Raw genomic sequence first — 241,989 nt, 5'->3', positions numbered from 1 at the left:
TCGACAGCTGGCCACATCCTTCATCCCCCATTTTTGGTATCTGATCACCCTGCTTGCCTTCAGTAAGAATCCTGTTCTGGTTAACCAGAATCCACTCTCCACCCCCTGACCATTGTTGTTTCCTGTTAGTAATTTTCCATCCACAGACCCCCTGACCTGCTCCCCCGCTATAAATCCCCACTTTTTTTTTTTTTTTTATTCATTCATTTATCATTTATTTTGGCCGCGCTGGGTCTTAGTTGCAGCATGCGGGATCTTTTTTTTTTCCTTCTTTTTTTTTAGTTGTGGCAATGCGGACTTCTTAGTTGCGGCGTGCAGGCTTCTTGGTTGTGGCATGCATGTGGGATCTAGTTCCCCAAGCAGGGATTGAACCTGGGCCCCCTGCACTGGGAGTGCGGAGTCTTACCCTCTGGCCACCAGGGAAGGTTCCCCACCCCCCATTCTGCAACTTGTTCTTGTTAGATTCAGACCTGAGCTCCACTCTATACTGAGGTCTCTTTCCCCCTAATGCAATAATTTCTGAATAAATTCTGTTTTCCCTTCACTAGCCACTGCTAGCCTCTGGTTTGCTCTAATATTGGGAATACCTCTCAGCCGGAGCTCAGGTATCAGGGAGGACAGGGAGAAGTAGCACAGGTTCTCATAGCTGCCCAGAGCCCAGCAGGAACCCACGGCAGGACAGGGGGAGATGGATCCATCGAGTGAAGCAAGGCTCTGGGCGGGGAGGGAACTGGGTCCAGACAAGACGGGTATGGGCAGAAGGGGGTCTAGAGCAGAACCGGTGGAGAAGCCCAGCTTACGACATGAGGGTTTGGCCTGGGTGCTGAGGAGTGAGACCGTCACTAACTAATGGTGGGGAGCACAGGAAGGCAGGATGCTGCTCAGAGAAGCTGTGGACCCCACAGCCCAACTGGCTCAGACTAGCTGGGAGGACAGAGGCATCCATTCAACAAATATTTATGAAACGCCTAAGAGCTCGAGAGGGATATACTAGCAAACAAAATAGACAGAATATTGTCCTCGAGGAACTTACATTATAGTGGCAAGAGGCAGACACCGAACACAATAAACAGACAACATGGAGTGCTGGAACATGATCAAAGGGGCCCTGTGGAAAGCAAGCCACAGGTGAGAGGGAGTGGTAGAGAGATGAGAGGCTTGCAAGGTTGGCCTCCCCAAAAGGTGACATTTGAGCGAAAACCTTAAGGATGGGAGAGTGAACCACAGACAATTCCAGGAGGAGGAACCTTCTAGACACAGGGACGTGCTGGTGCAAAGGCTTTGAGCAGGTGAGGCCTGGTGCTCCAGGCACAGTGAGGGGGCTGGAGGAAGAGTGAGAAGGGGAAAGCCCACCAGGGGAGAAGACGAGAAGAGGGCCCCCCGTGAGGACCCTGGGGCTTTCACCCTGTGGGCGGAGTAGATAAGAGCAGACTGGCTGCTGCCTGAGAAAAGGTTCTGGGATTGGGGTCGGGCAGTGTAGAAGCAGGGAGACAAGGAAGGCTACTGCACACACAGGCGATGGTGGCTTCCAGAGAGGTGGGGACATGTGGGCCGCTCTCCGTGAGTGTCACTTAAAGGCAGAGCCAGCAAATCAGGGGCCAGCTCTTTGGGGGCTGTGGCTGTCGGCTGTCTTCTGGCTTCTGGTCTGGAATGTAACCGGGGCTGGGGGAGGGATGGAGTCGGAAGCCAGCAGGGATGATGCCTGGCTCTGAATGTCTCTGAGAAAAACTTCCCCTTTTGCCCCTTTAAAAAAATGTTTAAAGGAAAATGAAGAACAAGAGACAGCCAATCTCAGGAATTCCACCCTTGCAGCTTCCCTCAGTCCCTAGTCCCCTGGGCTGGGGTCCCTGTTCTCTTTGGAAGTGCCCCTGCCTGAGCTCAGCGGGGGTTGTGGATTCTGGCCAGCATGACAAAAGCTGGTCACTCGTGCTGTGCCTGGGCCAAAGCGTGATGGGACCTCAGCTCCATGGGCCACTGATGGGCAGGGTGGTGGGGGAGGCCCTGGGACACACAGGTCAAGGGCAAGGAGCTCTGGCGGATCTCCAGGATGGCAATGACTTGGCTTTAGTGAGCTGCCACTGCGTGCCAGGCACTTGGCATACATGGTTGGATTGGATGATGTTTCTTCCCTTCTGGGAAACTGGGATGATTAATTTGGGGCTGGGCAGCCTCCATTATCTGTCAGTGAAGGAAAACTTGACATACTCCAGCACTGGAGGCAGTGCTGTTCTTAGCAGAATAAAGCCCAAACCAGGCTTACTAGTTCTCAAGAAATGACTTCCGTAAAGAGAAGAAACTTTAAGTAGAAGGACTCTGCCAGTTCGATAGAACTATGAATCTTGCCTGGGGGTCAGGAGTGGGTGTCAGAAGGAAATGAGTTCTTCAGGGTAAGGTGTGCTTTGATTTTAGGACAGAAGCTGAAGCCTAGAGTAGACACCCCCCCCCCCACATACATCACCTCCCACTCCCTTCTCACGCTACAGTATTCCTTCTCTCCCATCCCCACTTCACCCCCTGAAAAGCCCAGACAGTGGAGCTTGATCCTCTGAAGCACTGAAGAGGTGGTTATACTAGTGCAACCTCCAGCTCCTGTCTTCCCTCCTCACCTGGTCCCTAGAGGGTGGGTGTCACCAGTGCTTCTGTCAAGACGTCGCTGCTTCAGTGCTTCCTTGGGGTCTCTGGTCCTTGGCTCTCGGCCCCTCCTGTCTTTACTCCTTGCTTCCCTGTGCGGTCACTGCAGTAAAACATTTCTACCCCGGGACCTGTCAATATTCTGAATTCCTTGTTTTTCATAACTGCCTGTAGCCCACAGATAACGGGGGTGCCTGGTGGCCACCTCAGGGTGATTTCACATGCAAGTATGATACCAGCCCAACATCCAAAAAAAGCCTCAGAATGAATGTAAACATCTCAAGTCTCTTGAGATTGACCCACAGTAAAACATCGTAAAGATCCATCTTTCTGAAGTCCTGTTGACAGATGCTCATGGATGATCTGTTTTTCCTCTCTCGTGTGCTTCTGCCCTCCCCCCTCCCCCAGTCTGGCCCACTGGGCTGCCTTTTCTTCTAGTTCTCCCTTCCCCCTTACTCTCAGTTGCTTTCTCTTCCTGGCTTAGTTTTTTCTTCTGCAAATGGCTTCATTCTTCTCTTCTTACTAATTCTGAAAACCAATTATACTGAAATAAATGCTTAAGTAAACTACAAAACATTAAAGTTAAACAAAATAACCACAAAACCAACCAAAACACAAACAGAGGGCTGAGCCAGCTCTCGCTATTAAGTTGCAGTTTCCACCGCTACTGCTGGCACCACGGATACGTTGGTTAGATTTGTTTCTTTGTCAAAAGATAAAGACCAGTCTTATCTTAGGAAAATGGACGCCAAACTCAATTGGGGCAGAAAAGGGTCACTTAGAAAACTTGTTGAAAACACTACTTCCTGGTGCTCAATCATAGACATTCTCCTCCAGGACCAGGGACCTCGGAATCTGCGTCCTCAGGAGCTCCTTGGTGATTCTGAAGCCGTGGTCCATGGACCCTTTCAACGGGAAACAGTCAGATGGGCAGCCATCTCAGGGGACCCCTCTTCAAACACCATCTGGTCAAATTTACTTTATTGGGACCAAAGACCGCTTTACCGGTGCAGCTTCCTCATCAGATCCCCACCTTTCAGCCTCCTGGAGAGCAGGTCTCATGAGACATTCTTAAAAACGAGAGCTTCTAGAATACAAGTCTGAGGATGCCACTGGCCATCTTCAGGGTGGGCCTACCACCAGACCCCAACCCGTTTAAATGAAAAACTAGACTGCACGGCCGTCTCTCCAGCCACGTTGCTTATCACACCTCCGTTGTTACATTTTGCTAGCTGTGAGGTTGGAAGCTTGTGGTTAAAGGACAGAAGGGCCCTCCTGTCACCGTAAGGAAATCTCCACTGAAATGTCAGAGGCCCAAGCGTGTGCCTAACCATGACAATCCAGCTGGCATTCTTAGCTCATCTAATCTGAGGACGACCTGGCACACGTCCTTGGTTGGCTTTCCTGCTACTGGATGCTCAATTACAGAGCCTCTCAGAGCACCTCTGCCCCCTTAAAAGCCCTCACTACTTCTTCTAGTTCCTAGCTCCTGCGGGAGCTTTACTACCTAGTGCCTCTGGAGAGGGTTCAGACTGCCCTCTGGTGGTCGGGCAGCCTTGTACCATCGCCTGCAGAAGTCCAGAGAGCCTGCTGGGTTCTGAGAGGGAGTAGGAAAACCTCTCTGCGTTCTGCTCTGTCCGAGCTCTCCAAAGAGCTCAGAACCAGGGCTAGAGGGTCCAGGGAAAACTGCTTTGAGCAACTGGAAACTGAGATGGCGTTGATATCAGGCACTGGCTACGCAAAAAAAACAGGGTCACGGTGCAGATACAGAAATAGCTAGATCTGCCCTTTGGCTGCATCCGGGAAAATTTAGGCTGCATTGGCACTTGTAGGTGCCAAGGGGCGGCCCGCCTGCTTCATGTAAGGACCAATCCTCTATCTTACTTTTTAAGAGGATGTGCTTCTCACACTGGAATACTCCTACCCTCAGGATGTGCCGGAGCATCTCCGGCATCTCTTACTTCCGGTAAGTACTAACATGTACCCATGAACCTGAAGGCCCTTTCACTGGCCGCCAGAGCCCACCTGCTTGAGGGCAGAGAGACAGGGCTCCCCTGCTCCCCAGGGCACTTTCATGGGCCCATGAATCAGTCCAGAACCTATTCATAGGGCCAGCTGAGGCAGCCCCTCCACCCGCACCTCGACAGCTGGGCACAGTTGCAGCCCTGGATCTGAACAATGCAAACGCAGTGCCTGGTTGCTCTGCCTCTGCCCCAGGGCTGTGGAGCCTGGAGAACCTCACTGTTGCCCTTGTGAAATAAGGATGTTTCTGCCTCATCCCACCCCCTAGATGCTACAGCATTTGGCGTATCAAACAGTCATTCCACATTAAACGGACACTGTCCCAGGGCGGCGGGACAGATGAGTTCTGGTATCAGCTGACATTCTGGACATGCAGCCACTCCTTCCTGCTGATCCTCAAGCCCTGTGTCCAGGTCTGGGTCACTGTCCTCGCCACTGAGCTCTTGCTTGAGGCCCCGTGCTGTCTTCTGGAAAATTGGCCTCCGTGTGACATCTGGGTGATGGAGGAGAGAGTTCCTGTGCCGTCTCTGCTCAACCTGTCTGTATATAATCAGATGCCAGTGGCTGCCCGTGGGGCTAGGTGTCTCCAGTGCCAATGTGTCCTAGCTCTGGTTTTATCTAGCTAGGATGGCCGTTGGCACGTGGCCCGAGGAGTCCAGCCTGGGAGGGCCTCACTGAGTGGTACTCCCTTTTCTAGATGGCTCCTGAGATGCAACAGACCACTGAACCAGGGAAAAGTGTGTAAGACAATGGCTTCCTTGGATTTCATTATCTCAAGTGTCACTCCACAGTGGCAAAGTGAATAGTGTTTGTGCTTTTCTTTTTTTCTTTTTTTTAGAACAAGAGCAAGGGAGTTCGATTTTTATTTAATTAATTAATTAATTTATTAAAATTTTTGGCTGCGTTGGGTCTTCATTGCTGTGCCCGGGCTTTCTCTATTTGTGGAGAGCAGGGGCTACTCTTCATTGCGGTGCGCGGGCTACCCTTCATTGTGGTGTGCGGGCTTCTCACAGTGGTGGCTTCTCTTCTTGCAGATCACAGTCTCTAGGCTCTCAGGCTTCAGTAGTTGCAGCACGCGAGCGCAGTAGTTGAAGTACGCAGGCCCTAGAGCACACGGGCTTAAGTAGTTGTGGTGCACAGGCTGAGTTGCTCCATGGCATGTGGGATTTTCCTGGACCAGGGCTCGAGCCCGTGCCCCCTGCATTGGCAGGCAGATTCTTAACCACTGCACCACCAGGGAAGCCCACAATTAGCACTGTTAAAATGCTAAAAGATTGTTAGGTTTAAAATATTGACCATAGAATTGCAATTGTTTTAATTTAGTATTTTTAAGTCTCATACTAATGGCCTAAGAGGAAGAGTGCTTTCTGAAATACCTTCTCCTTTTTAAAATGATAAATAGGGAGGACAGAGCATGGATAAAGATATTCTTGAAAGTAAGCCCAGAACAAATGGATCAGAAAGATTTAATGGAGCTGAAAACAGAACCAGATATGTATATTGAAAAGGCTCAGTGTGCCAGGCAATATCAGTGGTAAGAATATTACACTGAATCCTATTCTGTCAAAAATAACTAAACACATAATTACAAAGATAAAGGGGGAATTTCATACGTTTTCACACACTATCAAAGAAACAGAATTCTGACTGAACTCAGACATTAGAGTTAGTTGTAGAACAAAATGCTCAAAGACAGTGGAACAAAGTCTAAATCAATTTTGAAGATGAGAAGTTGTGATAAAATATATATTGTAGTGCACTATGTTGTTAGTTAATGAAAACAACAGAAGACATTCTGAGATATGCAAAGACTCAGAAAACACACCAACCATGTACTCTTCTTTTAAAATTACTTAAAGATATACTTCAGTCAACAGAAAGATGGATCAAAAAAGGAAGTATGGAGATATCATGGCAAGAAAAGACCAGCGGGGAAACTTAAATAGTAAGAACAGAAAACATTAATATTGTTCTCATGAATATGGATTATCATAACACAAATTTTTAATTTTTGCTTTTGAATTATGTTATATGATATTTGACATGATTATAATTTATATATAATATAAAAATAGCAAAACAATGACATAAATAATTGAATAAAATTAAAATAATTAATATAGAGTAAAAGACAGAAAAATTAATAATGATAATGAATATCCATATTATTATACAGTGGATAGACCAGAATTAGGGAGCTGGTGGGTATAAAAGTGACACACCTTGGCTTAAATATGTGACACATTAAAATATTTTATTTTTAGCTATGACATTTGAAGAATAAATTAAAAATACATTTGGAAAACTTGCAGGTAAATAGAAGAATTACTGTTACAATGCTTTCCAGAAAAGAAGATGAAAACAAAGAAAATGTAGACAAAAAATACAAACATATTCAAAAGAGAAAGAATAAAATGATAGAAATAAGACCAACTATAAACAATAAATGCAGTAGATGACTTTTAGAAAAATATAAAAGTGGAACTGATTCAAAAAGCAGTAGAGTGTTTTTCCTATGTTTTCCTCTAAGAGTTTTATAGTGTCTGGTCTTACATTTAGATCTTTAATCCATTTGGCTTTTATTTTTGTGTATGGTGTTAGGGATACATTTCATTCTTTTACATGCAGCTGTCCAGTTTTCCCAGCACCACTTATTGAAGAGGCTGTCTTTTCTCTATTGTATGTTCTTGCCTCCTTTGTCGTAAATTAGGTGACCATACGTGTGTGGGTTTATCTCTGGGCATTCTATCCTGTACCATTGATCTATATTTCTGTTTTTGTGTCAGTACCATACTCTCTTGATTACTGTAGCTTTGTGGTATAGTTTGAAGTTGGGGAGCCTGATTCCTCCAACTCCATTTTTCTTTCTCAAGATTGCTTTGGCTATTTGGGGTCTTTTGTGTTTCCATACAAATTGTAAAATTTTTTGTTCTAATTCTGTGAAGAATGCCATTGGTAGTTTGATAAGGATTGCATTGTATCTGTAGATTGCTTTGGGTAGTATAGTCATTTTCACAATATTGATTCTTCCAATCCAAGAACGTGGTATATTTCTCCACCTGTTTATGTCATCTTTGATTTCTTTCATCAGTGTTTTATAGTTTTCTGAGTATGAGTCTCTAGTCTCCTTAGGCAGGTTTATTCCTAGGTATTTTATTCTTTTTGTTGCGATGGTAAATGGATCGTTTCCTTAATTTCTGTTCTGAATTTTCGTTGCTGTTGTATAGGAATGCCAGAGATTTCTGTGCATTAATTTTGTATCCTGCAACCTTACCAAATTCATTGATTAGTTCTAGTACTTTTCTGGTGCCATCTTTAGGATTTCCTATGTATTGTATCATGCCATCTGCAAAGAGTGACAGTTTTACTTCTTCGTTTCCAATTTGTATGCCTTTTATTTCTTTTTCTTCTCTGATCGCCATGGCTAGGACTTCCAAAACTATGTTGAATAAGAGTGGCGAGAGTGGACATCCTTGTCTTGTTCCTGATCTTAGTGGAAATGCTTTCAGTTTTTCACCATTGAGTATGATGCTTGCTAACACTCTTTGACATAAACCACAGCAAGGTCTTTTTTGACCCACCTCCTAGAGTGACAGAAATAAAAACAAAAATAAACAAATGGGACTTAATTAAACTTAAAAGTTTTTGCACAGCAAAGGAAACCATAAACAAGATGAAAAGACAACCCTCAGAATGGGAGAAAATACTTGCAAATGAAACAACAGACAAAGGATTAATCTCCAAAGTATACTAACAGCTCATGGAGCTCAATATCAAAAAAACAAACAATCTAATTAAAAAATGGGCAGAAGACCTAAACAGACATTTCACCAAGGAAGACATACAGATGGCCAAGAGGCACATGAAAAGATGCTCAACATCACTAATTATTAGAGAAATGCAAATCAAAACTGCAATGAGGTATCACCTCATACTGGTCAGAATGGCCATAATCAAAAAATCTACAAACAATAAATGCTGGAGAGGGTGTGGTGAAAAGGGGACCCTCCTGCACTGTTGGTGGGAATGTAAATTGATAAAACCACTATGGAAAACAGTATGGAGATTCCTTAAAAAACTGAAAATAGAACTACCATATGACCCAGCAATCCCACTGCTGGGCATATACCCTGAGAAAACCGTAATTCAAAAAGAGATGTACCACAATGTTCATTGCAGCAGTATTTACAATAGCCAGGACATGGAACCAACCTAAATGTCCATCAACAGATGAATGGATAAAGAAGATGTGGTACATATATACAATGGAATATTACTCAGCCATAAAAGAAATGTAATTGAGTTATTTGTAGTGAGGTGGATGGACCTAGAGTCTGTCATACAGAGTGAAGTATGTCAGAAAGAGAAAAACAAATACCATATGCTAACACATATATATGGAATCTAAAAAAAAAAAAAATGGTACTGATGAACCTAGTTGCAGGGCAGGAATAAAGATGTAGACATAGAGAATGGACTTGAGGGCATGAGGTGGGAGGGGGAAGCTGGGGCAAAGTGAGAGTAGCATCAACATATATACACTACCGAATGTAAAATAGATAGCTAGTGGGAAGCAGCTGCATAGCACAGGGAGATCAGCTCCGTGCTTTGCAATGACCTAGGGGGGTGGGATAGGGAGGGTGGGCAGGAGATGCAAGAGGGAGGGGATGTGGGGACATATGTATGCATATGGCTGATTCAGTTTGGTGTACAACAGAAACTAACACAGTATTGTGAAGCAATTATACTCCAATAAAGGTCTATTTTTAAAAAAAGAGCAGTAGAATATCTGAATAGTCTAATCACCATGGGAAGACAGAGAATGTGGTCAATATTATCTCCCCAAAGTACTCTAGTCTATATCATTTTAAGAGTTGGTTAATTTAAAATGCTGTAAACTATTTCAGAACATATAAAAAGGTATAAAGTTTCATGAGTTATTTTACCAAGCTAGGCTAACTCTAAATCTGACTATGGCAATATATGAAAACTTACAGAACTATTTCATTTATAAATACAAATGCAAAATCCTGAAAAAATACTCTCTGCAATAGTATATTGAATATATAACAGAAAAAAAATAAATTCCACTCAAATTTAGAATTCAGCTTAGTTTTGTTTTCATAGTGGTATGAGTATAGAAATTCTGAAACTATTATTGTTGTAGTTTAGATTTGGGCAAATGAGTAAACATACTGCTGGAGAAGAGAGACACAGATATTGCCTGGAGGAAAATATGGAAGAAGCCTGTGGTGTTGGATGGGAATTAGAGGGATATAATATTTATAACTCATGGGATTATCAAGGAATGTTCTCTGTCCTGGGATTGGGGGACCTGGCAACATGCACCTCACTTGACTTCTGAATTGCTATGGACCAGTGACTGCTATGTGCTACCCATTTCCCACTGTTTGAATGCAAGTGTCTGCAGTGGTTATTCTATATCATCATTATATTTGGAAAGTGGGGGAGACTAACTTGTCCGTCAATTCACAGGTCTTTGGTTCCAGAGGAGGTGCACCTGAGGGGACACATCCAATGAACCACATCTAAGGAAACTTATCTCATCTGAACCTGATTTAGATGCTGAGGTCCTGGACTTTGATCCAGTGCTGCAATGAGTGAGACTTCTTGGGGTGGGAGGTGGGCAGTGAGTGTCCTTTGCATGTGGGAAGGATGTGAATGGCTGTGGTCAGAGGGTGGGCTATGGTAGGGTGTTTCTGAAGACGGTGGCAACATTTCTTCCCAAGCAACATTCCCTTTGTAATGTGACTTTGACATTCATCTCATCAAGAGGTACAGCCTATTTCCCCTCCTTTCGAATTTGGCCCAGTGATCTGCTTGGACCGATGGTATGTGGCAGAGGTGATACTGTGCAAGCATGAAAGGGCTTAATCAATAAGATGTGGAGCAAAGATAAGGCATCCACATGGAGCACTGCCTGAATTGCTGACCCACAGAATAGTGAGCCATAAAATGATTGTTCCTTGAAGCCACTAAACTTTGGGGTCATTTGTTACACACCAATAGGTAGCTAATACACTATATCAAAGAGTGCTGGGGTCATTTCAAAACAACTCAAGAACCAACTTGAAGAGATTCTCACTCCCTGAAGATAAGCAATTTGAGCTGCAATAAAGACGTTAACTGCAATGGTCTAGAGCATATTAAATATATTTAAATCCATGAGCTCAAGATACGTTAAAGGAAAAAACCTCCTTGCCTATCTTTAGAGGCTATTAGGAAAACAATTCATTAATTTGAACACTTTAAATAAAGATCCATAATTTATCTTGCATTTCCTATACAAACTGTATTTCAAGCTAACCAAATATTATCGAAGGGAAGCTCTTTGCAGAAGAATTCTGACTAATAAATATAGAATGAATAACAGAATCTAAATATCATCATTTTGGGGACTTCCCTGGTGGTGCAGTGGTTGAGAATCCACCTGCCAATGCAGGGGACATGGGTTCGATCCCTGGTCCAGAAAGATCCCACATGCCGCGGAACAACTAAGTCCGTGTGCCACAACTACCGAGCCTGCGACCTAGAGCCTGCGAGCCACAGCTACTGAGCCCATGAGCCACAACTACTGAAACCCACGCACTCTAGTGGCTGCGTGCCGCAACTACTGAGCCCGCACACCTAGATCCCATGCTCCGCAACAAGAGAAGCCACCGCAATGAGAAGCCCGCACACCGCAACGAAGAGTAACCCCCGCTTGCAGCAACTAGAGAAAACCCGCGCACAGCAACGAAGACCCAATGCGGCCAAAAAAAAATAATTTTGCAAACCCTAGTGAAATGTGTTTAGGCAATGAGCATCAGTGGCTGCTAAGATCATTAGGGGAAAGGGTGATGTATAACAGATGGGTCAGGCTGGTAACACCTGAACCTGCTGGACGATCTTAACATTACAAATGAATACACAGCTCCCCCTGCGAAGTCTCTTTACTAAAAAGCCAAATCGAAGTACCCCTCCACCCCCCGCCCACCCAAACCTGAATCTAAGCAAGCCTCTAGATCTAACTTCTACTTTACAAAAAACGCCAGGGAGAAAAAAACATGCCATTAAGGGGATGTAGAAAAATCCAGAATATGAGAAATGTTATAGGACAAAGACCCCAGGTTATCCAAAGAGTAGACAGCAAGGAAAAAAGGCAGTGGGGAATTTACAGATTAAAAGAGCCTTAAGAGATAGATTAGCCAAATTCAGTGTGTGGAAGCTGTTTGGATCCCAATTCAAACAACAATTGTAAAAAGATTTATGAGACAATGGGGAGAATATGAACTGTGATGGGGTATTTAATAGTATTAAGCAAATATTTAATTTTTTTGAGGTGCGAAATATAAAAAGAAACAATAAAAGGCGGTGGAGGGTGTGACAATGCTCTGAAGGGTCTGGATTTGAGTCAAGAGGCAGCCAATAACATTCCAGACTCGTTGGCAATCTAAGGAGGGCCAGGGCCACATCATCTGGATCCTGAAGTTGGGATGCCTTAGTTCGTCCAGAACAGGATCAAGGAGGAACCTGGAAGCTGTTCTCGCTGGCTTCCTGAAACATAAGCACTTCTTTGAGGTCCTTTTCAAATTCTGCCTCTAAATCCAGTCCTACCTGACCAAAGTCGGAGGCCTGAAAGAGAAAAAAAGCAAACGCAGAGGTCTAAGGACGAAGGATTAGGGCCAGCAAATCACTCGTGCTTTTTTAGGAGCCATGTCCTCCCTTTCCCGAACGCTGTGTTTCCCCCGCCGTCCGGCAGAATAGGTGGGAAGATGCTGCCCGCCGCTCAAATGTTCAAATGCATGAGACTCTGCCTGGCTGTTAACTTAGACCTGACAGGCGATCTTGACCGATGAGCCGATTTTGACGCCTGCAAAGCCTGAGTTTGGTGCAAAACAGAGAAAGATAAAGCTTTTCTTGAAAGCCCACTCTTTGAAGAAAGGTTGACCCTTCTGTTCTCCAAGGCTAAGACTGTGCCAGGCATCAAGGGGCTCCCTGGGTTGACTCTTTCCCCTCCAGCTCCGTGGATGGACACCAGTTTACAGTCTGTGGCTCATGAACATGCCAACTTGTGGAACGCAGGAGAGGAAGGAGGCTGGGTGGAGATAAGAATCTACCCTAGATGTGTCCCGAGAAATACCTGTTTAAGTGAGAGTAAAAATCAGGGAAACTCAATAAACTAAAGCTAAGAATGCCTTGGATTGCAAGGTAGCTCAACTCATTGACTCTCCCTACTAATGAAGGATGGAGGCAACACCAGCTGAAGACAAATCCGGATGTTCGAGTCCACTGGGAAATTCAAGAGTAAAAATCCAAGCATGAGCATCCTGAATGTTTAATTTATTTCATTTAAATTAATTAATTCATTTATTTCTGTGTTTCTGAGGCACGAAGGACCATGTAAGCATGAACTGCCTTCCCCCTAGTTTGAACAGGGAGGCAGGATGAAATTGACTCCTCGGTGGGAGGAGCGTATCTTTCTGAAACTGAGGATGGATTTTTTTTTTTCAGGCACCGTTTACAAGGATCCTTCCCTGTCCTGCTTGCTGTTCTTTCGGACATCCTCCTCTCCACCTCTGGGATTTGGAGGCAGTATCCTTCTACAATCCTTGTCTTTCTGAGCTCTCCCCGGGACAAGACTGGGTAAGCTTCTTGCAAGGCTCTGCTGCGCCAGAAATGAGGGGAAAGTAGAAAGCATGTGAAACGGAGGCAGGAAATGCCCTTTACCTTGTAAAATGTTTTATGGTTGCGAAATATCAGGCGCATGTCCCGTAGAAACCAGGCCACTGTGTACACTTTCTCAGCCAGCCTTTCCTTAACCAGGTCCAACCACATGGCTTCCCTAAAGGGCTCACCATAATCTCGAATCTAGGGGCAAAGCCATCAAAGAGGTGATGTTAGCATAGCCATCATCGCTGAAATAGATCCAACACAAGCCTTTATTTCCAGGGTAATACTGATAATAACATCCGACATCTATGTGCCAGGCATTGTTCTAAGCTTTGCCACTAATTAACATAGGATCTCCACAACAACCCTAAGAGATTGGTACTATAATTACCCCTGTTTTATTGATGAGAAACCAAGGGATGGAGAAGTTAAGTAACCTACCCAAGATTTCACAGCTAAAAACTGGCAGAGCTACACTGAACCCACAGTTCAAGTCTCCTGAGTCTGTACCCTCAACGCTATGCTCTCTCTAAGAAAGACATTCCCACAGAAGAGAAGGAGAAACTAAGATACAGGGCAGGAGAAGCAACTCGTCTGTGTCCCAGAGCTGGTATGCAGTGGGGTTGAGTTTGAACCCCATTCAACTCTGGCAGCGCCACTCTGGAGTCCGCAGCTAAACCTTCTGTCCTCTGCAAACAGAGGTACCTGCAGGACGCACGCTCCACGTTTCCAGACTGAGTTTAACATCAGAGAGATGCCCAGAGGATGAGAAACATCTAATAGGACTTACATTACATGGGGTCTCCGTGAAGAAAGAGCTTTGTGGATGACAGTAGGCTTTCAAGAGGAGAAACTCACATTTCTGTAAAGTGCGAAGAGGGATTTAAAGGGAAATGTTATTTGGAGAAAGTGAAGCCAAGCTTTTGCCCAGGTACCACAAACAGGGGCAGCCAAGCACAGCGGACTTCCGACCCCGTTTGCCAATATGCACCATGATGGGGTGGGGTGGGGGTTGAATTCTGTTTGTCCTCCATGTTTGGGCACTGAAGCTGCATCCTCTGAAGTGAGACACTGAAGGCTTCCTTTGGGTGCACTTTCCTGGACCCTTTGCCTCTTTGAGGGGAAAGGGGTAGGCTTGGGGTTCCCATCCGACTCACCAACTGCTCCTCGGGCTGCATCTGCCTTGCCAGGGCCCCAGATTCCCCGAGACACTGCTGGCTTCCTGAAGATTCCTTCATCCTGCAGAAGGTGCAACTCCACACGCTCCTGAGAGGCCGGACATAAGTGAGCGAGGGCAAGGTCCCTGGAAACAGTCACCGTTTTCCTTTCGGGAATGGCTGATGGGCGCGGCCAGGGATGAAGGCGACACCTCCCAAGGGGGGGTCTCCCATCAAGGCAGCGACAAAGGGGTCAGTGTGGTGTCAGGGTAAGTGGTGGGCTCTCCTTCCCCCCTCAGAGCTGCTGGGAGAACAGGGAGCCCTGCCCACCAGCCCCAAGTATTGGAAACTGGGTCTTAAGCCCCTGGGGGACCCAGGCTCCATCAGCCTGTCGAGACCCTGGGGAAATGGGAGAAGCAGGCCACGTTTCCTGTCTTTTCTGAATACTCACGGAACACAGACAACTGGTGTTTTTCGTCTCTTACCCTCCTTGGACAGGAGTCTGGGTTACGAAACTAGGAAAGGCCATCTCCCGGAGGCAGTGGCAGTCAGGGTGGCTCAGCCACGGACTCAGACACTGATACCAGAGGGAACACAGGCTGCGGCCCCGCTGGGCTGCGCTGGGCCACCCGAGCCCAGGATGCTCTTCCACGTGGAGAGGAGCGACCAGAGGCAGAGCCTGGGCGAAGTGTACGCGCACGAGGCGGACTGCGTCTCACTAACCTCTTGGCCTCTGCAGGTGGGATGTGACAGTCCTCATGAAAGGCCCTTGGACAAGTGTCACAGCAGAGCAGCGGCCCCCCTCTACAGCATACCTCACATTCCCTGGAGTTTTCCTGCTAGAAAGGGAGATAATGCGGGCACCGCTGGGGTCCGAAGGAACCGCGGACACTGACACTGCGGGAATCCGGAACATGGCGTTCGTGTCCCACTAGACGCTTCGGCCTGACCCAGCTGGGCGCGCACTGGGAACGCCCGCAGACCGAGGACCAGCCCGGCCTTGCGATCGCGGAAGGGCAGGCGGCAAGAACTGCCACATCACCGCCTGAACCACAGATCGTCAGAGCTGGAAGGGGCTGGAAGGTCGTTTAAGTCCTTACTGCACCAAGTGTGGACTAAGGACCAGCGGCATCAGCGTTATCTGGGAGCTGGTTAGAATCGCAGACCTACTGAATCGAAATTTGCCTTTTAACAGGATCCCAGGGAGGGTTTGTAAGTACACGAAATTGGAGAAAACACAGCTTTGGGCAACTGTCTCATCTGACAAGCCTTGGAAAGGAGGAATGCTTTTTCTCTGCAGTCAAAGTAAGTTAGTACCTGAGTTAGGTTGGCCCCAAGGCTGCCCGTGCCTGGGTCAGAGCTGTCCTCATCCGCTGTGTGCCGTGCCAGGCAAACGTGTTGGCAGCTCAGAGAGCAGTCTCTGACGTTATGCTGACACACAGAAAGAAAGATATACAAAGACAGAGAGTTGCTGTGTAAATGTGTTGTTTTGGGGGCCTGAGGAACCATAGGGGTCTTTCCCATGGCCTTTAAATGTAGTAAATTCTCCAAGTGATTTATGTGAGGAACACGGTCTTTACAGATGGATAAATATTCACAGGCAGGAACCCCGGTTCCGCTCCCAGCCCCACAAGACAGACAGTGCTGGGCTCCACGCGCCCAAGGGAACATTTTCTCTGCACTAAAGGTGGGAGTCAGGAAGAGGGGTCCTTCTGCCTTTGCCCGACTGTGATACTGTCCCCACCAGATGGATGGAAGGTGGTCAGGAAATAGACCATCAAGAGCTGGAGCAAAGCCTCGAAGGGCCTGGGAATCAGTTACACCCAAGGAAAGAAACCCTGCCACTACCCTCAACCGTCCATAATACAAATAATGAGGACCTGCGCAAGGGCATAAAGGATGGACATGTTTTGTCCATTTGCAAAACTAGCCACTCAGCCAGAGTGAAAAATCTTCTTGATCTGGGACTCTGTTCACCTCTCTTAACTGGGCGGGGGGCTTCCTGCTCACCCTCTCCACTTACTAGGCCCCAGGGCCTCATAAGGAGGACTCTCCAACCCTGAATGTCAGGGAACCTTTCTGGCCTTCCCATCCTGAACTTGTCAGTCTGCCTTTCTCTGTTCTTGGGGTTGACACTCTACGGCCATTCTTGCCTCTGACTGGACACGTGGCCTGCCCTGGTCCAGAGTACAGATGCCAGTTCCCGGAGAGCCCAGACCGGCCCACTCCTCCTGGCTGAGACATCGGTTGGGTCCAGAGCCTTGAGCACCATTGCTACTCCTCACTCCACCACTCTTGCCATACTCTGGAGTGAAAGTTTCCAGCACACATGATATGATAAAGAAATGGTAGAGAAAGGACATACAACCCCACAATCACATTCTGTAATAGTTTGACTCCGGTTTTCATGTTTGACTGTTGATGGCTTCAAGCCCAACTTCCCCTCTTGGCACATCTGGGCAAGGTGATGGGAAAGCACATGCCCTCCCTCCCTCGACCACAGTGAGAAGTTCAAGCCAGACACACCCCGCCCCAGCAAGGGAGTCCTCACCTTGCCCCACCAGAATAAAACGTCGGGCTACACCCTCTATTAGCTCAAGCCATTTTCAGATCAGCTTGGGTGGCCTACCTTGCCTCTTCCCAGAAAGACTCTGTATGTGGGTAATAAATCTTTCATTCTCTCTTAGTACACGTGTTGCATCATTGGCTTCACTATCTGAACCCACTTGGGTTAGCAAGCAGGAGTCTGGGTGGCCACCCCGCCTGCCCAGGGGCCTTTCTTCTTTTGCTATGGATTGCTAACTGGCTCTGCTCCCTCCTGGCTTATGCTTTGAGCTGTGTGGTTGGCTGCTGGGCCACGGCACTGAGATTGCGGGCATCCACCATGAGGCACCATTCCCTCTTTCCAAGTTTAAGAACAGGCCAAATTGGGCAGTTAAATGCCCACTCTTGCTCTAAATATATAGATCTTGTATTATAAGTTTCTATCCTCGAAGGCCTTGTTTTAATTTATACTGAGTTCTATTAACTATTTTAACAGAGAGGAAGGTCCATTTTATAAAGCTGATTGTGTCAAAGATTTAATTTTATTTTACTTTATTATTTGTTGGATCAGAGCATCAATGCCCACTACAGGATATTTTAGGGCAATGAGTGTTATGACCTTGGGGCATTCAGGTAAGGCAACAGTTTTGATGGTTAAGGTAAGGTATACCAGTTTGCCCTCTGTTATATGTTTGGTAAATACCCTAAGAGGATAGCGGGTACCTTGTTTAAATTTAGTGGCATACCGTTACTCACAAAGGCGCCCCACCCATGAAGGTCCCTATACCCAATATTATTGCAATTACTGATGCCATCCACTTAGCGAGTGGTAAATGCTTTACTGTCACAGATTTGGCTAATATGTTCTGTTCAGTGCTTATTTCAATAGCATCTCAGCTGCAGCTGGCCTCCACCTTTGCAGGGATACAACACGCCTTTACCTGGCTACCATGGGGTACCTCTACAGCTTTGCCGTCACGCACAGTCTCTGCAGGCAAAATTGTGACTGCATCCGACTTCCCCCGGGAGCACAGGTATGACACCACACTGATGACATCCTTCTCCTTTGACATACTCATTCAGAATATACAACTACTCAGAAAGGAACTCAGGGAAAGGGAAGGGTCATCACCCCACACGCAGTACGAGGCCCTACCAGCTCAGCAAATCTCTGGGCTTTGTTTGGTCAGCTGAGGGCTGCTCTATTCCTGACACTGTCAAGAAACGATAACTGACCCTCTGAATACTCAATCCCACAACAACTGCCCAACATTTTTACCCCTTTTGAGCTCTGAGGGTAACATAGTCCTCATTCACAGGTTTTACTTGTACCCATTTAAGTTGTTATTTGCAACTCAGCCCACTTTGAATGGGGACTCCTCAACAAAAGGCTCTAGAATTTGTCCAAACCCCCACCCCCAAAAAACAAAAGCAAAAACTATCAGTCCCCCACTACATGCCATTACGGTAGCAACTTTTGGCTGCATACTGGGCCCTTCTGGAAGTAGAGGCTCTCACAGGCCCTGAGCTGCCCATTTTGCCTTGGATCAAGGGAGCAGCGCCTGCAGGGCAGCCACAAAACACGTGCTTATAGTATTAGCATCAGATCTCTTGCTGGTACACATAAACAGAGCTAGACACCAGTGGAGACTGGGTATACTGCAGAGTGACAGTGACATGTTAAAAAATGTTGCTGGGGGAAAGGCCTGCACTGGTCCATTCATGATCAGAAGTAAACTTTGTTTTCTTTATCTCAACGTGGCTCCTGATGGAGGGACTGAATGGTCAGGTCAAGTGTGCCCCTGGCTCTCATTTGCTGACTTGTAGCATTATGAATAAGAAGGAACTATAATACTGGGGCCATTAAGGATCTGGATTTTAAATATCTTTATTTTGTTTCTGGTTACAAAAGTAATTAATGATCATTATAAAAATTCCACCTGTACATAAATATATCATATGGAATCCCATCCCAGAATAACTGATTCTTTCAGATATTTTTTTAGTCATAGCCTTACATATTCACGTAAGCAATGTCCTTCCATACATGTTCTTCCCAGTTTAAGCTTCCTGAAGCTTTCTTGACCTTAAAACCCTTGGGTGGTTTTCCACTGACTGAAGGATGGGTCTATACCTGCAAACCATCCATTTTTAAAAAGTATTATTCTGTTGATGTATCAGTTTATTTTACAATACTGATGGACATCCGTATTCTTCCCTATTTTTTGCCATGACAAGGAGCCTCCCTAAACATACCAAGATACTTCAAATCAGCATGGAAAAGATGGTTTATACAATAAACAGCTTTGGGGGATCATTGCCTTATAAACATTGAATGAATCCAGCCAAGTGTCAGGCTAACCTCCAGGGCAAGATGGGAGAGGCACCACTGCCTCTGCTGGAGGTTCGTATCTAACGGGACTGGAAGTTGTATTTACAGAAGTAAAGACAGCTGGGGAGGGGCAGCGGGTACAGCCAATGGATGACTGCCATTTTCACCTGGAGGGAGGTTGTGCAGAGACAAAGCTCAGTTCAAACACGTTATTCCATTCTGGTGCTACCAGTAATGAGCATGTTGAATTGAGGAATACGTGGAGTTCAATCAGCGATGATCTTCTTATTCTTTCTTATTCTGTTCTTGTCTATTTCAATACCGTATCTACTTTTCAAACTAGGGCACTCTATTTCTGACGTCTTTTGTTAGTAATCATCCAAATATACAGATCTTTTCCTAAAACACACGCTTTTGTCCTAATCTTTACTTTAAAGAGTTATTTGCTTCCCCTTCTTAAAATTAACTTTGAAAATAATGGTGGCATGTACATGTACCAGTGTGCTAAAGCAGTTGTCATGAAGATGCAGTGCTGAAACGGGAAGGTGACTTGAGGCTGGGAAAGTTGAGAACTCCCAGGCAAGCCTTGGGACACAGAAAGTCGGCAACATGACGACTGAGAATGCGGTAGAAGTTCACCTGCTATTTACCTCTCTCTTGAGACTTCTTCTTGGAGGACAGAGCAGAAGTCCTTTCTGAAAGAGAGGGTGGGTCAATGAATGGGGTTGTTCTCGAGGTTCTTCTTTGGTAAATATCCAAGTTTCCACTTCCTAATGAAACAAGACAGGTGTCTCTGTCTCCATCTAGTTTCCTTCCAGCCCACCCCCTCTGATACCACCAGGCTAAGCTTCTTGAATCCCTCCTTGCATTTAAAGTTCCCCACCGTTAGCACCAATCTATGTTCCTAAATTTCTCACGCACAATGTTCTTCTATGATCGTTTAGCTTTTTCTCAATCATGCTGTGGAAGCCTAATGGGAATTTCTTCACCCTTCTGTTATTGAAATTCCACTCATCCTTCAAGGAATTAAACTCATCACCTATGTGTCCCGTGTTATTCCAATACCTCCAGCAGCTGTTCTAGGGTCTTTCCTCTGCAAAGCACACTCCTCTTCCAGTTCTTTGATTGTTTCCGTTTTCCTTCAATTTCAAATTCTCTTGGTGTGAACCAAAGTCCCTTCTTGTTCTGAATACACTTCTCTGAGGAGCCTGTAAGGTAAAGACAGCCCATTCCTGGATCCACTTCCGTCCTCTGTGAATTCACCCTAAACCTCCAACCCCCTACTTGTGATGCTCTACCTTTCTGGGTCCAGAGACTCCCTGTGAGGTGGAAGCAGTAGCAGGGGGGTCTGATTCCTCCTCTCTCAGACTGAAGGAAGCCCTAAAACCTGCCCTACTGGTGAAGGACTGGGACAGAATTTGCCTTTTATGTGGCAAGGACATGTGTCACAGGGTCCATGGGTGACTTCCATGTGGGACGGGAGTGGCCTGGTCATCAGATGTACCATGACATTGAAAAGGTTGAAAATTCCTTCTTAAAAACCGTTGCTTTTTCTGCAGCCTAGCCTGGAGGACCCATTTCCTGGACAATGACACATGTGGATATTTCCTTCCCTTCTAGTGATTCCTTCATCTAGGGTTTCCAAAGAGCAGAAGATCGAGGAACTCACCTCGTTTCATTTTCTCCTTATATAAAATCCCCTTTGCCTCACCACAGGTCACAGGAAGTTTAGGGGAATGAAAATCCAGAGTTTCACCTTCAGGTTTTCCTGAAAGTAGAAAAGAACAGATTAGCGTTCCTCAGTCTTCATTCTGTCTCCCTCAGGAATTTTTCATGAATTCTAACTAGTAATGATATGTTACTATTATTACTAATAATAGTAATAATAATAACATGAGTGGCAGTAGGGAGCATCCTCTGGTTAATTTACAGGAAGTCTTCCATTTTGAGAAGCAGATGAGATATGTGAACAGAGGGGTCTCTAAAAAACAAAACTACCCCTGCCAACACTACATCAAATAAAATAATTTAATAAAACATACTGTGCTTCTTCAGTGAATGTGTTTAAATTCACAAATTCATTGACTATCACCTAAAGTTCCTTTATTCCATAAACATCCTGTTTATCCCTCTGTGCTGATGGGAGTTGCCGACCCAAAATATTTATTTGCATTCACGTAGCTGGAGAAAATTTCTCTCTGATTTTATTGCCTGATTCAAACCAAGATGGGGGTGAGTGAGGCAGTTAGCACTGAAGGGATAGTGTAAGTCTTCATCGTTTGATTGTTTCCCTGCTTCTTCCTCTATGAGTAAAAGAAAACCCTGGAGAGCTCTAGACTAGTTTGCACATTGCCTATGGAGGGATTTGGCAACTCACAGCCCCTGAGTAGGGAGCTGGGGTTCTGATTCAGGAGAAGGAATTGTAAAAGGGTTAACATCAGCAATTCCTGCTTCCCCTCCCCGCAGCCTCGTTGTGGGTGAATTCATTAGAGACAGACCGCAGGAGCTGCTTCTTTTTTTTTGGATTTTTTTTTTAAACATCTTTATTGGAGTATAATTGCTTTACAATGGTGTGCTAGTTTCTGCTTTATAACAAAGTGAATCAGTTATACATATACATATGTTCCCATATCTCTTCGCTCTTGCATCTCCCTTCCTCCCCCCCTCCCTATCCCACCCCTCTAGGTGGTCACAAAGCACCAAGCTGATCTCCCTGTGCTATGCAGCTGCTTCCCACTAGCTAGCTATTTTACGTTTGGTAGTGTATATGTGTCCATGCCACTCTCTCGCTTTGTCCCAGCTTACCCTTTCCCCTCCCCATATCCTCAAGTCCATTCTCTAGTAGGTCTGCATCTTTATCCCCATCTTGCCCGTAGGTTCTTCAATGACCATTTTTTTTTCTTATATTCCATATACATGTGTTAGCATATGGTATTTGTTTTTCTCTTCTGACTTACTTCACTCTGTATGACAGACTCTAGGTCCATCCACCTCACTACAAATAGCTCAATTTTGTTTCTTTTTATAGCTAATATTCCATTTATATATGTGCCATATCTCCTTTATCCATTCATCTGTTGATGGACACTTAGGCTGTTTCCGTGTCCTGGCTATTGTAAATAGAGCTGCAATGAACATTGTGGTACATGACTCTTTTTGAATGATGGTTTTCTCAGGGTATATGCCCAGTAGTGGGATTGCTGGGTTGTATGGTAGTTCTACTGTTAGGTTCTTTTTTTTTTTTTTTTTTTTTTTTTTGCGGTACTCGGGCCTCTCACTGTTGTGGCCTCTCCCATTGCAGAGCACAGGCCCCGGACGTGCAGGCTCTGCAGCCACGGCTCACAGGCCCAGCCGCTCGGTGGCATGTGGGATCTTCCTGGACCGGGGCACGAACCCGTGTCCCCTGCATCGGCAGGCGGACTCTCAACCACTGCGCCACCAGGGAAGCCCCTACTGTTAGTTTTTTAAGGAACCACCATACTGTTCTCCATAGTGGCTGTATCAATCTACATTCCCACCAAAAGTGCAAGAGGGTTCCCTTTTCTCCACATTTATTGTTTGTAGATTTTTTGATGATGGCCATTCTGACTGGTGTGAAGTGATACCTCATTGCAGTTTTGATTTGCATTTCTCTAATGATTAGTGATGTTGAGCATCCTTTCATGTGTTTGTTGGCAATCTGTATATCTTCTTTGGAGAAATGTCTATTTAGGTCTTCAGCCCATTTTTGGATTGCATTGTTTATTTTTTTGATATTGAGCTGCATGAGCTGCTTGTAAATTTTGGAGATTAATCCTTTGTCAGTTGCTTCATTTGCAAATATTTTCTCCCATTCTGAGGGTTGTCTTTTCATCTTGTTTATGGTTTCCTTTGCTGGGCAAAAGCTTTTAAGTTTCATTAGGTCCCATTTGTTTATTTTTGGTTTTATTTCCATTTCTCTAGCAGGTGGGTCAAAAAGGATCTTGCTGTGATTTATGTCATGGAGTGTTCTGCCTATGTTTCCTCTAAGAGTTTGATGGTGTCTGGCCTTACATTTAGGTCTTTAATCCATTTTGAGTTTATTTTTGTGTATGGTGTTAGGGAGTGTTCTAGTTTCATTCTTTTACATGTAGCTGTCCAGTTTTCCTAGCACCACTTATTGAAGCAGCTGTCTTTTCTCCACTGTATATTCTTGCCTCCTTTATCAAAGATAATGTGACCATATGTGTGTGGGTTTATCTCTGGGCTTTCTATCCTGTACCATTGATCTATATTTCTGTTTTTGTGCCGGTACCATACTGTCTTGATTACTGTAGGTTTGTAGTATAGTCTGAAGTCAGGGAGCCTGATTCCTCCAGCTCTGTTTTTCTTTCTCAAGATTGCTTTGGCTATTCAGGGTCTTTTGTGTTTCCACACAAATTGTGAGATTTTCTGTTCTAGTTCTGTGAAAAATGCCAGTGGTAGTTATATAGGGATTGCACTGAATCTGTAGATTGCTTTGGGTAGTAGAGTCATTTTCACAATGTTGATTCTTCCAATCCAAGGACATGGTATATCTCTCCATCTATTTGTATCATCTTTAATTTCTTTCATCAGTGTCTTATCATTTTCTGCATATGGGTCTCTTGTCTCCTTAGGTAGGTTTACTCCTACATATGTTCTTCTTTTTGTTGCAGTGGTAAATGGGAGTGTTTTCTTAATTTCACTTTCAGATTTTTCATCATTAGTGTATAGGAATGCCAGAAATTTCTGTTCATCAGTTTTGTATCCTGCTACTTTACCAAATTCATTGATTAGCTCTAGTAGTTTTCTGGTAGCATCTTTAGGATTCTCTATGTATAGTAACATGTCATCTGCAAAAAGTGACAGCTTTATTTCTTCTTTTCCAATTTGGATTCCTTTATTTCTTTTTCTTCTCTTATTGCTGTGGCTAAAACTCCCAAAACTATGTTGAATAATAGTGGTAAGAGTGGGCAACCTTGTCTTGTTCCTGATCTTAGTGGAAATGGTTTCAGTTTTTCACCATTGTGGACGATGTTGGCTGTGGGTTTGTCATAAATGGCCTTTATTATGTTGAGGTAAGTTCTCTCTATGCCTACTTTCTGGAAGGTTTTTATCCTAAATGGGTGTTGAATTTTGTCGAAAGCTTTCTCTGCATCTATTTACATGATCATATGGTTTTTCTCCTTCAATTTGTTAATATGGTGTATCACATTGATTGATTTGCATATACTGAAGAATCCTTGCATTCCTGGGATAAACCCCACTTGATCATGGTGTATGATCCTTTTAATGTGCTGTTGGATTCTGTTTGCTAGTAGTTTGTTGAGGATTTTGCATCTATGTTCATCAGTGATATTGGCAAAAACCCCCGAAAGTTAGCAGAAGGAAAGAAATCATAAAGATCAGATCAGAAATAAATGAAAAAGAAATGAAGCAAATAATAGCAAAGATCAATAAAACTAAAAGCTGGTTCTTTGAGAAGATAAACAAAATTGGTAAACCATTAGGCAGACTTATCAAGAATGAAAGGGAGAAGACTCAAATCAATAGAATTAGAAATGAAAAAGGAGAAGTAACAACTGACACTGCAGAAATACGAAGGATCATGAGAGATTACTACAAGCAACTCTATGCCAATAAAATGGACAACCTGGAAGAAATGGACAAATTCTTAGAAAAGCACAACCTTCCGAGACTGAACAAGGAAGAAATAGAAAATATAAACAGAACAATCACAAGCACTGAAATTGAAACTGTGATTAAAAATCTTCCAACACACAAAAGCCCAGGACCAGATGGCTTCACAGGCGAATTCTATCAAACATTTAGAGAAGAGCTAACACCTACCCTTCTCAAACTCTTCCAAAATATAGCAGAGGGAGGAACACTCCCAAACTCATTGTACGAGGCCACCATCACCCTGATACCAAAAGCAGACAAAGATGTCGCAAAGGAAGGGAGACAGCTTTCCGATGTGGTCCTGATGATACTGCATTTGGCTCCATCTCACCCCTCATCTCAGTAAACAAGCCTCTAAGGATGGAAGCCTGAGGGCGAGGCCTGTGTGGAGCTCTCCTGCATCTATTAGGTCACTTCTAGTAAATGTGAGCAAACGTGGGAAGTCTGCTAGAAGTCAGCAATTAAAGAACAAAGGGAGGGGCTTCCCTGGCGGTCCAGTGGTTAAGGCTTGGAGCTTCCAATGCATGGGGCCCAGGTGCGATCCCTGGTGAGGGAACTAAGATCCCACATGCTGCACGGCCGGGGCGGGGGAAGAACAAAGGGAGTTCATAGAGATGAAAAGCCTGGTGGAGGAAATGAAAAGAACAAGGAAAAGCAGAATGGAAAAAAACCTAGTGAGTGATTGGGAAGACTAAGTACAGGGGTTCTTACAGAACATAGAGAAAAGGCACAGGGTGAAACTATGCCTGCAAAGACATGGCCTGGGGAGAAGGCCGGAGCTCTATGATTTGTACACAAGGGGCCTGGCGGGGGATGGAGTGGCTGGAGGAGAAGCGCTAGTTATGGGAATAGTAAAAGCAGCACACACATTCTATTGTTTATTTTCACTACAACCTGTAACAAAAGAAAGGCAATGGCAATGATCCTCATGTTATAGATGGGGGCTCAGGCGCAGATTTGGAGAGAGAATTGCTGGTGGTCACCACACTGTGTGAGACGGAGGTAGCACTGGAATCCGGACGTGCCGGCCCCTAGTCTCGTGCTCTTTCCATGGCATCAGAAACACCGCAACAAGACTCCACATCATATGATGGATAACAGCACAGAGGCATGACGTTAAATCAGAAGTCACAGCCAGGGTGGAGGTGCTAAGGAGACAGGAAAAGCTGGTGCAGATGGAGAGCTCTCAGCCTTTGCCTGGACTATTTGCTTCCTACTTGTCTTTCCTAAAAACACCAGGAGGTTTTTTTTTTTTAGTGTAAAGGACAAAGGACTTGGGATTAAAACACCTAGGTTGATTTTAGCTCATGCAAGTCTTTTATGCTCTAATTGAATCTGGAAAATGGACCGAAAAATACCTCTTTGAGGATTAAATGGCAAAATGTGGAACAAAGTGCTTTGCCAACTGTAAAGTGCTGTACACACTTATATATTGTTGGCAGGGCCTCTGCATATGGTAGTGTGGGATGTGCACTGAATAAGGATTTCCCCTTTACGGTGGGAGGGTGGGGAGCTCCTAGTCACATCAGAGCTGTAATCCATTTGCACACTTCCTACGTTCTTCCAGCAGAGGGCAGCAAAGGGCCTGGTCTCAAGAATCAGCTCTGACAGACGTAGGTCAAGTGTATGGTGGAAGGGGCACTTTTTCAATTTCATGAAGTTTACTGTATGCGTCGCTGGAGGCCCTGATATTGGTATTCATACTTGACGAGAAAGAATGAATAATGTATTGATTTGACAGCTATTTAAGCACAAACCGCAAGGCACAGAGGAGACATCGAGCAATGACCAAGATGGACCCATGTTCTGACCTCATTTGAGTTTCGCTCAGTGAACAGGATGTACACAGACAGTTAATTACACTTGTGATAAAACAGAAACAGACTCACAGTCTTAGAGAACGAACTTATGGTTACCGGGGGGAAGGGTCCGGGGGAGGGATAGTTTGGGAGTTTGGGATTGACATTAACACGCTACTATATTTAAAATGGATAACCTAGAGACTGTCATACAGAGTGAAGTAAGTCAGAAAGAGAAAAACAAATACTGTATGCTAATACATATATATGGAATCTAAAAAAAAAGGTTCTGAGGAACCTAGGGGCAGGACAGGAATAAAGACACAGACTTAGAGAATGGACCTGAGGACGGGGGGTGGGGAAGGGTAAGCTGGGACGAAGTGAGAGAGTGGCGTGGACATATATGTACACTACCAAATGTAAAATAGCTAGCTAGTGGGAAGCAGCCACATAGCACGGGGAGAGCAGCTTGGTGCTTTGTGACCACTTAGGGGGGTGGGATAGGGAGGGTGGGAGGGAGACACAAAAAGGAGGACATATGGGGATATATGTATATGTATAGCTGATTCACTTTGTTATAAAGCAGAAACTAACACACCATTGTAAAGCAATTATACTCCAATAAAGATGTCAAAATAAGTAAATAGAAAAACATAAAATGGATAACCAACAAGAACCTACTGTCTAGAACAGGGAACTCTGCTCAATATTATCTAACAACCTAAATGAGAAAAAAATTTGAAAAAGAATAGATACATGTACGTGTATACCTAACTGAATCACTTTGCTGTACAGTAGAAATTAACACAATATTGTAAGCCAACTATACTTCAATAAAATAAATTTTTAAAAAAGAGATCTGATACTATCAGAAACAAATGATGTGACATTTGTGACATCAAGAAAAAATGTGACAAGTGCCACCAAGAAAAAATACCCTGCCTGCTGGGTCAGAGAAGGCTTTGTTCAAGGTGACTCGGAGGCTGTGTAACAAAGGAGGGAGGGTGAGGGGGTTGGCTTTGGGGACGGAGCGTGTGAAGGAGGGAGGAGACATACTGAGCAGGCCCTGAGAAGGATGGAGGGTGAAGCGTTCATGTCAAAGTGACGATGCTCAGAGAAATCAGGCTGCTGGCGACCCTTGGGGCTCTGGGTAGGGATTGGAATATGGGTGTGGATTATGTTCTATTTCTTGACCTGGGTGCTGGGTACGTGTAGCCTTTCCCTTTGTGTTCATTCCTGAAGCTGTGCAGTATGTACTTGCATTTTTCCACAAGCACGGTGCATCAGTGCTCCTCAAGATGCCGGCCTGCGATGAGACAGGAATCTGACCAGAATAGAAATCAATGCGCTGCTGTCTCCACTGGGGCCTTGCTATGAAACCAGTGTGCTCAGAGTCACAGCTGATTTACAAGCTCCTGATTTTTGCAGACCTGCAGTGAGCGGGCTTGTAGATGTCACCAGTCTGTGGACCCCAGATTTGGTAGCACCTGTTATACTTCAGTAATAAGTTAACGGAGGAAAAAGGCCAGTGTGGCTGGCGCCTAAAGAGGGAAGGGAGAGTGATCAGAGATAATGCCCAAGAAGTATGTTATAAAAGCAGAGGGAGGGACGTCCCCGTTGGCACAGTGGATAAGACTCCACGCTCCCAATGCAGGGGGCCCGCGTTCGATCCCTGGTCAGGGAACTAGATCCCACATTCATGCCGCAACTAGTAGTTCTCGTGCCACAACTAAGGAGCCCGCAAGCTGCAACTAAGGAACCTGCCTGCCGTAACTAACACCAAGCGCAACCAAATAAATGAATAAATAAATATTTTAAAAATATGGCAATTCTTTAAGAAAAAAAAGGAGAGGGAAAATGAATTCAAGGAGCGGAGGAAGAGGGGAAGGAGAAGGAGGGAAAGGAGGACTGTGTCCCCAAGAGACACACCAGAGCACAGGGGGGCAGAAGCAACGGGGTGCTCACCCCCAGAGACCAGGCGTGCAGCCCTGACCAGCACAGCAGGCCAGGGCCCTGGGGAGCCTGAGGGCGAGGCCCTGCCTCTCACTTACTTACTCTTTATGCGAATATTTCTGTGACAACTTGTTGTTGCACTTGAACAGACATCTTTTATCCTTTCCTTTTCTAAAAAGAAAACAATTAATAGTCATTTATAACTGGAAACATAGATTTACGTGCTTTATACGTCACTATCTCAAAGTAATTTTTTCTGTCTTTCTACCAGTTTGGAGAGCAAGAGAGACAAGAGTTCTTATGAAAGAAAAATTACAGCATTGACCAAAAAAAATATAGCAAGCTCCAGGTAATAGATGGGAAGGTTAAAAGTATTACAGAAGGCAAATTTTCACAAATTAATATATATTAATATAACATATAACAATATTATATATATATATATACTTAATACAAATACTAGAAGTAAATAAAGGATGTAGCCTTATAAATATTACATAGAAAGGGCTTTTTAAGGCAGAAGTACAGGGCATAAAGCAATGATGGGTGATTTTGCCCCCAGAGGATATCTGGAAATGTCAGGAAATCTTTTTGCCAGATTGGGAGGTGGGCGCTACTGCCATCTGATGGGTGGACACCAGGGATGCTGCTGAACGTGTCACAATGCATAGCACAGCCTCTGCAACCAAGAATTAACTGGCCCCAAATAACAACAGTGCAAAAGTTGAGAAACTCTGACATAAACCATACTGGAAAAAATAAACTGATGTGCCTAAGACTCTCGGGAATTCCCTGGCGGTCCAGTGGTTAGGACTCCACGCTTTCACTGCCATGGGCCCAGGTTCAATCCCTGGTCCGGGAACTAAGATCCCACAAGCCGCACAGCATGGCCAAAAAAACCCAAAAACCAAACCAAACCCAAAAAATCGAAACCCTCCACAGCCAAAAACTTCTCAAGTAAAAGACAAAAACAAAATAAGAAAATTGCAGCAACAAGGGGTTAATCTCCCAAATTGATTAAACAACAAAAAAAGAAGAGTCATATATAAAAATAGGCAAATATGAATAGGGGACCTTCAATGTTTCAAAGAAAACATTCTGAAGAAAAATTTGTTTAAAAAACAGGCATCTTAGTAAATACAGGCTAGATAATGCTGTAGTCATTTATGATCCTCCTTAATCTCAGTGGTTTACTATAGGTGTCGGCAAACTACGGCCCAAGGGCCAAGTCAGCCCAATGCCTGTTTTTTTCTTTTTTAATAAATTTATTTATTATTTATTTTTGGCTGCTTTGGGTCTTTGTTGCTGTGCGCGGGCTTCCTCTGGTTGCGGCGAGCAGGGGCTACTCTTCGTTGCGGTGTGCGGGCTTCTCATTGTGGTGGCTTCTCTTGCTGTGGAGCAGGGGTTCTAGGCGCGCGGGCTTCAGTAGTTGCGACATGTGGGCTCAGTAGTTGTGGCTCGCGGGCTCTAGAACGCAGGCCTAGTATTTGGGGCGCATGGACTTAGCTGCTCCGCAGCATGTGGGATCTTCCCAGGCCGGGGCTCAAACCCGTGTCCCCTGCATTGGCAGGCGGATTCTTAACCACTGCGCCGCCAGGGGGGCCCCCAATGCCTGTTTTGGTATTAACGTTTTATTAGAGCACAGCCAGGCCCACTTGTTTATATTTTTGTCTCTGCTGCTTTCACGCTACAATGGCAGTGTTGAATAGTCGCAGTAGAGACTTTATGGCCAGCAAAGCCTAAATTATTCACTCTCTGGCCCTTTTTAGAAAAAGTTCTTCAAGCTTTGGCTTGGAAGTAGCCCTCTCACTTCCACCCACATTTCTTCGGCCAAGTCACGAAGCCATTCCTGAGCCCACAGGGCAGGGGTGTGTGACCTTCTGAGATGCTGGTGAGCAGTACTGTGACCTTCCAAAGCGTATTTAACCACTCACAGAGCACAAAGAAATTCCAAGGAAAACACTGGCGGACTAACATTCTTGGCCTTTATGTTCGACAAACAGAAAAGTCTTGTTATTTCTGGTGCTCGTGAAGATGTAGGGAAGAGGGTGTCCACACCGCATTCATGGGAGTCTAAACTGGCAACAGTCTGATCATCAGTATGGGATTAGCTTATTATTTTAGTTTAGTTTCGCTCTTGGCCTTGACGTTTGTGGGATTTTATTTCCCCAACCAGGGACTGAACCCAGGCCCTCTGGAGTGAGAGCACAGACTCAGACCGCCAGGGAGTTCCCAGTATGGGGTAATTTTAAATATGCAGACCCACTGACCAATCTACTTCACTTCCAGAAAGAAACCATTAAGAAGTAAAACAGGGAATGTGTCCACTTCGAAGTCTAACGCCACTCCCGTCACTGGGTCGGCCCGAATCAGAGAGGAGCCCCCAGACTCTGTGGAGCAGAGGTGGCTCTGCTGATAGAAATGTAAACAGTAGACCCAGGGGAGTGGGGATGGGGTTTTGCAGGGCACAGCTGAGGCGACCTGCACCCTGAGAACATGGTTACCTCTCCCAACAGCCACCCCCAGACCAAGAGACTCTTGCTCTGTCTTCACGCCCATTCGTCTGCCCCCTCCCTCCTTCTATTAGTAACTTTAGGCATCTGCGTCGTCACCCTGTGCCTGCTCCACGGGAGCCCCTCCCACACGGAGCATCCAGGTGACAAATTCCATCGCCAGCCTTACCCTCTGGTGCAGGCTTTGGGGCACGTTCAGCCCTTGCTTTCTGGGCCCGTGTCATGACCTTCGATCTTCTGGTTGAGTCGTCCTTCCTTTCAGTCACCTGCTCCACCACTTGAAGCATCTCTTGGGTTCTGTGTCCAGGTGAGGCTGACCCTGGGCCAAAGAGCGATTTGTGAAGAGTTTTCATTGGGGTCCCAGTGGCCCTCCCCCTCCCCGAAACTTCTCGCACTCCCAGTTCCCTCACTTTGAGATCTCTGTACCCACTGCCTCACTTTTATCGTGCTATTTCTCCATAATTCTCCTCTTCTCTTGTGGGTATCTTTCTTTCTCCCCCAAACTCCTGTTTCTCTTTTCCCCCTTCAACTTCTCTTTCTGACTATTAATTACATGTGTATCAACGAGAATCTAAGCTCCATGAGGGCAGGGAGTTTTCTGTTTTGCTCACTGCTGAGTCCTCAGAACTTAGGACATGTGCCAGCACACCACTCAACTCAATTCATCTCTGTGGAATGAATGTGTAACAGGCAGCATATTTTAGAAAATATTCAAATTATGTATTTTTCACGCTTATACATTGTAATGTCCAGGGTTCCCTAATTATTAAATCAATAAATTTCAGGGAAGGGGCAGATGCCGGCTAGATCTGAGAAGAAACTGCTCAGCTGAGGCCGTTTTGGAGATGTTACACTAAATCTTGAAACACAAATTTGTTGAGAGTGAAAGAGATTTCGTTGTTTCTCTTTTATATACCCACAGGAGAAGCTTAGAGGTCTGAGTGTCAAGTTTTCCTAGAAGTCGTTGGTGGAGAGAACTCAGCATATGACAAGGAGACAGTGGCGCTGGGGACTGAGAGAAAGTGACAAGAGGAGGAGAAGGGCGACCAAGGAGGTCCTAGCCCTCACCCAGGTCAAACCACAAGATTAAGGGGTGTTGGAAACAAACAGAAAAATTCGGGGAATGTCCAAAGCAGTGGAACACATGTCATGATTCATGTTTGGGGGCTGACAGGAGATTCCCTCTCAGGGTGCTGCATTCAAGGTCTGGAAATCCAAGGGAATCCCCACCAACTGGCACACCTTGAACTAAAGCAAAAAGAAGGAGAAAGGAGAGGGGAAGGGGAAGAGGAAGAGAATGCAGAGAAGAAGGAGAAAAGGTGATGAGCACAAAAAGGAATAAAGCAGAGGATCCAGAAAAATGCAGAGCTACATACATTTCTGTTTCTTATACTGCAAATAACATGATTTTCCTGCATGGAGGATCCAGAAAAATGCAGAGCTACATACATTTCTGTTTCTTATACTGCAAATAACATGATTTTCCTGCATGGAGTCAATGCATGCTGAGCATCGCTTCAGGTGGTTTTGAACACTCAGTGACAACAAATCTAACTCCAGTTTGGGATTGGGAGTCTGAATCCTGCCTGCACATTCAGGTTTGCTTTGTCTATTCTTCCTGGCTCTGAACTTGCACTGGACACAGTCCTAATCTCAAAATTGACTGATGCGTTCTGCCCACCTCCACCCCATTCCTTCCCAATGATAAGAGAAAAGAAACCTGTTGGAATCAACATGGTTCTCCTTTTGTGAGGAGGGGCCTTTGATGGGATGACCTAGGGGTCGAGATGGGGCTGGCCGTGCTCTAGTGACACCCGGGTGGCCGTGTGGCTGGAGAGAAGAACCCTGATGAACATTAAGGGAATGACGACTTCACCCTTCTTGCTTACCTCTTGGGAGACTTTTTTTCTGTCTTTTTTTTGAACTTGACCAGCTATGTATTTTTCTCTTCCTTCCTAAAACAGAAAAGAAAATCATCTCTTATGGCTATATATATTGATCTACAAGCTTGAAATGTCAATACGTTTTAAGTAAAATTTTTTTCTTTCTATCTTCCTGTCACTTTGGGGAGGCAAGAAAACCAGGAGACCTATGTGAAGAAAGTACTCGGAAATGAAAAAGGATTGAATAAAGAAGTAATAGAGATATACTAAATTATTAACATTAAAATATATCATTTTCTAATTAATAACCAGTTTTTTCAAGACTAGAAGAAAATATATAGAGAGATTGTTATAAGCCATAGATATAAAAGATCTTCTTAGCCAAAGAAGGAAGGTCCTTAGCCAAGGACCCAAATTGTAAAGGCAAAAGATGAACAAATTTGACTGCTTAAAAAATTTAAATGCCCATACTTCAAAAATCATCCACACAATGTTAAAACAAAAAAGGGGAAAATTGCAATATATGTAACCTTAGGGGGTTACTGTCCTTAATAGATAAAGCAAAAGGTGAATAGTACGCTAGGAAAGTGGGCAAAAAGCATAAATTGGAAGTGCTTTTAAAAGAGGAAATACAAATGACACATTTATTTTAAAAGTGTCTTGTTTTAAAAGTTTTTTTTGATGTGGACCATTTTTTTAACATCTTTGTTCAATATGTTACAATATTGCTTCTGTTTTATGTTTTAGGGTTTTTTTGGCCCCGAGGCATGTGGGATCTTAGCTCCCTGACAAGGGATCGAACCTGCACCCCCTGCACTGGAAAGCGAAGTCTTAACCACTGGACTGCCAGGGACATCCCTAAAAAGCATCTTTAGATCACCAATAATCCCCTGAAAATGCATTGTTTAGTTTTAATTATACCCAAACTTTTAAAAAGTTTTATCATGTCTGGGTTGATGAGGATGTAGTTAATGAACACTCGTGTGTTATTAAAGGAAATGTAAACAAATACATTTTCTGGAGAACAGTTTGGTAACAAATATGAAATTTAAGATATATAGACCCTAACCAAGTAATCTCGCATTTAGAAATTAAACCTGAGGAAATTATTGGACAAGTGTGCAAAGATACCAACACATACAATATGATTTCTATTTTCAGATAACAATTGGATATAGCCTAACTTACTACCAATAGGTTATTATTGAAACCAATTGTTAATCACACAATAACGAAAAAGGTGTTTAAAAGTGTTTATAGGATGGACTAGGTAGTATGAGCATGTATATATATACATAAAGAATGCATACATATAAAGAATACATATATATGAGAATGTATGTGTTTTTGTAAGGTATAAAAATAAGGTGGGGTAAGGAGATTAAATAGGTATTTAAATTCCTGATTAATAACTTTCTGTACTGTTTGCAGATTTTATGAGGAACATTGTATCGGGCAGGGCAGGAGAGGCTATGCTGCAGTACAAGCAAAACCAAATCTTGGCGGCTTAACATACAACAGTGTATTTCTCTGTCATGCAGAGTTCTCTGCAGGACGCGGACGGGGTCTCCAGGGCAGCTGTCCGCTATGAGTGGTGCTGAGATCCACACTGCTTGGCCTTTTGCGACCTCCCTCTTCCACACACTTCTACAATCAGGGGAAGAAAGTGTGAAGAGCTAAGCAGTATCTCGTGTGTTTTGACTCAGGAATGACACCCATCTCACCAGCTCCTTGGTCAGAACTAGTATCATGGCCCTGTCTCCTGCGAGGAGCTGGGAAATGCAGCTTTCCAAGTGTCTGGGAAGAGGGGAGGAGAACCGGAAATAGTGGAGAGCGGTAGTACCGCCCACCACACAGTGTGCAGGGCTGGTTGTTCCTCTTTCTTTCCTTTTCCTTAGTAGTAAAGCTGCTGATTTCGAGCTGGATACTTGTCCTTCTAAAATAAAGACTGCATTACCCAGCCTCCTTTGCAGTCAGGTGAGACCATGTAACTAGTCCTGGCAATGAAATGGTAACAATTACTAAAATGCGACATACAGATAGTGTCTTTCGGGAGAGGAGGTATGCCTCTCCTTGACCTTGCCTCTTTCCTTTGGATGGAAGGCACACTTGCTGGCTGGACCCCAGGGAAGGAGATGCTGCCGATGAGGGAGCAACAGCCAGAATGAGCTGCGTACGGCACGAGCCCTGACCACCTACTTCTGTATGAGGCAGAACTAAGCTCTCTAATTTCAGCCACTATATTTGGGGGCATGATGCGGTTTTCTGTCACACACAGCAAGCTAATTTCAAAGGCTACAGCATATTGCTTTTATAGTATGAAAACATTTCTATGTTGAAAAAAGCACACATCTTTTTCTGGCTTAGATGTCTTTTGTAGCCCGAAGGGCATAAAAACCAGCAAAAATAATATCAAACCCACCCTAATAGAGACCAAATAAGTTCCTTACACTTACGTTTTTCCCCAGGAGATTCTCCAAAAGGCAGTTTGCTTCCCTTATCCATGGGATCTAGAAGGTATGAGAAAGAAAGTGATTTTTAAATAAGCAATCTTTATGTTTCGTGACCACATTCATTTCAGACAATACTGAGTTGGTAAAGCTTTGACAGTATTATTTCTATCCCTTTCATTATAAAGGAGGATGATGGTTCCTGAAGAGGGTTCTAGGGACCAAGATGCTAGTCCTGTGCCAGCCAGCCTTTATCCACAGGATCTTGGGAAAACCCATTAATCCTTTACATCTCAAATTTGAATAAATCATTCAACTTTCTCCAAAGGTGGTTGTGAAAATAAAATATATTATTCAGGATAAAATTAGAAATATACATTGTATGAGTCAGTGTAATGCAGGAAAAACTTGTTAAAAATGATAGTTTGTATTTTAATACGGTCAAATGTAATTCATTCTTTCTGACAATAATTAGATATTTGTCATTTGAAAGTCACATTTGTTGTGTGGGAGTTCTGTGAAGATGTGACACAGTGACTGAATTACCAGCAAACAGAAGAATGCTCTGCTTTTTTTTTCCCTCCAAGGATAACAGTAACAATGTGAGTAACAGTGGCCACGGTGAGGGGTGAATTAACGTGCACCATTTTTCCAGCGTATGCCCACAACAATGTCAGACGCTCGTGCTCAGTCATAGTATTACATTTGTGTTTATGATGAGCTGTTCTCATCTCAGTTTTCACAGAAAGGTCATGTGAGAAACATGGAGATTGGGATCGTAGGAAAAACCTGGATGGCTTGGCACTGCAATAAAGTACCATGAATATACTTAGAGCATGAATACTTGGCAGTGGTAAGTTGCCCCAAAATTGGTTCTTGGGGGTGAAAAAAACTTACTCTTTTTATGTATAAAGCACAAATAAATATATCCAGTACAGAAATGGATATATAATATACTTGTGGGATTGAAATATCCTGGGGGGTAGGGTTCATGATTAGAAAAAAAAATCTAAATGGGCAGTGATAATGAAAAAATGGTTGAGAAACTCTGACTCAGAGTAAAACAGCTCTAAGTTTGGGCTCCTGATGCCCATACTGAGAGACTTGCAATCCCTCACCTTTACCGTGGGTGAGTCTTGGTGGTGTGCTGGGTGGCTCCTGGGGTCTCTTTCCTTCATCCATCTCTGAAGTGTCATCACTGACCTCTGAAAAAAGAAACAACATTCATCTTATATCTCAGTAAATGCCCCCTAGTAAGTCCACGCGGAATCTCCCAGAGACCCAGGAAGGACCTTGCACACTCTGGAGCTGAAGGCTGGAGGTTCCAGTCCTGATGAGACCCTGCGACTACCTCCTGAGAATAATTCTACCGCTGGTCCTGTCTGCCACTCAGGGGAGGAGCAGAGCAAGGCTGGTCAGCGGTGGTTCCTCCACTAATGGAATGTCCAGTGGGGGGCAGTCATCTGAGCCCCTGGACCAGAGGTTTCGGGGAGCCCCAGCAATACTTTCAGGAGACCTTCAAGGTCAGAATTGTTTTTATAATTAGATGTTCTTTGCCTTTTTTCGCTATGTTGACTTTTGCACAGATGAAGCAACAGCCAAGGCAGGTGAAAATGCTGGTGCCTCAGTACAAATCAAAGCGATGTCCCCAAACCTTAGAAGGTAGCATGGCATTCTTCACTACCACTTACTCAACATGGAAAAAAAAAGCCAGTTTCATTTAAGAATGTTCTTGATGAAACAGTTAAAATTATTAATTTAATTAAATTTCTACCCTTAAGGACACATCTTTTTAATAGCATATGTAAAAAACTGGGTAGAACATGTAAAGCAGTTTGCTGCATCTTGAAGTACCATGTTGTCTCAAGACTAATACTCAAGTGATTGTTTGAGTTGCAAGCTCACTGTAAAATTAAGTGAACCAAAATTTTCTAATTGTTTATGAGATTATAAAATCATGAGTAGAAGATCCACTCAAAACACAAGACAGCATAAGACATTTGATTACAACAGAGTATATGGTCTCAGACTCTATGTTACAACTAACCTTTAAGAAACTGTCCCTTGTTGAGTTTTGGTGTAGTATCAAAAGTGAATATCCACAGATATCTCAAAAGACTGTTAAAATACTCCACCTTTTTCAGCTACAGATCTGTGTGAGGCTGGATTTTCTTCCTATGCTTCAACCAAAGCAACAAATCACAATTGACTGAATACAGAAGCAGGGATAAGAGCCCAGCTGTCCTTGATGGTGGAGGTGGGGGAGCAGGGAATAGGTAAAGGAGATTAAGAGGTATTGGGCTGGCCAAAAAGTTTGTTTGGGTTTCCTGTAAGATGTTAAGGAAATACCTGAACAAACTTTTTGGCCAACCCCAAACAAACCTCCAGTTATAAAATAAATAGGCTATGGGGATATAATATCCAGCATAAGAAATAAGGTCAATAATATTGTAATAACTTTGTATGGGGACAGATTCTTCCTACACTTATTATGGTGATCATTTCACGGTGTATGCAAATGTCAAACCACTATATAGTGTACCTGAAATTAACATAATACTGTACAACAAACATATTTCAATTAAGAAAAAAATTTCAAAAGAACCTTTAAAAATAGAAAGCAATCGTTAACAAGATATAGATTGATGCTATTAAGAATGTTACCTCTCAGCTTTCAATATAATACAATGAAGACAGATACAAAAATATTAAGAAAGCACATGGAAAAGATAGTGAAAAAATGTTGTTTTTTTTTAAAGAATCCAGCCATCTTTGATAAAGGTAGACATTAAAGAGATTTGCAAAAATGTACAATGATACCACTCACCTAATTTTTTTATTTGAAAAATATTTTTCATAAAAATATGTTATTTATGGTAATAGGTAATTGATTTATTGTGGGCTGCAGGAGAGACCCTCCCACACTGAGCATTCAGACGACAAATTCCATCACCAGCCTTACCCTCTGGTGCAGGCGTTTGGGCACATTCTGTCCTTCTCTTTTTTGCTCTTGTCTTGACCTTTGTGTTCCTGGTTGAGTCGTCCTCCCTGTGAGTCACCTGCTCCGCCACGTGGAGCGTCGTTTGGATTCCATGCCCAGGTAAGGCTGCCCCTGGCCAAACAGTGATTTGTGAGTAGTTTTTACTGGGGTCCCAGTGGCGCTCCTCCTCCCCCTGACAGTGACCTCCTTCTCACACTCCCAGTCCCCTCACTTTAAGATCTCTATACCCCTGTGCCTCACTTTTCTCCTCCTATTTCTCCGTAATTACATATTTTTTCTTGTGTACACCTTTCTTTCCCCCTCCCCCGCCCCCAAACTCACCATCTGCTCTCGCTCTCTGTGCAACCTTTTGAAATCAATCAGATAAATCTGGGGGAATCCCAGAGCACTGGGGCTGATTTCCTGTTTCCCGGCTTGAGACCCCTGCTGCCAGAGAGTGCCACATCCAAGTAAACATGGCCGGATGCTCTGTTTTAGCAGAGGAGGAGTCTTGTAAAGCACTTTTCCAGGTTCCCTAGGGCCTGTGTGTGATACAGGAGACAGGAGAGATCCAGGGGTCCCTGGGTGCCTCTAGTAGGGAAAGTGAAAGGTATCAAAGAATTGAGAGGCAGGGGCCCTGCAATGGGGAGTGAGGCTGGGACCTAGAGGATTTGCAATGCCAGGTGAGGGGTGGTGGTGTTGGCGTTAGGGTTCTCTTCTCCCTTTATTTTGCCAATGAATTTTATATCTGTATCTTTGGACCAGATTTTTTATTGAGTGTGTCAAATTGGCATACTGTGGGGAAATTAAGTTTCCTTGATTTCTCAGTGCTTCTGTAAAAAGCCCGAGCCTCCTGAGACACAAAAGTGTATACGGTATAAAGATAGGGGAAAGCAGCAAAAAAAATGTTTTCTCTTTTCAGGAGGAGAGGATGGCTGTCCTAGTCCTGTATATACACAGGGCAGAAAATCCATCATTCTTTCTCCTGTGTCTGTAGGTTATAATCTGCCACTCACACAGAAAGATTTCATCAGCTCTCTTCTCCAGCCTGTGGGTCTGCGTGTGGGGGAGAAACGCTGCCGTGTTGAGCTGGTTGTGAAGAACAATAAAGAATTCTTTTCCCTGACCCAGGGGCTTTGTGTTTCTGCAATATTCATATATATAAAGAACATCACTCTGCAGGAGGGGGTAATATCTCAGAGCCTCACAGTACTTGACGAAGCACATACCTGGCACACGTGCATAGAAGGTTAGCACTAATCTAGAAACGAGCAGGTCAAAAATTGAATTCTAAAAATTTCCTCCCAATATATTTGCATCCTTTCTCAGCAACGGCATCACCACTCACCCAGCCATTTAAGCCAGAACTTGAAGAGCAAGCCTTGATTTCTCTCTCTCATCCCCAGCTTCCAATTTACCAAGTCTTATCAACTCTACCTTCAACTGATCTCGAATAGACCCTCTTCTTCTATCTCCACTGCCAGATCTGAATCCAGGCTACTATCAACTCCCATGGCACCTGCCCTCACAAGAGGTTGCCCTGTTTCCATTCTTTTCCAGTTCATTCTTTATGTAACACCAATATTGGTCTCGTCGTTTAAAATTGGATCATGTCACTTCACTGATTAGATCTCTTCAATGGCTCCCCATTGCATTTAGAATAAAATCCCACCTCCCACATCATGGCCGACAAGCATGAGCTGTCTCTAGCCTCCAGCCCCGTCTTGTGCTCTCATCTTACCTCTCGGGAGGCTTTTTTTCTGGTGTCTCTTCCTTGGGGTTAACCAGATATTTCTTTTTCTCTTCTTTCCTAAAAAGAAAAGACACAGATCATCTTTTATAGCTACAAACATTGATCTACTAACCTCATATGTCAACAATTTTTAGCTTTTACGTTGGGTCCTCAAACCACAGTGGCCAGAAGGTCATTGGTGACCTTAGGTGATGCTGAAATTCTAAAGTGGCAGAGGAGAGAAAGAAGTGAAGAAATGGAGACAATAAGTTTAGGTAACTCATTTCTAGAAGTTTGGTTGTGAAACGGAGGGGAGAGCTATGGAGGCTGCTGAAGTGAGATGAAGATCAAGAGAAAGTTCCTTTTATGAACTGTGATAGGCTTGGGCATTGATTGAATGAATGTCCTTGTGAGAGGGAGATGCTGAATTCTCAGGGAAGAGAAGGGACCATGGATACTGTCAGAAGAGGTGGAAGGATTGCCTTGGAGAAAAAGAAGGAGCTGGAAAGGAGAGGAAAGAAGCAGTTGGGGTTTGCAGGGTGGGAGCAGGAAGTGACGGAATTCCCATCTGATTTTTTCTATGAAAGAGGAGGAAAGGTCATCTGTCATGCAAAAAAGGAGGCAGTGAGGCATCAGAGGTTTGGAAAAAATTGCTCAAGGTCTGAAAGGATTGTCACAGGAAGTGGAGCTGTGACACAGTGTAGAGGGATCATTTGTGCTGGAATTATGAAGACACAGTGGGTACGCACTGCTCAGCTGTGTGCCTGTCCCCAGCAGTGCCTGATTTCAAATGCAGTGTGCAGGAAGAAGACAACAGTTTCCTTGAACATCTGCCAGAGAGTTCTAGGAAAAGACAGAGAGGCAAGGCAGGTGAAGATAGCAGAAGGTTACTGAAACGATGGATCTTCAACTCTGAACTGGTAAGAAGGGTCATGAAAGAAATGCAGATGAGGGGTTGGAGAAGCAAAAGGCCAGTGCACTGGTCACCCAAATGAGACTGAAGGACAGTTGCAGAGGAAACAAATTGTAAGGAAGAAATCGGGGGGGGATTTTTTGAATTAATTTTTATAGATTGGGCTGAGAAGGAGAGATCAGAAGTTGAGCAATAGTTATAGAAGGAGCAAATTTCAAGCATTAAATGTCAAAAAAAAAAAAAAAGGAAATCTCAAATTAACTATTGGGAAGTTGAGCCAGGTTTAAATGATGAAAAGGCCTGTGGATCACCTTTGGGTTCGGGAGGGCAAGAATGGGTGGGGAGAAAAGGTCACTGGAAAGAAGCAGAAGAAGGATTTGAGAGGTCAGGATATTGGATGGGTCTGTTATCCACATGCACCTTGAAGATGTCCAGGATGATGGCAGGACTTGAAGTGACAGAAAGACTCTAAGTCAGCCTTGAGCTCTTCCAGGGAGCAGTGGGAAAGCCAAGAGATGATAGTGATGAAAAGGGAGTGAGCATTTCACTTGAATGGCTAAGCCTCGAAGGAGGGGACGGGGAGCAAGGGGCTGGGTGGGGCAGCGTGTAGCAAGGGGTGGCATCCAACCTGCCTTCAGCCATGGGGTGAGTGGTAGCAGAAAATATGCAGCCTTGTCTTAAGAGGAAGCAGAGTCCTCTTGGGGAACAAACTTTCAGTTAAAGAGGGAAGTGAGACTAACCCTATAAGAAGCTGTGTGTGTAGGAGACCTTGATGATTTCAGAACAAACAATTCCGATGGGTGCATATTTCAATGGCCATAAATGCCTTCTCGTTTCCCTATAATATTCATGAAGGCCTTAGAGGAAGACGCAGTGAATGGGAAACAAACTGTATTGGGCATGATGACTATAACCACCTAGTGGGTGCTTATGATAAGATGCAGCTCCAAATTCACCCTCCTGAGGTCTTCAAGAGAAAGGCAATCCTTACCTTTCTTGCTGGCAGGTGCCCTGGATGCCTCTTGGAGCTCCTTTGGGTCACTTTGTTCAGGAGCATCATCTCTTATCACTGACAAAAAATATATAATTCACTTTAGAACTGAGAACAGGCTGACGAGAAAGTGCTGAGGGAGATTGGTGGGAGAACCAGAGGGTGGAGAGCACCTGCAGCACAGGTCTGGGGACTCGTCAGGGTTCCCTGGCTCTGCCTTGGTTTGATCAACTTGTGATTACTGCTACCTGTGTGATTATCACAGTGAACCAGGGAACAACTGCTCCGCAGAGGAGGGCTCAGTTTGAGCCCTTTAGAAAGGTTTCCCTTTCTAAGACTCTCAGCAGTTAGTGTGTGTGGTGATCTTGAATTCTGACGGCCACAATGAGGATGAATGCTTTTGCCACATGAAAAGTACATGCTATTGCTTAGACGTCTGTGATGTGATCTTTCTAAACTGCTGTATCTGTGATTATTTCATCTTGAGAAATAGTGAAGGAGGTTAAGTGCCTTATGTATTTCCACCTATTTGCCGTCGAAGAAAGCAGGGGTCAGCTTGTACTTGCCAGCACTTGTTAGCAGCAAGAACATACAAAGTTCCTCTAGCTTTTGCTGCACGAAGAAAGACAGAAGGACTTGAAGCCATGACAGATAAAGACCCATCTCACAAAAGGCAGTCACTTCCTTGTTCACACAAGCCTGTGAGATCTGTCTCAAATTCCATCTTACATAGGAATAGCTAACTGAGGCAGCTAGCAAGCAGTCGTTAGACTTTAAAAATGATTTGTTTCATTTCAAATTATTTAAATATCTTAAAAATCCAAATGATGTACAAATGACGAGGGTTGAATGTGAAAGTTCCCCCAGTCAGGGTGAGGGCTGGGAGTGAGGACCGTCCATGTCTGAGCACCAACTCAGTGTCTCTGTTTGCTTTGCATTTTGATGCAGCAGTTTGGACATCTGCCTTCTTGAAGTGGCCTCAGAGAGTGGCTGAGTCAAATAGTCCTGCCATGACTCAGCCCCTTGTCCTTTCCCCAGGGTTCCCACCACATTGCCTCCTGGCAGATGAATGTTCTCCCTCTGTAGACCCCTTAGTGGTGTTTGGAGTCCAGGTCATGATACTGAGCAGGACACTGTGGGGCTCGTGGGCACAAAAGCCTTTCTGTGTCCCCCCCATTTCTTGAGTATAGGAAATAGGCTTCATTCAGCCTCCATGACCTTTCCTGAGTTCCAACCAGCAGGTTCAAACAGATGCTAATTAGGGAAGGGAGGGGATGTGGAGACAAGGGAGGACCGGGTGAAAGAAACAATAGTGCAGCCTTGGGGCAGGGTCCTGGTTCCCCCTCAAGGGATACACATAAGGGTAGCTTTGAGCTGTTTTGCTGAAACCCCCACCAGGTGGAAGAAGTTAACAGGATGCTGCCCACAACCACGTAGACCCCAGACCGGTTGAAGCCAGAAGGTTGATGATGCTGACTCCCACTTACCACCAACCAATCAGAAGAATGTCCACGAGCTGATCACGCCCCCTTTGAACTATTACTATGAAACTTCTCACTACCCCCCTCCAAGTTGGGACACACAGCTTTGAGGGCACTAACCTGCTGTGGCCCCCTTTGCCTGGCAAAGCAATAAAACTATTCTTTTCTGCTTCACCCCAAACTCTGTCTCTGAGATATAACTCGATGTCTGGGTATAGAGGCTGGATTTGGCTTCACTTGGGCAAGTACTAATGGGGCTCCTGTCCCCTCGCCCTCAGTGCCGCCTCCCGGTCCACCTTTCCCAGACCTGTCTCCCTCACCCTTCCCAGGGACTCTCTCTCCCTCTCCAAGCTCCTGAGGACGGGGTGAGCAGCATGAGCTGGGCCAAGATGGTGATGGAGAGCGGAGAGGAGAGCCCTGTGCCCGGATGACCCAAATGGCTTCTCTTCGTGGTAGATGCGAAAGCTAACATGAGCCTAAGTTGTCCAAATCAAGATTACCTGGCACGGGGCCTGATGGAGCGCAGGACATCTCTTGAGTGTCTTCTTTATCTTTTTTTGGGGGGATCAGGTTGTCACTGGACACTGAGCAGAGGAAGAAAAGGAATTTCAGATCCGAGGACCCAAGAGCAGGAACCAGAAGTGGGAGGAACAAGAACAATCTATTCCAGCAGGTAACAATGATGGGCCAACCAAGCACCAAGGTCCCTCGAGGGTGGGGTAGAGGGGGACAGGGAACAATTATTTCCTTTCTTTTTTTTCCTTTTTGGCTGTGTTGTGTGGCTTGCAGAATCTTAGTTCCCCCAAAAGGGATCGAACCTGGGCCCATTGCAGTGAAAGTGCCAAGTCTTAACCACTGGACGGCCAGGGAATTCCCCAATCATTTCCTTTCAATCAGTCACTTACTAATTTAATAACACAGGCACTTTTTTTTTTCCTTTGAAGATCTAGAGGATGGACTCTTTCATTGTTACTGCCTTCTGGTTATGCTAACCTTATTTGGATGGTACTTTTTAGATGGGTGGAGAAAACATCCGGACCAAATAGGGCCCTTTATTCTCGGTATTGGAGAGCTCAGAACCCATGATACCATTTTTGACAGCGGCCAATAATATTCCACATTTACATTTAATGTAATCAAAGTCCTTTATCCTGATGGTTGGGGGAGATAAATGACACAATTTTAGAAGCTAATCAGGTCCAGCAACCTTTAAACATTTTATCATCTTTTCTAATAATTTTGATAACCTCCAAACCATATAAAAATGAATATGGTTGAAACTGAAAGGTCCCTGTAATCAGAGGGTGAGCAGTCGGTAAGCACTGAGGGTGGGTGTGTTGCACAAGTTACTTTCCAGTTCAGAACAGTGTGTTTTGAGTGTTGGTTTGACAGGGCTCTTGGACGTGATAGCATCAAAGTGGCTGTGATGGCATCCCTGACAAGAGGTCCTGAGCCGTGCATCGGCCCCCCTCTCGTTTTTTTCCTTGTCACTCCCAGTTCTTTTTCCTGGGGCTCCTGCCACAGCCCTCTTGGCTTGTAGGTGTGTGTCCTCCCTTCACAGCCACCTTGAGCTGGGCAAGTCGACCCCAAGCAACACTGCCTGAACAGGAATGGGGTAGCTTGGGCGTCTCTTGTGAATTTTCATCACTTATTTGGGATATCAAGTTGTCATTGGTCATTGAAGACAAGAAGAAAAATCACAGGTTACAGGGACAGGGTGTCAGGGAGGAGAGTGGAAAAAATGTCAGGGGCAGGCAGAGTACCAAGGGCCAAAGGGCAGAGGGTTGGGCTGTTCAAGGGGTGAGAAGCAGGTGTTCTGGGTTCTGGGGCTTACCCAGGTCCCTGGCAGTGCCCACATCCTTCTTGGAAAGAGCTGTGTATGGTGGTGCATGCATGGGAAGGAGTAGATCAAAAAGACAGGACCCTGAGGTTCTAGGGCCACAGGCACCCTAGGCTGGGGCTGCACAGGTGTTGGACAGGGTCTGTTTCTCACCTGGAGTGAGCCTTCCTTCCTGGATGATTCCGGGCAGAGCCACGGTGAGGTCAGCAGGGCTGGGATGCTCGTGCAGGATCTCAGCGCTGGGCTGGGCAGGTGCTCCGGGCTTGCTGACACTGGGTGTGCAGGGTGGGTGGCTCGATGGGGGGTGTTGGCAGGTGGGCAGCGGCAGCAGTGCCCAGACGGAGCTCCTTCCTGCTGGGTTGGCTGCAGCTTCGAGAGGAATCGTTGAGATTCTGCCCCACCCTCCATTGGAAGTGACAACTGGGATTGGCGAAGGATCACACATTAGTACCTCGGAATTATTTGGAGAAGGGGATTTCTTTATACTTGACATTCAGTAGGACAAGGACGTGGAGTCTTTCACTCTCTCACAGGTGCGCAGGACTGCGCATCGACCATTTGTGGCCCCTTTAGACTTTCTTTCTTCAATTTGAATGTTTAGTGCTATAACACCTGCTTCTAACCTCTGATCTCATACCAGAGTGGTTTCACACATGAAGTTGAGATTGACTTTGTACCCAGGGGTTTATTTTCTTTAGTTTTGGCTTCAGAATTTAGACAATTACGTACAATGCTATAATGTTAAATGTCACCCTTGTTTTAAGAAATAAATATCTCACACCTCCCTGGAGCAAATAAGAGACAATATAAATTCCTTCGCACAGTGTATTAGGACCTCTATATTCTGGTTTCTGCTCATTTCTGCAGACTCGGTTTCCATGTCTTTTCACCTTGCACCCTGTGATCTGGCCACACCAAACTTCTCTCCCATCCCCAATACCCCAGGCCCTGGGCTTTCTGCATGCCATTCCCCTGCAAGGCCAGGGTCGGGTTTCTTTTATGATTCTACTCTATTTATTTCAGAAGTAAAGTTGTCTCAACCAGTGAACAAAAAGAGGAAAGTAAGGCCAGATTTTGGAGTGGGTCCCAGAGCAAAATCGCAGAGTTGGATCCAGAAAGATGCTTGAGCTCAGCCAGGCCAGGGGTGTGGGGTGGGTTGGAGGTACATATCAGTGTGTGGGTCCCTCTGACTCTTAGATTTACTTAGCCTGGCCTTTGAGCACATATTTCTCCCAGCACTGCCCTGATCCTGCCAAGAGCTCAGGCCCACGTGCAGCTGTGCCTGCCTGGGGGAGGACTCTTCTCTTTTGCTGCTCCTTTAGCTCAAGGAATCATTTCTCCCGTTGAGGAGGAGCCTCTTAATGGGAAAATATCAAAGACCAGATGAAGGGCCATCAACAGTGGTGACTCCACTAATAAGAATGTCACAATTCAGTGTGATCTCCTGGTCCTTCCCTTGTTGTTCTCAGATAAATGAACCACGTACTTTGACTCAACTAAGTGATTTTACTGCCTGCTCCTCTTACTCTTGCTACTTTCTTCCCAGCAATGTCACTGCTCTTTTTATACTCCTTTACTTATTCAGCTCTTTCTCTTTCCTCAATGAACTTCATTCTCTACTTCTTTCTCATACTCTCTCTTTCTATCTCTATGTCCGCAGTTCCCCTTCCTTCCTCTTTAGCTACCTTTCTTCCCTCCTCTAGCTTTACAATCTGTCCCCCAGCTGTCCTAGTTTAAAATAGTGACCATAATCTTGGAACCTGGTATGAGGAGACCCAAGTAGGACTCTTGGCTCTGCACTTAACAGACAAGTAACTTTGGGAAAGTTCTTCTGAGCCTTAATTTCCTTATGTGTCGTATGGGGATAATAATGATTTCATAGGATTGTTTTAAAGATGACGTAAGATAATCATATAAAGTGCCTAGGATAATGCCTGGCACATAGTAAGCGCTCAAAAAACAAACAAACAAACAAAAACCAAACCAAAACAAACCAACAACAAGGACCTACTGTGTAGCACAGGGAACTATACTCAGTATCTTACAACAGTCTATAATGGAAAAGAAGCTGAAAAAGAATAGATATATATATATCTGAGTCACTTTGCTGTACACCTGAGGCTAACACAACATTGTATATCAACCATACTTCAAGAAAAAAGATACTTAGTATTATCCATCCCTATTCATTTCTCTTCCTCTCTAGCTCTCCCTGTCCTTCTGCCAGACTTGGTCTCTGTCACTTTATGCATTCCCTTCCCTAGAGACTGTCCAGTATGCTAAATTGTACAATTTCCCCCCAACTCATAGAACAGGTAAGACAGAAATGTTTGTGTCCTCTAGAAATTCGTCTTAAAGAACCAGGGCCAGGGGCTGCTTTTCCTGTCACACTCGTGAGAGAGAATGGTCCATCTCTTCCCAAAGAGAAAGTGGGCAGTTCAAGTGCATGTTCCACAAGGCAGAAAACCAGCCCAAACTTTTAGCGTAGCAACTTCTATCATGTTTCTATAGCCCCAAAGTTATTCAAGAAGCCTCATACCCCTTTTGAAGCTCTTGAGGGTCGTCATCAAGTTGGGGTATTCACTCAGGTTTATTCGGCTGAACAACATCTCCAGAAATGACAGACTAAACGTATTCTCCAGTTGAGTGAGGATGTTGTACACGACCCTGGATAAAGGGACCATATTTCTACAGGCTTCCAGAGATTCCTTTAAAAGTGAAGTAAAGGATTATTATAAATGGTTATAAAATGGAATGGAGATTTATTACACACTTGTGGTTTTCTAAGCTGTAAGAAAGTGATTCTGCTCTCTTAAGAAGGAATTTAGTGCAAAATGTCAATAGTAAAATTCTCTAACGTAGAGAAATCACAGTTCCACATGTTTACTTTTGGAGCTTCATATATATATGGATGGTCACAGGAATTCAGCATTCTTGAAAATAAGGTTCTTGTGAACCTTATTTTAGGTATATTTGAGGGAAGAGAGAAATGTTAAGGAAGGAAAGTGGAGTCAAAGGCTGCTACTGTGTAATTCTCCAAGGCTTTGGGCAGGACTCTTCAGCAATGGACCTAAGAGTTGGTCACAAGTGGCAATTCTGTGGGTTGCTTGTTAGCCTCTGCTCTCTCTTTCCTTCTCTCTTGGACTTGAAATGGCCTAAATGGGAAATCAGAGAAGTCCTCCTGATGAGAGGTTGGCCAAAAGGAGAAACATGGCAGGAGAGAATCAACTACAAAATACTTATTGAGAAATGACTAGGCTCAGTGAGCTCACCCTAGGGTACCTAGCAACAGATAAGACCAGCATGGTGCTACCCGTGTTGGGGGAGAGGCACTGTCAGGTGGAGAAGATGGGCATTAAATAATAAACACAAATTTAAAAAATACTCAATTCCTATTGATGAAAGCAGTGTTATGAAGGGAAAGCATGGATTGCTATGGGAAAGAATAATGAGGGGGTCTTAATTAGATGAGTGGGCCAAGGACCCTCTCTGAGGAGTGACATCTGAGTTATGATATGAAAAAGGGTTGGATCCAAACAGGCCAAAACTGGGGGAAGATTGTTCTACCAGTGCTAGCACTTTTCTGGGCTTGGGGCTCAGGAAACGCTTTAAACAACCAAAATTACATGAAAAGAGTGCCATTTTTGTCCACATAGCCATATCTCCCACTGCCTGTCTTGCTTCACATCAGAATGGACTGTGGGTCACAAGCTCTTAAGTGTTGAGATGGTACCCTTAGTGGGTTGAATGGTGCCTCCTCATATCCAAAGATATGTCCGCTTGAAACCTGTGAAAGTGACCTGATTTGGGAAAAGGGTCTTTGCAGATGTAATTAAGGATCTTGGGATGAGACCATCCTGGATTACGGTGGGCCCTAAATCACAGTGACGAGTGTCCTTGTAAGGGAAGAGAAAGGGAGAAGACACAGAGAGGAGAAGGCAGTGTAGAGATGGAAACAGCGAGTTAAGTGATGTTTCTGTGAGCCAGGTTTACCACGGATTGCTGGCACCACCAGAAGACAGGAGAAAGTCTCGAGAAGGAATCAACCCAGTCAACACCTTGAGTTTGGACTTCTAGCCTCCAGAACTGTGAGAGAACACATTTCCTTGTTTTAAGCCATCTGGTGTGAGGTCACCTACCCTGGACACCTTCTTTCCCTGGTAATGACCATTTTTGTCTGGAACTTCCAAATTCTAAAAGCCCTGGGGTCTTGTGGTTTGAGACCTCAATGATCCGGCGTTCTTGGTGGGGGCTGGGTTGCCATGGCAAAGCGGTCAATGTGACTTACCTGGTACAGTCTCTCGGTGATGAAGAAGTTGTCTCGGAGACCTTCGAAGAAGGGAAATGGCTTGTTTATGGCATAAGCAATCTCCAGCTTCTGATGTATAAAGTGCTGTAGAAGAACCTCTTTCAAGGTCCTGGTCATGGTGAATCTCCTACGGAAGAGGCACAAGAAGAAAAGAGAAGCAAAGACTTTGAGGAGTTAGGGGAGCTGCTCTCCGTGTTGTACAGCATCTCGAGACAGGCATCCTGGTCCCAACGGCATCCCTTAGCAGTCTGAAAAGCCGCATCTGCCAAAAAGACTCATGGGTATAGGAAGCAGTGACAATGCCCAGCAACAACAGAAGCTGAAAGTGACCCACAATGTGACACTGAAATCCCAAAGGGGCTGCTGGTACTAAATAGAGCTACTATTTACCGTGTGCTTCCTGCATGCCAGACTGTGTACTAAGGGTTTCACATGCAGTAACTTATTTGATCTTCACAAAACCCTTTCAGTCTGGATTGCACCTATTTATACTGTCAAGGACGCTGAGACATAGAGAGGTTTAATAACTCGCCCTAAGTTGCAAAACTTGGAAGTGGTAGAGAGGGACGAATTCCAATTTTCTGGTTCCAGGTGTGTAGTCTTAAATACTATGGTCTGTGGCTACATTGAGCTGAGTTAACCAAGATTGCCGGGACTCAGTTTAAGTATACACTAGCAATGCTCACACAAAAGGGAACGCTCAAAGACGAGTAGGAAGATGGAAACCTGATAATATTTAGAAACTTTATTAAACCACCTACAATCTCTGACACGCAAACAGGCCTGACATAAATAAGGACATGAAGGATGTGAAAGGCATGATTAGCAAAGGTAACTTTACTGATTTATTTTATGTATCAATTTCACATCTCAGAATAGACATGTCTTTTCCTGTGCCCATGCGACATTACAATATTTGACCATTGGTAGGCCGTGAGAAAATATTGATAAATTATAATAGGAAGAAAATGTACCTATGATATTCTTGACAAATTGTCAAGAAAAGGGAGTCATTAACAAAAAACTTCGATCACCTAGAGATTTCTTTAAAAACAAAACAAACATGGATCCCATTTTTCCAACTTCACCTTGTGTCGAAGAAAAAGTTGAACTGTTAATTAATGACTATTTCTAGGGATTTAATCCCAGTGGCAGATTGAGCGACCCTGTCTCTTCCTCCTCATTCCCAAATAGTTAAGGTTAACCGGAAAAAATATACATTGTATAAAACAATCATCCACAACAGTACTAGAAAACAAGAGACGATGCCATAGGGGGTCTAGAGTTGTGATGAAATCCTAGAAGATAGAGAACAGATGGGAAAGAAATCTACCGTTCACTATCTGCATAGGGGAAGGATATTGCAAAGATCAGCACAGAGCCAGAAAACACGAGAATGAGCACATGCTAAGAAGAGGAAGGGGCCCTGGATGACTAATTATACTACAGCATTCAGAATAGAACATCCTCCATAACCCTCATTCTTCATCTGTTATGATTGCCAAGGATGAACATGAAGCACAGAGAGGTTAGGCAACTAGCCCAAGGTATTTTGGTGGCAAGACAGAGCTCATCTGACCAAAGTCCCATTTCTCACTAGTGCATTTTACCATGTCTCATATATGAGCATTCAGGTTTGTATTATGTAAAAGGGTCTGAGAAATGAATAGGTAAAGATAAACATTCAGTGCAAAAGACATAAACAGGCAATTGAGTCAAATGCACAATTAATATGTAAAAAACATGGTAAGTCACTAGTAGTCAGAACAGTGCAAACAAAAATAATTTAATAACGTTTGCCTATCAAATCAGTCACGATAAAAATAATAGCAATAATCATAGACAGTCCTGGTGAAGATGTAAATAGGTCCAAACTTTCTGGAGGTTAACTTAGTAATCAGTACCAAATACCCTAAAATATGTATTCCCTTGAGTCCTAAATTCCACTTCTGGGAATTTATTTCAAGAAAATTATCATGAATGTGCTTAAAGAAAAGATATTAAAAAGTTAATACACTCTAGAGGAAATTAAATGTACTCTCCTCATTTTCTCTTTTCCGCTAGCTTCCCAACTACCTCTAGTCTCTTGTACAATGAATAATGGATGAGTTGCCCTTTGGCGGCAGAGTGCAGGATCACTCTGCATGGACAAGGAAGGTACAGAGCAAATCTCAAGTTCCATCCACAATAACAGGCTAGAGTTTAGGGAAAAAAGGACTGAACTGTGTATTTGCTCCCCCTCTTCATCCGTCTTCTTTTTAAGTCTCCTATTAAATCCCATATCCCCTCTCTACCTCTGTGGAAAACATTATTTTACCAAGAAAGAGCCTCACAGTTTAAACTGTTGAGTTTCACCCTGCGGCTGCTGCCAGGGCATTAACTGTAAAAGCCAATCACCAAAAGTGAATAAAGCAGCCGAGACGAAAACCCACCTGGACGCTGAGATTGCTACCTGTTCCTGCCTTCTTCTGGGTCCAGGGGCTGGCCGGGGATGGCTCCTGGGAGACTGAGAGAAGGGCAGGGAGATACCAGTGGACGAAACAGGAAGTCTGTGCTTTTCCACACACGGTGAGGGCCTGGCTTCTGAGGAAAGGAAAGTGAAAGTAATTGGGCAGATCGAGCAGAGCTAAAGACAAGGCCGCCGCGCAGTGCCTGCAGCCTCCCTCCACCTCCGGAAACTCGTGAGATTCCCAGGGCATTTGGGGGTCGGGGGCGGGGGTTGCTGCCTATCGGGCCCATCCTGGGGAGGTGGGTACAAAGGGGAGGAGGCATAGGGTCCAGCCCCAGGGTTCCCGGGAACTGGGAATCCACCATCTATTGGCCTCCTTACCCACTTTTATTTCCCCAGGACGCGTCGTCCTTCTATACTTTTTGGGGTGATGAAAATGAACCTAAACTGAATTGTGGTGATGGTGATTGTTACACAACTGAAAAAATTTACTAGAAATCATCAAACTTAAAAAAACAAACAAAAAGACAAAGGGGAGGCTTGGTGACTCAGAAATGCCTGTACTTTGTCAGGATGAAATGATTACCAAAGAAAATTGAAATCAAAGGAAACCTGAATATAAGCTGATAGCATGCAGTGGTAGACAGCAGAACTCCAGGCAGGAAAGTGTGTCGGAGCCAGGCTGGCAGTTGGGAGCTGGAAGTGTGTGGAAACTGGATCTAGGGCAGAACCAGGGCCAGGAGAAGACTCTAGGGCAGCCACTCCAGGGAAGCAGGGAATGCCCCCTCTATACATCCGATTAAAGATTTCTAATGTGTGTTGGCATGTAGGGTCTGTGAGAAACCCTTTAATGTAGAAATCTGTTTAACTTTATTTAAATCAATGATTCTCAAATGTATTCGATCCATGGGTTCCCCCTCCAGGACACCTATAAGGTATCGTATCCCTCAGGAAAAAAGATGGGAAACAACAGTTCTAGGGTCCAAGAATCCTTGTAACTAAGGCTAACTTACATTGGGCAAGAGCTCAATTTTATTGAAGTATAAAATGCATTCAACTTAAGTGTGCATGTTGATGAATTTTAACAAATGTATTGGGTTGTCCAAAGTGTTCATTCAGGCTTTTTCATAACATCTTAAGGAAAAAGCCAAACGAAGTTTTCGGCTAACCTGATAATTACAACCACAATTAAGATATAGACCATTTCCATCACCCCAGAAAGTTCCCTTGTGCCCTTTGCAGATAGCTTCCTCCCCAACCCAGCGTCAGGCACTCACTGATCTATGATGTCTATGATATCTATGACTATCACTTTTCTATGACTACAGATTTGTTTTGCCTGTATTAAAGTTTTACATGAATGAAAACACACGGCATGCACTTTTTGATGTATGGCTTCTTTTGCTGTATGGCTTCTTTTGCTCATCATAATGTCTGATCACCAGGATGTCACCAACATAACCGATCCATGTGATGTTCTTTGAGAGGTCCAGGTGATACAGATATCTTGGGACTATGTTACCCCAAAGGGTGGGTGAGTTAATATAACCGCAAGACAAAACTGTAAATGAATAATCTTATCTGTCAAGCGAGAATGAAAATGGTTTCTGATCCTCCTTTTTAATCAGGATGGAAAAAAACACATTTGTCAAATCGATGGCCACATACCATTACCTGGGCTGGGGATCTTTCTGCCTGGACTGCCTATTTTCTGCTTTCAGTCCTCCAGCCTTCTTATAAATTCTTTGAGCTACCCAATATACTTCTAAGAAATTGATTTTCTGTCTGAGTGAGTCCGAGTCAGTTTCGGTCACTTGTACCTCCAAATCCCAACTGAGTAAAAAGTGGGTAACAGAGAGTGAATTGTGGGCAACAGATCTTCACAGAAATGTGATCCATCTGGGATGGGTTATCTGACCTGGTAGCGAGCATCCCACTAGCGCTCAAAGATGGGAGTTTGGTAGACTATGGAGAGTTAATAGCAAATTAACTAATAGCACTGGATTGTGATCAGGACTCTGCAATTCACACCTATATTCCAAGTGTCAGATCTCAGCACACTTAACGAAGTGGAAAGAAATTTTTCAGGTGGAAAGAAAGCGCTGACTCGCCTTCAGAGATTATCACCTACTTGACCTAAATCTGGGTGGGAGAACAGAGCAAGGAGGCAGGTCAGAATCTTCTCATCCATCAGGTCTTACGGAAGAAAAAGGAGACAACTCCCCCCCTCCATTAGGAGCCAGGGATCAACTGATGGTTCATCAGTGGGCTTGGCCCAGGCATCCCTGATCTTATCCCAGAGAGAATGATTCTCTAGTGAACACAGAGAAAAAAAGACAGTGGAAAACAGAAGCTACAGTTCCTATTGTTATCTGGGCTAATGCAGGATATTGCCAAGTAAGATTTTCTTGTAAATTTGACAGCAATACCCTGTAAGTCCTAGTCTTACCACCATCAGCTGAGGAACACCAAAGGCCTTGTGCTCATAAGCAAAGAAGCTGGCATATTTATGTCAGCTGGTCTAGTCTGTGTCAGGCCTTGTCGGGGACATTGTGCCCAACGGAGGCCCAAAGCTGGGAACAGTGGTGTCCAACGGAGACATAGCTTACTAGCCTCTTTGCCCACCAAAGTGAGGGAGAGAGAGAGGCAGGCAGTCCCACGTGTGTGTAGCAGCTGGTAGGCACACGAACACTGCCCACTGGCCTCATCGTGTGCTGGAATTTGGAATCTGTCCCAGCCAGATTTGGGTTCACTTTTTTGGGGGAAAGAGAACAGACAAGGGCAGAAGCGTAGAAATCTTTTGTCCCCTCCACTTGGCAAACATATTTATGCAAATTTTCTAGCACATCTATAATGAGCCAGAAGAAGACAGATTCAGTGGAACATACTTTCGAAACATACTACTTTGAGGCTTCCCAGCTCTCACCTACTTTGGCCCACGGCCCTGACCAAGACCTTGGATTCTACAGATACCTTGACTCCCGTTCATCTCTGATTTGACCCATGGTCCTGCCTGGATTTCTAGTCTTCTGGTTTTGTGTATTTATTTTATTTGTGCTTTGCTCCCATTTCTTTATCTTTCAACTTTATGCTGATGTAGTGTGTTTTTCTCAGTTGCTTCAAATCCTTTACAAAATGAGGGTTGGGTGTAAGTGAAAAAATTATGTACAAACATAAATGTAACACACTTGTTAGCTAGCATCATCACATTGTTCCTTAAGGTGTAGGTAGTCTCAGTTCCAAACTTTTCCCCATCTAATGAGAAGCCCGTCACTTTCTTTGAGATTTCAGTGACTATTTGGAGCTCAGTTTTTTCCCAAGCACTGCTGGCTACATTTGTAAAGTGCCCACATATTCAAGAAAACTTAGACTTGCACATCAGGCTTCTCTGCCCAAACTTAGCACTTCCTTCTGGTTGTAGGAATTGGGAGGGTTCTTTCTGGCCTCTGGTTGCTTTCCAGAAATTTGAAGAATATTTTCCCCAGCATTTCGGCTCTCTCCAGTCCTGTGTCTGAACACTGGGTCTAACTTGTCCAGTCCAGGCTCACTACTGTGCTTGGCCAGCCCATGGGCCTAAGAGAAGATCTGAAATGTCTGCATTTTTCTTTTTTCATCTCACAGTCACCTTGGCAAGACGCAGGAGCAAACGTGGCATTTTCTTCCTCCCCGTCGCCACTATGCCATGTCACCTCAAAGCAAATTTGATCTGTTTGAGTTCAAGAGACTTTCCTGCCCCCTTTCCTTTGCAGAAACAAGTGGTCCCCTCTCTTCCGTGGATGCCAGGAAATGGCCCTGCTCCTCCCCCCACCCCACCCCCCGGGGCTGAGAGTGGGTGGAGGGAAGACCAGCGTGTTGGTGCAGCTATTTCACTTTCCTTTTACCCTTTAGGTGCCGCACCCGAGGGATCCATCAATGGGCAAACTTTCTTGTCAGAGCTCCTGGAAAGGACAGAGGCAGTGAAAATCTAATCAAGAGTGATCTTAGGCCTAAGGAGAAGATGGCAAGTACAGGTACCGCCATCAGCTGCAGGTTAGTCCTGGCCTCCTGTGTCCAGCATCTCTCCTAAGGCTGGCATCTACACTCATTATTTCTGTCTTCCCAGCCTCATTCTATAGATATAAACAGAATGGATGACAAATCAATAAAAGGTGAGGAAGTAAGATTTCAAAAATTGCAGTGGATTAGCCAGCCGTTGCAGTGGAAACTTAAGGACACCCTGACTCACATCACCTTCTTCTTTTCTTGTAACTGCCATGCAGCTGGGTGGGCACTGTTGGAATTCCCTGGTCCCTCTGGGGCTTGCTACAAGGCTGGATGATTCCTTGTGGCCTCTGAGCCTTCTTATTTTCCCCATAACCTCCTTGATCCCTACCTCCAAAGACAGGTCTGTAGGTAAGAGTCTTTTCAGAAAAATTTACATCCAAATCGAACTCCCAACTGTTGCAAAACCTTTTTCTAGTTTCTGGGTAGTTGGGGGGCCAGTTTTGTCAGAGCCCATCTGTGTGGCCTTGAGTCTGAGAGTCAACTCAGGACCTCTGAACACCCAATAGGAGGAACTGAAAGTAGATGGGGCTCAACATGCATGAATGCAAACAGGCAGGGAGGGAGAAGGTGCTTTTTTCTATTCTGGGATGTATTACACATCTGGTTAGAGAAGGAGGGAAATTTGTCTTTTAAAAAGAGAAGATATTATTGTCAATCATCAATCCATTATTGTTGGTAAAAATTAAAGCAATATTAAAATGTGTGAAAACTCCTCTAAGCTGGGGCTATTTCTGGTGCTGGCTGGGCCCCAAGAAGGCAGCGGCATTGCTACTGGCAGCGGTGCAGCCTGGCAGGTCCTTAGCGCCCAGCACCCTTTCTCTTGGAGGCTGACAGTGCATCCCGCCTCTGCTACCCACCTGTACCTGAGAGATGGGAAGATGAGCCAGTGGAGCTCAAAGTCCAGCCAACCTTTGGCCTCCAGTCAGGAAAAGAAAGGCACTGAGAGGTGAGGGTGGGGTGATGCTGACCTCATAGAATGACTTAGGAGGTGTTACTTCTGCTTATATTTTCTGGAAGAGATAATAGTTGAAATGGTTTGGTAGAATTCACTTGTGATACCATCTGGGCCTGGTACTTTCTTTTTTGGAGAGCTGTTAAGTTTTGTTTCAATTCCTTTAATAGATATAGGCCTATTCAGATCATCTATCTCTCTGATCTCTCTGTGTGAGTTTCGGCAGTTTGTTTCTTTTAAGGAATTTGTCCATTTTATCTTTTATCAAATTTGTAGGAATAGAGTAGTCCATAGTATTATTTCTTTATTATTTTTTAATGTTCGTGGGACTAATAGTGATTGAATATTCGTGGGACCAATAGGGACTAAATTGGCAATTTCTGTCTTCTCTTTGTTTCTTTGTTAGCCTGGCTAGAAGTTTATCAATTTTATTGATTAAAAAAAATCAGCTTTGGGTTTCATTAATTTTTTTCCAAATGTTTTCCTGTTTTCAATTTTATTGATTATTACTCTAATTTTTATTATTTCCTTTCTTCTGCTTGAATTAGGCTTAAACTTCTCCTTCTTCTCTAGTTTCTTCAGAGGGAAGCTTAAATTATTGATTTAGATCTTTCTTCTGATACATACATTTGAATGCTACACATTTCTCTCTAAGCACTTTTGTGCTGCGTTCCATAAATTTTGTTAAGCTGTGTTTTCATTTTAATTCAGTCCAAGTTATTTTTAGATTTCTCTTGAGACTTCTTCTTTGATCCTAGAAGTATGCTGTTGAGTCTCTAAGTATTTTGGAATTTTCCAACTCTATTTCTGTTATTTCTACTTTAATTCCATTGTGGTCTGAGAACATAGTTTTTCTGATTTCTTTTCTTTTTAATTTGTTAAGATGAGTTTTACAGCTGAGAATGTGGTATATTTTGGTAAATATTCCACATGAACTTGAGTGGTGTGTATATTTTGTCATTGTTGAATAGAATAATCTATAAGTGTCAGTTAAATCAGATTAATTGATGGTGCTGTTCAGGTCACTGTATTCTTACTGACTTTCTGCCTGCTTGTTCTACCAATTACTAAAAAAGGCGTATTGAATTCTCCAACAACAAGAATGGATTTGTCTGTTTCGTCTTGTAGCTCTATCAATTCTTATCTCGTGTACTTTGATGCTATTTTGTTAGTTGCCTACACTTTGAGGATTGCTGAATCTTCTTGGAGAAATTGACCCTTTATTTTTATACAATGCCCCTCTTTGTCTCTGACAATTTTCCTTGCTCTGAAGTCTTTCTCTGAAATTAATATAGCTACCACAACTTTCTTTTGATTAAGTTGTCATGGCATATCTTCAGCCCTTCACTTTTAACCTATCTGTGTTGTATATTTACAGTGGCTTTCTTAAAGGCAACATATAGTTGGGTGTTATTTTTTTTCACTCTGTCAATTTCTGTCTTTTAATTGGTGCATTTAGACCATTCACATTTAAAGTGATTATTCATATGGTGAATTAAAATCTACCATATTTGTAACTGTTTTTTGTATTTTATAACTGTTTGTAACTGTTTTTTTATTGGTAACTGTTTTCTATTCATTGTATTTGCTTCTATTTTTCTTCCTTTCTTTTCCTGCCTTTTGGTTTTAATTGAGCATTTTGTGACTCCATTTTCTCATCTCTCTTAGTATATTGATTATACTTCTTTTAAAGCATTTTATTGGTTTCCCCAGAGTTGGCAATATATATTTACAACTAGCCATGTCCACTCTAAATTACAATATACTGCTTCATGATCAGTGCATGCACCTTACAACAAAATGTCACCAGTTCCTTCCTCCTGTCCTTTTTAACAGTGCTGTCTATCATTTCACTTATCCATTTACTATCAGTCACATAGTTGTTCTTATCACTTTGAACAAACAGCTATTTCTTAGATCAACTTAGAATAGGAAAAAATTTTTTAAATTATTTATTCCTATTCCTTTATTCCATTTATTCCTTCTCAGATGCTCTTCCTTTCTTCATGTAGATATGAGTTTCTGACCCATATCATTTTTCTTCTGCCTGAAGAACTTCTTTAACATTTCTTTCGTGGTAAATCTTCTGGCAATAAATTACCTCAGTTTTTGTTTGTTTGAGAAAACAATGAACATGGTTAACCAGGTGCTGGCTCTGAATTCTTAATTTCAAAGGATATAAGAGTCCAGATTGGAGGGTTTTTTTTATTTTATCACTTCAAATTTTTATCTACATTGTCTCTTGCATGGTTTCTGATGAGAAATCTGATGTAATTGTTATCCTTGTTTCTCCAAGGGTAAGGCTCCCTGACCCCTCTCCCCCTCTCTTCCTTGGGGGAGACATTTTCTCTTTGACTTTGGTTTTCTTCAGTTTGAATATGAAATGACTCATAGATACTTGGTATTTATCTAGTTTGGTGTTTGCTGAGGTTTTTCAATCTGTGGTTTGTTGTCTGTTATTAATTTTGGAAAATTTTTGGCCATTACTACTTCTAATATTTCCTCTGTTCTCTTTTCTCTTTCTTCTCCTTCTGGTATTCCACTTATGTGTATCTGTTCTTTTTGGTATTCTTGTATATTGTGTTCTGTTGTGTTTTTTTCTCCTTATACTTTTTCTCTTTGTATTTTAAGTAATTTCTATTGACATATCTTCAACTCATTGATTCTTCCTTCAGCCATGTCTAATCTACTGATAAGCCCATCAAAGGCATTCTCCATTTCTGTTGTAGTGTTTTTGATTTCTAGCATTTCCCTTTTCATTATTTCTTTGAGTTTCCATCTTTTTCCTTACTTAGCCATATGTTCTTGCATGTTCTGCTTTTGCCATTAGAGCCCTTAACATATTAATTAATCATAGTTATTCTAAATTCCTGTCTGATAATTTGAAAACCTGTCATATCTGAGTCTGGTTTTGATGACTGCTTTGTCTCTCAGACTGTTTTTTGTCTTTTGGTATGCCTTGTCCTTTTTTTGAAAGCCAGATGTGATGTATCAGATAATAGAAACTGAGGCAAATAAATGTTTACTGTGAAGTTTTATGTTAACCTGGCTAGGAGATGGGCCATGTTTAATGTTTTTTCTGACTTTAGGTGACAGAGGCTTCAAATTCCTCTAGTGTTCTCATTTTGTGTCCCCTATTTTCTTTGGATTTTCCTAAGAGCTCATTAAATAGAGCCTTGCAGCTCTTTCAGCTGTAATCCTCAATTATTATGTAGTGGTAGGGTACTGGGGAGAGAAAGCATTCTTTAATCTTATGATTAAATCTCAATCTTGTAGTGGAACTGTGTTCCTGGACTGTAAATTTTAGAATGATTTCTTAGCTATTTCCCCTTCCCTCACCCCATTAAATGAGACAGAGCCTAGAAGGAGCTGGATTTTGGTAACTGACCTTCCCCTAAGTCAGATAAGGCTTGGGCAAAGTGCTTTCCTCTAGAGAGTAGACCGTTGTTATGGAGAATGCTCTGGGCTGTTTAAAAAAGTTTCCTTTTCCCCTCTCCCTCTGCCAGAGCAGAGGATTTTTCTTGGCTCTTCACCATGAGTACCTGGTGGGGTTCCTGGAAGTAAAACCCACAAAAGATTGGGGGCTCTCCTAAGCCAGTGGTCCCTAGGAGTTTCTTATTCTCATGTAAGTCCACACTCAGCCTCCAGCAAGTCATCAAACTTACCATTTAAGTGTTCCTATGGTCTATGGCTCTAGTGGCTTCCATTCCAGGTAGCTGATCTCATCTGTGATTCTCTGGACTTGTCTATCAATCCAGTTTTTAGGGTGACAGTTTGACTTATGGCCTCAATTTTCCTGTACATGCCTGAAATTCATTGATTTTCAGTTTTTTCAGCTTTTTTATTTTTGTAAGGATAGGAGTGATGACTTCCAAGGTCTTTGCAATGTTAGAGCTGAAGCCAAAAATGAACTTTTTAAACCACTGCAAGTTAGATTTGTTTCTTAAAACAAAATTTTTGTTTTAAAATTTTGATTTATTGTAATATCGTCTTATAGCTAGAACATGTACCTATTCAATTTTTCTTTATTATTTAGATCAATTCAGGGCCAAATACTTGGTATGTTCTTGTGTTTAAGACCGAGTTATTAATACATATTTTTGCAATTTTTAAAACTTATATCCCATATATCTTTTTAAATATACTTGAGGAGTTAAAAATTGAAAGTGAAATTTTGTAATGACCATGAAAGATTTGTCTATTAGCAGTCTTAAATGTTGTTATTAAAATACATATATTGTGAATTTTGCTTTCTATCTTGTTTGCCTTTGTCTAACGTCACTTGCCCATTTTTTGACTTTTAACATTTTTAATGTCACTTAGTTTTTTGTGTGTCTTTGGTAGTTAGACTCTATTTATACTTTATTTCATTCATACTCTAAGATAGTAATTTAATCTGTTTTTTTTTTTTTTTTTTTTTGCGGTACGCGGGCCTCCCACTGTTGTGGCCTCTCCCATTGCGGAGCACAGGCTCCGGACGTGCAGGCTCAGCGGCCATGGCTCATGGGCCCAGCCGCTCCGCGGCACGTGGGATCCTCCCGGACCGGGGCATGAACCTGCGCCCCCTGCATCGGCAGGCGGACACCCAAGCACTGTGCCACCAGGGAAGCGTTAATCTGTTTTAAATGACATATATCTTTTGCTTATAAATTTGGGGGGCACTTTTAATATCTAATGTCTCTTTGTTTTCTCTGTTTAAGAAAAACAGTATGTTTTCTTTACTTTTATTCTTTTGTAAGATTTATAGTCTCATTTCGACTCTATTTGTTACCCTTATGATTTCTAATTAATTCTCAAATATATATTGGGTTGGCCAAAAATTTCATTCGGGTTTTTCCATGAGATGTTATAGAAAAACCCAAATGAACTTTTTGGCCAATGCAATATTTCTCTGATTGATAGCATCAAATGTGAAACCATGCCATTTGAGTTTAGCATCTTTGAAATAAATCATTTAACTCAGTTTTTTAACTTGCCCAGATTGTTAAGATTTTTAATATACTCTGAAGTTTTAGATTAAGATTACTATAATTTTACTACTGCATACAGTATATATCCTCTTTCTAGAACAAGGCTTCTCAAATTTTTGATTTTAGGGCCCCTCTACATTTTTGAATATTATTGAGAATCCAAAGAGCTAGTTTTTGTTAATGTAGGTTACACCCATTACTATCTACCATATTAGAAAGTTGAACTTTGAACACTTAAATATATTTATTTATTCATTTTAAAATAATAATAATAATGAACTCACTACCTGCTAACGTAAATGACCTATTTTATGAAAAATAACTGTCTTCTAAAATAAACTAAATTAGTGAGATTAGCCACCCTTCACATTTTTGCAAATCTCTTTAATAGCTAGTTCTGTAGAAGACAGCTGGTTTCTCCTATCTGCTTCTGCATTCAATCTACTGTGATACCACAGGCCGTGTATTCTCTGGAAAAATGCACTATACATTTGTGAGAGTATGAGAGAGAAAAAGGGTAAATAACATCTTAGTATTATATGAAAACAGTTTTGACTTTGAGGACACCTGAAAGGGTCTTGCACAAAATCCCAGGGTCCCCAGACCATACTTTGAGAATCACTGTTCTAAAATAATTTTTGAGATGTATTTTTTTTTCTCAAATGAAACTTACAATTTTTAGATGTCAGTATTTTTTTAAATAGACCTTTATTGGAGTATAACTGCTTCACAATACTGTGTTAGCTTCTGTTGTACAATAAAGTGAATCAGCCATATGCATACACATGTCCCCATATCCCCTCCCTCTTGAGCCTCCCTCCCACCCTCCCTATCCCACCCCTCTAGGTCATCTCAAAGCACCGAGCTGATCTCCCTGCTATGCTGCTGCTTCCCACTAGCTATCTATTTTACATTCGGTAGTGTATATATGTCGATGCTACTCTCACTTCCCCCCAGCTTCCCCCTCCGCCCCCACCCCCCGTGTCCTCAAGTCCATTCTCTATGTCTAAGACGTCAGTATGTTAACTGGTTTTAGTGGTGCCTTCCACTTCTTTCATTGATATAACAGAACTTTGCTCATATTGATTTCCTGATTCTCTTATTATAGGGTATCAGCAAATAATTTGTTCCAGACAGTGTGTCAGTAAGAATGGGGTAGATTATTCTATTGGAACAAACATTTCTAAAATCTCAGTGGGTCACCGGCTGCTTAAGGGAACCCTCATCTTGGACTGTCTCTAGTTGATTGAACAGCCGCCATCTGAAATGACAGCCACTGTAGCAGAGAAACAGTGAGCATGGCTCACAGGTGCTGGCTCCAAATTCTTCTGCCAAAGCTACACCCATCAGCCCAAGGAGGCAGGAAGGTGCAACCCTACCTTTGTCCAGAAGTAAAGAAAATAGAGCATTGAAAACCGTGTGACCAACACAGAGGGTGCATGAGTAAAATGTTTTCTGAGCCTCTGCACAGCTATTTTGCCTTCACACATGAATGATTGAACAGGGGGTGTATTTGTTAGGCATTTCCTTTTACTTCTGAATCTACATACACACTCGAATGACTGCTTTAGACATTTAGATGTTTCAAATTTACTTTTCATTTTTCCTTTAGATTTTTTTTTTTTCCAGCTATGTGCTGGGGAAATTCCCTTGTCTTTATCTTATGACCATTTTAATTAAACTTTTGTTTGTTTGTTTGTTTGTTTTGTTTTGTTTTTTTGTGGTACGCAGGCCTCTCACTGTTGTGGCCTCTCCCGTTGCGGAGCACAGGCTCCAGACGCGCAGGCCCAGCGGCCATGGCTCACGGGCCCAGCCGCTCCGCGGCATGTGGGATCCTCCCGGACCAGGGCGCGAACCCATGTCCCCTGCATTGGCAGGCGGACTCTCAACCACTGCACCACCAGGGAAGCCCTAGTTAAACTTAAAAAAAAAAATTTTCAGCAATCACTTTAAATGTCCAGGCCCATTATCTTATTTTCCTGTTTTTTCTTCATGGCATCCTGGATATAATATCTTCTCCACTGTGTATGAAAATTGTTTTTTAGAAACTCTCTTCTGTTCCCTGTAGTATTTCTATTTGTCCTGGAGTCATTTTTGCTCTCTGCTCATCTTGGTTCTGCCCCTTTGTGCTGTTAGTTTCCACAAATATCTGTGGCCTGTTATTGTTTGTTCATTCTTAAGGGTGAGACACTGATAAGCTAGCTTGGAACTGCATTTAATGAGATGGGCTTGAAAACCTGTGGCTTTGTTGGGTAAATCCCAAATGCCCAAAGGTGAGGACCTTTCTTCTGTGTCGTTTACATTTTTCTTAAGAGGAAACCTCTAGTTTCTTGCCTGGATGCAGGAGTTCTGTATGTTGGGGTCAGGAAAGAGTTGGGGAGCACATTGTTTTGTATTTTCTCCTTTCAAACAATCCCTCTCTTTTCATTCTTGCATTTTCTTCCCCACCTCCACTACCTCCCCAGGGGCCTGTAAGACACACTGGGCCCCTCTGTGACCTCTAGGAGCATCCTCCACCAGCAGTAATGATGAATGCTCTGACCACTTTTTCTTTTTCAGACTTTGATTTAAGTTTTTCATCCAATCCTCTTCTCTTTGTCATTGTGACTCTAATTTCTTTACTATCATTCTAGAGCACTCTCCAATGAGAGAGGGGGAAAGCACTTGTTTTCAATCAGCTATCTTTAAGCAAAAACATTTTTTTTCTTTTTTTTTTTTCACACATTACACTTCCCCCTCCCCACATCCTCAAGTCCATTCTCTAGTAGGTCTGTGTCTTTATTCCTGTCTTACCCCTAGGTTCTTCATGACATTTTTTTTTCTTAGATTCCACATATATGTGTTAGCATACAGTATTTGTCTTTCTCTTTCTGACCCACTTCACTCTGCATGGCAGACTCTAGGTCCATCCACCTCACTACAAATAACCCAACTTCGCTTCTTTTTATGGCTGAGTAATATTCCACCGTATACATGCACCACGTCTTCCCCACCCATTCATCCGACGATGGACACCCAGGTTGCCCCTATCTCCTGGCCACTGTAAATAGAGCTGCAATGAACATTTTGGTACATGACTTTTTCCGAACTATGGCCTTCCCAGGGCACATGCCCAGTAGTGGGCAAAAACATTTTTTTAAGGAATTCAGTGAAGGAATGGATTTTATTCTATCCTGATGCATATTTGGAGAATGGGAAGTTCCAATGACCCTTTTATGGTGGGATAAAAAAATCCTGAGTCTTTACAACTTTTAGAAATACAGAGAAGTTTATTAAGACATTATCAGAAGGGGGAACAATTTATCAAGTAAGAATCAGAATTATAAAGTTTTTTGAGTCTCTAAATTACTTCTCACAGGTGTGGCTATGTTTGAAATCCAGAGGTCTTCTATTTCTTCATGTATATAACACTTCCACAGGCAGGTTTAGATATAGAGCAACCTGTCCTAGTTTTGAATATTCACACAAGTCTCTATATTAGACCAAAGAAAAAGACATATTCTCAATATTAATTGAAACTTTATCAGAGGAGTTTCTTTGACCTAATTTTATGATGTGGAATGCCTTTCCTGCCTCTGCAGTTACAGATGGGAGAGGTCTAGCTCCTTTACACCTTCCTGAGATTTATTCTATTTGTTATTAACTAAGAAGACTTGCAGTTCAGTGGTAGATTCTGTAGTATTGTCTCAGTTTGTTTTTTTATTTCTTTGTCTGTAACTTATTTTTTTGTAATGTGTATTCATCAGGGTTCTTCAGAGAAACAGAACCAATAGGCTGTGTGTGTGTGTGTGTGTGTGTGTGTGTGTGTTTGTGTGCGTATAGAGAGAGAGAAAGAGATATTTATTGTAAGGAATTGGCTCACACATTAATGGAGGCCAGCAGGTCCAAAGTCTGCTATGCACCAGCAGGCTAGAGACCCAGCAGTCTCTGAAAGCACTCAGCGGGAGAATTCCTTTTTACTCAGGGAGGCTGGCCTTTTTGTTTTATTCAGGCCTTCAGCTGATTGGATGAGGCCCACCTACATTATGGAGGGCAAACTGCTTACTCAAAGTTCACCAATTTAAAATAAAATGTTAGTCTTATCCCCCAAACCCTCCACGTTGAGACATAAAATTAACCATCTGAGTATCATATAAATTCCTGTAAAGCTTTTACAATTTTAAAATTCAATGTTTTCCAAAGAGAGTTTGGGTGAAAGTCTTTTTACAGTAGTTTTGATTAGCACAGGGTAAACTCTTTCACTTCTATGTACAAACCTTCCTTAAGCCCAGTGTATTCTTCTATTGCACCCTTGATTATTCTCTAAGTAAATAAATTCCATCTATTCTGGTCCTTGCACAAGAACATCATTTTACACACGTTGGCCCTCCATTGAGTGCCTATCATCGAAAAGAGTGCAAATAACAAATGTTGGCTAGGATGTGGAGAAATGGGAACCCTCCTGCACAGTTGATGGGAATGTAAATTGGTGCAACCACAGTGGAAAACAGCATGGAGGTTTCTCAAGAAACTAAAAATAGAACTACCATATGACCTAGCAATTCTACTCTTGGGTATATATCTGAAAAAAACAAAAACACCAATTCAAAAAGATACATGCACCCCAATGTTCCTAGAAGTATTATTTACAATTGCCAATATAAGGAAGCAACCTAAGTGTCCATCAACAGATGAACAGATAAAGAAGATATAGTGTATATGTATACAGTGGAATACTACTCAGCCATAAAAAATGAATGAAATTTTGCCAGTTGCCACAACACGGATGGACTTGGAGGGCACTATACTAAGTGAAATAAGTCAGATAGAGAAAGACAAACACTGGATGATATCACTTATATGTGGAATGTAAAAAAATACAACCAACTAATGAATGTAACAAAAAAGAGGCAGACTCACAGATATAGAGAACAAACTAGTGGTTACCAGTAGGCAGAGAGGGGGAAGGGGGAATTTAGGGGTGACCGACTGGGAGATATAAACTATTGGGTATAACATAGGCTACAAGGATATATTGCATAACATGGGGAATTATAGACAATATTTTGTCATAACTGTAAATGGAGTATAACCTTTAAAAATTGTATAAAATTATATGTAGTAAATATTCATGTAGAAAAAAGAATAGTCATTATAATATATAATTTTGTATATAAAAACATTCAGAAGCTGTAAAAAATAAATAAATAAAATAAAATCTTTTGACCTCCATGGGCCTCTCAGAAACTCAACGTCTACTTTCATATTGTGTCTTTGTTTCTCAGAATGATCACAGGGGACCAGAACCCAGAGGAGCAGAACCCAGAGGAGCAGTTTTTCTATGAGTTCATATTCAGGCTTTTCAAAGAAAATAAGGTGGAGATTGCAAGTGCAATAACAAAGCCGTTTCCTTTCCTCATGGGCCTCCGAGATCGGGGCTTCATCCCTGAGCAGATGTATGAGGTAAGTGAGGAGAATTCCCTCATGATAATCTGCCAAATTTAGGATGCAATGAGCAGGCTAAAGATCCTCCTATGAACAGGGACGTTCGCCATCCTATAAGTTAGGAGGTGAGAGGAGAAGCAGCATCACAGACAACATCCCTTCTTCTGTAGTAAACAGGGGAGGCGCATGGCGATGGAGATGTGGCAACATTGGAATGGCGAGTAGGTAGGGAGCATCTTAGATATTTTGATACAATATGATAACAATAACAAAACTAAAGCAAATAAGTGAGTTGGGCAACATTTCATTACAAAGCCTTCTTATTTTACGCCCTCGAACCTGACGTGATTGAACTCATAGGGAAGTCGTGTCACGGTAGGATAAATTTGGAAGCACATGCTGCTCACTCTCCAAATCGTTTCTTGCACTTTAGACATTTCCAGATACAGAATACAGGTAAAGGTTAACAATGGGCCTTCCTGGGGATACTGAGGACAAGTCTTCTTTCTGTCTTTGTGAATTTTATTTGCCCTTTGGCAACGTTCACAGAAGGGGAGAGTGGTTACATGGTTTCCTGGAGGGAAGGGCAGTGGTTATTGTCTGGTCAACTAAATGGCCTCTCAGTACCAGTAAGGGCCACTCCTGAAGCATCCTGTCCAGGCTCTTAAAGCCCTCGCACAACATTCTACTTTGAACCTACTTTTATTCTTCAAAATTGCTCTCTTAAGTGACCATCAATGTCAGAGAGGCAGGTTAACAAAATAAGAGTCTATTTTTATGATGGAGAATATTTTAGAAGTCATCCAAATATGTGTAACATTCTAATATTTCACCAGAGAACAATTAGTCTATTTATAATCCGAGTCTCCTATAACCCATACACTCAAAGCTACATAATTCACCATTCAATATTTTTAAGCATTTTCAAGAAGCTTGTGCAAATCTGGTCCCGGTGGATAGAGTGATGTATGATGCTCTCAGTGAACTGGAGAAGAAATTTGACAAGACAATTCTGGATGCCCTGTTCAGCAGAGTTAACCTGAAGGCCTATCCTGATTTACTTCATATTTGCAGAAACTTCCAAAATGGTAATTATAACTTTCAACAACTTTTGGGGGTTCAAGTCCACTTCATTCACTGATTCATTCATTCACTCTTCATTATATTTGACAGTTATTATATTGAGTGACTACTACATGGCAGGCAGAGAGAGAATACAATAGAGAAGAAAACACACATGACTTGTGTCCTCATGGAGCTTACACATAGTGGGGGTGACACCTTAGCCAAGTAATCCCACAAATGATTGCTCAGCCAGGACCTGAATTTGGTGCTGAGAAACATAGGATTTGAGTCTCTACTTTTCTGGAGGAAGGCATGAATTATGCCTTTTGTAGGAAAGGAGGTAGCCCTATCCGATACTTGCAGACATGTTCAAAGATGGAAAGATTTTCTTTGTATTAAAAGATTTGTCATTCAATGCAGTCCTGTGCCCGAACAAAGAATGGAGAATTCACAAGAGAAGGCCAGCACATACCCATGCATTGGGGAGGGGGCAGAATGTGAAAGCTACAAAGTAGGAAAGGAACAGTGGACCTGCAGAACCATGTGGTTGAAAAACGGAGCATGGGTGGGAGGGCTTGGAAGCTCGTTCTGGAAAGGGGAGTTGGAGGTGATTTTTGAGGGTCTAACACCCTATGCCAAGGAATTTGAAGTTTATTATTTGGGAAATAAAGATGTAATAAAGGATTTTTAAACAGAGAAAAAGTAAAAGAAGTCAGTATAAAGAATGAGATGTGTTTATTTGTGAAAATTATATCTTGTAAAATAAGAGCTATCTCATTTCTCCAGTGTGATATCTAAGTCAGAAAAAGGAATAAAGGAAATGAAATACCTAGCCACAAATTTCAAGTCAATATTATATTTGTAGCCAGAATATCCCCAGGCCATGGGTAGGAAGGGAATGGCAGTTACCTTTACTGCCCACATCTCAGGGGCTCTGATCCTCTCCCTGTACTGTAGGGATCCCCCTCCCTGGACCCCAGGACCCACATCACATGTGTTAGTTTCCAGGGCTTCCTGTGCTGAGGTCTCCTACACGTGAGGCTTGCTGCTGCCCTCAAGCTGCACTGCCCACTGCCTGGCTCAGCACAGCTGCCCACCTGCCCCCAGGGGAGGCTGCCGCTGGTGCCTCCCAGACCCTTTTGTCAGTGGCCCAGAGCCAAGATGCTGGTAAGAGGGGTCAGAGAAGCCTCCTGTCCCCCATCATTGAAATGCCTGCAACTGTAACACAAATGTACCTCCTGGGGGCAATACCCACTGAGGGGTCAGGACAGTAGGGAGATGCTTTTTCCATCCCCAGGACATGTTGACTTCATGCCTAGGCCTCCTTATGTTCTCTAAACCTCTCACCCACATAACATTTACCCCCATGTCCTCTTCCAAAGTTGGCCTGGGCATGAAGTCAACGTGTCTTGGGGACGGAAAAAGCATCTCCCTACTGTCCTGACCCCTCAGTGCAGTTGTGTTAGTATTCACTTCCCATCTGTGCCTTTCAGAAAATTTTCATTTCCTGTCTGTGTCTTTCACAACGTGTCTTTCCTTGTTTTCTGGATTTCTCCCCACCCGTCCTACCCCAGGGAAGTACTAGTTCCTCTTCACTGTATGTCTCTTTATAACAGGTCTTCTTCCCTGACCCAAGGTCTTTTTTCCTTCCTTCCTTCCTTCCTTCCTTCCTTCCTTCCTTCCTTCCTTCCTTCCTTCCTTCCCTCCTTCCTTCCTTCCTTCTTCTCTCCCTCCTTTCCTTCCTTCCTTCTAAATCTCAATTTTCGAAAGATGTTAGGGCTTTTCTTCTATAATGTAGGTGTATTTCTCTAGAAATATTACCTTTCTCCTGAAGAAATCCCTCTGCTTCTTCCCTGGTCTTAGTTGCACATAGAATTTACAAAACACATTCCATGTGTATTATTTATTTTAAATTGGCTTTCACTGTTTTCTCATCATTTTAAAGGGGGTTGACCACTACTTACAACTTTTCCACTGTCCATTCTTTTTGTTTGTTTTTTAACATCTTTGTTAGAGTATAATTGCTTTACAATGGTGTGTTAGTTTCTGCTTTATAACAAAATGAATCAGTTATGCATATACAGATGTTCCCATATCTCTTCCCTCTTACATCTCCCTCCCTCCCACCCTCCCTATCCCACCCCTCTAGGTGGTCACAAAGCACCGAGCTGATCTCCATGTGCTATGCAGCTGCTTCCCACTAGCTATGTATTTTATGTTTGGTAGTGTATATATGTCCATGCCACTCTCTCACTTTGTCCCAGCTTACCCTTCCCCCTCCCCATATCCTCAAGTCCATTCTCTAGTAGGTCTGCATCTTTATTCACATCTTGCCCCTGGGTTCTTCTGACCATTTTTTTTTCTTTTTTTAGATTCCATATATATGTGTTAGCATATGGTATTTGTTTTTCTCTTTCTGACTTACTTCACTCTGTATGACAGTCTCTAGGTCCATCCACCTCACTACAAATAACTCAGTTTCGTTTCTTTTTATGGCTGAGTAATATTCCATTGTATATATGTGCCACATCTTCTTTATCCATTCATCTGTTGATGGACACTTAGGTTGCCTACATGTCCTGGCTATTGTAAACAGAGCTGCAATGAACATTTTGGTACATGACTCTTTTTGAATGATAGTTTTCTCAGGTTATATGCCCAGTAGTGGGATTGCTGGGTCATATAGTAGTTCTATTGTTAGTTTTTTAAGGAACCTCCATAGTGGCTATATCAATCTACATTCCCACCAACAGTGCAAGAGGGTTCCCTTTTCTCCACACCCTCTCCAGCATTTATTCTTTGTAGATTTTTTGATGATGGCCATTCTGACTGGTGTGAGATGATATCTCATTGTAGTTTTGATTTGCATTTCTCTAATGATTAATTATGTTGACCATCCTTTCATGTGTTTGTTGGCAATCTGTATATCTTCTTTGAAGAAATGTCTATTTAGGTCTTCTGCCCATTTTTGGAGGGTTGTTTGTTTTTTTAATATTGAGCTGCATGAGTTGCTTGTATGTTTTGGAGATTAATCCTTTGTCAGTTGCTTCATTTGCAAATATTTTCTCCCATTCTGAGGGTTGTCTTTTCATCTTGTTTATGGTTTCCTTTGCTGGGCAAAAGCTTTTAAGTTTCATTAGGTCCCATTTGTTTATTTTTGGTTTTATTTCCATTTCTCTAGCAGGTGAGTCAAAAAGAATCTTGCTGTGATTTATGTCATAGAGTGTTCTGCCTATGTTTTCCTCTAAGAGTTTGACGGTGTCTGGCCTTACATTTAGGTCTTTAATCCATTTTGAGTTTATTTTTGTGTATGGTGTTAGGGAGTATTCTAATTTCATTCTTTTATATGTAGCTGTCCAGTTTTCCCAGCACCACTTATTGAAGAGGCTGTCTTTTCTCCATTATATATTCTTGCCTCCTTTATCAAAGAGAAGGTGACCATATGTGCATGGGTTTTTCTCTGGGCTTTCTATCCTGTTCCATTGATCTATACTTCTGTTTTTATGCCGGTACCATACTCTCTTGATTACTGTAGCTTTGTAGTATAGTCTGAAGTCAGGGAGCCTGATTCCTCCAGCTCTGTTTTCCTTTCTCAATATCGCTTTGGCTATTCGGGGTCTTTTGTGTTTCCATACAAATTGTGAGATTTTCTGTTCTAGTTCTGTGAAAAATGCCAGTGGTAGTTATATAGGGATTGCACTGAATCTGTAGATTGCTTTGGGTAGTAGAGCCATTTTCACAATGTTGATTCTTCCAATCCAAGGACATGGTATATCTCTTCATCTATTTGTATCATCTTTAATTTCTTTCATCAGTGTCTTATAAATTTCTGCATATGGATCTTTTGTCTCCTTAGGTAGGTTTATTCCTAGGTATTTTATTCTTTTTGTTGCAACGGTAAATGGGAGTGTTTTATTAATTTCACTTTCAGATTTTTCATCATTAGTGTATAGGAATGCAAGAGATTTCTGTGCATTAATTTTGTATCCTGCTACTTTACCAAATTCATTGATTAGCTCTAGTATTTTTCTGATAGCATCTTTAGGATTCTCTATATATAGTATCATGTCATCTGCAAACAGTGACGGCTTTACTTCTTCTTTTCCAATTTGGATTCCTTTATTTCTTTTTCTTCTCTGATTACTGTGGCTAAAACTTCCAAAACTATGTTGAATAATAGTGGTGAGAGTGGGCAGTCTTGTCTTGTTCCTGATCTTAGTGGAAATGGTTTCAGTTTTTCACCATTGAGGACAATGTTGGCTGTGGGTTTGTCATATATGGCCTTTATTATGTTGAGGTAAGTTCCCTCTATGCCTACTTTCTGGAGGGTTTTTGTCATAAATGGGTGTTGAATTTTGTCGAAAGCTTTCTCTATATCTATTGCGATGATCATATGGTTTTTCTCCTTCATATGTCCATTCTTTTTTAAAACTTGAGAGGTACATTCGATGTGGGACAGCTGTTAGATTCCAGGAGCAACGTCAAGCCACAGGTCACGTGAGACCCACTGAAGTCCAGGGTTCCCTGAGGACTGGATGGTTCCAGCCTTCCTGGATGTGTAACTATGAGATGCAGCTCTTGGTCACTGTCTGGGATCTCTAATTGCCTTTCCTTTCTCTTCTCAGTGATTCGTGAAAACTTCCATTACCAAACCGTTGGTGAAGGAGAGACAAAGGAGACACTTAGCTTACAATTAAACCATGAACAAGGTAATTCTGACTTGATAGAAGCTTGCTGTCTCATCTACTAAGAGGAAAGGAGATCATGGATCAGGGGACTGAGCTCCTGGGTGGAGAGTGCACCCTGGAGAAGGGATGCAGCAGGAGATGGGGAAGCCAGAGCAGTGGTGTGTTGTATGGGCTCCCAATTAACCAGCCAGATCTGGAATTCAAGAATATTGCTAGGCAGATGTGATAACTAATAAGATGGAACATGAACCCAAGAGAGAAGATCTCACTGCAACCATGAGGCAGAATTAAGGGGGAGGACTCACAGCAGTAATTGTGAGCCAGGAATTCAGTGGATCTGGGAAGGAGTAAGGGTTTGTGACAAGTCCAAAGAAGAAGCCTTTGATGTGTCAAAGGGAGGAACAGTTGTAAACAGCACTCATAATAAAAGAAAAGAGAGGAAGAGAGTGAGCAGTAATTGTGTGGAGGGTGTGGAAGAGATGGTGTTCTGTAGAAAAGAAGGAAAGGAGAAGGGAAGGAGTAAAAAGGGGGGAAGAGAACAAAGGGCAGTAATAACTCTGACTATGACAATAGTCACAACGCATAACATTCACAGATCACTAGACGTAAGGTCAGCGCTTCATGTGCATCAACGTGTTTAATGCTCACATATGCCTTATTTACTTTTGTAACCAGGGTGCACCGTTTCTAGCTTTTAATCATCTTTTCATTCATATTATTACTAATAATTAATCATTAAATTCTAACACATAAGACATTAATTGAAAATTATGATTTCTTGCTAAGTTACTATACCCAGGTATCACTTTACCAGTAGCATCTCACTTAATTCTCATAACAATCCTGTCATAAGGGTTTTGTTATTCCCATTTTTCAGGAGAAAAAACTGAGGTGTGAAGATAGTTAGTGATTCAGTGAGTGAAACAGCCTTCAAGCCCAAGAAAATGTCTCCATCCTTAAGCCAAATGGTCTACAATAAATTTAGTTGTTTGTTAAATGTTGATTTTTTTTCCTTGGAAATGACAAATGTAAGAAAAAGCCATAAGAATGGCCTTGCAGAATGCCATTAATATGTATCCTTAATTTGGATTTATACCTCAGATATTATATATTTTAGAGATGTATTAATACATTTATGTAACATTCAGATGTATTTTAATAATAATACTTATTCTTTTTAATAAAGACAAATAGCTAAAAGTATAAAATGTATATTAGAAAGTACAAAGTGTATCAAAAATATATTTAGAGATTCATCTACCACTGAGAATAGCGGGAATGAGAATGAGGTGGTGGAAGGATTCGTAATAGTTATTAGTAAAGAATAGAGGTTCATTATGAAAGGAAGGGGAAACAAATCCTTCAACATTCCTAATGTGATCTAGGTGACACCCTACCTAGAGCATATCAGTGATGGATGCAGACGAGTATAAGGGAAGAAGATTTATCTCGTGACCCAAATGGTACAATAAAAATCCAGGAAATGATGAATGAATGTGCCTGAGAATCTGAACAAGCAGTAAGGTTGACTGACAGTCCAATATTTGCCTGGATGACTGACTCTGAGTATGGTAGCACATACAGGGAGGGAGGAAGGGAGATGTGATGTGTTCATAATTCAGAAAGGATGCCCCAGGGAGCTCCAAGGGACCCTGCTCCTCTCCTCAAGGGAAAGAGGAGTAGATCAGAGTTTAGGGTGAGGAGTCATTTACTTACCAAGAAAGCGTATCTGGTGTTTGTGGTAAATGGGAGAGGTAAAAAAACCACAAAGAGACAGAGAGGGTAGGACACTGGAATAGCATAGGTATAAAGGGTATAAAGAGTTGGAAGAGAAAAACTAGAGAGACAAAGGGGGAAGAGCCAGAAGCCTCACTGAGGAAGAGAGAGGCAGAAATACAAGGTGACAGGAGTGGCCAAGGAGAGAGACGCCATCAGAAACAAGAATGCACAATCCTTCATCGGGGAGACACAGTGTTGGGAAGAGGACTGTAAGTACAAATGTGAGAAATGAAGAGAAGTAGAATGGATTGTAAAAAGATGGAAAATAAGGCAGAGCAAACATAGAAAAAATTAACCTCCCCTCCTGCTTCACACTATCCACAAAATATAATTCAAGTTGGATCACAAATCTAAAAGTTAAGGCTAAAATGATAAAGCTTCTAAAAGAAAACACAGGAGCATATCCTTGCAAATTTAGGGTTGACAAAAATTTGTTACATAGGACAGCAAAAGCATAGACCATAAAAGAAAAACTTGGTAAATAGCACTTCATCAAAATTAAAAACTACTAATCCAAAGACACCATTAAGAAAAGGAAAAGGCAAGTCATAGACTGGGAGAAAATATTTGCAATACATATATCTGACAAAGGATTGTACCTGGAATGTATTAAGAACTCCTACAAAAGAATAATAAAAAGACACACCACTAATTTAAAAAATGGACAAAAGACTTGAACAGACACTTCACTCAGAAGACATAAAATGACCAATAAGAACATAAACAAAGTATATATCATCATTAGTCATTGGGGAAATGCAAATTTCATTAGTCATTGGGGAAAAGCCACAACGAGCTACCATTCAGTTACTAGAATTGCTAAAATTAAAAATACAACACCAAATGCTGCTGAGACTATGGAACAATTAGAACTCCTTTATATACATTGCTAGTTGGACTATGAAGTGATAGATATAACCACTTTGGAAAACTAGCAGTTTCCTATGAAGTTAAATATAACCCACGACCCAGAAGTCCTACTCCTAAGTATCTTCTCATAAGGAATGAAAACATATGTTCACACAAATATTTGTACAACAATGTTTATAGTAGCTTTATTCCAAATAGCTAAAATCTGGCACCAATTCAAATTCTCATCAATAAGAGAAAATAAACGGTGATATATTTATAGAATGGAATACTATTCAGCAATATAACGAATGAACTACTGGTATATGTAACCACATGGATGAATCTCAGAAACATTATGTTGAGAAAAAGAAGCCAGTCACAGGAGTATGTACTATGTGATCCTATTGATGTGAGCATCAGTACAGACAAGTATAGTACCAGAAAGGAAGGACTTGTTAATGGTGATAGAAATCAAAACAGTGGTTGCTTATAGTGGTTGGAAACTGAATGGCATGGTGGAAATGTTCCAAATCTTGACTGTGATGTTGGTCACAGAGCTGTTTTACACTTAAGGTATGTGCATCTCAATGAAAAAGAGGCAAGCAAGGCTCTGCTGGGCCTCAGATAGGGTCCTTGGAACTTGAACATCATCAGAGTTCATCTTGAGCACACAGATGTCTCTTCTCTGGATACTGTCTGAGTTCTGTCTTTTTCTTATCGCTCTCTTTAGTGTCCTTGGAACAGTCACCTCTCCAAATGAACAATGTAATAAGGTTAGAAGATGTACCCAGCTTACTGCCATATAACAGACAAGGTAACAATCATTTAATTTATCAATTCCATATTAAATCTTTGTTTACTTGTCTTCATGGAAGCAAAGCCTACCTTTGGTCTCCTATCCTAGGCCTCTGCTAGCCCCCACTTCTCCTACCTGCCCCCTTCTTCTCCTACCTGCTCACATATGCAACAGAGACAGTGAGAAAAGGAATCTGAACTCCTGAGTAGATGGAGCATCCATTGATGGGGAATATAAAAAGAGAAAATTGAAAAGGTAGATAGGGTGTAATATGTGACAAATTACATGAATGGATCCAGTTTTCTAAAATCCCACTCTTCCAGGTTGAGATAGGGGATAATTTTCAATTAATTTCACAGAACAACTAAGAGGAACTTGGAAACATCATGGCATATCAGGTTCACGCGGGAGAACTGGCCAGTTGGAGGTCCCTGGTACTGTAGTCAGAGTCCAAGAGGAGAGTTTTGGAGATGATGAGAGGGGAGAACCTGGAGGATGAAATCACACAGAGAGACAAAAGTTGAATAGTGTTGGGAGACAGAGGTCAAAATAAAGTGGGAGAAACAGATGGAATGGGAGCAAGTGTAAGACACCGCAGAGAAGAGATAAACTGAAAAATTTCTCAAGAAACAGAGATAAAAGTTGAGAGCGAAAAGTATGGAAAGGGCAAGACCGAGAGGAAAATAAATACTAAGAATTGGGAAAAGTCAGGCAGACGTACAAAGGCAACTATGAGGAGAAAGAGTTGAAGGAGAATGGATGGAAAACAGGTTGAGAGTGAAAAGACAATAAAAGAGAGAGGAGCAGATCGGGACATTGTAGGCTTGAGGTAAGAGCACTGTATATAAGCAACTTTGGGCACAAGTGTTGGCAACATTAGCTGTGAGTTTTCAGATTAAACTGTCCTTAACCATCGAAGTGGCACTTGTAAAATACTCACATTGCAATAGTCCTCTCCCTGAATATTCCAGTGATTCCTGTGACCAAATCGCCACCCTAGATTGCCTTCAGAGTACCTTTATCCGTGGACTCAAAGACCACGGTCTGCTAGATATCTACACATGAATTCTTTCAAGAACTTTTAACTTGGCATTTCAGAGCTAAAAGTAGTGTCTTCATCACTGAAGCTAGATCTAAACTCCTCTTCAGCATTCATGTTTCAGTGATGGATCCTTATTATCTCACAGGTTTTCAAGTTGGAAGTCTAGGCGTCACCGTGACTGCTCTTGCCCTCAAATAAATGCCTGTTACTCATCCAGTATAGTCATTTCTCTTCCAGAATATCTCCAAGCTGTCCATCTGTCACACCCCGAAGTCTTCAGACCTCTGCCATGGGTCTCAAAGCAACAGTCTTCTGTTCATGACCTTCCTCTAATCTTGCTTCCAACAAATGTGTTATTTGCACTTCAACTACATGGGACATTTGAAAATGAAAATTAGATTGTGTTATGTTCCAACATACTTTCTTAATACACTAAGGATTAAATAAATGTTTCTCTGAGTGGCATCCAAGATTACCCATGATAAGCCCCGTATCGATTTTCCCAGCCTCATCACCTGCCTCCTGCACTATTAATTCAATATAGTATAAACTTTTTCCCCCAATAATTTTATTTTTAAAATTTGTATTTTATTTTATTTTTTAAAATTTTACTGTAATATAGTTGATTTACAATGTTGTGTTAGTTTCAAGTGTACAGCAAAGTGATTCAGTTATACATATATGTTCATATATATGTATATATATTCTTTTTTTACATTCTCTTCCATTATACATTATTACAAGATATTACGTATAGTTCCCTGTACTATACAGTAGGTCCTTGTTGGACCTTTTTTTAATACATAGTAGTGTGTATATGTTAATCCTAAACTCCTAATTTATCCCTCCCCCACCTCTCCTTTGGTAACCATATGTTTGTTTTCTATGTCTGTGAGTCTGTTTCTGTTTTCTAAGTAAGTTCATTTGTATCATTTTTAAAAATTCCACATACATATAAGCAATATCATATGATATTTGTTTTTCTCTGTCTCATTTACTCCCCCAATAATTTTAATTGTTAAATCTTTCATATTTGAGCATTTTCATACATTTTCTGCCTTATTCAGAACTGTTTTCTACTACCCTCCACTTAACCTCCTCACTCTGGTAAATCCTATTTAAAACATACTATTGCAGGGAGGCCTTTCTTTAGAGAAAGCTAGAAAGAAACAGTTGAAAGACAAAGGATAGGAGAGAAGGAGCAACATCAGAGAAACAAGACAAAAGTTGCAGAAACAGAGAAAGAGACAGTCCAGGAGACACCAGCAGAAAGAAACAGAGGCAGATATGGATAAAATGTAAAGGTTCAAATGGAAAGGGAAGAAGTAGAAAGAGAATGTGGTATAAAAAAGGAAACCACTAAGATCAGAAACTACCACTAAGATCAGGAACAAGACAAGGTTGCCCACTCTCACCACTATTATTCAACATAGTTTTGGCCACAGTAATCAGAGAAGAAAAAGAGATAAAAGGGATCCAAATTGGAAAAGAAGTAAAGCTGTCACTGTTTGCAGATGACATGGTACTATACATAGAGAATCCTAAAGATGCTACCAGAAAACTACTAGAGTTAATCAATGAATTTGGTAAAGTAGCAGGATACAAAACTGATGAACAGAAATCTCTGGCATTCCTATACACTAATGATGAAAAATCTGAAAGTGAAATTAATAAAACACTCCCATTTACCATTGCAACAAAAAGAATAAAATATCTAGGAATAAACCTACCTAAGGAGACAAAAGACCCATATGCAGAAATTTATAAGACACTGATGAAAGAAATTAAAGATGATACAAATAGATGGAGAGATATACCATGTCCTTGGATTGGAAGAATCAACATTGTGAAAATGACTCTACTACCCAAAGCAATCTACAGATTCAATGCAATCCCTACCAAACTACCACTGGCATTTTTCACAGAACTAGAACAAAAAATCTCACAATTTGTATGGAAACACAAAAGACCCCGAATAGCCAAAGCAATCTTGAGAAAGGAAAACAGAGCTGGAGGAATCAGGCTCCCTGACTTCAGACTGTACTACAAAGCTACAGTAATCAAGAGAGTATGGTACTGGCACAAAAACAGAAATATAGACCAATGGAACAGAATAGAAAACCCAGAGATAAACCCATGCACATATGGTCACCTTCTCTTTGATAAAGGAGGCAAGAATATACAGTGGAGAAAAGACAGCCTCTTCAATAAGTGGTGCTGGGAAAACTGGACAGCTACATATAAAAGAATGAAATTAGAACACTCCCTAACACCATACACAAAAATAAACTCAAAATGGATTAAAGACCTAAATGTAAGGCCAGACACCGTCAAACTCTTAGAGGAAAACATAGGCATAACACTCTATGACATAAATCACAGCAAGATTCTTTTTGACTCACCTCCTAGAGAAATGGAAATAAAACCAAAAATAAACAAATGGGACCTAATGAAACTTAAAAGCTTTTGCCCAGCAAAGGAAACCATAAACAAGATGAAAAGACAACCCTCAGAATGGGAGAATATATTTGCAAATGAAGCAACTGACAAAGGATTAATCTCCAAAACATACAAGCAACTCATGCAGCTCAATATTAAAAAAACAAACAACTCAATCCAAAAATGGGCAGAAGACCTAAATAGATATTTCTCCAAAGAAGATATACAGATTGCCAACAAACACATGAAAGGATGGTCAACATAATTAATCATTAGAGAAATGCAAATCAAAACTACAATGAGATATCATCTCACACCAGTCAGAATGGCCATCACCAAAAAATCTACAAACAGGGCTTCCCTGGTGGCACAGTGGTTGAGAGTCCGCCAGCCGATGCAGGGGACATGGGTTCATGCCCCGGTCTGGGAAGATCCCACATGCCGCAGAGCGGCTGGGCCCGTGAGCCATGACCGCTGGACCTGCGCGTCTGGAGCCTGTGCTCCACAACGGGAGAGGCCACAATAGTGAGAGGCCCGCGTAGTGCAAAAAAAAAAAAAAAAAATTCTACAAACAATAAATGCTGGAGAGGGTGTGGAGAAAAGGGAACCCTCTTGCACTGTTGGTGGGAATGTAAATTGATACAGCCACTATGGAGAACAGTATGGAGGTTCCTTAAAAAACTAACAATAGAACTACCATATGACCCAGCAATCCCACTACTGGGCATATACTCTGAGAAAACCATAATTCAAAAAGAGTCATGTACCAAAATGTTCATTTCAGCTCTATTTACAATAGCCAGGACATGTAAGCAACCTAAGTGTCCATCAACAGATGAATGGATAAAGAAGATGTGGCACATATATACAATGGAATATTACTCAGCCATAAAAAGAAACGAAACTGAGTTATTTGTAGTGAGGTGGATGGACCTAGAGACTGTCATACAGAGTGAAGTAAGTCAGAAAGAGAAAAACAAATACCATATGCTAACACATATATATGGAATCTAAAAAACAAAAGAAAAAAATTGGTCAGAAGAACCTAGGGACAAGATGTGAATAAAGATGCAGACCTACTAGGGAATGGACTTGAGGATACAGGGAGGAGGAGGGGTAAGCTGGGACAAAGTGAGAGAGTGGCATGGATACATATACTCTACCAAACGTAAAATAGAAAGCTAGTGGGAAGCAGCCACATAGCACAGGGAGATCAGCTCGGTGCTTTGTGACCACTTAGAGGGGTGGGATAGGGAGGGTGTGAGGGAGGGAGATGCAAGAGTGAAGAGATATGGGGACATATGTATATGTATAACTGATTCACTTTGTTATAAAGCAGAAACTAACACACCATTGTAAAGCAATTATACTCCAAGAAAGTTGTAAAAAAAAAAAAAAAACGGAAAGGGAGATTTTTCCACAATGGATGAATTACTCAGCCCCTAGTGAAAGCTGCTGTTGCAAAGTTAACCTTCAGGCCAGGTTATTTTGGGGAGTGGGGCCTTCCAGTTTCTCAGGATTTGTTGATTTTCTAGTTATTTTCTTGCTGTGATTCCTCCTTGGTCATAAATTGAGATGTGTGTGGCATTTCATTCTTTACTGCAGGGAACAACAATGCCTGTTGGGAGGCCTGTGATGGAGACGAGCCCCAGGGAGCCTGGAACATCCCACCAAGATGTGAGCTGGGTAAGGATGGGGAGGGATTGCCAGCCGAGGGTGTCAGGTGGCTGAATTCAGAGCTGGTGTTTATTGATGCTTTTTACCCTGAGCACACTCCACAGTCAAAAGATCTAGTGTGTCTTGGAATCCCATGAGTCCATAATAACATAAGTAACATAACAAATAACATAAATATTCCTAAGTGCATTCTAGTAGCAATATGCTGGAGAAAAGTGATTTCTCCCATAGCTATTAATAGTAAAGACTTGAATTTATACCGACCTGCCCTTTATCTTCTCTAAAGAATAAAAACTAAGTATTATTCTATTTGGCTATAATGCTATTATTTTGTGCCCAACATTGGAAAACCCCCAAAAGAAACATGGTCCTTCAGATCAATTGCTCCCAAATCTAAAGTACAATTTTTGTCAACTATTATTTATTATGGGACTGATTTTTCAAAGAATTTTGGCAAACAAGATGTCATTCTTCTCTCCACAAAGTTATGGATGTAACAGACAAAATGTTACTTATTCCTGTTTTATAGGTAAAGAAATAGAAGCACTGAAGTGTGTAAGGGTCTGTTAGCAGTCAAAGCAGTTAAACAAGCGAGGGTACCAGCATCCTCAATGACTTACTATGGTGACTATCGTGTGGGGCTGCAGAGGGTCAGGGCAGCCAAGACTTAGGTACATATATATGATGGAATATTACTCAGCCATAAAAAGGAACGAAATTGGGTCATTTGTAGAGATGTGGATGGACCTAGAGTTTGTCATACAGAGTGAAGTAAGTCAGAAAGAGAAAAACAAATATCATATATTAATGCATATATGTGGAATCTAGAAAAATACAGGTGAACCTATTTGCAGGACAGGAATAGAGATGCAGACGTAGAGAATGGACACAGGGGAGAGGAGAGGTGGGGTGAATTGGGAGATTAGGATTGACATATATACACTGCCATGTGTAAAATAGATAGCTAGTATGAAGCTGCCGTATTGCACAGGGAGCTCAGCTTGGTGCTCTATTATGACCTACATGGGTGGGATGGGGTGGGAGGGAGGGAGGTCCAAGAGGGAGGGGATATATATCAGTATACATATACATGTATATCACTATACATATAGCTGATTCACTTTGTTGTACAGCAGAAACTAACACAACAGTGTAAAGTAACTATACCCCAATTAAAAAAAAAAAAGAAAACTGACTCATGAGTAGGAAAACTGTCAAAGAACACTGAAGGGCAAAGAAGAAGACGACTGGGAGGGAAGCCCAGAGTAAAGTAGGTGTGTGATCCTTCATGGCACAAAAACAACCATGTGTGGGGACAGAAAAATGAGGAGAAAGGTGACTGAGGGATAACGGGAAGGAAAAAAGGCAGAGCAAGGCTCTGGTGGGTCTAAAGTGAGGTGTGTGGAGCAACAGTATCTTTTTCCCAAGGAGAAGTTCACCTGACCATTGAACACCAGAATTCAGCACGAGCACCCTGAGATCTGTACCTCATCACCATGTCTGGTTGGTCTTTTCTGTTTTTCTTTAGTTTCCTGTGAGCCCAAAGCTCTTCAAGGGACAAACGAAGGCAATTCTGAAGAGATTCCCAAACTGCAAGCAGGTAACGGGGAGCTAATATTGATTTAAGTGACCAATTATCTCATTAATTTGTTTGCATGTCTGTATGCAAGGGACATTTCCCTTCATTCCCCCAAACACAAACACACACTTTTCCTTATGCTCTGGTTTCTTTCTTCAGGTATATAGGAGGCAAGGGGGAAAGAGGGGCTAAGGGCCTTAATGCAGGGGCTTCTGGGTAGAGAATTTAAGGGCACAGAATAATAAAAATGTAGATTGGGGCCACCACATGCAGTTGCCTAAGTAGTTTCAATTTTATTTAAAAGTATATGGAATCTAAATACAACCAGATTGGGGTTTGGAGGAGAGAGATCATTTTAAACTTATGTCCCAGGGTTGCATAGGTTTAATGAAATACTATGTATAGGAGAGACAAACAGGAAGTGAGTTAAAAGAAAAAATAAGGATGGATTAAAGACCTAAATGTAAGGCCAGATACTATAAAACTCTTAGAGTAAAACTTAGGCAGAACACTCTTTGACATAAATCGCAGCAAGAGCTTTTTTGATACACCTCCTAGAGTAATGAAAATAAAAACAAAAATAAACAAATGGGACCTAATGAAACTTCAAAGCTTTTGCACAGCAAAGGAAACCATAAAACAAAAAGTCAATCCTCAGAATGGGAGAAAATATTTGCAACCAAGTAACTGACAAGGGATTAATCTCCAAAATATACAAACAGCTCATGCAGCTCAATATCAAAAAAACAAACAACCCAATCAAAAAATGGGCAGAAGATCTAAATAGACATTTCTCCAAGATCTAAAGAAGACATACAGATGACCAAAAAGCACATGAAGAGATGTTCAACATCACTAATTATTAGAGAAATGCAAATCAAAACTACAGTGAGGTATCACCCCACACCGGTTAGAATGGCCATCATCAAAAAGCCTACAAACAGTAAATACTGGAGAGGGTGTGGAGAAAAGAGAACCCTCCTACCCTGCTTGTGGGAATGTAAATTGGTACAGCCACTTTGGAGAACAGTATGGAGTTTCTTTAAAGAACTAAAAATAGAGCTACCATATGATCCAGCAATCCCACTCCTGGGCATATATCTGGAGAAAACAATAATTCGAAGAGATACATGAACTACAGTGTTCATTGCAGCACTGTTTACAATAGCCAGGGCATGGAAGCAACCTAAATGTCCATTGATAGATGAATGGATAAAGAAGATGGTACATATATACAATGGAATATTACTCAACCATAAAAAGAACGAAATAATGCCATTTGCAGCAACATAGATGGACCTAGAGATTGTCATACTGAGTGAAGTAAGACAGAGAAAGACAAATATCATATGATGTCATTTATATGTGGGATCCAAAAAAATGGTACAAATGAACTTATTTATAAAACAGAGTCACAGATGTAGAAAACAAACTGATGGTTACCAAGGGGGAAAGTGGGGGTAAGGATAATTTGGGACAGGAGTCCCCAACCCCTGGGATGCAGACCAGTACCGGTCCATGGCCTGTTAGGAACTGGGTCGCACAGCAGGCGGTGAGCAGTGGGCGAGCCAGTGAAGCTTCATCTGCCGCTCCCCGTCGCTTGCATCACCACCTAAACCATCCCCCACCCCCCACACCACGTCTGTGGAAAAATTGTCTTCCACAAAACTGGTCCCTGGTGCCAAAAAGGTTGGGAACTGCTGATTTAGGAGATTGGGATTGACATATACTCACTACTATATATTAAATAAATAACTAATAAGAACCTACTGTGTGGCACAGGGAACTCTACTTAATACTCTGTAATGACCTCTATGGGAAAAGAGTCTAAAAAAGAGTGGAGATATATATATATATATATAACTGATTCACTTTGCTGTACAGCAGAAACTAACACAACATTATACCTCAACTATACTCCAATAAAAATTAATTTAAAGGGGTGAGATAGGGAGGGTGGGTGGAAGACACAAGAGGGAGGAGATATGGGGATATATGTATATGTATAGCTGATTCACTTTGTTATACAGCAGAAACTAACACACCATTGTCAAGTAATTATACTCCAATAAAGATATTAAAAATTAATTTAAAAAATTAAAAATATAATAAAATAGAGAACTAACAATGACCTACTGTGTAGCACAGGGAACTCTACTTAATACTCTGTAATGACCTATATGGGAAAAGAATCTAAAAAAGAGTGGATATATGTATATGTGTAACTGATTCACTTTGCTGTACAGCAGAAACTAATACAACATTGTAAATCAACTATACTCTAATAAAAATTTAAAAAAATAAATAGATGTGGAATCGAAATAGAACCAGGTTAGAATGTGGTGTCAGGGAGGGGAGATAATTTTCAACCTGCTTTCCTCGAGGTTGTGCCAGGAACATGGGCATAGTGGGTATAATCGCAAAATAGAAAACTCATGTCAAAGACATTTGAAACGAGCCTGCCAAGGGGAAGGAAGGATCCCTACTCGTTTGTCAGTGGCAAAAGATGAGAACTTTGATGATTTGCAGAAGGAATATGTGAGATGGAAAAAATATACAGAGAGGCTGAAATTTTAATTTTTAGATTTAAATTTTAAGTTGAAACATTACAAACAGGAAGTTAAGAACTAAAGAGAACAGATAGAAGCAGGGAAATGAGCACCATAGAAGAAAGGAGCTCAACTCAATAATCAAACAAGGTACAGAGTTTAAAAGGTAGAGAATGTGACATTAGAGAAAGACCCAGAGAGGGAAAGTGCTAAGAAATAGAAAGACTGGAGGAAAGTATAACAGTTATACATAGAGAAAAAGATAAAGGAGAAGAGTAAAACATCTGTAGAGAGGGAACACCATGTACAAGGATGGAGAAGATGGTTTGGGACATTGTAGGGACTGAAAGAAGAGTTGCTGCATGGAAGCAACTTCTAACACTAGGAGTTGAACATGTTAGCCATGAGTTTTCAGATTATGGTTCCTCCAGTTATCAAAGTGGCACCTGTAATACACTCAGAGGCAATGGGCCTCCCCTCAGCCATTCTTGTATACTCTATCTATAACTTAATGATCCCCAAATTCCTAACTCTGGCCCCAACTTGCCTTGTAAGCTCATTCATCTAAGTGCCTGACTATATTTGTACAGGGATCTGAGAGACATCTCCATTTGGATGGTTTTCGGGAACTTCAATACAAGTCACTTCCATAGTTGCATGTACCATCTTTCTTGATGCCAGATCTGCCTCCTTTCCCCGTGTTCCCTATCTCAGTATGGAACGCTATTGTTCCATTCTTTAGGTAGACACCTAGGGGTCACCAATGACTCTTTTCCCTCCCTCAACTCACACACCCCATCAATCATCCAGTTTAGTTAACTATGCCTTTAACTTGTCTCTTACTCATCCATTTGTTGCCACACCTGACACGGAAGACCTAGTCAGATGTCTCTTCTCTCTGGAACTAGAGCCAGGGCAACAGACTCTATATGGTCTCATACCTTCCCCCAGTCATCCTCCCACCATATCCATTCTTTCCAACTCAACTAGATGACCCTTTGAAAATGCAGGTTGGCTTATCTCACTTTCCTACCTTAAATCAATAACTTTTTGTTGTCAAAAGTTTGAAATCCTTCCCTATTTTCCTTCCCATGGCTCCAGCCTCATGTCTGCCTCTCCTGCAACGACTTCTAAAGTTTGTTTAAAACTTTGCAGTAATTTTAATTTTGATTACTTTTTCTCATCTGAGTCTTCACACACACTTAGCCCTGTGCTTGCAACAATTTTCTTGGTCCACTCCACTCTCCATTCTGCTCACTAATCTGGTGAAATCACATGGAAGTTATAGACCACCTCAGAGATACCTTTTCTAATTCCTAGTTCTAGAAAAAAACAGCATGAGAGACGGGGAGAAGACAGAAAGCTCAGCATCAGGAAAGGAAGAGGGAGAAAAGTCAGGTGGGAACAGACATGGGAAAAGAAACAAATCAGGGCAAAGAGAAGTACCAAGAGATTCCAATAGCAAGATACCGAGATAGAAATAGAAGAAGCAGAGATGTGTGGAAAGGGTGAGAATGAGAAAGAGAACTGGGTTGGGAGACAATGTGTACAGTCTCCATCAGATTATTGGATTGTGCAAGCCCCCTCTTACCTTCATGAAACCCTAAGACACAGGTATGCAAACTGTTGTAACTTCTATTTTATGGTTGGGGAAATGAAACAGAAGGGCATGGAGGTTATTTTTGCAAGGGCAAGGTAGAAAAGGAAGAGTGGGCACCAGCATCCTGGGTGTGTCACTGAGGGTGACAGTTGTGTGAAGCCAGCTGACAGTCAGCGTGGGGTCATGTGGTCAGAAAAGGAAGAGGAAACCCAAGGAGTTCTGCCGGTTCCCAGGGGAGAGAACCAGGGTCCAAGAGAAGATTTAGTTAAGGAAAAATTAATGTTGGTGGGGAGGGAAAGGAAACCACTGAGAGACAGGAAGTATAGAAATGGACCCAACCACTTAGGCTTGAAGAGATCTAGAATAAGAAAGTTAGAAAGGATAACAGGAGAAAAGGGATACACTATCACTGAAAAACAAACAAACAAACAAACCCCAAGACCTGAAGACAAGAGATGAGGAGAGAAACACAGACAATCAAAGAGATGCACAGCTAGGAAACAGAGCTGTGTGGAGGTGGAACTGTGGGTAGGATGCTGAGAAGGAGAGAGAAGAGGTGCAGATGGCAAAGAAGCAGAAGGAGATGGCGTGGCTCTCAGAAGCAGTGCTTGGAGCAGACATATGGTTTTTCCATCATGTTTGGCATGAGCCAATCGAGGTCTGTTTCTGATCGCCCTCCATGGTCCATCATGTCCTTGTTTCTCTGCAGTGACCTGTTATCCCAAAACTCCCCAAATGACTCACGAAGGAGAACCCAAGGAGGTGCTCAGCCTACTACCAGTAGAGGGAGAAGGTAATTATGATTTAAACTCCTCAATAAATAGGAAAAAAAATCCCCCCTTCTCTCATCTTGCCATTCTCTTCTTCATATTCACATACATACACATGGAATTGTGTCGATTTTCTGTTTTGTTTTTTCCAAAACTGTGAGAGAGACTAAGGAGAAAGGTGAGCTGAGCTGAGTGGGGAGAGCACCCCTGCATGGAGAACATAGGGAAACAGGATGTGCCAAAGGTAGGCTGGGGTCCCAAAGCACAAGTACCTGGGTGACTTTATTAAATGCATATAAAATCCAAATGTCAACAGGTTATGGCAGTTGAGGCAAGGAGATCATTTTCAGCTTACTTCGGACGTACAAGGAACATGGAAGTAAGTTTTGTGAATGACTGATAAGCTTGCAATTTAGAAAGGTCATGTGGGAGACTTAGAATAGAGCTAATAAGGGAAGGCTCTCCAGCACTGTGGTCCATGTGAAAATGGAAGGACTTTTGTCAGTTTGAGAGAAGGGATCTGTGAGCATGAGGAAAATATATAAAATAAGGAAATTTTACAGGCATCTAGAAAGAGAAGACCCAGAGAAAAAGAGAAAAGGAGAAAATGGAAGACAAGGTAGAAAGGGGATTACCTCAATAAGAAATGAGATACAAAGATAAAAATTAGAGAAACTATATAGAGAGGCAAATAAATACCAAAAAAAAATGTGCAAGGAAGTGCAGAGAAACTATGTCGAGAAAGAGTTTTATCAGATCAATAAAGAGTGAAAACAGCTGTACAGGGAAGAGAAGAGAGAAGTTAGGATCCTGGAATGCTGAAGTATGCATATCAGTCAGGAGCATCTTCCATCCCAGTAGTGAGTTTCCAAGTTAGGTTTGCCCCATTGAGAGAGTGGTGTCGATAACATAGAGTAATAATTCTCTCCCTGGCAGCCTCAGCTACTCTCAGGTAACAGAATGTGTCTCAAGCACATGCCTGCTAGGCAGACCCATCTTCCAAGGTCATCCATCTATGTATTTACCTGAAGACATTTATCCCAGGGCCCTCTCCATTTGGATGTCTTTCAGGAACTGACACTTCCAAAATTGAAACCAACATCTTCTTCCATGAAACTGGAATGTCCTTTTCTTACAGGGTTTGCTCTCTCAGTAAATGGAACTTGAATGTCCCATTTTCTCTTGCTCCCATCTTGCCCATTTTCTCCACTTTAGCACAATTTTTATGTGCAAGATGGAAATCAGATCATATTACTTTCCCACTTAAACCTGGTGACCTTTGTTGTCCAAAGATTAGATCAGTTATCCTTCCTGTCTTTCTGTGCCTTCCATTCATCATGCGACCCTTGCCAATTTCTTCTTCCTCGTCTCACTTGTGGTCTGAGCATCCTGGCTCAGCTCATTTTCTTGTTTCTCTTTAGTGTCCTGTGATCCTGAAGCTTCCCAAATGACCAACAAAGAAGAACCAGAGGAGCTGCCTAGTCAACCACTATGTGATGGAGAAGGTAATTGTGATTTCAACTCCCAAATTGAATCTTTGTTTTTCTGTTTGCAGAGAGGAAAATCTCCATCTTTCTTCTCTCTTCCTACCCTGCTCCCCTTCACATACCCATACAGAAGAAATATATAGAGCCAACTGGAAAGAATGAAAAAGACAGAGAAAATTAGTGTATAAGAAGGGAGTGAGATGGGTAGACTGTTTTCAGCCTCTGATGATAGCGACGGGAGCCACGTTAACCTCTAGGTCAGGTGAGCTCAAAGGCAGCAGGGTCTAAGGGCAAGGACATTCCCATCTTGGAGATACTTGAGCCGCTCTGGTCTTCCTGGTTGTCTCTGGGAGGGTTTTCCTACTACGGTTTCCATTGGTCATACACTGGGATTCCAAGAGATTTCATTCTATTTATCAGAAGGAAGCAGTACCTGTTCAGAAGTGTGTGATGAAGAAGAACCCCAGGAATCCTTGAGCTCACTACCAAAAAGTGGAGCAGGTGAGAGAGATAAGGACTGTCTGGGCTGCAGGGTGTCAGGAGGATGGTGTTTCCTGATGGATTTTACTCTAGGAATACTCCACAATGAAAGCTCCAGTTAATTCTCAAATATCATTCTTCACATTTACCTTGGCTCTTTGGCCCTTGTACCTTGCAAGGGACAAGAAACCTTGAGCAACTCCATAATTAGGAGATCATGTTGTTTGATTGTAGGTATCCATATATTCAGTTGTAGTAGATAGAATTCCACATAGGAGAAAGAACACAGAAGTTGTACAAAAATTTGATTAACTTTAGTGGAACTGTTAGTATATTATTCTCTAGCTATTTATTATCTCCCAGGAATATTTATATTCACCTCTTCCAGCACAGAAACATAATCTTTCATTTGTGTATTATCTACAGAGAGTTGATTTATTGGTTAAGTTGGTGTAATGTACTTTAACTCATCATAAACTGTTTCTTTGCCCAAATGTTTGAACTTTTGATCTTATTATAGGAATAACTCATGACTTCAAATGTTTGAGGTTCTTTGAGGGTTTTAGTTGTTTCTTATTCCATGGACAACACTCAAAGATGAAGTACAGTTGGGTTTAAGCTGATTTTGATGATTAGGTGGAGTCATGGTCTTTATATAAATAGTTTGTAGCATCCTTGCCCTGAATGCCCATCAGTAGCTGTCAGCCTGATATTTCTTAATGCAATTTATCCTCAATTAAAATTTATTTTAGAAGCATAATTACAAGTAAAGCCATTATTTTTTTCCAGGAGTTGGCTTGGGATGATGACATATTCAAAAATTCTTCAAATTGGCTCTACTAGAAATATTTTAGAAGAACTGAATTATAAAGTTAGGGTGGTGATCGTCCTAAGTGAAGTCAGTCTTGGAATGTTATTATTAGTAGTAACATTATAGGGAAGTCAGAGGCTTCAGACATTAAACCAGTAAATAGAAAAACTAAAGTTGTAAGGATAAAGGATAAAAATATGAAGGAGAATGTGACAATCAGTGTGACAATCTAGGCATCCAGGAAAACTTTACTCTGATTGATCTTGAGCGGAAGCAGTTCTACTTCATGGAATTGTCTGCATGTTCTGGGGATCTTTGGGTAGTAAAAAGACATTAAATAATCCACTTGATATTTGTTTTTATATGGGCACCTGAAGAGATTGAAAATCTGTTTGTTTCCACAGCATTCAGAAGTTATGATCTACTCCAAATGCATAATGGCTTTCAGTTTAACAATTTGACATGTCCTAGAGAAGGCTCTATGTTCAGTTACTTGAGACAATTTTGCTTTCTGTAAGGGAATGAACTCTACAAGGGAGTCTGGAACAGTCATTGCATAACCAGCCTGGTATTTCATTTTACTTTATTTTCTTTTGTCTCATTTAATTTTATTTTTATTTTAGAGATAAAACTTATCACCAAACAATATTAAGTCAGGATTTAGTAAGGAAGTATCTAAACTATCTCTTCTGGAAGTGGACATTAGAAACTAAATCCTAGGATTCTCCTTCCTTGAGTAAGAATATTACTCTATAACACACACACACACACACACACACACACACACACACACACACACACATATGACATTTTCTTTATCTATTTATCTATTGATGAACACTTAGGTTGTTCCCATGTCCTTGGCTATTGTTTAAATAATGCTGCAGTGAACATTAGGGTGCAGATTTTGTTTCCTTTGGATTATATATCCAGGAGTGGAATTGCTGGAACATAAGGTAGTTCTATTTTTAGTTTTTTGAGGAAACTCCGTGCTGTTTTCCACAGTGGCTGCACCAATTTACATCCCACCAACAGTGCTCAAGGGTTCCCTTTGCTCCACATTCTCACCAACATTTGTTATTGCTTGTGTTGACAATCTCCTTTTCTTAAACATCAACTCTGCCATACAACGTAACCTAAAAATGGGGGTAATGTCTTATGATATTCACGGTCCCTGGGGTTTAGGAACAAATCTTGGGAGGTCATTTTAGAATTCTACCTATGACAATGAAGCTTGAATAAATCTCCAGAAAATAACTATCCAGATGAGACATTGATTTTCCCAAGCAAATAATATAGGCTACCAAACAAATTAAAACACCAAAGAAAGCTGAGCATGAGTGTGTTAAAGAAAAGAATTTGACTTTAGAAAAGACTATAGCAATTGGCTTAGGCACTACAGGGAAGTGAGGTATACCTATTTTGTTTATTTCCTGCATATCTTGAATATGCATAGTATAGGCATACTGATGTTCAGATTAACTATAAAGTGATCATGTGTAGGAGAATTTTCCAGGAATTCTAAGGTTAGCCCTTCTTAGTACACTTAATATGTAGTTTCATTTGCAGAATAGAGCCTTACCTATTAAATTTTTAGGAGTTTCTTGGAGAAAAGAAAGGACAGTTTGTTACGTAATGGTCTGAATATAGCAGTTATTGGTTGGCACAGGGAACTACTCTTGGTCATTTTTTTCAGTCCTTTTAGAGAAATATTATCAAATGAGTCATTTACTTTTGACATGCCAAAAGTTCCCCACTGAAATCTAAAGACATCTTTTGTGAAAATTTACCATTTATTAAATGCAAGTTAGAATCACACTGAGAGTACAGAGAGGAAGTGAAAGTTCTGCCAGTGGGCGATTGTGACTTTGGCAAAGACAAGCCCATGACATAGAGTCATAAGTATGAATGGTGTCCTGAAAATGGAGTATTGTGCTCATCAATCAAGCAGAAACTAAAAAGAAGACATATGACCAATTATATGATAACAGTTATGTACTAAACAAAAGGATTTTCTTTCAAAAATTAATATGATGTCAAGTATCCTCATGAAAGTTTTGGTGAGGGACCCAAGACAAAATGTGACAAACTATATTTGCACAAATTATCGACTTTCTAATGGACCCCCATCCATTAATTAGTCTTTGGGGCTAGCTTGGATTGGGGATTTATCAAATCTATGCCTCTATCTATTTGCTTTGGATCACTATCTTCTAATAATGAAGAAGCACAGGAAAATCAGGAACAGACAAACACACGAGACAAGACTTTTAAAAAAATAGACAAAAGAAAAGTGAGAATAAATGAAGTAGTGGAAGAATAAGCACATTAATAGAACATTTGCTAAATGCTGTCCCGCCAAACCAAAATGTCTGCTTACTTTGTATGTAATTGCCTACACATCTTTAAATAATAAAATAAATTCAGAAATAAAACTTCAATGAAACAAGTCAGAGCTCAAGTTGTTCTTGAGATGGATTCACTTGGCAGTGGATCAGGAAGACAATCTGAGTTGTGCACAAGAAGCTGGGGTTTTGGACCAACACCTGTTGGTCCAAGGGTCCCACAAGACACCCCTAAGCAAGAGTCCTCAAGACGATCTTGGTGGGAACACCATTTGTGAAGGAAGAGTGGCCACCATGCAATATTTGAAGCTAAAGCTGGATTTATAGCTTGCTAAGCAAGACACATGGTGGGAGGAAGCACTGTACACAGTTTTTTTAAATAAAGGAAACGGCTGATTTTACTTATTTTTAATTAATTTTTATTGGAGTATAGTTGATTTACAATGTTGTGTTTTTACTTACACTTTTGGGAAGCATGTAGTTCAGGGACTGCAGACTTTCAGAAACAGGAGTGTTTATAAATCGGTTAGCATTTAGCCATACACACAGGCTTTCTGAAGTGTATCTGTTGCTGACTGGCTGATTTTCATAAGTGTAAGGCTGCAACTGATGAGCTGACTTTAGATGTGGTTAGTGATGCAAGCAGTCATTGGCCAATTGGGATGAATTTAAAACTGGTTCTGGCAATTACTTTTTGCAACTTTCAAAGGACAGTCAGTTTTTCCTAGAAGGATAAGATCTTTTTATTTTATTCTTAGGGATAAAAGTAGAAAAATGAAAGTAGAGAAAGCAGAATGAGGCTCAAAAGATGGGAAAAACATGGCTCTGTTGGATCTCAGGTGTGATTATTGGAGCAGATATTCTTTTTCCCAGAAGGCAGTTCATTGTTGTTTTTCTTTTCTTTTCTTTTTTTCATCTTTATTGGAGTATAATTGCTTTACAATGTTGTGTTAGTTTCTGCTGTATAACAAAGTGAATCAGCTATATGTATACATATATCCCCATATACCATCCCTCTTGCGTCTCTCTCCCACCCTCCCTATCCCACCCCTCTAGGTGGGCACAAAGCACCGAGCTGATCTCCCTATGCTATGTGGCTGCTTCCCACTACCTATCTATTTTACATTTGGTAGTGTATATATGTCAGTGAAACTCTATCACTTTGTCTCATATTACCTGTCCTCCTCCCTGTGTCCTCAAGTCCATTCTCTGCGTCTGCATCTTTATTGCTGTCCTGCCGCTAGGTTCATCAGAACCTTTTTTTTTTTTTTTAGATTCCATATATATGTGTTAGCATACGGTATTTGTTTTTCTCTTTCTTACTTACTTCACTCTGTGTGACAGTCTCTAGGTCCATCCACCTCACTACAAATGACTCAATTTTGTTTCTTTTTATAGCTAATATTCCACTGTATATATATATGTGTGCCACAACTTCTTTATCCATTCATCTGTCAATGGACACTTACGTTGCTTCCATGTACTGGCTATTGTAAATAGTGCTGAAATGAACATTGTGGTACATGTCTCTTTTTGAATTATGGTTTTCTCAGGGTATATGCCCAGCAGTGGGATTTCTGGGTCGTATGGTAGTTCTATTTTTAGTTTTGTTAGGAACCTCCATAGTAGCTGTATCAATTTACATTCCCACCAACAGTGCAAGAGGGTTCCCTTTTCTCCACACTCTCTCCAGCATTTATTGTTTGTAGATTGTTTTAATTATGGCCATTCTCAACCAGTGTGAGGTGATACCTCATTGTGGTTTTGATTTGCATTTCTCTAGTGATTAGTGATGTTGAGCATCCTTTCATGTGTTTGTTGGCAATCCATATATCTTCTTTGGAGAAATGTCTATTTAGTTCTTCTGCCCATTTTTGGATTGGGTTGTTTGTTTTTTTAATACTGAGCTGCATGAACTGCTTGTACACTTTGGAGATAAATCCTTTGTCATTTGCTTCGTTTGCAAATAATTTCTCCTATTCTGAGGGCTGTCTTTCTTCTTATTTGTAGTTTCCTTTTAAGTTTCATTAGGTCCCATGTATTTATTTTTGTCTTTATTTCCATTTCTCTAGGAGGTGGGTCAAAAAGGATCACCCTGTGATTTATGTCAAAGAGTGTTCTTCCTATGTTTTCCTCTAAGGGTTTTATAGCGTCTGGCCTTACATTTAGGTCTTTAATCCATTTTGAGTTTATTTTTGTGTATGGTATTAGGAAGTGTTCTAATTTCATTCTTTTACATGTAGCTGTCCAGTTTTCCCAGCACCACTTATTGAAGAGGCTGTCTTCTCTCCACTGTATATTCTTGCCTCCTTTATGAAAGATAAGGTGACCGTATGTGCATGGGTTTATCTCTGGGCTTTCTATCCTGTTCCATTGATCTGGATTTCTGTTTTTGTGCCAGTACCATACTGTCTTGATTATTGTGGCTTTGTAGTATAGTCTGAAGTCAGGGAGCCTGATTCCTCCAGCTCCGTTTTTCTTTCTCAAGATTGCCTATTCGAGGTCTTTTGTGTTTCCATACAAATTGTGAAATTTTTTGTTCTAGTTCTGTGAAAAATGCCATTGGTAGTTTGATAGGGATTGCATTGAATCTGTAGATTGCTTTGGGTTGTATTGTCATTTTCACAATATTGATTCTTTCAATCCAAGAACGTGGTATACCTCTCTATCTGTTTGTATCATCTTTAATTTTTTTCATCAGTGTCTTATAGTTTTCTGCATACAGGTCTTTCGTCTCCTTAGGTAGGTTTATTCCTACGTATTTTCTTCTTTTTGTCACAATGGTAAATGGGAGTGTTTCCTTAATTTCTCTTTCAGGTTTTTCATCATTAGCCTATAGGAATGCAAGAGATTTCTGTGCATTAATTTTGTATCCTGCAACTTTACCAAATTCATTGATTAGCTCTAGTAGTTTTCTGATAGCATCTTTAGGATTCTCTATGTATAGTATCATGTCATCTGCAAACAGTGAGAGTTTTACTTCTTTTTTTCCGATTTGGATTCCTTTTATCTCTTTTTCTTCTGTGATTACTGTGGCTAAAACTTCCAAAACTATGTTGAATAGTAATGGTGATAGTGGGCACCCTTGTCTTGTTCCTGATCTTAGAGGAGATGGCTTCAGTTTTTCACCATTGAGAATGATGTTGGCTGTGGGTTTGTCATATATGGCCTTTATTATGTTGAGGTAAGTTCCCTCTATGCCTACTTTCTGGTCGGTTTTTTATCATAAATGGGTGTTGAATTTTTTCAAAAGCTTTTTCTGCATCTATTAAGATTATCATGTGGTTTTTATCCTTCAATTTGTTAATATGGTGTATCACATTGATTGATTTGCATATGTTGAAGAATCCTTGCATTCCTGGGATAAACCCCACTTGATCATGATGTATGATCCTTTTAATGTGCTGTTGGATTCTGTTTGCTAGTATTTTGTTGAGGATTTTTGCATCTATGTTCATCAGTATTATTGGCCTCTAGTTTTCTATCCTTGTGACATCTTTGTCTGGTTTTGGTATCAGGGTGGTGGTGGCCTCATGCAATGAGTTTGGGAGTATTCCTCCCTCTGCTATATTTTGGGAGAGTTTGAGAAGGATGGGTGTTAGCTCTTCTCTAAATGTTTGATAGAACTTGCCTGTGAAGCCATCTGGTCCTGGGCTTTTGTTTGTTGGAAGATTTTTAATCACAATTTCAATTTCAGTACTTGTGATTCGTCTGTTTATATTTTCTATTTCTTCCTGATTCAGTCTCAGAAGGTAGTGCTTTTCTAAAAATTTGTCCATTTCTTCCAGGTTTTCCATTTTATTGGCATATAGTTGCTTGTAGTAATCTCTCATGATCCTTTGTATTTCTGCAGTGTCAGTTGTTACTTCTCCTTTTTCATTTCTAATTCTGTTGACTTGAGTCTTCTCCCTTTTTTTCTAGATGAGTCTGGCTAATGGTTTATCAATTGTGTTTATCTTCTCAAAGAGCCAGCTTTTAGTTTTATTGATCTTTGCTATTGTTTCCTTCATTTCTTTTTCATTTATTTCTGATCTGATTTTTATGATTTCTTTCCTTCTGCTAACTTTGGGTGTTTTTTTTGTTCTTCTTTCTCTAATTGCTTTAGGTGTATGGTTAGGTTGTTTATTTGAGATTTTCCTTATTTCTTGGGGTAGGATAGTACTGCTATAAACTTCCCTCTTAGAAGTGCTTTTGCTGCATCCCATAGGTTATGGGTCATCGTGTTTTCATTGTCATTTGTTTCTAGGTATTTTTTGATTTCCTCTTTGATTTCTTCAGTGATCTCTTGGTTATTTAGTAGTATATTGTTTAGCCTCCATGTGTTTGGTTTTTTTACAGTTTTTTTCCTGTAATTGATATCTAGTCTCATAGCGCTGTGGTCATAAAAGATACTTGATACAATTTCAATTTTCTAAAATTTACCAAGGCTTGACTTGTGTCCCAGGATATGATCTATCCTGGAGAATGTCCCATGAGCACTTGAGAAGTAAGTGTATTCTGTTGTTTTTGGATGAAATTTCCTATAAATATCAATTAAGTCCATCTTGTTTAATGTGTCATGTAAAGCTTGTGTTTCCTTATTTATTTTCACTTTGGATGATCTGTCCATTGGTGAAAGTGGGCTGTTAAAGTCCCCTGCTATTATTGTGTTACTGTTGATTTCCCCTTTTATGGCTGTTAGCATTTTCCTTATGTATTGCAGTGCTCCTGTGTTGGGTGTGTAAACATTTACAATTGTTATATCTTCTTCTTGGATTGATCCCTTGATCATTATATAGTGTCCTTCTTTGTCTCTTGTAATAGTCTTTATCTTAAAGTCTATTTTGTCTGATATGAGAATTGCTACTCCAGCTTTCTTTTGATTTCCATTTGCATGGAATATCTTTTTCCATCCCCTCACTTTCAGTCTGTATGTGTCCCTAGGTCTGAAGTGGGCCTCTTGTAGACAGCATATATATGGGTCTTGTTTTTGTATCCATTCAGCCAGTCTATGTCTTTTGGTTGGAGCATTTAATCCATTTACATTTAAGGTAATTATCAATATGTATGTTCCTATTACCATTTTCTTCATTGTTTTGGGTTTGTTTTTGTAGGTCTTTTCCTTCTCTTGTGTTTCCTGCATAGAGAAGTTCCTTAAGCATTTGTTGTAAAGCTGGTTTGGTGGTGCTGAATTCTCTTAGCTTTTGCTTGTCTGTAAAGGTTTTAATTTCTCCATTGAATCTGAATGAGACCCTTGCTGAGTAGAGTAATCTTGGTTGTAGGTTTTTCCCTTTCATCACTTGAAATATGTCCTGCCACTCCCTTCTGGCTTGCAGAGTTTCTGCTGAAAGATCAGCTGTCAACCTTATGGGGATTCCCTTGTATGTTATTTGTTGTTTTTCCCTTTCTGCTTTTAATATTTTTTCTTTGTATTTAATTTTTGATTGTTTGATTAATATGTGTCTTGGCATGTTTCTCCTTGGATTTATGCTGTATGGGACTCTCTGTGCTTCCTGGACTTGATTGACTCTTTCCTTTCCCATGTTAGGGAAGTTTTCAACTATAATCTCTTCAAATATTTTCTCAGTCCCTTTCTTTTTCTCTTCTTCTACTGAGACCCCTATAATTCGAATGTTGGCATGTTTAACATTGTCCCAGAGGTCTCTGAGACTGTCCTCAGCTCTTTTCATTCTTTTTTCTTTATTCCACTCTGTGGTAGTTATTTCCACTATTTCGTCTTCCAGGTCACTTATCCATTCTTCTGCCTCAGTTATTCTATTGATTGCTTCTAGAGAATTTTAAATTTCATTTATTTTGTTGTTCATCATTGTTCGTTTGCTCTTTAGTTCTTCTTGGTCCTTGTTAAGTGTATCTTGTATTTCCTCCATTCTATTTCCAAGGTTTTGGATCATCTTTTCCAAGATTTTGGATCATCTTTAGTTCCAAGATTTTGGATCATTCATTACTATGAGTTCTTTTTCAGGTAGACTGCCTATTTCCTCTTCATTTTTTTGGTCTGGTGGGTTTTTACCTTGCTCCTTCATCTGCTGTGTTTCTCTGTCTTCTCATTTTGTTTAACTTACTGTGCTTGGGGTCTCCTTTTCGCAGGCTGCAGGTTCGTAGTTCCCATTGTTTTTGGTGTCCGTCCCCAGTGGGTAAGGTTGGTTCAGGGGTCTGTGTAGGCTTCCTGGTGGAGGGGACTTGTGCCTGTGTTCTAGTGGGTGGGGCTGCATCTTGTCTTTCTGGTGGGCAGAGCCGTGTCTGGTGGTGTGTTTTGGGATGTCTGTGAACTTAGTAAGATTTTAGGCAGCCTCTCTGCTAGTCAGTGGGGTTGTGTTCCTGTCTTGCTAGTTGTTTGGCATGGGGTGTCCAGCACTGGAGCTAGAAAGCAGTTCATTATAGTTCAGAATATTAGTGTGCATTATGAGAGCCCCAGGAACTCTTCCCTAATCACTGTCTCAGGATCTGTGGATGGTAATTTTCCTGTGTCTCTTTAGTATCTGGCAAACTAGAAGATCTTCAGATGAATACAGAAGGAGATTCTGAGGAGCGAACTTCTAGCCCACTATCTTATAATGGACAAGGTAACTATGCATTAAGAAAAAAAGCAGAAACAAAGTTCTGGTAAAGAGAAAAGGATGAGAAAGGGGAAAATGGAGACTTAAAGGAAGAGTCAGGTGTAGGGAGGATAAATGAAAGATTTCAGAGGAAGAGGTAGAAAAAGTGGGATCAACAAGGGTTCAGAAAAGAGGATCACTAGGGAAATGAAAAGTCTTCATAATTCACAATTTTGCCCCAGGAGCAGAGCCACCAACATTTGGAAATGAGAAGTGTTCCTGTGTTATTTGTTTCTCAAAATATGTGCCAGGAGGTCCAGAAGGAAGTACTGAAAGTAAAGAAGCTAGTGACATGATGGGTAAGGATACCTGAGTGTGGTGAGATGGGGGTGGCTCCACTGGTAACACAGACGCAGGTTGGGTGGTGGCAGGTGGTCCAATCCATCCCAGTATCCTGATCTCTGCATTTGCTTGACCTGATCCTTTTGGGAATAGCAGGGAAGCAAGAGATCATTATAAAATTGTGTCTAAGGGATGGCCCATGTTGATTATATATGGATGATGTAGTAGAAATACACTTTTAAAATTGGCAGTATATTGTTTATTACATCAGTATATTACTAATAAAACCTTGTGATTTACAATGTTTTCTATACCTGTCACCCAAGAAAGTCAAGTGTATGTCCACTAGTAGATAATAGTGTCATTTTGTCACAACCTTAGAAAGTTCTCAAAAGACAACTAGTCCTGTCACTTAATTGTCAGGAGAAGAGACTTCAGGTCAACTATTCTTAACCCAGCACATATTTTTGATAGATGTTCTCCAGTATGTCACTTGTTTATATAGTGATCCTATTAAGTTTTGTACATAAGATCTTATTTAATCCTAACAAAATTCTTAAGAACTAGACAGATATCCCTGAGTAAACTGAAGTACATAGGTATTGAAGAATGTTTTTCAAAGTCCCATTAAGAAATAAAGGAAGACCCAGGGCTCATCCTGGACTCTCACTTCTCAATTCAGTAGGTTTAGTTCCTTTAGAAAGAAGAGACAGATGATAACCCAAACATCTTTATAAATTCAAGCCTTTTGCAGTATGAATCATTCTAAGATTTATAACTTTTATTTATTCATTTTTGTTTCCTCACCACCTGTTATTTCTAGATACTGTGGATCTTGGAAACAACTCTACTTTGGGAAAACTCAAGAGGAAAAGAAGTAAGAGTGCATACAATTTTACTTGCTTTTGATATTAAAATGAGTTTTTAAGGCCAGTTTCATTATTATAATTTATAATAATAAATATTAATAATATGACAGCCCCATAAAGATGTCTATATCCTAATCTCTGGAACCTGTAATCTGTTCTCTTACATGGCAAAAGGGATTTTACAGATATAATTAAGATAGGGACCTTGAAAGGGGCGATTATCCTGGATTATTGTGGTGCGTCCAATATCATCAAATGGGCCTTAAAAAATGAAGAAGTGTGTCTGGCTGTGAAGAGAGGGAGAAGCGATTATGGAAGATAGTCACAGAGAGATGCAATATTTGCTGGCTTTGCAGATGAAGGGGAGGAAAAAGGAATATGGGTGGCTCCTAGAAGCTGGGAAAGTAAAAGAAATAGATTTTCCTCTATAGCCTCCAGACAGGAATGAAGGCCTACTGAAATCTTGATTTTAGCCCAGAGAGACCCTTGTCAGACTTCTAACCGACACAAGTGTAAGACAATAAAGTGTTTTAAGTCACTAAATTTGAGGTCATTTGTTATGGCAGCAATAAAAGAGTAAAACAGAATTTTTGGTCATTGGAAGTGGGGTGCAGCTATATTGCATTCCTGAAAATGTGGAAGTGACTTTGTAATTGGGCAATGGCCAGAGGGAAATTGGGTTATAAGAAGAACTTTAAGTAGAATGATAGAGAATGTCTAGATTGCCTTGAGCAGTTTGTTAGTAGAAAGGTGGTGCTGAAGACTCTGCTTGTGAGGACTTGGAAGTGAAGAACATGGTAGAGAACCTATATCATATTAGAGAATGTGTAAATTGTCATGAAACCACTGTTAGTTTAAAGGTGTCACTGAAGGAAATAAGGAACATGTGTTTGGAAATTAAAGGAAAGGGGATCCTTATTATATAGTGGCAGAAAGCTCAGTGAAATTCTATCCTGCAGTTATGCGGAAAGCAGAATTTTCTGGATATATAGCTAAGGAGATTTCTAAGTACTATGATAAAGGTGCAGCTGGTTTCATGTTGCTGCTTAGAGTAAACTGTGAGAGGAAAGAGATAAGTCAAGGGAAGAACTGCTAAACAAAAGGAATACGAGCTTGATGATTTGGAAAATTCTTAGCCTATTCAGATTGCAAAAGATGCTCATATTCGGAGCTTCATTGTCAGGAAAATGTGCTCTGCAGTGACAACCCAGAGTGTGGCTGTATAACTTTTTGCTAATGCCCCAGAAGTAGTGAAAATTCAGGGTATTCAGTCATATAAAATGTTCTTTGAAGAGGTTAAGTTTGTGACCCATAGATACCTTCAACCATCTCAGCAGAAGTGAAAAATAGATATGTGAGTACCTACAGAAAGATCTGTAGAAGAGACTGTTGTCTAATGGAGGAGATCCCCATGACATACATCAGAGATTGATAAGATTCTTGAAAACTTTATACCAACAGAAACAGAGATGTCCTTTTTCTAGTCCCTGGAACCTGTAATCTGTTACTTCACCTGGCAAAAGAGACTTTGATGGTGTGATTAAGTTAAGGGTTTTGAGATGCGGAGATTTTCCTAGATTATCTGGGTGGCCCTCATCAAATCACAGGGGTCCTTAAAATCAGAAAACCTTTCCTTCTATGGAGAGAGGGATATGTGACTATAGAATAATGATCAGAGAGATACAATGTGGCTGGCTTTGAAGATGAAGGCAGGGAGCAATGAGCCAAGAAATATGGGCAGCCTTCAGAAGCTGGAAAAGGTAAAGAAATGAATTATCCCCTACAGCTTCCAGAAAGGAACAGAGCTCTCTGGATTCTTTGATTTTAGCTCAGTGAGACTTATATTTTTTCAAAAATTTTGTTGTTTTTAAAATTTTAAAATATATGCTCTTTGTAAATTTTGATTGATGTATATCTTTCTAGATTTTTCTATGCATGTATTAACACATGTATATCATATACTAACACATTATATCATAAATCTATTCTTACTGTTACATTTCCCTTAGTTTAAAGCAGTATATCATGCACAGACATTATAAACATTTAACATTTTGCCAAACTTAATTGTAAAAAGTTTCATTTCATTCTGCTTTAATTTGCATTGCTCTCATTTTTGTTGTGGTCAAGCACTTTTCATTTGTTATTGGTTGTTTGTTTTCCTTTTTCTAAAAATGGCTGATGAAAATAAATAAATAAATAAAAATGGCTGGTGTATAAGCCTTGCCCAGTATTGCTATCTTTTTTTTTTAACCATGCTGAAGAAGCATAGGAATATACATATATATATAAAATTTTGCCTATGTATGTGGTTACTATTTTGTCTCATTTGATGTTATTCTCTTAGGCTTGTTTATAGCATATTTTGTTCTAGAGAAATTTGAAAATTTTATGTAGTAAGAACTATCAAGGTTTTCCTTTATGGCTTCTAGGTTTTGTTTATAATGTACAAAGATATTTTCCATCTCAATATTTTTAAAATATTTATATTTGCTTCTAGAATATTTGAAGTACTTAGTGCTTTTAAATGCTTAAAGCTATTATTCACATAGGATTCACTTCTTTGTGTATGATGTGAGATAGTAATTACAAGGAATAACACCAACACTTTTTTTTAAATTGAAGTATAGTTGATGTACAATATTATATGTTACAGGTGTACAATATAGTGATTCCATTTTTAAAGGTTATATTCCATTTATAGTTATTATAAAATATTTGCTATATTCCCCATGATGTACAATAAATTCTTGTAGCTTGTTTTATACATAATAGTTTGTACCTCTTAATTCCCATCCCTATATTTCCCCTCCCCTCTTCCTTCTCCCCACTAGTAACCACTAATTTGTTCTCTATATCTGTGTCTGCTTCTTTTTTGTTATATTCGACTACTTTGTTGTGTTTTTTTAGGTTCCAAATATAAGTTATATAATACAGTATTTGCCTTTCTCTGTCTGACTTATTTCACTTAGCATAATTCCCTCCAAATTCATCCATATTGCTGCAAATTCATTCTTTTTATGGCTGAGTAGTATTCCATACTATATATATACACCACATCTTCTTTTTCCATTCATCTGTTGATGGACACTTAGGTTGCTTCCATATCTTGGCAGCGTAAATAGTGCTGCTGTGAATATTGGGATACATGTATCTTTTCAAATTAGTGTTTTTGTGTTCTATGGCTATATGCCCAGGAGTGGGATTGCTGGGCCATATGATAATTCTATTTTTAGTTTTGTTAGAAACCCCCAAACTTTTTTCCACAGTGGCTGCATCAACTTACATTCCCACCAACAGGGTAGGAGGGTTCCCTTTTCTCTACGTTCTTTCCAATTTCGCTGTTTGTATTCTTTTTGATGATAGTCATTCTGACAGATGTGAGGTGATATCTCATTGTGGTTTTGATTTTCATTTCCCTGATGATTAGCGATGTTGAACATCTTTTCATGTGCCTATGAACACCAACATTTTTTTCTTCATGATTTTAATGCCCTCTTGTCCCTTTTCCTGTATTCACAGATCTGTGTCTGACTCTACTCTGAAATGCTGGTCAGTTTATTTTATTTTTTTAAATAGATCTTTATTGGAATATAATTGCTTCACAATACCGTGTTATCAAGTCGGTTTAATTACAGTGCTTTAAAGTAAAATTTTCTATTCCTACTTGTTATACTTTTTTTTTAACAAAGAAAAAAGTAAAAAAATATAATGAGAAGCAAGAGAAAAGGAGGTTTCAGAATTTCAGTAATTCTGGCTCCCTCACTGTGCATGAATTTTAGAATCAATCAAGATTTCCTCTTAATACCTCCCCAACTGCACTGGAACTTTGAAAATACATTCAATTTGGAGATAAATTTGGGTAGAAATGAGGGTTTTACATGGAGAATGAACTACTCATTTATTCAGATCACGTTTTATGTTCTTCAACAAAGTTTTAGTTTTTTAAATAGATCTTGCACATTTTTACTTTCCTTGTCAGCTTTATTGAGCTATAATTTTCTATAATAGCACTCATCACTGTTAAGATATGATTGGATGAGTTTTAACAAACTTACCTCGTCAATTCTTTAAAATTTGTTGAAAGCTCCTTTGCATCCTAATTTACGTCAATATTTGTGAATGTTCTGTGCCACTTAAAAATAGTGTGCATTGAACTATTTCTTGGGATCTGGCCTCTCCCCATAAACAGTCTTTATCAAGCACAACTTTGTTGTTTGGTTCTTCTAAATCTTCTAAAGTAGCTTATATTCTTTCTATCAGGTTTCTACTTAGATGTGGTAAGTTCTCCCACATGGTTGTGTATTTGCCTCCTCACTACTCTGTTGTTTTATTTTAAATACTTTGAGGCTATTCATGACTGTATAACTTAGTGGATTTTTTCCTTTTATTATTATACAGTGTTCCTCTTTATCCCTATTAATGCTTTTGATCTTAAATCTCTTTTTCAGGGTGCTGATAGTGTTCCATGAACTTTTATGTTTTTGAGGTTTTTTACTCCCTTTGCATTAAGCCCTTTTTTGCAGCTTTGTTTTAGGCCTCATGTAACAATACTTAGCTTTTTCTAAACTCCTCTGATAATCCTCATCTTTTAATAGTTAAATTTTATTTGTTTACATTTATTCTGATTCCTAATATATGTGGACTTATAGATTCTATATCACTGTTCATCTTTATTTTTCTGTGTTTTTGTGTCCTTTCCTACTTTCAAATGGGCTGAGATAGAATTCTGTATTCTACCTTTTTTCCCTGCTGGTTTGGCGATTAGAGATAAATTTCTGTAATCTTTTTAACCATGCCCCAATCCCCAAAGATGATAAGGATCTTAGCATGGATTCACTATAGGTTGACCATCCATCTCTACCATTTAGGTAATGTTTAACATTTTATTTTCTTTTAATTAAAATTTTGAAACTATTAATATTATGATTTTTGCAGTTGATATTTACTTAAATTAAAATTTTAACAAATCATTTTATGTACTCATCATTATTGTTTTTCTTTGATTTTGCTTTTTGTCTAGCTGAATTAAATCCTTTGGTTCTTTTAATGTGTGGTCTCTAAGTGGTAAATTTTTCAAGTGTTGTATGTGCAAATTTGTCTTTTTTTTGATAGACCCAAGGTTAAAATGTCTAGGTTGACTTTTATTTTTCATTAGTAAAGTGTTTACTACATTGTCTTCTAGAATCTGTTTTGTGACTGACTGATGCAAATTCCTCTTTTATTGTGATTGTCATTTCTTGGCAAATAATCTGTCCTTTCTCTCTAAAAGCTCTTTCTCCAACACTGAATCACGGAAAATTTAAATTTAGAGAAAACTTGGGAGAATTTTACAGTAAACACCAGAATACTTTAACATAGTTTCACAAGTAACATTGTACTATTCTTGCTTTATCAGATTTCTTTCCATCTATCCATTTCTCTATATATCCACTAACCCATCTTCAAGTTTGAAACATTTCAAAGTTGCAGACGTCAGTACACTTCTCCCCAAATACTTCAGCATGTACATCATTAACTAGAGTTCAATACTTGTTTGCAAGATAAAGTTTATAATGAAATGTACAAATACTAAGTGTACCATTGATGAGTTTTAATAAATGTATTCTTCCATGTAATCCAAATCCTTATCAGGATACAGAACATGACCATCATCATGGAAGCACTTATGCCCTTTCTGGTATATCCTTATGCCTCACTCATCAGTGGCAACCACTATTCTTATTTTTTTTTCATGATAACTTAATTTGGCTTGGTATAAAACTTTATATATGATTTTAGAGCATGTTCTCTTTTGGTGTAAGGTTTATTCCACTCAGCATAATGTTTTTCAGATTTATCCATATTGTTGAATATATCAGTAGTTTATACCATTTTGTTACAAAATAGGTTACATTGCATGGACTATACCATATTTTGTGTATACTTTCTTCTATTTATTGACACCGCAAGTGTTTCCAGTTTGGGGCTAATATGAAAAAGCTGCAATGAACATTCTTGTAGAAACTTTTCTGTGGCTCTATGCCTTTATACCTCTTGTATAAATTCCTATAAATGAAATTGCTGAGATATAGGCTAGGTGCATCAGTTTTTTTGTCTCCTTAAACCCACATAGGGGTTAGTAATATGGCACACACAAGCTGCCCAAGTTGAGGAATACCCCCAGTCTTAGAAGGGGGTTACTAGCAAACCTGCACAAAACTTATCCATGAGGGAGGCATTAGCTGGAATTTAAGAAAATTTTACTATTCTGGAATATTTCTAAGGAGGGAGACATTCTCTATTTTATATTGGTCATGAAACAAATCTGCCCTCTGACCTGGAAGGCGACACTATCTCTAGCTTCCAAAGCTGTTAGCTGTTCAAACATCCTTGAAAAGATACTCTCAGCCATGTGGAAATGCCACAGAACCACCCTCCCCCCACCAACAAATTCACATCACACATCAGATTCTGGCAAATTTCCCCATGAAGATACCGTTCCACTAGCCACCCTGATTAATCCAACCAATGTAGGCTAGGGCAAAGTCCATTCAATTTATTTCCTGCTGCATTTAACCAGTTTCATAAACCATAAATGCCTTAGGTCTCTAATGACCACCCCTAAGGTGTAATTCTCCACGTTTGCATGAGAGAGGCAAGTGAATGCCTGGCTTTCACACAAGAAGTACAATCCCAAGGGCACACATGGTGCCCCTGGAAGGGAAACATTTACAGTGGTTGAGGTCCCCTAATGGGACATACATAAGCCAGGGGGAAGGTGGACAGTATCTCCAGGGTGGGCCCCTGGCCAACTGTGAGCCTTAAAGTTCCCAGTTCTGTTCATTGCGTCTAGTCCTTGATTTGGAGGGCAGACACTTCCTGAGGACAGTCCATCTGATCTGTCCTCTTTGTCCGTGACACCAACCAGATGGTGTTCATTCTTCACCCCCCACCATAGAATGGCTGAGAATGGGGGTGGGGGTGATGTCTGGAGGGACTCTGCATGGGATATGCAGACGCTGGGACCAGCTCCTTTTCTTGTATCTGGTGAATAGTAGATTCTGCATCTTTGTAGTGGGAGAGCTGTACCAAGCATTTTCCTTCTGGAAGAAGGATTCAGAGAAGTTCTGAAAGATGGATATTATTAATGTACCTCCATCCCCTGTACCTTCTAGAGCTTATGGGATTCCCTCCTCAGATGCCTGGAGTTTTCTTCTTCCTTCACTGCTGCAAAATATGTGTATAACATTCCAGTGGCTGGGACTTCATATTTCTTTCCCAATCATTTCTTATTCCCACTCAGACCTTTCATTCAGAATAGTCAGATACAAGTGGGGCAAAGGCACTTTCATAAAATAACCAGAATTAAATCTGAATCCCTTAGGCCCTCCAAGGCTGTACCTTCCAGGCTGGTTGGGGAGAGAATGAGGCATCATTTCCAGGAATGTTCAAACAGAATCCTGGATTTTCAGAATTGGCCTATGTAATACTATTAACCCCTCACCGCTTTTGTCCTGATCATTATCCAGGAAGGAGCTGATCCCTTTCTGGACACAGCTGCCTTCAGTAACCTTACAGAGCCTTACAGAGGTGTATGGACAGGAGATGAGGGTTGTGGGCCAGAGAGTCAGTGCATTGTGAAGAGCTCTTTTGTTAAAGGGCACATCACTGTCAGACTGTAGTGGTCCAGGCAGCCAGACTCGAGATACCCATGACTTTCTAGGGTCACAATGGTACGGCCAGAGTCAGCTGGTCTGTAAGCAGAAGTATAGACCATGTTGCGGCACCGCCCAGAACCCCAAGAGCATCCTGAAGCCTGATCGGGCAGGAGCAGGTAGAGGCAAAGCCCCTTGCAGTGTGGCTCCCCCAACGTGGGACAAATGGGCCAGCTTCTAGCAGGAGTCACGAGCCTGGCGATCAGCCATAACCCCTGCATCAGAATCATGATGTCAGCCTCCGTCAGTAAAGACCAGGCACCTGGGCATTCCCATGAGGGGCCCAGACTGGTCAATCAGCACCACGGTTCGTTTCCACAATCACTGCCCCATAGATCAGTGTCCCTACTCTGCCAGTCTGTAGTTTTCCACATGAACGACCAAGCATGTAGCTTATGTGCAAAAGCCCAGTCATCTGACTTCCGCCAACAAGAGGAGTGACCACATCGGCTTTGGTTCTGCCAAGCTGGCTCTGAGGCCAAACAGCGACAGTGGCCCAGTGGACTTCGGCTGTCAGCTTAGCCAAGCATCAGTGCACCAGGCCCAGGCCTCTGGGGAATCTTGGTGAATTGAAGACCTCAGTGAGGCTGAGATTTGCTTCAGGCTGTGAAGTAGAATAGAAAGCCAAGGTGCCACTGGGGCAGTCGCTGCGTTCTCTTTTTTTCTTTTCTTTTTAAATTGAATTAATTGATTTACAATATAGTATTAGTTTCAGGTGTACAGCAAAGTGATTCAGTTATATATATATTTTTTTCAGATTCTTTTCCATTATAGGTTATTACAAGATATTGAGTATAGTTCCCTGTGCTGTACAGTGAATATAGCTTGCTGTTTATCTATTTTGTATATAGTAGTAACTGTTAATCCCATACTCCTAGTTTGTCCCTCCATACTCCTTTTCCCTCTGGTAACCATAAGTTTGTTTTCTATGTCTGTGAGTCTAGTTCTGTGTTGTAAATAAGTTCATTTGTATCATTTTTTTAGATTCCACATATAAGTGATATCACATGATATCTGTGTTTCTCTGACTTACTTCACTTAATATGATAACCTCTAGGTCCATCCATGTTGCTGCCAAATGTCATTTTGTTCTTTTTCATGTATGAGTAATATTCCATTGTATAGATATACCACATCTTTATCTACTCATCTCTTGATGCACACTTAGGTTGCTTTCATGTCTTGGCTATTGTAAATAGTGCTGCTATGAACACTGGGGTGCATGTATCTTTCTGAATTAGAGTCTTCATCTTTTCCGGGTATATGCCCAGGAGTGGGGTTGCTGGATCATATGGTAGATCCAGCATTCTTGAATATAGCATTTCCATTTGAAGAGCAAGGCTTTTTGGCCCTTCCTGCCTTGTAAGTCAGCACTGAGCTACTCGCCCAGCACCAGTGGTCTTCGCACATTCACACATTTTCATATCACACACAAGAAAGCAAAACACAACACAAAATCCACTCTGTTTCCTTAAGTCCTCTGGGAATTTCAGGCACTATATTAAACGTAAGTGAGAAGATTTGTGTTACAACTGCAAGAATACAGAGATTATTTAATGGCAGTTCTCCATATTACAGTTGAGAATGCCTCCCAACTTCAGAGCATTTGAATTTACATAAGAACACTTGAAAAGGGAAAAAATTGATATTTGTTCAAGAGAAAGTCATCTCCTATAGTCTCCAAATATACGCAGGGTAAAATATAGCTCAAAATCAACCTCACACTGCTACACTGGTAGTTAAGAAATTTGCCCCATCCTTGTGAACTAAGGTCTGAAAAAATTACTTGAAAACTACTGATATATAAGGCTCTGAGAATTATATTTACAGCTCTAAGTAATTAACTTTATTATGTTTTTTTTAAGAAAAAAAGAAAGGGCATTCCTGGTCAAGAGTAAAAGCGAAACGTCAGAGAAAAATACATCAAAAAGGTAAGCAGCAAAGTGAAGTAGTCACACCTGTTCAGTTTATAAGGCACTGCTTATTGTCTTCTTGCAGCCTGCAGTCTCTTGAGGACAATAATAGTTTCCTAGCTACTATGTCAGTCAGGATATAGGCCAAGACACTTTAATAAAGAAGCCCAAAAATACAGTGGCTTCAACAAAATGGTTTATATCTCACGTGTGTAATAGTCCAGAGCTAAATGCTACCAAGACACTACCATCCTCAATATGTGGCTTCTTTCCTAGGTCAAGAAACATTAATTTGGAGAGACGTTCTAAAGGCTAAGTGAATAAAGCAGACTGTATGTGTATGTGTGTGCGTGTATGTGTGTGTTAAAGAAAATATATACATAAGCATTATTTGTTTTTATATCTCTATAACTCCTTATTTATACATATTTATCAATCTATATATAGAGGGAGACATAGATATAGATATATAGGAAAATCGATGTCAGTACATCCATAAAAATATATGCAGTAGTTGAATTTGGTCATTGGAATATAGGTGATGTTTATATTTTTATTTGTGTTTTTTAAAGGTATGTGTATATACTCAAAATCTTAAACATGTTCAACTATTGTAATGGAAAAGTGTCGTTTAAACAGTAAAATATGCAAAAGAAAAGTCTGACGAGTTAATTGTGCCTATCTCCAGATGGTGATGTTTCATGCAATTTTTATTTTCTGAGTTTCCAATAACGTGTAAATATTACTTCTAATCAGACCCCTGAAATCTTGTTCATTTTAGTAGTGGTTTAAGGAACAACTTTTCTCTAGACAATGAGGGCTAGACTTCATTTTCCACATGATTTCCGATTTTGAATCACTAGATCTATACAAGATTTTAGAGTCCAATTAAAATTTATTAATTTTCACTAATCTATATATCTTACATTCTTGCCAATTTACATGGCTGCACTATTAGTGAATGTGTATAATATTGTTCAGGAAGAAAGAAAAAAGTGGTTGCATCCATTTTAAGAATGCTTATTTTCAAAACACTAAATATTTGTATTTAATCATTATGACATTTTCATTTAGGTCTGTGTGTCCATACATAAATTCTAAACTACTTTTTTCCAAAGTATAATGAAATTTTGTATGTACTTTAAAAGTGGTCCCTCGTAAGTAGAGAATGCTCTGGACACCTGCTTGAGATCCCTTGCCATAACTTTCTTTCTTGTCTAAGTGTATAGTGCAAGGGGGTTCAGAATTCAAACCCATATTCCCTCACTTGCTTTTTTTTTTTTTTGATACTTCTGAATTGAACTCTTTTCAACACATGTTCAGCGGTAGATTGATACATTTCTTATGTACTTTTACAATTAGACAGCCATAAATTATGGTATTGTACTTTGTAATACACAGCTTATAAAGCACTTTCAAAAAACTTTAACACTTGATGTTCTGTGATAATATAGAACAACAATAGTAGGTGTATGTTATGGAGGAAGAGACAGGGACAGAGGTTTAAGTGGATTTTCCTGGGTTTCTGGCTCGTAGTTGATGTTTTATTTCCACTATATTATACTCTCTCATAAAATTCCTCGCTTGCTTTTCGTTTCACATGTCAGCTGCTGTTTGCATAACTCTATCTTTTCCCCTGCCTACCCCTAGACAACAGCAACGCTGCTGGCCAACTGGCCTCGAGTGGAAAGAAGGAGAAAATGCACCTGCAGGACCCTGCCAAAATCAGGAGTAAGATTGTTTGTGCCACTTCTATTTTGCCCTGGGGGTCAACAGAAATTTTGCTAAAGTTTTGAGGAACACAGATCTTCGTTAAGTTTTTACTAGTCAAGCTTACCAGTCAAGTTGAGAGCCATGAAATCTTTAGAAAGCAACCCATTTGGAGCCAGGATTGTAAATTGTTTGCATTTATATCATAGCTCTTAACTGCCCAGGACCTAATTTTTTTTTCCTCTGAGTTTTATCTGTTTTTCATGAAAATTCCTTTACCTTATATTATTGGTTTATTAAAATGGCTAGTTTTTATAAATTGTAAACAGAAAGTAAGTTCATTCTCTCATTCCCCTTTCAAATCTACCTTCTAGGTGAGTTTTTCCTATCTTGGGCAGGTCATAGCATTTTTCTGTTCCCTTTTCACAGGAACAAGAGTCTTTTTCCAGTTATTGGGGTCCTTTCAGGCCTTGTATTAAAACTTAAGTATTTTCTCCAATTCAAAGCACCTCCCTGCCTTCCGCCTGAGCAAGCTTGGTCTGGAACACCTGCAGTGGAGAGGTGGCATAATCGGGGTCTTCTCTCATTCTCTCTTGGCTCTACTCCCACTCAAGAGCTGCTGGCTTGAGCCCATTCAGGATTGGGGAAGTGGATGAGAGAGGAGAGATAAGAGTGTGGAAGTGTCTTACTTGACAGGGACAGCTGTGAGATGGCCCTGGATAAGGAAAGTGCACAATCACTAGCTCTTTCCTCCACGAGATGCTTTCATTAACTCCGCAGTGAGGGAAGAGGCACCAACTTGACTTTTTTGGAAAGAAATGTAGCCTGGATATGAGTGAAGAGCTAGGGCCGCCATAACCTGTTCCACTAATACTTTGGACGGTCGCATAGGTGGTTCGGTGCACTGCCTTTGGATGTAGGCTGTGAAGTAAGGTGACCAACTCGACCCGGTTTGCCCAGGACTTTCCAAGTTCTGCCACTGAAAGTCCTGCATCCTGGATACCCCTTAGTCCTGAACAGACTGGGGCAGTTGGTCACCCTTTTTGGCACTTAGTGAATTGTTCTCAACGGCTGGGACTTAGTTCTACTAAGATTTTGAGAAAACAGTATTAAATTTAAAATTGTCATATTTACTTCTAGAGGTTAATACCAAACATAACAATTTTTTAAAAATAACCTTACATTGTAATCTGACTGCCATAGTATTTATTAGGGTTTGTTATGGGGTTTCAGTGTTATTAAATGGGCACTAGAGCCTGGGGACACAGAAATAGTTAAATCCTGCCTTGCTCAGCCAATCTGTTTTGAAAGTAAAATACAATAGCGCTATATTATGAATTAGTGGGTTTTAAGCACCAAATCTCCTTTTACTAGAAGCTCCAAAGACTAGAATGGACTTCAATGTATTTCCTTTTTCTCCCTACAAATATTAGGCCTAACAGATTTGATGAAAGGTAAATCCAACATACCCACTACCCAGGAAAGATATAACCAGAAGCAACAGATAGAGACAGAGAGCAAGAAAGAACTCTACATTTGCTGGACTGTCCAAGGTTGTAATCAGAGCTTTAGTGCCAAGCCAAACTGGAATGTGGGAGAGGCAAGGAAGAGTTGTCTGGATCTCTTCTCACTGGGCTGTGAGCATGGACCTTTAGAAGAGGAGAGAGGAATGAGAAAGAGAACCAGAAATATCCTGGTCTTCTAGAGTATTCCACCACTTTGGCATCTTGGGTGAGAGAGGAGGTGCGGAGAGCCTCAGAAAGCCATACCTGGCTGGGTGACCTGCTATTGCCTAGTGAACCCACCTTACAGAGGGAGAAAGTCAGAGGGAGTCAAACGATTAACCTGCCTCTTTAAGAACTGCAATTCTGTCTTGTTAGTGGTTCTCCTTAGCCCACGGCTATACTATCCAAGTCTTCTACTTTCTTACGTTTAGACATTTCTTTAAGTTTTAAGATTTCTTAAACTTAAGATTTCTTAAGTTTAGAAATCTCTGTAGGCCTCTTGTCTGAGATTCTATTATCTTGTTAAATAACAACAGGGTGAGAACTTGCAAAGTTGTGACTTGTTTGGTCTTCTGATAAGGTCTAGTCATCAACATTTGTCCCATGAGGCCATTTTGATCTTGAGGAAATGAAAACCCTCTCAGTAACTGCTTAGTCTAAAGACCAGAAGGTGGGATTATTTTTCCAACCAATGCGTCCGTTTGGGGTTTGACTGAAGGAAAGAGCCTTTTTACTTTGCTGGTCTGATATATGCTCATAATCTGCTTGGAGTTTGCAGCAGTTAGGAAGGAGTAGTCTGGAAAATATTTCTTCCTGGGGTCTGTATTACCCCACTCAGCACCATCAGATGGTGGCCATTTGAACACAGAAACCAGGAAATGAATTTATCTTCCTACCTTAGAAAATAAAACACATGTGAATGATAGCAAACATACTGAGATGCATATCCACAGTCAATTAACTTGTAAATGGCAGAACAGCCTCTGCTGCAACATCTACTGAGTCAGTCCTTAATTACTATTTGAAATCAAGGTTTTGGAGGACTCAGTTCTACCCATTCTCTTGATTAGACTTCTTGTTAGTTTCTTCGATTCTAATATCTTTGTCTAAACCCAGGTGGACAAAACTCTTGGTCACATTACTAAAACTTTCAACACAAATGTACAAATAACTTCATTCTAGGTGATGTGCAGGACATGTGTCTCACCTGTGAAGCCCACCATAGGGTTCCCCTTGACTCACTTCCTTTAATTGTGCATTAGTAGATGTACAATTGGCATCTATTAAGCACTCAACACATGGCTGCTTGAGACATAAATAAAATGCTGATTTCTATTATTTGTTTGTTTTACTAATGTGGGACAATAAAAAGTAAAATACAAGATAAGTCTAAGATTTACCATCTAATTCTTCGTGCTTAAGGACTAGGCATTATGTATTTTTCTTTGTGCATTAGACAGGCTTATGGGGAAGTTACATTTCAATGGAAATTCTGTAAAGCACTAATATACACAATGCAACTGCATGTCTGTGACTGTGATTCTATTTTTCTATTTTCTCAGGGAGAAAGAGAGGCAGATGGAGACTCCACTTAACTCATAGTGACAGAGCCCCACAGAGAAAAGTTAAGTCAAGAGGTAAAGAAGAAAAGGGGAGTACACTCTCAATAATTATGCAGCTAATTTCCTGTGCTTTACTCTGTGTTTTTACTGATAAATCCATTTCCCTAATTGCTTTATGTAGCTTTACTAACCGTTGGAAAACGTCTATGATTTGGTCCATTTTCAAAATGTGTATGAAAGAAAAAGAAGATAATTCCACAAACAAGTAACTTGGTGACAGATCTAAACCAGACCCAATGAGTCCAGGGGCTACCACAGTGATGCTGTCTTCGCTGAACTGAAATAGTCTGCTTTCATATAAAGGGCACATATACAACCCCCATATTATTTAGCAGACCCTTTTCCTGCCGCACAGAGAGTCAGAGGTTGCACACCATGGGTGGCCTGGAGTGGTAGTCAGAAGTCTGTCATTCTCTTCTGACTGTGTGGGCTTGGACCTGTCACTTGACAGCTTTTGCTTCCGTTTCTTCATCTGTAAAGCAAGAGCGTGAATTAGGCCCACACCATCCTTCTCAGTTCATCCCAGTTCTGCTAGCCTACTACCTCAAAACTGGACCACGGACAGCTCCCCCTCTTCCCATCATAGCTCTAAAACGTTGGCTGGAGGGTCAGCATCAGTTACATATCCTCCTTGAGCTAGTTTGAAGACCTTTCACCCCTGCTGCTGTGGAATCAGGTCTCTAGCAGCCCTCGCCACCATGTAACTTGCAGATTATCCTAGAGCTTCCTGAGCTCCTCTTTCAGCTAAGGAGAAAGCCGACGTGCGGGAGAAGTGAAGCAAAGCAAAGAACACAAAGAGAAGGCAGACGTCGCCTCCATTAGGTTCCCCCATCATTACTCTCTCTCTCTGCTCACTAACCAGCGCTCAAATAGAGAGATGCAAGTACAGCCTCTCGCTTTGTTCCAGCTACCTAACTGCAGTGAAACAGGATAACTGGAGGTTCCCTTCAGAACATGATGCAGCTGTATGTTTCATTGTCATGTAAGAATCAGTGGGGCTGACTGGACTGGGAGCTAAGACAGTTTTACTGAAGCCCAATTTCTCTGTTAACACATTCTGTTTTGTGTGAGATTTGAGGGATGAGGTAGAGGTAGACATTCTGTAGTTATGTATCAAAAATGCCACTTGGAAGAAAGACTTTGACTCTAGAGATTTATGGAATAAAGCTTTCTAAGTTCCTCCATACCATTATAGGAACAAACTCAGCATCGGAGAAGCAGTACGTGCGCAATTGAAAATGAGACAATGAAGACATCTTCTCTTTCAGGGCAAAGAAAACGCAGATATGAAAAAGTGGATTTTCACTCTCAGATACTTCCTGTGACCTGTGGTAAGGTGAAGGGGATGTTACATAAGAAGAAATTGAAAGAAGGTGGGTTTTATGGTCTATTTGCAATTCCTATCTGAAGGGATCACGAGAAGTAATGGAATTATCCATGTGAATTACACATAGTTGAAGGAATTGGGACAATGGTTTGGCTTGAGAGGAGGAAGGGATCCCTAAGTTGCTATTTTCACACTTTAAGAAATCATACATTTTAGGTGCTTACTCCCACGTGAAAGTGTCCATGGGGAGGCCAAAGAGAAATGAAGAAGAAATAAAAGGGAAGAGGCCCTCAGCCTCCAACTTCATATCCTCTCTCCCTCTGGATGATTTTCACCAGGGCAGGTGCTTGATGTAGTAAGGATAGAACAGAATTCAGAATCAGACAACCTCAGTCCCAGCCTCAGCTATGCCGAGAGGGACTGATTCAGCCGAGTAGAGAATGGGACCTTTCTGACCCTGAAATTCTTTATCTAAAAAAGAAATCATTAAAAACCTGCTTCATGGTGTAGCTGCGAGGAATTAATGTACATAATTGAGGTAACGTATTTAAACAGCTTAACCGAGATACAATTCACCACTGAGAGTGTACAATTCAATGTTGAGTTTTATTTGTATATTCACAAGATGGTACAGCCATCACCACAATCTAATTTTAGAATATTTTTGTCAGAATATTTTTTCACTAAAGGAAACTCCATGTCTATTAGCAATCAATGCCCATTCCCACCTAACCCCACTCCACCACCCAGCCCTAAACTGGGCCAATCTATTTTCTCTCCACTAATCTATTTTCTGCTCCACAAATTGGCCTATTCTAGGTATTTCATTTAAATGGAATCATATAATATGTGCCCTCTTGGGACTGGCTCTCTCACTTAAGATTATGTTTTCAAGATTCATCCATATAATAGTATGTATTAGTACTTCATTCCTTCTTATTGCCCAATAATATAATATTCCATGGTATGTATATACCGTATTTTGTTTATCTTTTCATCAGTTTGGATTGTTTCCACTCTTTCACTATTATGAATAATGCTGTTTTGAACATTCATGTACAAGTTTTTGTGTGAACATATGTTTTTAATTCTTTTGGGTATGTACCTAGGAGTGGAATTGCTGGTTCATATGATGATTCCATGTTTAACCTACTGAGGAAACACCAAAATGTTTTCCACAGTGGCTGTACTGTTTTATATTCCCACCAACAATGTATGAGGGCTCCCATTTCTCTACTTCCTTGCCAACACTTGTTATTGTCTGACTTTTCTATGACGGCCATCTTAGTGGGTGTGAAATGGTATCTCATTGTGGGTTTGACTTGCATTTCTCTAATGACTAGTGGTGTTAAGCATGTGATTATCTTTTATACATAACTTAAATTTTCCATTGGATAACATTTCACAATTATTTTTAATATCAGCTATCCATGATTTCAGGGATGGGAAAATCTCTGCTCAATAATGCCATTAAACTGGATGAAAAGTGTAATAAAGGGCACAGATGCTGCTGTGGTGCCGTTCTGAGCCGCAGAGCCCCCATTGGAGATCTTAGTCCCAACCTGAGGTTCCCCAAAGTCCGTAGGAGATTCTGACTTGTTCTCTATCCCTAGCAAATTGAAATGGTCTCACTCTTCAAAATCACTTCCTTTTCCTTCGTAGGTGATTTTGACATACTTTTAAAAGGTTGATTTTGATGGTAATTATCATTTTGTTGTTGTTACACACTGGTTAAAGAAATGTTGCCACAAAGCAGTAAATATCCTTTGAGGGGACTTAAAGGCTAGGTTTGGGGATTCTGAAACCTGAAAGGGGAGGCTAGACTCTCCTGTTTTAGATCTTGAGACCAAATTGGGTAGGTCCAGATCCAGTGTGTTGGGAGCCCACCATCTGAAAACAAAGAGGGCTAAAGATTAACTTACCCTGGTCTTACAGGAGTTTTGGTGAAGTGTATACAGAGTGAGAATGGAGACTGGTTCACCCCCAGGGAATTTGAAATCAGAGGAGGCCACGAAAGATCCAAGAACTGGAAGATAAGTGTTCGCTGCGGTGGGATGCCCCTACGTTGGCTGATCGAGGTATTCCAGTGACAGGGATGGGAGACGTGACTTTCCTTGCTGTGCCCCAAGAATAAGGTCACTATTTGCTCACCAAATATTTGTTATGGCTAAAGCCCAGATGAGTTATAGCTAAAGCCCAGATGCCTCTGAGTTTATCCTCTCACCTGGGGAGAGGTGTTCCACATTCCTAACCTCGGTACAATGCAGCACATCACTGTTGTAAAAGGGGCTCCGTCAGGATGGATGCAGGAGCTTGGAGGAAGGAAAGGTCATTCTGACTCAGGTGCATGCAGACAGCTTTATGCACTGAAAGAAGACAGTTTACAATCAAACAAGTAGGAAGAAGTTACTCCAGACAAAGAATGGCACGAAAACCAGAACCATGGTTGAGGTAGACATATTGTATGTGATAAGGCATAATCCATCAACTGGAGTTGTTTGTGGAGGGATTTAATGCCAGGCTAATATGTTTAAACTCACAATATAGATAATGCAAAATCAGTGAAGTCTTCTGAGATGTGAAATGACATATTTAAAATAGTGTTTTAGGTGGCCATGGGGCCTTGAAATGACTTCAGTGTCTTTCAGCCGAAGAAACCTACACTCAACATGCAATGCTCAGCTCAAATGCCATTTTTCCCTGACTATTCCCTGCCTGACCTGACCCTGACCATTCCTTCCCTAGGCTTCTTGAGCCCATTACTAAGGCCTTTCTTATACTGTTTTATTCTCATCCTTCCATGCATCCCCTTTTTCTCTCTAGACCCCTCTTGGGTTTGTCCATCTTTGTGTGCCCAAGATTGGCCAGAATGCCTGGCACCAAATAGGCATGGGATAAGTGTGTGTTGATTGACTAGCCCTGGTAGAGGGACTCAAGCTTGAGTGACACTGGTGGAAATGGAGAGGAGGTGAGAGGTGTCAAAGAGATTATGAAGGAAAACCTCTTAAAGTTAGGAAAAAAGCACAGGAGGAAAACAAGTTCTAAGGATGATTTTTAAGCTACCATTGATTGAATTCTAGAAGAAGTACAAGTGAGGAGAGGGAGATGATTTCTCATTTAGACACCTTGGCTTTGGGCTGACAGTGGGACATCCCAGTAGAAATATTTGGGAGGAGGTTCAAAATGCGAGACTCACAGGCCAACCATATACTTAGATCCTTTTATCTTTCAGAAAAGATTTCTCCATAACCCTCCAAGGAAATATGGCAGGATGAGAAAGGTGATTATTGCGTAACTTTCTACAAGTTCTCATTACATAACTGATTTTTCATGCACTGTGTATTATTCTGTGGTTTCTCAACTGGGTAATTATTATTAAACTTCCTCCAACACCCCACTCCCACCTTTTAAAAACTTTCCGTATGCACCTTCAGTGTTCCTACTTCGAACACTATATTGTATATATGGCAAGATCTTCTTTGAATGGTAAACCATTTGAAATGGAGGTGATAAGGAACCATCAAAATAGACCTCATGGATGTGCTTTAGCTATAGATGCAGATGTAAGGGTGTCAAAGTTGTAAAAGAAGACATGATGCTGGAATACATAAAAATATATCATAATAAGGTGATAGGGTCATCTTCAACTCAAACCCAGATTTTTAAAATCATGTTACTATTTCCTAACTTTAATGAAATCTGATGGAGCAAAAGTTTATTCACAGTCTAAGTATAGGAGGGGCTGACCTGGAAAATTGTTTACTCTGATGCCACTCTTTCAGCTCCTCAAGGGGGTGCTGTGCAGACCTCCCTTCTATCTATGAAAGTGATTCCTTCCTCTCTGGAGGCAACAAACAAGTATGTATGGTGCAGTGTAGATTCAGGACATGGTGATGGTTTTTCCAGGGTTGGGTATGAATGAGAACTTGAGAAGAAGGAGGAGGTGAGAAGAGCCATTCTTATACACTTCATGTAGAAATGGCCATTCAAGACATTCATAGATTTCTAAGACAGGTCAGATGTAGCTGGCCAATGGGACTTCATGTTCCACTGGAAATGTGAGGTCCAGGCCTTTACATTATCTGATGTTCTGGACAGTTTGAACTCTAAGTCCTTGGGACATTTCACTCACTGGATTTCCTAAAGGGAAACTATCATATTATTTGCCCTACTTAGTGAGTATATTAAAGACCAGCATCTGTAGCATTCCCCAGGTGCCAAGAGTTACTCAGTTAGATTACCCACATAAGCTGACAATGTCCTACCAACAGATTCTACCCTTATTTGTGGGTGCAGCACTTTTTAGCAACAACCTGCAGTTACCTCTATACTTTGCATCTCCCTATGAGCAAGAACAGAAGCTCCCCAAGTGGCGGATCTCAGGACCCATTACTACCTCCATGGGTCCTCTGTGCCTCTCAGAACCTCTCTTGCCCCTTGGCTTCTGGAATCTTCATTGTCATTCTCAACACCACATGACAGCTTCCTGGCTCCTCACAAAGGTCACTAACACCTTTAGGTGACAGCTGCTGTGTTGTAAAATAATCTGATACACACCTTTAGAACAACCTTTTTATTGTAGGCTAATATTTGCTTAGGGGGTAGCACGTAATCTGTTCCTAAGTGAAATGATACTCATTTATTCACTTATCCAACATACAATGATTGAGTGCACACTAAATGCCCAATGGTCATTAGAAGATTGAAACAATATCTCTGACCTCAAGGATTGTTTCAACTTCATTGTCTAACATGGAAGAATAACTAATGGGGATGGGTGGTGAACTTTAGGCCACACAGAAACGTGGACAGTGACATGGACACCTCTCAGATCACTGTCCCATGGAACACTTTTCCATGACCACTCTGCCCTGGGCTGCAGATAAAAGCTGAGGCTGCCTGTGTCCTAGAGGGAAGGAGGTCAGGTCATTCTACTGAATATTGGAACGCAATGTAAAGTTAGTGGGCGGTAGTCAGTTACCTCTGAAGAGTCAGCTAGCTGACTTTTTGGGATTCAGAGGGAGGGAAGAGGAGGGTGACCTTCTGGAAGAAGAGTTGCAACCCTGGGATACTTGGGCACATTTTATCTTTGGGGCTGTGCCCTAGGAGACCTGTGATAGGTGGTGACATTCTTCTCTGGGACACCTGGCATGGATGCCAGGCCTCTAGGCCCTGTGGTCACTGGAGCTGTTGACGATGAGTCCTCGGCCTGATACTCTCACTGCAGCTCCTCCAGATGGGATGACATTTTCTAATATAGAGAAAAATGCCTAAGGGCCTCTCAAAGCAAGAAAACCAGCAGAGTTTCTCCAACTCCATCTGTGGGAACCAGGGCCAGACTCCCTGTATGGCTTCACAAAACCCCACTTTGCATCTGAGAGCCAGGGAATAGAACTTGCATTGGGCCAAACAGTGGTACTTTGGTACTTTTTATTTTCCAAGTAGATATGTGTATCCATAAAAACAGGTATGAAGTAATGGGTAAACCGTGTCTTGAATCCCTCAACAGATTGCTGTTTAAATAAGTGATGGAGGCATACATCACATTCAATATTGTCCTTTAATCTTTCTCTCTTTTATGCAGAAAAGAGTACGGAAGTCTCACGACAATACTTTAGATAACCTTTGTGTAAGTACTAACGCCCGCCTGTAACCCCAGGACAATGTGGGCCTTTTCCCTCGGCACATTCTCTGAGTCATCACTGCATTTCCCTGAAGCACACTCTCGCTCGGGTGCAGCATGTTGCTATGTGTGATGAGCAGGGAACAGCCGATGCACCCCCCACATCAGGTACATGGTTCTGGCGTTGGGTGTCTCAGCCTGAAAGCATCCTTTCCGTTTGTTCAGTGGAAACCTTCCCATTTCCCCCGAAAGTGAGTCTGGGAGGCAGAGCTTGAGACCACTGGGGTCTCTAGAGCCTGGGCTTGAAGTAGTAATGGGTGCGGCTGGCCTGCAGATGAAGGATAAGGAGGAAATTTGAGGGGAAAACAGCAATTTAAAGAAGGCAATAAGGAAGGAAAGGAAAATCCCAAACATCTATTCCAAGGTACAGGTAGAGCTAGATGGTTTTAAGCGTCACTCAGAAGGAACAGACCAGGCCAACCTGGCAAGTTAAGGTGTGAACCCTGTTGTGAGTCCTGCAGAGAAATGCACTCAGGGCTAGTGGGTTCTTCACGGAAGCCCCGTAACCAATCTTGAGGGAGCCATCATGGTGCTGAGCTGGTCACCACATAGCAAATCACAGGGCATTTTTACTCAAACTGGTACCATATGGCTGGATGCTTTAAGGTCTGCTAAAATTATGGATGACTCCACTCTCTAAGTTGAATCATATTTTGATTCCCTTCATTGCAACAAGATGGACATTTTAAGCAGAGTCACTTTTGCACAACTCCAGGGGGAAGCACTCACATGGGTTAGTATGCAGTAATACTGACACACAACGTCCAAAAGAGGAGGGATAGTCAAGTAGTTTTACTTATAGTTTACCTCCAAAGCAATCCCCCCAACAATATTTAGATCTTATCCACACTCTTTCTGACCCTTGGACAACTGAAGGATTCTTTAGTCATCTAAACAGTGCTGGAGTCCAGTGTTTGTGTGGCTTCTTTGGGATGGATATAGACACAGAGGGTCAGGTCTCACAGCCCACGGCCAAAAGTCCATGGGGAGGAGATGGCAGCTGTTCCAGCTAGAGTACCCTCATTGCTGTTAATAATCTTTCCTGGGACTGGTATTACAGGCCAGTTCAGGCCTATAATATCCCCTTTGCTCAGGGTAAGTCTCAACTTAGGCTGAAACTAAGACCTTTGGAGAATAGTATTGCCCGGATCCCACGCTAGAGGAAATCCTGTTCATCACTGTAGGCTATGACTTGGACATTGGGACTGTTTAAAACTCCCCAGATGATTCTGATACACAAAACTACCCATTCCATGAGTGAAAGACGAACACCAATGGATCTGCCCTACCCAGACAAATTGATTCAGAATTTCTGGCGTAGGGACCAGGGCATTGGTATTTTATATACTCTGCCCTGAAAGTTCTAATGTGCAGCTGGACTAAGAAACAAAGAGCTAGATAAATCTGCTAAAAAATACACAAATGTGAGGTTCTTAGACATTGGTTATATTTGTTATTCCTTGTTCTTCTGGGAAGAGGGGTCATCACTTTCTAGAGAATGATGATGGTAATCTGTCAGTTCCTACACTGATGAGAAAAAACATGGCCCCGTGACTCCATGTCAGAGCAGTCTCAGTCTCCAGTTGGGGGGCGTCCTTGAGGATCCCCAGAACATTGAATGGGAACTTTTTGGCAAAATGGTCCTTGGAGCTAGCACTTCCTCATATATGACCATTTCAAAAGCAAAAGAAATGGGGGCTTCCCTGGTGGCGCAATGGTTGAGAGTCCGCCTGCCGATGCAGGGGACACGGGTTCTTGACCCGGTCCGGGAAGATCCCACATGCCGCGGAGCGGCTGGGCCCGTGAGCCATGGCCGCTGAGCCTGCGCGTCCGGAGCCTGTGCTCCGCAACAGGAGAGGCCACAACAGTGAGAGGCCCGCGTATCACCAAAAAAAAAAAAAAAAAAGAAATGGCCAGAATCCCGATTCACCCAATACAAGTAGTTTCACGCAAAAGCCCAGAACAAGACTCAAAATAATTGTTAAAATAATCTTGTATTACTTTCCACACTAAGTTTAATCCACCTTATTAAATTCTCAATATATCACCCTTCAAGGAGTCAGTTTAGTTATTGTGGTGTAGACAAATGCATTTAACACTTTATTTCAGGAGCTTATTTTATCTGCAAGGTAATAAAGTTATTCAGATTCCTAAAAAATTGTCTTGCTTTGTTGCTAGCCTTTCAGTGTTAGAGTCTCTGTTTTTTTTTTTTTTTAATTAATTAATTTATTTTTGGCTGTGTTGGGTCTTCGTTTCTGTGCGAGGGCTTTCTCTAGTTGCGGTGAGCGGGGTCCACTCTTCATCGCGGTGCGCAGGCCTCTCACTGTCGCGGCCTCTCTTGTTGCGGATCCCAGACTCCAGACGCGCAGGCTCAGTAGTTGTGGCTCACGGGCCTAGTTGCTCCACGGCATGTGGGATCTTCCCAGACCAGGGCTCGAACCCATGTCCCCTGCACTGGCAGGCAGATCCTCAGCCACTGCACCACCAGGGAAGCCCGAGTCTCTGGTTTATAGGGAAGACTTTTCTGGTCTGACACACAGGCCCTTCCTCCTGAATTTCATTGCAGACCACAATTTCTGCTTCTGAAATCACCACGCTATGCTGCTCTTTAATATCTCAGGGAGAAGCATATAAGTGTCCATTCAGATTCACACAAAGGCAATGAGTTCTAGATTCCCCTAGTTCTGGCCTTCTGGGGTCTCACCAGGGACATAGATGTTGTTTTACCTTCTAGCTGGGAAACTCAGATGTGTGTGAGACGTGCAGGGATGGAGGAAAGCTGTTTTGCTGTGATACTTGTTCGAGATCTTTTCATGAGGACTGTCACATCCCACCTGTGGAAACTGAGAGGTTCGTGAGATGCAGCCCCTCCCTTCTTATTAGGGACCCTTCCTCCTGCCGTACACACTCTCCCTACAGAGTTCTTACTATGTCTAGATGGGGAAACAGCAGGGCCATAGGTACAGGGTCCAGCAGTATGATCCAGAGAGCTGTTTCAAGATGCTGGCAGTGGCAGGTTAATGCGTTTTGCTCTCCTCTAGGTCAGTAGCCAGGTCCTTTGCCCACATACTGCTACTGCCCTTTCCTAGAAGTTTTCCAGCATGGACTCCTGTTCATGGGGGTGGAAATGCCACTCGTTTGTGTTCTGCACTTATTCAGAAAAGGCAGGAAACATGGGCTGGTTCCCTCATTTTGCCACGTTCTTAATGGGCTGAGGGAAGCCCGAGGCCCCCCAGGGGTTAAGACCCAGTTTCGACACTCAGGCCTGGCGGGTAGGATTCCTTGTGTTCCCAGAAACAGACAGAGAAAGAAGAGCCCACTACTCATCCTGACACCACCTCCATGCCCTGACCCCTTGTTGCTCCTTCTATGGGATGAGGGTCATTGGCTCAGACCCCACGTGGGGTTCTTGGAGACTCTGGAGGTGCCCCTTTCTTCCTCCAGCTGTGTCCATCAACATTCCTGAAAGGAGGACAGTATCAGACATAGGAGTGATGACAGGTTCCAGGGACCTTGCCCTCACTCACTTATGTCTGGGCCCTTAGGAACCTGTGGAGTTGCACCTTCTGCAGGATAAAGGAGTCTTCAGGAAGCCAGCAATGTCTTGGGGAATCTGAGGTCCTGGCAAGGCAGATGCAGCCTGAGGAGCAGTTGGTGAGTCGGATGGGAACCCCAATTCTTCCCCTTTCCCCTCACATGTGAGAAGTCAGATAGGCAGGGTCAGGAGAAAGGCAGCCAAGGGGTGAGCCATGACTCAGTCACACTGAAATCACACCAGAACTTGTTTGCAGCCATTGCATGTCTGTCTCCAAGAGCCATCCATGTTTGGGGAAACTTCCAGATACTGGTGTGAGTCATGCCTCTGCCTGGGCATGTATATGGGCTCATTGTCTCCAAGGTGCTTTTCACTCACAGCCACCTTCTTTTGCAGAAATGTGAGTTCCTCCTCTTGAAGGTCTATTGTCATTCAGAAAGCACCTTTTTTGCGAAGATTCCATACTACTATTATGTAAGTAACAATGACAAACTGTGATTACAGGCTGCCATGATGTTACCCCACCTTGAAACAGGTACCCATGGGATTTGAGATCAGAATCCCCTGGGAGTGAGCGCATGAGCTGCTGTTACCTTTCTGTATTTCTACTGGATTTGATGGGAATCCACAGGAGGCACACATTGAACTCTGCCAGTAATTCTCCCATTGATTTTTGTTTTTCACTAGATTAAAGAGGCTTCTAAAAACCTAAAGGAACCCATGTGGTTGGACAAGATCAAGAAGAGGCTGAACGAGCAGGGTTACTCCCATGTGGAGGGGTTTGTGCAGGACATGCGCCTCATCTTTCAGAACCACAGGGCATCTTACAAGGTAAGTGGTTCTCCCCGCTTCCATTTCATTTTCTGTCCATTGAGCCACTCTGCCCTCATTTTCTGGTGCCTGGGAAATTTTACGTTCCCTCATCCTATGAAACCTGCAAAGCAAGAGTTCCGGAAGTCAGTGACTTTTCCGTTCAAGACTGGAGCTCAGCAAGGCGTAGTAACAGCGAATCAGAAGGTGTCCCTGCAACCAGAACCCCAGGCCTCGAAGAGCTCAGACCCTCCTACAGCTGCCGTTGAGAAAGCAGAGTCCTGCCTGCTCCAAACCCAGGGAGAAGAGACTTGCATCTTAAAGTCACACTGTGCTTCTTATCTCTCCCCCAAAACACGCAATCTGACCTCTTCCGAAATCCCAATCTCCAGATTCCACTCCATGTGAATGGATCATATAGTTTAACAGGAGTCGCCAGAGGGGAACAGAAGTGTCAATGAAAAAGGAAGGTCATTGATCTAACTTAAAAGCAATCTGTACTATTTGCACTGTTACAAAGAGCATAGATTACTTTTCTAACTCTCACTGAAATCAATAACCCAACCAAATAAGTAAGAGTCCAAATAAGTAAGGTGTGGTTATGAGTTCCCATTTCTATCTTGTTGCTCCTCGCTGCATGAGTTTTTTAGCATAACCTGGTTCATATAACTTAGGGTGTTTAAGACAAGAGTCCTGATCATTCTCAATTACAAGGTGCAATGACACTGATAATGAGCATCATGATTTTTGTGTTCATTTTATTTTATTTTTTTCCAGTTCAATGACTTTGGCCTAATGGGACTTAGACTGGAGGCCGAATTTGAGAAGAATTTCAAGGAAGTGTTCACTATTCAGGAGACAAACGAGGACAGTTCACTGGAATAGTGGATGTTGTTAGTGTCCTGGAAAACCCCTTTTGGAGCAGACTTCTCATCCCCCAGCCGCATGGAAGGCTGGCTGCTTATGCCGCCCCTCCCCAGAGCATTGCCTTCAGCCAAACGGAGCCAGCTTCACCTGGAGGGTTACACTTCCTTGGCCTGGAGGCCAGCCTCCAGTGCCAAGGTGGACTCAACCTTGTGTTATGATTCATGCTCCTGTGTTCCTCATGAGATCCGGCTGGAGCTAGTCTGTGGCTGTGATTACATCCTTGCTTAGCTTTTCCTATAATCCTGCTTCCCTCCCCCGTTTCTCCCAAAGAAACTCACAATAAATCACTTACTTAAGAGACTTTATCTCAGACTCTGCTTCTAGGGAATGCAACTTAAGGTAACGATCCTAGCAAGCAGGCTGTAAGGGTGGGTTCTGGATTTGGATCACAGTCTGGCCAGATGGTGATGGGTGGTATATTGATGGTCCCTGGTGTGCTCTAATAGTGCTGTTGCCAAACTTTCACCTTTGGGAAACTCGATGAGATAAAGAGGATTTCACTAGCTTTTGAAATTGGCATTCACAAAGGGAGAAATGGTAAATGGAATTGTAGATTTTGGTGGCTATTGCTAGGTGCCACTAATATATTGAAAAGAGGAAATGACAGCCTTAAATCTATTAGTCAAAGCAAAGACACCCTTACAACTGCAGCTGGAAGGCAGACAAAAGGGAGGCCTGATACAGGTCCCAGGTTTAAGAATGGCAGAACACAGGAGAAGACCGCAGTCTAAGCTGGGATGGTCTCCTGTACCAAAGGCAGAGCCCTGGTAAAGAAGGAGTGCAGTCCTGAATCAGAATCAGCCTTTCTAGGTAGATGCAAGTGAGAACCTTGAACTCCAGGTCTCCCTCAACACACGGCCTGCAAAAGAATTCCCTAGCCTTTGTTGGAAGACAGACCCCTCCCCTACCCCATCCTAATCTTGCTTGAATGAAGACTGCAGAGTCCTCCCAGCATGACCCCACTGAGAAAGTCCTGGGTTGTCCTGCCAGCTGAAGAGAGCATCTACCCCAGTGGAGCTGCAGGACTGGCCAACATGTACCAGCAGGTACCAGGAGATTGTGTCTGGGGGTGGGTCCTGGACAAAGGGGAATGTGAAACTGGAAAAGGGAAAATTGTCAACACAGAAGCACTCTTCTGTGTCAAGAAGTTTAATTAGCCTGGCGAGGGCCAAAGGGGATGAATCAAGTATGCTCCTGGGTGGCTCTTAAATGCTTATATATATACATATTTTTCTATTCCTTTAATTTTGGAATAAAAATGGCTGGTCACTAAACTTACTGTGGTAATCATTTCATGATGTATATAAGTCAAATCATTATACATGCCTTAAACTTATACAGTGCTGTATGTCACTTATATTGCAATAAAACTGGAAGAAAAACATTTAATTAAAAATTTTAATTAAAAAAAAGCTTGGTATAAACTGTGGTACATACTAGATGAAGTGGAAGCAGAGATGCCAGGGCAGACTGTGGAAAAGAAGATCCAAAAGCCTCAGGATGGGGCTTCCCTGGTGGCACAGTGGTTGAGAGTCCACCTGCCGATGCAGGGGACACGGGTTCGTGACCCGGTCTGGGAAGATCCCACATGCCGCGGAGTGGCTGCGCCCGTGAGCCATGGCCGCTGAGCCTGCGCGTCCGGAGCCTGTGCTCCGCAACGGGAGAGGTCACAACAGTGAGAGGCCCGTGTACCACAAAAAAAAAAAAAAACAAAAAAGCAAAAACAAACAAACAAACAAAAACATTCAGTAGGAAGTAGGATAAGGAGCAGTTCATGTTCACATGGACTGGGCAACAGTACATGTTTACAATCTTGCCCCAGGGCTATGTCAATTCTCCTTCTCTCTGTCACGATATAGCCTGAAGAGACAAAGATAGTCTGGCCACCCTACAGTGCATGACATTGGTCCACTATATTGATGACTGTATTGATCAGGGCTCTCTGGAGAAACAGAACTCTGTCTCTCTCTCTCTCTCTCTCAACCCCAAATTCTGATGGACTTCATTGATGGGATGCACAGTGGCTCATGAAAAGGCAGGAGGCTGGGCTCAGAGCCTGCAAATGGTCCCAGAACCAGGCAGGAAGCAGAGCTGCTCCAGGAATTGAACACCAGGAACATCTCCTCCACCTTGTTAAGGAGCTGCCACTGAACAAGTGTTATCCAACTGTGTTTTAACTCCTTAACAAACTTCACGCGAGAGTCCAACTCCCCGAAGAGAGTCTGGCTGGCCTGGCTTGCTCATGGGCCAGTGTCTCAGTTAACATTCCTTCTACTCCTGCACACAAAGGGGAGAAGTCTTCACCCAAAGGAATCCAGGTCTCTTAGGAAAGGGGTGGAGGAGGCTGGACAGCCAAGGAAAATGAAACTGACTGGCAGAACCCACCCGGGGACCATCAGTGAGCTCTGATGTCTAAGGGGAGGAATGGGGTGGTCCCAGGCCAGTCAGTCTGAGAGGCCACAGAGGCTGGGGGGCACACTCCTGAATCGAATGGAACAGGTTGACTGTGGTTCCATTGCCTGTGCTTTGGAGATTAAGGCTGAGTCTGTCATCATGTTAGAAGGGAGAGCGTCCACTCCACCACCTTGGACAGCCAAGGGCAAGGATGGCCACTAAGCCCATCGCCCCTGTCGGTTCCATTTACCTGGACGCATATGTGGGCTGTTGGCTGTAAAGGAGCCTGGCTGTGGTCTTACCTGGGGGGAGTGTGCCTGTGTCCCTGGGAACTGCAGTAGGACTGATGCTCCTGAGGTCCTGGGCTCCACCCTTCAGCCTGAACCTCCCAGTGCGGGTTCCAGAGCATCAGCACACACCCTGCTATCTGGGTGGAGAGGACCGGGCCTTCTGTCTGGAGGAGAGAACGGGGTTCTCCAGCTCTCCCTGAGTAAACTGGGTGGAAGACGTCCCTATGAGGACAATATGCAAAGAACAGTTGCCTACGGCTTCTAGAAAGTGAACAAAAGCAGGCTGATGGTAGAGGGAAGTCAAAACTCAAGGGAAGCAGCCAGACAAAATGTTTCCTGTTTATTATTACTCTACTTGAGAGCAGCCGCAGCCTTACATGGGGTGGCTAAAACTTTGGTAGGAAGCCCACCTTCTTTCTGGTCAGCAGAGCCAGGAAGAAGCCCAGGGCAACCAGGCTTTCTGGGGAGAGAGAGGAAAATCCCAGGAAGGTGAAAGTCACAGAGAAGAACCCCAAATTCTGTGTATAGACCCTCCCCACTTGAGTTCAAAACCAACTGACAGGCAAAACGGTGAGACAGATGGGGATCAAAATACTAGTTTTCTTCATGATAAAAGCTGGACGGGGCTTAGTGATGTGGCTTACCATGTAGCAAAAAAGAGATCCCTAAAACGGAACCTCAGAATTGGGCTTATCCACACAGTCTTACACAGCTCCAATCAGTCACACCCCACACCGCCCCACTCCCCAGGCCCCTGTCTCTGTGCACTTGACCTTGGAAGGGCTGACAGAGCCCTGGCCCTGCAGGAAGGACAAGCCCAGGGAGACCCGACAAGGAACAAGCAGACTCACCCCTTGTACCCAGAGAGTCTCCCAGGAGGAGAGAGGAGCAGGGGGTCCAGGCCAGTCCCACTGACTGATGTGCTGCGCCTGGAAGGGGACAATGGAGCAGGGCCTGAGTGTAACCACTTGGGTCCCAGGCGTCCACTCCGCTCCACTTCTATGCCCACGGAGGAGCGAAGGGTCTTGATCCTCTGGCCCCAGTGGCCACTCTGTCAACTGACGCTGCTTCCTTCTGCCCTTTGAGCTCAGATCCCTGTCTGGTCTCAGGGACAAGCCTCTGGTCCCCACTGGGGTCTCCCAGCTTAGAGACTCAGCCCCACTACTGAAGTCTGAGGGGAAGCTGTTCCTGGTGAAGCTCGTGAAGCCCGTTGCCTTAGCGGGTCCTCTGCCCCAGGTCCCTCCTCCACCACGACCTCCCCTGCCCTCTGGGTTTCCGGGCCCAGTAGCTGGGATCCTCCCGGGACAGCAGAGATGCTTCCCGTTGCCAGCGGTCCTCACAGCCATGGAAAATGCCCCAGGTGCCCCCTTATTTCCTTCAATCTCTCCAGCAGGGTTTGTAGGAGGAGTTCAACCTCTTCTTTTTTTTTTTAATTGAAGTATGGTTGATTCACAATGTTGTATTAATTTCTGCTGTACAGCAAAGTGATGCAGTTATACATAGATATATATTCTCTTTTATATATATATATGTTTTTTCATTATGGTTTATCCTAGGATCAACCTGCTTCTTAATTTGGTCCTGTCCTTTTCCAAACCCGAGTTCCTGGCTTAAAGAAACTGCATTCTCCACAGAGGCCTGGGGATGCTTCAGAAACTCCCACTGCCCTCACAGAGTGTGGTGCAGGCCCAGCTTTCTCAGACCCACAGGAAGGTCTCTGCCAGGGGCCAGGAGCAGCCCCCACGCGGGAGTGTCCACCCTGTGGATTGCTCGTTCAGCCGCTGCTAGGTGGCCTCTAATTCCAGGTGCTCAACTTGAAAGTCCTAAACAGACAACAGAAAAGTGGGTACATTTATGTCAACAGCCAGCACGGCAGTGGCCTGGGCCACCAGCTGCCCAGGGACAGAGAGAAGAGGGAGAGGGGACACTAGAAACGGCAGGTGTGGTCTGTGCCAGGCTTGTCTGGACCCCATGCCCCATGGAGTCAGGAGCAGAGGACGGTTGTGCCCAACAGAGGCTTGGCTTACTAGTCCTTCTACACCCCCAAAGTGAGGGAGGGAGAGAGGGATCCACACGTGTGCAGGACCTGGTACCACTGAGACCCTGCCCACTGGAAGAGATGCCCTCATCAGTGTCCTGGGATCTGTCCTAACCACTGAGATATGATGCTCACTTCTTTGGGGGAAAGAAAGAAGTGGAGAGAAGGTAGAAACGTTTCCCCTCATTTTCAAATATGCTTTGCTTTTGTGCTCACTCAAGTGAGTCTTCTGATCACTTCTCAGTCTTTGTGGAATGATGACTCAGTATCTGAGTGAAAAACCTGTGCACAGACACAACTTCAGGGCCAAGGGTCACCCTCTCAGCTGGGGTCACCTGCCTTTTCATTTCTAGGTTATCTGGGTTCCAACCTCCATCTCCATCTAAAGAGAAGCCTTTGCCCCTCAGCATTCCCATGACTACTTCCCAGGTTTCTCCTCTTCACCCCTGGCTGCAGTTGTGAAGCAACCCCATAGTCGGGGCATCTTGCACCCTTGTACCTAAGATGTCAACACTTGTCACCAACTTGGCTCTGGCCCCAGGGCCTTGGAGATTTTTCTCCTACCTCTGGCTGATTTCCAGGAATACTAAGAACATTCTCTCCACTTTATAAACCTGAGCATTTGGGCTCTCTCCTGGTCCATGTCCATACGCTGCGACCTAAATGTGTCGGTCCAGGCTCTCCCACAGCCCGGAGAAAAGATTTGAAGTCTCTGTCTTTCCCTCTCCCCACCATGGTCATCTCGGAAAGGGGAAGGGGCACACATGGAGTTTACCCCGACCGTGTACTAAGCTCTGAACCGCTCTGAGAAGGCAGGAGACTGGGGACAGTTGGGGTCATGCAGAAGTTGTTGCTGTCTTTGCACAAACAGGTGGACCCCTGAGGGCTGGCCCTGCTCCTCCCCTGGCCCTCCAGGCCCCGACTGTCTTTCCTTGTCTTTCATCCCTCGATCACATGTCAGGATGGCTGGAAGCACAGTGGAGTTGCGAGAAGAGGGAGGGCATCTGCACAGCACAGCTCACTGATAAATACTTTCACTTCCCTTTTCCCTACTTGGGCGGAGTCATCTCTGGGTGAGTCCCAAGAGCAGACTTCCTGCTCAGGGCTCAGGGCTCCAGCAGCCTCCCGGGACCGGACCGAGGCTGGGGAGCCTGGAGGGGTCGGAGGCCAAGCTCAGGCCCAGGCCAGGCTGGGCGGGAAGATGGCTGGTGGGGGCAGCGAGCTCAGCAGCAGGTCAGTCTTTCTCCCCCTTCCTCCCACCTTTCCCTCTGGCCTCGCTGCTGCTTCAGCGCTGTCCTTTGGACTCTGCACTAAACCTCTGCTTTACGCCTGGTGTAGGGGAACAGTCACCTGCAGTGTAATGAAGGGCAGGAATGTATAATGAGGAAATGGGATTTTAAACTGCCGCAGGGCGCCTGCTGGTTGAGTTCTGCAGCCACAACACAGGTGACTACTTGTTTTGCAGCTACTGCTCAGCTGGCAGGCCTGTCTGAAGGCAGCAGTCCTTCCTGAGGCTTTGCAGTGAGGATTTATTTCCTTGTGGCCCCAGGTCACTCTCGTTCCCCTCAGGTCAGTTCTACCTTCACATAGGTCATTTCAAAGAAGGTAGTTTCGAAAATAAAAAATTCAGGAGAAACCCCTGATTTATTCTCAAACCCTGGGTGGTGCTGTCGGTCTCGTATCTGTCCTGTGGACGGGACCACTATTCCCAGTTCTAGCTGGGGGCCTGGGTTCTTCCTCCAGCGATCCTGAGCAAAGAAATTAAAGGGAAGAGAAATACCCCAAACTGCAAAGAGCTAGCACAGGCTGAGTAATTTTATGTTCGGTTTCATTTTCTGTTCTGGAATAGGTTACACCTCTACAAGAAAAAGAGTAGAAACCCTATCTTTTTCTCTAGTAATGGGTCAGAAATAACACTACTTAATATTTTAATTTTTTTGATTTTTTAATACAAAAGAAATACATTATGCATTCTTGCTCATAAAATTTCAAACGATACAGAAGTATATAGAGGGAAAAAGTCCTGTTCACCACTCACCCACTTGCAGCTCCCAATACCAGTCCTGTTAGAGTCGCAGGCATAACCTTCCAGATCCTTTTCTTTGCATTTACATATATAACTCATTTTCTTAAATACAAAATTTGAATCCTGTTTTTTAAAAAATGGATTCATATTGTGAATGCCATTTTGCATTTTCACTTACTTTAATAGCCATAGGCTCTTCTCATTCTTTTTAACAGCTATATATTGGGTTGGTCAAAAAGTTCCATAAGAGGTTACAGAAAAATCCGAATGAACTTGTTGGCCAACCCAATACTATCCCTAGAATGGATACACCATCGTTTTTATTGTTTGTTTATTTAATTGAAATATAGTTGATTTGCAATATGGTGTTAGTTTCAGGTGTAGAGCAAAGTGATTCAGTTATATATATATATATATATATATATATATACACACACACACACATATATACATATAAAAATATATATTCTTTTTCAGATTCTTTTCCCATATAGGTTTTACAAAATATTGAGTATAGTTCCCTGTGCTGTACAGTAGGTCCTTGTTGTTTGTCTACTTTATATACTAGTGTGTATATGTTACTCCAAAATTCCTAATTTATCCCTCCCCTCCCACGTTTCCCCTTTGGTAACCATAAGTTTGTTTCCTATGTCTGTGAGTCTGTTTCTGTTTTGTAAATAAGTTCATTTGTATCACATTTAGATTCCACAAATAAGTGATATAATATGAGATTTGTCTTTCTCTGTCTGACTTACTTCACCTCTAGGTCCCTCCATGTTGCTGCAAATGGCATTATTTCATTCTTTTTTATGGCTGAGTAATATTCCATTGTATAAATATACCAATCTTCTTTCTCCGTTCATCTGTTGATGGACATTTAGGTTGCTTCCACATCTTGGCTATTGTAAATAGTGCTGCTATGAACATTGGGGTGCGTGTGTCTTTTCCAAGTATGGTTTTCTCCAGATATATGCCCAGGAGTGGGATTGCTGGATCATATGGTAGCTCTGTTTTTAGTTTTTTAAGGAACCTCCATACTATTCTCCATAGTAGCTGAACCAATTTACATTCCCACCAGCAGGGTAGGAGGGTTCTCTTTTCTCCACAGCGTCTCCAGCATTTATTATTTATAGACTTTTTGATGATGGCCATTCTGACTTACACCATAGTTTTTTTTTTGTTTGTTTTGTTTTTTTATTTTTGGCTGTATTGGGTCTTTGTTGCGGAGTGCAGGCTTATTGCAGTGGTTTCTCTTGTTGCGGAGCATGGGCTCTAGGCGTGTGGGCTTCAGTAGTTGCAGCATGTAGGCCTCAGTAGTTGTGGCTCGTGGGATCTAGAGCACAGGCTCACTAGCTGTGGCGCACAGGCTTAGTTGCTCCGCGGCATGTGGGATCTTCCCGGACCAGGGCTTAAACCCATGTCCCTTGCATTGGTAGGCGGGTTCCTAACCACTGCGCCACCAGGGAAGCCCCATACACTATGGTTTTTAAAGCATCCCTCCTCCCCACGCTATTGACAGACATTTAGATCATTTTCAATTGTTCACTTTTACCAAGAAGCAGTGATAACAACGATTATGTATTTCTTTATATTTTTGTACATATAAAAGTGTTTGTCTTGTGTCAATAACCAAAAAAATGGAATTGCTGAGGCAAAGGGTACTAATATTTAATTGTTTATAGATTCTGCAAACGGCCTTTCTAAGTAGCTGAACCAACGTATTCACCTACAAGATTTAGGTGAACCATCTCCCCACACCCAAACTTTGCAGAGGTGGTGGATCAAGAGTTGCATCTTGTTAACTTTACCCTCCTGATTACATGAGAGGTTGAACAGTTTTTTTGTTTATTGGCCTCTTCTATGAAGTGCTGGTTGATTTATTGCCAGTGTTAGTGAGTTGAGGTGATTGTTCTTTCTTTAACTGTAAGGGAGAATTTGCTAAAATTCTGAAACTTATAAATATACTTTCCTTGCCCTTTCACTTTGTTGTGGTGACTTTATCTTATTAAAGCTTAAACTTTAAAGTATAGCCTTATTATTGTATTGATTTTATAAAATAGATGTGCCCTTGTTATTATGAATAAATAAAGTGGTGCAGAAAGTTATTGATAAATTCTGTGTGCACAGTCTTTAAATATAGCCCTTGTGTTTTTAAGGTGATAGATTCAATTCTACCTTTACTTCAGGGTAAGTTTCTCCTCTAGTATCACCAAAACGATTTTCTATTTCAATTTTGGGGCAAAATTATTCTTCCACTGGAGCAACTTCAGCCTTCACAGCTTTTATCTGTCCCTAATCTTTCAACTCTTTAGCTTTTTACTTTCTGCTCGTGATGGTTGTCTCAAACTTTTCTTCATGACAGTTATTTAATTTTTAGTAGATTTTGGTTTCTTGGGTTTTTTTTTAAAGTTGATTTGTTTATTTGGGGGGATCTTAATTTGTTTCTACAGCTCTTCCAACTCCACTTGAAGTCACATATTGTTATTTTATCACCCTATCTTCATGCTCTTGCTTTATTATTTAGGTTTTTGTGTGATGTTCAGTGCTTTGGGGATGTTTTCTTCATCCTCTGGGTTATCCTTCCAGATTGATTCTATTTGCAGTTTGGATTCAAGTGTTGCTTTACTTTCTTGTTCATATGCCTGCCCTGGTTTTACAGCCCATTTCATTCCAGCATGACCTGGGAAGCTCTCCCACCACCCACAGCCTTAAGCTGAGTGAATGTTTTTGTTTTCTTCCCCCCACATTTCCTGTCTTATCTGAGACCATATTACTTCCCGTCTGATCTACGGTTAAAGCTTCTACTTTAATTCTTATGAATTTTTGTCTGAGAATCCTTTAATCTGTTAAACCATCCCTTTCCCCACTGATCTGCAGTGCTCCCTTTCCCATTAGCCAAGGGGCCATATGTACAGGGTCTGTTTCTGTGCACTCTCTTCTCTGCCATTGACCTATGACAACCTCTCCTTATGCATTTCCACACTGTCATGGCAACAACAACTTCACGTGAACTCTTGAAGAGTAAATCTTCCCATGTTCTTTTCTTCTTCCAAAGTGTCTTGGCCCTTTGCATCTCCAAATCAGCTTGTCAAAATCTTGTCGAGATTTTGGTTAGGATTGCGTTGACTCTATAGGTCAATTTGAAGAGAATTGACATCTTTACAATCTTGTCTTCCATCTCATTAATATGGTATATACATATTAATTTAAAAATATTTTCTAATAAAATTTAAACTTTTCTGTCTAGAAGTCTTATACTTCTGCTAGATTTATTCATAGATACTTGAGATCTTTGTGCTATGATATCTATATAATTTAAAAATCAACTTTCTAGCTGCTTGTTACTAAGATATAAAAATAAATTGAAACTGCCAAACTTTAAAAAATTCCAATAAATTGTATGGAGAGATATATTTTATATATAGATATAAATTTATATAATGTATACATAATGACTATTTTGTTACTTTCAATCTAATTCTTATACTTCCTACTTCGTTTTCTTTCCTTGCTGTGTGGGCTAGGACTTTGTACATGGCGAGTATAAGTAGTGATAGTAATCATCTCTATCTTGATTCCAGTCCCAAAGGGAAGTCCTTTATCATTATACAATTATGAATGATGTTTGCTATAGGCTTTCTTTTTTAATAAAAAGACTTACACAGATTAAAGAAGTTTTATATTTGGCATCTTATACTTTCAATATATGAGGTGTTTGTGACCCTGTTTTCTGTTGTTTCTGCCAGTTCTCACTCACAAATTTCTTTTTTTAAATAAACTTTCTTTTTTGGAATAATGTTATATTTACAGAAAAGTTGCAAAGATAGTACAGCAGTCTCTAATACTGTCCACCCAGTTTCATTTCCTGTGTTGTTATCCTCTTACATTATTGTGGTACATTTGTCAAAACTAATAAAACCCAATATTAGTAGGTTACTGCTAACTAAAGCCCAGACTTTTTTCTGTTTCACCAGTTTTTCCACCAACGTCCATTTTCTTTTGCAGGATTGAATCCACTATACCACATTGCATTGAGACATCCCATCACCTCTTCTCTTCTGGTCTGTGACAGTTTCTCAGTCTTTCCTTGTCTTTCACAACCTTGACAGTTTGAAGAGAACTGATCAGGCATTTTGTAGAATCTTTCAATTTTGGTTTGTCTTGATGTCTTTCTCATGATTATACTGGGGTTATAGGTTTTATGAAAGAAAACCACAGAGGTGAAATGCCCTTCTCATCACCTCATATCAGGGGATATGTCAACCTGACTTATCACCAGGAATGCTGGCCTTGATCATTTGGTTTAGGTAGTGTTTGCCAGGCTTTTCCACTATAAAGTTACTATTTTTTTTCCTTTCCACACTCTATTCACAAAGATTATTTTGCTTATATAGCTGGTTATCTTTGACTATGTACTAGCATCGTATTTAGAAAAATTATTTATAGGTAAAATCTGGGACCACAGTGAAGGTACTAGGCTTTGGAAAGGATTTCTGTTTGCTACAACCAGGTGCCTCGGGACGCACCAATTTGGGAACTGTTTAGCACATGTTCAGGGGCTGAGAGAACCTGGGGGAACCCAGGTGATTTAACTGGGAATACAATTCAGTAAATTCAGAGATGTCCCTCCACTTATTCTCACCATGAATATGTCAAGGTCAGGGTCTGGACTCCCATTGGACTCTCCACCCTGTGTGGACTCTAGACTTTATTTCTGTCTCTCTCACTCCTTAAGGCTGTCAAACCTGAGGTCCTGATTCTCTGGGGTCAGCAGATGCCCTCAAATCAAAAGTGCTTTGCTTACCTCTCTGTGCTTTGCTTACCTCTCTGGTTTCTCCTTCCCCTTTACTTTTGCCTGGCAAATCCTTATGGTGGTTTCATCTCTTCTATGATTAGTAACATGTTTAAATGCTTTTTCCAACTCAAGTTTTTTTCAGCAGAACTCTGTACTGCTTGTGGGAGTTGGGAGAGATTGAGATGTTTTGAATCCTGACCTACCACACCGGAAACTTATGGTCATTGACTAAGTGATTGATTGATTGATTGATTAACTGCCATTTTTCAAAGTTTATGGCTTGAGGTTTGATTGTGGCTCTTGAAGTTTTCTCTGACTGCTTCTAGGATTTTCTCTTAGCATTTAAACTGTAGTGAGTCTAGATTTGTTTGTTTGTTTTTTTATTGTTTTTGTTTTGCATTTAACCTGTTGGTGTTTTCACAGTTGCTTGAATTTGTGAGTTGATGCCTTTTATCTGTTTTGGAAAATCCTTAGCCGTTAACTCTTCAAATATTTCTTCTGCCCTCCCCCCAGCTTCCTCCTCTCTCTTTCTAGGGCTCAAAAGCAGATTATACTAGACCTTTTGACTGTCTCTCACATATTCCTTTCATGCTTTTCTGCATTTTTCCATTTTTTAAATGTCTGTACTTTAGTTGGATGTCTTTTATTGAGGTATCTATCTTCTAGTTAGCCAATCGACAAGTGTTGTCTTTTTAATCCAACCTTCTGCTAAATACTACCAACAAGTTTCATTTTTAAAATTGTATTTTTAGATCTAAATTTTCCATTTCATTATTTTTTGTAGATTCCAATTCTCTGGTAGAATTATCTGACTTTCTATTTTCTCCATCATTTCATGCATTTTCTTGACCATGTTAATCACAGATTTTATGTGCTAAGTCCAATCTCTGGATCATCTGTGCACTTGCTTCCATCATCTTTTTTTCTCTTGGTTTGGTCTTATAGTCCTATCTTTTGACATGCCTATTAATTTTTGATTGAATGCCAGACATTGTGTATGCAAGACATAGAGCCCCCAAATATTCTCTTCCACATAAGAGTGATTCCCCTTTCCTCTGCTAAGCAAGTAAAACAATGAGGCAGACTACATTACACATTCAGGGCATGAAATGAGTCAAGATTAGTATGCATTTTTTGATAAGATTTAATATACCTCTGGTTTGCCCTGATCACAGATGAGGACATCCAGGGCTTTCAACTGGGAGAGAGCAATCAAGTTTTCTCTGCTTTTCAAAGCTTTTGTCATATTTTCACCCTCTTCCTTCATGCAGCTTTAGAAATGAAAAAAGTTCTTGAGAAAACCAACCAAGTTTTTAATTTCCTTGAAGTCTCTAACTTTGCACTCCAACTCCAAATGACCATCAGAAGTTCTGCTAGTTTCTTTGTCCTCCAGCTACAGCCCTTTGCCTGTGCCAAGTCCAGATTCTTAGCTTCTAGCTGTGTTCAGAATTTACAAGTGCTCTCATGGGACAAAAAGGCTACAGATTGCAAAGCCACATCATCACTCCCTTCAGAGCTTTCAACTCTCTCCCTTTATGTTCTCTGGACCTCATCGTGATTGTCTTTGCCTTTTCTGCATGGTGAGCCTTCAGGTAATTCTGCTTTGCTTTTCAGAGACTTTTTACATTTTTATTCCAGCCTCCTGGCCTTAAAAACTTTACCAAATATCTTGGGAAGAAGAATGGGTTGTGTGTTGAGGCCCCTCAAGTCTCCAGCCCTGTGTGACTGTCACAAACTCTCTGTGTTCCTTGCTAAGAGTAACACTCTTTGGTCTTGGCCAAGCCCAAATTCTCAGCCTCTGTTCCCAGAATCAGCAAATACCAGCCACCACCCTGAAAAATAACAATTATAGCTTCTCAGCTCCCAAAGGTCTCTAGTCTCTAGAACCTTAGTCTCTGCAGACTCTGTTGCTTCTGTAGCTCTCTAGTCCCTTTAAAATCATTTTCTGGTATTCTACCCAGCTCTTCTAATTGTTCTACACTGGACTTCTGGCCTGCCTCAAACTGTTCGATCCTACCCTCTGATGAATTTTTGTTTACATTATTTTATGTGGATACTAACCAAGGGTTAACCTATAGTCTAGTTTCATTTTCCCATTTTATTCAAAAATCACATACAATTTAAAAAAATTTTTTATTATTTTTAATTGAAGTAGAGTTGATTTACAATATTACATGAGTTTTAGGTGTACAACACAGTGATTCGATTTTTTATAGATTGTACTCCATTTAAAGTTATTAGAAAATAATGGATATATTTCCATGTGCTATACAATGTATCCCTGTTGCTTATTTATTTTATACATAGTAGTTTGTGTCTCTTAATCTCATACGCCTATCTTGCCCCTCCCCACTTCCCTCTCCTCACTGGTAGCCACTAGCTTGTTCTCTATATCTGTTGCTGTTTTGTTATATACATTCATTTGTTTTATATTTTAGATTCCATATATAAGTGATAACATAGAGTATTTGTCTTTTTCTATCTGACTTGTATCACTAAGCACAATACTCTAGGTCCATTCACATTATTGCAAATAGCAAAATTTTGTTTTTTTAATGGCTGAGTAATATTCCAGTGTGTGTGTGTGTGTGTGTGTGTGTGTGTGTGTGTGTGTGTGTGCATCATGCCTTATTTATACATTCATCTGTTGATGGGCACTTAAGTTGCTTCCATATCTTGGCAATTTAAATAATGCTGCTATTAACATTGGGGTACATGTATCCATATCCATTTTTATACTCAAGTTTACCAATGTTATCCTCCTTATGCTTTTTTTAAAATGCCTTTTATATACTCAGAATTCTAACCATATTCTCCTATATATTATACTAATACTTTATTCATTCATTCACAAATATTTCCCTATACCATGTTTTCAGAACTTAATGAGATGCTGGAATATAATAGTGAGCAAAGCAGACCAAGTCCCCGCCCTAATGGAAATGACATTCCAGTGAGAGACAAATAGTAAACAGATGAACAAATAAATGTATAATTTAATGACAGAAAGTGGTAAGAGTATAAAGAAAAAAGCATATGGGGTACATGGATAGAGTGTAATGGGAGTGCAATTTTAGACAGGATGTCCTGGGAGGGCTTTCTGAGAGGTTAGTATTTGATGAGAGTCATGAATGTATTGAGGAAAAGCACCATGCCAATTCCTGAAGAAATGTTCTAAGTAGAGGAAACAGCCAACGAAAAGTCAGGCATAGAAACATGCTTGGAATGTCTGAAGAAGGCTTGGAGGTTAAGGTGCCAAAGGGCAGTGATCTAGAAGAGGAGTAGTAGAAAATGAGGTTGGAAGGCCATGTTTCTCATGGGTCATGGTCAAGACTTTATATTTTATTCAAAATAGAGTGGGGAGTCATTGGAGGGTTTTCAATAGAGTGAAGTAATCTGATTTCAGTTTTTAAAAGATCTCTTTTGCTTATGTTTGATGTTTGGAGAACAGCTGCAATATGACATGAGTGGAAACAAGAAGACTAGTTGGTAGCTATGACAGTAGCCAGGAAAGAGATGATGGTGGTTGGGACCAGGTTGGTGCAATGAATATAAAGAAAAAGGGTGGGATACTGGATATATTTCTATGGTAAAGCCAAGAACAGTCAAAGATGGATCAGACATTAAGAATGAGAGGAAGAGAAGTGTCATAGAAGACTGGAAATGTTTTAGCCAAAGAAATTAAAGGAGAGCGTTGTCATTTGCCTAGATGGCAACATTGTGTAGTGATTAAAGGGCCTGGACTCTGGCCCAAAGCCTCACTCTGTTCTTCAATAATTATGTGGCCTTGGGGATATTGCTTAACATCTCTGTACCTCTGTTTCTTCATCTGTAAAATGGGATAATAAGAGCATATACCTCATAGGTGCTGTTATATGTATTTACTAAATCCTATATATGGAAAAATTAGAAAATAAGTAGGTTTCAAGAGGTGACTCAGAAGATCAGTGATCCGTTGCTGCCTGCTAATTGTAAAAAGCCTACCTGTGTCATCAAAGTGAAGATGGTTGAATATAAATCTGGAGTCCAGGGGAGAGATATGAGGTAGAGATGCACATTTGGGAATTGTCCATGTGTGGCTGGTATCCAAAGCCATGGGAATAGATAGGATTACACAGGGAAGGAGTGCAGATAGAAAAGAGGTAAGAGAACTGTCCTTGAGGAGTTGAATACATGCAAAAGAGTAGGAATAGCCAAGGAGATAGTTGGAAAGCCATAAAGGCATGGCTCTCAGGAGCCAAATGAAGAAAGCATTTCCAGAAGGGAGAAGTTTATCAATGTCCATGAGGTTGAGGGATAAAGTAAGAGGAGGACTGAGAATTGGCCTTTGGGTTTGGCAGTGTGGAGGTCAGGGAAAACATAAACCCAGAATATTATGTATAGGGTATTGGTAGGGGTAAAACTTGAATGCGTGCAAGAGAGACTGAGGTGGAAAAGTGGAGACAGTTAATATGGACAATTTCAAACAAGAAACACAACAGGAGAGGTAATCTGAGTGTAGGGATATTTTTAAATGGGTAATATTGAAGCATGCTGTATGTTTCCTTCTCCAATAGAGAAGGAAAAGTTGTTGAGGCAGAAGTGAGAAAGAATGATTCTGTATTGATTGTGCCTGAGTCAGGGAGAGGTAATGTAAAACAGTGCCCAAGTGGGTGGATTGTCCTTAGGCTGAAGAGAGGCAATCTGTGCACTGTAACAGGAGGGAAGGCCAATGGGTGCCCATGTAGGTAGGCTGATGTATTCCATGGTGAGAGGATGCAGTTACATTCTTCTGTTTTGCATCTACATTCTCAGTTGAGAGGGAGAGAAAGGGTTGGAAGAGTTTGAGGATAGAAAAGCTGTAAAACAGTCATTCAGGGAAGGAAAAAGTGAAATGAGTAGCATGATGTACGATTACTCAACAGCACCGAGAATCCATTTCAGCTTAATGATTATAAACGTAAAGAGAGAGCACTTAGCATGCTTGTTTTTTTTTCTCCAGATAGCTTGGGTGCTGATGAGTGGAAGAAGGGCTAATCTGATTTTATCCAGGGTTATCAATATATTAGATAAATTCACTGGAGGGAGATGTGAACGAGGAAGTTAAAAGTGAATCTAAGAGGCAGATTTTAATAGCAGTCCTAGAACTTGACTGTATGATGGGGAGCTTTGAACTTACTGATCCCCTTCCCAGTTGTATTTGGATATTAGAATGTTTTAAAACTCCTTAGTAGATTCTAATGTATAGCCAAGGTTAAGAACACTGGAATATAACAGTATATCATGAATTTAGGTGGGTAAGAAAAGTGAAGACATAGAAGCAATTATGAAAAATTTTTTTAAAATGTAGCAGAATTGGGAACCTGAGGGTAGGGGATCACAGATTCATTGGAGTGCAGGTGTTAGAAGACATGACCTGCAATAGATGAGGCAGTAGTCATATTTGAGTCTGAGATTTTGGAGCATGCATAAATTGGAGAAATGATGAAGTCTAAAGTATGGCCATGGAAGAAAGTTGCAGAAATCAAGTGGAAGACAAGATTATTAGAGATAAGAAGGTCAGCAAGTTGAAAGATCAGGATATTTAATGGAATCTCTGTGAAAATGGAAATAATCATGAATTTTGTAAGGACTCCTGGTAAGGTATTTGCAAAAATTTTCTTCGAATAAGGGACAGTGGCCAATAGAATGGCAGATAGAAAGGAAAGAAAAAAGGAAAGATAAAATGTTTTATAGTTTGCTTAGTTGTTTTTTTGGTTGATTTATATTTCTTTCTTAATTCCACGGGAGATTTGTTTTTGCAAATGGAATGAGCTACTGAACTACCATTTTTTTCCTTCAAAAAAAGGACCATTTATGCAATAACATTAACTTAGTAGTTTATCATTTAACTACTGATTTGAAAGAACATTTTAAACATATACTAGATTACCTTTTATATATAGGTGATCCTTGTTCTGATCCATGATTCTATTTTTTTATTCCTCTTTCAACACTGAAATATTTTAGTTACTATGGCTTTATAGGTAAAGCTCTTTATCATTCCTATTTTCAAAATATTCATAGATATTCTTGAGTTCTTTCTCTTCTAGATAAATGTTGGGACCAATTGTTAATGTTCTGTAGTATAACCCATCTTTCTGGGATTCAGTCAATAGACATTGAATGAATATATAGATTTAAATTAAATTTTAAATTAAAATTTAAAAATTAAATTAAAATTTTAAAAATTCTGAATGGTCCCAACTAGAAAGATGGCGTGTCTCTTTATTTATTCAAGTACATATTCAAGTTCTATAGTAAAGTTATTGTTTTTTAATGATCCCTATGGTAAGCTCATTGGGTAAATTTAGTGCTAGGCATTTTACAATTATATTTATAAACGGGAACTCATTTTTCTTTTACATTTTCTAAATTTTTATTGCTGGCATAGGGGAAAACTATTGGTTTGAGTTTGTTGATCTTATGGATATAAATCTTACTAAGTGGACTTCTCCTAATATTGTCTTGTATTTTTCTGCAGAAATCTTTGATTTCCTTTATCAATGTTTTATAGCTCTCAGCATATAAGTCTTTCACTTCCTTGGTCAGGTTTATTCCTAAGTTTTGGGGGGTTTTTGATGCAATTTTAAAAGTGACTGCTTTTTTTTTTAACTTTCCCTTTCTGATATTTCATTGTCAGTGTAAAGAAATGCGACAGATTTATTGCCTTTAGCTCAGTTTTCATCTCAGCAATTGAGTTGTCTAAATTTGATTGGCTCCTCTTTATAATTTCTAGTTCTGTATTACAGTGATCTGCATTTCTATCAATAGTGTTTCTTAATTCCTTCAGCAATTTTACTACCTCCTTTTTCAATTCAGGGTCTGACAGACTGGAGAGGTCTGTTTCATTGTTTGTTCTTTCAGGAGATTTCTCTTGTTCTTTTAATTGCCTTAGCGTGAGGGTTGGCTTTATTCATTGTTCTGGGTACTCCAGGGCCCTTTCAAATGGAAACCTACTTATTTTAAGTCACACAATTTTGCTTGTAATAGTTCTTCAGTTATTTCCTCCCTTCTGCTTTCTCCTATCCTTTGGAATTCATGTTAGTTGGATATTAGGTCTCCTAGGTTTATCCTCTACAAGCTTCCTGCTTTTCAGGGTCTTGGGGCAGTTCTTTATATTTTTTTTCTTTTGAATCTACCATCTGTAAAAATTTCTCAGCTCATTCATTCATTCTAGTGATTTTTAAATTTCTGCCATCATATTTTTAATTTCCAAAACCTCTTTTTAAAACTCTTTTTTTATACATCTTTTTTGAAAAATGAATCCGATACTGTTTTTCTACTACTGAAGATAATAGTTTTTTTTTTTTAATTCCATTTATTACAAGGTTTTTTTGGGAGTTAGTTACTTTCCATCTCTTTCCCTACTATTTGTTTCTTCTCAAGGATTCCATCAGGTGTCCATTTACATTTAAGAATGAGACATGAAAACTTGATTAGGGCTCTGTGTAAAGGATGCCTCTAGTTGACTGGTGAGTTTCATTGTGCCAGTTTTGACTTTCACCACTCAATCTGTCTTCTGAAGTAATGGTGCCTCTGATTCCTGACCCCTTTCACAATTCAGAAGCCTAAATTGGCTTGCCTCTTTCCAGTTTCCCCTTGTGTGAGTAACTATATTTTTTAAAGATTTATTGAAGTATAATTGATATACAAAAAATTGCGCATATCTAATGTATAAAATTTGATGAGTTTGGACATGATACCATCACCACAACCAAGGTACTAAACATATTCATCACCTCCAAACCCCTTTTTGTATTTGTTAACTATAGGTACTATGTTTTATAGTAGATCTCTAGAACTTATTCATCTTGCATAACTGAAACTTTATACCCATTGAAAAACAATTACCCATTTCCCACCCCCAGCACTGGTAACCACCATTCAATTCTCTACTTCTATGAGTTTGACTATTTTAGATACCTTATGTAAGTGGAATCATGCAGTATTTATCCTTCTGTGACTTCTTTATTTAACTTAGCATAATGAACCTCTAGGTTCAACCATGTTGTCCTAAATGGCAGGATTTCTTTCTTTTTTAAAGAAACAATCCTACTTACCATCACATCAAAAAGAATAAAATACCTAGGAATAAACAAGGAGACAAAAGACTTGTACTCTGAAAGCTATGAGAAGCTGATGAAAGAAATCAAAGATGACACAAACAGGTGGAAAGATATACCACGTTATTGGACCGGAAGAATCAATATTGTCAAAATGACTGTACTACCCAAGGTAGTCTATAGAGTCAATGCAATCCTTATCAAATTACCAGTGGAATTTTTCACGGAACTAGAATAAAAATTTTTAAATTTGTATGGAGACACAAAAGACCCTGAATAGAAAGCAATCTTGAGAAAGAAAAATAGAGCTGGAGGAATCAGGCTCCCTGACTTCAGACTATACTACAAAGCTACAGTCATCAAAACAGTATGGTACTGGCACAAAAACAGAAAAATAGATCAATGGAACAGGATAGAAAGCCCATAAACTTATGCACCCATGGTCACCTACTCTATGACAAAGGAGGCAAGAATACACAATGGAGAAAAGACAGCCTCTTCAATAAGTGGTTCTGGGAAAACTGGACAGCTACATGTAAAAGAATGAAATTAGAACACTCCCTAACACCATACACAAAAATTAACTCAAAATGGATTAAAGACCTAAATGTGAGGTAGGATACTATAAAACTCTTAGAGGAAAACAGGCTGAATGCTCTTTGACATAAATCACAGCAACATCTTTTCTGACCCGCCTCCTAGAGTAATGAAAATTAAAACAAAAATAAACAAATGGGACCTAATTAAACTTAAAAGCTTTTGCACAGCAAAGGAAACCATAAACAAGATGAAAAGACAACCCGTAGAATGGGAGAAAATTTTTGCAAATGAAGCAACTGACAAAGGATTAATCTCCAAAATATACAAGCAATTCATACAACTCAATATCAAAACATAAACAACCCAATCAAAAAATGGGTGGAAGATCTAAACAGACATTTCTCCAAAGAAGATATACATATGGCCAAAAAGCACATAAATAGATACTCAACATCACAAATTATTAGAGAAATGCAAATCAAAACTACAATGAGATATCACCTCACACCAGTCAGAAGGGCCATCATCAAAAACTCTACAAGCAATAAATGCTGGAGAAGGTGTAGAGAAAAGGGAACCCTCTTGCACTGTTGGCAGGAATGTAAATTGGTACAGCCACTAGGGAGAACAGTACAGAGGTTCCTTTAAAAACTAAAAATAGAACTACAATATGACCCAGCAATCCCACTCCTGGGCCTATATCTGGAGAAAACAATACTCTGTAATGACCTATATGGGAAAAGAATCTAAAAAAGAGTGGATACATGTATATGTATAACTGATTCACTTTGCTGCACAGCAGAAACTAACAACATTGTAAATCAATTATACTCCAATAAAAATTAATTTAAAAAAAGAAGGTAGGTAGAGGAAGATTTAATAGAATTAATGTAAAAAAGCAATACAGACATTAAAAGACAATGTAGAAAAATCTTTCAACACATATAACGAAGGCTTAATATATCTGATATACACAGACTGCAGCCCACTGATAAAATATGACAAATAACTCCAAAGAAAATGGACTTGAACAGAAAGCTTAGAGAAGAGAAAATAAAAACGTGCAATAAACATATGAATACATACAAATTAAATGGTAGTGAGAAACCATTTCTCACCCCTTAGATTGGCAAACATAACTTTGTAAATGACACTGCAGTGTGGGAGAAGATTCAGAGAAACAGACATTTATTGCTGGGTTCAGCATGAATTGCTAGAGCCTTTTTAGGAAAGATCTGGCAATATCTACTAAATTTTAAGATACACTACAGCTTAACCCAGCAGTCAGTCCTACTTTTGGAACCTATCCTGTGAAAATAAAAACACCAATATGCATATACAAAAGCTCCAGAACTTTCAGTGACTACCTATTTCCCCCAAAGTAAAAGCCAAGTCCTTAAGAGCGTTCAGAGGACCTGAAATGATCCAGCCCTTCTCTTCTCTCCTCTACCTCACTTCTCTCTGGCCACACTGCTCTTTGCTGTTTCTTGACTACACTAGGCACACTACAGCTCTAGGAACGTGGTGCTGGCTCTCACTTCTGTGTGATATATTCTTTGTCCAGATACCTATTACTGAACCAACTTTCCATCTCCTTAAAATCCTTGCTCCAGGTCACCTTCTCAACGAGGACTGTTTTGACCAACCTACTCAAAATCACAGCCACAGCCCCCCACCCAACCTGCATACTCCCAACCTCCTAATCTGGCTCTATTTTTATTGTCTATGTCCTTATCACTCCCTAACATACTAAATTAATTACTTATTTATTTTATTTAGTGTTTATTGTCTCAATCATTGACTGTCTTCTCCCAAAATGCATATGCCATAGCATAGGAAATTTGTCTATTTTGTCCCTTGATTTTTCTTGAGTACTTGATGCACACAAAGCACGAATAAATTGGTTAGATGCCCGTAAGTACAAATGTCTTTATTGAAACGTTATTTTTTGATAGCAAAATAGAACAATGACTACATAACACTGACCTCTAAATCTGAAAAAAACCTGATTGTCCATTGAGCTGAATGGTTGAGTAAATTATGGTAAATACATATTGCTAGAGTATTACATACCTATTTATTTCTAATAATTTGGATAGAAGGGCATAGTTTTATTAATGAATAAAAACAAGTTCAGATTAATATATCAGGCCCAGGACTTCCCTGGTGGCACAGTGGTTAAGAATCCACCTGCCAATGCAGAGGACACGGGTTCGATCCCTGGTCTAGGAAGATCCCACATGCCAGGGAGAAGCTAAGCCCATGTGCCACCACTATCGAGCCTGTGCTCTAGAGCACACGAGCCACAACTACTGAGCCCACATGCTGCAACTAATGAGCCCCTGTGCCACTACTACTGAAGCCTGTGCACCTAGAGCCTGTGCTCCACAGCAAGAGAAGCCACCACAATGAGAAGCACGCACACCACAATGAAGAGTAGCCCCCACTCGCCACAACTAGAGAAAGCCTGCATGCAGCAATGAAGACCCAATGCAGCCAAAAAAAATATATATATATATATATATATATATATAAAATGCCCCTATTTTTATACAAGTCAAAGTAATAACAATATTTTACTTGTGGTAAAGTTTGGAACAAGTGATGGGAAAGGCATGGAATGCTATGCCCCAGGCTGTTAACAGTGGCTTAGTGAAGAGTGTCCAGGTTGCACCAGGTCCCTTCAGATCCTTCTTTTATCATTTCTTGGTAATATCAGAGGAAATAGAAATAATAGAGCCAACTGAACAAGACTTCATGACTATATATATAAGTATATTCAATGCTCCCACAGCTTATGAGATAATACTGCTTCTATAAAACAATTAACTATGAAACTTAGAAATTTAAAAGTTGTCTTACAGAAATAAAAGTAGGCAAAGTAATAAAATATTTAGGAATAAACGTAACAAATGTAACATAAGACTTATATGCCAAAACTGCAAAACATTGTAAGAAAAATTAAATATCGAAATAAATAGAAAATTACAGTTCATGGATTGGAGGACTCGATATTTTTAAGATGACAATTCTTCCCAAATTGATCTGCAGATTCAATGCAAAATCAAAATCCCAGCAGGCCTTTTCGCAGAAATTGAGAAGCTGATCTTAAAATTTGTGTGGAAATGCAAAGGACCCAGTATAGTGAAAATGATCTTAAAAAGGAAAAAGTTGTAAGACTTACAGTTCCTGATTTTAATACTTTTATAAAGCTACATTAATAAAGACAGTTAAAGCACTGGCATAAAGATAGATCTAGAATCAATGGAACAGAATAGAGAGTGCAGAAATAAACACTGATGTTTTGGGTCAATTGATTTTCAACAAAAGTGCCAAGGCAACTCAAGGAGGAAAAGATCATCTCTTCAACAAATGGTGCTAGAACATTTGGATATCCACATGCGAAAAGATTAATTTATACCCTTACCTCACACCATTTGCAAAAATCAACTCAAAATGGATCAAAGACAAAATGTAAGAGCAGGGCCACATTCAGGGCCATGCATCTTATTCAGATGCACAAGGCCTTGCGCTTGGTTTACTGCTCTGCTTTCACTGTCCTGAAATTCTTAATGGCTTGTAAACAAGGGTCCCCCTAATTTCTTTTTCCCTGGGTCCCACAAATTGTGTAGCTGGGTGTGTGTGAGAGTGAAAATGATAAAACTTTTTTTAATTTTCATTTTTTTATTGAAGTATAGTTGATTTATAATGGTTCAGATGTACAGCAAAGTGATTCAGTTATATATATATATATATATATACATATACATATATATTCTTTTTCAGATTCTTTTCCATTATAGGTTATTATAAGATATTGAATATAGTTCCCTTTGCTATACAGTAGGTCCTTGTTGTTTATCTACTTTATATATAGTAATGTATATCTGTTAATCCCAAACCCCAAATTTAGAAAATGATAAAACTTTTAGAAGAAAAATCTTTGTGACTTTGGGTTAGACAAAAAGGTAGTTGGAACACAAAAAGCATGATTCATAAAATAATATGTTGATAAATCAGAGTTCACAAAACTTAAATCTTTTGTGCTTCAAAAGACACCATTAAGAAAATAAAAGACTAATCCCAGCCTGGAAGAAAATGTTAACCAATCATATTTGTAATGAACAACTGCACCTGGATATGTAAAGAATTCTTACAACTCAATAATTAGACAAACAGTCCAATTAAAAGATGGGCCAATGGTTTGAATAGATATTTCTCCATGGAGCCATATGGAAGGTAATAAACATGTGAAATGCTCAACATCATTAGCCATTAGGGAAAAAAGCAAATTAAAATCAAAACAAAATACCAATGTATACCCACTGGATTGGCTACAATCAAAGACATAAAGGGTTAGCAAGATAGTGGAAAAGCTAGAGCCCTTACATTCCTAGTGGTAGGAATGTAAAATGGTTCTTTGGAAGCACTGTAAAACAGTTTCTTAAAAAGCTAAAATAATGTTATCATATGACCCAATAATTCCACTCCTAGGTAGCTATGTAGAAATAAAAACATATGTCCACAAAAAGACTTGTATGCAAATATTCATGGGAGAATTTTCCATAATAGCCAAAAGTGGAAACAATCCAAATGTCCATTACTAGTGAATGGATAAACAAAATGTGATAATTCCACCCAATGGAATACTATTCAGCAATAAAAAGGAATGAAATACTAATACATGAGGCAACATGGATGAAACCTGAAGACATTATGCTCAGTGAAAAAAGTTAGTTGCAAAAGACCATGTAATCTTTGCTTTCATCTATATGAAAGGTCCAGAAAAAGGAAATATACAGAGACAGGTAATAGAGTAGTGGTTGCCTGGGGCTGGGGAATAGAAACAGGAATCAACAGCAAATAGCCATGAGCAAACTTTCTGGGGTAATAAAAATGTTCTAAGTTTGGATTGTGTTCATGATTGCAGAACTCTGTACATTAACTAAAAATCATTGAATTGTAAACTTAGAACAGCCAAATTTTATGGTATATAAATTTTAACTCATTAAAAAAATTTTTAATAAAAACAAAGGTAAGTGTGTTAGCTGAATAGACTCAGTTGAAGTAAGGTTAGTTAGAAGAACTGGAAAAGGTGAAAAAATTAAGATATACTGCATAATCTGATGTTTCAACATTCTGCCAATGGAATTCCAGAAGAAGAGAAAGAATGAGAATGAGGACATCAAATAAAAAGAGGGTAAAACAATTCTCAGAATGGAAGCTAGAACTTTAGACTTAAAAGTCCCATCATTACAGAGAATGAATTTTTAAATCCCATACCTAGGATTTCACAATTCTAGTGAAAATCTAGAATATCACAGATAACAAACAAATCATAAAGTTTCCAGAAAGTAAAAGCAATGGACATACAAGGAATGAAAACCTGATGGAAGCTGCAATTTTCATATGTGACACTGAACACAGGAAGACAATGAAGGAAAATGTTCTAATTTTTAAGTGAAAAATAATTTTGAACCTTAATTCTAAACATACACAAGTACTCATGCATGTATGAAAGTAAAATGAAGATATTTTCAGACCACAAAGACTCAGAAAGTTTATGATGGGAATAGGAAGAGAGAGGAGAGAAATAATATCAAGTTTCAGTTTTTAGCTTGAGAAAAGATACCAAATAACTCCTGACATTGAGGGAATAATATACATCTGTTTGTTTATTAAAAATTCAACTGGGGCTTCCCTGGTGGTGCAGTGGTTGAGAGTCCGCCTGCCAATGCAGGGGACACGGGTTTGTGCCCTGGTCCGGGAGGATCCCGCATGCCACAGAGCAGCTGGGCCCGTGAGCCATGGCCGCTGAGCCTGCGCGTCTGGAGCCTGTGCTCCACAACGGGAGAGGCCACAACAGTGAGAGGTCCGCGTACCGCAAAAACAAAAAACAAAAAACAAAAAAAGAATATGTGGAATACACTTATAATGGAATATTATTCAGACTTTTTTGCTTGCCATTTTATTTTTTTTAATTTTTATTTTATATTGGAGTATAGTTGATTTACAATGTTGTGTTAGTTTTAGGTATACAGCAATGTGATTCAGTTATACATACACATGTATCTATTCTTCTTCAAATTCTTTTCCCATTTAGCTTATTATAGAATATTTAGCAGAGTTCCCTGTGCTATACAGTAAATCCCTGTTGGTTATCTATTTTAAATACCGGAGTGTGTATATGTCAATCCCAAACTCCCAGTTTATCCCTCCCCCCACCTTGCCCCTTTGGAAACCGTAAGTTTGTTTTCTAAGTCTGTGAGTGTGCTTCTGTTTTGTTAATAAGTTCATTTGTATCATATTTTTTAGATTCTGCATATAAGCAATATCATATTTGTTTTTCTCTGTCTGATTTACTTCACTTAGTGTGATAATCTCCAGGTCCATCCATGTTGCTGCAAATGGCATTACTTCATTCTTATTAATGGCTGAGTAATATTCAGTTGTATATATGTACCACATCTTCTTTATCCATTTTTCTGTTGACGGACATGTAGGTTGCTTCCCTGTCCTGGCTATTGTAAATAGTGCTGCAGTGAACGTTGGGGTGCGTGTATCTTTTTGAATTATGGTTTTCGCAGGATAAATGCCCAGGAGTGGGATTGCTGGGTCATATTTTTATGTTCTATTAGTTAGTTCTATTTTTAGTGTTTTAAGGAACCTCCATACTGTTCTCCATAGTGGCTGGATCAATTTACATTCCCACCAACAGTGCAAGAGGGTTCCCTTTTCTCCACACCCTCTTCATCATTTATTGTTTGTAGAGTTTTTGATGATGGTCCTTCTGACTGTCGTGAGGTGATACCTCATTGTAGTTTTGATTTGCATCTCTCTAATAATTTCTAATGTTGAACAGATTTTCATCTTCTTGGCCATCTGTATGTTTTCTTTGGAGAAATGTCTACTTAGGTCTTCTGCCCATTTTTGGATTGGGTTGTTTGTTTTTGTAATATTCAGCTTCATGAGTTGTTTATATATTTTGGAGATTAATTCTTTGTCCACTGATTCTTTTGCAAATACTTTTTCCCACTCTGAGGGTTGTCTTTTCATCTTGTTTGTAGTTTTCTTTGCTTTGCAAAAGCTTTTAAGTTTCATTAGGTTATATTTGTTTATTTTTGTTTTTATTTCCATTACTCTAGAGGTGGATCAAAAAAGATCTTGCTGTGATTTATGTCAAAGAGTGTTCTTCCTATGTTTTCCTCTAAAAGTTTTATAGTGTCCAGTCTTACATTAAGTTCTCTGATTCATTTTGAGTTTATTTTTGTTTATGGTGTTAGGGAGTGTTCTAATTTCATTCTTTTATATGTAGCTGTCCAGTTTTCCCAGCATCACTTATTGAAGAGACTGTCTTTTCTCCATAGTATATCCTTGCCTCCTTTGTCATAGATTAGTTGACCATATGTGTGTGGGTTTATCTCTGGGCTTTCTATCCTGTTCCATTGACCTATATTTCTGTTTTTGTGCCAGTACCATACTGTCTTAATTACTGTAGCTTTGTTGTATAGTCTGAAGTCAGGGAGTCTGATTCCTCCAGCTCCGTTTTTTTCCTTCAAGTCTGCTTTGGATATTCAGGGTCTTTTGTGTCTCCATACAAATTTTGAGATTTTTTTGTTCTAGTTCTGAAAAAAATGGCATTCATAATTTGATAGGGATTTCACTGAAAGTGTAGATTGCTTTGGGTAGTATACTCATTTTCACAATATTGATTCTTCCAATCCAATAACATGGTATATCTCTCCATCTGTTTGTATCATCTTTAATTTCTTTCATCATTGTCTTATAGTTTTCTGCATACAGGTCTTTTGTCTCCCTAGGTAGGTTTATTCCTAGGTATTTTATTCTTTTTGTTGCAATGGTAAATGGGAGTGTTTCCTTAATTTCTCTTTCAGATTTTTCATCATTAGTGCACAGGAATGCAGGAGATTTCTGTGCCTTAATTTTGTATCCTGCAACTTTACGAAATTCACTGATTAGCTCTAGTAGTTTTCTGGTGGCATCTTTAGGATTCTCTGTGTATAGTATCATGTCATCTGAAAACAGTGACAGTTTTACTTCTTCTTTTCCAATTTGTATTCCTTTTATTTCTTTTTCTTCTCTGATTGCTGTGGCTAGGACTTCCAAAACTATGTTGAATAATAGTGGTGAGAGTGGACATCCTTAACTTCTTCCTGATCTTAGAGGAAATGCTTTCAGTTTTTCACCATTGAGAATGATGTTTGCTGTGGGTTTGTCGTATATGGCCTTTATTATGTTGAAGTAGGTTCCCCCTATGCCCACTTTCTGGAGAGTTTTTATCATAAATGGGTGTTGAATTTTGTCAAAAGCTTTTTCTGCATTTATTGAGATGATCATATGGTTTTTATTCTTCAATTTGTTATTATGGTGTATCACATTGATTGATTTGCGTATACTGAAGAATTCTTGCATCCCTCAGATAAATTCCACTTGATCATGGTGTATGATGCTTTTAATGTGTTGCTGGATTCTGTTTGCTAGTATTATGTTGAGTATTTGTGCATCCATATTCATCAGTGATATTGGTCTGTAATTTTCTTTTTTTGTAGTATCTTTGTCTGGTTTTGGTATCAGGGTGATGGTGGCCTCATAGAATCAGTTTGGGAGTATTCCTTCCTCTGCAATTTTTTGGAGGAGTTTGAGAAGGATGGTTGTTAGCTCTTCTCTAAATGTTTGATAGAATTCACCCGTGAAGCCATCTGGTCCCGGGGTTTTTTTGTTGGAAGATTTTTAATCACTGTTTCAATTTCATTAGTTGTGATTGGTCTGTTCATATTTTCTATTGCTTTGTGGTTCCATCTTGGAAGGTTATACTTTTCTAAAATTTGTCCATTTCTTCCAGGTTGTCCATTTTATTGGCATAGAGTTGCTTGTAGTAGTCTCTTAGGATGCTTTCTATTTCTGTGGTGTCTGTTGTAACTTCTCCTTTTTCATTTCTAATTTTATTGATTTGAGTCCTCTCCCTCTTTTTCTTGATGAGTCTGGCTAATGGTTTATCAATTTTGTTTATCTTCTCAAAGAACCAGCTTTTAGTTTTATTGATCTTTGCTATTGTTTTCTTTGTTTCAATTTCATTTATTTCTGCTCTGATCTTTATGATTTCTTTCCTTCTGCTAACTTTGGGTTTTGTTTGTCCTTCTTTCTCTAGTTCCTTTATGTGTAAAGTTAGATTGTTTGAGATTTTTCTTGTTTCTTGAGGTAGGCTTGTATTGCTATAAACTTCCCTCTTAGAACTGCTTTTGCTGCATCCCATAGGTTTTGGGTCATCGTGTTTTCATTGTCATTTGTTTCTAGGCATATTTTGATTTCTTCAGTGATCTCTTGGTTATTTAGTGACATATTGTTTAGCCTCCATGTGTTTGTGTTTTTTACATTTTTTCCCTGTAATTGATGTCTAATCTCATAGCATTGTGGTCAGAAAAGATGCTTGATATGATTTCAATTTTCTTAAATTTACTGAGGCTTGATGTGACCCAAGATGTGATTTATCCTGGAGAATGCTCCATATGCACTTGAGAAGGAAGTGTAATCTGCTGTTTTTGGATGGAATGTCCTATGAATATCAATTAAATCTATCTGGTCTATTGTGTCATTTAAATGTTGTGTTTCCTTATTAATTTTCTGTTTGGATGATATGTCCATTGGTGTAAGTGTGGTGTTAAAGCCCCCCACTATTATTGTGTTACTGATGACTTCCTCTTTTATGGGAGTTAACAGTTGCCTTATGTATTGTGGTGCTCCTATGTTGGGTGCATATATATTTATAATTGTTATATCTTCTTGAATTGACCCCTTGATCATTATGTAGTGTCCTCCCTTGTCTCTTGTAACATTCTTTTTTTAAGTCTATTTTCTCTGATATGAGTATTGCTACTCCAGCTTTCTTTTGATTTCCATTTGCATGGAATATCTTCTTCCATCCCCTCACTTTCAGTCTGTATGTGTCCCTAGGTCTGAAGTGGGTTTCTTGTAGACAGCATATAGATGGGTCTTGTTTTTGTATCCATTCAGCCAGTCTATGTCTTTTGGTTGGAGCATTTAATCCATTCACGTTTAAGGTAATTATTGATATGTGTGTTCCTATTACCATTTTCCTTATTGTTTCAGGTTTGCTTTTGTAGGTCCTTTTCTTCTCTTGTTTCCCACTAAGAGAAGTTCCTTTAGCATTTGCTGTAGAGCTGGTTTGGTCGTGCTAAATTCTCTTAGCTTTTGCTTGTCTGTAAAGCTCTTGATTTCTCCATCAGATCTGAATGAGATCCTTGCCGCTAGAGTAATCTTGTTTGTAGGTTCTTCCCTTTCATCACTTTAAATATGTCTACCACTCCCTTCTGGCTTGTAGAGTTTCTGCTGAGAAATCAGCTGTTAACCTTTTGGGATTTCCCTTGTACCTTATTTGTCATTTTTCCCTTGCTAATTTCAATAATTTTTTGTGGTCTTTTTTTTTTTTTTGCCAATTTGATTACTATGTGTCTCAGCATGTTTCTCCTTGGGTTTATCCTGTTAGGGACTCTCTGCGCTTCCTGGACTTGGGTGGCTATTTCCTTTCCCATGTTAGGGAAGTTTTCGACTATAATCTCTTCAAATATTTTCTCTGGTCCTTTCTCTCTCTCTTCTCCTTCTGGGCCCCCTATAATGTGAATGCTGTTGCGTTTAATGTTGTCCCAGAGGTCTCTTAGGCTGTCTTCATTTCTTTTCATTCTTTTTTCTTTATTCTGTTCTGCAGCAGTGAATTCCACCATTCTATCTTCCAGGTTACTTATCTGTTCTTCTGCCTCAGTTATTTTGCTATGGATTCCTTCTAGTGTATTTTTCATTTCAGTTATTGTATTGTTCATCTCTGTTTGTTCTTTAATTCTTCTAGGTCTTTGTTAAACATTTCTTGCATCTTCTCGACCTTTGCCTCCATTCTTTTTCCTATGTCCTGGATCGTCTTCACTATCATTACTCTGAATTATTTTTCTGGAAGGTTGCCTATCTCCACTTCATTTAGTTGTTTTTCTGGGGTTTTATCTTGTTCCTTCATCTGGTACATAGTCCTCTGCCTTTTCACCTTGTCTATCTTTCTGTGAATGTGGTTTTTGTTCCACAGGTTGCAGGATTGTAGTTCTTCTTGCTTCTGCTGTCTGCCCTCTGGTGGATAGGCCGTCTAAGAGGCTTGTGCAAGTTTCCTGATGGGAGGCACTGGTGGTGGGTAGAGCTAGCTGTTGCTCTGCTGGACAGAGCTCAGTAAAACTTTAATCCACTTGTATGCTGATGGGTAGGGCTGGGTTCCCTCCCTGTTGGTTGTTTGGCCTGAGGTGACCCAACACTGGAGCCTACAGGGGCTCTTTGGTGGGGCTAATGGCGGACTCTGGGAGGGCTCACACCAAGGAGTACTTCCCAGATCTTCTCCTGCCAGTGTCCTTGTCCTCGTGGTGAACCACAGCCACCCCCCCCGCCTCTGCAGGAGACCTTGCAACACTAGCAGGTAGGTCTGGTTCAGTCTCCTATGGGGTCACTGCTCCTTCCCCTGGGTCCTGATGCGTACACTACCTTGTGTATGCCCGCCAAGAGTGGAGTCTCTCTTCCCCCCAGTCCTGTCAAAGTCCTGTAATCAAATCCTCCTAGCCTTCAAAGTCTGATTCTCTAGGAATTCTTCCTCCCATTGCCAGACCCCCAGGTTGGGAAGCCTGACGTGGGGCTCAGAACATTCAGTCCAGTGGGTGGACTTCTGTGGTATAAATGTTCTCCAATCTGTGAGTCACTCACCCAGCAGTAATGGGATTTGATTTTACTGTTTTTACACCCCTCCTACCATCTCATTGTGGCTTCTCCTTTGTCTTTGGATGTGGAATATCTTTTTTGGTGAGTTCCAGTATCTTCCTGTTCATGATTGTCCAGCAGGTAGTTGTGATTCTGGTGCTCTCACCACTTACTGACCCTTGAGGCTTGTGGTTTTTATCTTAGTCCTTGTTTTGTTTTATAAAACTCTGTGTGGTTTATTTTCTTTAACGTGCAGCCTATTTAGCATCTACTGATTATAACTTATTGAGACTTCATTTATGGTCAAGATTATATCTGTATTCTATGCATTTAAAGGACATTGAGAGAAAATTTTCTCTGTTTTTAGGTCACAAGATTAAATAATAAATCTTTCTTGCGAATTTTTCCAGAGCGATCATTTTTTGAATATGTGAAGAGTCAAACACTAGAGGTGAATTGTTTCTCAATATTCATAAAACATTTGCCCCATTATTTGTTCTTTGAATTTTGCTTTGAGATGAGTATAAATACCCTTATTTTTTATTTTGTTTATATCTGAATACCATAACTTGCCTATCTTTGATTTTAACAAATTTTTTGTCACTTTGTCTTTCTTGTGTCTCTTATTGGATTCTATTTTTAATCCTGTGCCTTTTGATACCATTATTTTTTTCATTTACATTTAGTGTTTTTAATATTGTATTTTTCATACTTTTTTTCTGTTAGTTATTAAATTCCTATTAGTTTCCTTGATTTTTTACTCTCTAAAGATGCAAGCTCTATTTCCTTTTTATATTACTTTTTAATGTTTCATAAGGTTTTATTAGAGTCTGATTTCACTCAACCAGTGGTTATTTTCAACTTTTCAAAATAATTTTTAATCTATGTTTCTGTATTTTTTAGTGGTGAATTTGAAACCATATTGTTCGAATTTCATGTTTAAAAGAAATAATTTAATAAGAATTTTCCTTTACCACTAAGCTCAACACTGTTTATATAATTTGAAATTTTATATCAAAGTAGTTACTATTACATTATTTTTCAAAATAAAATTCTTCTCTTTCTAGAGTAATTTTCTGCATATACATTCTGTATATATTTTGTTAGATTCATACCTAAGTATTTAATATTTTTGGTGCTATTGTAAATGTTATTGTCTTAATGCATTTCAAATTCCGAGTTTTCAGTGCTGGTATATACAAAAGCAGTTGATCTTTGTATGTTAGCCTAGTGTCCAGCAACCTCTCTATACTTAACTATTAGTTCCAGATTTTGTGTGCATGTGAATTTTTGGGATTTTCTACATAAAGAGTCATGTTATCTGCGAACAAAGATAGTTTTATTCCTTCCCAAACTCTGTACATTAAATTTCCTTTTCTCCTTTTTTTGCACTAGCTGTGCCTTCTAGTACAGTGTTGAATAGGAATAGTGAAAGAGGACATCTTTGCCTTGTTTCTGATCCTAGGAGGAAAGTGTGCAGGTTTTCAACAGTAAGTATAATACTAGCTATAGATGTTTTAATAGATATTCTTTCTCATTTTGAAGATGTTCCTCTCTATTTCTAGTTTTCTAGGGGTATTTACATGAAAAAGTGATGGAATTTGTTAAATGACTTTTCCACATCAGTTGATATGATCATCCAAACTTTTTTCTTTTACATGTTGATATGGTGGATTACACTGATTGATTTCAAATATTGAACCAGGCTTGCATATCTGGAATAAGTTACACTTGGTCATGCTCTATATTTTTTTACACTTTTGGATGCAATTTACTAATATTTTCTTGAAGATTTTTACATCTATATTCATGAGAGATATTGATCTGTAGTTTGTCTTTACCTGCTTTGGGTATTGCAGTAGTGCTGGGCTCATAGAAGGAATTAAGAAGTGTTCTCTCTGCTTCTATTTTCTGGGCAAGAATGTGGAGAATGGGTATCATTTCTTCCTTAAATGTTTGGTAGGATTAACCAGTGGAATCCCCTGGGCCTAGTTCTTATTTTTTTCAAAGTTATTAATTACTAATTCAATTTTGTAATGAATATAGGCCTATTCAAACTATCCATTTCTCCTTGTGTGAGTTTTGATAGTTTGTATCTCTCTAGGATTTGGTCAATTTTATTTAAGTTATCAAATTTTGGGGAACAGATTTGTTCAGAGTATTCCTTTGTTATCCTTTTAATATTCATAAAATCAGTTGTGATGATCCTACTTTCACTTCTGATATTGGTAATTTGTGACTTCTTTCTCTTTTTTTCTTTAGTTAGCCTGGGTAGAACTTTATCAATTTTATTGATCTTTTCCAGGAACAAGTTTTAGGTTTTGTGGAATTTTCTCTTTCATTGCTTTTTTTTTTTTTTTTTTTGTGGTATGCGGGCCTCTCACTGTTGTGGCCTCTCCCGTTGTGGAGCACAGGCTCCGGACACACAGGCTCAGTGGCCATGGCTCATGGACCCAGCCGCTCCGCAGCACGTTGGATCTTCCCGGACCAGGGCACGAACCCATGTCCCCTGCATTGGCAGGCAGACTCCCAACCACTGCGCCACCAGAAAAGCCCTCTTTCATTGCTTTTTGCTCTTTTATTTCATTTCTTCTACTGCTTTAAGCTTAAGTTGCTCTTTTTTTCCCACTTTCCAATGGGAGAAACTTATATTATTGATTTTACATCTTTCTTCTTTTCTAATGTATACATAATAATATATACATTCAGTGGAATTCATTTCTTTGTAGTCACTGCTTTTTCAGGATCCCACAAATTTCGATAAGTTGTAGTTTAGTTTATTTTCGTTCAGTTCAAAATATTTAAAAATTTCTCTTAAGACTTTTTCTTGACCCATGTGTTATTTAAGAGTGTATTTTTAAATCTCCATGTATTTGGGGGACTTTCCCACCCCTTTCTGTTATTTATTTGTAGTTTAATTCCTTTTTTCTGAGAACACACTTTCTATGATTTCTATTCTTTTAAATTTAAGATGTGTTTTATGGCCCAGAGTGTATTCTATCTTGGTAAGGGTGATTATTCCATGTGTTCTTGAGGAGTATGTGTATTCTGCTGTGGTCGGATGGAGTATTCTAAAAATGTCAAACAGATCAAGTTGATTGGTAGTGATGTTCAGGTCAACTATATTCTTATGGCTTCTCTACCTGCTTGATCTATAAATGACCAGAAGAGGGCTGTTCATGTATCCAACTGGAATAGTGGATTTGTCTATTTCTATTACTGTTCTATCAATTTTTCCCTTACACAATTTGATGCTGTGTGTTTATCATGTGTAAATACCTCATTAAGCATTGTTATGTCTTCTTGGAAAAGTGACCCCTTTATCATATGTAATGCTCTCTTTCTCATAATTAATATTTTTTCTTGTCCTGAGTCTTTTTTCCTCTGGAAATAATATAGCTACTCTATTTTTCTTTTGATTAGTTTTGACGTGGTATCTCCTTCTCCATTCTTAACCCACGTCTTCATATTTGTTTTTTTCTTATTGACAATATAAGGTTGGGTCTTGTTTTCTCAGTCACTTTGACAATCTCTGTTTTTAATTGGAGTATTCAGGCCATTCACACTGAAAGTAATTTTTGATATACTGGATTATATTACCATGTTTGTAACTGTTCTTTATTCATTGTATTTGTTCTTTGTCTCTTTTTTCCCCCTCTTTTTCTGCCTTCTCTAGCTTTAATTTAGCATTTTATATGAGCCCATCTTAGTCTTCTATTAATATATCAATTATACTTCTTTTTAAATGCTTTTGGTGGTTGTCTAGAGATTGCAATACATATTTTATACCACTTCCCCTGTAGTACAGGTACCTTATAGCAGACTATTCCCAATTCCCTTCTCCCTTCCCTTATGACATTGTTGTCATTCATTGCACTTATTTATATGCTTTAATCATCACCTGTTCCATCTGAGATGTTCATGTTCTCCATCTGTTACTGGACTGCCAACTTGCATCCATTACTGGATCCACTGGTTTCTAATTTTCACATCTTCCTCATTACTGGATTACTTCCCTGTTTTTCCGAAATCCATCATATTGTATTTTCCTAAGAGTAGGTGTGTGCTGTTCAATATTATACATTGACAAAATAAATAAACAAGCTAGAACCACACTAGATGACTTAGAGAATTTTTTTTTTTTTGGTGGTACACGGGCCTCTCACTGTTGTGGCCTCTCCCGTTGTGGAGCACAGGCTCCGGACGCGCAGGCTCAGTGTCCATGGCTCACGGGCCCAGCCGCTCCGCGGCATGTGGGATCTTCCCGGACCGGGGCACAAACCCGTGTCCCCTGCATCGGCAGGCGGACTCTCAACCACTGCGCCACCAGGGAAGCCCAACTTAGAGAATATTTTGCAAGGTATTAATGTGAAGACAAATTTGATGCAGAAGGCAATTTGTAATTCAAAGAAAATTATATAATATTATAATATAATATGATGAATAAACCCCCTGCAAGTTATGGGTAGGTTATAGAAATAGGTAGATGGATTTATATGCTTATGTAGAATTTAGGAAAGAATACATGCAAGGTGATTAAAATGGACTATGCAGGAGGAGTGGGCACAGTGATGTGGATGGAAAGGAAAATAATGATTGCATAAAAATTTTAGAGCACGTATAAACTGTATTTTTAAACCTTAAAAATATGTATTGACATATGTATAAAGGAAATAAAGAAAATTTTAGGAAAACACTCAAAATGGATGTTTGTAAAGTAAAATTTCTCAGCCCTACATGTCTGAAGTTGTCCTGATTCACTCTGTATTTTGAAGGGCTAGATCTGTTACTGATGAGATGTCTCAAGCTATTCTTGCCATCATTCCTCCACAAGTGACCAGTCTCTTAATTCTTTCTGGAATATTTTAAGCTCTTCTCTGTTTTTTAGATGTTGGCATTTCATAGTGATATGCCTTGGTTTGGTTCTTTTAAAATTCATTTCTCTAAGTCCTTTTTAAAAAATCCATGTCCTTCTACTCCCTGGTACATATCTCCTTAAATAATTCTCTTGATGTGGTCCTCCTCTACATTTCCTTGCACATCTTTCTTGACTCTAATTAGGTTGCTATTAGACCCCTAAATTAATCTTACTCTCCTATGTTGTCTTTCAAATTTATTCTTTTTTGTTCTTTTAATCTCTTCATTTAATTTTGTGGGAAATTTCCCCAACTTTATTTTACAACCATTTTAGTAAATCTTAGTAAATTTCCAAAAATCAATTTAAAAAAATATCTAATGCCACTATCTCTTTCTCTGACAGTTCTTTTTTCTTTGTAACCAGGGGTGCAATATGTATTCTCAAATCTCTCTAAAAATATTAGAGGTTTTGGAAGTTTCTCCTGTTTCCTACAATATCTCTGTTTCTCCTGGGGCAACTTTTTCTCTTTTTTAATGTTGTTCTTTCTTTCTGATATTGGAGACTTTCTTCAAATGTCTGCTGACCTGTGGTTATTTGCTTCTACTTAAGAGGAAGCTCTGGAAATCAATCAACGTGACTCACTAAATTAAAGAATAAAGAAGGAAAACGATATGAATAGCTCAATAGATGCATTTGATAATATTTAACGTCTGTCCATGATAAAGCTCTCAGCAAACTAGCAATAAACAGAAACTTCCTCAGTTGTGTGTGTGTGTGTGTATGACATCATACTTGATGGTGATACTAAATGCATTTTCTCTAACATTGGAAACAAGGCAAGGGATTCCATTCTCACCATTTCTCCTCAACATTGTATTTAAACTCTTAACCAGTGCAACAAGAAAGAAAAAAGAGGGCTTCCCTGGTGGTGCAGTGGTTGAGAGTCCGCCTGCCGGTGCAGGGGACACGGGTTCGTGCCCCTGTCTGGGAGGATCCCACATGCCGCGGAGCTGCTGGGCCCGTGAGCCATGGCCGCTGGGCCTGTGCATCCGGAGCCTGTGCCCCGCAACGGGAGAGGCCACAACGGTGAGAGGCCCGCGTATCGCAAAAAAAAAAAAAAAAAAAAAGAGTTTTATTTGCTGATGACATGATTGTTTTTTCTATAAAATCCAAAGGAAATCTACAAATATATTACTAGAATACATGAATTTAGGAAGGTCATGAATACATGGTTAATGTTTCTGAAAATCAATTCTATGTTCATACAATTGTTAGAAATAATTTAAAAAGCAATATCATTTAAAGTAGCCCCCTCAAACAATAAAATAACTAAGAATAATTTTAATGAAAGAAGTGTATGACTTCTATACTGAAAGCTGTAAACACTTCTGGCAAGATTAAGGAAAAATAAATAAATGGATTAGAGCTCAATATTGTTAAGATGTCACTTTTCACCAAATTTATCAACAAATTCAATGCAAACCTTATAAAACTCTACAATGCGTCTCTTGTAGAAATTGACAAATCCAATTTTAAAAATATGTGGAAAAACAAAAGACCTAGAAAACCCAAGACAATATTTTCCTAATTGACTTCAAAACTTACTATAAGTTGTAGTATTCAAGTCAATATACTATTGGCACAAGGATAGACAAACAGATAAATAGTACAGCATAGAAAATCCAGAAATAGATCCATGCTTATACTGTAAATTACTTTTTGAATATTTTCATTAACTTGGGGAAGGCAAAGATTTCTTAAATAGTACACTGAAGTTATTAGCCACAGAAGAAAAAAATGATAGCTTAACCAGGTCAAAAGACATGGTCAAGAAAATGAAAGGCAAACCACAGAATGGGAAAAAATATTCATAATGCGTACATTAAACAAAACACTTGTTTCCATAATATATACAAACTCCTACACATCAGTAAATAATAAATGACAATCAATCTAATAATATAAATGGGCCAAAGACTTGAAAAGACACTTCACAAAAGGAGATTATGAATTGCCAATAAGCATACAGAAGTGTGCTCAATATTATCAGTCATTAAAGAAATACAAATTAAAACTATATGGGATATCACATTATACATTATAGACTAAAATGGGTCAAACATAGACTTTGAAATACAGTTTGACAGGTTCTAAAACGATTAAACATATTCCTACACAATGACCCAACAATTCCACTCCTAGTTATTTACACAAGAGAAATTAAAACATCTTGCCACTAAAAAACTTGTACAAGAACAACAGCTTTATTCAAACTAGTCCCAAACTAGAATCCACCCAAGTGTCCATAAACAGGAAAATGAATAAACGGATTATGGTAGGTCCACACAATGGAATACCTTCAACAATAAAAAAGAACAAATTTCTGTTCATCCAACAACATGGATGATGAGCAAAAGAAGTCAGACACAAAGCACATGTGTTGTATTATTTTCATGTATATGGAATCCAGGAACAGGCAAAATTAACATATGGTGACAGAAAGGACAGCAATGTTTCCCTCTGAGAGGCTGCCTGGGCACAAGTGGTCAGGAGGCAAGTTGAGGGGTGAAGGGTGTGTTGTTCTGTTCTTCATTTTTCAAATAACACAACAGTTTTCAGCACCATGTCTCCCTTGTGATCTCCACTGCTTCTCCAGGTGCTGCAGGGTACACTGGTTGCTTCTCTGACCTCTGGGAGCATCCTCCACCTACAACAGTAATTAGTGATCCTCTGACCAGTTTTTGTCTTATAGATTTCGGTAGTAATCTCTCATCTGCTCATTGCCCCCTGACATTCTCCTCGTCATTGTGAATCCAATCCCTTCATTAGCATTTTAGTGGGGGGGAGGGGAGATAATAAAAGAGAAGACAAATGATCCTCTTCAATCTGCAGTCTTTAATCAGAAACTTCTTTATGCAGAATTCAACAAAATAATGTGTCATTTCTTTGATGGTTTTGGGTACTGGTAAGTGACAATAATTTTCTTCTGGTTTGACAAAGAATCCTAATGTCTTCATAACTCTTATGAATACAAAATGTTGATTAAAACATTATCAGAGCAATAACATAATCACCTAAGAACCAGAATTAAAGGCTGAGGTTTAAAATTACTATCACAGAAAATAGCAGCAATTTCTGAAATTCAGATGTCTAGAAAGATTCACTATATAAAACAATAACACAGAAAGATTTATACTAACACAAAGTAGAAGTCCCGGAAGAAATGACTGATAGTCTTGTGAATTTCTCAGTTTATCCGTATCATATTCTTAACCACATCTTATCATTTATGAACTAGTTTTATAATACAAGATGGTATTTCTCTTAACAGTTATAGATCAGAGGAGGGGACATCTTGTTTTATTTTCTCTTAATTATTAATTAACAAACATTTTTCAAGGTTAGATTTTTTATTCCATTGTTTTCATTCCTCTGTTTATTCCACCTTGATTTTGTACAAATTTAAAATTTTTTTAATTAAAAAATATACCAGATAAGGGGAGATATCTGTACAATGGTTTTAATTGGGACAGACTGGAATGGACTTTTTCAGTCCTGTGCTTCAGTCTTTCTTAACCTCCTCACTTTCTTCAATTATATCATTGTTTGTTGTTTCAATTCCATTTATTCTGGTCTCTACTGAAACCACTTATTTTATATATGTTGGTTCTTTACAACCTATCCTTTATATATAAAATGTTACAGCCTCCACAAGCATCTTGGAATATTGATGACCGTTTTCACATGGTATTCTTCCTCCCTAGGATATCCATAGAAAATCAGAACACAGACGACAGGCTTATCTTTGAGACTGTATTCAGGCACTTCAAAAGACATAAAGTGGAGATTTCAACTGCAATAAAAAAGACATTTCCTTTCTTTGAGGGTCTTCGTGACCGTGAACTCATCACCAATAAATTGTATGAAGTAAGTGAGGTTTATTGTGTCACAATCTGGTAAACTAGCCCCATACTAAGTTATGCTTCGATAACCTGAACACAGAAGTAAGGGCACAAGTAGCTAACTGAGGAGTTTCCTATGAGAAGAAGACCTTTTCAAGTATTTTTGCAATTGTTCAAGTATTGTGATAAGCTAAAAAAGGAGAGAGAGAGTAGAAACAGGCATCACTGGAGACAGTCCTGCTTCTAACTGAAGGGATGGTGCTCATGGTGACCACTGGCATCAAGGTGAGTAGCACTGGAGACAGGCTGCATCAGAAGCAGGTGTGCTCCACAGATGTTTAATTCCTTGTAGGAATGCACACAGTAGAGCATAAACTAAGAATTAAAAGAATTTTAATGAATTGATGAATAATTTAAATGAGATGATTTAATGAAATAATAATTGACACAGCATTTCTTTTCAATGAACTTCAATTTAAATAGTTAGATCTGAGAACATTAAAACCCACAGGGAATTGATGTCCTGTTAGGACAAATTTGGGGGTATATGCTTGCTATTCTTTCTCCAATGGTTTTTTTTGGGGGGGGGATCTTTTTTTTTCCATTTATTTACTTATTTTATTTATGCTATTTCTGGAGTCTTGGAATTTGGGTTAATTTTAGCAATAGGTGTTGTTGGAGCTACAGAGATGCAAGTCTTCTCCTTGCCCTACAAATATGCTTTCCCTGTGGTCAAGTTCACAAATGGGGAAACTGTCACCTGCCTTCCTTGAGCCCTTCCACACCAAGTCAGTCTTGGTGAAGGGGCAGGAGTTGTCCAGTCAACAGGATAGCTGCTCATCACCTGCCTTGTCTATTCCTAAAACATTTGACGAAGCTCTTAGAAGCCTACATATCCATTAACTTTGAACCCAATTTTATTCTTCAGAATTTCTCCTTCTTACATCTAATGTAAATGAGGGTGGGGAGATCAGATTCACAAATGGGGATTTCTAAGGAGAAAGGATTTACTGTTCCACTTGGTAGCCATACAAATACACAGAAATTCTAAACCTTTATGTGAAAAGATACATATGTATGGAAATTGGAATACATTAACCATAAAATCTCTTTCTAGGACTCTTCTGTAACGTGGAAGTCTGTATTTATATTTTCTCCATTCAATATTTTCTAGGACTGTCAAGATTCTTGTAGAAACCTGGTCCCTGTATCGAGGGTGGTTTACAATGTTCTCAGTGAGCTGGAGAAGACATTTGACTTGTCGCTTCTGGAAGCTGTGTTCAGTGAGGTCAACCGGCAGGAATATCCTGATTTAAATCACATTTATGAAAGCTTTGTAAAAGGTAATTAGCTTATTATCTACCTTTTGATGTTCAAGGCCAATTTTGTTCAACAAGTATATATTGAGCTTATACCACGAGCCATACATGGTGCTGGGTAGTGGGGATATAACAGTTAACAAAACACATACCATGAGCCTTATTGAAGCTCACGTTATAATGGCTACAGTACAACACCAACCTGGAGCTCTGCTTAACTAGGCATTTAGACTCACAGGACAACCAGAGCCACAGGGGCATCCAATTTAGATAGAAGGACAAATGGCAGGGCAGCAGCGGCCTACACAGCAGCCCACTGAGTTCACTACTACCCACCTCAAGCTTAGCTGTGGGTGCAGGATCTATCCTGGCTTGGCAACACCAGATCAGTGGGAGTCAGTATCCCAACAACCCCAGAATCATAACTTTTAGGGACCCCTAGAGGGACAAGCTGAGTTACAAGAATCACCACGTTGAAGGAATACCCGAGAACAGTCCATAGATCCCAGTCCACATGTAATTTACCAGCCGCAGGTCATTTTAAGCCCTAAACCCGGGGTTGGCTTAGTAACACAGAAGAAAGGCCACTTTCACCAGATTTCCAGAGTAATGAGCAAGAAAGCTGACTCAATATCAAATCTGCCCTTGAAGGAAAAATGGTGTTTCACTTTTTCTCCTCAAATAATCACAAAAGCTCTTCTCTTCCAGGAACTGTTTTTGGTGCTATACAAAACTAAATCTTGACTTTTTCTTGCGAAGGCATAATTTATACTTTTTAAATGCTGGGGCGACTCACACCTACACTTGCTGCCATCCACCTGCCCCCGGGGGAGGCCGCTGCTGCCGCCTCCTGGACTCTGCTGTCCCTGAGAGCTTGGGTCAGCGGCCAAAGTTAGAGGCTGGGGACTCTGACCAGGGCGTGACATCTCTCCTATTGCCAGGTCCCCAACTCCATCTCATGTGCTGAAGCCCCCAGCGCCTGCCCACAGGCCTCCTTCAACTCTTCTGGGCTTTGGGCCATTGTTCTCCTCACACCTTCCGCCTGGTTTTGCTGAGGCTTGAAGCCCATGTCCTGGGGAAGACAAAGCAGCCATGGCTCTCACAGTCCTGTCCATCTCACCCCCTCGAAGACACTGTCCCAGGAGGTGCTCCTGCCATCAGCTCTGGGGCAGCCCGGGCTCCACTGCCTCCCCTGGTGTCTCCTCCCTGGACTCCTGGCAGGGACCCACCCCCTAGGCTCCCTGGTTTATTTCCTTCCTCCTACGCTTGCTGGGTCACCTAGCTGCAGGGGCCCTGGGCTGGTGTCCTGGCCTCTCCTTGTTGGGGCAGCCTCCTGGGTCCCTGGTCCAGGAGTCGTGGGGACGTCCTGCAGTGTTGCCACAGGCACTCCCTGCTTGCGGCTTCAGAGTGTCCTTCTTTGTGGGATCTGGACCACTAGGGGAACCCTGTCTAGTAACCCCACCACACGTGTCAGCCCCTCTGCTTGGTCTCTTTTGGAACCGCTCATCCTCCCCAACACAATTAAGCCCAACCCTCGTCTTATCTAGTCCCATCTTTATTTTTATTTCTTTTTAATATTTATTTATTTATTTGGCTGCACCAGATCTTAGTTGTGGCACGCTGGATCTTTGAGGCAGCATGCAGGCTCTTTTAGTTGCAGAATGCAGGTTCTTAGTTGCGGCACGCGGATCTAGCTCCCTGACCAGGGATGGGAACCTGGGCCCTCTGCATTGGGAGCTCAGAGTCTTAACCGCTGGACCACCAGGGACGTCCCTAGTCCCATCCTTCTGGCTCTTGGGCTCTCCCTTTTACGCACACGGATCTCTTTAGGATCCTACCCCTTCTCCAGAGGAAATCTCTCTGCTTCTTCCTTGCAGTTTGAACAGTTCAGCAAACACATTTCACTTTCCTTATTTATCTTGACATGTGCTTTCCCCACGATGTGAGGATTATTTTACGTAACTGACAGGATCAGGATGTTTCCACGACTCCTTTATCCTTACATACAAGTGGCTCAGTTCTGGGTGTGGAACATGACAGTTCCCTTGCTGGGGCTTCTCTTCTGTCCAAGGATGATGGGGGAACTTTACCATGAAGATTGGGACCCGCTGAGCTCTGAGTGACCCGAGGGCTAGGAATTTCTAAATTTGTAATTTTGAGATGATGTTCCTGGTCTCTGGCGGAGATCTCTAATTGTCTTCTTCTCTGTCCCTCTCTTCAGCAATCCACGAGAAAAATAATCATGAAGAAAGCAATGAAGAAGAGAGGGAGGAGAGGCCTATTCTCCCACTAAGCCTTGAGCAAGGTGATTGAGACAAATACAAAAGCGATTCCCATCTGCTAAGAGGAAAAGGAGAAGGGGAGGTGGGAGTCCGAGTCCTGAGCAAACACTGAGAATCAGGGAAGAAATGTTGAAGGACCATGGAGAAGGTGGCGAGGGGTGTCTATATGAGCATCTAACCAGAGGCTGAGTCCTGGAGAAGTAGCTGTGACAAGAGATTGTTGGCCCAAATACCAAGACAAAGGAAGAGGAACCCAGGGTGTCACTAACCAGATTTAAAGAGAATGACTACCTGGAAGTAATTGTGATTTAGAAAGACTCCTGTAGGAGAAGATCAGTGTAAAGGTGTGAAGGGCTAAGGACTATGGGCCCAAGGTCAATGTCAAAGAGGAGACCCTTGATGACGGCAGAAGAAGGGACTGATTTAAACGTGGGGGATATTGTTCAAGAGCAGGAATGTTCAAGGAGAAAGGCAGTCATACAGAGACAGAAGCGAGGAAGTGGTAGAGACGTGGAGGAGAGGATGTGGGTATTTGAGAGACAGAGAGGAAGAAAAAGAAGAAATGAAAGGAGAAAGGGGTCAGGGACACAACAAAAACAGCCAAGTTATTAACAGCTCACTTGATTGAACGTTTATTCTGGCAGCTGTGGGATTAGTGCCATTGGATGATATCACTTATGTGCCCATTTTGCAGATAAGGAAGCTGAAATCTAGATAGACCATGTAAATAGTTGTCCTGGGGTCAATGAGCAGTGATGGACCCAGGCATTCTGAACCCAGAGCCTGTGTTTGCAACCCTGGATACTACCTGGTAACCTAATGGAAAAGACAGAACCATGAAAAAAAAAAATAGGGAAAGATACTGAAAAAGAATCCCAAGGGCTGGAGAAAGTGGAGAATCAGACACTGAATCCTCATGGAAAGGCCAACAAGACCTGCACAGGGAGGGAGTGGAGTAAGAGGGAGTGGGGAAGAGGCAGCAGAACTTTGCAGGAAGTAAGGGAAGGCCACCAGTCAGGGGCAGCTCTGGAGACAAAGGCAAGTTCACTATGACCGTGGGAGTCAAGATAAGCCATCACTAGTTACTGAATGGCTGGTGGAGGTCACCCAGTGAGATGGCCTGGCCGAGGCACTCTCAGCCAGGGTGCCACTGACCTGTCTTCCAGTCTATGGACTGGAGTTTGACTACAAGAGTTGGATGAGATCCACCAGGTCCAGATGGTCTCTGTATTGATATCTGCAGGGGCTCTTAAACTTCTTATCTATAAAAAAGGGATTAGGGGAGGTTGGCACAGCCCATACTTCAATATCTGAGATAAACTTTTAATTTTCCCCCGTAGGAACTTGGGAAAACTCCTGTCAAGGCCGGAATTGGTGTTGCAGAGAGTCCTCATCTTACGATGGTCTGTTCTTGACTCTGTTCTATGATCCTTTGCTGCTTGTGTCCCATTCTGGATAGTTCTGGGGGTGGAGTGGCTGCTGCTTTGTATCAAAAAATTGTCAGTCTTTGCATCTGCAATTTCTCTGAGGATTTAGATAACAGAGTCTTCGTACTCTGAGTTGCCTGGGAGGGTGGCTCCTTCCACGCTCCTTAAACGCACTTGCTGCCAGTTCCTGAAGGCTCTGGGCCTGGACCTTTTGCCCAGGTGCCTGGCTTCACAGTTTTCTGCTCTGTCCTGCTTGATCAGGCAGCGACCTCAGTGCTTTGATGTCATGTGCAGCAGTGGTCAGTGCTGCGGCCACAGTGGCGGGGGAGCAGGTGATGAGCGCTCCTCAGGGGACAGGGGACCTCCCCTGCCGGGTCCCTCCCCCAGGGCCATGGACACCAACTGCCTCCCGTGCAAACCCTCTCCCTCCATCCCTGGAGCAGAGGCCAGGAGCTTCCCTCCAAACACCAGGCAGGCGTCCGAAAGAAACCTTTGGTACTTTAGCAACCAATAACCACGGCTTACAGCGCTTGACCTCCATTAGCCCATAACACTCTTAATAGTGTTATTATTTAAAATATTATTATTTCCCTGAGTCTCAGTGTTCTCATTTGTAATGTAGGGATCATCATACCTATCTGTCATGAGGCTATGAAATGGAACAATGATGAAAATGCATTACCCAGAATGACTAGGTATTCAGCGCGTGTTTGATCCTGAGTAAAAAATACTGGTACAAACAAATATATTGTTAATCTAAAACATAATCATAATGATTTGATTTTTCCGATCACAGTATACTGTATACTGATGCAGCTAACAGTTTATTTAATCTTCCCTCAAACCTGAAAATGAGGTATATATTACCCTTGTTTTTCAGAGGAAAAAGTATCAGCTTAGAGAGTTTGGTTATTTGCACAAGTTCACCCAACTGAGAATTGGGATTGAACTCTGCTGTGAATAGTGTCACAGCAGGAATTCAGGTGCCCATGGCCTAGCTTCAAATTCTACCTCGCGATCTTAGGGAAGTGACTACCTCTTTTTGTCCCTCAGTTTCAACATCTTTAAAAAGGACATGATAATAGTACCTACTTCAGAGGGTGCTGGATTTTAAACAAGTCATATCATGTAAAGCATTCACAATCATGCCTGGGGGTTCATCAGTGTTCCATGCATTTGTTATTATTACTACATTTAATTATCATCATTATTTGTATCTGGTGCCAGAGTCTAAGCTTTTAACCATTATAGTAAACTTTGGGATTTTCTTCTCTCACAGATGTCCGTTGGATTTACTGATTCCCCAGGCTGGAAAAGCAGTGATAAAAGCAATACCAACTTCTGGCCCAGGAAGATAAATTGAGGGTCATAGTTTCCCCATGCTTAGAGCACACTAGTCTATAATAAATTATAAATCTTTATTCCATGACTCTCCTTAGGAATTAAGGAACATAGAAGAGTCTCAGGGAACTTCCCACAATATGAAAGGCTCTTATTATGTAGCTTCCAGTCGGGATGTGTTATTTAAGAAAGAATGTTCTAAATTAGTAATACATTTTTAGAAAAGAAAAAACTTTCAGAGTGATTTCTGAAAACACAGTTATACTTTTACCAAATCACACTTATCCAGAAAGTTAACATTTTAAAATACCCCAAAATGTATGAATACATATTAGCCATTCATCTATTCGTACAGCTGGTGGGAACAGGAAGGGGTGAGTGGATGGAACTGCGACGAGTAAGGAGCAGAGAGAAGGGATTCTACATGTGTGTGTGTGGCGGGGGGTGGGGGGGGAGTGGAGGGAGGAGGCAATGAAATTCTTTAAAACTCACAGTGTGGTCTGGGGGCAACCCTGCCAGGAAGTGGAATCCCAGAGCGTCTCAGTGATGGCGAGCAATGAATATAAAGAGAGAAACTTCAACCTAGGACCCAAATGATACACAACAGGCCACCAATAAGTGTGTCCAAGAGTGTGACCCAACAAGTACGGCGGGCTGTGACATGCACAGGGACAGGAAGGGCTGTGTCTCATGCCCACCAGGATGTGGCACAAAGCATGCACCAGGGCCCACGTTCTATATTAAAACCTTGGGAAATAATTTTAAATCATGCTTTACGTAAATTACTTTGTTTAGAAAAGCACTAAATGAGAAAAATCCACACTGCACTGAAAAATATGTCTATGTATTCATACATTATTGAGGCCGGTGGGAACAGAGTGGGATGGGCCGATGGAATCAATAATGAGCAGAGAAGGTTTGCCATGGGGGAAGGGTGTGTGTGCTGGTCCTGGGTGGTTTACCCAGGGCCTCATTCCTTACCCTCCCCTGCTCTTCTCTGCCCTCTCTCTCTGGCCACTTGCCCCTGTGGACTTGCTTGCCAGCTCCCCTTGCTGCTGGCTCCCCGCTGGGATCCTAATGTGGGAGACACTAGCAAGAGAGTGGGAATAAGGGAGAAGCCAGGTGTTGCCCCACCACTATCTCCAGTAGCAATTCTAGGAGTGGCTGCATCACAGCCTTGACTCCACCTTCCACCAGGCAGGCCAGCCACGGTCCAGCTTCTGCCTACTCCGTGACCTCAGCCCATGAGCCCACCCTCCGTCCCTCCCATAGCTTTCTGTTGACTGTGCTTCAGGTTGCTGCATTCTTCCACTTGATCTTCTCTGCTCTTCCATTCACCAAGTAACCAATCCCTGGATTAAATTTCCTCTGCTTTAAAAGCTTAAAGTGGTTTGTATTTTCCTGTTGGACGCTGATTGATGCCAGAGGAAAACAAAGTATGATGAATCAAAACATGATTTAGGTACGACCTCACCTGAAAATGCACTCTCGGATCAGCTCTGTGAAACAGAACAGATAAATGCAAAGAGGAAAGATACAACCAGTGACCAAAACGATGCACTAGAAAGCCAACAAGCAAATGAACAATGTGCCCAAGAGTCTGAACCAGCAGGTAAGACTGGCTGGGTTTGTGTGAGTGTGGAATGGCCAAGAGGTCCTGACTAGTGGCAGAGAAGGAAGTAATGCACCACTCAAGGAGACATCTATTAACAAAGAAGGGGAAAATCACACAGATACACAGAGGGCAGGAATGGGGCCTGATATATTGATGGGAGAGACCTGGAGGAAGAAAGTGAGAAAGGAAAAACTAAGAGACAGAAGGCGAAGAGTTGCAGAGCCCCACCAGGGAAGAGAGACAGAAACAAAAGTCGAACAAGTCAGGGAGAGATCGGCTCCAGAATCAATGAAACATGGCACTTTCACGGGGTGAAGGTGGCAATATATGCAGACAGGCTATAAGTAGAAACATAAGAAGGAAAGAGAAGTCAGATGAAATGCAAGAAAATGGAAACAGGGCAAAGCAAGTCTCTGTGGTCTTTTTTATCTTCAGAGTCCTGCGAACAAGTACCTATCCAATCATATAATGGTGATGCAAGAAAAGAGACACCCAGCCCATTGCCTTATGAGGAAGAAAGTAATTACTTACCAATTTTCTAATTGCATCTTTGTTTTTCTATGAGAGTAAATGCTCTCCTTTGTTCTCCCATACTAATATACCCCTTCCCAATCCTAACACTGTCCAAGACACACAGCCTTCTCCACAACCTCTGGCTGATTTTAGCAGGTGTAAGTTGCAAGGGAGAAGGAGAGCTGAGCTCTTTAGTGGATGGGGTGTCCCTGAGAAGAGAATGCAAAGAGGAAGAATAGGAAAAGGTGGACTGTGGAGCACCAAATAACAAAGTACAAGAGTGAGATAGATTTTAGATAAATTGACATGGAATCAAAATAATGCCATGTTGTGGAGTTGATGAAAAGAAATAAGTTGCAACTTCCTTTTCAGAGGTTATAACAGAAACATGTAAATCATGTAAGATGTTGCAGGTCAGATTTGCAAGTAAGGAAGCCCAGGTGAAGGGCCTTTTAGAAGGAAGTGGCAGGTAGAGGGATGTGGTTTGTTGGACAATGGCACACAGGGAGAACTTTGGTGATGATTTGAATGCTTAAATGAGGAAAATATATAGAAAGACAAAATTGATATAGAGGAGACATACGCAGGTCATAATTATAATTAAGAAACAGGGATAGAGTAGGAGAAAGTAGGAAACGTAACAGAGAATGGATACATTGAAAAAGCAGGTACGGGACAGCAGGGTCAGGTCTAGGGTGAGACCCTGGGGCACATATAAGGGTTATCTTACCCTTGGCACCTTGGTGTGCCCTAGGCACCTCCTTTGCCTGGTCCTAGACCCTGCTGGACCCTGGGGACAGTGATTACAAATGTAGAGGAAAAGAGATGAATAGAGAAAGATACAGATGAAAAAGAATACCAATAAATAGAAAAATGGGGGTAGGAGAGGCACAAAGAGAATAACTTAAAGGACAATTAATTAAAAATTGGTAAAGAGTGGGCCAAACAGAGAGAGGAGACAAATCAAGACATTGCCCCATTTGAGGAGACAGTCATCAAAAAAGAAGACACAAGGGACTGTTCCTAATACCATTGAGAAGGTTAAGGTATTTGCAATGATCAGAATAGCCCTGTAAACCCCTCAGATAAAAATAGGCCTCTCCTCAGGCATCTCACCCTCCCCATGGTTTCAGTACCATCCATCATCTATTGATTCCTAAATGTACATCTCCAGCCACACCTGATCTCTAGACTCATTCCTCCAAGTGCTTGAAGATCTGTATTCAAAGATCTGATGGACATCTCTATTTGGAAGTGGTATCAGTTATTTACTGCTGTATAAAAAAATAGTCCCAAAACTTAGTGGATTAAGCCAACCATGGTTTTGTCACTTCTGTCAATCCTAACGTTACACATAGCCTATGACTCAGCAGTTACATTCCTCAACAGATCAACGGAAATGCATGTTATCTCCATCAAAACACACACAAAAGAGTGTTCATCATAGCATCATTCATAGTATTCTAAAGCTTGAGCCAGCAAAAATGGATATTTTATGGTTTTATTTTTTAATGGATAATTTCTATAAAGGAATATTATATAGTGGTGAAGATAAATATACGAAATGGATACAGATGACTATCACACACATGTTGACTAAAGAAGCCAAATCCACCCCTGCCCCTGAAAAGTCAGAGGGACAGAGAGAGAGAGCAAGAGTGAATGATTCCACTTATATAAATTTGTATAAATTTTGAACTAGTAAAATCAATCATCTGTGGTATTAAAAGTGTCAAAGTGGTGGTTAACTTGAGCAAGATACATCTGGACAGTTAGTGGGGCATCTCTAAGAGGTTTCTGGAGTGTTAGTAATCTCCTATTACTTGACCAAAGTGATGGTTACCCAGATATGCTTGTTCTGTGATAATTCAAAATTTATGATTTATGCATTTTTATCTATGGGTTATACTGAAATTGTGATTTTTATTTTTGAAAAGCGAAAAATCATCAAAAGATGAGAAAAGTAAGTGAAAAGAAAGTAAAAACAAACCTGAGAATTGAGAGAGACACAAAGACAGGGACAGAGTTGAACAGCAGCAAGGAGAAGGGTCGGGGTGAAGCCTCCCTCCTGCAGTGGAATTACAAGGAGAAGGCTGTTAATGCTAATGAACAGTGCTTGCTACCTTTTGGAGTGACAAATTAAAATTCTTCATTCATTACAATTTGATCCAGATGCAAATCTACCCAACCATGGATTTCAAATCAATTCCTGTTCTGTCCTTCTGGTGGATATAAAGAAGGAAAAGCCATTTTTTAACCCCGAAGTTGAATGGCAAACCCAAGCAAGGACTGACTGTAACCAGGCACCTGATGTAATAGGTAAGGCTGACACAATGTGGAGCAGGAATCACAGGAACAGGGCAAGAGGCTGAGGCAGGTCAGAGGCTGGTGGCCACGGACAGAGGCAGGAAGGGGAGGGAACCAGTGCCCTGTGCAGTGAGTTTAGCAGAAGAGATTCCCCAGGAACTGGAAAAATATCAAAAGACAAAAGGGGTAAATAATAAGTACTGATGTCCAAGAGACAATTTCTAAAGCAAGAGAGGAAAGTATGGGGGTACAAGATAAAGAAAAGGGAAAAAAATCAGAGACCCAAGGTATTCAAGAGAGGAGATGGAAAAGAAACACATGAAGACAAAGCGAGGTATAAAGAGATACCACCCCCAGAAAGAGAGGCATAAGTAGGGAAAACTGGCCAAGCCAAGAGGAAGGTAAAGAAATAAAATAAGAATGAAAGAAAGAGGTAGAATGAAGTAGAGGGTCAGAGGTAGATTGAGGGTGAGGGAAGAAGAGTGTTGGCAGAATGGGCAAAGCTGCCCTCTGTGAATATCATCATGTTTTGTGCAGGGCCTGGAGAAACCTGCAGGTCACACACATTCAAGCACAGGTCACGGTGCCTTGAGTTAACTTAGCTTCTCGACCTTCCTAGTGCTCTCATTCTGAGGTTTCCTGCGGTGTGGGCTCCGCCCTGAGATCCTAAGTGGTTTTGTTCCCCTGTGCAGTGATCAGCAGTGAGGACTCCGCAGAATCCAGCGATGGAGACGTGTCCCCAGAGCCCTCCACATCAGCACTGAGAACGGCGTCTGGTAAGGAAGTGGGAGAGCAAGGCCTAGGCTGCAGGAACCTGAACTAGAGTCACTGTTTCCTGAGCATCTTATTCTGAGCCCCTTCTGTAGCGTGGTGCCAGTTTACTCTGGAATCCTATTCTCTGTCTTTTTTTCCTGGACTTTTATGGGAAATGCAGAGAGATGTGAAATCTATATCTGGGGATGAGGCCTATTAACTATAGGGTCCCATTAATAAATATATGTACCCTATATTGATTATATAGTAGAAATAGGCCAGCAAAGTAATGAGTGTGTTTAAAACTACTAGCTGTGGGCTTCCCTGGTGGCACAGTGGTTAAGAATCCGCCTGCCAATTCAGGGGACATGGGTTCGAGCCCTGGTCTGGGAAGATCCCACATGCCGCGGAGTAACTAAGCCCGTGCGCCACAGCTGCTGAGCCTGCGCTCTAGAGCCCGCATGCCACAACTACTGAGCCCATGTGCCACAACTACTGAGCCCGTGTGCCTAGATCCCGTGCTCCACAGCAAGAGAAGTCACCGCGATGAGAGGCCCGTGCACCGCAACAAAGAGTAGCCCCCACTCGTCGCAACTAGAGAAAGCCTGCGCGCAGCCAAAAAAAAACCCCTACTAGTTGCTATGCCTATGAAGTGGTGGATTTATGCAGTGATTTCTGCAAAGAACAGAAAGCTAAATACGGTTGGCAATGCGTGGGTTAAGGGCGCCAACCTCCAGTGCAGTCAAAAATCTGCCTATAACTTAAGAGTCAGCCCTCCATACACGCAGGTGGCATCCATGAATTCCACCAACTGTGGATCGTTTAGTGCTATAGTATTTAATTTCTTTTTCTTCTTTCTTTCTTTTTTTTTTTTTGGGTGTGTTGGGTCTTCGTTGCTGAGCAGGGGCTTTCTCTAGTTGTGGAGCACGGGCTCTAGGCGCGTGGGCTTCACTAGTTGTGGTGCGCAGGCTCAGTAGTTGTGGCACACGGGCTTAGTTGCTCTGCAGCATGTGGGATCTTCCCAGACCAGGGATCGAACCCTTGTCCCCTGCATTGGCAGGCAGATTCTCCACCACTGTGCCACCAGGGAAGTCCTGCTGTAGTATTTAGTATGGAAAAAATCTGAGTTTAAGTGGACCTGTGCAGTTCAAACCCATATTGTTCAAGGGTGGGCTGTATTCCTTTACTGGAAGGTCATATTATCATCTGATCACAAACTTGAATCATGTCATAACTTGTCCAGCTACCTAGTGTTAGCAGAAATAAAGACTTCATATAAGGCATTCTGAAACCCAAAGGATTGTTTTTGACAGAATTCTTCAACAAGCCATGGCATATACAGTGATTTTTCAAAGGACCTTTGCAAACAATATCTTACGACAACTTTAAGGGCTAAGCAGGATGGACATTGTAACCCTTGCTTCTAGATGAGGAAACACAATCACATAAATGTTTCAAGTTCTCTACAAAGTCTCATGGGAGACTGAAGGGAATAACAAGGCTAGCGTCCTGGATTCTGCATTATTTTCTTGTCAAATTGAAGCTCGAAATGATTATCAAAATGTTATTTCCTCAATCCTATGGGTAGCCTGAGTTGCCATAAGATCTGTGTCTCTGTAGTGTACAGTTGGTAAATTTTTGTCCCTTTCTACTTTTCAGACCTAGACAATATCAGAAACATACCTATTTATGGAAACACGCTAGGAACAGTCCTAAGAAGAAATAAAATGTTACCTGATCTTGGTGCTACAAAAGAGCAATATTGGGCTTCCCTGGTGGCGCAGTGGTTGAGAGTCCGCCTGCCGATGCAGGGGACACGGGTTCGTGCCCCGGTCCGGGAAGATCCCACATGCCACGGAGCGGCTGGGCCTGTGAGCCATGGCCCCTGAGCCTGCACGTCCGGAGCCTGTGCTCCGCAACGGGAGAGGGCACAACAGTGAGAGGCCCGCGTACCGCAAAAAAAAAAAAAAAAAAAAAAGAGCAATATTTTAAATAATACACTCAATCTAATTGCTCACTAGATCTATCAAAGTAAAATGTAGATCTGTTGCAGTTTTTAGGGAACACCTTTGTCTTAGTACTAGTAGGAAGACTGCTCTAGAAGGTAGTCCTAAAACACATCTACGGCTCAGACACATGAGAAAATGATTTCCCAGGCTTGCAAATAGTTCAGGAGGGCACCAGGTTGGCAGGGGGTGGGAGGAGGTGAGGAGAGTAGGCTCACACAAGGCCCTGAACACAAGGTCTCCGAGGTACCCTACATGAGAAACAGCAGATGAAGGAAGCTTGCAAAGACAACAGAAGGAGTCAGAAGTAGAAGAGAGAGAAGGGAAGGACGGTAAGGTTCAAGCAGAGCAAAGTTGCCCCTTGCATTTGAATTGTCTCTGCTCTGGGAACAGGGAATGGAACATCACTAATCTACACAGCAGATGACTTAGAAAGGCAGCCCAGGGTGGCCTGGGTGCGGGCCATGCCTCGCATGGCTTTTCAAGACTTCTGCAAGTTTTCTCATGAGGGAAATTCCTGCTGAATGGGTTCCTTGGTCACATGCCCAAACCCCTCGAGAATCCTGTTCCTTTGTGCGGTGACCAATAACCTTGACTTTTTAGAACCAAGTGAGGGAGGAGGGGCCAGAGAAGCCACCTGCTCATGATCCCAGATGGCTCATGTAGGACGATAAGGATTGCAGCCATGGACAGCAAATATCCCGAGTGTAAACCCAGAGCTCTGTTTTCCTGGTGAATCTTATTCTGAGCATTCTCCACATGCCTTGATTTGATTCCTTCTAGGATATCATTTTCCACATTTAACTTTTCTGGCCCTGTTGGGAAGTGGAAGGAGGCAAGAAGGCATTGTATATAAACTGTTGTTTAACTGGATGAGCCCAGTCAATTGATATATTGAAGATGTAGCAAAAATATGCTAGTAAAATTATGCCTTTTACTACACACTATCGTATCTATTCATGCTAAAGAGTGGAAACAGTGTACTTCTTGCTCAGCATGCTTTTATTCTATGGAGCACTAAGCACAGCATTCCTCTATTTGTTGTCAATATTGTCATTAGTCCCCAACTTAGAAAGACTTCACAGAATAATTTGTGCTTCTATTAAATTATTGATGGAAAAATAGCTTAAGACCAAATACTCTCAAACCCCAATTATAGCTAAATCATTGGCTTACATGGTGATTTCTCATAGGGTTTTTATAAATAAAGCTTCCCTTTGTTTTTACAAAAACCTTAACAGGGAGTTAGGGTAACCAGGTTATCCCAGGTTTATAGATGAGGAAACTGGAGTTGGTAATGTTTGAGGGTCTTTTATGGAGAGTAAAAGGCAGAGCCAGGTAGGAACCCAGCGTTACCTGCAACATGACATTGGCGTGTATAGTGATATTTGAAAACATCTTCACAAATAAGGTATCATTTTATGTTTACAACAACCTAAAAGGTAGGTCAGAAAACTGTTGTTCCCTCATTTCACAGATGAGGAAACTCCAGCACATAAACATTTAAGGATCTTTACACATCACATATGGACAATTATTGGAAGAGTCAGAACTAACAACCTGGACTCTTAGCAAAAATTCATAATCGTTTATTCAAAATCTTTAAAGCCAGATGTAAGATATAATGTTTTATTATTTTAGAAAGACAGTGTGGTGTATATCCTATTTGTTATAAAACACTCCAGTAGGGTCTGGGACAGAATCTCATTCTCCAATATACTGTATCAGTGTTCCTGCAGCAAATGGTGCGAATTCACAACAACTGTGATAAATATTTTATTGGACTCATGGCAGCTGAAGTCCAGATTCATTGCCAAACTAGTTAGTACAAACCTGTGAAAAAATATTGGCTTTCAAAACTTCTTTGACTTTGTAATTAGGGCTAAAGGACTGGGGGGGGCCTTTGCTCCATTTGGTAGAGCTCACTTCCTTTAGACAGGAAGAGACAGAAATGATCATCATTGTGTCTTTATAGTCCAAATCCTGTCTACAGTGTGAGTAGTCATAAGATTTACTACTCTTTTAGATATAGATTACTGGTTGTATTTTCCTTTCCTTCCTAGATCCTTGGGATATTGAAAACATATCAATTTGCAGCATAAGCAACAGGAAAAGACGTAAGAACAATCAAAACTCTTGCTGTAACAAATATCTTTCTTTGCTACAAAAGCTTCATTCAAATTTTTGGTAATATCCTTTAAAATAAAATGATAACTTTGTTGGCATTTTAGATGATTCACATTATACATGTTGAATTAGGTGAGCTGGGCTAATTGATGTTACTTGTAGGCCTCAAGAAGTTCAGTGTCACAAGTGCAGTACAGGTTTATTCTTCACTCACATAAAAGGATAAAGTGGTTCCCAGGGTGGAGGGGTGCTCACTGAGGGCCCAGCTGATGGAGGCTCTGACATCTTGAAAATGTTGCTTCCATGGTCCCCCTGGATAAGAAACAAAGTGGAAGCAGAAGTATGTGCAGACAAGAGGAAAGGGTAAAGAATAGTGACCAAAGCGAGTGCCTTCCATGGCAAAGTTGTGTCCAGTCCCGGCCTTGGGGGTGGTCCCTGGAGCAACCTTGACCAGGAGGTCAGATGGAGCCGTAGGGGGCCTGGTGGTAGGAATATTCCTACCTCTTCTACATAAGCTTCCCCTTTCCAGATTTCCTTTTAAAGGACTCCATGCTGTATAGGTCCTAGGACACAGGCTGAGACTGTAAAGGAATTTTACTTCTTTCTGCAGGGATCAGCAGTGGTGACACTTCAGAACTGAGTAACGAAGATGAGCTTCAGGAAACGTCTAGCTCAGTCCTGAGAAATGGGTCAGGTAAAGAAGATTAGGATGCCAAGCCTTGGCCTGCAGAATGTCAGGAATGAAAAGACACTGTTTCCTGTTGCATTTTATTCTGAGACCTTGACTACCTTGTATCCAGTTAATCCTGGGAACTACTTTTCGGATTTTAGAAAATGGAAAGAGGCAGGAAATTATTATAAATTCATGTTTAATAGAATGACTCATATTCACTAAATGTATGTAATTTTATATTCCTATCTTAGCAGAAATAATCACCAAAATGATGGTCTCTTTTTAAACACTTACTGTCATGCCTGCTAACGCTAAGATCCTAGATTTCTATAGTGATATACGGTTGACATTAATGTCATTTGTAATCGTAAAAGCCTCAAAAGACAACTGGTCCTTCTGTGTAATTATAGACAGAAATAAAAGCTTCAGATCAACCATTCTCAAACTTTAGTATAGTTTGTGACAGATATTCATCACATTGTAATTTGATTGTACCATGATATTTTAAATTCCTTTGGCAAATAAGATCTTACTCTGTTATCACAAAATCTTTAAGTCTTAGGAAGGCTAACTCTTGCTTCCTCATTTTAGGATGAGGAAATAGATGTACAAATGTATAAGGGTAAAAAAGGGTGACTATTTTATGTAACCGGCAGGAAGATAAGAGCTGTGTCACATGATCAGAGACCAAAGAGGGGATATGAGGGACCTGGCATATTCACAGGGGAATGTATCAGTGCCTGATGCAAGAAGACTTATTTAGCAACAATAATAAATACATATGTGTATATATATATATGTGTGTGTGTGTGTGTGTGTGTGTATACATATACATACATATATACATATATATGTATATATATTGGTAGGTATATAATCACCAGTATTGGTGTGGATTTTGAAATATATATTCAGATTGAGAGGGAAAAAGCAAAAACCATAAAGAAACAGAGAGGGTAGGAATGGAACAAGTTGTATGATATACAGAACACCTAGAAGGATAATGCCAAAAAGGATGAACAGAGAAATAAAAAAGAACAGATATTAAGAGTATAACTGATGAAATGAGAGAAATCAACACAGAAGTTAAGAGAAATCAGGGACAGAGAAGTTCACAGATGGGCAGAAAATTGAAGAAAAGGAGGAGGAGAAGGTGTGGCTAGATTGAAAGAGACAGAGAAAATCTCTGTTGGATATGAGGTGTAGTCATTGGACAGGTGCATTTTTCTTCAGCCCATCTGAGCTTCGAACATAGATCAGCATGACCACATCAAAGTCTGTTTCCTGGTCGCCATCTACAGTCTGCTGTTTCCTTATTTCCCTTCAATGTCCTGTGGATTCAAAGCTCTAAAAATAAATAGAGGAAGAGACTCAGAAGAGATGCCAATCTATTAGCATGTGATAGAAAAGCCAATTGTGATACTAGTTCTCAGTTATCTTTGTTTTACTTTCTGCACAGAGGAAAAGCTCTTCCTTCTTTACCTATCTCTCCCCCAAAACATTGCCATACATGCACACACCAATACACATACTCATATACAGACAGGCCTGTGCACAGATTTGGACTGTTTTCAACAGGTTTGAAGGAGCCAAAAGAGAAAGAAGAGCTCAGCTTCTGGGTGGAGGGAGGTGAGGCTAAGTGGATAATGCAAGGAGAAATAATTGAAAAATTAGGCTGAAAAGATATCTGAGTAAGTTTCTTCAAATTAAAAGATATCTGAGTAAGTGTCAAGTTTTCCTAAGTGGACATGAGATCCAAATATCACGAGATTGGGAAGTTTTGTAGAGGAAGATGGATAATTTTCAAGATACCTCTAGGAAGTTCACCAGAAACATGATAATAAAGTCTGTGACTGATGGACAGTCCTATGATGTAGAAAGCTCATAGAGAACTGGCAGAAGTAATAATAGTCAATAGTGTGGTCAGTGTCAAAAAAGCAGGCAGATGGTGACAATGAAAGTGGTAAACTGTGAGATGAAGCCAAATGTGGTTGAAGAAAATATAGATAAACACAAAGATTGTAATTTTTTTAAGCCAAAAGATCAAGATAAGATTAAGAGAAACAAACTGAAGCAAAAAGAAAACAGAAAGTGATGTGACAATATAAAGAGGAGTGCTTCAACGGTAAAACTAGATCCAGAGACAGAAGCATAAAGAACTAGACAAAATGAGATACATACAGGAAGCAATCAATGGAGAGGAATAAAGATGAGGCAGAGATAACTGCATAGATAAAGGGTTAAAAGATGAGAGAAAAGTGGTAGAGAGAGAAAAGGGCAGTGTAAAAGAAAGAAAGGAGAGAGATGGAGAAATTGTGGGATCTGAGATGACCATGAGACAAAAGCAACATTGGCACAAGGGGTGGTTCACACTAGCAGTGAGTTTTCAGGGTAAGGTGTCCCCAGGTATCAAAGTGGCTCCTGTAACTCACCCAGATTACAAGGTACCTCACCAAAGGGCTTTCATGTACTCTTAGGGTTTCAATCACCATCTACAATCTAATGGTTCCTAGACACACATTTCCAGCCCAGCTCTGCCTTCTAAGCTTCCAAACTCAATTATCCAAGTGTCAGAAAGACCTCTGGCTAAGGTCCTGAAGGTTCTAGACTTCTCCACTTAGATGTCTCTCAGACTCAACACTTTTTAAACTGAGCACATCATCTTGCCCCCTAAAGAAAGCATCTACTCCTCCAGTGTTTGCTATCTCTAAACCACTTATTAACTGACTCATTCTTTCAAGTTGAAACTCTCAGAGTCATCCATGACACAGCCATCTCCTCAGTTGATGTACCCCATCTGTCACCTAACTCTATCAATTATTCCTTTTATATGTCTCCACCCTGTCCATTTATTTCCATCTCCATGCCAGCACTCTCGTCCATATCTATATCACTTCTCACTTGAACTAGGTCTACAGGCTCCTTACTTGTCCTCCTTCTCATACTGTTCCCACCAAGCACATTCTAAGTGATTTAGCTAAATTGATCTTTCAAAAATGCAATTATGTTCATGCTGATTTCCTACATAATAGCCAAATATCATTTAATTTTCTTTAGGAATAATTTAATTCTTCTTCATGTGATCTCCAAAGCTCCATACCTGAGGCTCCTGCTTCTTTCTCCATTCTCACCATTCCCTCTCATTCTCTCACTCTGTGTTCAGACACACTAAACTCCTTTTGGTTACTTGTATTTGCTGAATCCAGACCTTTGCACATGCTTCTCCATCCATCTGGGACTATCATCTTAGTCACCTTTCTCCCTAATCTGGTTAACTACTGCTTCCACGATACCTCCTCCAGAAGAGGTCCCTCATCTCAAACTCTGCGAGTTCCTCCTGCCTTCTGCATCCCCAGAGTATCCTGTACAATCTGTGTCCTAACATTCTCCACTTTCCGTATTCCAACATTTGGAATTTGTCTCCTAAAAATTAGTTTCTTATAGTATTTACATGAGAATATCTATAAAAATTATTTTAATAATTGAATTATGTATATACGTATAAATGTAATAAATAATATTCCTGGAAAAGAATAATGTCACATAAAAGTAAGTACAAATGTATATAAAAACGTCATTAATGGATGGATGGATGGGAAAAGCATATAAAGAAAAAATAGTAAAACAAAGATACCTATTTTGGGCAAAGAGGAAAAGAGAAAAGGCAGATTAAAAGGAAGGGACAAGGACAGTGAGAAGCAACAAAAGAGAAAGCGACCTCAGAGGTAGGGTCACGCTGTGATGTAGGAGTCCGTGAAAGGTGGCTGGTCAGAAGTGAGGGGAGGGGTGCAAATGAAAATTCTTTACAAATCATAACTTAGGAACAGAGCTCCAAGGACTTGAGAAATGTTCCCGTGTCATGTGTTTTTCAAAAAGTGTGTCTAGAAGTCAAGAAGCAAGGACTGAAAGTAGCCAAGCATTGACATGGTGGGTAAGGACACCCAAGGTCAGGGTAGAGGTGGTTCAGCAGACACTACAGACCCTGGGGGAGATGTGGTAAGTGATCGGTGTTCAAGGAGAACTCCTACCAGCTCACAACAGGGGGCGGGCCAGTTATGGAAGGTGAAGGTCACAGGGCCTGTGCTGCAGGATTTCAGGAGTCTGAAATCAGAGCTCCAGTTCCTGATGCACTTGACTCTAAGCATACTTTGACAAGGAGTACATCCAGTCTATGTCAGAATCCCATTCCCCTCTTCATTTGCTTGAACTGACCCATTGGGGAACTGCAGGGAGAAAAGAATTCTGTTTAACAGAATGGGTCCTGTTGATTATACATGGATGATGTCGTTGAAATACACTGGTAAAAATGGCAGTACCGTGGAGCAAAGAAATAAAAGTGCTCTTCTGCCGGTAGATAATAGTGTCACTTTGTCAAAACCTTGGAAAGGCCTCAAAAGACAAATAAACGGTCCTTTGCCCTGACAGGAATAAAAGACCTCAGACAACTATTCATGAACTCACCATATAGTTTTGAAGGATGCTCTCTGGCATGTTACTGATTTATACAATGATTTCTCATTAGCTTTTGCAACTAAGATCTCATTTAATCTTCATAAGAAATTTAAAACCTGAACAGCGTAACTGTTATTATCCCTGTTTCATAAATGAGGAAACTGATGCACATAAGTAGTGAAGAGAGTTTTCAAAGTTTTACAGTTTTTTACAGTTTCAAAATTTTTAGTTTCTGACCACCACCTGTTACTTTCTAGATACCACGGATACTGGAAGCAATTCTACTTTGGGAAAACACAGTGAGAAAAGAAGTAAGAGTGCATAAGAATTTACTCGATTTTCATGTTACAAACCAACTATTTTTTAATGCTAAAGTTTATTATTATTTTCTATACCTTTAATAAGACAAAAAATTAATGCCTTTTAAAGTAACTAGTTTTTCAAAATGTTCATATCTTCACATTGCTTTTTATGCTGATTTTAAAATATGTTTCTTATGAACACTGTTATATATCTTTCCAGAATTTTTCTATGCATGTGTTAACACATTTTGCAATGTAGTTTTATTTATCTAAATAGGATAATTCTATGCATACTTTCTCTCTTAAAATTATTATATCATACCTAGAAAATTAAAATATTTAACATTTTAAATTGAACTACAAAAAGTCTTTTTAAGGGATGCTTTAACATGCACTATTTTCATTTTTAGTGTGGTTGAGTATTTTCCATTTGTTATTGGTCATTGGTTTTTCTTCTTCATAGAACTCTGTCATAGAATGCTCAGTCATGTTGTGGTGTTTGTATTTTTCTTACCATGCTGAATGAATATAGAAATCTTTATATGATATACATGTACATTAAATCTTGATTCTATATGTTCCTAACATTTTGTCCCATTTGTTGTTTTTCTTTTAGGTTTGTTAATGGAATATTTTGTCCTAGAGAAGTTATACATTTTTAGGAATCAAATTTGTTAACTTTTTTCTCTCTAGTTCTTTGGTTTCCTATCATATTTACAACAGCTTCTAGCTGAAGATTTTAAAAATATTCTTCTATATTTGATGCTAGAATATTTGAAGTACCTTATCATTTTTAATATTTACATCCAAAACCCTGTGAGTTTTGCCTATTTGTGTATATGTGAGGTGAGAATTTTAAAAATATTCCTTACACTGTTACATTATGATTTCAATCACCACTTTGATCACACAGTGTCTTTGCTTGTCTATATATTAGTTTTTCTTTTACAAGAAAATAGCAGAAGATAAAGGAGAGCTCAGAAGTAGCACCAGACTGATGATTCGCTGGGGGTGAATTTTAAAATTAACTCAAGAAGGTTCCTCCACTCCCTTCCCAAGTTCATTGGAAGTTCTAATTAGAAATATGTTGAAGTTGCAGATTAATTTGGGGAGAACAAAGACTTATACCCATTTATTCACATCTTATTTAGTGTTCTTCTACTAAGAATTTTCATACACCTTAAAAAATTTATATGCCGAAGCCATTTGTTTCTCTCTATGAATATCTTTTTTTCCCATTACAAAATAGCTGGAATAAATTTAAGTGAGACAAGACTCTCAAACTCTTTACTTAAATAGGAAATCTATGGTCATTTTATTATCCACTTGCATATGAGGAAATCAGAATGCCAAGGATCTTCTTCTGATTCAATATAAAATCTTACAAGCATCTGTATAGTTTAAGGATCCAAATGTCACTTAAAATATTATGGCCAGGCCCCCAAATGATCAAGACAATCAATCAGAATTAAGTTTCTGAAGAAATTGTCTTCATAAGAAATGGCAATAATTTCGAATGTGGGAGTTATTGCAACACCCCTTCAAATAACTCTTTTAAGGACAAGTTTATATTACAGAGAACAGAACAAATTGGTAATGGTTACAAACAGACACGTCTCCATATTTTATGAGACTCATCTTCTTATGAAATTTCTCAATTTAATACTGTCAAATCAATTCTTTATGTTAGTTTTGTGGTACAGACTGCTCTCTCTCCTTCTACAGCTATGGTTTGAGGGGACTTTCCCTCCTTTTTCTGTAATTCTGTTAGTTATGAAGACTTACATTTTAAAAATCTGGTCTCTGGAATTTGATTAGTTAGCCTTGTAAGAAACGCAGGCCCATAGAGTTGGATTGTGTTGGCAGAAATAGAGAAAAAAGGACCTGGAAAGTATTTTTAAAATAGTAAAATAAGATGTATATAAATTTTTCTACTTCAGCCTCCCATCTTGTTGCTAAATCTGAATCAGCTTGTGATCTTTATCATTTTTTTTCAAATTTCCTTTCTTGCCTTCACCTAAATACATAATGTGAATGATTTGTTCAGCATTTACGTGAGGATGTTTACGATATCTTTTTTTAAAACTATATCTTAAATTTAATAAGCATTACTACTTATAGGCTAAATATTATTACCAGTATCATTAAAATACTTTCTACAGTTTTTCTTTGATCTCCAAATACTGAGGACTCTTCTTTATACACGTTCTATTTACCAGACCTCATCCTATGGGCCTCGTCCCACTTCAATTTTCACGGCTCGATTTACCCATTTCACACTCTCAAACTTCTACAACTTCTCTTTCCTGGAAAATCAGACCACATCTATACTAATGACTGCTAAAACCCAGTCTTCCTTCATGGTACCCATTTTGGGTGAAGATATACAAACAGACTTCAAAACTGAGCATCATTACTGGTGTAGCATGGGAATTTGGCATAATGGAAGGAAAAACCAGATTTGGGATATCCCACAGAACAGAGGTATAGAAGGCTTTAGCAGAGAGGCCAAGATTTTGAAAGACTTTGGCCAAGCTTGTGCTCATGCTAAAGACTGGATAGAATTCTGTTGGCTGCATATGAAGTTCCCATAGCTCGTCCTATAATGTGGCAGGATAATTCACAGTGACCCCTGCTTCCAGAGAAGAAAGAAGTGAACCCAGAGCTTCCCTTTCTTAAAAACTCTGAGTTTCACCCAGAGGCAAAGAGTCAAGGGTCTCATTTGCAACATAGCCCAGGGTCCGATCACCACAACGGTTCCCAGTGACACATATACTTGCTGACACAGCCCCACAATCTAGCAACTTCACATGCTAAATGCAACATGGGAACCTCCGTATTTTTCCACCATGATGAAACAGAAAAGTACTAATTCTACAAGGTTAGACCAGTGTCATACCCCAAACACTTGGAATGATTTCCTCCTCCGTCTGTCCTTGCCCCAGGTTAAATTTCCTAGCATCAAAGGAATTCCTTCCTCCTGCTGTGTGGCAGGTAAGAAGAGAGTCTGCATTAGAAATAGTTAAGCTTCTGCATACTGATGCATCCAAGAATGTGTCGGATAGTAACTTAAATGAATAAATTAATTCTATCAGTTTGTGAAAAGTTTAATCCAAATATATGATGGTATACTTAAAGCCAAAAAAAGACATTAAAATAAAGGGAGGGATAAAGAAATGTCAGCAAACTACAATTAGAAGGTTGGTAATTTTTCGTAGTTAGTTCTTTGTCATGGATAGTGATGTAGTAATCGATGTTGTTGGCTAATGAGGATTCTCTGTAGATCTCATTGTGAGGGTGAGGCTGCCTCTACACCACAGGCTCCCAAGAGGGCTATACAGATTGACCATAGATGAGCGGCTCTGCTGACCTCATGGGTGAGGCAGGCGTAGGCAGCAGGTGTGGAGAGCAGTGTGCATGGGGAGGCAAACATCTTCCCAGGAGCCTGGGCATTAGACCTGAAGGGATCTGTCCCTAACAGGCTGGTTTCTCCAGTCAAGAGGATGAAGCTGGTGCAGCTTATCAGAGGGTGGCATGATCATGGTCTTTCTGACTGGGAGGTCATTGGTTGCCTCTTGCTTCATAACACCTGGCAAGCCTTGGCATCACTGTGATCAGGTGAGTAAGCTGGGAGAACCTGATGCACTCTCTTGTCTTCTGGAGCATCACGGTCTCCTACTTGCTAATAGCTCCTTCCTGGTCATTTGTTGGTGATGTTGGTGATAGTGTCAATAGTGGTGGTTCTATTGGTGGTGATGGTCCCTTCATGGCTTCCTGATATCTACATGTTGGCATGTACCAGAGATTTCATCCCTAGGGATTACATCCGGTCTGGTAGCTATAAATTCCATCAATATGTTAATGACTGCCAATTATACTTCACCTCCTTTGATGCCTCTATTGAACTACCAAGTCATAAGTTCAACTTCTTACTCCAGACTTCCACTTGGAGTCTCAAATTTGACACATGAAACAGTTTCCTTTATTTCACTTCCAAACCTGTCATCCACCACCACTCACCCTTATCTCAGTAAATGGCACTAATTCTACTCAGTTGCTTGAGCCAAAAGTATAGAAGATGTGTTTGATTCCTCCCTTTTTCCTAACCCCCACCCCACATTCATTCATCAAGTTTCAAAACTATATATATATATTTTTTAAAAAGAACCAAATAGAAATTCTGAGATTGAAAAGTATAATAAATGAAATAAAAAACAATGAAAAAAGTGGGTGAACTCTGAAAATAATTGTGTGTGTGCGTGTGTATACATATACAGCCGGTTCTCATTTTTCATGGTATATAGGTTTCATGAATCACCCCAAACACAAAAATAGCTAATCTTGTACCTTTGCTCCCAGGAGAAATACAGGGTTTGGTTCCTGTGAGCCTCTGGTCACATTTTTGTAAACCAATAAATATATATATCTTTGTTTTATGAGTGTTTCTGTTTAAAGACACCTAATTTAATATATACGTTGATTCATCAATGTTGAACTCACAGCCGACAGCACTATATCTCATGCCTGATCGGAGCTTATCTAACACACAGATTTTCTCCATAAGTCACATCACTGTCTTAGGAACACTAGACAGCACTTCAGCACTAGGCTTGGGGGCCATTTTAAGCAGCAAAATCACCAACAGAAAACACAAAAGTGAGAAAAACATGGAACTAAATAGTCGGCAAAAGGAAACTTGTTTACAGAATAAGCTGAAACAAGGAGACAGAGCATTGCCTTGTTCAACCTCATCTGGGAACAGGTGCGGCCGGCAACTCAGATTTTTCACTGCTCTGTGCATCACCATGAATGACCATGAAAGTGCCCTGAGTACTGATTTGGGGGTTGCAAATAAACTTTAGGGAGTGGGTGACTTCACAAATCTGGAATCTGTGAATAATGAAAATTGGCTGTATGTATACATATTTTCATTCTCTAGAATTATTTTAAATTAAATAATACATCTGTTCTCATAGGCAACATTTTATTATTGTTGTTTGCCAGATAGCCTGCAATTTGGATTTATATTTACTCTTTGACCCAAGAGTTACTTAAGAGAGGGTGGGAGAAACTGTGCATTCTCTATTTCTATTTTCTGGGTATGGAGTTGAATACGTATCAATAATATCAACCCTGTTAAAACATATTATTTGAGTCTTTCATAGCCTCCTCATTTTGTCCACTTGATCCACAAGTCCACTTGTGGACTGAGGGACATAACAATAAAATTGTCTACTAGTAGAGTGTTTTTACCTCTCATGGCATTTCCTGTATTTTCTACTTGCTTAAAACTTTTTGGCCTGAATCACACTTTCTTTGAAATTCAGATCATGACTTCCTGGTTTCTTTTTGTTGATGTATGCTGAATATACCTTTGTCTATACATTTATTTTCAACATTTAAAAATATGTTTTTACTTGAGTGTTTTGTATATGGTTAAAAGTTGGGGTTTACTTTGTAATTTAATCTCAAAATATTTTATTTAAATAAGTGAATTAAGTCCATCTATTTTTATTTTTAGGACCAAAGTGTTCGAACTTGTTCCTGTCATATTAATTTATATTGTTGATTCATCTTGGTCTAGTGTCTTAGATATTAAAAATGCCAACACTCTGCATTCTGTCTTCAATGCATTTATGTGCATGTATGTACTTGTGATACTTAGGAAGGTTTGCATTTTTGTGGTAGTGGTTACAGCTGGGCATATGACTACTTAGCTGAGACTAACCCTCCCAGCTTTCCCTGCCCTGCCAAGCGACTATGGCATCTGAGTAGAAAAAATGTGAGCCTCTTTTGGGTCTTTCCCTTAAAAGAAATGAATGGTTGAGCCCCTGCTCATTTCCCATATTTCCATTGGTTAGGAGTATATACTTCTGATACTTACAAAGGTTTGTACTTTTGTTATAGTGATTACTCTTAGAATTACCTTTATGTGATACCTTTGGTCCTCTCTTTAGACAGAACCCATTAATTTCCCACTCAGGAGATTTATAAAATTAGTGTATGTCCTATTTCTCTTTCCCCTCTCACCCAATTTAGGCCATGATGTTCCCTTTATTTTTACCTTTTAGCTATTAAATGTGCTTTATATTTATCCTTTATTTATCCAAATAATACCCTTTGACTCCTAGCTGTAGAACAAACTATGACCTTGCCCTACCACCCATATTTCTCTCTTCCTCCCAATTTTTTTTTATATGATATCATTTCTATATTGTAAGGGCATATACATTTATGCCCTGGTCTGTCACCTCATCTCCATTTTTATTTTAATCCTTTTGCCAAAATTTTTCCAGTCCTGTCTTGGTTTGCTGAAGTGGATCCTCTAGTAGTCTTCTCAAAGGAACAAGTACTCATAGGAACAGAATTTCCAGAATTTCCTTATTCAAAAGTATTTGTTTTTATTATTTATACCTGAAAATAATTTGCTCACTCTTTACTTCTAGAAGTATTTTGTACTTCTTGTACTTTTTTTCTGTGTCATTAAATGTTGCTATGGAAAATTCTATAGCCAACGAGATCCCTCTCCCTTGAAAATGACTTGTTTTGCCCAGGCTGCCCATTCAATTCTTTAAAGTATGGTTAGTTTGCTGGAATATATTTCAGGGTTGACTGGAGCCAATTTTCTCTGCTACAGAGTGAAAATACATGTACTTATGATATGTATATTCATTTTTTTTATAATTTCAGAAAACTTTTTCTTGAACTTATCTTCAATTATTTCTTCTGTTATTTTGGTTTTCTTCTTTAAGAATTCAAATGATTTGTTTACTGCCTTTTCTTGACAGGGATATCGCCCATTTATTTCTTTTAAAGGAAAGACCCAGAATCTTCTGCTCACATCCTATTGGAGAACCCTTAGCCATATGGCCAGAGCTAGCTGGGAGGTGAGGCTAAGAAATATAATCTCTAGATAGGCAGCCAAGGGTCTGGTTGTAACTCTATCCCTATGGAAGAAAAGAAAGGATGATTATGGGTGACAAATAGCAATCTGCTTACTTGTTCTCCATGTTTTCATCCAAAGTCACTGATTTCCTCAAATAAAGAGGAAAATTCAGACTCTCCATTGGTTCAAACCCACCCTTGTCGCTTGAGACCCTCTGGCAATAAAAGGAGCTGGAACTTGGATGCAACACAGAGCTTTGTGGCCAGAGACAAGCCAGCCCTGAGTGAGAAATAAGAGAGAAAGCGTTAGAAAAGTTTGTTGTAACTGATGAACACAGCTCTCAACCAAATGAGGAGAAACAGACAAGAGAGAACTTAATCAATTAAGCAGAAGCCAGACTCCTGGTATCACATCATATCTAAACACAGTTATTTAAACCAAACTAATAGCACATACCACACCGTGTTAGTGCAGTAGAGATACGTGACCCTCCATTCTCTGAATTAAGTTCTGTAATTTTCATTTCTATCTCATTCTTTGTTTTCTTCCTCTTCTTCATCTCTCTTCTTTTTCCCACCCCTCTCCCATTCTACTAATGTTTTTCTTGTATACTTTATTTCTTTTGTTCATTCTTTTACATCACATCATATAAAATACTGCTGTTGAGTTTATACAGCACTGTAGAGGTGGCAAGATTTTCCTTCTGGAGTTGAAACATATTCAGATACATTTTGTTTCCATTTCTTCTGATTATTTCTAACACCATATATATATTTAAATATATTATTATTATATGTTATATATTTTTTAGAATATAAATGTAAATAAGTGTAAATAAATATATACTTATATTTTTAGCATCTCTATCATTTTTTTCTCCATACTTATCTTTATCACCTTGTTTATTTCCCAGGTTATATTTACCCAAGTCTAAGACTTTTGTTCTCTGACTTTTTGTGAAATCTCACTGCCATACTTGATTTATTATAATACTTGGCATGGATAGTCTAAGCACAGTTGGTTCTTTCTCATACTTACTTCCTTGTCAAACCTGTTCTCTCAAATAGTTCTGACCGTGCCCCAGGACGAAGTCTTAGATAAGCCCCAGAGTTGTGCTAATCCTTTTCAGCAGCAGTGATATTCTCATTCAGTATTTAAAAGACTGAGCTGATATAATATTAAAACTGTAAAATTTGTAGTGAGCAAGTTGGATAAGGCCAGCCTCTTCTTTCATCCACACTTCCTCTCTAACACCATTCAGTATGTGCTGCTTTTAGCTAATTCAAATTGAGGAGGAAGGAAAGAAGGAAGTGGTAAGGAGCAGGAATGACCCTCTTACAATAGATCCTTCATGTCTCCCAGAAATGGCAGATGCATGAGCCATATTTGTGGGTTCTTCAGATATTCACTCTCTTTACAGAGACTTTCTCAACTGAAGGTCCCCTGATGCAGGAAATCTAACTGATGGCTTACCACTTCCTTCTTAGTCTCCCAGCTTCTAGGAGGTCCACACCCCTCCTGGGGTCACCTCTTTCATCCAAATGATCCTCCTGGATACAGTATCTCTCAAGAACTAACTGAGCCCCTCCCTTCCGCAGGGAGGCTCGTGAGAACCATGCCTCTTCATGGTCCTACGACCAGTGGATGTGGGGTTGGCTCCCAATGCAGTCATCCTCTCTAGACTTTCCAGGCTTGAGTCTTTAAACATCTCTGCCTCCTTCAAGCTCTTAGAGACACAGATTAATCTCCTTGGGACTGAAGCCTTCTCACTTGCCTTGAGGGGAGGGGAACACTTAACTTCTATAGCAAGCCTCTGGTGTCAATAAATAGTATTTGGATAGGAAACCCAAGAACAGCCACTCTACTTCCTGTGGGGTATTTGAGTAAGAAAATTCACAAAGAACAATAATTAGCAGGTCTTAAACCCCAAATCTCCCAGTAAGGAGAACTCTGGTAAGCTGAACTAGACTACTTTTGTATCTTTAATGTATTTGGCCTCAACAGGTTTGATGAAAGGTGAATCAAACAGTGCCAGAGAAAGATAGAGAGGGAAAGAAAATATTTTTTGTTTGTCTAAGATGTCTACGGTTGATGTCTATGAACAGGCCCAAATTGTAGTCCAGGCATTGAAAGAAAGAGAAAGAAAGAAAAAAGAAAGAAAGAAAGAAAGAAAGAAAGGAAGGAAGGAAGAAAGAAAAAAGAAAGAAAGAAGAAAGAAAGAAAGAGGGCTTCCCTGGTGGCGCAGTGGTTGAGAGTCCGCCTGCCGATGCAGGGGACACGGGTTCGTGCCCCAGTCCGGGAAGATCCCACATGCCGCAGAGTGGCTAGGTCCGTGAGCCATGGCTGCTGAGCCTGCACGTCTGGAGCCTGTGCTCCACAACGGGAGAGGCCACAACAGTGAGAGGCCCATGTACCGCAAAAAAAAAAAAAAAAAAAAAAGAAAGAAAGAAAAAAAGTAAAGAAAGAAGAAAGGAAGAAAGGGAGAAAAGGGGGAGGAAGGAAGGAAACAAAGAAAAACAAAGAGGAGAAGAGAGGAAAGGAAAGGAAAGAGGAAAGGAAATGTGTGCACTTTATGGCCCTGCTTTGGAGATCAACACGTTTGAACATGGCACTTAGGAGATTCACCTGCACAAACTCCACCATCTTTCCACCCACACCTCCTAAATCTGACAGCATATTCCCCTGACACAGGGTTTCAATCAACCCTTTTTTGATATCTCTAACCCTAAAGTTTTCTAGGACTTGAAGTTCTATTTCTACAAATTCCCCTTGGGCAATATTTTCTTGGTTGGTTCTTTAAATCCTATTTTTTTGTCCAAGCCCATGTGAACAAGGTCTTTGGTCACTTTCATGATATTTTCAGCCTAAAAGCCTTCATTTAGGGCTAAGATGATGGCCTATGTTTTATCTGTGTAGCTCACCATCACATCTCCCTAGACAATCCAAAGTCTTGTGTTACTGCCATTGATTCTGCCTCTCAACCAAAGGAAATCTGCATTGCTTCACTTAATTTTTTAATTTCAGGATGCTTTAGTTTCTTCATTGGTAGTGGGGATAGTAAAAATCCCTAAAATAAAGTAGTAGAAGTAAGGGTCTTATGTTCATGTCTAGCATATAATAAGCACTTAACAACTGTTAGCTCTCATTATTATTATTCTCACAGTGTTCCTTGAGATATAAGGAATAACACTCTGTCTTAAATTCTTTTTTATTAATGTGGATATAAATGAATTTTTCTTAATATGAGGGCAAATAAAATGAAATCTAGGATGAACCCAGGTTAACCATCAAAGGCTTAGTAGGTGCAAGGCTATGGGTTAATTTTTTTCTTTATAAAGTAAACTGGAAAATTTAAAGTAAAATTGAATTTTTGAAAAGCACTATTATATACCATGCAACTTTTCAGCAGTATCTGTTTTATATTTTTCTCAGAAAGAGGGGTAGACATGGAATCGAAATTCTGAGTAACAGAGCCCCAAAGAAAAGAGGCAAACCAAGAAGAAATAAATACATAAATAAATTTTACTAACTAAACATCTAAATTCTCATGCTTTATTCTATGCTTTTGTTAATAGACCTGTTTCTCTAATTACTTTCTGTAGCTACTAACTGTTGAGAAATATATCAGATTTAGTCAGCTTCTAAAACGTGACAGGGAGAGAAATATGATATCTCAAACAAGCAACATGGTGATGAATCCACAGCCAAAACCCAGGACCCAAGGGCCACTGAAGTGCTGCCTCTGATGAACTGGTAACTTTTGAGGCTGGAAATAGTTGTAGCCATAAAACACTGTGTAACTCACAAGTGATAAAGATGTCCTGCCTCATGTCCCACCACCCTGAGGTAGTCCTGTAAACTTGGGTCTGTCACTTCGCCTCTTCTGTCTCAGTTTACTCCTCTGTAAAGTGAAATGATAATAAAGAGACTGACTGCCCATCAAGGCCCATCCCAGCTTCATATACAGCTTCACATTCTGTAGATCTACCACTGGACTTGGTAAGGACCATGGACAGCTCTCTCATTGGCAACAAGAACAGGGAGCCCAAGGAGTGTCATTAATGGATTCCCCAAATCTTTAATGGATTCCTAACATCGCTGGCTGGAAGGGCAGGAGCAGCAGCTAATCATTCTCAAGTTCATCTTATGACTCCTTTCTGTGGAGTCAGACTCTGAGTTCCCCGCGCCCCCACACACACACCCTCTCATGTAGAGGTAGACCCTCCTTCCGCCCTGAGCAATTTTCAGAAGACAGTAGAACTCACCTGAGCTTCCCTTCCAGGCAGGAGAAAGCTGCTGTGAAGGAGAAGTGAGGCAAACAAATAAGACAGACCCCATCTCCTGCTAGGCTGCCCCATTGTGATCCTGTTCACGGCTCAGCTAGTCCCTGAATCATACCTACAAATTTGTCAAATTATAGACAAATTACAATCTAAAACTCTTTGTCTGGAAAAACAAATTTGGCTAGAAATTTCTCACTAGAACAGCAGAAGCAATATATTTTACCACCTGTCAGTAGTGAGTGGTGGCCAACTTGCTTGGGAATGAAGACATTGGATGGTCCTTCTGGAAGGTTAGCACCCTTGCAGCAGCTACCTCATTGCCCTATGTGGTTCTTTTGGGAAGAGTATCTCTCAAAAATACCCAGTTCAACTCCCATCCACAGGGCCCCCCCACCAGGCCAAGGGAATCATGCTTCTTCATTGATTCCCTTGCTGACTCCTGGCTCAGCCCTTCTCCCACCACAGAACACACTAGCCATTATGTTTACCTTTATATTGGTAAGGATGAGTCTGATAATCTCTCCTTCCCTGATGTCCCAAGGACTGAGGTCCATCTCCTGTGTGGATCCTTTAACATATTTTGTCTTGGCTTGAGGGGAGGTGTCTGACAATTCTCTTGAAAGAAATGTAGCCTCTTTCACAAGACCTGGAGGTGGGGAAGGCCTGTTCCAGCAGAACCAACCTCACTATCGCTTACCATGGTCTGTGCAACAGGGCTAGACTAACACTTGCTTTAGGATCTCGGCATACTGGGCTCCTATTCTATTGTTCTTACACACTGCATACTCTCTGATACTCTGAGGCAACCAAAAGATCACCTAAACATCCTGATATACTATTTTGCCCATAAAGATTAGTTCCAACTACTAAGAAAATTATTTTTAAATGACTTTTAATTTTTCTGACCACATTATTATTTGTAAGAGTTAATGTAGGGTTTTAGTATAGCATTAGTAGTTGTTTATTAAGATGGTAGACCCAAGAATAATTAAGTCCTACTTTGTCCAGACATTTTACTTTCTGGATCTAAGATAATAAAGTGCTGGAGCTCGCTAACACACAAATAACCCCTGTAAAGTTTAGCAGTACTTTGTTCATATGATCTGGTCTCCAGACCAAATTTCTGAGAACTGAGCTGGAGTACAACGAGTTTCTGTTTGTTTGCCATGAAGTTGTTTGTCCTCAACAGGCTTTGATGAAATAGAAGTCTAACTCACCAACTAGTCCCAGAAATATTTAAACAGAGAGAAACTGAGAGCAAGAGAATGCACGTTTGCCAATAAGGGCTACTGTTGGACAGACTCAAGTTATAATTAGAGCTGGGATTTCAATTTCATCACTGCATGGGAAAGGAGAGCAAGGAGAAAGCCAAGAGAACACAAGTGTCTTCTTGTGGGACAGTGGGCCTTGATTCTTGCAGGAAAAGAGAGAGAGAGAATCAGAACTGGCCTTTTCCCACTTCAGCATCATTAGTGACCGGAGAGGACTGTTTCACCAAGACCCACACCTGTGTGGATAACCTTTTATACCTGGCAACTAATAACTACCATATTGGATACTGTAATGTTCTTTGAAACCAATCCATCTAGAGCAATTTTTAAAGAAAGCTTCATCTACTTTCAGGTCTACATTTTTCCCCATTCACTTGTTCCTCTTAGGTCTTCAAAATCATAGCCATGCTTATGATTCTCTTATACAGGTTTAGTAATCTCTCCTCAGTGTACCTCCCTAATACTTTGATAAACTTCCTAAGGATAACATTTTTTAAGGTAGAACATGTTGATCTTGGGGTGTGATTTCTCTTGGGATGAAAATCATTAATGAATGTCTCATGGGGCCATTTTTGTTTTGGTGAGATTTTTTTTTTTTAAACTTGAGTAATTGTTATGGCAAAGTCCCAGAATATGAGATAACATCATCAACCTGAAGGCTTTTTGTGTTTGGTTGAAGGAAATATTCCTTTCCAGCCTCATCTGGTCATAATCTGCTTAAAGGAAAGATTAGTCATGATTGACTTTCTGGAGGGGATTTTCTCCTGGGACCTGCATTACCCAAATTAACACCCCAGGATTCCAGCCATGGGAACAGAATGATGGGCACAGACCTTTAGCAAGAAGGCATCCCTGACTTCCAACATTCAGACACATTTGAATGATGGCAGACCTGAACATGAACGTGGACATGATTAATCTTTTTGGACAAAATCAACAATTAAATCAGATACTACATTTTTCTGAAACATCTCTTGAGTCAACCTTTTGTGCCATCTCTAACCCTACAACTTTTGGAACTTGGGCATCAATTTTATAAGCTCCCCTTCATTGAGCCATTGGGCTAGTTTTTAAGTCCTTGCTCATTTTTGAGACCATTTTTGATACAAAAATCTTTCAAGTTTAGGTTTACAGCAGCTATCTGACCTATAGAGTTGAGCATGAAGTCCCCCTTGAGACCTAACATTACTGCCTTTTATCTCTGCCTCTTTATCAAAGCAAATCTTCAATGCTTTTAGTTAATTTGCATTTATATCTGTGCATATCAATTTCCTCATCTGTAAGATAAGGATAGTATTAGTCCCTATTTGACTAAGTCCCTAATTTAACTAAATTTGCTCTAAGGATAAAGTAAATTAATAGAGGCAAGGTCTAAGGATAGTTCCTGGCACACAACAAGGACTCAAAAGATGTACAACTTCATTACTCTTCTCACCTTGCTGCTCTGTTGCTTGGGAAACACATAAAACACGGTTTCAGTTTTATTTGGAATGAGTTGGAGTAAAAGAAATATAGGATATATCTCAGTTAAACATCATCTTTGTAACTAACTAAGTCTAGACCAGGGTTCTGCAAACTATGGCACACAGGGCAAATTCAACCCATGAATTGTTTTTTTTTTGCGGTACGCGGGCCTCTCACTGTTGCGGCCTCTTCCGTTGCAGAACACAGGCTCCGGACGCGCAGGCTCAGCAGCCATGGCTCACGGGCCCAGCCACTCCGCGGCACGTGGGATCTTCCCGGACCGGGGCACGAACCCGTGTCCCCTGCATCGGCAGGCAGACTCTCAACCACTGTGCCACCAGGGAAGCCCCATGAATTGTTTTGTAAATAATTTTTTATCAGAACGCAGCCACAGTCACATCTTTCCATTTATGAATTGTCTATGGATGCTTTTACAATAAAACAGTAGAGTTGAGTAGTCACAAAGGAGATTGTGGTCCACAATACCTTAAATATTTACTATCTGGCCCTTTACAGAAAAAGTTCCTAACTCCTGATCTAAGCATTTGATATTTTTCTTGAAGTACTAGGTAAACTCCTAAAAAGTGACATTTGAATAGTATTTTTGCAAAACACTACTATTTGCAATGCAATGTTATAAAAAGAGACATTTATGTTACTTTTCTACTTCCTCAGGGAGAAAAACAATCAACACTGGGCCTTTGAAAAGAGGCAGAAAAAAAGGTAAAAATAAGTGATTAATGCAGTTTTAATAATTAAACATCTAAATTTTTATTTTATAATCCATATTTTTAGTGATCAATAAATTTTCTTAATTGGCTTACAGAGCCGATAGCAAACGTTAGGATAAGTCCTTGGTCTTGGTCAATTTCGACCACATGACAGGATGGTGATAACACGCACTCCATTGATTAGTCAGAAGATCTGTGAGAGACCCCCAGGCCTCCTTGGGCCTGTGCAGGGCTGCTCTCACTGCACTGATAACTTTTGAGGAGGGAAATACAAAGAAAAATATATAAAAGGTATGACTCATGTGATATTTCTCTCACCTTTGTCTTGCCCACATAGAGAGCCATAGGCTCCCCCCCTAGGGGGACTCTGGGTGGTAACACAAGACCTATGTCCTAATTCCTAAAATTCCTTTGACTGTGTAACTTTGGCTTGTCCACTGTTCTTTCTTGCTTCAATTTCCTCCTCTGTGAATTGGTGGCTGGCAGGTGAATTAGACTGAATGGCCCCCTACACCCACCCCAGCTCTAATAGAACTGACGCTGGAAGGGCTCTTGACAGCCTACTCTCCCCATCCAGAGAGAAGCCCCCAGACCTGTCTTTAAAGGATCCTCCTCAATGTTGGCCAGAAGGGCAAGAGAAGGTGCTCCTGCTACTGACATTCTTTCTAAGACTTTCAACACCTGCTTCAGAGGAATTAGATGCCAGCACCCTCACCCAAGGATGTACAGAAACCCTCTCCCTGAGCAATGTGCAGTTTCTTCTAGAGCAAACTACCTTCTAGCCACAGAGAAAGCTCACATGAGAGAGAAGTGAAACAGAGAGCAAGGTGGGAAGACAGACACTGCCCCTGCTGGGGGTCCCATTGCAATCCTCCTTTTTTCCCCAGGTGAGCCCTCAAATGGGGAGAAAAAATTAAAAGTTGAGGGCTTTTTTCTCCATCTGCATAACTTCAAAGCAATAATATGACTATAAATCTTCCTTCAAATCAGCAGGAGGAAAATTATCATGCAATAGGTAGTTGGGACCAGCAAGCTTGGGAATCAGATCCTTCCACAAGAGGTTTGTATGTAGGATTTTAGAGGATGGTGGTGGAGGGTGACGTTATCTTTATGTACCTAACCTGCCTAGAAATGTACCTAATTCATGGGGGAAATCCTTCCATTACATTTTAAGTTATAAAGAAGGATCTCAAGATGGGTGAGGAGAGACGGTACACAATTTTAGAGCAAGGTGGAATGAAGAAACCAATGCTTCCTTGCAGGTCCAAGAATTCCCAGAGAAACAAATATGGATTTTCAGCTTCCTGAACTTCCTGTGACTTGTGGTGAGGCAAAGGGGATTTTATACAAGGAGAAAATGGAAAAAGGTGGGCTTCATGGTCTTCTAAATTTTTTAACTGGAAAACTCCCATGTGAATAATATATTATACAGGGGGTAGACACCCGTATTAGGGGTCTCTAGGTTTGGTGCCTCACTAGGAGGACTGAAAGGACTCAGCATATAGTTGAACTCATGGCTGTGATTTATTAAATTGAAAGGATACAAAGCAAAATCAGCAAAGGGAAAAGGCCCATGGTACAGGTGTCAGTTTCCAAGAGTCTTCTCCCAGTCGGGTCACCAGGACACACTTAATTCACCAGCAATCAATTGTAACAACACATGTGAAATGTTGTCTGCCAGGGAAGCTGCCCTGAGCCTGAGAGTCCAGGGTTTTTATCAGAGGTTAGTTACATAAGTACCCTCTGCCCAGCACATGCCAAAATTCCAAACTCCCAGACGGAAGGCAGGTGTTCACATAAGCCATACTGTTTGTATAAACAGTTAAGGCACAGTGAGCTACTCTTAAGTTCTGGGAGTGGTGAGACCCCTCCCCAAATCCAAGTTCCCAGATACCAGCCAAGCACCAACCTTGCAAGCAGACTTTCTAAAGAAAGCAGCCTCAGTTCTGTTCTGTTAACTCTTTTCCACACAGCATCCCAGATAGGCTGGAGGAAAGATGGCATTCCCACTCTTTTAAAATTAATAAACATTAGCCTACCAGGCCATCTCCACTTTCCCCCAAGGAAAAGGTCCACAGGTGCCCATCCAGCACCCAATACAGGGGCAAGTGCTTCAATAACAGGATGGAAGATGTACACATTTGAGAAATCCAACAGCAACCTTCACAGCCACATTCCCTTATAACATCTGTATGGCCTTGTGCTAACTGGGAGAAGCACAAAATTTAGACTCAGAAGACCAGGATTCGAGTTTCAGCTGTACCAAGAGTGTCTATTTTGTATGGGCCAAGTTACTAAGTCTCTCTCATCCTGAACTGTCCTCTACAAAATGGAAATAATAATAAAACTTTCCTCACCATATTATTATGAGAAAAAAACAAGATAACAGATAGAAAAGTTTGCAAATTACAACTGTTAAAATACAGTACAAATGTTCATCTACCATAATTGATTCCCTCCTCCCAAAATATGGTTCTTTAGGTACCGAAAAGTATAAATGTTTTCCCAATGATTGTATAGCATATATATAATTTAATTTTTCCCACTTGATAACATTTCTACAATTGCTTTTAACATAAAATATCTATGAGCACAAAATATTATTGCAATAATTGATTGCCATTCACTGGCTGATAAACTTTTGTACAGGACAAGGCAGACATGGCTGTGGTGACAGTTGCCACACTGTCCCGTGTGTGACCTCATCTGCTGCCTCAGAAACTCAGCCTGGCTCTATCCCGGGTCTCAGAGAAGGGAAGGGAAAGAATCTTGCCTATTCTTTAGAGTCATCCGTTTTTTTTCTCTTTTGAATATAGTGAAATATTTTTTTAAAATAAATGTTGGTAGTAATCACTGTCCTTCTCATTGCATGAGGGTCAGAGTATGCACACAGGGCAGGACGTCTGCTCCTGCCCTCGCCTTTCGGACTGCTGTAGAGCCCCAGAGAGGGGACTCAGCTATCCTGCTGCGGATTATGAACCCAAAACGAGTAGCCCAGATTCACGTGGCAGGAGGTCAAGTTCTGGGGTATTCACAGTTGGGGGCACATCCTGGCCACAAAGGGAGCTCAGCTTGTCTTGGTCTCACAGGCACCTCGGAGAAGTGTATACAGGATGCATATGGAAAGTGGTTCACCCTCAGGGAATTTGAAATTGAAGGAAACCATGAAGCATCCAAGAAGTGGAAGATGAGTGTGCGCTGCGGGGGATGGCCCCTGAAAACCTTGATTCAGGTATTCTAGTGACAAAGTGCTACAATCAAGGATTTAGTGCCACAAGTCATCAACTTCCAGCTTTAGCAGAATTTCCAGAAAACCATCATGATGCCCCTTGCCTGGGTCGCAATGCATATATTATCACTAACATTCCATGTGGCTGTTATATTTGCTGGCTTACATTACAGCTTAATCCTCTAAGTGCATAAACTCTTACACTTTAAAATTTTTTAAATTTTTATACAATTTTTAAAGGCTACTTTCCACTTACAGTTATTACAAAATATTGGCTGTATGTTGTACAATACATCCTTGAGCCTATCCTACACCCAATAGTTTATACTTCCACTCCCCCACCTCTATGTTGCCTCTCCCCCCCCCACTGGTAACCACTAGTTTGTTCTCTATGAGTCAGCTTCTTTTATGTTATATTCACTAGTTTGTTATATTTTTTAGATTCCACATATAAGTGATATCATACAATATTTGTCTTTCTCCATCTGACATATTTCACTTAGCATAATGCCCTCCAAGTCCATCCATGTTGCTGCAAATGACAACATTTTGTTCTTTTTTATGGCTGAATAGTATTCAAACTCTTGCATTGTTGAAGGTAGGACAGTAAATTGTGGCCTTGGCACTGCCACTAATAATTGCCACTGGGTAATTTGGTCACAGGAAAGTAAACTAAATTTGGCGTGGGAGGGTCTTAGACTTTTGGAGGGGGCCAATGTTGAAAGTAACAATAATAGAACTATGTATCTGAAAATAATACATCAGAATGAGTGTTTTCTGGATAGCCATCTGAAATTCATTCTTGAAAAATAATATTTTTAAATGAATTTAAAAATATCTCTTTGGGGCTTCCCTGGTGGCACAGTGGTTGAGAGTCCGCCTGCTGATGCAGGGGGCGCGGGTTCCTGCCCCGGTCCGGGAAGATCCCACATGCCGCGGAGCGGCTGGGCACGTGAGACATGCCGCTGAGCCTGCGCGTCCGGAGCCTGTGCTCCGCAACGGGAGAGGCCACAACAGTGAGAGGCCCGTGTACCGCAAAAAATATATATATATATATCTCTTTGGTCCTCATCTCGGCCCCCTGATGTGGACTAAACGGGCCAGGTCTCTGTCACAGATGAACCCATGCCTTCTGACTCTTTCTGTCACATGCCCCAGATGGTCCTTCCTTGTGCCACTCTAATGATGAGCAAATATTTATTGAATACATCTGAAGCCACAGGGACTGTAAGGTGTGGCCCCCAGCCCCTAACCAGGAGGAAGGCTGCACGTTTATAAACATAGGATTGCACAGCTCATAGATGCCATAATGAGATTCTCTGGCGGGAAGAGATGCAGAAGCTTAGGGGAGGGAAGTTCATTTCTGTCTTTGAGGTTGAGGACAGTTTCATGGAACAGTTTGCACTGAGCTGGGTCTTAAAAGAAGAATAGTTCTGACAAGCAAAAATGTCATAATGAGGAATTCTATATAGAAAGGATGGCATGAAAATCCTCCCCATGAGTGTCAAGAAGTTGTGGGTTATAAGACTCAATACATGAGCTGGGCTGATTGTGGAGGTCCTGCGGCCCCAGAAAGGAGGCTGAACCCTTCATTTAATCATGGAGGAATTGTGGGAGGTTTGGGTTAGGGATTGACAAAGTTGAAAGAGTGTTTTAGAGGTATGAATCTGATCAAGGAATGCAAGATGGATTAGAGGGTAGAGTGCTTTAACCCATGGAGACCTCGAATGACCTTTACCACCTTTCTGCCTGATCCACCCCATTCGACCTGCAAGGCCCAGCTCAAACAGCACACTCTCTGCTGAAGTCCTTTAAAATTCACTGAATTTGTTTCCTATTGCTGCTATAAAAAATTCCCACAAACTTAGTGCCTTGAAACCATGTAAATCTATCATCTTACAGTTCTAGAGACCAGAAGTATGAAATCAGTTTCACTGGACTCAAGTCAAGGTGTTGGCAGGGGTGGTTCCTTCTGGAGCCTTCCAGGGAGAATGTGTTCCTCCCCTTTTTCAGCTTCTGGAAGCAGCCTTCATTTCCTGGCTCGTGGCCCCTTCCTCACATCACTCAAACCTCTTCTTCTGTCAACACATCTCCTACTACTCACTCTGACCCTCCTACCCCCTCTTGTATGGACCCTTGCGATTACATTGGCCCTACCCAGATAATCAGAATCATCTTCCATTTCAAGCTCCTTCATTTAATTACATTAGTAAAGTTCCTTTTACCATGTAAGTTGACACATTCATGGGTCGGGGGATTAGAACAAATTCATGGGTCGGGGGGGAGCATTATTTAGCCTACTATACTCACCCATCTCTGGATCCCAAAATACTCCATGAGAGCACAGTTTACACTTTATCATCCTTACCCCACTATATGCCAGGTTTTCCCACTTGTCTCCCCAAAGGCCTGGATACCTTTGTGTGTCCAAGGCCACTGATGGGGCCTGCCAGCTGTCAATCACTCACCAGGTGTGTGCCAATGGAGCTATAGTATGCAAGGTATAAAGATAAAAGCTAGAGGGGTACTGGGAGAATGGAAAGGAAGTGGTGGGTGTAGAAGCGGTTGTAAAGGAAAATCTGGCAAAACTTTCTAAGGAGAGCAAGAGAGAGGATGCAGTTTTTAAAGCTGACTTTAAAGCTGAGTCTGGATAACAGAGAGCACCATGTTACAGACTTGGAGAGGGAGGTTATTTTCCATGAAGACCCCTTGAGTTTGTGTTGATAATGGGACATGAGTGGAAGGTAGTGGAATTACCGATCTCACAGAGTAGAAACAAGGACCCATCACAGCATGAATCTCATTTTTCTTTCAGAGAGAATTTCTACTAGACCCGTCAAGAAAAAGAAAGAAGGTAATTATCACATGACCTTCTGGCCATGTCTCATCTACCCCATTGTTGATTTTCCATCTCTCTGGCTTTATTTTATGGTTTCTAAATTAACCAATTATGTTGAAACTTGATTTTATAATACAGTGCTTTTACACTTGCTACTTCCAAACATTTCAGTGTGTGAGGCCAGGACTTCTTTGAGCATTAAAATATTTGAGATAGAGGTGCAGGGGTAATCCTTAAAAATAGATAATGAGACAGAATTGACCTTGTACATATGTTTTAGAAAAATATGTGAATGGCATACAGAAAGTCCCCAGCATACGAACCTTCAAGTTGCGAGCTTTCAAAAATGCGAACGTGGGCTTCCCTGGTGGTGCAGTGGTTGAGAGTCCGCCTGCCGATGCAGGGGACACGGGTTCGTGTCCCGGTCCGGGAAGATCCCACATGCCGCGGAGCGGCTGGGCCCGTGAGCCATGGCCACTGAGCCTGTGCGTCCGGAGCCTGTGCTCCGCAACGGGAGGGGCCACAACAGTGAGAGGCCCGCGTACCGCAAAAACAAACAAACAAAAATGCGAACGTGCGTTCGCATGTCCAATCACGTAAGTTAGTTCCCATGTCTGGCGTACTTTGTCACGTGCGTGCATCCTCTACAAGTGGTTGTGCTTTTGTGTCCTTCACTGTACAGGACTGTATAGAGTACAGCAGTACAGTGTCTATTTCAAGCTCAGGTTGTCCTAAAGCAAGTGTAAAAGCAGCGATGATGTAGCTGGTACTGCTAAGAAGACCCAGGAATTGAAGGCCCAGAGGAAGGACAGAGATAGACAAGAGGAAGAAGTAACTGAAGAACCGAAGAGATTCACGACGTAGGAAATGGCAAGGGGATTTTCTTTATTTGAGGAGGCACTGTTAGTTTTTGAGGCTCAGGACCCGAATGTAGAACGTTACGTGAGCCTGTGCTCCGCAACGGGAGAGGCCACAACAGTGAGGGGCCCGCGTGCCGCAAAAAAAAAAAATGTTTTCTTTACTTTTTGTGTTTGTTTTTTATGTATTATTTGTGTGAAAAGTATTATAAACCTATTACAGCACAGTACTGTATAGCTAATTGTGTTAGTTGGGTACCTAGGCTAACTTTGCTGGACTTACAAAGGCACTCTCGGAATGGAACTCTTACTATACTGTCTTTTTTTTTTTTTTTTTTTTTTTTGGAGTATAGTTGATTTACAATGTTGTGTTAGTTTCAGGTGTACAGCAAAGTTAATCAGTTATACACATGCATATATCCACTCTTTTTTTTTAGATTCTTTTCCCATATAGGCCATTACAGAGGGCATACTGTCTTAAAATTAGACATAAAAGATGGAGTTGGAGCTGAAAAAGTATGATTTTGAAAGGCACAAAAAAGTACATTTAATGACTATTGCTTTTGCAACACTGATTTTATTTTCATTGGTTTTTCTGGGTTCTAGCTTTAATGAAATAAGAATTGAGCAAAATGGAAACATCTCACGGTCACCCTAGCTAACCTATTATAGACCTAATGTAGAATCCCCCTTTGGAATGGATATATAGCCATATGTCACCTGGTAAAGCAAAAAAACAAAACCTCTCCTTCACATGCACACACACACTTATGCTAAGTCCTTTTTCAAGGGAAGTTTTATTTCCTTTATGGAGATGACCCTTCAGAGACTAGAGTGATTGGGAAGCAGATGTGCCCTGTGGGGGAGGTTGCTGACCTGGAAAGTTCTTTCCTTTGTGTAGAGGCCCTTTGGTCCCAACAGAGGGGCTTTGCAGACTGCAGTTCCATCTATGAAGGCAAATTCTCTCTCCTTCAAAGCAGCATGTGAAGTTCATGGACCAGTGGTTTCTATGCTGTGTGGATTTCAGTGAAGGCAGTCAGACAGTTGATGTCTTCCTCTCCAAGACAGGGTGTGAGAGAGAACATGTGAGGTGAAAAAAGGCAATAGAGAAACTTCCACTTTCCTGACCTCCAACAGCAGTGACCTTGGTCATCTCAGTCAAACCAGGAAGTCGAGGTCTTCACAAAGCTGGTTTCTGGGGCTACCAGCTCAACTGACTTTATGCTAAAGACTCAGTAACTAAGCTCTGCATCCACTGGGTTTTCTGAAGAAAGAGATGCTATTTGCTCTGTTCATTAAGACCAAATGTTTCTGCCCAGTCCTAGGGAGTCAAGGGTAATTCAGTCTGGGTTAATCAATTGAGTTGGCCGTCTCCCACCCTTTATCACAGGCGCCCTCTCTCCGTTCCCTCTGGGCTTACAGCTATTAAGGTGTGACCACCTCAGTTCTCAGAGGGTCTCTCCAGAGCATCTCTTCCTTTCCCAGTCCCTTGGCTTCTGCCATTTGTGTCCTCTCAGCACCAAATGGCATAAGAAACTCTGAGCCAGTAGCCTAAAAATAGTGGTCAGCATCCATTAGGATGAGAAAAAGGAAAAGCAGTTACATGGCCCCATGCCAGGGCCACTCAAGCCTATGTGGGGATGTCCCTAACAGGCCATTCCTCAAGCTCTCCTACTGAAAGGGAGCACATGGACAAGATACAGCTTACAGCCTAGAATTTCCTCCCATGTGTGAATTTTGTGTCTCTTCTTCTTATATTGAATTTATAGATGAAAAGAATTTACAAATTGAGGTGTGTTCCAATTCACCTCAGCTCACTGGGCTCAGGGATGATATTCTGTTATGATTTGGAAATAGCAGGACATTTTGCTTTAGCTCATAATATTGTATTATAAGTAGGGGCTCTGCATTCTTGTAAGCAATGGACCTCACAGAAGCACTAAGAATGAGATGAGATATTTTAAAATGACATCAGCAGGACTGGTGATGGGCTGGATGTCTGGGGTGAGGAAAGGGAGGAAACCGTGTTCACTTCCAGGCTCCTGGGTGGATGGTGGGTTGCTTAGTGAGATGAGGGGGGCACTGAAAGAGGAGCAGATTCAAGACAGGAAGTCAAGGACTGTGGTTTGGGGGCAATATGGGTTTTAGACATGATGATAGACATCTAATTGGAGATGATGGAAAGTAGAGTTTGGATGCTCGGGGACTCAAAAAGAGACCAGAGACACAGATCTTAAAGCCTAGGGACAAATGTGGTAGGTGTGGTCACGGGAGTAGTCGTGGCCATCTAGGAGAGTAAAATGAGCAGGGAACATGGGGCAGAGCCCTACAGAATTCCAACTTTCCAAGTGAGGAAGCTTAAAAAAAGAAGCAAAGTGTTAGGAAAAAAATCTAAGAGAATGGAGTGTCATGGAACAAAGCATAAAGAGTGTATCTAGAAGGAAGAGGTGGAATGGCACTCCCTGCCACCTCCCCATTTCCTCACCACCCACCAAAATCCCAGCTACCCATCACTGGGTGGGCCAGTCCCCAAGTCTATGCATTGTTTTGTACATAGATTGTCACACAAGGATGTGAATTCCTTCTTCCAGCCCATGGTGTAGAAAGGATAGCTTCATCTAGATGAAGAGCTGCTACCCATTGGATGAAATGTTTCCGCACCACATGGTTCTCTTTCCACTCAGGTGGCCCAGCAGAGGGGCCAGGTGCCCATCCTCTGGCCATTTCTCCAGCACAGACACACGACCCTCATACATAGAAATTGTAGTATATAGGGATTCACATGTTATTGCCACATAGATTATCACCAAAAAGAAAAGGAAAAAATGTAATTCCCCTTGCCCATCAATGGGCTCATTCCTTGAACAATTCTTATTTTGGTCTATAAATTCTGTTGTTTTAATGTGTGTTTGTTACTCCACGATACTTAGATGCAAACACTGTCAAATTTTTAACTTCACCAAATGAAACAAAATCTGGCTAAAGTCCCACATATTGAGATTGATGAAAAATCCAGCACCAATTAATTTTGTGGCCCCATCCATCTTCCTTATACAGGACAAAGCACCAGGTTTCCACGGGATCAGAAAATTAGGGTAAAGCCTTGGCCTTCAACTCCAGTGGTTGCCATTACCACACTCCCTAGCCATTGAGAGATGGCACCTCCACACCTTACTTGCCAAGCTAAGTCATAGGACAGCTTCCCCTAGGCTCCCAGAGTCAAAGAGCTCTGTCATCCCTGGCATCCACCGGGTTATCTGTGCCCATGGTCTTTCCAACCAGAGGCACTGTCACAGGCTCAGGGGCCCTCTAGGCACAAAATCCATAGAACAGAAACTCATCCCCAGGCCCTTCAACTCATGGAGAACTTATGGCCAAGAAAATGGTATGCAGTGATATCTCAGATGTTTATTCTGTCATATTAAATTGTCAGTAAATCACTCTTCAATGAGGCAATTTAGATGATGCATGGTAGACAACTAGATAAGACACTGCATTCCTGAGTTAGGTTTTGCCTGCAGAATAATAAATTTCTCAGATTATCTTTAATTGATCCTATTTTGTTGTTGTTACAAGACTTCCTGTGTCAGAATCTCTGTCTTTATAAAGAAAACTTTAAAGGTCTAACACAGCCACTTCCTCCTGAGCTTCACTGCAAACCAGCATGTCTTCTTCTGAAATCTCCACTCAGTATTGTTCCTTACTATTTTGAGGAGAAAGGTTTACAAGTATCACCTTGGTACAAGCAAATGCTGTGTGTTCTACGGTACCAATGTGTCGACTATCTAGGGTCTCACTGATCCCAGTGATGTCTATATTATCTCCCCTTCTAGCCAGAAAACTCAAATGAATGCGAGGTATGCCGTAGAAAGACCACGCTGTTCTCCTGTAATACTTGTTCAAGGTTCTTTCATGAGACATGCCACATCCCACCTAAAGGTGCTGACAGGTTAGTGAGACCTGGCCCCCTCCTGCCCTTCCTTCCTGTGGTGCAGCTCCTCCCACCATGCACACTCAGCCTGCAGTTTTCTCTGGTTGTATGTGTCTTGATTCAGAAGAAGAGTCCTTAAGCATCAGGATCCAGAAATAAGAACAGTGCCGGCGGCAGTAGATTAATGAGAAGAAAACTCTTCAAGTGGTGATTAGGTAAAATAGAGAAGTAACCCCCCACCTCCCTCAGATGGTTCCCACACCCATGCACTTGGATGGGGTTATGATGCCATACATTAGCTGCTGGTTTAACACATATACCACCTGCTATGGGAACATCACATAGCTGACAAAGCTGGGACTGTAATGAGCCTTCAGAAGGTGATCACGGCAGTCTATCAAGTCATCTGACCCTGAATCACAGGGTACATGATAAGATCCCTGAATTCTGCGGGTATGAGTCCACTGCTGCATTTCCTTTGTTGTAAAGTGTGTCTTCGGTCAGATGTGATGATCTGTGAGATAACACGTAGATTGATAAGGCATTCTAGAAGCGGTAGAATTTCTGTGGCCGAGGATGATCTCTACCAGGATTATGTCTGTTCCTATGAGGATAGAGCATTGTCCCTCCATAATGGGAGGAGTCTAGTGTAATTCATCTGCTCCTATGTAGGTCCCAGAGAATGTGTCACCGCGGGATTCAGCATAAACCTCTGCAGTTGGGCAATCTGCAGAGGCAGAAAGCCCTACGTTCTTTTGAGCTCATGTAGAGTCCCCACCCCTGCACCGTGGACACTGTAATGCTTGCCCCTTGAGCAAGCACTGGGGTGGCCAAGGAGAGAGGTTAAATGACATCTCTAGGAAGGATCGTTGTATCCAGGTCTCAGATTATTGAGAATTGAGAGCTCCCCAGCACAGAGAACCTGGTAGTGGAGATCTAGGGGCAAATGGAAGATACCTGGCACTCTACTGGTAGATTTCCTTTCCAAGAAGTTTCTGCATCACAGATTCTAGACACAGAGATGACAATGCCAGAAAAAACGATGCCTATGGCTTATGCTCTGTGGTTATTCAGCAAAGTTGAGAAGAAGGGCTGTTTTCCTGATTTTTACTGAGTTGATGTCTCATTGAGGCCCAAGACTCCAGTACTTAAGGTACCAATTTCCCCTTCTCGTTTCGGGCAGGCAGAATTCATTACCAAACTCACAGTGGCTCAGATGAGAACCTAAGTTTTGAAGTGAATGAGTGTCCTTACGCACCATGGCACCTCACTTAGCCTTCTACACTTATTGATGGGAGGGCTGTCTTTGGCAGTTGAGCCCAAATGGGGCTCTAGTGCAGAGGGGTGTCAGAGAGAAGTTGAATACAGGTGGAAACTACCAGTCATTCCTGAACAGAGGACTTTAACAGCTCTAGAAACAATGGTTGATTCACAGAGAAACTGCCTTTGCTGACCTTATACCCGACCTCTCAGGAACCCATGGAGCTGCATCTTCTGCAAGATAAAGGACCTTCAGGAAAGATGCCCAGAAAGCCAACCATGTCATCAGGAATCTGAGGTCCTGAAGAAGCTGATGCTGCCTAAAGAGAAGTTGGTGAGTTGAAATGTAAACCTAAGCCTCCTCCTTTCTGTTTACACAAGAGAAGAAGCACCATCTTGCAGGGGGCAGGAGGAATGGTGCCCAAGGCAAACTGCTGTCGCTTGCTGTGCTCTGATCACATTACCTGACACCAAAATTCGTATGCCACAGAAAATTCCCATTCTGTGTTTGTTTCAGGGGTCTGCAGGTTGGAGAGTTGTGCATTTATCTGAGCATATGTAAGAGCTCATTCTTTCCAAGCTGCTCTTCACTTAAAATCTCCTCTATCTTTTGCAGAAGTGTGAGTTCCTCCTCTTAAAGGTCTATTGCTCTCCAAAAAGCTCTTTTTTTGCCTCAGAACCATATTATGTAAGTAACAGCAATAAAACCCCAACCTGGCATTTGTTGAATTTGTGATATGAATCCAATGCGTACACATTGCCATTATATTTGCCTTGTTGATAAATATCTTAGACAGCTCAATCAGCCCTTAGAAGCTTAGGCGGTTGTAACAAACTACCATAGACTGGGTGGCTTAAACAACAGGAATTTATTTCTCACAGTTCTGGAGGCTGGAAATCCGAGATCAGGGTGCCAACACTGTCAGGTCCTAATGAGGGCTTTCTTCCAGGTTGCAGTCAACCAACTTCTCTTTTTGTCCTCACATGGTGGAAAGGGAGGGAGAGGGGTCTCTGGCGTCCTTTTATTATAAGGGTGCTAATCCTATTCATGAGGGCTCCACCCTCATGACCTAATTATCTTCCAATTGTCCCACCTCCTAAGACCATCACAGTGGGGGTGAGGATTTTAGCATATGAATTTGGGGGACACAAGCACTCAGTCCATAACTGTGGGAATCTGTAGAAGGTAGACTTGGAACCATGCTAATGCCCTTTGGCACTTTTGTCAACATAATACAAAGACATCTCAAGGCCTGGAGAAGCCCATGTGGTTAAACAAAATCAAGAAAAATCTGACGATGAACATATATCACCGAGTACAGGAGTTTGTGCAGGACATGCGTCTCATCTTCCAGAACTACAGGGTGTTTTGCAAGGTAAACAGTTCTCCCTGCTTCTATTTTTCTTTCAGTTAAGTCATTTTGCCTTTCATCTTCTTGTGTCAGGTCAATGTTACAATTTCCCTCATCATGAGGCAAGCCCACACAGGTAAAAATTCTGGCAGTATTCTCCAAGCCCTGTGGACTATGGTGTGGAAGATAATAACAGACCAGAGGTATCATTGGAAACATTACCCTAGGACCTCAGAATTTACTCCTTCTAGATACTCAATTTGCCCATAGATAACAGTGCATTGCAGACCTAGTCCCTTCCACCGGAAATGGAAGTGCTTTTTATTTTTTTACTAGACCTGGCAGCACTGTGTGTGGCTCAGAAGTTCCTGCAATTGGCCCAGGCTCAGGTCCTTACTTGGCCCAGACTTGGGGACCATCCTAGGGAGACTGGATGCTGAGGCACAGAGTATGTCCATGTGCAGTTGGTTGCCGTGTAACTGCCCGCCGGCATCCGGGCCCTCAGGAAGGAGTGGACAGGGATCTCCCCACACCTGGGCATCTGCCTATTTCCAGCAGTTCCAGTACTGCACTCTGGATGCAGAGCATGGAAAGTTTCTTATAGGCAGAACCCTCATGGCCTTGGTGCTCGTAGAGAAGTGAGGCCAATTCTCTCATCTGCTAGAAGCACATTTTAAAGGCTACTCGTGTTTCTCATCTCTAAAGGAAGATACCAAATCACATTTCTCAAATTTCAAAATCTTGGATTTCTTTGCATTAGAATTTCCTAGTGTTGGATCAAAAAGTTAACAAGGATCACCTCAAGGGGTGGGGAATGAAGGATAAAGGAAGGCACCACGAACTTGCCTTAGACATTTCTGTACTATTATGGTGTCACAAGGAATATGGGCTGTGTTCAAAATCAAATAACTAGAATTTTTTAAAATTAATCAATAAATTTCTGAGGAAGAATTAGACTGCAGTATAGCGCCATTTTTGCTCCTCTGTCCTCCAGATAAAGAGAAATGATCCAGCTATCAGGAAACACAAACTACCCTCAACTGGTTAATTCTCACTTAACATTTGGGATAGTCTAAAATAAAACTCTGATTAACCAAAACATTGAGAGTCTAAGCTCATTAGCAATCTATGGCTACTATTGTTTTTGCCTTTGCTTTTTCAGAACAAGAAACTCATCAATCTGGGACTTCAGCTAGAAGCCGAATTTGAGAGTGATTTCAAAAACGTTTTTGGCATCCAGGAAATAAGTACAAACAGCATTCGGTTTGAGCCGATCTTTTATAACGTAGCCCGTTTCTAGTTCCCCCTTCAGAGTCTCCACTGCTACATGATATTGTGCCTGTGGCCCCACTGACCAACTGCCTGTTGCTGTGTGAATAACACACTTCTTTTTCAAACTTTTTTTTACTGACATTCCTGCTCATTTACTTTTCTAAATAAAAATCTTAAACTTCAGATTATTTTCTTGAGTAATTTGGGGTGAAATTCACAAAAGAAAATATCAGGTCTTTCTATAAAGGATCATATTATGTGCTTCCGTTTCTTTGAATCTTTTATTAGGTTCTTAAGTAAAGTTTTCTCTTCTTTTCTCCTCCCCACACAGGACTTAGTCATTTCTTATTTTACTCTCAGGTATTTAGTACTTTTTTGTTATTTTGAAAGTGACCTTTTGCCCAATGTATTTTATTACTGATTATTGTCTATTATAGAAAGATATAGTGACATACATTCTGGTCACTGATTACCTTACTGAATAGTGGATCCTTTTTGGCCTCACACCCAGTGGCATCAGGAAGCCCATAGTAGATGCACAGCATTTCTAACTTTCAGTTCGTACAATCATAATTGGTACAGCTGATGGGAGCATTCCTCACCTCTGACAATTCTTGGTTCTGTTGGGGAATGACTCTGCCATGGCATCCTGGTGATCTTGCATGTTTCCACATAGGCCACATAGGCAAGACTTGTCTGTAGCTGATCTAAGTCTTGAGAATGCCCTATGATCCTTCCAGAACATGAGAGCCTGGGAAGCTTCTGAGCAGCTGCTACAAGGCCATTTCCTACTCACCACCTTATCTCCCAGAGGTTATCATGACACACTCTCCTCGTGTTCCAAGTTCTGATGAGGTATGAGGCTGTCTGCCTCCTTTATAGGGCACGAAAAGTTATGTGCCCTAGACAAAGGATTAATCTCCAAAATATATAAACAGCTCATGCAGCTCAATATTAAAGAAACAAACAACCCAATCCAAAATGGGCAGAAGACCTAAATAGACATTTCTCCACAGAAGACATACAGATGGCCAAGAAGCACATGAAAAGCTGCTCAACATCACTAATTATTAGAGAAATGCAAATCAAAACTACAATGAGGTATCACCTCACACCAGTTAGAATGGGCATCATCAGAAAATCTATAAACAACAAATGCTGGAGAGGGTGTGGAGAAAAGGGAACCCTCTTGCACTGTTGCTGGGAATGTAAATTGATACAGCCGCTATGGAGAACAGTATGGAGATTCCTTAAAAAACTAAAAATAGAATTACCATATGATCCAGCAATCCCACTACTGGGCATATACCCAGAGAAAACCATAATTCAAAAAGACACATGCACCCCAATGTTCATTGCAGCACTATTTACAATAGCCAGGTCATGGAAGCAACCTAAATGCCCATCGACAGACGAATGGATAAAGAAGAAGTGGTACATATATACAATGGAATATTAGCCATAAAAAGGAACAGAACTGGGTCGTTTGTTGAGACGTGGATGGATCTAGAGACTGTCATACAGAGTGAAGTAAGTCAGAAAGAGAAAAACAAATATAGTATATTAACACATGTATGTGGAACCTAGAAAAATGGTACAGATGAACTGGTTTTCAGGGCAGAAGTTGAGACACAGATGTAGAGAACAAACGTATGGACACCAAGGGGGGAAAGCGGCGCGGGGGTAGGGGTGGTGGTGTGATGAATTGGGCGATTGGGATTGACATGTATACACTGATGTGTATAAAACTGATGACTAATAAGAACCTGCTGTATAAAAAAATTAATAAAATAAAATTAAAAAATTAAAAAAAAAAAGAAAAGCACTGTCAAATACTCAAAGTTTGGCAAAATGAAAATAGGAAAGAAACATGCTACTGTAAATAACAGCAAGTTCTTACTAGTCCCAGAAGAAATGCTTTCCATATAACGTTTCTGCAGAGGTTATATGGGGACTTGCCAGTATTCAGTGCTACTTACTTTTCATGAACATGCCATATCAGGGTGGCCTGCCCTTGGAAATGTAGCAGAAGTCGAATATAAATGCCCAGGGGCTGTTCCTGGTGCAAGAGCTTGTTTAGTTAATGCAACAATTTTTCCCATAAATATATTTATAATCCTGGTCTGTCAACATCAGTATAGTCTCAATGATATGTCAGTTTTTAGGGAAAATCAAAACATAACTAAACATTTAAAAAATAAATAAATAAATAAATAAAATTAGAAGAATAAAAGAAAGTGAAAAGACAACCTACAGAATGGGGAAAAATATTTAGAAACCATATATCTGATAAGGGATTAATATTCAGAATACGTAAAGACTTCCTGAAGGTCTGCAAACAACTCAATTCAAAAATGGGCCAAGTATCAACAGACGATTGGTTTAAGAAGACGTGGTGCATATAGACAGTGGAATATTACTCAGCCATAGAAAAGAATGCAGCAACATGGATGGACCTAGAGACTGTCATACTAAGTGAAGGAAGTCAGATAGAGAAAGACAAATATTATATAACTTATATGTGGAATCCAAAAAGTAATACAGATGAATCTATATACAAAACAAAAACAGACTCACAGACATAGGAAACAAACTTATGGTTACCAAAGGGGAATGGGAAGACCGGGGTGGGATAAATTAGGAGTTTGGGATTAACAGATACAAACTACCGTACATAAAACAGATAAGCAACAAGGATTTACTGTATAACATGGGGAACTACATTCAATACCTTATAATAACCTATAATGGAAAATAATCTGAAAATATATATATATATAACTGAATCACTTTGCTGTACACCTGAAGCTAACACAATATTGTAAATCAGCTATACTTCCATTTTTAAAAAATGGGCAAAAGAATTGAGTAGACATTCTCCAAACAAAGAAGATACACAAAAGGCCAATAAGCAAATGAAAAGATGTTCAGCATCACATCATTATGGAAATGTAAATCAAAACCACAGTGAGATATCACTTCATATTTACTAGAATGGCTATAATAAAAATAATAATTTAGGGCTTCCCTGGTGGCGCAGTGGTTGAGAGTCCGCCTGCCGATGCAGGGGACACGGGTTCGTGCCCCGGTGCGGGAAGATCCCACATGCCGCGGAGCGGCTGGGCCCGTGAGCCATGGCCACTGAGCCTGCGCATCTGGAGCCTGTGCTCCGCAATGGGAGAGGCCACAACAGTGAGAGGCCCACGTACTGCAAAATAATAATAATAATAATAATAATTTAAACACACACACAGGTAATAACAAGTATTAGTTAGGATGTGGAGAAATTGGAACCATCATGCTTTGCTGGTACGGCCGCTGGGGAAAACAACTGGGCAGCTCCTCAAAAAGTTAAACATGCAACTACCATACAACCTAGCAATTCCACTCCTAGGTATATATCCATAAGAAAGCAGGAAATCAAACAGATATTTGTACACCGATGTTTATAGCAGCATTATTCACAATAGCCAAAAAGTGGAAACAACCCGTGTCCACCAACAGATGAGTGGATAAATAAATGTGGTGTATACATACAATGGAACATTATTCAGCCATAAAAAGAAGAATAACAATTTTAGTATATGCCACTACATGGGTGGACCTTGAAAACATTACGCTAATAAGCCAGACACAGGACAAATGCATGATTCTAATTATAGGAGAAACTGAGAATAGGCAAATTCATAGAAACAGAAAGTAGAATACAGGGTACAGGCCTGCGGAAGGGTGTGTGTGTGCAGGGAATGAGGAAGTTATGTTTTAATGCATACAAAGTTTATGTTGGGGACGACAAAAAAGTTTTGGAAATATATAGTGGTGATGGTTACACAACACTGTGAATGTATTTAATATCACTAAATTATCCACTTACAAATGATTAAAATGCTAAATATCGTTATATACACTTTACCACAATTTTAAAACTACTAACTGCAGAGGGCTCATATTATTTGAATCTGGAGCTTTGTGTTAATTATTCCAACTAAGTTGTCACCTGGTGCTCTCTGGAGAGCCAGGACACTGGAGCTGAGCATATTTGGGGACAGAAAAGTAAGTGGGGTGGAGGGGAGGCAAATTCTCAGCCTAGTGGAGAATGAGATCTTACAGGTCACTCAGGTCCTGACAAATACCAGAAACTTCTCAGAGCCACATCTGAGCTTCTTATTCTGTTGGTTTCGACTATCTACAAACAAGCAGTGGCAGAAAGCACTGGGTGTCAGCTTTTAAGCAAGTCTTCCAGGGGGTCTACTCCTCTTCTCCCTAAATTCCACCACACCCTGCGGTGAACTAGGTGACCAGATAAACTTAATAATGTAACAGAAAACAAAAGTGAAGAAATTCAGGATGAGGAAGAATTCCTATCCCTTGCACCTCGTTCTTCCCTAAAGGAAAGAACCCTGTTCTGATCCAGTCCCTTCCTGCGTCACGGACGAGCCACGGAAGCAGAGCTTGGGTAATAAAAAGTCAGGCAGGAGCGGTTTTCTTCCAGCAAACACCGGATATGGAAAACGGGGCGGGGACTCCCCCGCCAGCCCTGGATTCGCTCTCCTTCTTGCACAAGCTCCCTTACTGGAAGTCAGCTGCTGGCGCAAGTTCAGCCCGGCTGGGAGCCACCCACTCACTTTCCCGAAGCACCCTCCCCCAACCGTCTTCTCCCTAACCCCCGACCCAAGACCTCCCCAATCAGTGACCTGATGTCCTGGGGTCCTCCAGGAATCGGCTGCAGGCTTCGGCCGGTGTCAGTTTTCATCCGGAGCACACAGAGCAGAATGAAAGGAAAGACTCTGCTACCGGGTGTTTTTTTTGTTTTGTTTGTTTGTTTTTAATTCTAATTTTACCAGACGAAACTTAACTTTAAATCTGCGTTTTACCGTCCTTTCTCTCGGTACCCCTTTCCTCTCTCCAGACCCTCCAGAACGTCTACACTGCCCTCTGGTGGCTGAGTATTGCTATTGCACAGTCCCCTTTAAAAATGTCTTGAACCTTTTCCTCTCCTAATTCATCCTGTTGTCTCTCCTGAAAAAGTAGAATTCATTTCTTAACCCTCTAAGAAAAGAGCTCAAAATCAAGGTTAGAAGTGGTATTATTTCCTTCTAAATAAAAGGGAGTGAAATAATGGTTTTCTTGTTTGGCAGTTCATAGGCCCATAAGTGATTTATGACCTAGACAGGGAAGTCTTAGTTCAAATAGTGAGGATGCCCCGTGTCTTTGACTCTTTTCCACCCCCTTTCTGAGCTGTCCATCTTCCTAGGTCCCTGAGACCTTCATTGGGCTTAGGAGTCCTCAAGGACAAGGCATCCCTGTCCTCTGGATTTCCCCTTAGGCTGGGGACACTCTGAAGGGAGCACCCCTCAGGGGACTCACACAGTGAACCAGCGGGTATCTGAAGTCCCAGAGCAGTGAAATGGTGCCTGGATATTCATCAGGACAGCCTCCACCTCGGCACAGAGCCTGCTGACTTCCATTGGCTTGCCCTACGGATTTTCTACTCTGTGAATGCTTTCTGCAAGAGGAATCTCAATGGTGGTGTTCTTCTTGAACAGAGAAGAAAAATCTGGGTATTAAGGTGAGCATAACCACAGCTGACAGTCGTCTTTTAAAGGGGAGACGAGAAGTGGATTGTTGTAAGTGGACACCGTCTTGGGGAGGGCTCCATCCCTGCAGCATCATAAGTACTGTCTAACACGAGGTAATGTGCAGCACGTGACCATTGTTCAGGAGGTGATGGGTGGTGGAGAAGCGGCTCCATACCAGAGGTGATGTTCCAATGGAAACTCTTTCTGTGAAATGTGCGGTTGGCAGACAGAACGAAAATCTTTGTATGTTCATGAGGAGTCCTACACAGAGAACAGAATGGGGCTTCTCAAACGGACAGCCATAACTAAGGTGGCATCGTGGCTCTGGCCCCAGGAAATTATATCCACATAGAACCTCTGCCAGGGGCAAGCAAGCATCTGCGGCAGGAGCAACATGCCTGGAGTTAAGTGTTTCCCAGCCTTGTGAAGAGGAAAACAGCCTCCATAAGCAAAAGAACTTCACGTCACAAATCCTGGAAGTTAAAATCCCAAGTAACAAAGAAATCCTTAATGTGTTTCTCCCCAGCACAAATATTAAGAATGCTTTACAAATGCTCAATGTTTTAGTGGATAAATACTGTGACCTCTTTCAGATGCTTATCATTACTCTTTCCTTATGACCTTTTTGAAGAGTGCTAATAGTGGTCCACAACGTTCCACTGCCCCATCCCTTGCTAAGTATCACTAGCTCTCATCTTTCTTACCTGCATGTCATGAGGTTCTTCCTTCCCAGCTGACCCCAAAGCAACCCATGGAAGGGGGAATAGGTTGTATTCATGTTATAATTTTCAAAAGAATTTACAACTCTCATACAAATATAAAACAAACACGTGTCAGTGGTTTTTTAAATTCATTTCAGGAATGAGAGAACCAGAAAAATATTTAAAACTAGTTCAAAAGAGATTTTGAAGAACTGAGATTTGTGTCAAAGAAATGCTGAAATGAATTTGCTAATATATACAAAACTGGTTAATATGCTACTGGGACATAAACTCTCTGAGGTCATCTTTTCTACCAGAGAGTCATCAATTGCATCTCTCCCAGACAAAATTCATTTGTATAACTATGGATAAGAATTATTTACAAAGCTTTCAGATAAGCATCATTTATGTTATTATAGGTCTACCTCTTAGAGTTATAAAATATTCAAGGCCATAAAAGGTCAATCAAATTTGCATAGCCAGCACTGCATTAAAAGAATGCCCAGGTAATCTCTTCATTTTTCTTGACAATGTATGAAATAGAATGTGTAAGTTGTTGTGTTAAGGAACTGGGGCATGATGGCCCCCAGTCTCTGGTTGTAAGCATTTTCCTCCTCCTTTGTTCAAATAAATGTCAAAGCCTGTTTATAAATTCCGAGCTAATAGGTTGTTTTCCCCCATAACGCTGTTTTTTTGCCCAGGTGTGTTTGTGCTAGCTGTGGGACCACATGAAGTCCCCGCAGGCAGGCTGGCATCCTAGAGGGCTCAGCATAGGATAGCACAGAACAGCACCTGGATCTGGCCTTTCTGGAGACACAACAGGGTGGGCAAATGTTTTCTATACAGGACCAAAGAGTAAATATTTTAGGCTACGCCGGTCAGAAGGTCTCTGTAGCAACTACTCAGTTCTGACACAAAAACAGCCAGAGACAACCATAATGAATGGCATGACTGTGTTCTAATAAAACCTTATTTATAGGCTTCCCTGGTGGCGCAGTGGTTGAGAGTCCGCCTGCCGATGCAGGGGACGAGGGTTCGTGCCCCAGTCCGGGAAGATCCCACATGCCGAGGAGCGGCTGGGCCCGTGAGCCATGGCCGCTGAGCCTGTGCGTCCGGGGCCTGTGCTCCGCAGCGGGGGAGGCCCCAGTGGTGATAGGCCCTCGTACCGCAAAAAAAAAAAAAAAACAACCTTATTTATAAAAACAGGTGGTGTGCTGGATTTGGCACATGGGCCGTCGTTTGCCAACCCAACCTCTGCCGGGGCTGCTGTAACAGAACACCACCAACTAGATGGCTTAAATAACAGACATTTATTTTCTCACAGTCTCAGAGGCTGGAAGTCCATGATCAAGGTGTCAGCAAGTTTGGTTTCTGGTGAGAGCTCTCTTCCTGGCTTGTAGACGGCCACCTTCTCACTGTGTCTTCACATGGTCTTCCCTCTGTATAAATGTGGAGAGAAAGCAAGAGAGCTCTCTGGTGTCTCTTCCTCTTCTTATAAGGCCACTAGTCCTGTCAGATTAAGGTCCCACTCTTATGACCTCATTTAAATTTTATTGCCTCCTATCAGCCCTATATCCAAATACAGCCACACTGGGGATTAGGGTTCTAATATTTCAGTTCAGTCCATAACCCCGGTATAGAGAACATAAGAGTTTTCGTTCATTCACTCAGTAAATATTAGTCATGATCCTAAGTGAGCCATCGCTAGACAGACCCAGTCCTTGCCCTCGCCAAGCGCTGGTGTGGCAGAGAAGGCATAGTTTAAACAAAGGAATTCTAATAGAGTGCAACGGCAGAGATGGCAGGCCAAAAAAACCTAGTGCAATGAGAAAATGCCACTTAACTTGAAGCATAAATGTTTATTAAGATGTTGAATTTGAAGTCCCAGTGACATATCCAAATAGAGACATCACGTGGACAGGTAGATATATTGAACTGAGAGCTCAGAAAGCACATCTTGGTTGAAGATATTTGAAGCCATCAAAGCCTTGCGAGAGGTTGAAGTTGCCTAGGAGAGCAAGTGGGGCAAGATGCGTGTGGGTGTCTACACCAGCGGGCCTCAAACTTGAGGACCAGAGTCACCTGCAGGGCTTCTTAAAACACAGATTGCTGAGCCCCACATCCAGAGGTTCTGACTCAGGAGGTCTGGGGTGGAGGCCAAAGAATTTGCATTTCTACCAAGTTCCCAAAGAAGAAGCTACATCTGGAGTATAGTCCCATTTTAGAAAAGGGGCTTTTAATTACAAGCTGAGTATAACCAGTAAAGATAACTCCTTGTACCTTCCAGAGGAAGGAAAACATACTCGAAAAAAAGACCAAGAACTGACACTTTGGTTTTGGAGTCAAGAAATAAACCCAGACTAAAAAAGAAAATCACCGTCATTATCATCTTCATCATCATGGATCCCAAGTACATTTCATTACATTACATTAGTCATTGTGGACCATCTAATGCAGGGCAATAAGTACCATCCATCTCACAGACATAAGAAGCAAACTTATGGTTACCAAAGGAGATAGCAGGGTGGGGAGTTAAATTAGGAGTTTGGGATTAACAGATACACACTACTATATATAAAATAAACAACAAGGACCTACTGCATAGCACAGGGAACTATATTCAATACCTTGTGATAACCTATATTGGAAAAAAATCTGAAAAAGAATATATATATATATATATCTGAATCACTTTGCTATATACAACACAACACTGTAAATTAACTACACTTCAATTATAAAAATGATTTAAAATAAATAAATAAATACCTTCCATGATGCTGCTATCTCTTAGGCCTCCATGTAAATAATTTTTAAAGAAGCAACCTCAGTGGGTGCTAATCAATGAAATAAAAGTTTTTACAGAACAAGAGATCTAAAGGTAGAAATTCTCTGTCCACTGGGCAATTCTAGCCCTTGACTGAGTTTCTTTACCACTAAGGTGATCATGGCCTTTGTCATTGTCTCTCCAGCCCGGAAAATAATTTGGCTGCAGTGGCCCTTGGAAGAGACAGATCTCAAAATTCAGTGAAAAGTTTTAAAAGCAAAGACTTTGGAGTCAGCCGGACCTGGGTTTGAGTTCTAGATCTGTAATTTACTTTCAGTGACCTAGGGCACATTACTTCCTATGTGTTTGTTTCTTTATATAATAAGAAGAATAATTCTAGGGTTGTTCTAAGAATTAAATTTTAAAATATGTGAAAAGAGTAGACTTCCTGGTCTGTGGTATGTACTCAATAAATAATTATTTTTGTCATTATTTCCATTTTCATTGTTTTTTAGAGAAGAAACAAAAAGTTGAAGCGTGTTTAATCAGCTCATAAAGTTGTCAAGGGGTTTTAATAGCTCACTCTAAAATGATAAAACACAAGTTCTCCTAAACTTACGGGAGGAAGCTTAAGAGAGTTACACAGGAAGTGTAATGGCTTTATACTGCTGTGTAATGAACACCCGTTGCAAGAAAAGAACTCACTTATAAATCCCTTGCCACGGCAACCCAGGCTAACAATTCACAAAACTGGGAAATGCAAAGGCAGCTAGCAGAGAATATTAAAGGCAGGCAGAGAACCATGCAAATAGGAAAAAAAAAAATTCCAGATCTATAAATAACTGGCAACAGGTCTTTCTGCAGAGAGCATTGGGGCAAAGCACTGTCCCTCACAGTTTAAAAAGAGTTTGATTTCATTTGGAGCAGCTGCAGGTACAGAGACTGAGATGCTCCTGCCATCGGGTAACAGAGTCCCCAGTACAAGGAAGCAGCTCCACAGGGCAGAACAGGACAGGTCAGTATCCGCATAGGACACACAGAGCAGAATTGAACTGGATCAGGACCAAAGAGAAATCCGGGTGGAACCAGAGAAGGGACAATTCCAGAGCCCTGCTCAGGAGAGTTTTCACTCAAGAAGAATAATCAGGAGTTCATCTTAGGGCTGTCCATATCCATTAATTCTTTGGTCGTCTTTCTGAAGTCTTGAGTTAAGAGAACCCTCCAGGTAAGATCTCAGACAGCCATGTTGACCAGAGACCATCAGACATTTGCAGTGAAAACTGTAGAATCAATGTGATCCCCAGGGACTGCTTTTGCAATTGTCTTTCTCTATCCATTCACACTCTTTCTTCTTGTAAAAAAAAAAAAAAAAGCCTTTTAAAGTGAAGAAAAAATAACTTCAAAGAAGCCATTTTTGCCTTCTCAGATGTGCCGGGTTGTTGGAGAGGAGTGCGGGGATACAAATCAGCGTAGCAACCCTGCCAACAATTTTAACCCTGCCCAGGATAAAAAGAAAAGTCACAGGATTTCTTTTTGTGCACTGTGATCCTCAAAGATGCTAGAAGATGCTGAATAGAAAGATGTCCTTCAGTATGAGGGGACACATTCATGACGTTTTTAACTATGGAAGGATGGGCTCTAAGCTTAGATTGGTGGGCCTGAAGAGAGGTGAAGTGGAGGAAAACATTAACTTTCTAAAGAGGCAGGTGATGGAGAAGAAAGGAACCCAATCTTAACCCTACAGCCTGGAGCCCTGCGCAGAGGGACACACAGGAAGATGCTCTCAGGGTCAGGACCTGACCAAACTCCTCTCTGCTGCTCAAACCTTCAGTAAATTTTGGTACAAGCAGCATCACGGGAGGTTTCCAACAAGGCAGTGCAGGAGACATACAGAATGCCCAGGGAAGAGGAAAAAGAGCAAAGACAGAAGATGAAAAGGCAGCAGGAAAAATATAAACCTTCCAAGAATATCCAGAGACCTACATTTTATGGAATAACTAGCCAGTATTTATTGAGCGCCTCCTATGTGCCAGTTGCAGTACAGCTGGCTTGTACCAGCTGGTGGAAGCCAATGTGCGCATCTCTTCCCAACTCCGCATCCCGTGATGTCATGTTGGTAGCTTGAAATCGGCCATGGTGGGAATATTTGTACCATAGGCAAATGCTGCAAATTAGACTTTTGTTGGTTTTGGTTTTCTGGGTTTTTGTTTTTTTCAGAGAGTTGGTTTACCAGTATACCGTTGGCCAACCACTATTTTGTAGAATACGGGAATGAGCAAAACCATCAAGGTCATAACCCTTGCAGAGCACATGTTCTAGGTGATGAAAATCAAAGAATTAATTAATCGATTAGCAAGCTATTTTCAGATGGTGAATGAGCACTATGAGGAAAATAAGGTAGAGCGATTTGATAGGCTGTGGGAGTTGAGAAAGTTTCTCTTAGGAGGGAGCCCTTGAACTGTGACCTAAGTTTTCACGTGCAAAGTCATCCAGACACACTGGAGTCATCCATGGAGTGAATGGCTCTGATACACCTTTGGTTCCTTTTTGGCACATGTTATAGTGTCTACATGGGACTGTCATATGTAATACTCTACTATCTCGCCTAGAAAATTACCAAGGATGATTCACTTGTGCCCCGGCTAAGGCTACACCTCCCACTGGCACACTGGACCCCATTCCTTCTTACCTACTCAAGGGCATCTCTTCTGCAATTCTACCCTCCACCTGCTGTATCATCAGCTTTTCCACTATACTGGGTCTTTCCCAGCAGCAGAGAAACACACTATTATTTCTCTCATCCTAAAAAACAACTTTTCCTGTCCCATTAGCCTCTCCAGCCACTGCCCAATTTCTCTCTTTGCCCTTACAACAAAATGCTCCAAAGAGAGGTGTCTATTCACTTTCTCCAGTTCCTCTTCTCCCTTCTGTCTTGAACCAAAGCAGTAGGGCTCTTACTCCCGTCACTTGCCAACATGGCTCTTGTCAAGGTCATGAGCCAACTTTACGCTGCTGAATCCGACAGTCAACTTTCATCCCTAATCCTGAAGTGTTTGAAAAAAAACAAAAAACCGGCCACTCCCTCTGTCTTACACTTGCTCTTGGCTTCTGGGACTTGACCCTCTCCTGGATTTCCTCCAGGACTGCTTTTTCCAAGGCTCTTGCTGGTTCCTCTCCATCTCCCTTGCCTCTGAAGGAGGACATACCCCAGGGCTCAATTCTTGGACTTGGTCTCTGTCCTAATTATTCCTCAGAGATCTCATCCAGCCTCACAGCCTTTGATACCATCTCTGAGCTAATGATTCTCAAATGTATCACCTAGCCAGATCTCTCACCTGAGCTTGTTTGAATATCCATTGCCTATTTAACATCTCCTCCTGGAGCTAGAATGATCCTTTAGAGGGTGAGTCAGATGTTGTCACTCCTTTGCTTAAAATCCTCCAGGCATTGCTACCTTGCTCAGGGTAAAAGCCACAGTCATCAAACCAGTCTACAGCGCCCCCTCCCTGTACTTCTGTGACTGCCCTAGATTCATTCTAAGACCTGCTTTCATTGTAAGAGGTTTTGCAGTGAGTAGGGGGACCCATGGTCCCGTACTAGTTCAGGTTACCCCAGAGACAGGCGAACGAAACCAGACTGTGTCCCCCAAATATGCCTCTTTGCCATAAAAATTAGTTTCAGCTGAAGGCAAACCAACAATCAATTTTATAATCCACTACGTCACTCTTTACATGCATTCCTTTGACAAGAATTAGGAAGGATGACAATAGCAGAGTTTGAGAAACAACTTGTAAAGTTGAATATTGGCATACCCTTGTTAGAATTCTAGGTATATAGACAAAAGAACCTCTTGCACATGTGAAGAGCCAATATGTACAATACTATTTTTAGCAACATTGGTCTTAATAACAAAAGCTATAAACAACACAAATGTCCATGGTCAGGAGAACAGATAAATAAATTAAGGTACACAATAAAATATTATACAGCTGTGAAAATAAATTTTTCATTTACTCATTTAACAAAAAAAAAAAAAAGAAGAAGAAGAAGAAGCAAACACAGAAAAATCTCTCTCCACCCTCCGCTTTTCTGCCTGAAGATGGGATATAAGTTCTCCCTGTGCTGGAGACACACTCTTGTCAGCACCAGAGGAATCTGCAAACAAACCTTACACCCTCAGCTGCCTCCCATATGTTTACCTTTTCAGTTTGCCACCCTGGGAAGCCTGAAACTGCTTTCCTCTGTCCTGGCATTTCTCTGCAGGTTTTTGTTCTTTGTCGAAGATGCAAATAAGCCAGCATTGTGAGCCTTCACTTTGAGTTCCTTTTCCTGGAGGTTTCTCCCACATATGAGCCACACGAGTTAATAAACCGTTTTTCTCTTGTTAATCTGTCTTTTTATTACAGCCCCCACTGAAAACTTAAGATGAGTAGAGGTAAGGTTTTGTGACCCCCTACAAGGACCTGGGGCAGGTCATCTATTTGAGAAGCGGACTAGGACACACAGGTGATGGAGAGGATGAGATGGGGGAGGAAGAGACAGAACAAATGGCTTGTTTTTGAAAGTGTGGACATCAGGGGCTCTGTCCCCCAGGAACTCTCTGAGAAACTGTGGCACACGATTCTGAACTGGCCCGTGAAGTGGGGAGGTGACAGCACCCATGGGCTCATTCCTGTCCCCCACAGGTTGGAGCTGCCCCCAGGGGCAATAACTGCTCAGAATTTCCAAGTCCTGCTGTTTGTGGCCCAGCCAGCTCCCACGGTGCCCCAGAAATCCCTCAGGCAGAGAAGGGAGCAACCAGGCACATGGGGAGGAAGCTGTGAGATGCTGGAAAGTCTTCCACAGCCTTCGCTGGGGAGGGTGAGGGAGGTCTCAGGTCAGCTACGAGCCCCCTCCAGCCTCTGATGGTTGGGGGCTATGGATAGCAAACATCTGAAAACTTGACTTAAATGCTATTCATGCATATATACACTACCAAATGTAAAATAGATAGCTAGTGGGGAGCAGCCGCATAGCACAGGGAGATCAGCTCGGTGCTTTGTGACCGCCTGGAGGGGTGGGATAGGGAGGGTGGGAGGCAGGGAGACTCAAGAGGGAGGAGATATGGGAACATATGTATATGTATAACTGATTCACTTTGTTATAAAGCAGAAACTAACACACCATTGTAAAGCAATTATACTCTAATAAAGATGTAAAAAAAAAAAAAGAGTTAAAGCAAATAAAGCTATTAGGACAGGTTTCTTGAAAAAAAATGCTATTCATGGCAATTTCCTTTCAAATATTCCCTTGCCCCATATTTTCCCGACTTTATGTTTCTGTCCCCTAGTTCTTTTTTTTTTTTGCGGTATGCGGGCCTCTCACTGCTGTGGCCTCTCCCGTTGCGGAGCACAGGCTCCGGACGCGCAGGCTCAGCGGCCATGGCTCACGGGCCCAGCCACTCGGCGGCATGTGGGATCTTCCCGGACCGGGGCACGAACCCGTGTCCCCTGCATCGGCAGGCGGACTCTCAACCACTGCGCCACCAGGGAAGCCCTGTTGGAGGGGTTTAAGTTGAAAAGTTTCGTGCTCTGTATCATATTCATGTGAAGCAGTTTCCTTTCACCTCCGGAAACTCTTCTACCTCCCCCTCCTGCATTTCTCATTTCCTCTTTCTCTCCAGCTTTCTCTTGGCTTTCGCTCCTTCCCTCTGTCCCTCCTTCCCCGGGGGGTTCGCTCTTTCCCAGCTCCTCCATATGCCTCCCTTCAACCTCAGCCTCTCTTGCTCACATCGAACTTTCTTCTGCTAAACACCCCATAAGCCCATCTGCAGGCCTCTACCATCGCCCTTATCGGCTTCTCTGTCTTCTCCCTTGGGCTGGATCTCTCCCAGTCATTCCTGCTCTTTTCCTCTGCCATTGTTTACCACGTAGAGGCTCCGAGCCACGTCCCTCATCGGCTTACACAGCAGTGAAATATGACTCTGTCTCTGACATTTTGGGCAAAAAAGTATCCTACCAGAAAAAAGAATGCCAGGTAGGACTTCCCTGGTGGCGCAGTGGTTGGGAGTCCGCCTGCCGATGCAGGGGACACGGGTTTGTGCCCCGGTCCGGGAAGATCCCACATGCCGCGGAGCGGCTGGGCCCGTGAGCCATGGCCGCTGAGCCTGCGCGTCCGGAGCCTGTGCTCCGCAACGGGAGAGGCCACAACAGTGAGAGGCCTGCGTACAGAAAAAAAAAAAAAAGAATGCCAGGTATAAACACCTTATGCCAAATGCATTAAGTGCCTCGCACACTTTGCAAGTTCGAGCCATGTCGTTAGCATGATCCTAGGGATCACAACACAGGGAAAAGGCAATGGCACCTGCAAGGGGTCCAGGGGGCATGAGTTCTCTGATGTCATCACACCCAGCCTGTCCCAGGCCCTGCACCAGGAAGAAGCTCGCTTCTTGCAGAAATTGCTACAAGCAGAGGAAGGACCACAGACTGCAGCCCTTGAGCCCTCCAAGCTGGGAAAATTGTGCGTTGAAATTTATAAGCAGTTCTCCGTATCCCAGGAAGTGAGGTCTGAACACACTTTTGGACCAGGCCTGTCCTCTGGTCTGGGAAAACCATCTCCAGGTCACTGAAGTAGGCAGAATTTTGGCCCCCATGACCTTTACGCTCTAGTGTCACAACTGCAATTATTTTGCCTTACGAGGCAAAAGGGAATTTGTAGACGTAATTAAGGCTATTAATCAACTGACCTTAAAATAGGGAGATTATCCAGGTGGACCCAATGTGGTTACGGGAGCCCTTGAAAGCAGAAGAGGAAGTCAGAGATATCTGGAACTTGAGAAGGACTCAACGCACCACTGTTGGCTTTGAAGATAAAGAAAGAGCCACAAGCCAAGGAATGCAGTGGCTTCTGGAAGCTGAGAACCACCTCCGGCTCTGCCAGCCAGTGAGGACATGGGGACCTCAGCCTTGCAACGACAACTTGGGCGGGGGTGGGGAAGGCGAGGTTGCACCTCCTCTCCCGTTCACCCATCTTTGTTTCTTCCCACCAAATCGATCCACTGATCAATCGATCTACCTATCAGTCTATCTATCGATCACTCTCTTGGGATGAGAACCCTTCTCAGGAGATTGACCCTCTTGACACATTTCGAAGTGGACAGGACAGTGTGTGGTGAAAGATACCTACAAGGTTCTACTGCAGACCTCTAGGACTTAGTATTCATCTAAGTAGTCACTGAAACCTTACGCCCCTGGATTAGGAACTCCTGGTTGGCCCCTCTCCACAAGGAGCTGCATTCTGCCCACACCCTGAATGAGGCTGGAAGCAGATTCTTCCCAGAGCCACCCAATAAGAATGCAGCTGGCCAATACCCTGATTTCAGTCTTATGAGACCCTAAGCAGAGGACCCTGCTGAGCCCAGCTGAGACTTCTGACCAACAGAACTGTGAGATAAATCTAGTGTTGAATGTGTGGCGGTTTGTTACGGCAGCGACAGGAGACTAACACAGCCCCTCTTATTAGACCACTGTAAACAGGAGATATTTGCCTCACCTCCGCAGTAATGTTCCTTCTAGAGAGGCCTTTCTTTGCTAACTATAGATTGGGTCGACTCTGCACCAAAGCTCAACAGGAAAATCCTCTCCCACCCTGTTTACTCTTGGAGAATTGACCAAGATATTCTTCTATTTCTCCCTTCCTTAAAATATTATATGTGGGGTGGGGGCAAGGTAATTTAAACTTTCCATCAGTTCTAGTGTTGTTGAGGCCAGAAGCCTGATGTCTTAGGGTTCTCCAGAGAAATAGAACTAACAGAATGTGTGTGTGTGTGTGTGTGTGTGTGTGTGTGTACAGAGAGAGAGAGAGAGAGAGAGAGAGAGAGAGAGATTTATTTCAAGGAATTACTCATGCAATTATGGAGCTGGCAAGTCCAAAATCTGGAGGTGGGCTGGCAGCCTGGAGACTCAGGGAAGAGCCGATGTTGTAGTTCAAGTTCAAAGGCCGTCTTTTGGCAGAATTCCTTCTTCCTTGAGAGAGGTCAGTCTTTTGTGTTATTCAGGCCTTCAACTGATTGGATGAGGCCCACCCACGTTATACGTAATACTACACAGCAGTATAAAGAATGGGATGGATCTATATGTGTGGGTATGGAAATTGTCCTAAGATACGTTATTAGGCAATGAAAGCAGTGTACACAACAGTGTTATTGCACAATCCAATGTGTGGTGTTTAAAGAATTCACATGTACTAAATTGTACATAACCACTATGGAAGAGCTTTTTTACTTTACACACTTTTGCAATTCTCATTTTTAACCATGTGAATGTAATACTTTTGTTTTTTAAAAGCTTATTTTTTAATGAGAAAAACGATGTGACAGATATAAAACCACTGACATGGAATAATATTACTAAGTGAAAAAAGATTACAAAACTATGTATATGATAATCACATTTCTTTCTTCACACATCTGTAATTATTTCCAAATGTATTTTTGTGCATTAAAAAAATAAAGTCTGGAAGAATTTGGCCAAAATGTTAATTGTAGAAATCCCTAGTGAAAATTATTTTTGCATTTGTTTCTTCAAAGTTTCTATTTTTCTACAAAGGATGTCTTTACCTTAGCACCACTGACATTCAGGGCCAGACAATTCTTTATTGTGGAGGCTGTCTTGCATCTTGTAGGATGTTTAGCAGCACCCCTGGCCTCTACCCACTAGATGCCAGTAGCATCTCCCAGTTGTGACAACCAAAATGTATTGAGACATTGCCAAAAGTCCCCTAGGGAGCAAAAGTACATCCCGACCCACCCACAGACCCTGTTCTACAGTAAACGTGATTTATTTATGTAATGAAAAAGTTAAATGGATTGGACAGAAACATTGATGATGGGTGGTTGATAGATAGATAGATAGATAGGTAGATAGATGATAGATATGAGAGAGGAACAGTGGGACATATACAAGATATTCAGAGTAACCACTGGGAAGCAGATCAGTTAAGAAGCTCTTGGGATGTGAGCAGCTGAAGAGATCACTCCACTGAGATTTTCTTCTGACCTTTTTCTAGATTCATCTCAGAGACAAATAAAGACAGTGACTATTCCCCAAACTCACCAGAAGGTACTTATCAAAATGAATCAGGGGCCGCAACACCATTCTTTGGGGGCTCTGCCCATATTCTAATGATATCGACAAGATAAAAATATTTTTGATACCCCTCTTTGGAATTTATCTTCAAGAATAGATAGCATGTGCTTTTGAATAACTTCAGAGAGGGTTAGTATTTCTTCTTTTTTCTTTTTTTAAGTGAAACTGCTTATAAGAAATAGACAAATTGAATTCTGGATTCAAGTGTGATGAGTAAGTATGATCAAATTAAATAATTTTGTGTAAGAATAAGCTGTGAGAATAGTTTTAAGCAGATATGTGTTGTTATTATGAGTTGGATTGTGTCCCCCAAAAAGATATGTTGAAGTCCTAATCCCCAGTGTCTCAGAAGGTGACCTTACTTGGAAACAGGGTCATTGCAAATTAGTTAAAATGTCACACATTAGGGCTTCCCTGGTGGCGCAGTGGTTAAGAATCCACCTGCCAAGGCAGGGGACATGGGTTCGAGCCCTGGTCCGGGAAGATCCCACATGCCGCGGAGCAGCTAAGCCCGTGCACGACAACTGCTGAGCCTGCGGGCTCTAGAGCCCGCGAGCCACAACTACTGAGCCTGCACGCCTAGAGCCCATGTTCCACAACAAGAGAAGCCACAGCAGTGAGAAGCCCGTGCACCACAACAAAGAGTAGACCCCGCTCGCCACAAGTAGAGGAAGCCCGTGTGCAGCAACAAAGACCCAACGCAGCCAAAAATAAACAAATAAATTAATTAATTATTTTAAATGTCATACATTAGTAGGGTGGGCTTTTAATCCAATCTGACTGGTGTCTTTGTAAGAGAAGAGAACGTCTTGTGACCACAGAAACACACAGAGAGAAAAAAACATGAAGACACAAGGGGAGAAGACAGCCATGTGACTACAAGCCAAAGAATGCCAAGGGTTGCCGGCGAACACCGAAAGCTAGAAGAGGCAAGGAAGGATCTCCCCTACAGCTGTTAGATAGCGTGGCTCTGCCAATATCTTTCTTTTTTTTTTTTTTTTGTGGTACGCGGGCCTCTCACTGTTGTGGCCTCTCCCATTGCAGAGCACAGGCTCCAGACGCGCAGGCTCAGCGGCCATGGCTCACGGGCCCAGCCGCTCCACGGCATGTGGGATCTTCCCGGACCGGGGCACGAACCCGTTTCCCCTGCATCGGCAGGTGGACTCCCAACCACCGCGCCACCAGGGAAGCCCTCTGACAACATCTTGATTTCAGACTTCTGGTTTCCAAAACTGTGAGACAATAAATTTCTGTTCTTTTAAGCCACCCAGTTTTGGGTACTTTGTTACAGTAGCCCTAGGAAACTAACACAGTTGTCTACTCAGCATCCATTCCCTTCTTTCTAACAATGCCCAGATTTTCATTTGTGTACTTACCCCTTCTGCACACCAACCATGTACTACAGAGGAAGTGATCTACCTCCAATACCAGGTTGGACCCTGATAGGCTTAGACAATCAGCATCTTCCATTCCCTCACCTGTATGTCACTGGTGCAGGGTTGGACATGTGAAACCGGACCAATCAGAGTGACCCTAAGGACCCTCACTTAGAATGGTGGACAGAGGGATCTCTGGAGAAGGATGTAAACTGCTAGATGTGAAGCAGAAAACATGAAGCCTAAATTGCATCTGGCAACAGCCATCTTCAGATGCAGTCCACAGGGTGAGCAACAGAGCAGAGAACCCAAAGCCCCTGAGTCTTTGGAACTACCTTTAAACCACAGGTTCTGTCTACGCTGAGACACTCCACTCTTATAATTTAGAAGCTTTATAGTTTAAGCCAGCGTGACTTAGATTTTGCATTCCTCGCAACCCAAAGCTTCTAGCTGACAAGCTGGCATCACAAGGCAGTATGAGCCACCTCAAGCCAGCAAGAGGGGCTTTAAAGGGAAACCTTTGGAAAGCTAGACATGAAAGACACAGGGCTGGAACCACATCCACAAAATCTAAAGATTGGAGGCTGTGGCTGAACTCCTCCTGTGAGTTGTAGGAAGCTGGCAGCTTGTAGGAAGAGACCTGACTGTAGTGGGAATGGGAATGGGAATGTCTGCACTTTGAGAAAGCCTGACAGGACAAGGATGGATGTGCATCTCCCACCGGCCAGGGATGGACTTGCTGAAGGAAGCCGGACCAGGTCTTCTTGAGAGAGAGTCTGCCCGCAAGAACCACATGGGAGTACGGCAGGGGAATGAATCAGAAAGCAGAAGGGGGAGCCTTCCACTGATAATCAGGTGGCCAGCAGGTGGAGCCATTGCCCACTTTAAGGGAGCGGCAGGTGCAAGATACCCAGCAAAGGTAGAATCCCTGAAGAGCCCCCCAAAAAAACTTCCTGGGAAAATAATCCAGCAACTGGGCATCTACCCCGTGCAGAGAACATCAGAGCCAAATTACAACGGAACTAGTCAAGCAAAGCCTTTCCTGCCCCTTGCCTCTCCTCCCCTATTCACTTCAGCCCTGCAGAAACCAAAAAGAGCAGGTAGTAAAGGAGGAAAAAGATTGAGTCAGAAAGAAAAACAATCAGATCATTTTTCTGCTGGTGTCCAGACTACGGCAGCCCCCAGCTGATGTCAGGGCAAGGATTTAGGTACAATAAAGTATCGAATATTAGAGCAGATGAGACTTTAAGAGGAGTTTTTTCTTGTGATTAAAAACGCCTGGAAAAACTATGGGACCTCCTCGGATCTTAACCAGTTTTAGTGGGCTCTGCCATGGCCATATTCCCTGGAATTAACCCTACGCAGGAAGGCTGTGTGTTGCCAATACCTGCTGCTCTGGCTGAGGGCTTTTATCTGACGGGGCAGACATCCGAGCCTTGAGCAAGGCGAACAAGAAGTGCTGCAGAACTCATCTACGGGGAAGCAGTCCGCAGTTAGGGAGGGACAGGAGGCTGCTGGTTAAGTACCACAGCTTCCTGGCACCACAGCTGCGATGGCTCAGTGATACCTGGCCTGAAAACTCACTCCTCATTGGCCCATTCCCTTTCTTATCTCACCTCCTACCTGTGTATCCTAGGACACTTGATTGCACTCAAATTCTGTCTCAGAGTCTGTTTCTGGGGAGACGCAAACCAAGACACCAGGAAAAGATCAGATGATTTCAAAGAGCGGGTTTGAGTTGTCATGAGGGGACCAAATGGCATCTTGCAGCTTACCCATTCAACACATCAGTCACACTGGCGTTCTGGTTTTACTCATAACTCAGTTTCCTGTCTAAAATCTGGGGACAGGAGGCAGTGGGGGTCTTCTATTCTCTTCCGCATGCTCATCACATCTTGAAATGGAATCTGAATAGAGTCAGATACTCATCACACCATTCTTCCGACTTCTTCCTGCCTACTGAAACTTCTGCTTCCTCTATGATGACCTCAGAATGGGACGAACTGTGCATGGGGGGCAGGGCTCACAGGATGTGCAGTTCATCAAGTTGACTGGTCTATGTCAGGGTTGCTAGCTCTCATCAGCCCAATAGCCTGACTTACTTAGCTTTTTCATTTTCTTATTAAAGTGTAATTTACTCACAGTAAAATGTAATCATTTTCATGTACAGTTTGGACACTTCTTTTTTGCTTTTTAAATAAATTTGATTGTCACTATAATTCAATGATTAGAAGAGCATAAAACATACAGTTGCTTGAATTGTCCCAAAGTGAACAAACTTTTAACAAACTCGTACAATTGTATACCCCACCACCTAGGTCAACACAGGCCATCACACTTATTTATTTTCAACTTTAACCTTTAGGACTATGATCCATCTCAAATTAATTAATTTATTGTGTGAGGTAAGGGTCAGGATTAATTTTTTCCATATGGATGTTCAATTGACCCACATCATTTATCGAAAAAAATCTTTCTTTACTGATTTGCCATGGAGCTTTTGCCATAAATCCAGGAACCATATATGTGAGGACAGTTTCTTGACTCTCTTTTCTATTCCGTCAGTCTATTTTTCTATTCTTATACAATCACCAGACTGTCTTAATTACTTTAGTTTTATAGTAAATCTTGAAATCAGATAGTATAAGTCTTCCAGCTTTGTTTTTATTCAGAACTGCTTTGGCTATTCTAAATTATGTGGATGTCCACATAAATTTTCAGAATCATCTCTCAATTACCACTAAGTAACCAGCTAGGATTTTACTGGGATTGTCCTGAATCTATACGTAGTTTTAGGAAGAACTGACATATTTAGTTTTGAACAACATTTAGTCTTCTAATCCATAACCAAGGTATAGATCTTCACTTATTTTGTCCTTCTTTAAATTCTCTCAGTAATGTTCGGTGTATTTACTCTAGAAATCTTAAATAACTTTCATTAGATTTTCTTCCTGGCGATTTGATATTTTCTGATACTTTCTTAAGGCCAGGACTAGAGTAAGGCAAGAGACGAGAGGAGAATGAATGTTTCCTTAAATTAAAAAAATTTATTTATTTATTTATTTTATTGAAGAATAGCTGGTTTACAATGTTTCAGGTGTACAACAAAGTGATTCAGTTT

The 241,989-nt window shown here is 41.2% G+C and overlaps 3 protein-coding genes across 16 annotated transcripts; 2 read left to right on the top strand and 1 right to left on the bottom strand.

Annotated features, from left to right (window-relative positions):
• Positions 1–11,942: 11,942 nt before the first annotated feature.
• On the bottom strand, positions 11,943–52,430 carry SP110 (SP110 nuclear body protein). 5 transcript variants are annotated; one of them, XM_022567916.3, is made up of 22 exons: positions 52,297–52,430; positions 49,844–49,991; positions 48,095–48,263; positions 45,709–45,975; positions 44,216–44,299; positions 42,235–42,312; positions 40,340–40,408; positions 38,581–38,730; positions 36,737–36,823; positions 35,625–35,678; positions 33,175–33,240; positions 31,455–31,604; positions 28,875–28,943; positions 21,029–21,127; positions 20,425–20,567; positions 20,010–20,054; positions 15,801–15,914; positions 15,207–15,322; positions 14,484–14,592; positions 14,117–14,188; positions 13,384–13,524; positions 11,943–12,288 (listed from the first exon to the last, which is right to left on the bottom strand). In XM_022567916.3, the coding sequence occupies exons 2-22, from the start codon at positions 49,979–49,981 to the stop codon at positions 12,175–12,177; spliced, it is 2,334 nt and encodes a 777-aa protein (XP_022423624.1). In that variant the 5' UTR covers positions 49,982–49,991; positions 52,297–52,430; the 3' UTR covers positions 11,943–12,174. The 5 variants fall into 5 exon arrangements, with proteins under 5 accessions (XP_022423624.1, XP_022423623.1, XP_022423621.1 ...); XM_022567915.2 differs by having other exon boundaries at positions 11,943–12,210; positions 52,297–52,400; XM_022567913.2 differs by having other exon boundaries at positions 15,207–15,319; positions 52,297–52,400.
• Positions 52,429–128,436, top strand: SP140 (SP140 nuclear body protein). Of its 8 annotated transcripts, none has more exons than XM_089916241.1 (26): positions 52,430–52,545; positions 56,202–56,342; positions 67,544–67,721; positions 68,623–68,791; positions 73,394–73,477; positions 76,818–76,901; positions 81,970–82,041; positions 83,570–83,641; positions 88,479–88,562; positions 89,961–90,044; positions 90,447–90,527; positions 100,139–100,225; positions 100,441–100,557; positions 101,364–101,417; positions 110,972–111,037; positions 112,670–112,750; positions 115,797–115,871; positions 117,125–117,229; positions 119,119–119,261; positions 120,416–120,463; positions 122,768–122,812; positions 125,601–125,716; positions 126,412–126,520; positions 126,798–126,875; positions 127,089–127,232; positions 127,989–128,436. In XM_089916241.1, exons 2-26 carry the CDS (start codon positions 56,311–56,313, stop codon positions 128,094–128,096), a joined length of 2,316 nt encoding a protein of 771 aa, XP_089772367.1. In that variant the 5' UTR covers positions 52,430–52,545; positions 56,202–56,310; the 3' UTR covers positions 128,097–128,436. The 8 variants fall into 8 exon arrangements, with proteins under 8 accessions (XP_089772373.1, XP_089772367.1, XP_022423626.2 ...); XM_022567918.3 differs by having other exon boundaries at positions 81,970–82,050; XM_089916242.1 differs by having other exon boundaries at positions 61,780–67,721; positions 81,970–82,050.
• A 5,504-nt stretch (positions 128,437–133,940) lies between these two features.
• On the top strand, positions 133,941–219,503 carry LOC111171912 (nuclear body protein SP140-like protein). Of its 3 annotated transcripts, XM_022567919.3 has the most exons (21): positions 133,941–134,093; positions 168,691–168,853; positions 170,003–170,171; positions 172,369–172,452; positions 173,770–173,832; positions 176,660–176,809; positions 177,248–177,331; positions 179,498–179,644; positions 180,325–180,408; positions 184,455–184,508; positions 185,129–185,212; positions 189,901–189,954; positions 204,525–204,572; positions 205,843–205,947; positions 207,670–207,812; positions 210,625–210,663; positions 215,339–215,454; positions 216,910–217,030; positions 217,313–217,384; positions 217,938–218,072; positions 219,211–219,503. In XM_022567919.3, the coding sequence occupies exons 1-21, from the start codon at positions 134,062–134,064 to the stop codon at positions 219,346–219,348; spliced, it is 2,085 nt and encodes a 694-aa protein (XP_022423627.2). In that variant the 5' UTR covers positions 133,941–134,061; the 3' UTR covers positions 219,349–219,503. The 3 variants fall into 3 exon arrangements, with proteins under 3 accessions (XP_022423627.2, XP_022423628.2, XP_022423629.2); XM_022567920.3 differs by lacking the exon at positions 217,313–217,384; XM_022567921.3 differs by lacking the exon at positions 177,248–177,331 and having other exon boundaries at positions 133,943–134,093.
• Positions 219,504–241,989: the final 22,486 nt, after the last annotated feature.

The sequence above is a fragment of the Delphinapterus leucas genome, chromosome 8 (assembly GCF_059928025.1).
Source record: "Delphinapterus leucas isolate spDelLeu-1000000601 "Yukka" chromosome 8, BTC_Dleu_Yukka2, whole genome shotgun sequence".
Classification (NCBI taxonomy): Eukaryota; Metazoa; Chordata; class Mammalia; order Artiodactyla; family Monodontidae; genus Delphinapterus; species Delphinapterus leucas.
The sequence above is the reverse complement of the archived record's forward strand: the minus strand, read 5'-3'. Positions and strand labels throughout refer to the sequence as shown.

What these genes read in the sequence shown, in the direction of transcription:
- SP110 (XM_022567916.3), bottom strand. Translation starts at nt 49,981, where the DNA reads ATGACCAGGACCTTGAAAGAGGTTCTTCTACAGCACTTTATACATCAG. An exon ending in CCAAACGCCTGCACCAGAGG is followed by an intron (nt 36,824 to 38,580) that starts GTAAGGCTGGTG and finishes TTCTTTTTTCAG; the next exon opens with AGGTCAGTGATGACACTTCA. An exon ending in CAGAAATATTCGCATAAAGA is followed by an intron (nt 21,128 to 28,874) that starts GTAAGTAAGTGA and finishes TTCTACTTTCAG; the next exon opens with GAAAACCTGAAGGTGAAACT.
- SP140 (XM_022567918.3), top strand. Translation starts at nt 56,311, where the DNA reads ATGGCAAGTACAGGTACCGCCATCAGCTGCAG. An exon ending in TAAGAAGAAATTGAAAGAAG is followed by an intron (nt 117,230 to 119,118) that starts GTGGGTTTTATG and finishes CTGGTCTTACAG; the next exon opens with GAGTTTTGGTGAAGTGTATA. An exon ending in TGCAGCCTGAGGAGCAGTTG is followed by an intron (nt 126,521 to 126,797) that starts GTGAGTCGGATG and finishes CTTCTTTTGCAG; the next exon opens with AAATGTGAGTTCCTCCTCTT.
- LOC111171912 (XM_022567919.3), top strand. Translation starts at nt 134,062, where the DNA reads ATGGCTGGTGGGGGCAGCGAGCTCAGCAGCAG. An exon ending in GGCAGCGAGCTCAGCAGCAG is followed by an intron (nt 134,094 to 168,690) that starts GTCAGTCTTTCT and finishes CTTCCTCCCTAG; the next exon opens with GATATCCATAGAAAATCAGA. An exon ending in AAAACACAGTGAGAAAAGAA is followed by an intron (nt 189,955 to 204,524) that starts GTAAGAGTGCAT and finishes CTACTTCCTCAG; the next exon opens with GGAGAAAAACAATCAACACT.